Here is a 288,358-nt window from a genome sequence, read left to right as displayed (position 1 = left end):
TATGCTTGCTGCATTGGCAGGTGGATTCTTTACCGCTAGCGCCACCTGGGAAACCTGGCCTCCTCCTTGGGCTTGATTACTACAAGCCTGAGTTTTGCTACAGCAACTCACAGAACTCAGAAAACCCTTTGACTCTTGAGCTCACTGGTTTATTATGAAAGAGCATCACTCAGGAACAGCCAGATTGAAGAGATGCCCAGGGCGAGGTATGCGGGAAGGGATGTGAACTTCCATGCTCTCTCTGAGGCCATTCTTCCCACACTGCCAGATGTTCACCAGCCTGGTTGCTGTCTGAACCCTGTTCTTTTGGGTTTTTTGTTTTGGAGGATTCATTATATAGACATGATTGATTAAATCAGTGGTCATTGTAATTGACTCAACCTCCAGTCCCTCCTTCCTCCTTGAAAATCAGAGGGTGGGACCAAAAATTCCAACCCTCTAATCCTCTAATCGTGTGGCTGGCTCCCCTGTCACCAGTCCCCACCCTTAGGTTAGGTTATGCATACATGCTCTGTCACTTCAGTAGGAAGCCAAGGCTCTCTCAAAGCCACCTCATTAACATAACGAAAGAGACATTTAGGGCTTGCATTACTAGGAGCTCGGTGCTAGGAATAGGTCAAAGGTCAAATATATATATTGCTTGTTATAACCACGATATCACTGACTTGTGGATAATGATGGTCCTCTCTGCTGCTGCCTCAGGAAACAGGGAACATCACATCCACTCTGTGAGTCTTAGGGAAATTCCAGAACCTCCAACAGGTTCATGGCTGTGAAGTTAGTTAAACAGTTTGAAAGAAAGAATAAGTCCTGCTACTTTATGAAGGAACTGCTGAAAAAACTTTGGACACTGTGCTCTCAAGCAGAATGACTTCTCCAGAGACTCACTGAGAGGACCTGCCAGCGGGTGCATGAACCCTTGTTGAGGGCACTGGCTTTACCATGAGAGGACTTGATTCAAGACCAGTTCTGCCACATTCCAGGCGGGTGACTTGGGCCTCACATTTCCTCATCTGTAGAATGGGAATAACAATAACACCTCCTAAAAAGGTTTGTTGTGAGGATCAAATCAGGTGTGTGAAAATGTTAAAAAAAAAAAAAAGAAAGAAAAAAGCGATGGTTGCCCGAATTATTAGTGCTGTGTACCTAATGATTTTATGAATTACAATGGAGCATGGGTTAGGGTTAAAAGAACACAGAAGGCCTTCCCTGGTGGCTCAGTGGTAAAGAATCTGTCTGCCAATGCAGGCGACACGGATTCCATCCCTGACCTGGGAAGATCCCACATGCCTGGGGGTGACTTAAACCCCTGCACCACCACTATTGAGCCTGTGCTTTAGAGCTCAGGAGATGCAACTACTGAGCCCATATGTCTTAGAGCCCCCTGCTCTGCAACAAGAGAAGCCACTGAAATGAGAAGCCCTGTGCACCGCAACTAGAGAAAAGCCCTCGCAGGAATAAAGACTCAGCACAACAAAAAATAAATAAATAAACAGATAAATTAAAAAAAAAAAAAAACTGTCTTAAAGAACAAAACAAAACATGGAAGACTGGCCCTACTGGACAGGCCAGTCCCATTTGCTAAGCGTTGGGGTCGGCGGAGACGGCAGAGAGAGGGCTGAAGTTAAGGGTTCACATCAAAGGATCCTCTGTGGATGAGCAACTGACATTAGAGGGCTCTTCTGGCTCCCTGTAGAGGGGCGGCAGTAGGGGTAACAATAGAGACATTCAGTCCTTCGTCTGTGTCCTAGATCCCAAACTGGACCGTGGGGAGGAGCCTTTGCTGGCAAACAGGCTGGCATCGAGTCTGGGAAAGAAGCTGGCTCCATACGCAGCTGTCCATCAACCACAATCTTTTCGGCACTAGGATCTCCGTGCGTCTTGGGAGAAGGCACTGCTTCCTAGGTCTTTACACCCTGGAGATGGCATCACGCGTGGCGGCAGGTGGGCTAAGCGCCCCTCCGTCACTCAGATCACCTGCTGAGAGAAATCGGGGAGAAGAGGGCACTGTGGTCCTCTGCCCGCTGGGAACAAGTCCCAGCCAGGCGCGGGGAGGGGAGATGGAGTTTGGCAGCAGCCCGGCTTGGAGGTCTGCCTGGGAGACTCGGAACAAGCAGGTTTGGGTCTGCCGGGTAGTAATCTCCGCGACAGTGTCTCTGCCCCGTTTCAACAACTCTCGACTTCCTGAGCTCCTTGCGGCTGTGGGAGCTTGTTTTCTCGCCTCAACAAAGAGGTTGTTACAGTCACTTGAAAAGTATAGTCACGAACTTGCTAACTATTCAATAAATAGTGGCTGTCACCGCCGCGTTCGCAGTCAGCAGCTCTGCGCATCATCCGAGGATGGCTGATTCAGCCCCGCGCGACCCCGCGCCCACCTTGACGCCGGACCTCGACGCTCCGGGATCTTTCTCTCCCTGGTCTGGGAGAGAACTGCAATCTTTCTGCTGCCGCAGCAACTGAGAGCCCGTGTCAGAACCCTGAGCTCCCGGTGGTCCAGGCTGGTCCACCAAACAACTGGATTTCTGTTGGCTTCTAGTGCCCATGAGGACTGCAGTTGCCAGCTGAGCCCCAACCCAGACCTTCACTGCCCGAATCTCAGTGGTTCTCATGAGGGGCTATTGCAACGTGGTGGGAGCATTTAGGGGAGCCCTGCTGGCATTTAGTGGTTTGCCAGTGATATCAGATGGCCCTCAAAGTGTGGAACAGTCCTGCACAACAAAGAACTGTGTGGCATGACTTTCAGATGTCCCACGGGACATCCATTCTTAATTAGCTGAACCAGCATCTAGCCCAGTTTGTGTATAAACAAAATGCTCTTGTTTGTAAAACCGAAAAAAAAAAAATTACTGTGGTAAGATAGACACAACATAAAATTTACCATCTTAACCATTTTTAAGGGACACAATTCTAGTACATTTGCAATGTCGTGCAAGGTCACTGCAGTATCATTCCAAACCTTTTTCAAAACCCCAAATAGAAGCTCTCTTACCATTAACCAACTGTTCCCTCTTTTCCCTGCCCCCAGCCTTTTTTGTTGTTGTTTAGTCGCTAAATTGTGTCCAACTCTTTGTGACCCCATGGACTATAGCCCACCAGGCTTCTCTGTCCATGGGATTTCCCAGACAAGGACACTGGAGTGACTTGCCATTTCCTTCTCCAGGGGATCTTCCTGACCCATGGATTGAACCCACGTCTCCTGCATTTGCAGGTGGATTCTTTACCGAGCCACCTGGGAAGCCCATGCACCAGCCCTTAATAACCTCTAATCTACTATCTGTCTCAGTGTATTCACCTATTCTAGGTACCTCATATAAGCAGAATCACACAATACCTGTTCTTTCTTTCATCAAAAACTTTACCAAGGGTTTTTCATCATATGGGAAAATTACCATCATCAGAGATGAGGCCATGCATGGTATCTGAATTGTAAATAAAATTTATATGCATCAGTCTGCATTTGTAACATTGAACATGGCTGCAAGCATTTGACACCTTAATATGCTTTCTAATGTAATTATGTGCAAACATTCACATGTTGAAATACATTTTATTTTATTGTTTTACATTTCTTTTTATTCCCAAGTTAAAGCATTATGATTGTAGGGCAACTACTGAGACTAGGCACCACAACTAGAGAGTCCCCACACCACAACGAAAAGATCCCAAGCGCTGCAACTAAGGCCTGACACAGCTAAATAAATAAATAATAAAGATGTCAGAAAAGTAAAAAGCTCAATATCAGGAGCCCGTATATCTGAAGGTTTTGCCAAGCTCCAAGGAGTCATCATTTATACATGATGTGAAGCAGCCTTGGAGATGTCTGCTGTTGCACTCTGAATGAGAAGGATATAACGTGACCCACGGACAATGCAATCCTTGCATATCCTCCCCATGCCAGTATTCCATCCCTCAGCTGCTTTGTAGCTCTGTGCCTGGAACCAACGCCAACAAAGATGACTAAGATCTCTGGCCAGGAGTCTGCAGTCTCACATGAGAGATGGACCAGCAAACAAAAGATGGCCATGTAGGCTGCTGCTGCGGCTGCTGCTAAGTCGCTTCAGTCATGTCTGACTCTGTGTGACCCCAGAGACGGCAGCCCACCAGGCTCCCCCGTCCCTGGGATTCTCCAGGCAAGAACACTGGAGTGGGGTGCCATTGCCTGCAGGCTGGTGGATGTTTTCTCAGAAGAACTATGGACTGTGGATTGGTCACAGGGACTCAGAAAAGGAGGTCTGGAAACTTCCTGGCCAGTCCAATGGTTAGGACTCTGTGCTTTCACAGCTAAGGGCCTGGGTTCAATTCCTGGTCAGGGGTATAAGATCTCCACAGCAAAAGAAAAAAAGAAAAGAAGGCCTGGGAAGACTATGGTGAGTAGAGATACTGGCTTTGACAATTGTTATGGATGGAATTGCCCCTGTACCCCGCCGCCCCAGTCCTAACCCTAACCCCGGTGTCCATTCATATGTTGAAGCCCTGACCCCCAGTGTGACTGTGTTTAGAGATGAGGCCTTTAAAGATGAAAATTAAATTAAAACAAAGTCACTAGGGCGGGCCCTAAATCCACTGTGACCAGCTACTTTATAAGAGGAGATTGAGACACAGATATAGGCGCACACAGAAGGAAGGCCATGTGAGGACACAGGGTGGCCTTTTGCAAGAACTTCTCCGAGACGTTGGCCACATCCCAGAATATCTCCGTCAGAGAGGCCTCAGGAGAAGCCAACCCCGCCCACATCTTTTGATGTGGGGAGGTTTGACTTCCAACCTCCAGGGTTGTTAGGAAATAAATGTGTGTTCTTCAAGCCACCCAGACTAGGGTATTTTATTATGGTAGCCTGACCAAACTAATGTAACAGCTGAGTTCAAAGCATTCTACTGAGGTGTAGTATGATTTCTTTAATTTTTTTTTTTGGCTGTGCTGTGTGACATGTGGGTTCTTAGTTCCCCGACCTGGAATCAAACCCGTGTCCCCTGCATTGGGAGCACGGATTTCTAACCCCTGGACCTCCAAGGAAGTCCCTTTAATTGTTTTTAAAAGAATAAAACTATTTATCAAGGATTTTCACTTAGCAAAGATAACAGCAATACTATGTTGAAATATCAAGCTGATATGATTTTCATACCCCTGTCAATCATGTCCCCTCTCCCAGTCTTGAACTATGAATGCTAAGCTGTAAACTCCAGGACAGGTGAGGGTAGGAAGTGTCTGGAGTAAAAAGGGTCATTGATGGACTTTGATTTTCGAAAGCTGACTTTGTTGATTCTATATTGAAATTACAGTTTTCAAAACCAGGCTTTATGGAGAGAGAGAAAATATTTATTTTCTGAATTTTAAAAGCTCCCTTTGTGTCTGGGGAGTTGGGCTGGCATTTTGACACATAAACCCAAGGTAGAGAGAACTCAGGTTATTTCAAAAGAGAAATAACCCCCCAACCCACCCCTCTAAGTCATCACAGAGCACCAAACTGAGCTCCCTGTGCTATCCAGCAGCTTCCCACTAGCTGTCTATTTCACACATGGTAGTGTATATATATGTCAGTGCTAATCTCCCAATTTGCCCTACTCTCTCCTTCCCCCACCATGTCCACACATCCATTTGCTACGTCTGCATCCCATTCCTGCCCTGCAAATGGGTTCATCAGTACCATTTTTCTAGATTCCATATGTGTGCATTAATGTATGATACTAATGGACTTACTTCACTCAGTGTGGCAGACGCTGGGTTCATCCACATCATTGAAACAGACTCAATTTCATTCCTTTTTATGGCTAAGTTCCCTGGATTCTTGATTTAAGATTGTTTATGTTCTGCAGTAAGCAGTTATTGTCCTCACTTATAATGTCATATATCCTACATGCAAACAATACTTTTTTTTTTTTGGTTTGTTTGTTTTAATGGGATAACATAGGAGATAGAAGAGTTTTTCTAAGGACCAGACTGTAAATATTTTAGGCTTTACAGGCTGCTCAATTTCAGTCAACTATTCAATTTTGCTCTTGTAGTGCAGAAACAGCCATAAACAATATGTCATGAGCATGGCTGTTTGTATGAAATGTTACTTATAGACAACAAAATCTGAATTTTTTTTTCAAAATTGGAATTTTACATAATTTGCACGTCACAAGACATTAAAAAAATTTTTTTCCCCCAGAATCTTTCTTTTTCCTTATTTTTTGCTGTGCCACTAGGCATGTAGGATCTTAGTTCCCAGACCAGGGATTGAACCCTCATCCCCTGCAGTGGCCTTGTGGAGTCTTAACCCCAAAGGCAATCCCCCCAAAATATTTTTAAAATGAAAAACTATTTTTAGCTTATAGGTTGTACAAAATCAGTCAGTGGACTGAATTTGGCCTGTGTTTGCCAATCCCTGGGTTAACAAGTAACTACAAATATTCTATATAGAAACAAGTGCAGTTTACTACCTCCCTAATTTATCAAAAGAAGATGGCAGGATTTGTGGGTGGAGGAGAAAGGGGATGCAAAAAGCTGTTATCACTTTTGGCCTAAGCCAGGCTATTTGATTAAAAGAAATAAATCAGATATTGTTGGATTTGTGCAATCCCCCCCTTTTTTAAAAAAAGCCTGTTTCTGCCAATAGTGATGTTAGAAAATGCTATTTTGATGAGGAAATAATGAGATCATTTGAGTTATCACTGACACATGATGCCTGTGAGAGCAATCTTTACCAGCTGCCAGGTCTTGAGGATGTGCAAAGGCGGAAACGGATTGGTTTCTTTGATGTTATTTAACTCCTTATGCTGCAGTTTGTAGCATGAAAGGCACGTGTGTCTGTGTGTGTGTGTGTGTGTGTGTGTGTGTGTGTGATAGAGAGGTGGAGGAGGGAGTGAGGGAGGGAAGAAGAGGTGGGGCAAGTGCAGGGGCGTCTTGCCCTTTCCTACAAGCACTGACCCAATCTTTGCTTTGCATCAATTCTTCACTGTGCAGTCTGCTGGCCGCCATTATTATTATTCATACTTGGCCTTCAGATGCCTCCCCTAGAAGTAACATTAGCCACTGAAGTCAGTCATTAGAGACAAGGTTGACAGTAACATTGCCCCAGAGTTCCAAGGTATTACAGAGATAACAACAGGGGCCTATCTACCTGCAATGGCCAGAAAGGGAGAGGAGAGCAGAGCAGATCCAGAAGGGATGGGAACAGAAGAAATATCATATGACATCCCTTATACAGGGAATCTGAAAAAAAATGATACAAATGAACTTATTTACAAAACAGAAGCAAACTCACAGACTTAGAGAACGAACTCATGGGGAAAGTTGTGGGGAAGGGATAGTTAGGGAGTTTGGGATGGACGTGTACACACTGCTGTATTTAAAATGGATAACCAACAAGGACCTACTGTGTAGCTCAGGAACTCTGCTCAATGTTGTGTGGCAGCCTGGATGGGAGGAGGGTTTGGGGGAGAATGGATACATGTATACATATGGTTGAGTCCCTTTGCTGTCCACCGGAAACTATCATATCACAACATTGTTTATTGGCTATCAGTTCAGTTCAGTTCAGTCGCTCAGTCGTGTCAGACTCTTCATGACCCCATGAATCGCAGCACGCCAGGCCTCCCTGTCCATCACCAACTCAACGTCCATCAAGTCAGTGATGCCATCCAGCCATCTTATCCTCTCTCGTCCCCTTCTCCTCCTGCCCCCAATCCCTCCCAGCATCACAGTCTTTTCCAATGAGTCAACTCTTCACATGAGGTGGCCAAAGTACTGGAGTTCCAGCTTTAGTATCATTCCTTCCAAAGAAATCCCAGGGTTGATCCCCTTCAAGATGGACTGGTTGGATCTCCTTGCAGTCCAAGGGACTCTCAAGAGTCTTCTCCAACACCACAGTTCAAACGCATCAATTCTGGGGTGCTCAGCCTTCTTCACAGTCCAGTTCTCACATCCATACATGACTACTGGAAAAACCATAGCCTTGACTAGATGGACCTTTGTTGGCAAAGTGATGTCTCTGCTTTTGAATATGCTATCTAGGTTGGTCATAACTTTTTTTCCAAGGAGTTAGCGTCTTTTAATTTCATGGCTGCAGTCACCATCTGCAGTGATTTTGGAGACCCCTCCCAAAATAAAGTCTGACACTGTGTCCACTGTTTTGGCTATACTCTGATATAAAACAAGAATTTTTTTTTTTTTTTAAGCAGGGACAGGAAAATGCCATTGGCTAGGAATGCTGACCTAGTTCTAACTTCCCGTTGAAATAGTCATCCCTTGATGATATCTAAAACTCATTCTGAAATGTGTGCTAAATGACATTTTTTTTGGTGAGTGGGAAACATTTTTTTTTAAGTGGAAAAAATAATAATGCTTCACCTAAAACTATCTCCTCCCCCCCGGAATTAAAAAGAAAACACTGTAATTCTCTTAGCATAAAAACCCAAGAATTTTTGAAAAAAATAAAGCATTCTGAAGCCTCAATTACATAACAATGAATTCATCAGTGAGTTTTTTTGTGCAACATATACAGTATCTCCCAGTCATATCAGTTACAATTATGTTTTCCATTGACACCATGCAATGGACATGTCCAGCAATGTGAGTTAATAATGAAATAATAAGTCAAGGCATTAAATGCTTCCCAGGTGGTGCTAGTGGTAAAGAATCCGCCTGTCAATGCAGGAGACTTGGGTTTGATCACTGGTCGGGAAGATTCACTAGAGCAGGAAATGGCAACTCACTCCAGTATTCTTACCTGGAGAATCCCATAGACAGAGTAGTCTTGCTGGCTACAGTCCATGGGGTCACAAAGAGTCGGACATGACTGAAACAACTTAGTGCATTGGACCCAGGTTGTTAGTGCCCCCAGGTACCCTGGAGACCCTAACATGGAAATCATGAAGGGCTTCATCCCTAGGACAGGGTGGGGAAGATAGCCCTCTATATCTCCTAACCTGGTTAAGGGTACTTAGTGTGCTTGTTTTAGGCATACAAATTTCTTGCAGTAGACTTCAGATTTTTTTTTAATTTATTTTTTTATTGAAGGATAATTGCTTTATAGAAATTTGTTGTTTTCTGTCAAACCTCGACATGAATCAGCCATAGGTATAAATATATGCCCTCTGTTTTGAACCTCCCTCCCATCTCCCACCCCATCCCACCCCTCTAGATTGATACAGATCCCCTGTTTGAGTTTCCTGAGCCATACAGCAAATTCCCATTGGCTAACTATTTTACATATGGTAATGTAAGTTTCCATGTTACTCTTTCCCTACATCTCACCCTCTCCTCCCCTTTCCCGATGTCCATACGTCTATTCTCTATGTCTGTTTCTCCATTACTCTCCTATAAATAAATTCTTCAGTACCACTTTTCTAGATTTGGTATATATGCATTAGAATCCAGTATTTATCTTTCTCATTCTGACTCATTTCACTCTGTATAATAGGTTCTAGGTTCATCCGCCTTATCAGAACTGACTCAAATGCATTCCTTATTATGGCTGAGTAATATTCCATTGTGTATATGTACCACAACTTCTTTATCCATTCATCTGTCCTTGGAGATCTAGGTGGCTTCCATATTTTAGCTATTGTAAACAGTGTTGCAATGAACAGTGGGATACATGGGTCTTTTTTAATATTGGTTTCCTCAGGGTATATGCCTAGGAGTGGGATTGCGGGGTCATATGGTGTTTTTATTCTGAGTTTTTAAAGTAATCTCCATACCATTTTCCATAGTGGCTGTATCAATTTACATTCCCACCAACAGTGCAAGAGAGTTCCCTTTTCTCCACACCCTCTCCAGCATTTATTGTTTGTAGACTTTTTGATGATGGCCATTCTGACTGGTGTGAAGTGATATCTCATTGTAGTTTTGATTTGCATTTCTCTAATAATGAGCAATGTTGAGCATCTTTTCATGTGTTTGTTAGCCATCTCTTTTGTCTTCTTTGGAGAAATATCTGTTTAGGTCTTTTTCCTACTTTTTGATTGGGTTGTTTGTTTTTCTGGCATTGAGTTGTATGAGCTGCTTGTATGTTTTAGAAATTAATCCTTTGTCAGTTGCTTCATTTGCTATTAGTTTTTCCCATTCTAAGGGTTATCTTTTCACCTTGCTTATAGTTTCCTTTTCTGTGCAAAAACGTTTAAGTTTAATCAGATCCCACTTGTTTACTTTTGTTTTTTCTTTCCATTACACTAGGAGGTTGGTCAGAGAGCATCTTGCTTTGATTTATGTCATCGAGTGTTCTGCCTATGTTTTCCTTTAAGAGTTATAGTTTCTGGTCTTATGCTTAGGTCTTTAATCCATTTTGAGTTAATCTTTGTGTATGGTGTTAGGAAGTGTTCTAATTTCATTCTTTTCCATGTAGCTGTCCACTTTTCCCAGCACCATTTATTGAAGAGGCTATCTTTGCCCCATTGTATATTCTTGCCTCCTTTGTCAAAAACAAGGGCTTTCTAGCTAGTTCAATTGGCCTGTATTTCTGTTTTTGTGCCAGTACCATACTGTCTTGATGACTGTAGCTTTGTAGTATAATCTGAAGTCAGGAAGGTTGATTCCTCCAGCTCCATTCTTCTTTCTCAAGACTCCTTTGGCTATTTGGGGTCTTTTGTGTTTCCATATGACTTGTGAAAGTTTTTGTTCTAGTTCTGTGAAAAATGCCATTGGTAATTTGATAGGGATTGCATTGAATCTGTAGATTGCATTTGGTAGTATAGTCATTTTCACAATATTGATTCTTCCTACCCGAGAGCATGGAATATCTCTCCATCTGTCTGTGTCATCTTTGATTTCTTTCATTAGTGTCTTATAATTTTCTGTGTATAGTTCTTTTGTCACCTTAGGTAAGTTTATTCCTAGATATTTGTTTTTGTTGCAATGGTGAGTGGGATTGATTCCTTAATTTCTCTTTCTGATTTTTCACTGTTAGTATACAGAAATGCAAGTGATTTCTATGTATAGATTCTGTATCCTGCAACTCTGCTAAATTCACTGATTGGCTCTAGTAATTTCCTGATACTATGTTTAGGATTTTCTGTATACAGTATTATGTCATCTGCAAACAGTGAGAGCTTTACTTCTTCTTTTCCAATCTGGATTCCTTTTATTTTTGTTTTCTTCTCTGATTGCTGTAGTTAGGACTTCCAGAACTATGTTGAATAGTAGTGGTGAAAGTGGATACCCTTGTCTTGTTCCAGATCTTAAGGGGAATGCTTTCAGTTTTTCACCATTGAGAATAATGTTTGGTGTAGGCTTATCATATATGACCTTTACTATGTTGAGGTAGGTTCCTTCTATGCCCATTTTTTTTTTTTGAAGAGTTTTAATCATAAATGGGTGCTGAATTTTGTCAAAGGCTTTTTCTGCATCTATTGAGATTATCATATGGTTTTTATCTTTCAATTTGTTAACATGGTATATCACATCGATTGATTTGTGAGTATTGAAGAATCCTTGCATTCTTGGAATAAACCCAACTTGATTATGGTATATGAGCTTTTTGATGTGTTGCTGAATTCTGTTTGCTAAAATTTTGTTCAGGACTTTTGCATCTATGTTCATCAGTGATATTGGTCTGTAGTTTTCTTTTTTTGTGTTGTCTTTGTCTGGTTTTGGTATCAGGGTGATGGTAGAATGAATTTGGAAGTGTTCCTTCCTCTGCAATATTTTGAGAGAGTTTTAGAAGGATTGGCATTAGCTCTTTACTAAATGTTTGATAGAATTCCCCTGTGAAGTCATCTGGTCCTGGGCTTTTGTTTTTTGGGATATTTTTGATCACAGCTTCAATTTCAGTGCTTATGATTGGGTTGTTCATAATTTCTAATTTTTCCTGGTTCAGTCTTGGAAGATTGAACTTTTCTAAGAATCTGTCCATTTCTCCCAGGTTATCCATTTTATTGCCATGTATTGCCAGTTGTTCATAAGAATCTCTTATAATCCTTTGTATTTCTGCATTGCCTGTTGTAACCTCTCCTTTTTCATTTCTAATTTTGTTGATTTGATTATTCTCTTTTTTTCTTGATGAGTCTGGCTAAAGGCTTGTCAATTTTGTTTATCTTCTCAAAGAACCAGCTTTTAGTTTTATTAATCTTTACTATTGTTTTTTTCATTTCTTTTTCATTTCTTTCTTTTTGGATCTTTATGATTTCTTTCCTTCTACCAATTGTGGGTTTTTTTGTTCTTCTTTTTCCAGTTGTTTTAGGTGTAGAGCTAGATTGTCTATTTGATGTTTTTCTTGTTCCTTGAGGTAGGATTGTATTGCTATAAACTTCCCCCTTAGAACAACTTTTGCTGCATCCCATAGGTTTTGAGTTGTTGTGTTTTCATTGTCATTTATTTCTAGAAATGTTTTTATTTCTATTTTGATTTCTTCAGTAACCTGTTGGTTATTTAGAAACGTGTTGTTCAATCTCCATGTGTTTGTGTTTCAAATAGCATTTTTCTTGTGATTGATATCTAGTCTCATAGATTTGTGGTTGGAGAAGATGCTTGATACAATTTCAATTTTCTTAAATTTACTGAGATTTGATTTGTGACCCAATATGTGGTCTATCCTAGAGAATGTTCCATGTGCACTTGAGAAGAAGGTGTGTTCTTCTCCATTTGGATGGAATGTCCTGAAGATATCAGTGAGATCCATCTCATCTAATGTATCATTTAAGACTTGTGTTTCCTTATTGGTTTTCTGTTTTGATGATCTGTCCATTGGTGTGAGTGGGTATTAAAGTCTCCTACTATCATTGTGTCACTGTCAATTTCTCCTTTTATGTCTGTTAGTGTTTGTCTTATGTATTGAGGTGCTCCTATGTTGGGTGCAGAGATATTTACAATTGTTATGTCTTCCTCTTAGACTGACCCCTTGCTCATTATGTAGCATCCTTCCTTATCTCTTGTAATCTTTTTTAAGGTCTATTTTGTCTGACATGAGGATTGCTACTCCAGCTTTATTTTGCTTCCCATTTGCAAGGAATATATTTGGGTTTCTTGTAGACAGCATATGTATGGGTCTTGTTTTTGTATCCATTCAGCCAGTCTGTGTCTTTTGGTTGAAGCATTTAATCCATTTACATTTAAAGTAATTATTGATATATATGTTCCTATTGCCATTTTTGTAATTGTTTGGGGTTGACTTTATAAATCTTTCGTCTTCTTTTGTATTTCTTGACTATATTAGTTCCTTTAACATTTATTGTAAAGCTGGTTTGGTGGTACTGAATTCTCCTAAGTTTTGCTTGTTTGAAAAGCTTATTTCTCCATCAATTTTGAATGAGCTCCTTGCTGGGTACAGTAATCTTGGTTGTAGATTTTTCCTTTTAGGAGCTTTAAATATATCTTGCCATTTCCTTCTGGTCCGCAGAGTTTCTGCTGAAAGATCAGCTGTTAAGCATATGGGGTTTCCCTTGTATGTCACTTGTTGCTTCTCCCTTGCTGCTTTTAATATTCTTTTTTTTGTGTTTAGTATTTGTTAGTTTGACCAGTATGCGTCTTGGTGTGTTTCTCCTCGGGTTTATCCTCTATGGGACTGTTTGTGCCTCCTTTTCCATGTTGGGGAAATTGTCAGCTATAATCTCTTCAAAAAATTTCTCATACCATTTCTTTTTCTTCTTCTTCTGGGACTCCTATAATTTGAATGTTGGTGCATTTGCTATTGTTCCAGAGGTCTCTGAAACTATCCCCAGTTCTTTTCATTCTTTTTACTTTATTCTGCTCTTCAGAAGTTATTTCCACCATTTTATCCTCCAGCTCACTGAGTTGTTCTTCTGCTTCAGATATTCTGCTACTGATTCCTTCTAGGGTATTTTTAATTTCAGTAATTGTGTTGTTTGTCTCTGTATGTTTATTCTTTAATTCTTCTAGGTCTTTGTTAATTGATTCTTGCGTTTTTTCCATGTTGTTTTCAAGGTTTTTGATCATCTTTACTATCATTATTCTGAATTCTTTTTCAGGTAGTTTGCCTATTTCCTCTTCATTTATTTGGACTTCTGGGTCCCTAGCTTGTTCCTTCATTTGTGTAGTATTTCTCTGCCTTTGCATCATTATTACTTTTTAATTTGTTGCATCTGAGGTCTCCTCTTCCCAGGCTTCAAGGCTGAACTCTTTCTTTCTTTTGGTTTCTGCCCTACTAAGTTTGGTCCAGTGGTTTGTGTAAGCTTCATATAGTGTGAGATTTGTGCTCATTTTTGTTTGTTTGTTTGTTTGTTTTTCCTTTGTTGAGCAAGGCTGAGTAAGGTGGTAATGCTGTCTGCTGAAGATTGGGTTTATGTTTTTTGTTTTGTTTGTTGTTTAGATGAGGCGTCTTGCACAGGGTGCTACTGGTAGTTGGGTGATGCTCAGTCTTCTATTCAAGTGCTTTCCTTTGTGTAAGTTCTCACTATTTGATACTCCCTAGGGTTAGTTCTCTGATAGTCTAGAGTCTTGGAGTCAGTTCTCCCACTCCAAAGGCTCAGGGCTTGATCTCTGGGCAGGAACGAAGATTCCACAAGTGGTTTGTTATGGTATTAAGTGAGATTAAAACAAATATCCAAAAACAAGAAACCATAGATGAATCCCAGACAAATGGCAGTTACAAAATCAGACAAATAATAATTAAAATAATATAATATACACATATACATATACACCCATGAGCAAAGTCAAAACAGTCCAACAAAAATAAAATGCAGTAGATTGACCCAGTGAACAAAGGAAATCAAAAATTATACTTACCAGTTAAGAACAAAACTAACTAAAGCACAAACTGGAAAACAAAACTAAAGCAAGGTGCCAAGTTGGGAATAGAGCAATGAAAATAAAACTAACAAAATGTTGAGAGGAAAGGAAAGAAAGAATAGATATGCAAAGTTAAATAGAAGTAGATAAAGAATATTTATATACATTAAAGATTAACTGCAAAAGAACAGTAGGAAAAGTAAACAAAGGAATACATGTAAAAAATAATAATAGGTTTAAAAAATTAAAAAATGAAATTAAAAAAAGAGAGAGAGAAAAAAAGGAAAACTCCAGAGAACTGCAAAAGCCCAACATAGAGGCAGAGATTTATAACAATAATTAAAAATGTGACTGAGAAAAAGAAAGAAAAAAAAGCTCAAAAGCTTAATTAGATTTCATACTGACAATAAAATTGACAACTACAGCAGAGGGGGAAAAAAGAAAAAAATCCAAAAAAATCTACAGAACAAGTCAAAACATAAGAATAATAAATATTTTTCTTCAGTCACTGCTGTCAGAGTCCTTTCCCTTGCTGGGAGTCACAGTCCACCTCACCTCCCTTGGATGCCTTCCAACAGTGTGCTGATCTCTGGATCTGCTCTGCGGGCAGCTCAGATTCTAATCTAGTCCTACTGCTATGTATTCTTGCCTCCAATGTCCACAGCTATCAAAACTAGTGTGTTTTCCTTTGTGGGAGCTCTCAATGACCTTTTATATATTCCATAGACACAGAATCTGCCTAGTTGATTGTGTGGATTTAATCTGCAACTTGTACAGCTGACGAGAAGGTCTTGGGTCTTCCTTAGCCACATCGCCCCTGGGTTTCAATTGTAGTTTTATTTCCACCTCTGCCTGTGGGTCATCTACTGGGGTTTGCTCCCGAGGCTGCCGTGGAGGACTCGGGTTTGCCCCTGTGAGGGCCAGGTTTGGAGGTGGTGCAGCTGCTGGGTCGCAGGGGTTCTGGCACCAGGTACGCACAGGAGTTGGTGGCTAGGGCAGCAGAAAAGTGCTCTAGAAGGGTATGGCAACCAATATGGGCCAATACACTCCAGTATTGTTGCCTGGAGAACCCCCCTCCCTAACAGAGAAGCCTGGCAGGCCACAGTCTACAGGGCTGCAAAGAGTCAGACCTTACTAAAGCGATCCTGCACACACAGATGCAAGACGTTTTTTGCCTGTGGCCGCTCTGCCCCAGTGAGAACTGAGCATGAAGGTGGCGCAGCTGCTTGGCTTGCAGGGGCCCTGGCAGTGCCAAGTGTGCAGGGACACAGACTGCCTCCACCACGGGAGTCATGACCCTTCAGTTCAGTTCCGTTCAGTTCAGTCGCTCAGTCGTGTCCGACTCTTTGCGACCCCATGAACCGCAGCACGCCAGGCCTCCCTGTCCATCACCAACTCCCGGAGTCGACCCAAACTCATGTCCATGAGTCGGGGATGCCATCCAACCGTCTCATCCTCTGTCATCCCCTTCTCCTCCTGCCCTCAATCTTTCCCAGCATCAGGGTCTTTTCAAATGGGTCAGCTCTTCGCATCAGGTGGCCAAAGTATTGGAGTTTCAGCTTCAACATCAGTCCTTCCAAGGAACACCCAGGACTGATCTCCTTTAGGATGGACTGGTTGGATCTCCTTGCAGTGCAAGGGACTCTCAAAAGTCTTCTCCAACACCACAGTTCAAGAGCATCAATTCTTTGGTGCTCAGCTTTCTTTATAGTCAACTCTCACATCCATACATGACTACTGGAAAAACCATAGCCTTAACTAGATTGACCTTTGTTGGCAAAGTAATGTCTCTGCTTCTTAATATGCTGTGTAGGTGTTATGGCCCTATCAGAGTCTTTTTTGAGCCTCTTGTTGCTGGTGATCAGAAGGCCTCTTTGGCCAGTCTTTTTCTGTACCTCCACCTGTTCAGGCACTTAAAGGGCTCCCTTGCCTGGGGTCCTTCTCTGTTGTTTGGCAAGTCAGGCATATAGAGGGCCCCCCCCCCCCGGCTGGAGTCTTATTCTGTAGATCAGCGCATCAGGCACTTACAGGAGCACCGTGCCTGGGGTCTTGCTTTGTAGTTCAGTATGTCAGGCGTTTGATGGGCCAGCGTCTTTATTGTTCAGCTACCCGATGCTGGCCTGTGGGGACAGAGAGAGGCTATGATGATGGGTCCACCCCCTCCATGTGACTCAGCAATATTGCCTTGCTTCCATGGCTGCCTGGCTTTCCCCCACAGGCATCTCCCACCATGATTTCAGATTTTGGATAGTGGATTTTGGGTGACAATTTTTTGAAAAAGTAGCCTTATTTTCTGATTAGTGCAAGTTCAGAGAAAGATATCTTGGGACTTCCCCGGTAATCCAGTGGTTCAGATTTCACTTTACAATGAAGGGGGTTTGGGTTCCGTCCCTGGTTTGGGGAGCTAAGCTCTCTCTTCTGGGCCAAAACACCAAAACATTGAACAGAAGCAATATTGTAACAAATTCAATAAAGACTTGAAAAATGGTCCACATCAAAAAATATTAAAAAAAAAACCACCAAAACCTGTATCTATGGAGACACAGAAAAAAATCAACACTTGCTAATCACCATAAACCAGTACAATCAACCCAATGTCTGAATTTGGAAGAAGCATCTAATAAGATCAGGGGCAAGGGAATCAGGTTGAAAGTAAATGCATGAGCAGGCTGCTCTGCCTACTGCCAGCTTCAGTGAAATTAGGGCATGTGCCTCTTTATTCCTCAACCTGGATCAGAAACTCAAGACTTAACCCAACCAGTGAAAGATGAAGTCATTTGTGTAAGGCTGATTTTGGAGGCAGCTACAGCTGCCTTTTGGAGGACTATTCCACTCTCTCAGTCCTTGCTGGGTATCACTCTAGTTCAGACCACGTCCATACTGTGCCTGCAGCTACCAGAGATGAACAGGAAGAGAGAGAGAGGGACAGAGAGATAGAGAGAAGATGCTGAGAAGAACCTGCCTTGCATTCTGATGCATCATGAAAAGAACAATCGATCACTTCCTTCAAGGAAATACCATCAGCAAAGTCAGAGACAGGAAGTCCTGAAGGCAGGTCTCCATGATTACATCTTTTCATGAATTTCAATGGGTAATTAAATCAAAGAAATAGGCAGTGGAGGTGGGAGAGGCTTCGAGTTAAGTCCAACAGAGACAGAGCAGATGATGAGTTCTAAGATGAGGAAGGTAATCGAAGCAACATTGAAACCTTCATCTGAAGCTGCAAATAGAGCTGATGTAGTGAATAAGCTAAATCAATAACATGAGAAACAAACCTGAAAACATCTAGGGAAACAGAAAAAAAATACAGGTACGAGGGATTATTAAAATAATAGATACGGATGAGAGAGTTTGATACAGCTCAAGGTTGACGAGGGCTCTTTAAGAAACAGAACCAAAGATCAAGGATGACACTGAGAAAATCTTTCTGAAAAAAAAGCACTGATTGTAAATAGAAAAGAATCACCGTGTTTCAAACTGAGGCTCTGAAAACAGCATCTCACTTCCTGGAAAATTGAACGAGAAGGGTAAAAGGGTAACGAAAAATATATTCTATAATAATTTGGGCTTAAAAATTGGTGTCCTCATGTACACCTATGGCTGATTCATGTGAATGTATGGCAAAAACCACTACAATAGTGTAAAGTAATTAGCCTCCAATTCAAATAATTTATTTTAAAAATAAAAAAATTAAACTGGTGTTCTGAAAGAGAACAAAACCAGACTTTTCTTTTGCAAAACTGTCAGAAAAATACAGTGTCAGCAATTACATTAATAGTATTCTTCTGAGAATTTTTAATGTAGTAAAGTTCATTTCAAATGAGAAAGTCACAGTAGATATTCTCTGCTATGCAGAGCTCATACAATATATCTGTGCATTCTCCTTGAGAAAAATCGCTTCATATTGTCAATTTAAAGGTAAATCAAAATTAAAAATTCAAGCGCAGGTGAATCATCCTAAAAAAAACTCCAGGTGAAGAAACTTCTTGGTTCGGGCTCAAACTCAGAAATCCTTAGGGACTGCAAGCTTTCAGGGCGATGTGCAGCCTGAGCATAAAACTCAACATGCCAGGTCTTCACTCAGCTACTCTTCCTTTGCTTCAAAAATTCCTTCCCAGACCCAGGAAATGGGGTTGTTGCTTCCTCTTCTCCTACCCATGGTTAATCTGTTTTATTTTGTTATTGCTGGTATGGAGATAAAACCAGTCAATCCTGAAGGAAATCAACCTGGAATATTCATTGGAAGGTCTGATGCTGAAGCTGAAGCTCCAATACTTTGGCCACCTGATGCGAAGAGCCAACACATTGGAAAAGACCGTGATGGTGGGAAAGATTGAGAGCTGGAGGAGAAGGGGATCATAGAGGATGAGATGGTTAGATAGCATCACTGACTCAATGGACATGAATGTGAGCAAACTCCGGGAGATAGTGAAGTGTGTTGTAGTCCATGGGGTTGCAACTTAGCAACTGAATAACAACAATTGTTATGATTACTTAATAACCAATACTGATACATTGTAGCTAAAATAGGCTTTATTTTACATGTTTGGAACTCTGAGCTAAGGTAATTAGGGAAAAAGAGCATTTTTTCTATGTCCTCTAGGGCATGCATGCATGCTAAGTTGCTTCAGTCATGTCCAACTCTTTGCTGCCCAATGGGCTATATGCCTCCAGGCTCCTTTGTCCATGGGATTCTCTGGGCAAGAATACTGGAGTGGGTTGCCATGCCCTCCTCCAAGGGATCTTCTGGACCTAGGGATCGAACCCATGTCTCTTTCATTAGCAGGTGGGTTCTTTACCACTAGGGCCACCTGAGAAGCCCATCCTCTAGGGCAGCCGTCCCCAGCCTTTTGGGCCTGGAGGAACGGTTTCATGCAAGACAGTTTTTCCACTAATCAGGAGGGAGATGGTTTCGGGATGATTCAAGTACATTACACTCATTATGCACTTTATTTCTATTATTATTTCATCAGTTCCACTTCAGATCATCAGGCATTAGATCCTAGAAGGTGGGGACCCCTGCTCTAGGGAGAGGAGCATAGTACAAGAAAATAGACATTTTCATAGTTTTGGAACACAAGTCATGATTTTCTGCATCTAAAAGGTTTGTATTACAGGAGTTATTCATCTTTATTTTAATTAATTTATTATGTTTAAAGGCTTGATTTTTTATTTTTTAAAATTTTATCTTGTTGAAGTGTAGTTGATTTATACTACTGTGCTGATCTCTGCTGTACAACAAAGTGACTCAGTTATACACATGTATACATTCTTTTTTTATATTCTTTTAAAGAATCTGCCTGCAATGTAGGAGACCTTGGTTCAATCCCTGGTCAGGAAGATCCCCTTTAGAAGGGAATGGCTACCCACTCCAGTATTCTTGCCTGGAACCAGTCAATCCTTAAGGAAACCAATCCTGAGTATTCATTGGAAGGACTGATACTGAAGCTGAAGCTCCATTCCTGTGGCCACCTGGTGTGAAGAGCCGACTCGCTGATAAAGACCCTGATGCTGGGAAAGATTATTGGTAAAATGAGAAGAGGGTGACAGAGGATGAGATGCTTGGATGGCATCACCAGCTCAAAGGACATGAGTTTGAGCAAACTCTGGAAGCTAGTGAAGGACAGGAAAGGCTGGCGTGCTGTAGCCCATGGGACCACATGGGACATAACTCAGTGACTGAACAACAATAAGACAGCAGGCGAGCAGCAAGTCTTCCTATGTCTCTGTTTCCCAGTGGGGTATTGAATCTAGAACCTTATTTCTGACACTCAGGGTGAGTTACCTGCCTCCCAGCGGGCTCAGGCATTGAATTGTTTGTATCACCAGGTATGATGATTGCCGAGAGCTATTACATGTGACTCATCTGAGGTCACTAGCTTTTGAAGCATTAAGATAACATTTGAATATACATAATTTCATTATTCGTTAATGATTCAGAAGGGAGGGTGGCATCTTACAGTGTCATAAATTATGTCTCCAGGCCTGTTAAGACACCATGTGGATTAGGATCACTTAGTTAAAAATGCAGATTTAGGTGCCCCAATCCAGACCAGTGAATCAGTCACTGGCATTTACAAACCAGAAGTTTAGACTTTTTGTCCACACTGTGCAGCCTGTGGGATCTTAGTTCCCCGACCAGGGATTTAATCTGTGTCCTCTGCATTGGAAGTGTGGAATCTTAACTGCTGGATCACCAGACATTTGGATTTTAAAACACACTCCTATAAGAAATAAAAACTTAAAGTGGTCCATTTTCAAGGACAACTAGCCTAGAGTCTGCTGGTGTAATAGCTGTTAGGATACTTGCAAGGGAAAGGGAGAGAAATCCAGGTGACTTTTTGGGGAGATTGTTAACCCCATAGTACTTAGCCAATGGGGAAATGGGGTAAAAACCCCATTGTAATGACTCTGGGTGTGTCTGCCCACCAGACACCCATTCTTGCAAGACTGTCATTACAGCCTGGCTTCTAGCTGCACTTTGTGTCTCCAAGTCCATTCCTTGGGTTTCGGCCGGTGGGCTTTATTTCCCACAACCCCATGCTAAAAAGTGTGGCTTTCATGTATGCTTCTTGAGAACTGCTGCTTTAGTGTCATCAATATGAGCATTAACACTTACCGTTCAGAAGCTATAGAAAGTAGGAGGTTGAGTGTAAATTGTTCTGATTCCCTGATATATTGGACATAACTTCTTTCAGTAAAAAGCTATTATAAAGTTTAACTTGTTTGCATATCTGCCTAAAAATAGAAAAATATAAAGTTCAATTATATAATATCCTAAAAAAGTATACAGTTTTCCACCTGAAAATATATTCATATATTCATTCTGAAAAGGTACCAAAATAGCTTTATTGGAATGAGTTTGTCTCTTTAAGAGATTTTCCTTCTTTCCTGTTTTTAATTGAGTGATTTGTCCTTATGGGGTTCCATACGTCTCTAATGTCAATCATTTGCTGTTGTTCAGTTGCTAAGTTATGGCCCACTCTTTGTGACCCCATGTATTAACCCCTCAGGCTCCTCTGTCCATGGGATCTTCTAGGCAAGAATACTGGAGTGGGTTACATTTCCCTCTCCAGGGGATCTTCCTGACCCGAGGATCAAACTCGAGTCTCCTACGTTGTTGGCAGGCGAATTCTTTACCGCTGAGCCACCTGGGAAGCCCAGTGTCAATCATAGGTTATCATTTTATTTTAGCTCCATTTTTCGGCACCTTCATGAGAGGCAGCTCATTTCCCCACTAGGTGGCGCTCTCTAGCTAATGCACTAGGCTTAGCTGCCTTTAAGAGTGCATCCATCTAAAAAAAACAACTCACAGCTCTATCAATTGCATTTATTACTCTAAGGGTAATTTTTATCCTCAGAAATGACTACAAAATTGGAAATAATATACATTTTTTGTTTGTTTTAGGGAAAACCATTTATCTGAGCGTAATCTGTGTACTATCATAAGTTGAACGAGGTCCAGAACAAAGGTACTAGAACGTGGAGGCCAGAGAGCAGAGGTGGAGGTGAGCTTGTCCTGACGATGCTCCATTTCCTCAGGTATAGGTTATCATTCGGGTAGGAGCACCAGCCCAACTCTAGAGGTCATTGCATCAAGCACAGACACACGGTATAAGGTAGAATGTCCCAGATGCACGGGTAGCTCAGGCTTGATTCTGCTAAGAATCAAAGCTTGGATGTCCAGTTTGGTGAGTGTTGTATGACAGCTAGAGATTCTAGATGTCACGCAACCATGTAGCTTCAGCCAGAGAAATACCTGTGCGTTTATGACAATACTCCTCCCTCCACCCCTCCCCCAAGCCCTGAAAGGGCTGGGGAAGGAAAGAAATAGGCAGTGAACTTTGGCACCAGGGGAATTCGTGAGAGCTGGCAGAAGCAATGGGAATACAGCCGTGCAGGCTAGGTTCAGCGCAGGACATGGGCCCTGGGAGCAAACGAGTTACAAGGCACGGGAACTAAGAATGGAGGCAGAAACCCAAGCAAATGGGCCTGTTGCAGGACCGCTGTGGGTCAGAGCACCTACTATCATACTTAAAAGAAAAATCGCAATGGCTTCTCTTCTTGTGGAGCATGGGCTCTAGGCTCACAGGCTTCAGGAGCTGCTGCGCAGAGGCGTCATTGTTCTGTGGCATGGGCGGTCTTTGCGAATCAGGGATTGAACCCGCGTCCCCCTGCATTGGCAGACGGATTCTTAATCCCTGGACCACAGGGAAGTCCCTATCACACTTTTCTTGACCAGACCTCCTAGCCAGAAACCTGGGAACACATTGCACTCAGTACCTGGGTACACCCCTTGCAAGTAGTAGTGCTAGGTGCTTAGGAAGGAATTATTTTGAAAGAGAAGAACATCAACAAATCAAGGCTTCATAATATTATGAAATGCCATGTTGAATTGTGCCCAAACCAATATGGCCCTAGGAAAGAGAGATGTTTAGAGTCTAAGAGAGCTCCTTAGCGTCGCTCAGTGTATACACACACACACACACGTGTGTGTGTATGTATATATATATATATATATATATATATATATATATATATATGCCCACTCATTGGAAAAGACCCTAATGCTGGGAAAGACTGAAGTCAGGAGAAGGGGATGACAAAGGATGAAATGGTTGGATGGCATCATTGACTCAATGGACACGAGTTTGAGCAAACTCTAGGAGATAGTGAAGTTCAGGGAAGCCTGGCATGCTGCACTTCATGCAGTCGCAAAGAGTTGGACACAACTTAGAGACTGAACAACGACAATATGTCTGAAACAAACACCCTCAGGCAAGGGAGTCAGAGAGATGTAGCTTTCACCCTTCTGGTCTCTGTAATGCAGGAGGACACAGAGGAGGTGGTGTTCATGCTGGGTGAGTGAAGATTCCATGTCTGCTTCACATGGACATCTTTGCTTGATTGTCTATTCTACATATACATGCTTTGATATATTATTTGATATAATATGCTTTTATATAAAAACAAGAATTTTTTCCTTATTTTTATGTATCCACTCAAAAATCAGGGATACAGACAGATCCTGACTTGTGATGGTTCTACGTAAGATTTTTCAGCTTTATGACGGTGCAAAAGTGATATACCCTTGGTAGAAGCTGCACTTCAGATTTTTAATTTTGATCTTTTTTTTCAGGCTAGTTTTATATGGCACAATCCTCTCTTCTGGTGTGGGGCAGCAGCAGTGGGCTAGGGCTCCCAGTCAGCCACGTGATCAGAAAGGTAGACAGCTGATTCACTTACTAAATTCTGCACCCAGACAACCCAGGAAAACTCTGTTTTTCACTTTCAGTGTAATATTCAATCTATTACATGAGGTTTTCAGCACATTATTATAAAATAGGCTTTGTGTAATGTCATTTTGCCCAACTGTAGGCTCATGTAAATGTTCTAAGTGTGTTTGAGGGAGCCTGGGCTAAGCTAGGATGTTTGATGCATGCACGTGCTTAAGTCGCTTCAGTTGCTTCTTTTTGACCCCATGGACTGCAGCCCACCAGCTCCTCTGTCCATGGAATTCTCCAGGCAAGAATACTGGAGCGGGTTTTCATTCTCTCCTCCAGGGGTTCTTCCTGACCCTGGGATTGAACCTGCATCTCTTGGGTCTCCTGCATTGGTAAGCAGTTTCTTTATCACTAGCACCGCCTGGGAAGCCCAGGGTGTTTGGTAGGTTAGGTGTATTAAATATATTTCTTAAATTGAAGTATAGTTGATTTACAATGTGCCAATCATGACTGTACAGAAAAGTGACTCAGTTATACACATATATATATTCTTTTAAATATTCTTTTCCATTATGTCTTATCACAGGATATTAAATATAGTTGCCTGTTCTGTACATTAGGACCTTGTGGTTTATCCATCCTAAACGTAACAATTTTTTTGAAAAATTTGTTTTATAAATGTGATAGCTTGCATCTACCAACCCCAAACTCTGTCTAATCCTCTTCCCAGCCCCGACCAGTGGCTCAGCTGGTAAAGAATCTGCCTGCAATGTAGGAGACCTGGATTTGATCCCTGGGTTGGGAAGATCCCCTGGAGAAGGGAACGGCTACCCACTCCAGTATTCTACCTGGAGAATTCCTTGGACGGTCCATGGGGTAGCAAAGACTTGGACATGACTGAGTGACTTCACTTTCACTTTTTCTCTGGATATATGCCCAGGAGTAGGATTTCAGGATCATATGGTAGCTTTCTTTTTAGTGTTTTTAAGGATCCTCCATACTCTTCTCCATAGTGACTGGACGAATTTATTAATACATTCCCATAAACAATATAGGAGGGCTGCTGAGCATCCTTTAATATGTGTACTGGCCATCTGTATGTTTTCTTTGGAGAAACTGTCTATTAAGGTCTTCTGCCCATCTTTCAATTGGGTTGTTTGCTTTTTTGTTGTTGATAAATGCATTTTTGCCTTATGACATTTTTAGTTGACAAAGGATTTATCAGGACACAACCCCATTGTAAGCTGAGGAGGATCTGTATTCATTTCTATCTTCTTTTTTTACTCCTTCCCTTCCTTCCATCTTCCCACCTTTTTTTAAAACATTTAACTCTTGAATTCTTCTAGAATTGGTTTTGACTCATGATATGAAAAAAGAATTGATGTTTACATTCCTTTTGTTAACCAAACATCTCTGTGACTTCTATTGAACAACTGAAATTCTTAAAACAGGAAGAGTTTTTTCAAAGACAGCAGATTCTGAGTTTTTAGCCTGTGGCTCTTGGCAATTGATGTCCTCAGATTAAACAGAGAGTTCAGAGATTAGTTTTAGTATTTCAAAAGGCCTATCAGAAATCAGTTTATCATTTAGAAAAAAAGTTTATCCTTGATAAAACTCTAACCATGTTTATACTTTTTTTCTGGCCTTGCTGAGTAACTTGTGGGATCTCAGTTCCCCAATCAGGGATTGAACTCAGGCCATGACAGTGAGGAAATGTTATATTTCTTAAAAAGTCCTGGCTTGTGTGTATTTTCAGAATACTCAGTACCCAGACCCAGTGTCTGGCAACCTGGCAAGCCTTCTAGTGACTGACTGAATTAAGTTGAATCCAAAAGATACTCTGGATGCTGAAAAGGCCATGAATCGCTGCATTATATAGCCCCTTTCTCTAATGATGGAATTGTTTTTGTTTTGTTTTAGCAGTGAAGCAGCATGTGAGATCTTAGTTCCCAACCAGGGATCAAACCTGTGCTGGTTGCATTGGAAGGGCAGAGTCTTAACCACTGGACTGCCAGGGAAGTCCCTCTATGGATGAAGTTTTAAGGCCTTTTTGGAGGCAGTGAATCACAATGTTGTATATGGGAGTATATTTTTCTAGAGAAGATTCATATTTTTTTATCAGAAAATAAAAGGAAGATTCTGAGACTATACTATAACTGCCTCACCTCTGCAATTAAGAAACTTCGTCTTTACCAAGATATACTCCTGTGAATAGGATTTTGGAGAAAAAAAATCCTTATTTTATTTATGCAATCACTCCTTAAGATCTAGATTTCAGGAAGGTGGTGGGTATATTTTTTAAAGAGGGAAATAAACGATCACTCAGTTCCTTGAGGACCTTAAAAAAGTGCTTCTCCCTTCCCAAGGTTATAGGTACAAAAAGAAGTCCAGATGGAAGATAAGAGCTAATAAAATTCGCCAAAGTGATGGACCAGCTGGAAGCATCACCTACCCTCCCTGACCCTAGTGACTGGAAAGTAGGTCATATTAAGCAGCCCCCGTAGGCTGGAGGTGTCCAGGTAACCTCCCTTCCAGGTCACACACCTCTGGGGTAACAGTCCCGGAAGAGATCCAGGTGCCGCAGGGGATGCTGAACCTCTGGAAAAGATCAAGCTGGGTAAGTATGCACTGGGCTTGGCTTGAAAAGTCTTCATCACAGCATCACAGCATCACAGCATCACAGGCCACATGCTCCGTGTGCTCATCCGCCTCCTGGGGGGCCGTCTCGGGGTGGTCCCCTTTGCACTAGCAGCCCTGGGTGTGTAAACTCCCCATCACACTGCATCACTAATCTGTGTGTGTGCACGCGCGGACACACACACACACACACACACACACACACACACAAACAGAGGCTTGCCTGGCGACTGTTGTACCAGGGATTTTGTATGAAAAAACAGAAAACGCAAGAGTCAGAACTTACAATCGAAATTTTGAGAAAAGGCAAGCCAAATAGTCTATGATATGCAGATGCATCTTCGAAATAGAGAAAAGAAATACTGGAATAGGTTTTTCCTTTTAAAATCAATTTTTCACCCCAAAGGCCCTGCGCAGGGAAACTTGGAGAGAACGAGCAGGCCATCTTGCGTTCAGTGTGGGACTGGACTCAGTACCAAGGCGGATGTGCAAAAGTCCACTAGATGGCGCCCCAGTCCTGGTAAATGATCCCCAGATTTTTGGAAAGGAGGCAGATTCTGGTGTTAATGATGATATCCTGGAGACAAAATAACACAATGCCTATTGATTCTTCACCTAGATAATTCCATCTCCACTCGAATAATTCCCTTCTGTCTGCCACTCCATACTCAGCCTTTTTTTTTTAACAGGAAGCAAAAAAGAAATACTGATGTTCCCTCATTTGTTTAACTGTGTTCCTGAAAAGATGTGTATAAACTCATTAATTGCATTACACACTTAAGGAAATGATTCTTAAATTATTGGCAGTGATTCCCACTATTGGCAGTACATTAGCTGTGTGCTAGAAAAGCCTGAATGGGGAGTTGGAAGAGGCAGTTTGGCGACCTGGTTCGTTCAGAGATGTGACATTTGCCAGGGCTTGAGATCTTAGTGTCTTCACTGAGGATAACAATACTTACTTTACTGGTTATTTAAAAGACAAAAACAAGAGTGACAACCAAGAACTTCTTTATTCGCTGGTGATACAGGTGAATATTTGCTGGTGAAGTCAGATGTGGAATTCATTTTCAATTATTCCAATGGAGGGACTTTCCTGGTGGTCCAGTGGTTAAGACTTGGAGCTCCATTCAATGCAGGAGCCCAGGTTTGATCCCTTGTTGGGGAACTACATGCCACATGCTGCAAACTAAGGCCTGGTGCAGCTAAATGAATAAATAAATAATTAAAATATTTAAAAAATACATTCCAGGTGAAATGGGGGGGGGATGGATGAAAGATGACCTACACAAAAGTTTTGAAGAAGAGTGAGTGTTCATTATGCTATTGTGCCTACTTTTGTGTATGTTGCAACTGTTTTGTAATACATGATTGGAGCTAAGTCTTCTAGTATAAGGCCGGCATAAGGATAGTGTGAGAGGCTGTAAGTGCTAAACACTGATGTTTATCTTTTCTAGACTTCAATTGTGTATAAAATGAGGGGTTTGCAGCAGCTGAACCTTAAGATCCTGTCACCATCCATTCACTGCCTTCCTTCATCACCCCATCTAAACCCCAGCCCCATAACTGCACTCTCATTCTTTTTATTTTAGTTTTTGGCTGTGCCACATGGCATGCAGGATCTTAGTTCCCTGACCAGGGATCAAACCCATGTCCCTTGCAGTAGAAGTGGGGCATCCTAACCACTGGACTGCTAGGGAATCCCCACTCTCGTTCTCACATTTATTTTTCTCATAGCATTTATCACCACTAGTGTTTAGGACTGACTTCACCCCCACCCCACACATACAGATGGGGAGGGGAGAGGGGGCAGGTCTGTGTTGGACCACTTGCAACACGAGGATCTGGATGGCGTTCTCCTTCGCAGGCTCTGACATGGTGACGGGATGCAAAACGCCAGCACGCGCGACCCTCAGACCTTGGCCATGGCAGCAGTGTGGTCATGGGGGTGAAGTTGTATGTGCTAGTCACTCAATCGTGTCTGACTCTGTGGCCCCATGGACTATAGCCCACCAGGCTCCTCTGTCTATGGAATTCTTCGGGCAAGAATACCAGAGTGGGTTGCCATGCCCTTCTCCAGGGTATCTTCCCAACCCAGGGACTGAACCTGGGTCTCCAGCACTGTGGGCAGAATCTTTACCATTTGAGCCACCTGGGAAGCCCGGAAATTCGGGGAAGGCTGAAAGGTGGAAGACGGCAGATGGAGGGGTGAGCCAAAAGGATGGTCTATAGAGTACAGGTGAGCCACACTTTTAGGGAAATATCAGAATAATTTGACTCTCAAATAGTCTAGAATTCCCAGTAAGGTTGAATCCAGAGAAAATGGTCTTTAAAGATTCCATTTGCAGCTATTTTTCACTCTATGCTTGTGGGCCTGAGAAATACAGTTGTAACTACCTAGTAGGACTGTTATGGTAGTCCACTGGTTAAGTATCTGCCCTGCAATGCAGGGGACTTCGGTTCAATCCTTAATCAGGGAACTAAGATCCCACATGCTGCAGAGCAACGAAGCCTGCTCATCACAACTACTGAAGCCTGCAAGCTCTGGACATGTCTATTGTCATTATCATTTGTATTATCATCACTCTGATTATTAAATATTAACACACTCCAGATACACTGAAATCAATTCTATCTTGACCCATTCTATTAATATTTTTCTAGCGGTGTACACACACCATCACGTGCTTTAGAGCCCCCCCTGAGTCCACACGCCGCAAAGACTGAGCCCACTTGCATCATAACAAAAGATCCCGTAGGCTGCAACTAAGACCCAATGCAACCAAATAAATAAATAAATAGTTTTTCTTTTTTTTTTAAGTTTAATGCAGTAATACAGGTAAAGCATTCTCATGGTATCTGGTGGAGTCTCTGATGAATATCAGCTCTCCTCACTGAAGCACTAGGCATCATGCAAGCTCTTGTAGAGAAACGAAACACCTGGGCTGTACTTGCAGGAAACTTACATTCTAGTTGGGAAGAGAAAGCAAAGCTTTGATATGCAGGCCTGCCCTCCGTAGTGGGGAAGACTGTGTTGTATCCAACTGTCCAACTGTATAAACAGCCCCTGTTGACACAATTACATCACAGTTATACATGACGCTGAGCTTCCCGGGTGGCACAGTGGTAAAGAATTGACCTGCCAATGCAGGAGACACAGGAGAAATGAGTTTGATCCTTGGGTCAGGAAGATCCCCTGGAGGAGGGCATGGCAACCCACTCCAGTATTCTTGCCTGGAGAATCCCATGGACACAGGAGCCTGGCGGGCTGTAGTTCATGGGGTCACAAAGAGTCAGACATGACTGAGCCACTGAGTACTGGACAGTAAGCACATATACCAAACCGGGAAAGATGAAGGCATGGAAATATAGATGATGGGAATTCAGTGAAGAGGCTGGGAAACACTCTAATTAAGGGCTTCAGAAGAGATTCCATTTGAGATGAACCTTGAAATAGGAAGGTGGAGAGAAAAAAAAAGAAATGGGAAGGTGGGATTTAGAAAACTAAAGCACACAATAGTGTGTGTTCACGGCTGGAAAAATAGAATGGGTCAAGATAGAATTGGTTTGAGTGCATCTGGAATGTATTTAATAATCAGAGTGATAAGAATATGAATGATAATGATGATAGACATATCCTGAGTGCTTCCAGGGTATCAGACAGTGTGTGTAATCTCACCTCATAGCAATCCTAGGAGGTAAATTATCAGGATTCTTTTGGCTGCAGGTCACAGAAAACTTACTCAAATCAGCTGTAAAATAAGGCATTTTCTTGGCTCATGGAACTGGATATTTGGAAGTAGGGTGGGTTGTGGGTAGAGTTTCGTCATTGGCTCCACTTTTCATCTCTCAGTGCACCCCCCAGGACTGCCCTAGCCATGAATCAGCTTCAGCCTCCCTCCTGACTTCATCTTATTCCTCTACAGTCCTGGGGAAGAGGAAAGAAGGGGATTCTGGTTTTCTCCTAAGACTCAAGAAGCTTGTTTTCCAGTAGCTGCAGCAACTATTACCAGTCTTGTTGGCATTAGTCTTGGCTCTCTCTTTTTTAAAAAAATTGATTCTATATTTGGCTGTGCTGGGTCTTCATTGCTGCACACAGGCTTTCTCTAGATATGGTGGCAAGCAGGGGCTACTCTCTAGTTGTGGAGAATGGGCTTCTCATTGCAGTGGAGAATGGGCTACTCTCTAATTATGGAGAATGGGCTTCTCATTGCAGTGGCTTCTCTCGTTTCAGAGCGAGCACAGGATCAGTAGTTGTGGTGCATGGGCTTAGTTGCCCTGTAACATCTGGGATCTTCCTGGACCAGGGATCAAACCCGCATCCCCTGCACTGGCAGGTAGATTTTTAATCACTGAACCACCAGGGAAGTCCAGTATTGGCCCTTCTTAAAGAATTGATGGCACTGAGGCTGGAACCAGTGGTAGCTGAGAGCAGTGTTGCTTACACAAGCTACATCAGAACCCTCAGGATGGCTTGTTAAGACAGAATACTGGGCTCTGCCCCCAGAGCATCTGATGCTGCAGGTCTGGGAAGGCATTTCTGTTATATCAAAGTCCCAGGTGACACTGTTGCTGCTGGTCCTTGAGCCTTGCTTAAGTCAGAGTCATCTCCTGGGATAGACTTGTAAGAGGCCAGTCAAAATGCCTTCCATGGACCATCACCATCTCTGATGTACACGCAACGAAACAGAGCCTAGGAGATTTCAAATATCTATGTTCACATTTCCAGAAGGCAGCCCCGGGGTGGATTCAAACTCAAGCAGTCTGATGAGAAAACCTGTGTCCTTCCCCACTAAGCAGGAGGCTGTTCTGACTGCAGAAGACCTCAGCAGTAGGGCATAGGAGCAGCCAGACAGGCTGTAACTATGTTATGGGGTTTCTTAAAAGCCAGACAAAGGAGCTCAACTTGAAACTGTTGACACTAGGGAGCCATCATCAGTTCTTGAGGGAGAGTGTTTTATGGGATTGGTCTGGAGGTAAAACTTCTATTGTTTTATGCAATTCAACGAATAGTTATGTCGAAATTCTTTTTTCTTTTCTTATTATTCCTGAATTGCATGAAAGTTGATTCTCTTCTTTATTTGAAGTCAGATGGAGATCTGACTCAAAAGTGAAAAGTTTTTCCTCTGTAGGAGTTGCTAAGTCGCTTCAGTTGTGTCCTACTCTGTGCGACGCTATGGACTGCAGCCCTCCAGGCCCCACTATCCGTGGGATTCTCTAGGCAAGAACACTGGAGTGGGTTGCCATTTCCTTCTCCAGGGGATCTTCCAGACCCAGGGATCAAACCTGGGTCTCTTAACGTCTACCTGCATTGACAGGCGGGTTCTTTACCACTAGCGCCACCTGGGAAGGCTCTATAGGAGTTAGGATTCTACATCACAAGCAACAGAATCCGGTTTCTATTTGCTTTAAGCAGAAAGGAAACTTACTAGAAAGCATATCAGGCAGCTCACAGAATCACAGAGAAACCTGGAGGACCAGAGTTTGAAGCTAAGCAGTCAGGAACCATGCCCTAAACAATTCTGCGGAAACTGGAAACGCGTTGCTGAGTCGAGCTCCGGGTACCGCTGTGCGCTCCAGGGCTGTGTTCTGGGCCAGAAGCACAGACTGTTCTTCGACGCCAGGAAAACGGTCTGGCTGCTCCGGCGCCAAAGGGAGACAGCGCCCCCTGTGTTCCTGCGCCTGCCTCACCTTCTCCAGATCCAGTGCCCGGGGTCTGGACATCCTTCCGCTGAATCTCACTCTTGGCCCAACAGCAGTGAGGGTGGCGAATCCGGCGAGGGGGACCTCTGCGGCTTCCACTGGGGAAATCAGACTGTGTCCCATTCAGGCTCCTAGGAGGTTGCTGTGGACTGAGTTGTGCCCCCCCTTTCAATTCTTGGGGCTTCCCTGGTGGCTCAGTGGTAAAGAATCTACCTGCCAATGTAGGAGATGTGGGTTTGATCCCTGGGTCGGGAAGATGCCCTGGAGGAGGGCATGGCGACCCTCTCCAGTATTCTTGCCTGGAGAATTCCATGGACAGAGGAGCCTGGCGGGCTACAGTCCATGGGGTTGCAAAGAGTCGGACAAGAGGATGCAACACAAGGGAAAAGAATCTGAAAAAGAATATATATATATATATATATATGCGACTGAATCACTTTGTTGCACACCTGAAACTAACACAACGTTGTAAATCAACTGTACCTCAATTTAAAAAAGAGTGGGTGAAGATTTGCTGATGCGGGATCTTCAGAAAGAAAGCCTGGGAGGATGAGGAAGAACAGCCTTGCACGTGGTGGGATACTGAGGGCTCCCTGCGGAGGGTCTCTCTATCCACAACGAAAAGACAGGGTGTGCAGGGTCTGAATAGTCTCAGGAACCTCCAATCCCGACTGGCAGGACCAAGTTGGATCTAGCAAAAGTGTGGGCTTCTGGCAGCCAGAATTCACAAGCTCAGCAGCGTACTCTGAAGGTCTGGGCTCTGTCCCAGGACTCACCCGCTACCAGCAGGTTGGCTGCCTTGCCAGTAGGAAAGCTCCCAGGGTGAGCCAGGCATAAACAAAGGCTTTGGCTGAGGGCATCTACTTTCTGTGCTGAGGTCTGTAGGGTTAGGGTGAGGGTTAGGGTTAGGGTTTTCATGTTTTCCCAGTGTGCACCTCTGTCATTCTCCATCTTGCCTTCTTCATTTCCTTTTCACAAGTAGGTACCCAGCTCTTGTTTATGTCCAGCCATGTGCTAAGTGCTGGGGGATTAGAAGAGAGGCAGAGGACGGGCAAAGCTACCCCCAAACCCCTTGCTGTAAGGACCAGGGATGCGGCTGGCGGGAGTGAGCATTTCCGCATCAGTGAGAAGATCCAACCAGTCCATCCTAAAGGAAATCAGTCCTGAATATTCATTGGAAGGACTGACGCTGAAGCTGAAACTCCAATACTTTGGCCACCTGATGCGAAGAACTGACTCATTTGAAAAGACCCTGATGCTGGAAAAGATTGAAGGCGGGAGGAGAAGGGGACAACAGAGGATGAGATGGTTGGATGGCATCACTGACTCAATGGACATGAGGTTGAGTAAACTCCGGGAGTTGATGATGGACAGGGAGGCCTGGCGTCCTGCAGTCCATGTGGTAACAAAGAGTTAAACATGATTGAGCGACTGAATTGAACTGAACTGAACTGAGAAGAGAAATCAAGGCAGTCTATCACCCAGTTTCTTTCTGTTCTCCCTTGGGATCTAGCTGATGTTGCCACAAGGTCCTGTAGCTTTTGAAGTTCTTTAAAAGCCATTACCTAGCTATGTTTGGGCAACTGGAATATTTTATCCAGCTAGAGAAACAAAAGGAAGGTGGGAGTTGGTGGTGGGAGGTGGGGCAGATGGGGAGTGGGGGTGGGGCAGCGTTACCCAGAAGTGAAGATTTTGGAGGTTGTCCCTGTGTCCATCTCTCGCCTCCTGAGGTCTGAGTTCTGGGATCTTCAGTGTGAAGTCCCTAGAACCCTGCGTCATGAATCCTTGTGTCTTGGCCCAATAGACAGTCTGCAGCTAATTGTCCCACTGCTGCCCCACACATGCTGTGTGACCTTGAGTGAAGCATTTGCCCTCTCTGGATCTGTTTCCCCTCCCTATAAAATGGGGTTAATAGCACTGACTTATCCCAGAGGGTGTGCACAGGAGGTATCATTAATAAAACTTGTCATAAAAGTCTTTGCTTCCTCAAGGTTTAGGGGTTCAGGAAAGAGACGGTTTGGGGGTTGTGGATGGAGCCTGGGGAAGGAGGGGGCTGCTTACAGAGTGGAGGCAGGCTGTAGGGGCAGGGTAGCAGAGAACAGAGTCCTCGGCACGGGCTCTGGCCTCTGAGGTCTGGCCCTTTCTGTTGACCTGCTCAGGCCATCTGCAGCAACTCATAGAAGTGACATCAGCTTCTTCCACTTTGCCTGTCAAATTCAAGAGTCTTTCCAACAGTGCTCAGATGGAAGTTGCATGCAAGTCACAAAAGAAAGTCAAACTTGGCTGGGAGTTTGTTTTTGTACAGAGAACAACGGTCAATGAAAGAGTGTGATGTTCTGCTTGAGTCAGGCTGAGCGGCTGCAGGAAAGACTTCCTGTCCCACATCTGTGTGAGCATGTGTGTATACAAGGGCATAGGTGTACTATGTACATGTGTCTCTGTGTACAGGTGTGTGAATGGAAACATCCACGTGAGGATTGTATACATGTGCACGTGTGTCTCTGTGTACATACATGTGTATGTGTGGATGCATGTGCGTGTATTCATTGTATTGCACGTGCATGTACATGAATGTGGACATGCATGTATGCACAGCTTACAGTACATGTGTACACATATGCGAACTCACATGCACATATAGGGATATATAACGTGTACTCATGTATATGTGTACACGCCTGTGTATACATGGATAAGTGTGTGTATACAAGTGTATATATACATGGACACACAGGCATAAAGGTGTGTTAGTCACTCATTCATGCTCTATTCTTTGTGATCCCATGGACTGTGGCCTGCCAGGTTCCTCTGTCCGTGGGATTCTCCAGGCAAGAATACTAGAGCCAGTTGCCATCCCTTCTCCAGGGGATCTTCCTGACCTAGAAATCAAACCTGGGTCTCCTGCATTGCAGGCAGTTTCTTTGCCGTCTGAGCCCCCAGGGAAGCCTGTACACACAGGCATGTGTGCGCACGTTCACCCAGTCATGGCGGGAGAGCAGGTTCATGTCCACATGCCTTGTGCCTTCAAAGGGTTTTGGCCAAGTCAATCAAGCAACCAAGCTTGTGTCTGGCAGACATGCACCAGTGCTGAGGGCTAGCAGTGGGTGACAGCGTGTGTGCCCTGGGTTAGATGTGAAGTGGGGTTGCCCTTTGTGGATCAGAGACCTGTGGTCACTTCCTTGGAAGGTTACCGAGCCAGCATCCATGCTCATAAACCTAAAATTGTCCAAGTTACTCATTATTTTTATGGTTGAAAATCTCAGAGATACCTTGAATGTGTCAGACCCAATCCTAGTTTTGTATTTTATATTTGTGACAATTGGTAAAGTCTTTTTGAGTTTCATCTTATCAAGGTGGCTTTTAAAAATATATTTGTCAGAGCAGCCCCCTGACTCTTTTCTTCTACTGTTCTCTTTGCTGCTTTTTTTGACTATTAATAGTTGGATTCAATAGATGAAGCCCAGGACTAAAAGTTGGCAGGCTCAGAAATCCAGTCTCTGAGCCAGATGGTCATATGTAGATAGAGCTGTTCCCTGGAGCTGCCTGGCCTTTGAGCCGTTACTTAGCCATCTTAAATCTTAATTTTCTCATCTCCAAAATGGGGATGCTAGGCAGTTAGGTTAGGACTCGGAACTTTCACTGCCATGGGACTGGGTTCAATCCCTGGTCAGGGAACAAATATCCCTCAAGCCGTGTGGCTCAGCCATAAAAATAAAGTGGGGATGCTAATAGTAATGGCCTTATTATTGTTGTTCTGTTGCTAAGTTATGCCCGACTCCTTGTGACCCCATGGACTGCAGCACATCTGCTTGCCTGTCCTTCACTATCTCCCAGAGTTTGCTCAGACTCATGTTCATTGAGCCAGTGATGCCATCCAACCATCTCATCCTCTGTCATCCCTTTCTCCTCTTGCCCTCAACCCTTCCCAGCGTCAGGGTCTTTTCCAATGAGTTGGCTCTTCGCATCAGGTGGCCAAAGTAGGATTGCTGTAAAAATTAAATTAGATATTGCCAGACTTTCCAATTGTGCCTGTGTACACGTTCCTGTGAGATTCTGAAGTCCTCCAAGGAGCAGGGGGTCTCCTGCTGGTCATGAGCAGTGCCAGAGCTCTGGCAGTATGATGATGGGTTCCAGCGTGAAAAGAAAATGCAGGATCTCCTGTTAAAAAATTATTAGGTCCCCGGCATCTCCACCAAAAAAAGATTCGTAAGAATTTCAAAGCGGTGACAGCAGAGCATTAAACCGAGTGTGAAGTCCTTCAAGCAAGTGGTCCTGAGTGCCGGCATGCACTACATGGACTTGGAGCTGGTCCTCCCTGTAGGTATTGAGCACAATGAGTGACATTGAGTTTAAGTGACATCGGCCCCTGTTCCATTGCAAGGTACTGAAGATGGTGTTTTGCAGAAAGTTTTCACTTTTGTCTCAGGTTCAAAGGATTTGTTAACAAAACAAGCCACTCATTCTATACAAATAAATAATACCCATATTTATTAGGAAATTATCTAGCTTACTTCTAATATACTAACATTAAAAGAAAAGAGAAATAGGAAAAAACAGAGGCTACATCACCAAATTGGGTTTTGACCAACAACCAGACTCAAACAGCGCTGGGAAGTTCCATGTCGCAGCACATCTGGTGTCCCAGTTGGGAAAAGGTATCAGGCAGCACATTCACTCCGTGGATGAGACTTCAGAGATTGCAGTTCGGTTCCATTTACAATCCCGGGACACAAACGGATAGCATCATCAATCTGTGAGCAAATAGTAGCTCTGGTTTCATGTTGATGCTGTTTGTTTTGTTGTGCAAAACTTGGAACGTTGTTAAGCCTGGGGCTTAGTTGGCCAGGGCCCCTCCAGGGGCTCAACAATTTCAAGATTCATCCCCCATCTACCTATGGTGCCATGAGGCTGCACTCACAGCAGGCGGTCAGGGCATTCACAGGACAGGGCAGTGTCCAGGCAAGTTAGAAGCAAGGTCAGAGGCCTGCTCTGCTTTGTCTCTGAAGCCTAAGCAAGACAATGTACTGAATTTTCCTAACAGATGGTCACGTGCTCAGAACCCCTGAGATCCAAATACATGGTAGCAGCTGGTCACCAAATTTTCCTCTGGCAAGGGGCCCCCAGGGCCATGGTGGTGTCCAATGTGCTGGTGGGGAAGTGTCTTGGGAGGGGACATAGGTGCTCTCGGTGTGCCCAGCTTCAGGTGAGGATCAAAATTTCATCTTTATCAAAGTGAGATGCTTCTATCTCTCTGTAGCTGACGTGTCTGTCCCTCCCTATTCAGAACCATCTAAGCAGAGCAATTGCTCTTAAATAGCACATACTTCCTACACATTGAAATTTTATCATGATTTTGAAATATTTGCTATTGAAAAAGTTTGACTGGATTCAAAGTACTGACATTATTATAATCAATGTCAATGTTACATTTGTCATGGAAAGAAACTACAGATTCTTTAAACATGACTTTAACTGTTGTACATTTTCTAATGATCATTAAAAAAGATTGATTGCATTTTTTTTTTTCAGGACCTGACAGCATGTGGTATTGGAGAAAACTCTTGAGAGTCCTTTGAACTGCAAGGAGGTCAAAGCAGTCAATCCTAAGGGAAATCAGTCCTGAATATTCGTTAGAAGGACTGATGCTAAAGCTGAATCTCCTATACTTTGGCCACCTGATGCAAAGAACTGACTCACTGGAAAAGACCCTGATGCTGGGAAGGACTGAAGGAAAGACTGCATGACTGAACTGAACTGAGCTGCCAGCATGTGGGATCTTAGATACCCCACCAGGGACTGAACCTGTGCTCCCTGCATTGAGAGTGAAGAGTCACAACCACTGGATCGCCAGGGAACTTTAAATATTGAATGTTTTCATGACGTACTTGTGTGAACAAAATTTCTCTTCAATGGTGAACATCAAGAATTCAAGAAATCACCTTTAAAAAGTTTGGAAGCATAGCCAGTTCAGTTCGGTTCACTTGCTCAGTTGTGTCCGACTTTTTGCAACCCCATGGACTGCAGCACGCTAGGCTTCTCTGTCCATCACCAATTTCTGAAGCTTACTCAAACTCATGTCCATCGAGTTGGTGATGCCATCCAACCATCTCATCCTCTGTTGTCCCCTTCTCCTCCTGCCTTCAGTCTTTCCCAGCATCAAGGTCTTTTCCAGTGAGTCAGTTCTTCACATCAAGTGGCCAAAGTATTGGAGTTTCAGCTTCAACATCAGTCCATCCAATGAATATTCAGGACTGATTTCCTTTAGGATGGACTGGTTGATCTCCTTGCAGTCCAAGGGACTGCCACATTGGACTGCGCAGTTTAACTCTCCTCCAACACCACAGTTCAAAAGCACCAATTCTTCAGTGCTCAGCTGTCTTTACAGCCCAACTCTCATATCCGTACATGACTATTGGAAAAACCATAGCTTTGACTAGATGGACCTTTGTCAACAAAGTAAGGTCTCTGCTTGTTAATATGCTGTCTAGGTTGGTCATACCTTTTCTTCCAAGGAGCAAGCATCTTTTAATTTCATGGCTGCAGTCACCATCTGCAGTGATTTTGGAGCCCCCCCCAAAATAAAATCTTTCACTGTTTCCCCATCTATTTGCCATGAAGTGATGGAACCAGATGCCATGATCTTGGTTTTATGAATGTTGAGTTTCAAGCCAACTTTTTCACTCTCCTCTTTCACTTTCATCAAGAGGCTTTTTAGCTCCTCTTCACTTTCTGCCATAAGGGTGGTGTCATCCGCATATCTGAGGTTATTGATATTTTTCCCGGCAATCTTGATTCCAGCTTATGCTTCATCTAGCCCAGCATTTCTCATGATGTACTCTGCATAGAAGTTAAATAAGCAGGTTGACAATATACAGCCTTGACATACTCCTTTCCTGATTTTGAACCAGTCTGTTGTTTCATGTCCAGTTCTAACTGTTGTTTCTTGACCTGCATACAGATTTCTCAGGAGGCAGATCAGGTGCTCTGGTATTCCCATCTCTTTCAGAGTTTTCCACGGTTTGTTGTGATCCACATAATCAATGGCTTTGGCATAGCTGATAAAACAGAAGTAGATGTTTTTCTGGAACTCTCTTGCTTTTTCCATGATCCAACGGATGTTAGCAATTTGATCTCTGGTTCCTCCGCCTTTTCTAAAGCCAGCTTGAACATCTGGAAGTTTTCGGTTCACGTACTGTTGAAGCCTGACTTGGAGAATTTTGAGCATTACTTTGCTAGTGTGTGAGATGAGTACAATTGTGTGGTAGTTTGAGCATTCTTTGGCATTGCCTTTCTTTGGGATTAGAATGAAAACTGACCTTTTCCAATCCTGTGGCCAATGCTGAGTTTTCCAAATTTGCTGGCGTATTGAGTGCAGCACTTTCACAGCATCATCTTTTAGGATTTGAAATAGCTCAACTGGAATTCCATCACCTCCACTAACTTTGTTCACAGTGATGTTTCCTAAGGCACACTTGACTTCGCATTCCAGGATGTCTGGCTCTAGGTGAGTGCTCACACCATCATGGTTATCTGGGCTATGAAGATCTTTTTTGTATAGTTCTTCTGTGTATTCTTGCCACCTCTTCTTAATATCGTCTGCTTCTGTTAGGCCCATAGCATTTCTGTCCTTTATTGAGCCCATCTTTGCATGAAATGTTCTCTTGGTATTCTAATTTTCTTGAAGAGATCTCTAGTCTTTCCCATTCTATTGTTTTCCTCTATTTCTTTGCATTAATCACTGAGGAACACTTTCTTATTTCTCCCTGCTATTCTTTGGAATTCTGCATTCAAATGGGTATAGCTTTCCTTTTCTCCTTTGCCTTTAGCTTCTCTTCTTTTCTCAGCAATTTGAAATGAGCATAGCCATTTCAAGCCTGAATATTAAAAAGAAACAATCAAGGAGATAGGGGCTCAAGTTTTCTCATGACATATTGGCAAGTTGGATACAAAATCAACATTTCATGTCTAGCCTTTTACTTTGCATTTTACTTTTAATCTTAATTATAAAATGGAAATTGAGTGTAATGGATTGTTTCAGATAGCACGCTGGAGGGGTATAGTTTATCCTGGTGTACCCCCCCCCCCCAAGAGTGCTATATCTGCAGGATCATTTTCTTCAAGTGCTACATTGTTTAACTGTTGGGAAGCACATGTTAAGAGCTTCCTCGCACACAGTGAGCCGTCCATAATATTAGTTATGCTGTTAATGTATTATTGTCATCATTCTATGGATACCAAGGATAAAGCTCTGGGCTAGTCGTTAGAAACTGTAAGAGGCATGCTTCTATTATAAACTACCTGATGACTCTAAATGAGTCCGTTTATCTTTTTTATGGCTGCTTAAAATGCAGATAATATTACCTGCACATCCTGCCCAATGGGCAATGTTATGGGACTCAAATGAGAAACTCAACATCCAAGATTGCTGAGAAATAGGAATTATTTTGCTGGTTCTGTTATTTTTCTTCCTCTAACTCTGTGCTCTTCCCCACATGTGGCTATTTAAATGTAAATTAATGAAAATGAAATATCATCGAAGATCCAGTTTCTCAGCCATGCTAGCAGCTGATGACTGCCACATTGGACTGCGCAGCTTAACTACGCTTTACTCCTTAATACACATATTTGCCCTCTTGGTTCTGCTTCTAGTTCCCCTTGTGGATTAGGTAGGGAAGACTTAAGTTTGTAAAACAGAGTCTTTATCCATAATAGCTATAAAATATTAAAAACTCTGAGCTCTGCTCTCTTTGGTATGGGATGGTACCATTTCCAATGGGAAATGGACCCTGATGGTTTGTCTTGACCTCTCTGCAGCCTCTTGCCCAGACCCTTGGGCATTTTCAGACAACTGGAAGGGCTGGGGTGTTGTAAGAAATAATGAAAGGAAAGAAATCTAACAGGGGTAACAAGGGTTAAATCTACAAGTCTTCATGAGTGTGATATTCTTATCATCCTGTCATTGTCATATTTATTATCAAATGTAATCACCCAACTTTCAATTAATTAATTTTTAATGATTATTTTTTGTACTAATTTTTTCTCCCAGTTTTGAGATATAATTGACATACAGCCCTGAATAAGTTTAAGGTATAAAGATTTGATTTAAATATTTTGTGAAGTGATTATTGCAATAAATTTAGTGAACAACATCCATCATCTCATATAAGTACCAATTTTCTTTAATTTTTAACAGATAAATATTTTTTTCCCTTGTGATGAAAACTCTTAGGACTCACTCTCTTAACTTTCATGTATAACATACAATAATGTTAGTTATATTTATCATCCTGCTCATTATGCCCCTAGTATTTATATTTTTTTTTTCTTTTTTAAAAATTTTACTTTATTTTACTTTACAATATTGGATTGGTTTTGCCATACATCAACATGAATCTGCCACGGGTGTACATGTGTTCCCAATCGTGAACCCCCCTCCCACCTCCCTCCCCATACCATCTCTCTGGGTCATCCCAGTGCACCTCCCCAAGCATCCCGTATCCTGCATCGAACCTAGACTGGCGATTCGTTTTGTAACTGGAAGTTTGTACCTTTTGACCATGTTCATCTAATCCCGCTCCCCTGACTCTCTTGAGCTTTTAATTTATATTACTCCCAAAGACCTTCAGATTCTTTCATACTTGTTAAATAAATTTCGAGTGGCAGCAGCCTGAAACTATTACCACAGTCACCCCCTTATCCACACCAATAATTGGGCATCTGTTACCCTAACCACAGTGAGAAAGGGTTTGCTGAAGGTTCTGAATATAGTGTCCCTGACTGGTGAATATCAGTAGTCTGCTGGAGTCATTACTATAGCTACCAGGACACTTTGGTGAAAAAATACACGACTAGTACTGTGTAGTGGAGAAGGCGATGGCACCCCACTTCAGTACTCTTGCCTGGAAACTCCCATGGGTGGAGGAGCCTGGTAGGCTGCAGTCCATGGGGTCGCTGAGGGTCGGACACGACTGAGCGACTTCACTTTCACTTTTCACTTTCATGCTTTGGAGAAGGAAATGGCAGCCCACTCCAGTGTTCTTGCCTGGAGAATCCCAGGGACGGTGGAGCCTGGTGGGCTGCCGTCTATGGGGTTGCACAGAGTTGGAAACGACTAAAGCAACTTAGCAGCAGCAGCAGCAGCAGGCAGCTCTGTGTAGTGTTTCAACTGAGGTTAAACTGCATCCATGCCACTTCTTGATTTCATCCAGCACATAAAATTGTGTGCTAGGGTTTATTTGTGTGATTTCCATGAGGGGAATCATCTCTGTGATTCCTTCTGGATCAAAGGAGTATTTCTCTTGTTGTTGTTCAGTCTCTCAGTCACATCCGACTCTTTGTGACCCCATGGACTGCAGCATGCCAGGCTTCCCTGTCCTTCGTCAACTCCCAGAGCTTGCTTAAATTCATGTCCATCGAGTCAGTGATGCCATCTAACCATCTCATCCTCTGTCATCCCCTTCTCCTCCTGCCTTCAATCTTTCCCAGCATCAGGGTCTTTTCCAATGAGTCAGCTCTTTGCATCAGGTAGGCAAAGTATTGGAGCTTCAGCTTCAACATCAGTCCGTATTTCTCTTGGCTATTGGTTATTATTCAGTCAGGTCAGCTGGGGAAGTTTGAGGAAACGCTGGCTTTCTTCATTACCTTTGGAAAACGTTCAAAATAGATTTGTATACTCTTTGAGGTCCCAGTGACCACATTTTTCTTTTATTTATAGGAAGGAGTTGCAAGGACAAAGCTAACACAGTGCAGTTAACCACACGACGAACATCATGGTGTGAGCAAAATTTGTTATAGACAGAAATCTTATGCGTAAGGCTATTAAAGGCTTATAAATGTTTAGGAATAAAAAACTGACTTGGGTATACCTTTTCCTTTCCATTAATGGTTTTGCCAAGATATTGAGTATGGTTCCCTATGCTAGACAGTAGGACCTTTTGGTTTATTCATTCTGTACTCAACAGTCTGCGTCTGCTATTTCCAAACTCCCAATCCCAAGTACTTGGGATGTATCTTTGCCAATATATATAGCCAATACTTGGCTACATCTTTTATTTTTTAAATTTATTTATTTTTGGCTGCACTGGGTCTTTGTTGCTACGCACAGGCTTTCTCTAGTTGCAGCAGCGGGGGCTACTCTTTGTTGTGGGCTTCTCAATGTGGTGGCTTTTCTTGTTGCAGCACAAAGCCTCAGTAGTTGTGGGGCACAGGCTTAGTTGCTCCACGGCATGTGGTATCTTCCTGGACCAGGGATCGAACCTGTGTCCTCTGCATTTTCAGATAGATTCTTATCCACTGGACCAGCAGAGAAGTCCCAAGTATGTCTTTTAGACAGCAAATACACTTTTGGTGAATAACTGATTCGGAAAAACTACCGGTGGTCCTCTTACTTTCCTATCTGACATTTAGGAATAGACAGACATTTTAGCATAATTCCCGGCAGCCTCTGCTTCCTAAAACATTTCTGACCCACTGTTGGTCTATAGTATCCTTGATCTTAAAAAAGTCCAACTTTTTAAGCCTTGTTTCTGCTAGTTATATGGTTTTAACATACCCATACTCATTATAACCCAGTTTTTCATTTGCTAGAAGGGAATAATCCTTCTTCCTGTTCTTACACATGGTTGTTGTAAGGTCAAATATGGGATAATATTGGGTTGGTCAAAAAATTAATTTGGGGTTTTGGTAACATCTGACAGAAAAGCCTGAACAAACTTTTGGGCCAACCCTATAGATGAGAAAACACTTTGAAAACATTAAAAGATGCAACACAAATATAAATACAACATGAGAGAACTTCCCTGGTGGTCCAATGGCCAAGCCTCCAAGCTCCCAATGCCCTAGGCCTGGGTTTGATCCTTGGTTGGGGAACTATATTCTACATGCCACAACAAAAAGATCCTGCATGCCGCAACTAAGACCCGCTGCAGCCAAATAAATAAGTAAACACATTAAAAAAGAAGAAGAAGAAGAAAAGACCTCCATAGCTCCCAGAAGTCAAGGGTTTTTTTCAGGGAGAATAGCACTCTGACAGGTTGGATGGTGCCATCTACACTTGACCATCTTGAATTCCCAGAGGCCCTTGAACATCCTGAGCCAATAGAAGTGGCCACTCCTCCTTGTTAAGGGCTGTTACTTTCCATTTGCTTAAGACAATGCACAGGTCTCAGCCCTTTGAGGCAGCACACACACCCCTCTCAGGACTGAGCCCCACCTCCAGTCCTGGCCAGCAGGCAAATAAGTAAGGTCAGGTCCCAGCAGAATTTGGTCAGGGAAGAGCTGGGTCTGCTAAGAGAGGAAAAGGACTGTGCCTGGAAGAGCGGCAGGACCCAGGTACCATGTTCTAGGAAGAGCCCGACAGTTTATATGAGGATGGAGTCTGAGGACACTGGATCACGGTGGGGAGAACGTGAAGTAGGGTAAAGGAGAGCGTGTGAATTGGGAGGCACACTGCAGTATTAATACCTTGGCAAAGACCCAGGAATCCTGGGACTTGGGGATCATGAGAGATACCGCTAACACACTTAGGATGGTTTTGGGGAAGTTTGAGTAAGACAGTGGAAGACAGAATCAAAAGCTTCAGTGAAGGCCTTCGCTGGTAATCCAGTGGTTGAGAATCTGCCTGCCAATGTAGGGGCACAGATTTGATCCCTGGTGCAGGAAGATCTCACACACCTCTGCACCGTGGAACCTGTGTTCTGTGACAAGAGAAGCTACCACAATGAGAAGCCCATGCGCTCAACTAGAGAGTAGTCCCCACTCATGGCAACTCGAGAAAGCCTGCGTGCAGCAATGAAGACCCAGTGCAGCCAAAAGTTAATATATAAATAAATAAATTTAATAAATGTTTATAAAAAGCTTCAGTGAAGAGGGCATGCTACATAAGACTGGAAGACTCCCCAACCCATCATGTGCCCTGGGAGGACCTGGAAGGCATGCTGTTCACCAAGGCAATGAGAAACGAGCTGGCTGAGTTGGTGCGAGGGCTGCCAACATCACTGAGACATTCAGGAGGGCTTTTGTCTATTGGTCAGGGCAAATGGCAGGAGATGCTGTTAGGTGACTGGGCTTCCATAGCAACCGGGATGCAAATATCCTTCAAGGGTAGGGGCCAAATGGAGGTAGGTAGCCATCGGAGGCATCATCGGTGATGCTGGAGGTGACATCATCCAGGGGGCCGGACCCAGGGGAGCAACAGAGATAATGAAGAGAGCATGGAATTATGTGAGCGAGCCAGAGGGCCCCCGCATACTGTTAGGAAGTTGTTCATGTCTTCATAACATGCTGAGACCATTAGCTCCAAAGCCCATCAAACTCAAAATTCTAAATTGAAAGCATCCAATTGCTTTCAGTAGAACCCCAGTAGATTTTTAGCGCCATAGAGCCTGCTCACTTGGCATACCCTGCAAAATATCCCAAGTCCACGTCTGCCAGCCACAGACAAGACGAATCCTGGAACTGTAACACTCCAGCACAGTTGCCCTTTGGAGCTCTGCTGACCCAGAGACCCCCTGCCGTACTGCCGAGTGACGTCTCCCACACACCTAAGCCCCCTCTGGGTCCCCCCTCCCCTGCGAGTTCTCTTGTCTTTCTCCCCTCTTCCTGGCTCTGGGAGGTCTGCTCGAGGCACCCCCCCCAACTCCCAGCCCATCAAAGCACTGCCCAAAGCAAGCGCGTTGTGTGCTACTGCCCCCTGGTGGTCACATATTTTCCTGTGTTAGTCGCTTCAGTCCTGTTTACTCTTTGCGATCCTAAGGACTGTAGCCCACAAGGCTCCTCTGTCCATGGGGTTTTCCATCTGAAGTGGGTTGCCATGCCCTCCTTCAAGGGATCTTCCTGACCCGGGGATCGAACCTGGTGTCCTGTACTGCAGGCAGATTCTTTACTGTCTGAGCCATTATGGAAGCCCTTTTTCTTGCTCAGCCCCCACATCCTTCAACTGGGTACAGGCATCCAGAGGGACAAGACAGACGAGCAGCCAGCAGGGGTATCACTCAGTCTGTGGAATAACTAGGAAGCAAGGAGAGGTGGTCAGGAGGCTGAGGGCAGCCACTTGGATAAAGGTCATGATCCTGTGCCCTTCCAGACCTGAGCAGCTTTCAGACCTGGAACCCTCTGAATAAAGTAGAGGAAGAGTCCTCAGAAGAATGGGCCCTACGACACTGCGGTAAGTCTGTAATCATTGCCAGTGTCCTTCTCAAAAGAGATCTCAGTTCAGTTCAGTTCCGTTCAGTCGCTCAGTCGTGTCCGACTCTTTGCGACCCAATGAATCGCAGCATGCCAGGCCTCCCTGTCCATCACCAACTCCTGGAGTTCACTCAGACTCACGTCCATCAAATCAGTGACGCCATCCAGCCATCTCATCCTCTGTCGTCCCCTTCTCCTCCTGCCCCCAATCCCTCCCAGCATCACAGTCTTTTCCAATGAGTCAACTGTTCGCATGAGGTGGCCAAAGTACTGGAGCTTCAGCTTTAGCATCATTCCTTCCAAAGAAATCCCAGGGCTGATCTCCTTTAGAATGGACTGGTTGGATCTTCTTGCAGTCCAAAGGACTCTCAGGAGTCTTCTCCAACACCACAGTTCAAAAGCATCAATTCTTTGGTGCTCAGCCTTCTTCACAGTCCAACTCTCACATCCATACATGACCACTGGAAAAACCATAGCCTTGACTAGATGGAACTTTGTTGGCAAAGTAATGTCTCTGCTTTTGAATATGCTCTCTAGGTTGGTCATAACTTTCCTTCCAAGGAGTAAGAGTCTTTTAATTTCATGGCTGCAATCACCATCTGCAGTGATTTTGGAGTGCAAAAAAAATAAAGTCTAACACTGTTCCCTCATCTATTTCCCATGAAGTGATGGGACCGGATGCCATGATCTTCGTTTTCTGAATGTTGAGCTTTAAGCCAACTTTTTCACTCTCCTCTTTCACTTTCATCAAGAGGCTTTTTAGTTCCTCTTCACTTTCTGCCATAAGGGTGGTGTCATCTGCATATCTGAGGTTATTGATATTTCTCCCAGCAATGTTGATTCCAGCTTGTGCTTCTTCCGGTCCATCATTTCTCATGATGTACTCTGCATAGAAGTTAAATAAGCAGGGTGACAATATACAGCCTTGACATACTCCTTTTCCTATTTGGAACCAGTCTGTTGTTCCATGTCCAGTTCTAACTGTTGCTTCCTGACCTGCATATAGGTTTCTCAAGAGGCAGGTCAGGTGGTCTGGTATTCCCATCTCTTTCAGAATTTTCCACAGTTTATTGTGATCCACACAGTCAAAGGCTTTGGCATAGTCAATAAAGCAGAAATAGATGTTTTTCTGGAACTCTCTTGCTTTTTCCATGATCCAGCAGATGTTGGCAATTTGATCTCTGGTTCCTCTGCCTTTTCTAAAACCAGCTTGAACATCTGGAAGTCCACGGTTCACGTATTGCTGAAGCCTGGCTTAGAGAATTTTGAGCATTACTTTACTAACCTGTGAGATGAGTGCAATTGTGCAGTAGTTTGAGCATTCTTTGGCATTGCCTTTCTTTAGGATTGGAATGAAAACTGACCTTTTCCAGTCCTGCGGCCACTGCTGAGTTTTCCAAATTTGCTGGCATATTGAGTGCAGCACTTTCACAGCATCATCTTTCAGGATTTGAAATAGCTCAACTGGAATTTCATCACCTCCACTAACTTTGTTCATAGTGATGTTTCCTAAGGCCCACTTGACTTCACATTCCAAGATGTCAGGCTCTAGGTGAGTGATCACACCATCATGATTATCTTGGTCATGAAGAGATCTAGGGCCATTTATTTCAGTAGTTATTCCCAGGGGAATGGTAACAATTCAGACATTTGAAGGACTATTGGATACACATTCCAAGTTGATACCTGGGAACCCAAAGAGTCATCATGCCCCTACCCTGATAGAGGGGGGCATAGGGGAGCCTGGTAATGTGTGGAGTTCTGTCTTGGGTCACCCATTGGAATGGGTCTGAAGAGTGAAGATCTCTGTTACATGTTAACACACACCAGAGAGCATCTACCAGGGAAGAGGTGTTTAATAACCAAGCGAACACAATGACTCAGCCAGTTGTCATCAGCCAACTTCTGACACTAGAGTGCTGACACAAGGCGCACACCCGGAGCATAGCCACGGTGGCAGAGGTGCAGGCGCGCAAAGCATGAGAGTCTGTTCACAAAGACTGACCACTGCCATGGCCCAGAGTCCAGCCTGCCAGCCACAGAGCAACACACTGAAAGTAGAGCAACCTACCCCTTGGTGTAAAGTGGCCAGTGATCCATCCTGACTAGGATGGACTCATCACTGGGATGTAGCTTTGCCTTTCCTGTTTGGAATACTGCAGCCAACACCACTCTGTTTACACAGTATTACCCCGGCAATGTGGGCTCCTGCAAAACATCATATCAGACCATGGGACTGAGCAGGGCACCCGGGTACATGAGCAGGGCACCCATTGGCCCAATCATATATTCCACCACCCACAAACTGCTGCCCTGCAAGAATGATTGAGATGCCGGCTCCCAGATGATCTCGTATGAGGCTGGGGTACCGTCTCCAGGATCCAGCATGAGGCTGCCTTCAGCAATGCTATTCTGAGGCGCGGTGGTCCCAATGGACAGAACACAGAAGGCTGCGAAGCACGGAATGGAAGTTGAAGTGGCTCCGTGTGTGTTTTCTTATTACCAGCGACCCACTAAGTGCCTAGAGGTCCTTGTTTCCAGAAAGGGAATGCTTTCACAACAGAACTCTATTTTAAATTAATTTATTTTTGGCTGCACCGAGTCTTCATTGCTGCCCACGGGCTTTCTCTAGTTGTGGCGAGCAGGGGCTACTCTCTCCAGTTGCAGTGCATGGTTTCTCATTGCGGTGGCTTCTCTTGTTGCAGAGGGCAGGCTCTAGAGCTTGAGCTCAGAAGTTGTGGTGCCCCAGGCCAGTGGCTTCACAGCATGTGGGATCTTCTCAGACCAGGGCTGTAACCTGTGTCCCCTGCATTGGCAGGCAGATTCATAACCAGCGGACCACCAAGGAAGTCCTCACTATGGAACTTTAAACTTTAAGTTGTAGCTATTGCTTGGCCATCTGGGGTTCCTTGTGCTAAGAGACCAGCCGCCAAAGAAAGGGGCACCATCCTGCCTGCTGGGTAATTGACCCTGATCACTGGGAGAAGGGAGGTTGCTGTTACTTAAGGGGAACAGAGGGGAATGGATCTTTCTCACAAGTGATCCAGTAGGGGAATCTCTTGGTACCCTAACCCTAACCCTAATTCTGATGGCAAATGGAAACATCCAACAGCCATAGCCTGAGAGAGGTATGGTCCCCAGAGACTCGAAGTTCTCCTGGATGAGGTTCACACTGACCAGTGGAAGTGCTACTTGAGGGTGAGGGGAATCTTGAATGGGTAGTAGAGGAAGATGATAAGTATCAGCTATGGCCTTGAGTCCAGCTGCAGTCTGTCCCAATGAGTCCCCTCGGAACTTTCCAGATGGGATTGAACTTACTCTATGAAGGAGGGGATGGAGCAGCACCATGGGTAGACAGCAGCAGCCACTGTGGCAAGCCACCCGGACCCCACCCTAGGCACACTCTAACTACTGGCCTTGCTGGCTGGTGAAGATCCACAGCAGCATCTCTGGGAGGGAACTGACCTTTATGGAAGGAAGCCACCTCATCCAAGGTCATACTATCTTCCCATGGCCAGCATACACTCTGTGAGCAGAGTATGCTGCAGTGAAAAGGCACAAGCTCCTTGCTTTGTTCTGGGACATCTCTGCAGGGCCATCCCAGCTTCAAAGTTCCCTGTGGCCCATCAACTTTTCCTTCTGCCCAATCTTCTCCCACTCAACCCCATCTACTATTTTAAAAAATATATATTTATTCATTTATTTGGCTGCTTCAGGCCTCAGTTGCATCATGTGGGATCTTTTGTTGCAGTGTGCAGGCTCAGCAGTGGTGGCATGAGGGCTTAGTTGCTCCAAGGCATGTGGGATCTTAGTTCCCAGATCAAGGATCAAACCCATGTCCCCTGCGTTGCAAGGGAGACTCTTAACCACTGGACCAACTCATTTGAAGTCCCGCTCATTTACTGTTGACAAGATTCTTAAATCAGTCTCCTGCATCCCACTCTGCATCTCAGAATTGGCTTCTGCGGGAATCCAAGCACATTATTTTTTCTCTCATTCTTTCATCTGACTCTTTTCCCCTCTTTCTCCTCTTTCTTCCTCACTTCCCTTATGCATAGAGTGACCATATCTCCTTGTTTGCTGGGAAGAGTCCCATTTCACTCCTGCTGATCTGGTGTCTCACCTGGTCAGTGTCTCCTTTAATTCTCAAAATGGTCTTGATTTAGACTCTACATGATGTGATCAGAATTCACTGAATTCATCTCTTATTCATCACACACACATTCTTTACACTTATTATATTTTACTAGGTGCTGGGAATACAGACCTGAGTAAGAGATTCCAGTCGTCTGAGCACCAGACTCCAAATTCCTATTGAAATTGCCAAAAGAATATTATAATAAAAAGACACATTATAGCTGGAAACCAGAAAAAGGTGCCATTCTCATACAATAAACTTCAAGGAATTTCTCCAAGATACATTACAGGTGAGACTGGATTGAGGGGAGGGTCTGCCTAGACAGGTGTTTCCTCTGCATTCGTTTCACACATTTTCTTCAGATGAAAAACTACCCAGGGACCAGTGGAAGTCACCCCACTGGTGTGTCCTAATTCAGAGCAGTGGGAGACTGGAGATGATGTGGGGGAACTCCCAGTTCTACCTGCGTTCCAGCACCATGCACTGGGCATGGCAAGATTTTCAGGGGCACCACTCTAGCACTCATCGGTTTGGGGTTGTATCCTAAACATGGTGTGGGCATCTGAGAATGGCAGAGGAGACCCTATATTAAAGGTCGCTGCCCCAGTTAACATGAACTGTCAAAAGAAACATGAAAAAACTCTCAGACGTAAGATGAAGCTCTTTAGTATAGCAGCCTCTAGCTGCAGCTGCCTGCCTATTCTCCATAGACCCCTGGAGCTTAAATCTAGAAAAGTTAAATGTACAATCGTTCTAAGTGTTTCACTTCTTCCATCACTGAGTCCTGGAGGAGCTGAAGTCCACACAAGACTCCACCTTGGACTTCCTTAGTGGTACAGTGGATAAGAATCCATCTGCCAGTGCAAAGGACACGGGTTCAATCCCTGGTCCAGAAAGATCCGACATGCCATGGATCAACTAAGCCCCTGAGCAACAACTACTGAGCCCAGGTGCCGCAACTACTGAGCCCGTGCGCCTTGAGCCTGTGCTCCCCAGAAAGAGAAGCCATTGCAATGAGAAATCCCTGCACCACAATGAAGAGTAGCTGCTGCTGCTAAGTCACTTCCGTCATGTCCGACTCTGTGTGACCCCATAGACGGCAGCCCACCAGGCTTCCCCGTCCCTGGGATTCTCCAGGCAAGAACACTGGAGTGGGTTGCCATTTCCTTCTCCAGTGCAAGAAAGTGAAAAGTGAAAGTGAAGTCGCTCAGTCGTGTCCGACCCTCAGCGACCCCATGGACTGCAGCCTTCCAGGCTCCTCCGTCCATGGGATTTTCCAGGCAAGAGTACTGGAGTGGGGTGCCACTGCCTTCTCCGACAATGAAGAGTAGCTCACCACAATTAGGGAAAAACCAGCACAGCAATGAAGACCCAGTGCAACCAAAGTAATAATAATAACAAATAAATTATAAACTCCTATTACCTGAACACATAACAAAAATGGCTGAAATGCATCACTATCACATCTAAAAGATGGAGAAACTAAAGCACAGAAACGTGAAAAGGCTTGTCCAGGATCCTTGAATCTACTTCCCTTTGTCAGAAGAGTGATTACTGGCTATGCAACGTCTTCAGACATTTAAAGAAAACTTGTAGTTAAAGAGAAAGAGAGAAATTTGATGAACCAGTGTAAAGACACTAGGAAAATGACACTCTTAAACAACTGTCATCACAATGAGAGTAGAGAATGTACTGGAAGTCAGCACTTAATATCAACATTGTGTGAAAGGATTCTAAACAACACTTGGGGATTATTATCAAACTAAAATGTAATGGTGCCAGTGATATCACTACAAAAATTATAAAATCCACATATCATTTCCCCCCCAAAAAATTACTCTGAGAAATATATTGGTCAACTGAGAAATGTATCTAAATGAAGATCTGAAGATGGTATCAACTGTTTTCCTTGACCGGGACCATATAAATTTTCTCTGTATCATTCCAATTTTAGTGCCTGTGCTATTGAAATGAGTAATGTATCAACTATTGTCCAAGAAACTTTACTGGTAAAAAATTATTACCAGCCCATGTCAAAGGTGTATTTCAAATTTGCCTCGAGGGAATAGTGTCCTGAGCCAGTCACTTCAAAAGCTTGTTTCTTGGCAGAGAAATGGATAGAAAATGGTAGGTGCTGTGATAAAGGGGTGCCAGTTAATATCACCAGATTCCTCTCAAGGTCCACAACTTAGAAGGTGCTCGTGACCTCAGTGAAAGTTCTCCAAAAATTGCTCAAGAATGCTAATTATTTCCGGGAAGGAGTTGTAAATTACATCACATACAAAAAGGAAGTTCTGTCCCAAATAATTTGGGACACTTTTCTTTCTTACCATGTTACAATGTAACCATCACATTTTCATGGCTCACTTTAACAGAGAAAACAAAATCTAGACTGTGTTCAGCTCAGCTCAGTTCAGTCGCTCAGTGGTGTCCGGCTCTTTGCACGCCATGGACTGCAGCATGCCAGGCTTCCCTGTCCATCACCAACTCCCGGAGCTTACTCAAACTCATGTCCATTGAGTTGGTGATGCCACCCAACAATCTCATCCTCATCATCCCCTTCTCCTCCAGCCTTCAATCTTTTCCAGTGAGTCAGTTCTTCACATCAGATGGCCAAAGTGTTGGAACTTCAGCTTCAGCAACAGTCCTTCCAATGAATATTCAGTGACCCCACAAAAGACTCAGCCAGGCTTGCCTGTGAGTGTCCAGGAGTCTCTGGCGGAGGCGTGGATAGACAGTGGCCTGCTGCAGAGTCAGGGGCACTGACTACAACAGTTCTGGGAGCCGTGGTGTGCTGGCATAAGTCCTTTTGAAGAAGGTCGCCATTACCACCATTACCCCTACCATATTCTCTGGTGGCTCAGACAGTAAAGCGTCTGCCCACAATGCGGGAGACCCAGGTTCGATCCCTGGGTTGGGAAGATTCCCTGGAGAAGGAAATGGCAACCCACTCCAGTATTCTTGCCTAGAAAACCCCACGGATGGAGGAGCCTGGTGGGCTACAGTCCATGGGGTCACAAAGAGTCAGACACGACTGAGCAACTTCATGGAGTTTGGCTCAGGGAGGGGACACAGCCCCACCCATCAACAGAAAATTGGATTAAAGGTTTGCTGAGCATGGCTCCACCCATCAAAGCAAGACCCAGATTCCACCATGGCTAATGCTAGTCCCTCCCATCAGGAAGCTTCCACAAGCCACTTATCCTTACCCATCAGAGGGCAGACAGAATGAAAACCACAGTCACAGAAAACGAACCAAACTGATCACATGGACCACTACCTTACATAACTCAGTGAAACTATAAGCCGTGCTGTGTAGGCATGAGGGACCCACCCAAGATGGACGGGTCATGGTGGAGAGTTCCGACAAAACATGGTCCACTGGAGAATGGAATGGCAAATCACTTCATCATTCTTGCCTTGAGAACCCCATGAACAGTATGAAAAGGCAAAAAGACCTTGTTAAAGCATGTAAATAGGAAAGCAAAAGGTCTAATCAAAATGTAGGAGTATTTCTTTGTGAACTTAAGGGCCAGAAAGAGCTCTTGAATAAGACCCTAAAGCACAGAATGGATGCATTCCTATTTAAAACAGGACAACAGTGGCAATAGCGACCAATGACAGATTCAGAGTTAATATTTGCTGACACCTAAAATTGACGATGGATTAACATCTCGGCAGACAAGGTACTCCTGCAAATCATCCACATCAACAATAGCAGCAGCAAGAAGTATTAGCAACAACAATCACCAAGGCTGAGGACCCAGTGGGAAAATGAGCCACTGGAGCAGACCCAGATGGTTAAAAAGTATCTGAAAAGATGTTCGCCAGCAGGAGCAATCAGAGAAATGCATATTACAACAACAGTGAGATGTAACTTCACAGCCAACATTAGAAAATCAGATAATACCAAGTTTTTGGTGCACTGCTGATGTAAGCCGAAATAGTCGTGAGGAATAAAAAGAAACCAGAACACAAAATTCAACTATGCAAATGGAACTGAGAAAGTAAAATATGCATTCCTAGTTTCTAGATATATCCATCTAAATTTCCATTCCAATTTAAAAGTCTCAATATTTATTTAAAAATATAGTGACATTTCACATTTTTGGGAAAATACAGATTATGTAATAAATGCTATTGGTACACTTAACCAGCTGGTTACAGAAGTTTAACTTCCTCCTCATAATGTAAACCAAAATAAACTCCAGATGGCATATAGTTGATATATAAATAGCAAATATGTTTTGAATAAAATGAGTGAATTAAATATTTAAATATATCTACAACTAAACTTATATTCAAATTCATCTTCTAAGATTTTGGTCCTTATTGTTGAAAGTGGAACCAAGACCACAACAAACACATCTACTTATTTAGGGAAATTTTTAATGGGAAAAGAAATTATAAAAAAAATAGGTCAATATTTAAATTATTTTAGAATGGGGAAGGATTACCTGGCAATGACAAAAGGAGGATATTATAATGGATAAAAAGGATGGATGCAACTACATACAATTTATTCACTTAGGCCATGCCCTGGGGTAGGCAGAGCAGGGATGGAACCTGTGCCCCTGGCAGAGGAAGCTCAGAGCCTTAACCACTGGGCCACCACTTAAGTCCCAAACTACATATAATCTACAGACACCTTTATTTGTAGTGGGCTCAATCCCAGGGATGGTGGAGCCTGATGGCTGCCATCTATGGGGTCGCACAGAGTCGGACACGACTGAAGCGACCTAGCAGTAGCAGCAGCAGCAACTGATTGCCTAATCCGACTGCCATTTTCAACCCCGATCTCTGAGGCCTGTCACATAGAGGATGGAAAAGTGGGTACTTGCTTTCTCAGCTACCTATCTGACCATGGATACCATTTAACTTAATTCTAACAGAGGAGACATACAGGATGTTTCTGGAAAAGCTTTTAAGGGGACAGAAACTTGTGGTACCTCTGTTCCTCTTGCTTCCTGCCTTGAATTTTTGCTATAAGAGTCTGCTACTGTATGAACCATCTCATTACCAAAAAGCAATAAACATGAGACTGAAAACTCAACATGCAAAGACAGCGAGATAAGCAGCAAAAATATCAGGTAGTTAATGGCATTAGTGAGTGGTATCCCAGGTGGCTCAGTGGTAAAGAATCCACTTGCTATGCAGGGGACATGGGTTTCATCCCTGGGTCAGAAAGAGTCTCTGGAGAAGGAAATGGCAACCCACTCCAGTATTCTTGCCTGGGAAATTCCATGGACAGAGGAGCCTGGTGGGCTACAGTCCACGGAGTCGCAGAGGGTCGGACACGACTTAGGGACTAAGCAACACTACCGCCTAACATGGGGCCATCTACCTTCAGATTTCTTGTTATGTCAGATATTTAAGTGTCTTTATCATTTAGGTTACTGCTGTTTTATTACTTGCACATTAAAAAATTTTAACTACATCTGTATCTGCCACCAAAAAATTACCAGAAACACGATGAAGGGCAAACAAAGATTGGGGGAAATATTTGCAACATACATGATGAATTAGAATGCAACATCCTCATAAAATAGGAAATTGCAACACCCTCAAAATGCAGTGGCCAAAAAATGAATGAAATATAATTTCTCCTTATTGGAAATTCATGAAATATAAATAAGTCTCAAATAAAAGAACCAAAAGACATTTGCAACCTATCAAATTAACAAATTTTTAAAACAAGAAAATAACTTCCAGGATTGAGCAAGACTGAGTGTAGGGGCAGGGAGAGAGTAAATATTCTTTCAAGAAGACAATTTATCACTCTGTATTAAGGTTTAAGAAAAATGGATAACCCTTGATCTTGTGATTTTACTTCTAAGACTTTATCTCACATAGTATGTGAAAAGCAAAATCTACAAAGATGTTCATCACAGTGTTATTTATAATGGTGAAAAATCAGAAATAACTTAAATGTTCAGCAATAGCAATTGGTTAAACAATAGTGTAACTTTTCTGGAAAATGAAATAGTATGCCAATATTAAACGTTACTGTAGGAAAATATTTAGTTGTATGGAAAATACACTGTGTTAAGTGAGCTGAAAACTTACAAATCAGTATATAGAAATCAGAAAGAAAGGTGAGAGAAAACCCACTCAAATATGAACAACCAGTCTGTGTTAGTTTGAGTAGGCGTGATTATGAATTTCTTTTGTTGTTTTTGTTTCTATGCCTATTTTTTCTGTATTAAACATGCATTGCTTTTGCATAGAAGGCGCAGTTAATAAGGAGCTTCTAGGAGGCTTAAGTACTATGGGACATAAAATTTCCGGAACCTCTTTCTTCCCCCGGACCCCCTCCTTTTCTGCTCTCTGCGTCTGGTTTCTTTCGCCTCTTGTCTTCCCTGGTCAGCTTCGCTGAACGCGCATTATAGGAAGCGCTATTCGGGAGTTCAGCTCCACGGAGACCGAGACCAGCACGCAGCGTTTGGAGAGCCGCGTCCCCTGCGGAGCTCGCAGAGCGCGGAGGGGCTCCCGGCTCCCCATCAATCAGCTGGTGATGGCCACCCCGACGGAAGGACTTTTCCAGAACTCCTTGCATTTTCCTTCAATTCTCTGGAGGTTTTCGCGATTCCAGCACGCCTGCCCGCCGGCAATGGCCCCATAGCCAACCGCACTCGCGTTCGGGGTGCGACCTGCCCACTGCTGCGGAAATGGCAGCGCTGGGTCCCCATCGCAGACTCCTAGGAAGTCCCAGCCCCTCCCCGGGAAAAGGCCCCATCGAGTGCCTTCCAGGCCCTCTGACACCCGGAGGCACCAGATAGGTTCCAAAGCACTTTGCTAGAGGTAATTCCATGTTAAACAAACAGCAACAAAAATAGCGCCCACTGCAGGGAACAGCCGGTGCGGGGCAAGGAACTGAGAAAAGCCAAGTCCGAAATCCTGCTCAAGGAGCTCACAGGAAGGGTGGGGTCAGGAGGGGTGGTGGGTGAAAACCACCCTCACAGGAGACTCAGGCCCTCGTGACGTACAATGAGCCAATATCCTGCGCATTTTACCGAAGAAGTTGGCGAAGGGAAACAGGCATTTATTGAACGCCTACTATGGGCCAGCTACTTTCACCTAAGCTACCTTTTAGTCCATAAAGCAAGTGAAGCCCTGGGGAAAGAAATAGGTCCATTTTACCAATAAAGAAACCGAGGTTCAAAGGAATAACACTCCCATTTTACAGATTAGGAAACTGAGGCCCCTAGGAGGAGGATCAAATGCCCAAGACCTCACCAGCAAATGCGTGGCTCTAATCTGGGTCTGAGGACACCAAAGCCGGAAGGGTTTCTCCTTTTTCGCCCTGCTTCCCCCATAGGGACCACTTTGCGACCCCATAGACTGTAGCGCCAGCCAGGCTCCTCTGTCCATGGAATTCTCCAGTCCGGAATACTGGAGTGGGTAGCCGTTCCCTTCTCCAGGGGATCTTCCCAAGCCAGGGGTCGAACCCAGGTCTCCCGCACTGCTGGCAAGTTCTTTACCAGCTGAGCCACCAGGGAAGCCTTAGAAACCACTAGAGCGCCCCAACTTGTCCCGCGTCAGAGCTGCAGAGAGTGCGGCACTCGAGAGGATTTTGCTGCCTTTACTCCAGCGCCCCCTATCGGGCTCAGCTGCCATTGCTCATAATACTGTTCAGGCGCTTCCCGGCCCTCGAGACAGTCCCCGCTGCTGACCCTCCAAGCAACTTGACCCCTGCTCGATTTCCTCCGTGAAACCAGAGTAAGTGGAAGTTCTGTCGCCCCTTCGAGGGTGGGACGGAGCTGCCCAGCCCGGTCTGCTCGCTGTTTTCCCAGCCTGTTCTGAGGTTTCCTAACCCTGAACCCCGCGCTCTGAAATGCGTGTCCACCTCCAGGGAGATGTGGAGGGGTTCACATCAGCTGGAAATGGAATTTCTAGCCATCGGGCAGCATTTGAGGAGATCCTAGACCTAGAAGTCCTATTTACACCGTTAAAGACAACGTGAAAGCATGCCTTGTACCCAGCTGCCTTTTCCCGATTTTGTCTCTTGCCACGGAGGTGTGTGGTGTGGGTGGAGGTGACGCTGAGGTGTGTGTGTGAGAGGAGATCGCCTGGTGCCAACTGGAATGATATTCTGACTGGTGACATGCTTGTAGCTGTACCCACTACCCCTCTCCGCACACGCAATCCGAGCGGGGGTAGAGATGGGCAGTTGGGAAGACAAGTGTATTATGGGGAAGAAAGTTGGATCTGGAAGCCAAGTGTGCGTTTCGGAGGTTGAAGGAAGAGGTGACTTGTGCAGAGAGGGGAATGGGAGCCTTTTGCTCACCCCTCCCCTTCCCAGGTGGCTCAGACAGTAAAGAATCTGCCCCCAGTGCGGGAGACTCCGGTTCGATCCCTAGGTCGGGAAGGTGCCCTGGAGAAGAAAATGGTTACCCATTCCAGTACTCTTGCCTGGAGAATCCCATGGACAGAGGAGCCTGGTGGGTTACTGTCCATGGGATCTCAGAGTAGGACACGACGGAGCGGCTAACACACACACACACACACACACACACACACACACACACACACACACACACACCAGATCGAGGAAAGGGTCCCTGGGGTGGGGGTCGCGATGCCCGCAGGCGCAGAGAGCAGGGCGAGCTCAGGGCCGCGGAGCGCGCGTGTACAAGTGTGTACGTGTGTGTACGTGTGAAATGCGGCCCGGCGGCCACGGTGGAGGCTAAGCTCGGCAAAAATATGAATAATCAACACATCGCTCACACCTCCGCGGCGAGCGGGGAGGGAGCTGGCGGGTCTCGAGGGCTTTACCCTGCCGGCTGGCAGAGAGGGGGCGGTGCTGGTACCATTAGGAAAAGACGCGCGGGAGGGGGGCGGGGGTCGCTTCGGAGGAGCACATGTTGTCTTCTCCCTCAACTAAACCGAGAAGCCGAAAAAAAAGGGCCAGAAAGAGTCCCACTGAACTTTTTCTGTGTTAAGGCCTTAAGTTGCTCACCATTGTGTTGCCTTAGAAGTGGGACATCAGTAGGGGTCTTTGTTCCCTACTTATCAGCTGAGATGTCACTTGTCACCTCCCATTCTCATTTCATTCAACTGTAAAGTGGAGGCAAATAGGTCCGTCTTAAAGTGTGGCTGTCAAGTTTAAAGGTGAGAAAGTGCCCGACAGTGCCTGGCTCCGCAGAAGTGCTGGGTAAACGTCCCGCCTGCGTTCGTTTGTATCTTCCTTTCAGCCCTGTTCTGCGGGAGACTTGCTCGATTGGATCTCTTAATGCGGGTCAATTCGCCTTAATTCCGCGGTGACGGAGACGCCATCGCCTTGGTGCGCAGCTTCCTCCTAAAGGGGTTGCAAACGGCGGGCTTACCCCAACACAGCCTCAAACCCGGGCTTGACGCGAACGCCACCCTATCCACCCAGGAAATCGGGTCCCCAGGTGCGCGTGGAGGCCGCAACAGGCACTTCTTTCTCTGTGGATCACCTGTTCCTCAACACACACACACGCACCGTGGACCCTGCTCCGACGTCTGCGCTCCAAACGTCCAAACGCGGCTGCTGCTTCGAAAATTTGTTCAGCTGACCTTTCCGCGTCTCTGACTCGGCTCCATCGCTCACTCGGTATGCCCGGAACAAGAGAATGAGAGGGAAGGGTATTTCTGAGAGGGTGAAAGAGCAGGAGAGAAAAGAAGAGGAAGAAAAAGAGGAGAGAAAGAGGAAGTGACTTTTTGGAGTTGTCGAATGTTAGGATAAAGCCCTCTGACTCCTTCAGTCCGTTTTCATTGGCCTGGGTGTCACATCGTGTGTCTGAAAAGTGTTTTTCGTCGCCTCAGTATTTCTGCAGCTGTTCCCGCTGGAATCCCTTTCACTCTGAAAAAATAAATCAAGAAGAGAATCTAAATTTTTACCAAATTGTCTTTAAAGGGCTCTGTTTGGTATGATGATAGAGTCCTGAAATATTTGTAGCACATTTGTGAATACAGTAGTTCCTGCCCCTCCCCCACCTCGGGGAATTCTTTTATGAAGCGTTCAAGTCCAATTTCAATAAGAAATTTGGAGTGGAGTTGGTGGATTTGGATATTTAACTGATGCAGAGTTGAAATCTGAACTGGGAAGGAGTGGAGTTGGGTATTTTAAAAAATTATTTTACGAAGCATTGTGAGCTAAATATTGTCAAGGTTCAAAGATAGTGAGCCTACCTATTTCTACTCAGACAAATAAAAATCAAAAGTGTCAACTAAAGCAAACAAATTGGAAGATTCACTTCCGAAGAGAGATTTTCGGAGAGTACTGCTTTTTTACATTTATAAAACCCAGACTGTCCCTGCGGATCGAATTCCCTGCGAACCAGTCAGGCTCAGTTTGTCCGGTTGCTAGACCTAAGCGCCCCGTGTGTGTCTGGGGGTGGGGGTGAAGATCGGGCTCTGTGTGGGGGTGGGGGTGGGGGTGGATGGGGGTGTTCTCACACCTTCAGTTTCATCTCTGGGCCATGCTGGACGAGAACTAGGCCCAGAGAGCAATTTTCTAAGAAAAATCTCGGAACCTCTGACCCGGAGGAGAGACGCGGCGCCCAGGAGACTGGACCGAGAAACTGGGGAAACCGGCCTTAAAACCAATCGGGAGGAAATTGAACGTATCGCACCAAGATGCAGATGTGAAATTTGAACGCGGGGGAGGGAAACACCCGGGGGTTTCTTGGGAAGAGTAAACAAAGGAGGGGACAAGGGGAAAGACGGAATACCACGACCCCGACCTTGGTTTTGTGTAACTAGATGGTCAGGAAGAATTTTAATAATGTTCATCTCGGATTTTTCTCGACCCCGGCAAGGGGCGGAACGAAGCTGGCTGGCCCAAGTCCCGGAGGCGCGCGCGGGCTCCGCACCCCCGCCGGGCAGGGCTTCCCCGGGCCGCAGCTGCGCCTGCAGGGCCTCCGCGCGGCTCAGGGCGGATTTTTTGTGGCGTGTTCGAAAAGGTGGTTTGTTCGGGGGTAGCCGGAGGCCATCGAGATGCTAGAGACCCTCCGGGCGCAGCCACCGCGCCGCTCACTCCATCGTTAACCAGCGCTCCTCCTCGGCGCGGGTTGCCGACTGCGCCAACCCCCTCCCCAAACCCACACAGACCTAATTAAACCCAACTCGGGTGGCAGAAACGCTCTTTGCTCCCCGAAGGCTGAAGCGCCGCCTTTCTGGGCCCAAGGCTGCTCCTCCCCGTTCCGTGCCCCCTCCACCACCCTCCTTGCGCTAGCCACGGAACTCAGTCCCAGCCTAGAGGGAACTTGGTTGTCCGTGGCTTGAAGCCCACAGGGCCCGCAGCATCGTGGCTACCGTTCGCCCCAAAAGCCCTGCGCCGCGGTGACAGGGAGGGCACCTCTAGCGCAGCCGGAGGGGAGCGGAGCGGCTCTCCGCTACACCCAGGTCAGGGTTCCGGGGCCCCGATTTTTTAAAACTGCCTCCTGGCTGGGCACTGAGGCCCCTGAACTTGTCTCTGGGAGGTGAGGTGGGGGCGCCCGCCGTGCGGGGTCGTCTGGTTTGGGGCGGGCAGCAGGGAGCTGGGAAAATGAACCAATTCATTCGCTTCCTGAGGGGCATAATTTGGGTAGCAGCTGGTGCGGGAGAGAAGAGCCAGTGTCCTCGACCCTGGGTCTGCCCTTTAACCTCAGCCAACACAGGCCTCAGGGGCAGACGGTCCGGGCCCTCTGCTGCCTCGGGGTCCCTAGAGGCTGCGCTCCGTACCTTTTCTGGTACGCTGCAGGTCAGAGACCCCCTAAGGGTAAAAAAAAAAAAAAATCGCCGGCCTCCTCCAAAAGTCTTGAGGGCCTCACGGACTGTTCAACACTCTCCGCCAAGGAGCTCGTTGGCTCCGCTGGGCACGAACTGAGGATGAAGATGGGGAGTGGGTGGTTACTTGAGGTTCTGAGAAATTTACAAACAGAGTAGGGCCGGAGTAGAAGATTCCAGGTGTCTAGTTTTTGCAGGGATGAAATCACCCATAAAAATCTGCATAAAATACCTGAAACAAGAAGTAAGTTTCATCCTACAAATTTTTCCGCCCACCCTCCTTTCTTCTTTGGACATCTATCTTACTTGGCTTTTACAACAGTCCTGTTCCATAGTTCCATATTTTTATGCTCAATCGCCTTTCACCCCTGCCCTTCTCGTCCAACGACACCAATCCAGAGCCCGGGGATGGAGGTGCCACAGTCGACACAAACCAGAGGTGGAGATTTCACAACCTTTATGGTCTCCCTACCCACACCATCAACCACCCCAATCCCGGGATCCGGGTTTGTGTAATGAGGTTCCGCGCACCCTCTCCGTCTCCCGGTCGGTTTTCAAGCGAATCTTCGCAGTAGAGCCCCTTGCGCTTCCCGAGTGCGTTCGGTCCACGCAGTCAGGTCGTGGTTTGCCCTGGGCGTAGCGTGGAGGCGCAGATCCATAGCTTTCTCAGGAGAGCGGCATTGCTGAAAAGTGCGTGCTTCCTGTCCTCCCAGGCAAACGAGTTGCAAAGGCGCTGTGTCCTCTAGCGGCAAACTCTCGCAGTTCAATTGTGAGCGATCAGCTACACACTAAGGGATCTCGTCGGGAGTCAAGGCGCACTCAGATTTGCGTCCTAAGTGTGTGTTGGTGGGGTGGGGTGGGGAAGTCTCCAGAATGAAACCCAGGCTTTAGCCCGGGCCCTCTCGGTAATGAGGCTGGGAGGCCTGGGCACAGCCGCTCGAACTGTGCGGAACAGCTGATTTGTCTCCTCCACGGCAGATGGTCTTTGAGCACAGATTTGCATTCATTGTCTTCAAATCTGTTTTCGCGCTGGTGTTCTAGATTTCAGCAGCAGATCTATGCACAGATCAGAATACAAAAGGAGAAGCCAGAAAATAACACCCAGCCAGGAGGATTTTTTTTTTTTTTTAATAGGCACCGCGAGCTGCCCGGCGTAGTTTAAAAGCCTTCTAGGGTTTCAGCTGTTTGGCGGAGCTTGCCGCCGCCTCCCGGCCCTCAGCCCGCGCGGCCAGCACCGTGGCGACCGCGAGCTTTGGGCAAAGTTTCCGCAACTGCCCCGCTGCCTCCCCGCAGCTCCTCTGCTGGGCCCCGGGGGCTTCGGGAACTGGCGGGGCGGGGGGTGGCGGTGGGAGGGAATGGGGACAGGAGGGAGCTCCCGGGACAAACGCCGGGCAGCTCTCGCACTCAGCCTGCCACGATCTGTCAGCAATCTCTCATCTGCACCGGGTGCAACTCAGGCTCGCGTCCGCCGGGGGGTATTTTCCTTAGCGCTCAGACCATTTCCCCCGACATCCTATTTATTTGAATAGCACTTGAGCCTTGTTCGTCCCCCTCCCGCCACCGCCCACCCCGCTCCGCTTTCATTCATATATCCTTGTCTTTTAACCTGTAAACGGCTCACAGTCACCAAGTAATTCCAGGAGACTCGAAAGAGCCCGTCCGGGGAACTGGGTTGCTCTCGGGAACGTTTGCACAAAACATTAAGTACATGTGGTCACACTCCGCTTCTTCATAGACCTGCACATAGAACCCAAGCAGCCCTGGGAATGAATATGCCTCCCGCAGGCTACGAAAGTCCGCATTTAGAGGCAGGCTCGCTGAAGCTTCCAGCGGCCGTGACCAGACTTAGCCGGCGCGCACCAGCCGGCAGGGCCAGGCTACCCGACTTCAGGGCAAGATTTGCGGGCCCCCATCTAACGCGCGCGCGCGCGTACACACACACACACACACACAGACACACACACACATGAGGTTCACACACACACACACACACGAGGTTCGGGCTAGGACTCAGCGCCCGCAGCTTTCTGTCCCCTTTCACCTCCCGGACTACAGGCAACGCCGAGCGTGGCGCGCGCCGCCTAAAGACGTCGACCAGGCCTGCCCAGCGCCGGCCAATCCCGAGCGTTCATGCAAATGAGGCTCCTAATCGGGCCTCGGCTCCGCCTCCCGCGGCCTGGGGCAGTAGTAACCCATTCATGGGGCCGGCGCGCGGTTGTAACCCGGCTCCGCAGTGTTCGCAGCCACCGCCTCCTCTCGACTCCGGGTCTTCCCCTTCCTTATACTACCGATCCTGTTGGGGATTTTTTTTAAAATTTTTTTTAAATTGGAGCGGTGGGGAGGAGCAGGGAGGGGGGGTGGGGGACCAGGAGGAAGGGGAGAGATTAGGCAGCCATCAATCTCCTCCTGTTTCTCCCAGAACAGGTGATGCTTCAAAATTGTGATCACTTTCTGGAGGCAGCGCTGCCACTGGAAGGATGCGAGCGACCTAAGGCGGAGGGCCTGAGGCGGCAGATCTGAACTTGCGAAGGATATAACCCAAACTTTAGCTACATCAGCCCGCACCTCACGCGTGGAAGCAAAGGACAGGTTATCTTTTATTATTTTCCCCCACGAGAGACTCAAACGAGCACTTGATCCCGTTTCTTGGATTGCTTCTGGAGGACACGGCTTGGTAGCAACGTTGGGAAAAGCGAGGACAGGGTTGTAACTCATTTTTTTAAAGCGACAGTAGATAAGACTTTTTAAATGTTTGGGATCCAAGATACTTTAGGAAGAGGACCAGCTCTAAAAGAGAAATCGCTGGGCGCCGAGATGGATTCGGTCAGGTCCTGGGTCCGAAACGTCGGCGTGGTGGACGCCAATGTCGCGGCGCAGAGGTAACGGGACGGCCGCAGAGTGATTCTGCTCGCGATCTCTCGCCTGTTCCCTCTCGCTCTCACTGTCTGTCTCCGTGTGTCATCCCCCTCGCTGGTCTCTCTCTTGCTCGTTCTCTCTCCTCCGCATCTGTCGCCCTGGCCCCGCGCGCTAGGGCTCACCCTCCGGCCGGCAGGTCGCTGCTGTTAGAATACTTACCCCTCCGCCAACACTCGGGTTTCTGAAATGCCTGGGTTCCCCACTCCTTCTCCGCAGACTACTCTTTGGGAGGAAAAATAACAAAGTAGTATCTGATGCTTCTCAGCTTGGTCCCCAGTCCTGGCAGGCGGGCCGGGCCAGGAAAGGAGAGTGAGGACCCAGACCGGCGGCCGCCGGAGGAGAGCCGGCTTCCCGGCTATTCTCGGGTTTCGTCTCGCTCCTTGAGAGCGCCTCTCCTCCCGCATCTTGTTGGGCGATTCCTGGAGGCCCGGAGCCCATGGCCAGATGGCGGCGGCGGCGGCTGGAGGAGCCGGAGAAGCCGGAGCGCGCCTGCCAGGGAAGCAGATCCGCCGGGCGCCCAGGGAGGGGGCAGGCTGGAGGGTCCGGGCGCAGAGATAAAACAGTGGACCAGACGCACAGAGGCGGGGGTGAGGAGGAGAGAAGAGACTAAGCAGAAAAGACGGGGAGTAACAGTAGAAGGAACCACAGAGGGAATGAAAGGAGGAAAGGAGACGTGAGGCAAGCGCAGGGGTGACCAAGCCTCTAGTTATACGGGTCCCTGAAGTTGACTTTGTTTTGAGCATCCTTGTGCTGGGGGTAGTAAACGCCTTGTCTAGGCTGCCACCCCGTGAAGACATTCTGGTTCCCCTCCCGCATCACCACTGTGGAGCTGAGATGTGTGTTCTCCACGACCTTGTCTGCGGGAAACAGCTCCTTAACGCCCAAGAGTCCACGAACTTCTTCCCATGACTGCAGCCTCTCTATCGGCTCTCCTGGCCACCCCCCTCTAAGTCCCGACACCGCGCGGAGAAATGACTCCAGTCCGGGCCAGGACTCCAGGTGTCCCGGTTAGAGCGAAGCGGGCCGCCACCCTTGGAGGAGAGGAAGCCAGAGTCGCTTCGCTCGGGAGACCCGGACAGGCGGCAGCTCCCTCCCTCTGCCTCAGCCCGGGGGCGCCAGTGTCCTGGAGCAGATGGCTCGCCGCGGCGGCGGCGGCTTTCCTGGCCGTCTGGGGGACTCGCTGGGCTGCGGGCCGAGGGAAAACAGGCGGGACCGCAGAGCGGGTGCCTCGGCGCAGTCCCTTAGCCGACCTCTCGAAAGACACCTCCTCTGCTTTCCTCCTTTCCCCGATCCAGTAATTGTTAAAGTTGAAGCAGGCAGTCCGATGGGAGATTCTAGTCAAAATCTTACACTCTTCAAAAGAGTGAAAGTACTCGCGCGCCCCGGGGAAAGACGCCCGGCGACCCCAGCGCCCCGAGCAGCTACGTCCATCTGCTTGCTGTCCTGGGCGCCGGGTCTCCTGTTAAATGTGATCTGGCGGCCAGTGTGTCTCCGGCCGCGACAGGTCAGCGGGGAGATGTGTGCACAGACTCAGTAGGCTCCAGGGCATCTCCCGGTTCCGCCAACGCGGCTTTCGCGGTCAGCGGGTTTGGCCGGCGACGCCCAGAGATGCGGCTTGAGCCGGGAGACTGTCGGCTCCAGGCGAGGACGCGCTCTCACTCTTAATAACATTTCGGCTTGTCCCAAGTTCAGCAGTTCCAGGGGCGAGGTCCTCAGGATCACGTCGTCCGTGGTGAGCCCCGATCTCTAGTACTGGTCAAGGGGGCTTGCGCCCTGCCCCTAGCCCGCGCGCAACTTTTCGGAAGAGCGAGGGAAGCAGGAGGTGAGGCCTCCCCGCAAGACTTGGACTTAGCCTCTAGGCTTCCCGTCCGGCCCCCTCAGGGTTCTCGCCCACCGCCTTTCTGAGTAGTTTGGGAGGCGTTGTGGGCAATAGTGCCAGGACGGGTAACTCCAATGAAGATGAAGGAAAAGGGTCACTTCTTTCAAAGTGATGAGGCGCTTAGCCCCTATGCTCCGGGCCCAGCTCCGAATCGAATCCTGACCCAGTCGGGGGAACCACTTGAGGAACAAGATGGGGGCGGCCCGAGGGGACAAGAATTGGGCCGCTGGGGGTGGGGAGGACCCTCCGGGCTTTGGTCTGCAATCGGGGTTCCTTGGTCTCTACTAAAGGCTGGAGATTGAGCTCCCGGGAGTGGGATGCCCGCAGGCTGGAACAGCTGTGACTCCTTTAAGAAGTCCCTACTTCTTAATCGTAATAGAAGAAAAGGACCCTTAACACACTGCTATGTTGCCTGGGCCCGTTTGGTAACTTCGTGTCTTTCTCTCTTTCCTCGTGTCCTGTGTCCCCACCGTGCCTCTTCATGCGCAGCGGCGTAGCCCTGTCCCGGGCCCACTTTGAGAAACAGCCTCCCTCCAACTTGAGGAAATCCAACTTCTTTCACTTCGTCCTGGCGCTCTACGACAGGCAGGGGCAGCCGGTGGAGATCGAGCGCACCGCCTTCGTAGACTTTGTGGAGAACGACAAAGTAAGCGCAGGTCCCCTCCTCCCCTCGCGGGTCTCATAACTACCTACTTGCAAAGCACTAAAGATCCCATCTGTCACTCCGGAGACTTTTCCGCTCCCATTAGGAGGCATGATAAATCGAGGCTTCTCACCCCCAGCCTCCTAAATCAGTCGGATTTCCCCGCACCTTCTCCCGCCTGCACCTCCCGCAGGGGCGCTGGTGGCTTCTCACCCGACTCCTGGATCGTTAGCAGAGCGTGGTCACGGATTGACCGCGGAGCAGATATCCTTCCGACAAGAGCATACATAATTTAAGCATATAGTCAAGGCTGCCGCTGCCCTTCTCCGGGTTATTTATTATTATTATTTTGCACCTGCGATCGCCTCAGGGTGGGTAAGATAGGTAACAAGGTGGAAACTCACAAAAACCAGTCTTGGCTTGCCGGACTACCTGCCCCAACCCCAGCCTTCTCTTCCACACTGGTTCCCACAGCAGTGCCAGTCCCCAACCCAGGCCTGGGTGTGGGCGCTGAATTCGAGCTCAGATGAATAGGATGTGGGAAGAAGGGAACATCTCTTGCCTTCTCTGGGCCTCAGTCCTCAGCTTCCTCAGCTGTACAACTCAAGTTTGGGAGCAGGTTCCTCCTAGGGTTCTTCTTGAACTTGGGCTTGGGTCCCTGAGTTCATTGTCCCAAGCCTCCAGTCCTGGTGGGACATGGCCAAATGCTGCTCTCCCAAGTGACAGGTCGCTTCCTTTCTGCAGCATCGGATGGGTTGGGTGGGGTCTGTTTAAACGCAGCATGGACATGGTGTCTGGTGGTCCCCAGTCTGGGAGTCACCTTTGTGAGGACATTTTTAAGAGGAAGGGACAGACTGTTGGAGAGGGTCAAATGCCTGGGAGCCTTGGAAAGTTTTGGAGCGTGGGCAGCATCCAGTGTTGCTGCCCTGGGCCTGGGCAGGGGTCTGTTCAAAGCTGCTGAGTGACCAAGAGAAAGGCTGTGGGCTTTGGGCTAGGGAAGTCTCTTTGCTCTTTTTTATCATTTTGAGGGGATGGAAAGCAAGGGTCTCTGTCTTTTCAGGAACAAGGCAACGAGAAGACCAACAACGGCACCCACTACAAGTTACAGCTGCTCTACAGCAACGGTGAGCGCCTTGCGCCCCGAGGCGCCCGTGCTGGCCTCTTCTAAGGAAGGCAGTTGACCTTGTCCTGGTCTTTGGCAGGCATCGTCCAGGCCCGGGGAGAGCAGGGCTGCGGGAAGCTGTCTCCGAGCTAGGGGCAAGGGCGGGTGGTCTCTGACCCCAGGACGGCTCAGCTTGCACTCCGCCCTGGTCCCCCGGCGTTGGGACAGGTTTGGGGTGCCCGGGAGGGGCTCCCCAGCACTCACCTCATGCCCGCCCCATCTCCCCGGCAGGTGTCCGCACCGAGCAGGACCTGTACGTCAGGCTCATCGACTCAGTCACCAAGCAGGTGAGCCTGGCAGTTCACTCCCCTCCTCCCCCCTCCTCGGCTTGAGGGCCCTCCATTCTCCTCCCTCCCCACCCTCCTTGTCTGTCTTTGAGATTTCCTGGGTCACTCTTCACAGCCCCTCCACATCAACTGACACTTTGTTTTCTCTGGAAAAAGATTTTTTTCCCCTCTCTCTCCCTAATTGTCCAGTTTCTTTCTGGTTGGGGAGGCTCTGGGGATGGGAGTAGGCAAACAGAGGGATGAAGAGGGGAAGGACTTATTGGGAGATTCAGCACCCCCTCACCCCCACCACACACAAACATTCCCTTTTGCAACAATTATGTCCTCACTAGGGCAAACTTTTGTCTTGGTATTTTGTTGGAGTTAACCAGGCACAACTCAGGTTCAGTGCGACCAGCGGGGACTCCTGAGGAAGTTGTGGTTAGAGAGAAGAAACCCGATTCTGTTCTCGATCTAACTTCCCCTTTTCTTTGTCCTTCCTTGGGCTTCCCTGGCGCCTCCTTCTCAGCCCATAGCTTACGAGGGACAAAATAAGAATCCGGAAATGTGCCGAGTTCTCCTGACACACGAAGTGATGTGCAGGTAAGAGCCGTGTTTTCCCACGGGCTTGGCTGGAACGCGGGGCAGGTGAGCAGCTCGGGGCGCGCTGACGTGCCTGCGTCCCCGGCGATGACCTTGGGGACTGGTGGCGCGCTTGGGCGGGCGGCCTCGCCGGGACTTGCTCGTAGGGCCGGTTGGCTGGATTTCCTCCTTAAAACTCAGATTCTAAGAACAAATTGATCAGGACTCGAAAAGGCAGCCCAGAACCACTCAGGATTCCACCCCATGAGTGGCACGAGTTTGCTCCGTGGAAGACCTGCCGTCCAGCGGTCCGCAGAACGCGGGGAGGGGCTGGGTAGGCGCGGGTCGAGTTTGGGATGGGGACTTTCCCCGAGCCGGTCCGCACGGCTCGGTTCCCGCCGGTCCCGCGCATTCTAGGGATAGATGTCCAGGAGGGGCCACTTGTAGAGTTACTGAGTTAAGGTTTTGGAACGACTCAGTCTGGACAGGCCAGAGGATCGAGTGGTCCATTTGGGGGGTGCTACCCCCTTGTCCCCCAGATGAGGCACCTGCCTGTGATGCACGAGCGTTTTCTTCTTGCGGGGACGTTTCTTTTCCTAGATTTCCTGAGCCAGGGGAGTTTCTTAGGTCAGGATGAACTACCGGGCAATGGATGGGAGGAACTGGGAGAGAACCTCACCGGGTAGATCCGGGGTCTGGAGCAACAGCTGGATTTTGACGGCCGAGTTGTAAAAGGTGCAATTTACCCGGATTCCTACACCATTTCCCATTTTCTTTTCTGAGATCAATTCATTCCATTTGGGGTCCTTTCTTCTCCTGGACCAGAAGAAAAAAAATTTTTTTTAATAGAAGAAATTCATCTGTACATTTATTCATTCTTTCAACAAATGTATATTGAGTGTCTAATATGTGCTAGTTATGGAGGATCCCACAGCAAAGGAGAAAGGATATAGAAAGGAAACTCTGGGAAGAAGTGATTATTTTACTATAAAAATTTCAGTGTTTATATCCATACATGATTTTCTTCCTCCAAAATCTGATTGGAGAGAAAGCCTCAATTCTTTCATACTCTGCTACTGCTTCAGTGAATGTCTTCCAACATCAGCCTTGCTAGCTTTGGGTAATTGCAAGCCATCTGATTTAGTTTGAATTGTTTTATGGGCAGCTCCTGGCAGCCCCGTCTCCCTTCTCACCCAGTCAGGAAGAAACCATTACAATCAGACGTGTTTGTTTTGGTTTTGACCAAGTATTAGAAAAACAGACTTTGCCAACTGCAGAGTTCAGCTCTGTCAGTGGCCTCAGCTGAGGGGATTGAGGGTTCCCTGCCTGAGAAGCTGAGTGAGGTGTGGGTAAGCAGATTGGTACTCCGTTATCCCAGGGTTCCTTGATAGGTACATTCAGAAAGAAAATACAGTTCCAAGGTGAACTTGCATGTGATACCTAGGTTAAATAGTCAGAACATTTTGATTTGGTTGGCTAATTGAAGGGTGGGCTTTTCTCTGTTAAATTCTTTTTTCTACTTTCAAACATCTTTGTGGGGAGAGATTATCTTCTTACAAAAAAAAAGAAAACAAAACCCAAGTCTGGCCCATTGTCTGATGAATTATACCTATTACTTTAAATAATACTTGCATACCCCATCCAGCTGTAGTTCAGACTGACATTTTTATTTTTAAGCCCAATCAAATCCACCTCATTTTATGCTGTTTAAGCCGCAGCATCAATTTTTAAAGTCTCTAGTTTAGTCTGCATTAGTAACACAATATAAAAATTTAATGTACTGTAACTTCTCTTCATTTGAGACCTGGGAAGATGCTCTGCTATTTTCTTCCCAAACTAGAATTTAAAACAAATATTAATTATGGGTAAATAAATGATCCATGGAATGGGTATTGTGTCTGTATTTGTGTGTGTGTGTGTGTATGTTCGAGTGCTCGGAGATTAGCTGGAGTGATAGATTTGGATCTATCTGAAAGGGGGGATCCCATTCAATCTGTCAGTCAGAGCTGGTTGACTCTGCAATCAGGAAAAAAAGTTCCCTCTCCCACGTTTTGAGTCAGTTATCAGAGTCAGTGATTAAGGAGTGAGTCAGATGAGCCCCATTTCTCAATGGGCACTGCACACACAGAGTTTCATTTGCATGGTATTTGTGGCATACCTGCAAATTTTCCTGAATGCTTTTGTTCTGTCACCTTTGGTTAACAACAAAAACAAACAAAACAAAAACAAAAATTCATAAACTGATGTTTTTCTTTTGGGGGGGGGCAACAAAATAAATCTCTTTTAGGTATAACTTTTCTCTCCCTTCCCCAGTTGTCTCTACTCCTCTCTTCCCTGCTTCAGTTCATTTTGCCAATTATTAGCAAGGAGAAATCTAGTTGTTATGTCGCTGCCAGCCACCCCTGTGCCCTCAATGCTCAGAGGGTTAAAAGATATTATAATTTGAACAGAAGTCGTCTCAAGGCCTACAGCTGGCTAATAACAGAGTTGTATTGAGCCGGAGCAAACCCCACAGCTGTGACTTTTCGCCACAAGGCGCAGGCTAGACGGGGCCCTAATCAGATGGGCCAGCCGGGCAGTGGGGCCAGTGTCTTTATCGGCCAGATGGTGTGAATTTAGACACTTTTGTTATGCAATCGCAGGGAGGAGTTGGGGAGAAGAAAACAAAACAAAAGCTACCATGCTGTGCACTTATTTGAGTTTGAAATTAGAGACAGATTTTTGAAAGTTGAGGGTTGAATTTTAAAAACGATTTTGGAGGGGAAAGGGCACACTGGCTAGGAGTTTGGCTGACTGGACACTCTGTGCCCGAGACTGGCGCTTTTTTCCCTTTGCTTGTCCCCCATCTTGATCCCTTTCTGAAAAATGCAGGTAAGATTCAGCCTTGGGATAAAATTTTTCCTATTCCCCACCTCTCATCCCCAACTGGTTTGATTTTTTTTTTTTTTTCTATTTCCCTCTCCAAAGATCCCACAAGGAGATAGGGAAGGTAGACGAGGCCTGTGAGCAAGCTGAGAGTATTTCAGGTAAAAGGTTCTCCAAATAAGGACTAGAATAAAATAAGCCAAACCATGCCGAGTGAGGAGCAGAGGAAGAGCTTTCATTTTCATTCGTTAGGGGGAAAAAAGTGCTTTAGAGCTTCCCCGTGGAATTTAGAGACACAGCCTTAACCTAGCGCAAGTTCAGTTTCCTCTTTGTTTCCCATCTTTTCTTATTTTTCAGTCTTGTTCAGTTTTTAAAAAATACTTTTGGACTGGCTTGTTAGAAAATATCCCTAAGAAATCTTTTAATGACAGTAACTGAACCTGAATTGGTCACACAGGCTTTGTGTCTACACTGAAAAGAAGGGAGATTTGAGCTGGTTATCTGAGTAATTTAGGGACCTGGTCCTTCATCTCAACGCCCCATGTCCCTGATCTCAGAGTGATTGTTTGGGGAATGTGAGTTCATGGAAGTCTTATATTCTCTACTTCCCTTTGCTTATGTTACTGTTGCTGGTTTGAGGACTGAATGTCATTTAAGAAACCAAACAAAGAATAACCAGGACATCTTGATGAGCCCTTTTCTTAAAAAAAAGAATTAGCTTTGGCTAACCAGAGAAATTTGATGAAGGTCTCAGATGGGGTGAATACAGTCCACTCCTATAATTTTTTTTACCTTCATTATTATAGTCCAACAGCTGAGTGCTTGTTGCATCTTTTCTGAGTGTTAACATTAGAGATTATACTTAAATATGTTACTGCTGGAAAATGGAAGATTGAACCCTAAAGTTTCTCTGCATTTTTCTTGGAATATCATTTCCTTCCCTGAGTGGATTCCCTACATTGTATTTCGCTGGCACCAGGCTTACATTTTTATCTATTTTTCTTTTCCTCCAGAGAAAGTCCCCACGGAGAGCAGCTGAATTCAGCTGAGCAATTTTGCAAACTTATTTGGCTTCCTCAGAATCACTCCTTCTCAAACTAAAATAGATTGGCACATTCTGAATGTGTTCTCTTGTAATTAGATTGTATTTAGACTCACACACAGATTCAGGTTGGGTTGACCTGCTGGTGATGTCATAGAGGAGTCTTGTTAGAAGGTTTTCAGATACCTAGCATGGATAGGATTTTTGAAATTGTCTTGCTAAGAAAAAAAGATTTGTATGGGCTGCAAAGGTATTATTCTGATGATGTAAGCAATAGAAATAATAGAGGTGGGAGACAGGAATCAGGAGGGAGGTGGGGAACAATGATGGGATGGGTAAGGAGTTGGGAAAAGAGACAAGGGTTTTGGGAGGTGGGAGAGCAGCTGGCCAGCATTTTTATTGGTGTTAATCTTGGGATGGGCTTCCCTTGTGGCTCAGCTAGTAAAGAATCCTCCTGTAATGCAGGAGACCTGGGTTTGATCTCTGGGTTGGAGAAGGGAAAGGCTACTGGGTTGGAATTTTCAAAGTTAATACTTAATATAATTTCAAAGGCAAAGTATTTCAGAAAGTTTCAGCGGCAAACGCTAGCATCTAAGAAAGTTGAAACAAGCTTTCTTTTACTTCCTACTAATTTGATTAAATTTCTCCAAGCCTTTTCATGCCCATTGGGTGAAACTCTTTTTAAGCATATCTCACGTATTTTTAACTTTTGGAGAATGGTAGAATTGTTCACTGAAGAATCCACACATCCCTACATATGACATATGAACTTGAAATTTCTTTTTAAAAATATCTGTTTGTTTATTGATAGTTCTGTAGAGGATCAGAGAGTGCACTGTGGAGAACCAGAAAGCAAATCTTAAGACTGGGCTGGTGTTGGGGCTTTGGGTCTTTGCAACCACATGGCTTCATCCTTTTCCTTAATCTGTCGTCACTTTTGAATTGAAGGAATTTCATAGCCTCGTGGACTTCTTAAACCTAGAAGGGACTCTAGATAATCTAGTCCAACACTTTAATTTCATGTATCAGGAAGGCCAAGCCCAGAAGGGTTAAAGAGATTTGACTACATTCATGCAGCTGACTAATGACAAAGTTGGGTCAGATGTCAGAGCTCCAGTTGCCACTTAACCAATCCTTCTATTGTGCTACATCATCTTAAACCATAGAGAGGTTATTACAAGAAGGGCAACACTTACACAAATTTGGTTATTGCTGGTGTTTATGAGATGTATTCTCCAAGTGGTATGGATGATAGTGCTGCTTTTATAAGCCATGTCAAGACTATGTCCTTTACCACTACTGTGATGGTGGACCATGTGCTTGGATGAGCTGAGAGAGGTATTTAGAAGTCTGTGGTCCTCTAGAGTCTGTCATACAGAGTGAAGTCAGAAAGAGAAAAACAAATATCGTAGATTAATGGATATGTGGAATCCAGGAAAATGGTTCCGATGAGCCTATTTCTAAGGCACGAATAGAGACACAGACGTAGAGAATGGGCATGTGGATGCGGGGGGGGAAGGGGAGGATTGGATGGACTCAGAAAGTAGCATTGACATATACACACTCCACGCGCAAAATTGATAGCTGGTGGGAAGCTGCCGTGCAGCGCAGGGAGCTCAGCTAGGCACTTTGTGAAGACCTAGAGGGGTGCGATGGGGAAGTGGGGTGGCAGGGAGGGCCAAGAGGGAGGGGATATATGTATACCTATGACTGATTCACGTTGTTGTACAGCAGAAACTAGCACAATATTATAAAGTTACTATATTCCAATACAAATGATTTAAGAAAAGATTTAAAAAATGGAAGTCTGTGGTCCTGACAAGGAGCAGACAGGCAGTATGGGGTTGTGATTTTCCTGTGCTTCTGGGCACCCAGCCTCCCTTGCTCTTTTCATATTTGTTTAGGTCTTCCATGCCTTTTGGAGGGGAGTGTTTTGTTCTCTTTAGGTCCTACTGAGTCCTTCCCATCTCCATCTGCTGTATTTGCTTAGGGCCCCTTCTTTTTCTCTTCATCTCAGATGATCCCACAAGCATTTCTCCAGTGGTACCTAGTACTTTGCCAGATGGTAGCAAGGAAGTCTCGGGAGGCAGAATTTTCAGGATGGGACCTACCACATGCTAAGTTCCATTTCTGTTCCAGACCTGGTGAAAATGATTAGAGATATCTTTTTACGGTTCCCTGCTTAATTTTTTTCCCCATTTGACAATGCACACCATAGTTCTGGTAATCTTCCTTCACCTTTAGAAAATGATGGAAATGAATGAAAAAATGGATGAATGAATGATTATAAAGTACAGCGAGTTCTGTGAAGAAAGTTGTTATGTAACTAAGGTTTAGAATAATTCAGGCAGCTACTTGGGGTCTTTTTTTTAAAATACCTCTTCCTTTCCCTTATTCCTTCAAGTATTTATTAAGACACAAAGATCTAAAAATGTATATATGATAATAAAATCATTCAACATGGAGCTGGAGGTGACCTTCTAGATCTTAAAGTCCAGGTATCCATCATTCAGGTTACAAATAAAGCTCTGGGGAAAGTTGTAATTTGCTGAGAATTACCAGTTTATAAGTCATAGATGGAGAATTTGGATGAACAGTCTTGGGCTTCATGTTTAGTGTTTCTGAACATAGCCATACATTCATGCTCAAGCAGCTGATAGTTAAGCAGCTACCAAGAATGTACTCATTTTTGTGAATGTTCTTAACATTGTATGCTCACTGTATTTTCTGGATTTTAACATGTTTCATTTACTCTTTTCATTCCTTCCCAACCTACAGTCGGTGTTGCGAAAAGAAAAGTTGTGGCAACCGAAATGAGACTCCTTCAGACCCTGTCATCATCGACAGGTAGGGGGAAAAAGTGATTTTTTTTTTTTAAAGCATTTCTGGTTTTTCTCTTTTAGAATCTCAGCTCTAAGTACCGATCACTGGGCTTTGCCATAAGATTGGTTACATGTTACCTTCAAGGCATGGAACTGGTCTGACACGTGTTTTCTTGTTTTGGTTGGCGTTTCTTGGAAGAAGCCAGAACCTTCCTTTTTGAACAGATGTCTCTATCTTTTCCAGGTGCTCTGACTTCAGCCTAATGGGAAAGGATGGTGAAGAATGCCATCTCTCCCACCTGGCAGAAATAGGGTCTCATTTAGTTTTCTAGAAGAAGCAGTGCAGTTTCCTGGAAGAGGCAGTGCACCCGAAGTTACTCGGTCACTTCCTCATCACTCTCTGTGATTGCTGTTGGGCTTGAAGACTGTCAAATTAGATTATGGTTTGGGGATGATGACAAGCTTTCCATTGCACAGGGGGAGGTTCCTTTCTACCACAGAGGGTTGCATTCCAGGTCCTATGTTATGTTCAGAGTGGAAAAGATTCTTTGGGACAAGATGCTAATTCATTGAAATGTGATTTCAGCCTCCTCGGCTGTATGTTTTTGTGATTGGAACCAGAACTTACAAACCAGTGAAGAAATACCAAATTAACTTCCAGCAATCATGTAATTTTTAAGAAATCCCATATTCCCACCCCTAATTTTTTCTCTTTCGTTAAAAAACGGAGGAATTCCCTCTTGCTTCTTTCTTTGGGTTTTTGTGTTTCTAGACAGGTCCTGAAATGGATTGGAGCGGCCGCAGTCTCTAAAGTTGTTATTCCAATATTCCAACAAATTCTCAGTTGGGAGAATGAAACCTCTGGCATTCTTCCCAGAAAGCCAGCTTGCTTTCTTTGTGGAAAGTATAGCATAGCCCTAGGAATGAGGAGGCTGGAATTCTGATCCTATCCTAGCTTCTGACCTTGGACACAGCACTCAACATCTCTGCTCAGTGGTGTCACAGAGGGTATAGAGTTGGAGGGTATGGCTTTCTGTTGGACGTTGCAAAAGGTTGCTAAAATATACATGGCAGTTTTGCAATATTCCCTGAGATGCTTGGAGGAAGATGACAGTCAAGTAGGAAATGTTTGCTGGATGTATAGAGCGCCTTCACCATCTTAGGAGGCTTAAGTGAGACCCATTTGAGGGAGTTCTTTGGAATTCCTTTAGTTTTTCTGAAAGCAAATAGCTTAAAATTAATGAGTTGTAGGAACTCTGTGGGACCAGCTGTCTTCCTCGTTTGATCGGTGAAAAGGCTGAACTCAGGAATGGTGATGTGACTTGCCCACAGTTACACATCTGGTTGGAGTGAAGCTGGTGCTGGGACACAACTGTCCTCACTTCTGGCCTGTGATGCTCTTATTGCCACAACCCTTTCCTCCCAGCACTCTCTGTCCCAGTTTATACGATCACACGTAATATAATTTCCCAGGCTTCCCTCGTGGCTCAGTGGTAAAGAACCCACCTGCTAATGCAGAAGGCGCAGGTTTGATCCCTGGGTCGGGAAGATTCTCTGGAGAAGGAAATGGAAACCTATGCAACCTGCTTCAGTATTCTTGGAATCTTCATTAGAATCTTGTCTAATTGCTCTTGACTGTCTTCTGGGCTTCCCTTTGCCTTCTTCCCTTCATTTGTAGAAGGGAGAAGGTATGAAGGCAGAAATCCTATGGAGAGAGGAGCCTGGGGGGCTACAGTCCATAGAGTTGAATAAGAGTCAGATACGACTTAGTGACGAAATAACAACACAACATTTCCCAGCTTCCTAGTATACCCTAGGGTGCTCTGGAGGATATGAAGCCTATGAGAGCGGTGTAGACACGGATCCAGTCCTTTCCAGCATGTCCACTGAGTTCACTTATCTTTGTCTAGTCCTTTTTTTAAAACTAACTTTAGCTCCTCTTTCAGGAGGTATTCTAACCTCATGGTTGTGATACTTTTCTTGTAATAAACACCCCATAAACCAGCTTTAGAAATGTTTGCAAACCCACAAATGCCTGCCTGCACCTTACATCTCATAAGCACACATTCTAAAGACTCTGCATTTAGTAGCAGTCCTTTCTCTAAGAAACTATGTGTAGCCCGAATGCAGGGAGAAAGAAATACGCTATGTTTTCTTCCCATGTAATACACGTGTTAATGTACGTAGGTTTTTGACATCTATGGAGAGAAAAAATTTTCAGGTTATGTGCCTTCATTGTTTGGGCTAGAATGCTTTAAATTCTTCTGAGAAGGTGGAAACTGTATTTTAGCTGTGTCTCAAGGAGCTTTATGTGATGGTGGCATTTATTTTTATTAGCTGGTGCACAATTAAACAGCCTGATGATGCCTCTGCGTCGCTTGTCATATGTGTTACTTCTGAAATGTTGTGCCTCTGCGTGTGGAAACATACACACCAAAGGGTGCTATCAATTGGCCAGGGATCAGGATTTTTTTTAAAGAACTCATCTTGTTATAAACAGATGCATTTGTTTGGCTTCCTCATCAGAGGGCTTTTGTTTGAAGATACTGCTTGTTCCTCTATCGGAATCTTGTCTTTTTGTTCCTGGCTGTCTTTGGGGCTTCCCTCTGCCTCTTTCCTTTCATTTGTGGAAGGGGAAGAGGATTGAAGGCAGGCTTCCCTTTGCCGGAGGTGGGATGGGTGGCTTGTGTTATTAAGCAGTACCTCTGGTCCCTGGGTTCAGCACCTGCCACCTTAGAGATGTTTAGATAACCCAGGAACTAAGGAGTTGAGATAACCCAACAGGTGCTAAGTAGTCTATTTTGGATTTCCTCTGAGTAAATATAGAACTCTCTTCTTTGCCCTTGTTCCTATACACCGACTAATTATCTCCTCCTCCTTCTCACTCCATCTAACCAGATGCAGTTAATTTACACTATCTTTGAATTTCTCACGCAACAGCCATGTTCCACTCTGACTCCAGGGAAGCCGGTTTATTCCCTTGAAATTGTGCAAGTTGGTGGGGGGGAGGGGACCCTTCAAGACTGGTTCCCAAACTTTTCACCGCCAGGGACCTCTTTTATTTTTTCCTTTGCAGAACCAGGTTCTGCAAGATTTTGCCTGTCAAGCTGCAATGAACAAGTCATAATCCAGCTGTAATTTTTATTACTTGAAGATGTACAACAGAATGGGAAGGAAAAATCTCATCCCAGAAATGCCCTTGATCTCGGGACTTTCCTGGCAGTTCAGTGGTTAAGACTCCGTGCTTCCATTGCAGAGGTTAGGGGTTTGATCCATGGCCAGAGACTAAAATCCTGCAAACCTAGTGATACAGCCAAAAATAAAGAAATAATCTTTTTAAATGCCTTAATCTCATCAATGGAGAAGGCGATGGCACCCGACTCCAGTACTCTTGCCTGGAAAATCCCATGGACAGAGGAGCCTGGTAGGCGGCAGTCCATGGGATTGAGAAGAGTTGGACAGGACTGAGCGACTTCACTTTCACTTTTCACTTTCATACATTGGAGAAGGAAATGGCAACCCACTCCAGTGTGCTTGCCTGGAGAATCCCAGGGACGGGGGAGCCTGGTGGGCTGCCGTCTATGGGGTCACACAGAGTCGGACACGACTGAAGCGACTTAGCAGCCGCAGCAGCAATCTCATCAATAGCCGATCAGAGTTTCTGATTGGGACGAGAACTGCTAGTATTACCATGCTAACCTGATAGACTGCCAGCTCCAACATGAAACAACCTGACTTTTCACTTAGCCCCACATGACCACGTCCTGGGCAGACACTCCATTTCTAATAGGCTGTTTGAAATATGACAGATAGCTTCCTCAACCTCATGGCCCCTTAACTGAAAATCGTTGGATTTTTACATTGGGGCATCCCCATCAGAGACTGTGCTCTCCATTTCCTAAGACCTAACCCCATACTGGGAATTTTTTTTCCCTGCCTATGTGACTGCCATCCTTTATCTCTCGAGAAACATAAATTTAATTCTTATTTTCAGTTGCCTTTGAAGCATGCTTTTTTGAATTCTTGGGCAGCCACACCCCTTTTCAAAAAGCCAGGCCAACACACAGCCCAGTAGGACTTGCTGCTAAATCACAGATCCCCAGCAGAGCCTTCCTTCTGTGTAGAAACACGTGCACAGCGTGGCAGTAGTGTTTATTCATTTTGCATATAAAAATCTAAAGTTCCTATTGGAAAAAAAAAAATCCTCAACAGAACAAAACAAAACAAAGTCAACAAGGAAAACATATTCCCTACTGAGGTCTTCAGGGTACACCTTGTCCATAAAGATCTCTGTGTGGTAAATAAAAATAAAAAGACTCAAATTGATTTACATTTTGGGGTTTCAGATGGTGGAGGTAGTATAGTTGCTAAGTCACGTTTGACTCTTGTGACCCCGTGGACTGTAGCCCACCAAGCTCCTCTGTCCATGGGATTCTCCAGGCAAGAATACTGGAGTGGGTAGCCATTCCCTTCTCCAGGGGACCTTCCCGACCCATGGATCACACCCTGATCTCCTGTGTTGTAGGCGGATTCTTTACTGTCTGAGCCATGGGGAAGCCCTTGGTGGTCCATGGAAAGAGGATTTTAGGGACATTCTCACTGACTTGGGAGAAGGATAAAGAGTGTTTATTGTTCTTGTTGTTGTAGCCTCATAAAAAGTCAGATGAGAGGAGAGGACAAGGGTTCTTTTTGGATATTTGTAGGCTGCCTCTGCCCATGATAGTTTCTGTTAAAAGGGCAGCTCCAACCTATTTCTCGCATGATAAATACCGCAATGTTTTGTCTTTGGATCTTGGTCTTCTATATTTATGAACTCTGCTTCTGCTTCCAGAAGGACCATTGTAAATTTTGATGGTTTTTGTTTATTTTATTTTTCAAGAAGCCAAGCAAACATCAGAATAACCTTCATTCAAAAGGTTTATGCAAAAGGATCTGGTATTTATTTGCTCACGAGCAGTTTTTCTAATATTATCTTCCTTTAAAATTTTTTAAAAAATTATGGTAAAATATATATAACATAAAATTGACTATCTTAACCATTTAAAAATGTATAGATTAGAGGTATTAACTGCATTCACCTTGCTGTGTAATCATCACCCCCATACATTTACAGAATTCTTGTCGTCTTCCCAGATGGAAACTCTGTACTGATTAAATCCTGATTCTGCCTCTCCCCTCTCCCAGTTGCTGGCAACTGCCATGCTGCTTTCTACCTCTATGAATTTGACTCCCATAGGTACTTCATATAATATTTTATTTATCCTTTTCTGACTGGCTTTTTTCACAGAATCATATGCTTAGGCTTCCTTCATCTTGTGACTTACGTCAAAATTTCTTTCTTTTTAAAGACTGAGTAATATTCCATTGTATGGTGATACTACATTTTATTTATCTGTCAGTGGACACATGGCTTGCTTCAACCTTTTGGCTCTTGTGAATAATATTGCCATGAACATGGTTGTACAAATATCTCTGTGAGTCTCTGTTTTTAATTCTTTTGGAAACATATCCCAAAGTTCAACTGGTACATCATGTGGTAGTTTAAACAACTGTCATGCCGTGTCCATCGTGGTTACACCATTTTACATTCCCAGACACAATGCACAGAGGTTTCCATTTCTGCCACATTCCCACATCACTTGTTATTTGCTTGTTTAGTTTTGTTTTGTGTTTTGATAGTTGCCATCCTAATGGCTATGAATTTTTTTTCTTTTTTCTTTCTAAGTGATCCTTTCTCCTGCCGCCATCTTGGTAGGCATCTTCATCTGCGACTCTCCCTATGGTCCAGGCTTCTCGTTTGCCTTTTCCCTGCCAACTGGCACATGCTCTTCCTGCTTCTCTATGCCTCACCGACTACCTCATTCACTGGAGAAGTGTCTGGATCCTCTTTCCTCTGTGCTGTATTTGTTATTCCTCTATCCATGTATCACTGAACTCTGCAAAGTGTTGTTGGTGGAAAGGGAGCTCTCAGAGAATACCTTTTGGAAGTAAAGCCCTTATTGATCCTCCATGCATGCTAGAGGGTGTTGCCTTAATTCTGAACACTGGAGTTTTTCTTTCAGTTAATTTATCAAATGAAACTCCATACTCATCTATTCTTGATTTGTGATGTAGATTCTACTTTTAACCTCACTGTCCCTTTCAGCATAGAAACAGTACTTTTAAAAAAATTATTAAAAAATTAATAGTTGCTTTACAATGTTGTGTTAGTTTCTATTGTTAGTTTTTACTTCCTGACAGGATCCTCTGTCCATGGAATTCTCCAGGCAAGAATACTGGAGTGGGTAGCCATTCCCTTCTCCAGGGGATCTTCCTGACCCACGGATAAAACCCAGGTCTCCTGCATTGCAGGTGAATTCTTTATCATGTGAGCCATCAGCAGAGCCCAATGAATACTTACAATGTTGTGTTTCTACTGTACAGCAAAATGAATCAGTTATATGTAGACATGTATCCCCTTTTTTATAGATTTCCTTCCCATTTTAGGTCATAGAGCATTGAATAGAGTTCCTTGTGCTGTACAGTAGTCTCTCATTAATTATCTACTTCATCCATAGTATCAATAGGGTATGAAAGTGAAAGTGAAAGTGAAGTCGCTCAGTCACGTCCAACTCTTTGCAACCCTATGGACTGTAGCCTACTAGGCTTCTCTGTCCATGGGATTTTCCAGGCAAGAGTACTGGAGTGGGGTGCCATGTCTTTCTCCAGGGGATCTTCCCAACCCAGGGATCAAACCTGGGTCTCCTGCATTGGACGCAGGTGCTTTGCCATCTGAGCCACAAGGGAAGTCCCATGAATAGGGTATAGTGAAGTGAAGGTGAAGGCGCTCAGTCGTGTCCGACTCTTTGCGACCCTGTGGACTGTAGCCCACCAAGCTCCTCCGTCCATGGGATTCTCCAGGCAAGAATACTGGAGTGGGTTGCCATTTCCTTCTCCAGGGGATGTTCCCGACCCAGGGATTGAACCCAGGTCTCCCTCATTGCAGGCAGACGCTTTAACCTCTGAGCCACAAGGAAAGTCCCATTAATAGGGTATATATCAATCCAAATCTCTCAATTCCTCCCACTTCCCTTTTCCCCACTTCATATCCATAAGTTTGTTCTCTGCAACTGTGTCTCTATTTTTGAGAAGCAGTTTTTTGATAGCAGTTGGAATTGAACTATAGGTGAGATTTATGCCCACAAAGCCTAGTGGATTCTTGCCATCGCAGGCCACTGAGGCTGGTTTTCAGCCTGTGACCATTCCCTCCCTCTCCCTGGAAGAGGACTAGCCAGGTATATCAGTAGTAACTCCCCCTGAATGAAGGACTCTGTCTCTGAGGAGGAAGGGTAAGGATGCTACTGCTGCTAACTTGCTTCAGTTGTGTCCGACTCTGTGCGACCCCATAGAGGGCAGTTCACCAGGCTCCTCTGTCCATGGGATTTGCCAGGCAAGAGTACTGGAGTGAGTTGCCATTGGCTTCTCCGAGGGTAAGGATAGTACTCAACATTTATCTGACACTTAATGGGCACTTATTTTGTGTTGGACATCATGCTAAGCAATTTGTGTTCACCTAATAATCTTAATTGATCTTCAATAATTGAGAAAGGTCTTTAATTTTACAGAGGAAGAAATGAGTCTGAAGGAGGTAGGTAAGTTGGCCAAGGTCACAAAGGTGGTTTCCATGGTGAAATTGGAGTGTCGTCAATGGGTGGAAGTTATGATGAAAAAGAGTTTGGCATAACAGAAGGAAAAGCTTTCCAGAATTTAGAGCTGTTGAAGGACAGAAAAGCCTTGTGAGCATGGTCTTAAGAACTCCTGATAGGAGGTCTAGAGAAGGGAACCGTTCTCTGGGAAGTTGTGGGCATCACTGGCCTGTGATGCTAGTGGTTTAGTCACTAAGTTGTCTCTGACTCTTGCGACCCCATAGACTGTAGCCCGCCAGGCTCCTCTGTCCTTGGCATTTCCCAGACATGAATACTGAAGTAGGTTGCCATTTCCTTCTCCAGGGGATCTTCCTGACCCAGGGATCGAACCCACGTCTCATGCATTAGCAGGCAGATTATTTACTGCTGAGCCACCAGAGAAGCCCAGATCACTGGCCTCTGAAGTATCATTTAACTTTGAGACTGTACAAGTTGCATTCAATGGTGTGACAGGTTTGATGGAATATCGGTCCTCGGAGAGACAGCGTGGTTTAGCAGGAATGGTCTAGGACCAGGATCAGAACACCTGCTCTGACCCCAGATCATTTAGTAACTTAGCTGTCTAATGTCACAGAGGTCATGAGCTGCCTCCCTAAGCCTCAGTTTCCCTATCTATAAAATGAAGTGCTGTGGATTAATGGATGACTTTTACATTACCTTCCAGCTCTAAACTCTCTGCTTCTAGCCAAGGCCCAGATTTGGGTGTCAGACATGCTAATTCATCCTCCTCGCTCATCAGTAATTTACAGGAGCTCTTCACATGTGCCATCTCTGCACAGACTCCTCATCGCCAGGGTAGCAGAGCCCAGTGCTGTGAAAAGTCTACAAAATTGTGGCCCTCAGCTCTTCTTTTTAACAGTGAAAATTCCATTCCCTCCGAGAGGTTTAAATTTTCTCACTAAAAAACACAGATTATTTAACCAAAGTGAAACATCATTCTTTTATATTCTTCTTCCATTGTTTTCTAGTAAAACCTTTGCTTGTTTCTTGGCCGTTTTGGGGAAATGCAGGTAGGAGAAGGACTCCTTTACTTTCCGGTGTAGAAAATGTCCCTTTGGGTTGAAACACTTCACTAGATGACAACCTGAGCCAAGTGGTAAACAAGAAACAGAGTTTCCTTTGAGAAAGTCATTCTCCTCCTCCTGATTAAAGAGCTTTAAAGTTATGATATTCATTTCTGTAGTTGGGTTAGTGTTTTTTTTAATTAAAAAATTTATTTTAAATTTACCTCCCCAAACTCTCCTCTCATCAAGGCTGCCACATAACACTAAGCAGAGTTCCCTGTGCTGTACAATAGGACCAGGTTGGTCATCCACTTTAAATATAGCAGTGTGTATATGTCCATCCCAAACTCCCTATCCCTTCCCCCATCCTTCCCCGCTAATAACCATGAGCTCATTCTTGAAGTCCATGAGTCTGTTTCTGCTTTGTAAGTAAATTCATTTGCATAATTTCCTTTTATATTCCACATATAAAGAGTGTCCTACAGTGTTTCTCTTTCTCTGTCTGACTTACTTCACTCAGTATGACAGTCTCCAAGTTCATCCATGTTGCTGCAAATGGCATTAGTTCATTCTTTTTAGTGGCTGAGTGCTGTTCCACTGTTTATCTGTACCACATCCTTTTTTATTCATTCCTCTGGGTTTTTAAGAATTATACTAACTCCACCTGACTGACCAGTCTTCCTAGACTTTAGCATTTGACACAAACTAGGCTAGGCGTCTATACACGGATTCACTCTCTTGTTCATTCATTTACTGATTTTTTCCCTGTAGTTCAGTTATTAAGCAAATATTTGTGAATCCCTGGCTCTAAGACACCATCAGGGAATACGACAGGCATGATTCTACTCTCATGGAGCTGACAGTTTAAATAATCATGCAGAGAGAAATATATTTACGAACTGTAAAACTGCTCTGAACACTAGGTGAGTGGGTGCAAGAGAGGTTTCAGTTTTCCAGTCCCATCATTTATTTCTCCAAAAATCAACATGGAATCAAGACATCTGTTCCATCACACAGGCTTGAATATGCCCCACCGTCTCCCTTTGTACACATCTGTCCTGCCTGGAACCCCCACCCCCAACTTTCTGCCAATATAAATCTGATCCCCTTTTTAAGACCTTGTTCAAATTCTACATTTCCAAAGATATCAATTCTTGTAGTCAAAGTCTTTTCCCTTGATACGTGTCACATAACCTTGCTCTTGTTAGGATGTATGATATTGTTCTCTCTTTCCCGGTGTGGGCTTGCCTTACATTTCCAACTATATTGTAATTCTTGGATGTCAGACACCATATGTCTCTTAAGCCTTGACTCTCATATCATTAGCTCTGTGATAGTGTTAATAGTATTACCTCTCCCGTTGAGTTGTTTGTTGTGTTAAATCATGAATGTGTGTATGGTGTCCATATAGTGCATGATGGAAGAGAATCTTTAAAAAAAGTCAAAACAATTATTAGCCTTGGTCTTCCAGTGTCTAACCAGTGGTTCGGATACTACAGACATTCAGTAAATATTCGTTGGCAGATTAATCTCTGAATGCCGGACATCAGAGAGTTGAATGACTGAGTCTTTTGCCAGTTTCTGTAGGGCCTTTCTTGTAAGCACTTGTATTTGACAATCACTTAGCAATTTCCCCCTTCAATGACCGAGTGGTACAAAACAATGCCAAGAACAGATCACTCAGGTTGTAAGGCAGAATGAATCATTCAGTAAATATTTATCGAGGGCCTGTCATGCCATGGACTTTGCAGGGTGCTCTTAGGGAATACTAAGATTGAATAGACACACAGCTTTACTGTCAGGAGCTCACAGTTCAGAATGAAAAATAAAAGATGTGCAGAAATAACCATGATGCGATGTGAGATGTGAAAAGTGCCACGGAAGAGGGAGAGATAAAACTCTAGAAGATCCGAAGTGGGGAAATGCATTTCACCTAGGCAGTGGTAGAGGGGTTGAGAGCTGTAACTTGGCCATATGCAGTTGAGGTCAAAAGGCATTCCAGGAGAAGGAAAATACGTAGGAAAATGCATGTGGAAAGGAAAGAATTTCTTCAATCTGCTTATAGTTTTAGAGGTGCATAGATATGAGTGGAAGGGGATAGGAGGGGCAGTTGGAAAGATTATTTGGGTCTAGATCGCCGAAGACCTTTCATGCCTTTACACAAGGACTTTGACATTGTTGTGTTGGCAGTGGGAGGATAGCAGAGGATTCTGACTGGGGCAGCGTCATGGTCAGGTGGGCATTTTGGAGAACTTAGAGGATTCATTGAGAGTGCAAGGAGAATGAATGTAGAAGAAACCGTGAGAAAGATGCTAACAGTAGTTCACAAATGTGTTTCTTCTTGTGGCTCTTTGGGAATTTATATGTTTACCTACCAACGCCTGGGCATTATTTCCATCACCCTAACTCAGGGATGGAGGTCCTGGGACTCCAAGTTCAATGCTCTAGGCCTGGCATGAGGAACTAGCCAAGTTGGAAGAGCATGGATGTTTTTAGTCCCAGGAATAAAGATGTGTTTGTCTTTCTGCTCCCCAAAAGATTTCCATCAGGAATTGGGAAGATGGGCACAAGCTTCAAATTTTGTGAAATAAAACATCCCAGTTTCTGCTTTGTTTCTTTCAACTTCTTCTGGGCATGTATTCCTTCTTCCACCTGCAGCAGCCATTGGGAGTCAGTTTTTCCCTACCAGCTACCAGGCACGGAGGCAAAAGGCCCATTTTTCTCACCTCTCTACAACCTGCTTCCCCTCCCCCAGTACACCCACCACTGCAAAGCTTTTGCTGATGTTGCCACTTGTCCCCATGAGTACGCGTCCTTTGTTCACTGGGAAGCTCAGATCCTTTGCAAAGAACTGCTGTTGTACCATCTGGCAATCTGTGAATTTTTTAGTAGTCTGGATGCTTGTAAGAAAACAGAATTTCGGAAGGCCAGACTTGAACCATTTATAAGTAACGCAGAGGCCCAGCTGGGTGTATGGGGTTATTCAGAACAGATAGTGGTATATTTCAGCTTCCAGCTTCTTCTTCAGAAAATCATGTGATGTGATTAAATAGCAGATTTGGCAGGGAGGAGGTGAGTCCAGGGATGGAAAAATAGTACTCTGAAATTGTGCTATGTTGGAAATAAGAAATAGACGTTTGTTTGTAAAAAAGGTATCTTTTCCCAAAGTTGTCTGGCTGGCTTTGAGGAGAACAAAGGACCCGGAACTTAGGAAAGATGGAGAGGACTACACGTTCACTCAGGGAGAACTTTCTAGAACTTCTAGTTATTTGCTTTCTCTTTGAGCAAACAGGTCTGGGTAAGTTTTTCTGGGTCTCTTTTTTGACCCAGCCAAGGGGTTACCAGACCCAGTGTCTGGAAAATAGGACACATATCCCAAGGAGATGAAAAGGTTATTGTCCACAGATGATTTTAAGATTTAAATCTTGTATGTGCATGCTAGTCTGACCGTTTGCAACCCCATGGACCTGCCAGACTTCTCTGTCTGTGGGATTTCCCAGGTAAGAATATTGGAGTGGGTTGCCATTTCCTTCTCCAGGGATCTTCCTGACCCAGGGTCAAACCCAAGTCTCCGGCATTGCAGGAGGTTGTTTACCGTGTAAGCCACCAGGGAAGCCCTTTCAGATTTAGGGTTCTGTTTACTAGCGCTTGACTAGATTCTTTGTTGATTTAAATCTTGTAAGACTTTTTCTTTGTGGCTCTGTTCTGTGCAGTAACCTAGAGTTGCTCTGGAGGAGCCATTTGATCTAAAAGGAAAGTGGTTGAGTGACAAGATGCCCAAAACACATTAGGCAACCTAGACTTAAGTCCATAGGGAGTCAGCCTCTTATCAGTCTGGACCAGGTAAAGGAGTGATTGTTCTCCAGAAAGTTTCTCCTGTAAATTTAACTTGTCCTAGCCCCTCAAGACCACCAAGGAACCAGAGCTAGTAAGAAACATGGCAGCTGCTTCCATCCAAGAGGAGCTTTCGAGAAGGAAGTAAGGGAGAAATTCCTTCTCTCACTGAAATCATGGCAGGAATGGAAGAATTTGGAGGTATGGAACCATTGGATTCAGGCCAGGACTGTGGGGTTAACACCTCCTTTTTTTTCTCCCATGCTGTACAGCATGTGAGCAGCTTCCCTGGTGGCTTAGATTTTAAAGAATCTGCCTGCGATGTGGGAGACTCAGATTCGATCCCTGGGTTGGGAAGATCCCCTGGAGAAGGGCATGGCTACCCACTCCAGTATTCTTGCCTGGAGAATCCCGTGGACAGAAGAGCCTGGCAGGCTACAGTCCATGGGGTGGCAAAGGGTCAGACAGGACTGAGCGACTCTCACTGTTACTGTCACTGTTCACTACATGGGATCTTAGTTCCCTGACCAGGGATCGAAACTTCTCCCCCTGCCATAGAAAGCACAGAATCTTAACCACTGGACCACCAGGGAAGCCCCAACACCTCCATTTTTTAAGGCCCATAAGATGCTGGGACATTTTAAAAAGAGAACTCGCAAAATGACAGGACGCTTAGGATCACTGTTCCACTGAATGCTGTTATGCACACATAACCTGCAATAAAGCCCTTGAGATGGGTCTCTATGGAGACCAAGGATGAGCCTTTTTCTTTTTTTTTTGGCTTTGGATCCAATTTGTACAGGTTATTTTCATGATTGATTTAAAGGTACGCACATGACTCATTATAGCTACATTAGGAAGATCTCCTGGAGAAGGGAATGGCTACCCACTCCAGTATTCTTGCCTGGAGAATCCCATGAACAGAGGAGCCTGGTGGGCTATAGTCTGTGGGGTCACAAAGAGTCAGACAGAACTGAGCAACTAACACTTTCACTGGCTATCATCCCACGTTTTGGATGAGAAAACCCAATTGAAGAGCAACTGTTCCAGGGGCCGTGTAACAAGCAGGTCAGAGACTCAGCTGGGTTAGAGACAAGATCTCTAGCTCCCAAGACAAAGCAGGGATGGTCTGTGAACGCTGAGGGAGGGAAAAGAAGAAACTGTGGTGTTCAGGTTGATAAATTTCTGCTGTATTGCAAAGCTTCTCACCTGCCCGAGCTTTGAAGGACTTATCACTTTCTAAACCAGGGGCCAGATTGATGGCATTAAAAAGAAAACAAAACATAAACTGCACAAAACATATATTTTTTTAACTTTCATTCTTGTTTATTAAAAAAATATTTTTGGGGGCCCATGCTGAGAGACACATGGGAATCTTAGTTCCCTGACCAGGGATCGAACTCAAGCTCCCTGCATTGGAAGTACAGAGTCTCAACCGCTGGGACCACCAGGGAAGCCCAGACTGCTGGCATTTTACTTGACTATAGTTAGTTTGTCTGTAGCCAGTTTCTTCTGTGCAAAAAGGCTTTTTCTTATTGCAGAAGAGGTAAGGTTGTATGTAGGACGTAGATTTATGACCTGTGGATGGAGTGCTTGAAGTGACTTGTTCCTGCCATATGACGACTGTGCTATAATCTCAGATTTGCATTTTCTACTCCTCTGCCATTCAGGCATTCACCCATTCACTCATTTCTCCCTCTTATTGTAGCTGGAGTTGCCAGATTTAGCACATAAAACTGAAAGATGCCCAGTTAAATTTAAATATCAGATAAACACGAATGATTTTTTTTTTAGTATAAATGTGTGTGTTAGTTCCTCAGTTGTGTCCAACTCTTTGCAACTCCATGGACTGTAGCACACCAGGCTCCTCTGTCCATCAAATTCTCCAGGCAAGAATACTGGAGTGGGTTGCCATCTCCTTCTCCAGGGGATCTTCCCTACCCCCCAGGGATCAAACCCGGGTCACCTGCATTGCAGGCAGATTCTTTACTGTCTGAGCCACCAGGGAAGGAAGCCCTTTGTATAAATACGCCCCAGTTAAATTTGAATATCAGATAAACAACAAATACATTTGTAGTAGGAGTCTTTCCCATGCAGTATACTTTATGAAGTGAAGTGGAAGTGTTAGTCACTCAGTTGTATCACACTCTTTGCGACCCTATGGTCTATAGCCTGCCAGGCTTCTCAGTCCATGGGATTTTCCAGGCAGAATACTGGAGTGGGTTGCCATGCCCTTCTCTAGGGAATTAAACCTGGGTCTCCTGCATTACGGGCAGATTCTTTACTGTTTGAGCCACCAGGGAAGCCTGAAAAAGTATTCATTGTTTGGCTGAAATTCAGAATCAACTGGCATCCTGTATTTTATCTGGCAACCCTACCTGAATCCCAGTTTCTTTCTTTTTTTTTTTAACTTTTAAAAATTGCAGTATAATCGCTTTATAATGTTGTGTTAGTTTCTTCATTGTAGTGAAGTGAAATCATATATATATATATACACACATGAATATCCCAGGTGGCACAGCAGTAAAGAATTCGCTGGCCAATGCAGGAGATGCGGGAAGACATGGGTTTGATCCCTGGGTAGGGAAGATCCTCTGTAGTAGGAAACGACAACCCACTCCAGTATTCTTGCCTGGAAAATTGCATGGGCAGAGTAGCCTGGCAGGCTACAGTACATGGGGTCACAAAGAGTCAGACAACACTGAGCACACCCCCCACCCCATCCTCTCTGTCTTGGACCTTCCTCCCACCGCCACCCCAATCCCACCCCTCCAGGTCACCACAGAGCACTGAGCTGAGATCCCTGTGCTTTACAGCAGCTTCCCACTAGCTATCTATTTTACACAGGGTAGTGTCTATATGTCAGTGCTACTGTCTCAGTTCATCCCCTGCTCCTTCTCCGCCGTGTGCGCAAGTCCATTCTCTATGTCTGCATCTCGATTCCTGTCCTGCAAATAGTTTCATCTGTACCATTTTTCTAGACTCCACGTATATGCATTAATCTACGATATTTGTTTTTCTCTTTCTGACTCACTTCACTCTATCTGAATCCCAGTTTGTCATCTGACAAAGAGGGAAGTCAGGGCTGCCTTACATCCTGGGGTAAAGGGGGAGAGATGCCTGAAGGAGCTCTGAGCACTGACTGGTCCCAGAGCCCATCAGCACATGTGCAGTCCTTCCTTGTCGTGCTTTTTCTGTCTTCTTGTGGGGTTCATCGTCTTTCTCTTCATGTCCATGTGGAAGTTGATTCACACTTACGCTGAAAGGCGAGCAGGAAACTTTGGTGGCATTACCAAGTCAATGGACAAGAGTTTGAGCAAACTCGAGCAGATAGTGAAGGACAGGGAAGCCTGGTGTGCTGCAGTCCATGGGGTCACAGAGTTGGACACCACCGAGAGACTGAACAACAATCGGCATTTGGGGGGCTCATCTTTACCAGTTTCTACACCCATTGTGCATCCCTCCCCCTCGCCATCCTGTCTCTTCTTTCTCTTTTGTCACCTCTCGGGGCCTTGGGCTCCTGCTCTGTCTAGACCCTGTTTTATGGACTTGTCGCCTCCTAGGCATTGCTTTTACTCTGAGTCCACTGTCCGTCTCTTGTTCACTCTCCGCCTTTCCTGAAAGTCTTTGTTTGGGCTTCCCCGAGTCTCTGACTCCAGTGCTTCACACATGTGGGATTATTTAGGCTCAAGTGATAAATTGCATGAAGTTAAAGGTAAAGGGGAAGCTCCTTTCTCCCCACTTGGTCTTGGCTGACGTTTGAACAAGAGCCAGACTTTCCTTCGAGTGAGCGTGAGCAGTCCACTTGGTGCTTGCTCAAGTCAGTTGAGAGTGGCGTATGAATTTTATCATCCAGATGTTGAATCACAAGATGAAGAAAAACAGCACGTAGACATCTATCTGAGTAATTTAGTGAACTTCAGAAAAAAAAAAAAGAACAAACTACACTTCGTTGTTCAGTAGAAGCTAATACAACATTGTAAAGCAATTACATTCCAAAAAAAAAAAAAAAATCTAGCTTCAGAAATTTGATGTCATGTCGAGTCAGCCTGTGTGAAAAAGGGGGCAGCAGATTTAAAAATCCCCCTTCTGCTTCTCTCATGCCCCATCGTTGTCCCCATCATTTTCCTTCCTGCCTTCCCCTTTAGGGTCTCCCTACTTTCCTTCCCACTGCCTTGCACCTTTTTTTTTGCTGAGCTTTGAAGCTTGTAGGATCTTAGTTCCCCAATCAAGGATTGAACCCAAGCCCTCAGCAGTGAAAGCTCAGAGTCCTAATCTCCAGACCACCAGGAAAGTCCCTGCCTTGTGCTTCTAGTGATGAATCTGACCTTGAACAATGCAGGTGGTCAGAGCCATTGCCATGACTCGCTTGCCCCTGAAGCCTTACCCCCCAGTCCTTCCTTTCACCTTTTCCCTCCCTGATGAGGAGTGAGATGCTGGTTTCACCGTAGGTGTTCCGTTTACAACTGCAGCTTGGCGGTTTTCACTTCAAGTGGAGTCCATTGAGCTTGTAAATTGTATTGGATCAGTGAGCCTGTAATGAGACCTCCAAACCCAAACATTGCAAGTCTGCTGGGATTTTATTGTTCATAAAGTTCCTCCCCTGGGGAGGCATAGAGTCATTAGGTGTGCACTGTGTTTAATATTTGGTCATGAAAGGAAGCAATAATTTTCTATTTTTACGGTGGCTTCTGAGTTTTTAAAGCAATTGTCTAATTCCTGTCACCAAGACTGGAAGCAAATGAAGCAGGCATTAACGTGAGCCTCTCCTGTGTATGGTTTGGGTTGGGACATCTTGTTTAGCATCTTCCTCCTCCCTGTGCCTGACCTTGCCTCCCTTTGATGGCGGGGACCTGCCTGCACATGAGTGTGCTTTACGTGGAGGTCCCTGAACTCTTCTTTGTCAGGTAGAAACAGTCCTTAGCTAAAGGTGACAAGGAGCTGTGCGTTCCTCTTTGAGAAGCCCTCTCACTGTCCTTTAAAACACTCCCCTCTGTAGATGAGAAAAGTGCTTGACGTTTTTCAAAATTGACTTGTCCCTGAAAACTTTTGCCTCCTTTTTTTTTTTTTTTGCTTTCTAAAACTTTGTTTCAATGTAACTATGCTTACAGAAATACACTCATATAGAATTAATAGGGTTAATAGAATGCAGTTTAATTTATCCTACACAATTGGGACCAAAACCCTGGTACATGGTTTGCTTCAAAAAAGAAAAAAAAGGATTTGCAATCTGGTTTCTCATCTATCTCCTCCTTTCTTAACCCCTGATTGGGTAGATGGTTTTGAGTGTCACACCTCTTCTGAGAATTTCCAACCTAATCCAGCACCAATGAAACCCCAAGTTGAGGTGTAAGATCTCTTTGCTTCGTGAGGAGGGAGATGGTGTAGCTTAGAAACTTCTGGAACAGACCTCAGGCTTTGCAGTAAACCTAAGTACTGGCAGATTAGAGCTAATAGAGTGATTTGCTAAGTTTGCACAGGTTTTTTTTTTTTTTTCTCTTTTTTTAATTATGAAAGTATGATAGCACATTTATAGGAGACTTGGAAAATATAGAACAAAGTTACATATAGTTCCACTATATATTACAGTTATATTTTTAAGTAGATTAAGAATTTGTAGTTGGAGCTTCAATATCAAACTCTCAAAAATTAATAGAATGAATAGACAGGAAAGCAGAAGGATAGAGCAGATCTGAAAAGCACCGTGAACCAATTCAACATAATTAAGATTTATACAATTCTCACACAGCGGTGGGATACAAATTCTATTCAAGTTCCCGTAGACTAGAAACTGGGAGACACTGGAACATACCCAGGGACATAAGACAAGTGAGTTTGCACGAGTTTTATCAGTTGGGGCAGGCCAACATGTAACGCTGGAATACTCGGTGGGAATTTCCAAGTGCATATGCTCAGCTGCTCCCTACCCACATCTACGGGGGCCATCACTCGTCAATTACCCTGGAGGTCATGGGGCCAATGGTCCACTGACTTCCGGATGCTAACCTTTCTGATAGCAGGATTTATGGGTCCATGGAACTGGGTTTCTGTGATGTCATTCTGAGGATAAGGAAGAAGGAGCAGAAGGCAAGTGGTTTTTGAGACCCATTCCATTTGTAGAATCTCTTTAGCAGTTTTTTTCTCTAGTAGGAAACTAAAAATGAGGCGTCAGTGACATACTTCTTTGGGATGTCACAGCCTAGCATTTTTTTCAAGTTTTACAGAGCTTAGTGGGGACCAGCTGGGCAAGATTGTGTCAGGAAAAAAAATTGTCATGTTGGACCCGACCTGCAAAAGCTATGGAACTCACTCACAGCTGTTACTCAGATGGGGTGACTTTGAGAAGAACTTCCTGAAAGCTCCCTGGCATCTGAAACCTAAACTTGTTGCACATTAGAGGTTAGCAAACCTTGGCCTAAAGGCAGGTTAGCAAACCTTGGCCTAAAGGCAGAAAAAGCCAGACCCAGGGTGGTAAATGAAACAATTTCCTTTCCAAACTGAAAATTACATGTCCTTCTCTGAAATATGTCTGCAAATGGGGAATATGCCTTATACCTGCCTAGGATTTTGGGGTTCTGTAATCCCCACATTTTTTTTTTTACCATGGGCCCCACTGATAATCCAGGAATCCTGTGAATCTGTAATACTACTGGGGCTTATTGTCTACATTTTAAATGGGAGGAAATGCTAAATTGAGGTTGAGGGCAGCGAAAATGAAGATCTAATGTTTATTACCCCAAATTCATGCATCTTTTTCATCTCCAAACACATGGGAAGTGCCGCCCATGGCATAGTCTGTCCTTTTTTAATTTTAATTTTTAATTAATTATTAAAAAATTTTTTTTTGCATACTGCACAGATTTCGAGATCTTAATTCCCTGACCAAGGATCAAACCCATGCCCTCTGCAGTGGAAGCTCAGAGCCTTAATCACTGGACCGCTGGGGAAGTCCCAATTTGTCTTTTCTTTCATCTCATCACCACCCTCTCTGTTCTCTTTCTTGCCTCTTCACTTTCACCTTGCTCTTATTCTTTTCTCCTTTCCTCCTTTTCCTTTCCTCTCATTTTGTGTCTTTTTTCCATCCCTTCTTCCTTTCACCGTCTCCCTCCCTGAGTTACTGAGGACTTTCTTGGGTGCCAGCTGCCAGTGTGTTTGTTAGTAACTTCGTCTTAGCAGGTCTGTTGCTCCCAGTGGCCATTTGTTTGCTCCCACGAAGGAAAAAAAAAAAACAAAACTTTTCCAACCTACGAGTTCCATTGTCTCCCTAGGGATCCTTGTTTGAATCTTTGCTGTAAGATTTTTTTTTCCCCCTATGAAGTACCAAAGAAATAATTGCCTTATCGTTAACAAACAGAACCTGGCTCTTATCACCCCATACCCCAGAGCCTTTGGTGCAAAAGTTGGGCCGTGCCAAGAGCATGCATTAACCTGATACGCAAAACCCCTTTTCAAAGCTGGTCCTTGGAGGATGCTCATTGAGGGCGTTTTTGTCGGGAGGTGGCACAGTGAAGCACTTCTTACAGTATTGGGTGCCAAAAGAGATTGGCTGGCGTTTACACCCCTGTTACAACAAAAAAGAGTGTATTTTTCTGGGAGGAACATTTTCAGATTGTTCTAATTGTCACTGGCAACGAGCAAACCCTTGGAACTTACATCTCGTGGGGGGCCTCACTGGAGTTTTAAAGCATCCCTTGGCACAGAGATGTTTTGGTTCCAACAGTGAGCCTGTAGTCTGTAAAAAGCAAATGGATCATAAAAAGCCTGGTTGCCTGGTTCGCCCAGTGAGAGGACGTGACATAGCCGGGAACCTCGGCTGCACTAGCGGTGTGGATTCCGAGTTTGTTTTCGGAGCCATGGAGGTCTCCCATGAGAGCTCGTCTGCATCTCCTAACAGTCTCTTAGCTTCGACCTGCTCCTGCTCTGCCTTATAAAGAGCAGAGATCTTCCTTTGGAACCTGGATAAATGTGGTATCTTCTCCTCACTTCAATCGATGGTATCATTTTCAAGAAAAGCTGAGTGTGTAGCTGGCCTCTTTCTGTTCCAATCCAGTATCGGAGTAATATAACTTCCAGTGTCTTTCGGATCTTTAGACTAGGAGGATACGCAAGGGACCTCGGGAGATGCTTGCTTTGGGGTCAACTTGAATTGCCATCCTTTAAAAAAAAAGCTTTCCCTATTGTGTCTTCTCTGTTCGAATAAAATAAATAAATAAGAAAAACCCACAGCAAAATACCAAAAAGATATACGATGTTGCACCGACATCAGATACTGACAGCAAGTCTCCAAAGATCCTTAGGGAAGCTTTTGTTTGGGGTGGGAGAAATCTTTCTCTTAAGCGTTTCCCAGCATTCTTTCAGGACATCTGGTTCTCTCATTTTCTCGGCCTTCTGTGCTTTTTTTTTTTTTTTTTAAGATAACTCCACTACTGTCATTATTTTTATTATTTTTAACCATTTAACTAAATGTGCTGAATGGTGATCACACATGACATCTTGTCTTAAACTCGTTTGACCTGTAGAAGTGATGACCTTAACCAATTTTTACTGGCAAGTGTCTTGACTTTATTACTCAGGAGACAGTTTATTTTTGTTCCTTAAAGAGAGAGTGAACAAGAGAGAGTGAGCTTTTCTTTATATCAAAGACAAGGAGCGAGTAAGGAGGCTATACCCACCCATCTCTATGCTGGAGCAAAATTTTTTTCTTTCCCATCCTGTTTTATTATTATTCTCAGTGTTCTTATAAAAGCATAAATAAACAAGGTAAAATCTCACTCATGCCTTCCGTAGCCACATTTCCTTCTTAAAGCATTTGGGAATATCCTCTGCATTGGAAATTGGGTTGCTGAAGTTGAAGCATTGTCTGATGTAACCGCCATATTATTTTCTTTTGCCCAATATAAGTAGAGGTCAAATCAGTTAAACACACACACACAGGAAACAAAATGGGTTAACTGGCTCTGTGTCCTACCTTTAGTAGCCATGGGTCTTACTTAAAAGAACTAACTTTGCCGCCATCTGTCCCCAGCTATTCTTAGCCTTGAAGGCTGCCCAGGTGGCTCAGTGGTAAAGAACCCACTTGCCAATGCAGGAGATGAAGGTTTGGTCCCTGGGTCAGGAAGATCCCCTGGAGAAAGAAACAGGTAACCCACTCAGTATTCTTGCCTAGAAAATTCCATGGACAGAGATGCCTAGAGGGCTTTAGTCCATGCGGTCACAAAGAGTCTGACATGTTTGAACGCACACACAGTCACCTTTAACTTGTATCATCAAAACCAAATTTATGGAGGCAGAATGGTAAAAGGGCCCCTAAGTGGAAGGGGCACAGTAAATGAATTGCTCTTCTCCTGGGGACAGGGTGGAGTGAGAAATATCAGGCTAGAGTGAGACCAGCTGCTTCACCTGCCCAGCACCAAAGAGCCCATGTAGGTTTCAGGCATCATACATCTCAAAGCCCAACAAAGTATTGGGAGAAAGGAACATTTAAGCTGTGGCATGCTACCTGGAAATGGAACAATTCCCTTCTAGATTATTTATGACAGTCAATTGGGAAAAAATATTAGGTCCTTGAAGTAGAGCATTCCTTTGGTGGGAAGAAAAGGGCTTCTTTGAGGTGGTGGGGCCGTGGAGACCATGATAGTTTGGGAAAGGGGTCTTATCAAGTTGGAGCTTAGGGGCTGCTATCTGCTGTCACCAGCACCTACCTATAGTCACTGCCTCAAGGGTCTCTTCTCTCTCGAAGGACTCAGCATCAGGTGCCCTTGGTCCAAGCTTTACCACATATCAGAAAATTTCACAACAGTTGTCCAAGAGCTTTGACTGAGGCACTGGGAGTTTGTGCAGAAAACATCTTCACTGATACACTGGGCTAGGGAAGAAATCGACTTTACAGATGTAGTTTGAAAACTAGGATTTCTAAAGCATCGTAAATACCAGTGGCAATAAGAATGAATGGTTTCGGGCATTCTCCGGCTGTCTATTGGTTATTACTCTGCTTTCATATGTTGCATCCCTGGTTAGGAAACTAAGGTCTCACAAGCTATGCAGTATCCCCTACTTTTTGGGAGAGGTAGATCTCATGTTAAGTGTTCTTACCATAATAAAAAAAATTTTTTTAAAAGAATGAGTGACTTCTAGCAATTGGAACCTCTGATGTGTTATCCACATCAAGTCACCCCACCCCAAAGCCATGGCTCTCAAACTCAACATATGGAAGGCAAGCAGTGCTATTGATTTAGCCAAATTAATCAAGCACTTGGTCAACCTACAAATGTGTAGTGAGTCCCTCATAACACTCACCACTGTGGTTGTGCTGTCGGGGAGTAAGGGGATTTCTGGTTCAAGGGAGAAGGGCATGGGCCTGTAGCTGGGGAAAGGTAAGTATTTATAGATTCCTGATTCTCTCAGCTTTTGCTTGTAGCTAAGAACTTCTGAAATACACTGTGTCTCCAGGGCTCAAACTTAAGCAGTGGATTCTAGAAATTATGTTGAAATTGTTGCTATATATATATTTTTTTCTTTTCTTTTCCTTCTGTGGTTGCTCTTATTTTCTTGGTCCACCCATCACAGAATAGAGGTCACCACATCGTGACCTTTTCCTGGTGGAATGGATCGCTGGAAAAGTCACATGGCCAAGTTTGTATCGGGGGTCCACATTTGCTTCCTCTACTCTTTTAATCAGAATGCTCATTTAATTCTATTCCAGCACCTGTTCAGCAATTAACACCCTACGATTTGCATCTTACCCTGACATTTGCTATCTTTCCAATTAGTTTTTATATCAGTATAATTAGGTAGGGTTATTACAGTGCATCAAGCAGGGTCATGGTTATTCCCAAGCCTCTAAGCGCTTTCCCAGATTTGTTTAGGGAAGCCACTAAGGGCAAATGGTTGATTAGGATCACTGTTTTTCTTCTTCATTCAGATCAGGAGAAAACTGTTTCCCCATGTGGCTCATGAAAGATCAGTGAAATATGTCAACCTATAAGAATTAGTATTATGTAGTTCATGACTTTTGGGTGAATTTACAGAGGATTATAAATAAGATCCATAAGGTGGATGTATTGTGGGCATTTTCTGTGTAGGGGCTGAGGGGAGATACTCACTTTACATGCTTGGGTTATCAGTTGCAGGGACAAAGGGAAGCCGTTAAGGGAAACCCAAACCCCTTCAAAGTCAACTTTTTAGTGGTTTGGAGAGACGGGAGGGGGGCGTATAAAGAATAGGCAGTTTTAAAGTTTCGCCAGTTTCTATACTAAAGCTTAAGCTTGGTGTTGTAATTTTTACCCCTGTTGAGAGTTATCCAATGAACCAAAACTCCAAAATCTCTACTGAAAAAAATAGTCCATTTAGAAGGCAAGGCTTTGTTGGCTCCATTAGTATATCTATCTATTATATCCTTGACACTTGGAACGTTGCCCAGATACTAGCTATAGGTGATCCATAATAAGGGCTGGAGGGGATTATTGCCTGTAGTTAAATGGGATGTCCAGAATAGGACATCTCATTTAATTTAATTTAACTAATCTTTGATAAGGCATGCACGCATGCTCAGTCAATTCAGTCGTGTCCAACTGTTTGCGACCCCATGTATTGTAGCCCCCATGATGAGATTCTCCAGGCAAGAATACTGGAGTGGGTTGCCATACCCTCTTCCAGGGGATCTTCCGACCTGGGGACTGAACCCCAGTCTCCTGGTTCTCCTGCATTGCAGGCGAATTCTTTATCCACTGAGCCAATCTTTAATAAGTTAAGATTTAAAGTATACGTCATCTAATAATAGGTTACCATATTATAATATAACGTGTAAATAGCATTTATTCATACATGCCTAGGTCAGATTCATAGTTTTTCATAAATGTAGATGTATAGATCATACATTAATGTTTAGGTCAAATTCCATTACACCCAGTGCTAAAGTCCTAGAATTTGGAGAGTTGATCAAGGTTGAAAACCAATGAGGACTTTGAAATCTCCTGCAAGTGTTTCGATTTTGGTGGGCCTAGAATTGTTTGTAATGGTATTTGACTTCCAGGCTGAATTGGTCGGATGACATAGCAATATCCGGATGCCGAGTCTGATACAGTTGTTGGAGAAACAATACCATGATTGATGGGGGATGTAATAATGCCAGGTTCCTCTGGGAGAGAATTTTACACTGTCTGATTTCATATCGACAAGGCTTTCTTTTACCTGTGATACAAAATTGCATGGAGTCATCTTGTTGTAGCTTCCCTTTTTTAATAGTGAGTAGAAATGCGATTTAAGGGAGTATGTATCAGGAAACCAGGGAATCTGAATTGTTATCACCAGAGCTCATCTATTTCTAGAGTTAATTTAATTCTATGTTTAGAATTAAAAATCCCAAGTACTGATACTGCTATATTTAAAATAGATAACCAACAAGGACCTACTGTACAGCGCAAGGATCTCTGCTCAATGTTATGTGACAGGCTGGATGGGAAGGGAGTTTGGGGGAGAATGGATACATATATATGGATGGCTGAGTCCTTTCACTGTTCACCTGAAACTATCACAACATTGTTAATTGGCTAAACTCCAAGAAAAAAGAAAAAGTTAAAAAATTATATTAAAAAATCCCAAGTACTGAATTGGGATCCCTGAATTTTTCTTTCGTAAGGAGGAAAAGAGTCAGTAGCATGGGTGGGAGCTGGTGGGGAGAGAGAGGATTAAAGGATTAGAGTCGAGGAGGGAGTTGTGGGTGATGTCATAGACACTACCTCTCACCATCTTGATATTGCTTCCTCAAAACGTTGACATAGAGTAGATACTCAGCAAATATTACTTAAAGGAATGAGGGAACCTACTGTTAAAACAGCAGGAACTAAATGGTACAAGTTTAGTGGGGAAAAGCAGCAGAAAAGAGTGTGGGAAATCATAGTCTGGTCGTTGGAAGGAAAGTGGGGAGGAATACAGCTGTTTACCATTGACTGTGATTGGAATGATAAAAACGTATGGTGAAATCACTGTCATCAGATAATTCATGTCAACTTTTTAACTGGGACTCTAGGTTTCAGCGTGAAGTTTTTGCTCAGGTGTCCTTTGGGTCTTTGTTTAAATGTCATCTCACTGGACACCTCCTTTTCAATCCCACAGTTCCAAACCCTCTTCCTGTTTGATTTTTCTCGCTGCCCTGTTTATCAGTTAACATACTGTGTATGTTGCTCATTTATTTGTCAATTGTCCATATTGCCCTGTTTGACTTCCACAGCTAAGCTATAGAAAGGCAGAGATTTTTGTTTTTCTGTTTAGTGGGTTTTCCCTAACATCTAGAATAATGCCTAACACATAGTTGGTATCCTGAATATTTGTTTAAGGAGTAAATAACAGAAGACTGCCTCTTAGAAGACTTTGTTTAATCTTTCAGAGAAAATCAGAGGTATTGGGATTGCTTTGAGTATACATACCACATACTAAGCAAGAGACAGGGCCATGTCCTTTTACTTAGGTGGCTCACTAATAATACCTATTTGAAATTTGCAAATACCACAAACAGGAATAATGTCTCAAAGGCAGAATATATGCATCCAAGTCCAGAAGAAAGCATATCACTGTGTCCATAGGAAGGAACTATTCAGAACCTTATCTGCCCGTCCTGGCTCACACTTCATCTTTGTCCTAATAGATTTCATCTCTGAAGACAAGCACAGAAATGAAAGGGCCTGTTTAACATACTAGATATATACTTCCCACTCTCAGAAGAGAACAAGAGAGAGAATGAGAGAGAGGGAACAGGCTTGGTACAGAGAGGGAACAAGCTTAGTACATATCAGGCATCACTTAGGTGATTCTCAGTTTGAGGTTAAGGCACATTTCTCTATGTAAAGTCATTGCATTTTTCTTTGTGTGGTCTTCCCATTAAGCATTCAGTTCAGTTCAGTTCAGTCACTCAGTTGTGTCCGACTTTTTGAGACCCCATGAACTGCAGCACACCAGGCCTCCCTGTCCATCACCAACTCCCAGAGTCTACCCAAACCCACATCCATCGAGTTGGTGACACCATCCAACCATCTCATCCTCTGTCGTCCCCTTCTCCTCCTGCCCTCAATCTTTCCCAGCATCAGGGTCTTTTCAAATGAGTCAGCTTTTCTCATCAGGTGGCCAGAGTATTGGAGTTTCAGCTTCAACATCAGTCCTTCCAATGAACACCCAGGACTGATCTCCTTTAGCATGGACTGGTTGGATCTCCTTGCAGTCCAAGGGACTCTCAAGAGTCTTCTCCAACACCACAGTTCAAAAGCATCAATTCTTCGGCACTCAGCTTTCTTCACAGTCCAACTCTCACATCCATACATGACCACTGGAAAAACCATAGCCTTGACTAGATGGACCTTTGTTGGCAAAGTAATGTCTCCACTTTTGAATATGCTATCTAGGTTGGTCATAACTTTCCTTCCAAGGAGTAGTCTTTTAATTTCATGGCCGCAATCACCATCTACAGTGATTTTGGAGCCCAGAAAAATAAAGTCAGCCACTGTTTCCACTGTTTCCCCATCTCTTTGCCATGAAGTTATGGGACCAGATGCCATGATCTTAGTTTTCTGAATGTTGAGCTTTAAGCAACTTTTTCACTCTCCTCTTTCACTTTCATCAAGAGGCTCTTTAGTTCTTCTTCACTTTCTGCAATAAGGGTGGTGTCATCTGCATATCTGAGGTTATTGATATTTCTCCCAGCAATCTTGATTCCAGCTTGTGCTTCCTCCAGCCCGGCGTTTCTCATGATGTACTCTGCATAGAAGTTAAATAAGCAGGGTGACAATATACAGCCTTGACATACTCCTTTTCCTATTTGGAACCAGTCTGTTGTTCCATGTCCAGTTCTAACTGTTGCTTCCTGACCTGCATATAGGTTTCTCAAGAGGCAAGTCAGGTGGTCTGGTATTCCCATCTCTTTCAGAATTTTCCACAGTTTATTGTGATCCACACAGTCAAAGGCTTTGGCATAGTCAATAAAGCAGAAATAGATGTTTTTCTGGAACTCTTGCTTTTTCCATGATCCAGTGGATGTTGGCAATTTGATCTCTGGTTCCTTTGCCTTTTCTAAAACCAGCTTGAACATCTGGAAGTTCACAGTTCATGTATTGCTGAAGCCTGGCTTGGAGAATTTTGAGCATTACTAGCATGTGAGATGAGTGCAATTGTGCGGTAGTTTGAGCATTCTTTGGCATTGCCTTTCTTTGAGATTGGAATGAAAACTGACCTTTTCCAGTCCTGTGGTCACTGCTGAATTTTCCAAATTTGCTGACACATTGAGTGTAGCACTTTCACAGCATCATCCTTTAGGATTTGAAATAGCTCAACTGGTATTCCATCACCTCCACTAGCTTTGTTTGTAGTGATACTTCCTAAGGCCCATTAGACTTCACATTCCAGGATGTCTGGCTCTAGGTGAGTGATCACATCAGCATGGTTATCTGGGTCATGAAGATCGTTTTTGTATAGTTCTTCTGTATATTCTTGCCACCTCTTCTTATTTTCATATAAATGAAAATCTACTCATCTTAATGTGTCCTATGTAAGTATGGTATGAAATTTACACACATGCTGTTACATCTCCTGGCAGAGGCCACCTTCCCTAGGGAGTCCATTCAACACATCTTCCCTAATCCCTGTGACTTCCTTGCCTCCTTCCACACACCCCCTTTGACTATAAAAACACAAATAAAAATCTTGTTCCTCTAACCAAAACCTATGATACAAGATCTCTAGGAAAACAATATGCCTGCAAAGAAATGGGAGAAGTAGAAAAATAAATTTTTTCTTCCCTGTCTTGGGATGGGAGTCAATGGATCTGGCTCCCCAAGGTGATGAGGTTTCTTTCCTCAGTTCAGTTTTCTGAGCCTCGGCTTCTTTCAAGGCTCCATTTGTAAGTTACCACAGTGAGGTGGAAAAAGATTACCTACTCCAGAGAAGGAGTTCCAAGAAGGGGCATTTGCCTAGGGATCAGTTGTTTTTTGTGTTTTAATTAAGATTACGTGCCCTTTGACTATGCAAGTTCCCAGAAATTTGATAATATGTTGGTTTAAAAACAAAGTCCAAATAATTCTGCTCTAAGAATGCTGCTTGCTTGCTAAGTTGCTTCAGTCATGTCTGACTCTTTGTGACCCTATGGACCATAGCCTGCCAGGCTCCTCTATCCATGGGATTCTCTAGGCAAGACTACTGGAGTGTGTTGCCATACAGGATGGTAAAACACACCTGGGAGGTTGCCACAGAGTAGTAGCTGTGATACAGACATGGACTTGATTCTGCAAAAATGCAGTGAAGGTTCTTGGGCAGCAGAGCCCTTTCAGTTGATGGTGCCATTGTATGGCTAAACTTCAGCATCGATTGAAGATCTTCTGGCTTGTGGACTGCTGTTTGAACTGATGTGTGTCTGCCTTTGGCATTGTGCGTGTGCTGTGCTCAGTTGAGTCTGACTCTTTGCAACCCCAAATGGACTGTAGCCCACCAGGCTCCCCTGTCCATGGAATTCTCCAGGCAAGAATACTAGAATGAGTTGCCATTTCCTCCTCCAGGGGTTCTTTCCAACTCAGGGGTCATGCATGGGAACAAAATCAGACTGAGGGGATATCTGGTTATTATTTATCCATTGTCCAGTGTATATATCCAACTTTAGGTGGGAAGAGAGAGAAGTGAAGACCTGAAGAGACCTGAAGACGGAGGTTTATTGGGAATATAATGGTGGGGGACAGCATTTAAAGCCACTGAAAATGGAATTTAAAATACAAGAACTAGGAACTTGTTTGCAGTACACAAAATAAGCCAGGAAAATGATTCTCTTCCTATTCCTCCTTCTTCTTCTCTCTCCTCCTTTTACCAGAACAAGTGGGTTGTTTCAGAAACACAACCTAAAAAGAAGAAACCAGAGTGTGTGTGAGCGAGAGTGAGATTAGCGAAATAATATAAACAATATCACCAATGGTATGCAATTTCCTTAGGAACAACCCATGGTTACCAGGGTGCAATTTCAGTTGCTTTAATAAATGTAGTTTGCCTTCATCCCTAAATAGCTCAGCTGATCAACTGCTGAGTACTTGTTTAGTGTGGGCAGTGATGGGGAGAGAGTTGGTAACTTTTGTTACAAATTTGAAGGTGACAGTGACCTTGGAGACATATATGCATGTGCATATATATATCTCTTCAGTTCAGTTTAGTTCAATTCTGTCGCGTCCAACTCTTTGCAACCCCATGAATCGCAGCACGCCAGGCCTCCATCACAAATTCCCGGAGTTCCCTCAGACTCACGTCCATCGAGTCAGTGATGCCATCCAGCCATCTCATCCTCTGTCGTCCCCTTCTCCTCCTGCCCCCAATCCCTCCCAGCATCACAGTCTTTTCCAATGAGTCAACTCTTTGCATGAGGTGGCCAAAGTACTGGAGTTTCAGCTTTAGCATATATCTCTTAGAGTGTATATATTCATACATGCACATATATGTGTATGCATGTGTGTGTATACATATGTATGTATGTACATACATATATATAGTTGTTTAGTTGCTATGTTGTGTCTGACTCTTTTGCAACCCCATGGACTGTAGCCCACCAGGCTCCTCTGTCCATGGGATTTCCCAGGCAAGAATACTGGAGTGGGTTGCCATTTCCTTCTCTAGGGGATCTTCCTGACTCAAGGATTAAACCTGTGTCTTCTGCATTGGCGGGCAGATTCTTTACCACTGAGCCACCTGGGGAGCCCTATATATATATATTTTATTTTTTTTCACACACACACAAATACATATATATGCACACACATAGATGCATAAAACAAAGTCAGTGTGTTTATTTTATGCAGGCAGCACTATGTTATGGACTTGCTGAGTGCAGGGAGGTAAACGTCTATGTTTGAATGCCTCTGAGCCCTGTATCCCTGGAAAGTGTGTTAAAGAGGGCTGGTGAGAGCCAGCACCCTCGGGGTCTGATGCCTCGGCAAGCCTCAGGGAGTCGAGCAGGCATTCTGAGATGTCATAAATAAATAAATAACATTTGCCGTTGTTTAGAAATCAATTAATTTGTAAGTTGAAAGGTCAGGAAAAATATTTCGCGATTTCTGAGGCAGCGCTCAAGCTGTGGCGGGCGCTGGAGCAGCAGCTGTCAAGATGGGGCGCCCAGCTCGGTGCTCAGCTGCTCCGCGCCCAGAATTTTCTGCTGGGGAGACGGGTGACCGCTTGATTAGTCGCTACTGGGTTTTGTTCAAGGGAGAGCTCTGCATGGTTGCATTTTAACACCTTCTCCACGAAGCAGGAGGCCAGCACAGGGTGCTAAATTCCTGTCTGTGGCTGTCTGTGAAATAAATCTGTGTGTTGTGCCGTTCCAAGCTGTCAGCAGTGGTTCACCCTGATGGGCCTCTGAAAGGAGTTTCCTTTCTGTCTGTGGAACAGTGAGCAGCCACTAGGGAGCTGTCTTTAGCTCAGATTTCAGAGTTAGCTCATTAGACCAATAACAGCAGACACTCTCTTCAACATATTCACCAAGTTATATTATGAGAAGGGGGAAAAATAGCCTGGGCCAGACAATGCTAAGATTCGGTTTCCCCTGCCTCCTGGACCAGCTGAGATGGGCGACGAGAAGGCTCCACCACCTCGTGCCCCTCCTCCACCCCCGCTGTCCAGGTTTCCACTCCCCACCCCCATCATCTTTTCTCTCTAATGTGTGGCCTATCTCCATGAGAAGTTTATTTATCAAAGTTTCTTCCCTTTCTGGCTCTGCAGCATCTCTCATCCATTTTCTTGCTCCTTCTTACCAGGAGTCTCAGGCAGTAGTATCTGAAGTGGAGGGCGGCCAGTGAAATGATTATTCCATGTTCTGGCTCCGCTGGCTCCTCTGGCTCGTTCCCTCAATGCATGTTTTTCTTCTTGGCTCTGGGATGTCGGCAATCTCCTCAGATATTTATGTGAGATTCATGACATGAAGCCAGAAACGACATTTCTGAGTGGGGTGTTTCCCTGCAGAATGGTTTGGCCCTGGTCCTCCCCTGAGCTGTTCATCTCTTCTCCAAGAAACATCACAGGATGGCTGTACCCCTCTGGCGCACGATTGCTAGGCTCCACGAGATACCACAACGGAGGCCGTTTGCAGAGATTCTCGGAAGCTTTCAATTTGGGGGCAGTATTTCTTAGAGTCACTGCTAGAAGACGAAAAACCCCATCAATATCCAGCTGCCAGAGGCTTTTGACCGTGTTTGCCTTTCAGTCAGTGGTTGCCTCCTTGTCGGTGATGATTTCTGTGTTAGGCGCTTTAAAATAATTTTAAAAGTCGAATGCATTTGGGCATGATGGATCCCAAGTCCATGCTGGCTTTACTATTCCTGCAGTTATTTATCATTATGATGTGTGATCTGATTTGTGTCTGGTAATGCTCGTTTTACGGTTACATGTAGATCTGCCTTGAGAATTCCCTGGTGCGCGCTGGTGGAGAATGCGCAGAATATGTTCATACTTGGCTTCGACACAAAGGCGATTTTCTTCTTTCTGAAAAACAAAAAAAGCTCGGGCAAAGTATTGTCAGGGAACTCAAAGGAAGGGAAAGAAAGAACAAAATAACTTTTTTCTTCCTTTAGGACAAATTCAAATTCCCACTCCATGTACTGTTTTTTTTTTTCCCCCTTTTCACTCATGGATAACTTAAAAATGGCTCAACTTGAAATTTTCCATGTGTCCAGAAAATCTCATGGGATTTCTGAGGATATGTAGGCAGGAAACACTTCGGAGTATATAAGCAATCAAAATTTTGTTTTTAGTTTGAGCGTGCTGAATAAAATGTCACAAACTCTCTGGTTTAACTACATTTGCTGCAGTTTTACACACACGGAGTGTGTTGTTTTTATTTTTGTTTTAGTTTAGGTTTTTTTTTTTTAATGAGAGATTGATAAATAGAGTTGAAAGTAGTTTGTTAATTCTGAGATCGACAGTTCACTATGTATTTCTATATAGAGTAGCTTCCCTGCTCCCCTGTTTAGTTTCTAAGGGAATAAATTACTTGCATATGAAAAGCAAAAGTGATAAAATGCTGCTAATTTAATATGAATATTAGAATTTCAGGCAAAAGAACAAAGTAAAACATAAAGTGGTAATTTTTATGCTAATTGCAGTCCCCTCCCCACTTTTTTCTTTTTTGGCTGTGGCATGTGGCTTGTGGGATCTCAGTTCCCCAAACAGGTCAAACCCGGACCCTCAGCAGTGAAATCTCAGAGTCCTAATCAATGGACCGCCAGGGAATTCCCCTCACTGCAGTGTTTAATAGAGGATTCCCCTCCCCCTAAACTCCCCATTAATTACAGTTATCTCAGTGAGTATTTTAGGAAAGCCCAGGTGGCTCAGTGGTAAAGAATCTGCCTGCCAATGCAGGAGACTTGGGTTCCATCTCTGGGTCGAGAAGATCCTCTGGAGAAGGAAATGGCAATCCACTCCAGTATTCTTGCCTGTGAAATCCCATAGACAGAGAAGCCTGGCGGGCTATAGTCCTTGGGGTCCCAAAGAGTCGGACACGACTGAGCAACTAAAATAGTAACAATAGTGAGTATTTGGGTGGTTAACTGAGGAGGGTGAGCACTGAATATCTTGTCTGCCACAGTCTGTCTCTCTGTGGCACCAGAAGGCTGCCTCTTGAACAGTGGCTTAGACATCAATTTAACGGGCCTAGAACATGACCTCACTGGGTCCTTCTCAACTGAGGCTTCTCAGGGTAATAAAGGCAGACTGTGTTTTGTGGTATTATTGATCAGGTGCCAAATAGGAAGAGTGTGGAGAGAAGCGTAAGAAACGAAGGAGAAAATGTGTGAATGCAGCCGTCATGCATATTGTTTTCCGTATTCTTCCTGAGGACGGGGCATTGGAAAAACGTTCCTGCCTCTCACCACATGTTGTAAATACCACTTCATATAAAGAGACCCTGGGCTTCCCAAGTGGCTCAGTGGTAAAGAATCTGCCTGCCAATGCAGGAGACTCCAGTTTGATCCCTGGGTGGGGAAGATCCCTTCGAGTAGGAAATGGTATCCCATTCCAGTATTCTTGCCTGCAAAATCCCATGGACAGAGGAGCCTAGTGGGCTATAGTCCACAAAGAGTTGAACATAACTGAGAGACTGAGTACACACACACACACACACACACACACACACACAGACACACAGACCCACATCCGTGTTTCACTCAAGTTTGTCTTGTACACAATTTGTGAAAACGAAATATTGACCTCGAAGATGTCCCAGGCCCTGCTGGTCATGATGATTGCATTGGAATTGGGGACACAGTCTCCCAAGTGAATTCAAATATTAGCCTCTGCGAATAGCCCAAATGTAGGACATTTAAAGCTATTTCACTTGGAAACTATGCAGTGATATCTTCTTTTTTTCAGGGAAAAATGCTGAGATATCTAGTAAAATTATTTTTAAGGGAAACCTGTGTGCAATATTTTTAAGTTATGATAGGCTAGGCTGAGGTGTAGAATTGGGAGCTGCTTTCTCTGTGGTGTATGTGTGCGTGTGCAAAAAGTTGTAAGCATATGGGAAAGTGATGGTTCTTTCTAAAATTATTTTAAAAATTATATTATTGAAATGTAGTTACTGTACAACATTGTATTAGTTTCTGCTGTACAACAGTGTGAATCAGCTATATGTATACATATATCCCCTCTCTCTTGAGCCTCCCTCCCACCTACCCCATCCACGCATCCCACCATCCCACCCCTTTAGGTCAACACAGAGGACCAAGCTGAACTCCCTGTGCTATATAGCACCTTTCCATTAGCTATCTGTTTTACACATGGCAGTGTATATGTATCAATGTTACTGCCCCAATTTGTCCCATCCTCTCCTTCCCCCCACCCCACCCTGTGTCCACATGTCTGTCTCTATGTCTGCAACTCTATTCCTGTCCTGAAAATCAGTACCGTTTTTCTAGATTCCACATATATGCATTAACACATGATATTGTTTTTCTTTACTGACTAATTTCACTTTCTACAACAGACTATAAGTCCATCCACATCAAAGTGACAGTTCTTCAGGGGGTCAAGATCTGAGTCTGACCCAGGAATCCAAGGCCATCCCAATCTTGCAGCTCAGCCTCTGTTGTACAGTTTGGAAGCCCAGGGCGAGCCTGGGCCCTCCATGTGGGATTTAAAAGTCTCAGTGCTTCTTAGACTTCTCCATATTCTGAGCATGACCCATCCCAGCAAGCCTCCATTTGTACTCTTGTTTTATAAAAGGAACTAATTTGGTATTTATTTCTCTGCATATCTGTTTTGGTATCTGTGTTTACAAATTGACCCCAGATTAAATAATCTTTGGAAACAGGACTCAAGTGAAGTACAGGAGAACAAATAGTAAATGACAATATTGGCAGGAAAACACCATGAGGCAAACTGCATCTCTACTTTCCCAAAGGAAACTGATACCCAAAAGGAATCACCAGAGTGATTCACATTTTGTGAATGGAGAATGTCAGAGGCCACAGGGACTGCTCAGGGACTCATGCAAGGTCATGGAGTGAATCAGTGAGGAAGGCATGTCTCAAAGCTTGGCATCCTGACAGCTCACCCAAAGGCCACCGTCTCTCCCTGTTGACCCAGCCATTAAAAACATGGTAATGTGAAATGATCAGATCAGTGAAATGATCACATCACAGAAGCCATCTCTGCAGAGAGCAAGGATAAACCACTGTTTTTTTTTTTTTTTTAGATTATGCTTCGTGTCATTGAGAATATTTCTTAAGGCTTCTGTATATTAACTTGATGAATTTCTTTGCTTCTACTATGGCTTTCTTGAAAGGCCTGCTCCTTCAGTAACAGAAAAAAAATTATTTAGCTTTCTGGTGAGAAAGACCTCTCATCTTGAGCCACAAGAAGGTGACAATGTGAAGATGGCCAAAGGAGAACTTTCTGATGGTAATTACATTGGATTGTGGGCTGCAAAGTGTGTGCTGATGAGTGGGTATTGCTGTGTTCATATCACCAATTCCCATGACCTCTAAACGGAAAAAGGAATTACTCTGGTTCTAAAGAGACACAATTCAGAAGTTAACAAACTATTTCCAGTCTCTTAGGATTAGAGGGATGAGGCCTTGGTGGGATATCATGTCACACTAAAGCCAACTTCAGCCTTGCTAGGGGGCTTCTGAGTTTTGTTTCGAGACTATCCCTCCTAGGTACTGGCAAAGAGATGGTGTCAAGAGAATGTAATAACTGGACAATGTAGTTTTATCACCAGGAAGTATATTTGAGATTGTTTATTTAAAAATAGACTCACTGAGGGACTTCCCTGGAGGTCCAGAGGTTAGGTCTTTACCTATTACTGCAGGCAGTGCAGTTCGATCCCTGGTCAGAGAGCTAAAATCCTGCATGCCTCGGGGCCAAAAAACCAAAACATAAGACAGGAATGATATTGTAACAAATTCAATAAAGACTTTAAAAGTGATCTATGTCAAAAATTAAAAAAAAAAAGACTCATTGGGGATCATGTAACAGGACAGTTCAGTTCAGTTCAGTCGCTCAGCTGTGTCCGACTCTTTGCGACCCCATGAACCACAGCACGCCAGGCCTCCCTGTCCATCACCGACTCCTGGAGTCCACCCAAACCCATGTCCATTGAGTCGGTGATGCTATCCAACCATCTCATCCTCTGTCGTCCCCTTCTCCTCCTGCCCTCAATCTTCCCCAGCATCAGTAACAGGACAAGAACCCCTCTATCCATGAAGATGTTCATTACATCTTTTGTTATCTACAATCACAAAGACCTGGGAAACCTGAACTATTTCACAAAAGAGGAGAATGACTAGGCAGAGGATGACACAGCAGTTTGATGCACTAGCCATTGCCCAGAATTATCTGTCTAGCAGTGTGGGAAAATGTGTAGTAAAAATATAGAATATGTATTGTAGGTGCACTGACTCTCTGTAAAATGTGCCTATAGAAAGCAGAGACAGTGGTTAGAGCAGTATAATGATGACTCTGGATCTAGTTTTTTTTTCTCCTTCAATTCTCCTTCCTAATATAATGTCAATGTTCCTAAGGATTGCCTGGACCAGCCCTTTGATGATTTGACTCAGAGTACGTTTTAACTTTTTGTTTCCACTTGGGATTCATTTAGGTTTAATGATGCTTATTCATTTGTAGAAATGAGTCTTTATCCTGCAGGAAGGACTTTTTGTGCTGAAGAGGAAGCAGGGTGCACTCCGACCATTTTAAAGTGGCAAATTAAGTTGTAGGTACTTAGAGGAAGACTCGTGCTTTGATGTCACTGTTTATCAGATGGTTTTGTTCTTAGTAACTTATAAACTCTTCATATTAAAAACACACACAGGATGCTCTGTCTTATAATAGACTTGTTGCTGTGGACATCAATATAGAAAATGCCTCTTAGAAAAAAATAGCCCAGCTGTTTTCTAAGTAACTTCTTAGCAACAGTCTGTAGGCTTTTTATGACCAGGTAGAAAGCATAATGGGCTTCCCTGATGGCTCAGTGATAAAGAATCTGCCTGCAATGGAGGAGTCCTGGGTTCATTCCCTGAGTGGGGAAGATCCTCTGGAGAAGGAAATGGCAACCCATTCCAGTATTCTAGGCTGGGAAATCTATGGACAGAGGAGCCTGGTGGACTACAGTTCTTGGGGTCACAAGAGTTGGATACAACCTAGCAACTAAACAACAACAACAGAAAGCATGATAGATAAGGAAACCCTGTACTTTAATTTGATTTTTGCCATTAAAGTTGTGTTTCTGGGCAGATGGTTCTTCTTCTCTGTGCCTAAATTATCTTTCTTGTGTCTCCTGTCTGCCTCAAAGGAATACCAGTGGCCCTATGGGATGGTTGGGTATGATCTTGTTGTTCGAGGTAAATGAGGAAATTAAAGACAATTCCATTTTCCTCTTTATAACCAGGTTCTAGTTTACAGGGTGTGGTGGGCTCAGTTTGAGTTATGACAGTCATCTCTCAGCCTTGGTTATAAAGATCCTATTTGGAAAGTTGAGAGGCTCAGATGCCTTTTAGGGGATGGCTATGCTTAAAAAAAGGATGATTTTTATTTTGGTGAAATCATTTTTATGGGTAGCATTATACAAGGGATCACTTTGATTTTAGCTTTATATTGAGAGTTGAAGTGATTTGCACTTGAAGTACAATTTGGAAGTTAGATATCAAAACAAATCATGAAAAAATTCTACCTCATTCATTTTTCCTGCAAGTGTTGTAAGTGAAAATGGTAGTCACTCAGCTGTGTCTGACTCTTTGCAACGCCATGGACTGTAGCCTACCAGGCTCCTCTGTCCTTGGGATTCTCCAGGCAAGAATACTGGAGTGGGTTGCCATGCCTCCTCCAGGGGATCTTCCCCACCCAGGGATCGAACCTGAATCTCCTGCATTGCAGGTGTTGTCTTTACTGTCTGAGCCACCAGGGAAGCCCTTTTCTTGCAATAATTTTTATCAAATATACACCAGTTTACAGATACTGGGTTTTTTTTTTAAGCCAATGTGTAAAGGATTTATAAATATCAAAACCAACAGTAACAATAAACTCCACATGTTGATTTTATCTTGAGTAGCTAATCCCCCTCCTCTCACTATTGTCCTAATGCCTTTGGACAGGGCGAAAACACTCATTCAGCAATTAAATGCCACCTAGAAGCAAAAGTCTTGTAGGGGAAGGAAAATGCCTCTCTAATGAGATGGAAAACAAAGAGGAGGGAGTTGCAGAGACAAAGAGCTTCAGAATGAACTGCCCCTGGTCCCTGGAGAGGCCAAACTCTTGCTGGCAAGAGAGAACACTTTGGTTAATCCCTAATTGTTCTCTTGGTGTTTTGCCAGGGAGATGATTTTTTTTTTTTTTTTTCAGGAGAAGATGTAAAGGTTCAGTTCAGAGGTTGTAAGAATTCGGTGGTGGGGAGGGTCAGTGTTAGCCTTCTCAGGACAGGGTTGGAAGCAAGCCATCTATCACCTTTTCCTGGGGGTCATGTCCACGATAGAGGCTGGAATATCACTTACCAACCTATACTAATGGCCCAGGATCCTAAGACCTGCTCGTTCTCCACCTGTAGGCTCCTTGCAGGAAGAGTTGAGTGTCTAAACACCTCCTATTATTGTTTCTAAGAATGCTTCAGATTTCAGCCTGAGCTTTCCCAGGGCCAGGAAGGGATCCCCACCTTGATCTCTTTGGCCAACAGGCTCAGTGCCTAAGGATAAGCTTCCCTACTTAAGGATCCATCGCTTAGCACTCCAACCCTCCCAGCCCCATTTTTATTCAAAGTTCTGAGACACTCCCAGAGTGGGCATAAAAAGCAGCAACCCAGTAGAGTCTTCTGAGTACAGGTGAGGACCAGATTCCTTCCCTCCGAACATTCAGGGGCTTCCTTTATACCTCTGGGCAAAATGAGGCCGGAACCAGGGAAGGTTCTCCCCAGATGAAAGCTGCCCAGGGGCTGTCCCGGGCATGGCTTCTACTAGCCACTCTTTCTCTGGACCAAGGGTGGCCGTCCCTTCTGGCATCAAGATGGAATCCGCCAGAGTCACCAGCAGCCACACCCGAACTTTAGAAGACGCTCCGCACCCAGGGGGAGAGGCGCAGCCGGGAAGAATTGGGCCCATTATTACCCTCATTATTTATTTCTCACCCAGCACTCCACAGTCTGCGAGGGGAAGAAGGATAATTCCCTGCGCATTTCAATCCTGCAATATTTACTTCGAGCTGGAGCCTCGGCCTGTTAATGTTTTCTCTGAGGAGCTCCGTTGGCTTTGAGGCAAGAGCCGTGGGTACAGAGAACGCAGGAGGGAGACGGAGGCAGAGGCATCCTCAGTCCTGGGCCTTCACCCGAGAACTTGGGCTGTCATAATTTACACACCTCGCCTAATGCTCTGCACGTGTCTCGGCTACAAAAGGCATTGGGTAGATGGGCACTGTCTGCCTTGCAGTGGGCCTGCTGGGAGTGTCAGTGATATTCTTAACGATGACAAAGTAGTTCATCAATATTTTTCTCCCTAACACCCTTCTCCAAGAACCAAATGACAAAATAAAATGCATCTCACCTGAAGCCCACTGTTGTGCACTATCTTAACCATCCCTGTCCCCAGCAGACTTCTCCATGTGGTCTCAGGTCAGAAGGTCCCAGGCTCAGAAGTGGGCTCCCAGAGTTGGCTGGACCCTGTTGGTTGCTCAGTCCTGTCCAACTCTTTGTGACCCCATGGACTGTATCCCACCAATCTCCTCTGTCCATGGAATTCTCCAGGCAAGAATACTGGAGTTGGTTGCCATTCTTTTCTCCAAGGGATCTTCCTGACCCAGGGATCGAACCCTAGTCTCTTGCACCTCCTGCATTGGCAGATGGAATCTTTACCACTGAGCCACCTGGGAAGCCTAACCCCAATAACGTTGGGTGAATACCCTTCTGGGCTTCCCTGGTGGCTCAGTGGTGAAGAATCCTGCCCTTGCAGCAGACATGGGGTTTGATCTCTGGGTCAGGAAGATTCTCTGGAGGAGGGTGTGGCAACCCACTCCAGTATTCTTGCCTGGAGAATCCCATGAACAGGGGAGTCCTGCAGGAGACAGTCCATGGGGTTGCAAAAGAGTTGGACACGACTGAATGACTGAACAACAATAACAGATATGCTTCCAGATATCTGTTATGTAATAACTGAACAACATTTTTTGATCTCCCTATTTTCCTTCTCCCTCATATTCCTTCCTCCCTCTTTTCTTCTCAATACATGTATATTAAAAAAAATTAAAATACTTATTTATATTTATTTGACTATTTCAAGTCTTAGTGGTGGCACATGGGATCTTTATTTGTGGCAGGAGGGATCCAGCTCCCTGTTCAGGAATTGAAACTGGGCCCCCTGCATTGAGAGTGTGGAGTGTGAGCCACTGGACCACAGGGAAGTCCCAATATATGTACATTTAAAAAATTGTTTATAATTGGAGGACAATTGCTTTACAATGCATGTACATTTTTTTTTAAGGATGTATGTGTTAATCACTCAGTTGTATCTGACTCTTTGTGACTCCATGGACTGTAGCCCACCAGGCTTCTCTATCCATGGAATTCTCCAGGCAAGAATACTGGAGCGCAGTGCTATAGGATCCAATATTAGAAGACCTCAACCTATGTCTCCCTTTGCTTCCGGTTTTGGGTGAACAGCTTGGCGGGATCTGACCCTCTGAGGAACCAGCAAGGCTTTGTCAGGCACAGTGCCTTGACACTTTGTATGCACTTAGTGCCCACTGAGTTGTGCTTTATTACAATTTGTTAGGGACCCAAGTTGCCATATGGTTGTTTTGCATGCCAGAAATCTGTGCTTAATAAAAGCATTAAATCTGAACTTTATGTGTGCGGTCAGGGCCCCTCCCTGAGGTGGGTCTCACCTTGCCTCCCACTCTTATTCGAATTCACTGCTCACTTTTCATGCACTGCGTGACCATTGGCCGCCTCGCCAGAATACAAGGATTTTTCTTTATTTATTGGATTAGCTCCTCCGCTGGCATTTTTATGGTTATGTTGCGCCTGTTGATTGTTGTTGGCTAAAGAACAAACGCCTGGCTAATGTCCACTGGGATGAACAATTTGCACATTTATTTTATCCTTTTGTTGATATTTCAGTTCCAAAAGCTCAAGGTTAGTTTGCTTAACTAATGCGTTATCCCTTGATCCCAGGTGCTTCCACATGACCGTGTTGTCTGGGCTTGACTCCCTGGTGTGACATTCAAGACTGCTAGAATGTACACATCCTGATGAAATACTAACAATTCCACTTATTAAGGGTTACAGAACCAAGGTACAACCAGTTGATTAAAGGAGCAAATGAATAGTGCATTTATTTATGTGTCAACAGGGGCTAGCTATTGAATTTGACTCTCTGATTTTTCTCATGCAATATGGCCTCAGCACTAGTGAGCATTGCTGGTAGTATTGGTTTCCAGGCTGGAACTACTGACACAATGTGTACCACATCTTTCCATCTTTCCCAGGGCTTGGCACGCAATGCAAAATATATTTTTGCTTCATAAATGCAACTTGATGTTGAAGAAGGTGGCGTGGGTAGCATGTGTGTTGCTTTGTCAGCTGGGCAAGCCAAAACGGTGGTTGTTGTTGTGTAGTTGTTCAGTCGTGTCTGACTCTTTGGGACCCCATGGAATGTAGCCTGGCAGGCTCCTCTGTCCATGGGATTTCCCAAGCAAGAGTACTGGAGTGGGTTGCCATTTCCTTCTCCAGGGGATCTTTCCAACCAGGGATCAAACCCACGTTTCTTACATTGACAAGCAGATTCTTTACCATTGAGCCACGTGGGAAGCCCAAAGTTGGGGTGCCTGATGGCAAACTATACATATCACCCCTTGTTTCTTTCCCTTGATGATGTAAAGCCAAACAGAAAAAGGACTCATCTTCATGCCCTAGTGGTAGCATGATTTGGGAATAAGGAATTAAAAAAAAAACACACAAAAAAAACCAGGCTCTCATTTGACTATAATTTAGGAGGTTCCAGGACTATAAAAATATGCCAGGACAATGACATCGTGATTTCTGCAGTTTTCTTGGTCCAGCTATGAGTTTCCAGCTACTCAGGAGCTTTTGGTCATGGTGAACAGACCCGTTGTTTTTGGGTTGCTGCTGCTGTTAGTTCTGAGGTCAAGAGGGCGGGGGAATGTCTACTTTGAAGACTTTGTGTAGATATCTTGGTCCAAATGGGAAGGGTTCGAGCCATGTAGCTGGGGATAGAGAAATTTGGTGGGAGGTGGGAAGTGATGAAAAAGGTGAGGAAATTGAGAACTGCTGAAGAATGAGGTGGTAGAGAAAATAGAGAACTTGGTGAAAAGACTGAACTTGACAGGTAGGAGGAGGGGACAGACAGCAGGAACCCTCACCAAAGAGAAAATCCAATCTCATGGGAGAAGGTTTGAGAAATGAGAGGCAAAGAACCAAAAAGGAAAGATGAGGTCCAGAATGAGAATACGAGAGAAAGCCGAAGATGTGGAGAGACATGAAAGAGGAAATTAAAAACCCACATGGGGAGAAATCAAGACTGCAGAGGAAAGAGAAAGCAAAGGATGGAAAATGAATCTAGGAAAAAAAAAATGGATGTCCTCTCTGAGGGATATAAATAGGGCATTAGGCAGATGAGGCGTGCTACATTTGTTAGCTGACTCCAGAAGGATAGGACTGAGAAACACAAATACATCTCTATCTGATGAGTTTTTAAATCTATTATTTCATTATATTTTTATTGGCACCCGAACCTGGGGACTGGAGACCAAGTCAACATGGAAAGGTGTTTTGGGGAGAAGGAGAGAGACAAAAATGCTTGTTGGAATAGATTGTTTTTCATTTTCCATTTCAGAGACAATATAATAACGATTTGGCTTTGACATTTTATTTATTTTGCTTCCTCTTCTTAAGGGCCTATTGGATGCCTGTCTATTTTGCTTGCTCGTTAGCATCATTTGTTTACAACTCAGAGGGAACCTAATCTTTTGCTTGAGTAACATCAACCTCATTTTCTCCAGGAGACCGAGTTTCTTTCTTTCTCCTCCAGCTCTTCTACAAGAAATTGGCTGCAGAAATTGGCTGCAATTTCTTCTACAAGAAATTGACATCTTCCCTTTTCTTGAAAAGTGTTTTCTTCCCCTCCTGGTTACTCAGTGGTGCTGAGCAGGACGCGCTATTTGTTTATGCAAAGAGAGCTGGCAGTGAGGAGTGTAATTCCCGTATTGTGAAATCGGAACTCATCTGTACTCTTGTAACGAGATATCAATCTTTTGTGTAATGCCAGGTACTGTGTTTAATTGCCCCCTTGTAATGCCTGATCCCTGAGATGATCATTTGAGTTATTTCTTTGTTAACCTTTACACAGCCAATAACAAATTAAACATCACTATCTGAGTTTAAAATAGGCTGTAAATCTCGAAGCCCTGGTAATACGCAGACACTTACAACCGGGGAGTCATAAAATGACATTAAATGACACTTGGAAACACAACCCAGAAAGTACTATGAATGAATGGGAAGGAAGGAGAACGTCACTGAAAGGAGTGTAGGTGGGATCATCCCTCTGTGTGTGATGCAAGGATTCTTCAAGTCACAGCAATTTTGCTCTAACATGAGCACTTAAAATGCACTTTCTTCATCTTTCTTCACGTTGCCTGTGTCTCCTTCAAGACTAGACAATTCCTTCTTTGAGTATTGCTTGAAATACTGGAAGGAAGCTCGAGTTCTGTCTCTGCTGTGGACTCAGCTTCACTCACTTCCCTGAACCTCCCGTTTGATCACCTAGTTCTCTCTCTCTCTTTTTTCTGCTCCTGTTTGACATTGGCAGTCATCTCTCCCTCCTGACATTGTGAACCTCTGGGGAAGCAGAGTTAGATCTTGCCTTATTTTGCATGGAAAGTGTCCCATGATTTTCCACATGGAAGTTTCTAGGTTTTGCCCAGTATTTCTGGTGATGGTAATGGAGGATGAGGAGCGTGAGGAGGGGTTGGGGAGGAAGGTATAAATCTGTGTACTTCCATCCTTAGGCTTCTTGCTTCCTGTTTGAATGCTCTTTCTACTATACTCTAGGTCCCATGGAGATGGAAATGGTTGGCCTGATAAATTAAAATAATTAAAAATGTTTTTATTGAAGTATAGTTGATTGACAATGTTATGTTAATTCCTACTGTACAGCAAAGTGACTCAGTTATATATATGTGTGTGTGTGTGTATACATATTCTTTCCCATTATGGTTTTTCAGAGAATATTGAATATACTTCCCTGTGCTATAGAGTAGGACCTTGTTGTTTACCCAACTATATATACTGGTTTGCATCGCTAATCCCAAACTCCCATCCTTCCCTCCTGTATCCTGCTCCCCCTTGGCAGTCACAAGTCTGCTCTCTATGACTATGAATATGTTTCTGTTTCATAAGCTTCATTTGTGTCATATTTTAGATTCCACATATAATGGATAGCATATGGTATTTGTCTTTCTCTTTCTGACTTACTTCACTTAGTGTGATAATTTTTAGATCCACCCACGGTTGCTGTAAATGGCATTATTTCATCCTATTTTATGGCTGAATAATATTCCATTGTATATATGTACCACCTCTTCTTTATCCATTCAGGTGAATGGTCAATGAATATCTAGGTGTTTCCATATCCTGGCTATTATAAATAGTGCTTTTATGAACACTGGGGTACATGTATCTTTTTGAATTGGAGTGTTGTCTGGATATATGCCCAGGAGTGGGATTGTTGGATCCTATGGCAACTCTATTTTTAGTTTTTTTGGAGGAAACTCCATACTGTTTATCATAATGGCTGCACCAGTTTACATTCCCACCATCAGTATGAGAGGGTTCTCTTTTCTCCACACCCTCTCCATCATTTGCCGTTTGTAGACTTTTTAATCGTGGCCATTTTGACTGGTATGAGGTGGTACCTCATGGTAGTTTTGATTTGCATTTCTCTAATAATTAGCAATGATGAACATCTTGTCATGTGCCTATTGGCCATCTGTATGTCTTCTTTGGATAAATGTCTGTTTAGGTCTTCTGCACATTTTCTGACTGGGTTGTTTTTTGTTATTGAGTTGTATGAACTGTTTTACATTTTGGAAATGAAGCCAAGTAGTTCTCATAGTGTTCTACAGTCTTAAAAATCTTCACGTTATCTGTGTTTAAATCTCCAACATCCTATTTCTGATGAAGTGGGTGCATTTGTGTCTTTTTCTGTCTCACTCCTTCACCCTTTCTTTTTCTTAGTCTCCTTGGCAGAAGTTTTTCTAAATTATGCTGAAATTATTTATTTAAATTTGTCTGTTCCACTTTATGGAGTCTACTTTCTTCTCTGTTAAGTCCATCTTTAGTCTTTATGGGGTTATTTCACTTTCAAGTTTCCTTAACTGAATTTTTAGCTTATTTATTTTTTAGTGTTTCTTTTCTATTTCACCAAAAGAAAGTGTATGGGGCCATGTATTTTTCTGTGTACAGTTTGAACATGAGGTTACATAATTTTTTCAGTCATTTATTTCTAAGTACTCAAACTGCAATTTTGATTTCTAAGTAAATTATTTTTGCTAACATTAAAGAGATTACCTTGAATTACTATATTTTGATTAGACAATGTGTTTGGACTGTCTCTATTTTTTGAAATGTTATTCATGTCTTCTCCAACCTTGTTTATTTTTTTAGTCTGTTTTATATGCCAGACAAGAGAGTTATTTTAGAACCTTTACTATAGTGATATTTCTGCAAAGTTATCCTTGGAATTCTAATATTTAAAGATTTATATATTTTTGGTATAGTGTATTTATTGTTTTATTATTTGTTGTTGTTGCTTCCCAGATGGTTCAGTGGTAAAGAATCCACCTGCTAGTACGGGAGACTTGCGTTCAGTCCCTGAGTTGGGAAGATCCCCTGGAGAAGGGGATGGCTACCCACTCCAGTATTCTTGCCTGCAGAATTCCATGGACAGAGGAGCCAGGCAAGCTACAGTCCATGAGGTTGCAAAGAGTCAGACATGACTGGTTGACTAATACTTTCATTTTTAGTCTCTATGTTGTACAAATGTCCTTGTAGCTTATTTTATACAGAATAGTTTGTACCTCCTAATCCCCTACCCCTATATTGCCTATTCCCTGCCCATGCCAATGATAACCACTAGTTTGTTCTCTGCATCTGTGTTTGTTTCTTTTTTGTTATATTCATTAGCTTATTGTATTTTTTTAGTTGCCACATATAAGTGATATTATACAGTATTTATCTTTGTCTGGCTTATTTCACATAGCATAATATCCTCCAAGTCCATCTGTGTTGTGAAAAATGGTAAAATTTCACGTTTTTTTAATGGCTGAGTAGTATATTGTATACATACCATGTCTTCTTTATCCATTCATCTGCAGATGGACCCTTAGGTTACTTCTATGCTTTGACAATTGTAAATAGTGCTGCTATGGACATAGGGGTGCATGTATCTTTTCATCATTCAAACCCACTTTAATAAGAAATTTTAAATTATTTACATTTATTATTATAGCTGATAATTTTGGCCGTAATCAGTCATCTTGTTCCTTTTTAAATTTCCTTACTCTTTCCAATGTCTATCTCTTTTTGTGCACAGAACTTGTCCTCTTTGTTTTTAATCTTGACTATTTTTGAATAAGCATATCTTTTAAAATTTTACTATTGGTTAAATTCTTTTCAAAAGCTTTCTTAGTTTATATTTTTCCTACTGTCATCCATGAGTAAAACGCGTCTTTCTATTTAATACAAGTAATTTAGCACAATTTTTTCTTTACATTATCCCTTTAATCCTTTTCATGCTATTTCTTAGCCTTTTAAAATAATAAATTTGACCTTTATAACCAGATTAGTGTGAATTATTTCAAAATTTTAAATTTTCCTTTGAATAACTATTTTAGGCACCTGTATTTAAGTTTTGTAGCAATATTGGTTATCAGGCTCACCTCTGTTTTAATTGGTCCCAGTATTTCCACCAATTCCTTCATATTATAATATCTACACTTTTGAACTTTTTATTTTGATTTGATTTTCAGAAGCTGGATTGTATCTTCAATAATCTTCTTAGAAAGGGTGCATAGGTACTTTATTTCTTTTAAACTTTGCACTTCTAAGAGTCTTTTTCTGAGGATTTCACTCTTAAAATATTGGCTGTAAAACTCTTAGGTCATACCCGTTTCCACTTAGAACTACTTAGACTTTGCCTAGTGTATTCTAGCATTTAATGTTGAAATGGGGAAGTCTCGTAATGCCTTGATTTTCATTGATTATTCCTGGAATATAATGCGCTTTAAAAATCTACATACGTTTCTTCAACTTAGAAAAACATTCTTCTATTGTGTTTTTTATGTGTCTTCCATTGCATTTATTTGTTCTTTCCGCTGTTTTTGGAGAGAGGGTCTTGTGGGTCTCAGACTTGGGCTCCACATAGTCATTTCCATTTTCTCTTTGGCTGCATTCTCCATGAAGAATGGATTGGAAGGTAGTTGGAAAAGGAAGAAGCTGGGAGAGCAGTTCAGGTGACTCTTTAGACTCAGACCAAGATGGTGGCAGTAGATTTAGAAAGAAGCAACTGAATTTGAGATACATTTTAGAAGAAACTTTCCATGTTCTGTGTACTTTCTTCTGCTGTGTCGTCTCTCTGGATCTTACAGTAAGAAGATAGAGATGACACAGGGACCCTTAGCTGGAGGACATTTAGAACCAGAGGTTGGCTCACAGACTCTTGATGTGTGTATGCAGCAAATTTATAGGGAAGAGGAGTTCTAATTGTTGAGCATCCATGAGAGGCTTTAAAATTTATATAGTAGTGTCTTAATTGAGCCTCTTGCCCTGGAGTAGTTGGCCGTGCAGATGGAGACAATAAAACTAAGATGCTGGGTCATTCAATGACTTGCTTGAAGTCACCACTTGTGACAGAATCATGACATCTTCTGTTTTTTAATGCCATGGGCTTTCTTCTTAGCTAGTATATTCAGGGCCGTGGGGATCTGAAGAGACTCTGGGGTTGTCACTGGGGTGGGATGAGGGGCAGTGGAGATGGTGTGTCAACTCAGCACACAGGGTTTAGCCCCCATGCCTCCATGCTGACCAGAGCATTGCCCCTTTTGCCTATCATATTCCTATAATTTATAAACATGAAATTTTTATCTAAAGGCTTTCTTGAGTGGGCTTCTCATTGCACTGGCTTCCCTTGTTGCAGAGCATGGGCTCTAGAGTGTGGGCTCAGTAGTTGTGACGCTCGGGCTTAGCCACTCAGGCATGTGGAATCTCCCTGGAGAAGGGATCAAAATGATGTCCCTTTCTTTGGCAGGCAAATTCTTAACCACTGGACCACAAGGGTAGCCTTTTTTTAAAATTTTACTGGTTTATAATTGATTTCCAGTGTTGTGTTAGTTTCACGTGTATAGCAAAGTGAATCTATTATGTCTTTCTCTGTTCTTGCCTGGTTCTTTCACCTTGTTTGCCCTTCGTTTCTTATTATTGATACATACATGGTCCCCTTTCTTCTTATTTATTTTTCCCTTTCTTGTATATTTTCCTTACATGATTTCTGTTGGTATTTTCTGGTGTCTTTCAAGTTGACTTCCTTCCACTTTTCCTTTCCCATCCTTCTCTTTTCTAATCCTTTCCTTCATTTTCCTTCCTAGTCTTTTATCTCTATCCTCATGCTGTTTTCCATTTTATTGTGAAAATATTAAAATACACAGTATTGAAAGAATTTCACATCCAGAGTTCATTATTAAACATTTTATGAAGTTTGCCTTATCACATATCAATTTGTCTCTCTACCCAACCAGCAATCTCTATATTTTTTGGATGATCTCAAAGTAAATTTGAGTTGTCAGTCAACAGTAGATTCTCCCTAAGTACTTTAGTTGGCATATCATTAACTGGAATTCAGTATTTGTTTACTGTTCCTGTTTTTCTCTGATGGGGAAAATGTGCACACAATAAGCAGCACAAATCCTAAGTGTACCATTGGATAAGTTTTGACAGATGAATACACTTGAGTAACCCAAAGCCCTGTCAAGACAGGGAAATTTCCAATCACCTAGGACAGTTGCTGTTTTTTTTTTTTTTTAATTTTTTTATTTGACTGTATGAGGTCTTAATTGCAGTATTTGGGATCTTTAGTTGTGGCATGTGGGATCTAGTTCCTCAGCAAGAGGTCACACCTGGGCCCCCTACATTGAGAGTTTGAGTCTTAGTTACTGGACCCAGGTATGTCCCTGAGACAGTTGCTTGATGTCTCTTCTCAGTCAATTCCTGTCCCTACTCATCCTTTGAGAGACAACTACTGTTGTGAGAATTTTACCACTATGGATCAGCCTGTTCTAGAACTTCCTAAAAAAAAAAAATGGAACTCAAGAGTGTGTACTATTTTCTGGAAGGCAGGGGCAGCAAAATATTTCTAAGATTTGTCCAGCTGTCAATAGTTGTTCCTTCTTTATTGCCAAGTAGTACTCTGTTGTAGGAAGAATCAGCTCTTCTCTTGCTTGCCATCATGAATGAAGTTGTTATGAATTCTCCCTTTTGTTTTTGCTACCCTTCCATTTTCTGGCCTGTTACTCCTGCCTTCTTTTTGGGTTTCAGAGTTCAATGAGGATGCATAAGCAAAATGAAGAAAATAATTCCTGTCTCTTAGGTCTACCCCAGGCACACAGTAGGCACTCACTAATTGCTTTCTTCTTTCAATGCAGGGAGTGTGGGTTCAATCCCTGGTCAGGAAGCTGAGATCCCACATGCCTTGTGGCCAAAAACACCAAAACATAAACAATCTTGTAACAAATACAGTAAAGACTTTAAAAATGGTCCACATTAAAAAAAAATCTTTTTAAAAGAAGTGCTAGTTATGATTAAACAAGGTAGCAACACAGGCTTCTCTTTGGAAGACTTTTTATTATCAGATTTCTGCCTCATCTTCTAGCTCTCCAATTTTGCCAGCTTATATATATCACCTTGATCTGCTTTCATTTATTTCTCTAACATCTTTTCCTTTCCCCATGAGTTACATAATGATAAAAATATAAACCTTCCCAGTATTATAGAAAGGGGATGATGAAGAAAAATGATGGCAAAGGAGTTTGCAAGAGAAATCGTGTCTACTTTTTTTTTTTTTTCACACTACACAAGTTTTGCAAGAAATTGCCTCGAGATCCTTGGATGAGAAAACCTAATTCAAAAGCCAAGAGCTACAGTTTGAGGGCTCTCTTTTTCCCAGACCCATTAGCTGCCATTCAGTTAGGACTTAGCAGTTTCCACTGGAGCATAAAGAAGTTTATTTTACCGTTTTAATTTGGTGCTGCTTTATTTACCCTGTTTGTGCTAACCCAAATTTGGCACCCACTCTGTACTCCAAGTGCTAATTTAAGTGACATATTTCCGTTCTGCCTGGGAAGAATACACAGAAGAGCTGAAAGACGTGTGTTTATAATTATAAGGTACCCAGTTGGCTCAAACAACCTCTCATAGCATATGGGAACTATGTGGGCTAGTTAGCAAAAGTTTATGCTGAAGCCTGATGCTGTTTGGCTGAGTTTTGTAAACTCAGAGTTGTTAAGCTGTGTCTAATAAAACATGGGTTGAGTCAATTTAATATTTCCAGGCTAGTGTGTTGTTGTGGTGACAGCCCTTTCCCTTTTCTTGGCCTGAAATTTAGAAGATTTGAATTCAGTTCTGGGGATGGCAGATTTTGTTACAACAAGAAGGACAGGCTATTTTTTTCCCAACACTGTCTGCAAGAACCTGAGCAGGAGGGCTTGTCCCCAAGCTGATTGAATCAATCTTTTTCTTTTTCATTACAGGTTGACATGGAGAAGGTTCTTAGATTATTCTCAGCATTGTGTATCTTAAGCTTTCTGTTTAATACAGTATGCTATTGGATGTCCCTGGTGGTCCAGTGGTTAAGACTCCATTCTTCCACTGCTGGGGGCACAGGTTTGATTGCCAGGCACAGCCAAAAAGCCAAAATGAAAGCAAAAAAGAAACCCTGTACTAAAGACAGTTTGCTCTCTGATCTTGTGAAGTTTCTATTTGTAGACATTTTTATTATTAATATCATAATGCATATTTATTTTATTTTCTCTTGATTTTGTTAATTTATTTTTCTTTATTTTTGCAGTACAGTTGATTTACAATGTGGTGTTAGTTTTTGGTGTGCAGCAAAGTGATTCAATGTATATTTAAATAGGGTCTTTTAAACTCAGCAGAAAGATGTGCCATTGTGGGAATGGATCTAATGAGTAGGTGGGTGTGGACATCCAGAGTACTGTGTTATATGCACGTTCGTGTATCTTGTTTGCTGTTTAGTAGCTAAGTCTGACTCTTTTGCAACCCCATGGACTGTAGCCTTCGAGGCTCCTTTGTCCATGGGATTTTCTAGGCAAGAATACTGGAGTGGGTTGCCATTCCCATCTCCTGAGGATCTTCCTGATTCAGGGATCAAACTCGTGTCTCCTGCATTGCAGGAGGATTCTTTACTACCAAGCCACCAGGGAAGCCCAAACAAAGATTGTGTGTGTGTGTGTGTGTGTGTGTAGGAATGAATGGATAACATGGTTTTCATTTATTTATTTCTTTGGCTGCATCAGTTCTTAACTGTGGGACATGGGATCTTCATTGCGGAGCATGGGCTTAGTTGTTCTGTGGCATGTGGGATCCTCGTTCCCCAACCAAGGATCAAACACCATCCCCTGTAATGCAAGGTGGATTCTTACCCACTGGACCACCAGGGAAGTCCCTGGATAACATGTTAATGGCAGAATCTAGGTGATGAGTGTTTGGACACTGACTTTTAAATTCTTGGAACTGTGTTATGTCTTAAATAAATTTCCAAAATGAAATATTAGGAAAGATGTAAATGGATAAGCATCGTGAGAAGACACAGCTGAGGGCATCAGATGCCATGGGTCTTCAAACATAGGAATCTCTCAGAAGGACAGACTCACACGTGTGTATAGAGGTGCTTATTTCCATAATAGGACTGATTATGTAAAGCCGTGGTTTGGATGAGATATGACTGTGCACTTACTGCGTACAAATGTAGACCTTCCTTCTTGACCTGGGGCTTCCTTTTCTATCTGCAACTGGGGCTGGGAAGAGGAGGTGACAGGACAGAGGCCCTTGCGGCTGAATTCCCTAAGAGTAATATAGCTCAAGGCTGAAACAGTTGACCCGGAGGCCAAGGGCACTGGCTGAGAGGGAAACCATTAACCCTCAGTGGAAGGCTTCCTGGCAAGTGCGTGCCTGCGGGTCACCTGGACTTACTGGTAAGCGAAGGAATACGGCAGCCCACCAGCCCTTTAATCCAGAAACCAAGTCAACCGGACAGGTGAAAGAAGCCCCTCTGGCCCTTCTCATTATTCATAAGGACACGTAGGTTCTTTCTATTGCAGGAGTGCTGGAAAGAGACTGACTCAGACATATAGGGAGAGTTCTCTGCAAAAATCTGCATTGTCGTATGTCAGAATCATTTTTACTCCCAAGTGCTTCTGACATACGAGGCTGAGTGGTACAATGCCTGTGCTCTCTGAAGCCCCTGGTTAGATGGTTATTTCTTTAAAGAATCTTAGTTTCCTATGCCAAATAATGTGCTTTGCAAATCATGTTATATTTTCATCTTCCAGAGTGATTCAGAAGAGGTCTTGCTCTTCCACAAGTTTGCTACACTGTAGATCTTTAGAACCCATATTTGAATGCATTGGGAGCCAGGCACCTGACCCGGGGATGTGAACTGGGAGAGACCTGCTTGAAGGTGGCCCAGGCGTTGTTTGATCTGCCAGCCTCCCCAGCTGAGGGGACCCCCTTCCTGCTGCACCATCACCCATACCTAACAAGTTATACTCCTTTGGTCCTCTTCTGTCTGTAGAGCATTTTCACACATTATTTCTCTTATTCCTGACAACAGCCCTCTGGAATGGCTGCTGTTATCACCATTCTAGAGAAAACTGGGACTCAGATTGGCTAAAGAGTTTGCATGATGTCATCATATTGGGTTGGCCGAAAAGTTTGCTCGTGTTTTTCCATATGATGTTAGATGTGTTAGGATTCACCAGCAAGTGACGGAGGCTCAGTTTTCTGCCTCTAAGTCCAGTGTTGCTTCCTGTTTATCAGCCCCTGTCTCTCATAGTCGGATCTCAGTCATTAATATAATTGGATCATACGATGCTGCTATTTCAGTTTTTGTGGATTGGTCTTACTTTGCAAAGCCAGCATGTTTCTTTGGAAGGAGATATGGATTTGGAGTTTGAAGAACTGAGTCAAAGCTCTTGCTCTTTCATACTTCAGTTACGCGATTTGGGGCAAATGAGTTTTGAGCCTGTTTTCTCATCGACAAAATGGGGCTGGGAGTAGATGTGAAGCATGGGGGACAGTGTTTGAAAAAGCATTTTGTAAAACAGAAATGACTGTGCAAAAGACAAAGGTTATTATTACAGTTCTTTCTCCAACTAAATCATACATTCCTTGCTGGACTACATCACATTGCTTTTCTATTTCTAGAATGTAGCATAGTGACAGCTACATAGAAGTTACTCAATAGATATAAACTGATTGATTTGTTGATTGATTGAAGCTGAGATCATGCCTTCCTGTTCTTTTCTTTTCTCCAGTGCATCATATGTCTCCATTCAAATAGTGACACTCAAAAGATAATTTTTGGCAGATTGAAAAATGATCCCAGATACATATATATATATATATATATATGTCAACATTCCTATGCGTGTACAGGCACTTATAAAATTCATTTAAATGTGTGCATGTATGATCATGTAGACTTCCCTGGTGGCTCAGATAGTAAAGAATCTGCCTGCAATGTGGGAGACCTGAGTTTAATCCCTGGGTCAGGAAGATCCTCTGGAGAAGGGAATGGCAACTCACTCTAGTGTTCTTGCCCGGAGAATTCCATGGACAGAGGAGCCTGGTGGGCTATAGTCCATGGGGTTGAAAAGAGTCATACATGACTGAGTGACTAACAAGCAAACAAAATACGCAATGATCAAGTAGAACATTTCTGCGTGTGTGGGGAGTTCACCATTAGCAGAGGGTCACTAACAGCTGATGCACAGGGGCTAATGGAGCCTTTGGTGGATCAAGCTTGTCTGATGGTCTTTGCTTATTGCAGCTCCGTGTGTGCCTCTTTGATATGTTCAGGGCCCCCAGAGCATGTCATGGGACCCCAGGGTGGGAGTATATGCTCCAGCCTTCTATTTTCCCACCTACCTGCACTCCCAGCCTTCCATCCAATGGCTGGCCAGATGGATCTACAGACAAGAAATCCCAGGCTGGGAGGGGCAGGCAGTGCTGGGTTAGGAGCAATTACGTACCCTAATTTGGCTGTTCATGGGATGTACCTGTGAAAGAAGCCAGTGAATTGTATGATTCTCTGGAAAAGAAAGCCCTGGCAAGTTAGTAAATGTCCTCAGGAAATTTTTCAATTATTTTTTTTTTGTGTGTATTACTATAACAAATACTTGAGAGGTTGGTGATATGTGAGTAGACACCTGGCTACTACCCAGAGCCCAGCTTAGTAGGTGGAACCCTTTGGGAAGAGGGGCTTCTGGGGAATGTTTTAGAGGCTTTCTGGAGGGGCATTGGGCTTCCCAGGTGGTGCTAGTGGTAAAGGATTCACCTGTGAATGCAGGAAACGTGAGTTCGATCCCTGGATTGAGAAGATCCTCTGGAGCAGGAAATGGCACCCCACTCCAGTGTCCTGGCCTGCGAAATTCCACACACAGGGGAGCTGCGGAACATGGGGTCGAAAAGAGCCGGACACTGAGTGACTGAGCATGAATGGAGGGGCGTTAACTGGGTGTGGGATCCTGGTGAAGTTTAATTTAGGGAAGAGTCATCTGATGTAGAAGCACTGAACTTAGGGGTCAGGAGACCTGGGCTTTGGTTTGGCTATGTTATCTGGATCAAATTGAACCTTTGTGAGCCTCAGTGCACCCAGCTAAAGAATTGAAGAGATGATCCTCCTAAATAACAGTTGAATGGCTCAGACTGGACACCATGCCTAGAAGTTCTTAGAAAACTCTAACGTGTAGAGCAAATAAAAGGTGGTTTGATGGTTGGTTTTTGAAGAATTGAATGACCTGTGGAGACAACTGTGGTGGCGTGATTAAGAGGACTCTTGGGACTATGTGGGATCAACTCCCAGCTTTACTGACTGCCAATTGTATGACCTCGGGCGAGTTACTGAACCCCTCTGTGCCTCAGTTTCCTCATCTGTAAAGTGGGGGCAAATGATACACACAGTTGAAGACACAATTAAGGTCTCAGTCTATGTTTTATTTAATATGAAACACACACATGATGTACTTATACATATCATATTATGATATATATCATTTAGATTGTTACCAATGAATACGAACTTTTAGTAAATCAGATGCTCACATAATTTCTATATCTTTGCCCCCTCACACCACTTTCACTTTCTTCTTCTCTTCTACTTTAATGAGAAAGATGAAAATTATTATGGATTTTTAAAAATTGGGGGTAAAGTCTAGAGTTGGGGTTTTGGGGTCCCACTTAGTAGAACATCAGGAGTCCAAGAGAAGTGCCACAGAGCTGATGGCGATGAGCGCAGGCTGGCCAGGCAAGGACCTGGGCTTCCCATTTTGGCTTCGGCAGAGCCGTAAATATGTATACACATATATACTATATCTTCTTTAACCATTCCTCTGCTGATGGACATTTAAGTGGCTTGCATGTCCTGGCTACTGTAAATAGTGCTGTGGTGAACATTTGGGGGCATGAGTCTTTTTGAATTATGGTTTTCTCTGAGCCACACTTTGTTTTTTGATAGCAAGATTCCCATGACTTCCTGCCGTCCTTAAGTGCTCTCCTTCTGGACCTTTCCCTGAACATCAGGGACTTGAAAATGACCTTTAGCGTGTACCTTTACAGAGGAGGAAACCAAAGCCCAGAGCAGTTATGTGACTTACCCAGGGTCACACAGCCAGTTAGTGGTAGCACTAGAGCGTTGTTTTCTGTTCAGAAATCTGGCATCTCCAGTGAGTGCCTGGCTTTCTCATTAGGGCCATGTTGACTCAGGAAACTTCTCCAGTCCCCTGGACCCTGTATCCTGCCTTGCTCTCCAGAGGCCTACCACCTGGGTTTACTGATGGAGTAGGCTGAAATTTTATGTGTATGTCAAGTGTGAAGAAACCTGCTGGGGCACCATGTATTTTATATACAGCCACTGGGTATTTCAGAGAAGACAGCAACTAAATTCCCAGCCAATTTAAAGAGTATGTCTTTTTACGGTGTTGGCAGAAAAGAGGGGGCCTGCTGTACAGAGCCCCAGAGAACTCACTGGTGGCTTGAATGGTACTGGTGAAGTCCCATCTTGGTAATTTTCCTCCCAATGGCAGCCCATGCTTTGCTTAGTTCTGTTTCATTGCTTTTCAAATATTAAACATTTCTCTCCCTTAAGAGGAGAATTGACTGTTCCTGAGATCTGGAGGCAGAAGAAAGATACCTTTTCCTTTGCCTTTTGTTGAGGCGTGGGCTTTTTTGGCAGAAGTCTCATTTCTTGAGACGTTTCTCAGTTTTAGGGAGTGGGCGGATAATCTTTGAGAACACCCAGGATGGATAGCTCCAGATCTGAGCTTTGCACACCTCATTCTATAAAAATCTAACAGCCTCTACCCGAAGAGAGAACCCTGGGCTGCTCCCAAAAATCTAGGCATCAAGGAACATTGGGCGGATGTCATCGCCTGGAAGCTGGGGATGTTCTGAGGTGCGAGCAGTCTTGGTGGAGCCCACTGAGTTTTCCCAGGCTCTGTGCCTTGGTTGCTTGTAAATGTCGGCAAACCTGGATTTTAGAGTCTATTTACATACGCTTTTAATTATATGGTTAATGCAACTGTGTGTGAATCTGACACTCAAATTTAGTCAGCCAAGATTGTTCCATCAAAACAGACTTAAAAAAAAAAAAACAGACTTTTTTTTTGTACTGTTCTGTGAAATGCTCAACCTCTTATAGTCTTCAAAAATTTGAAGACCTAGCTCCTCGGTTTCACATTTCAGAAACAGATCTTTTTGGGGGGGATTCCAGTTTGCATCCAAGTACTTAAATAATCCCACAAAGTAACCCCACACGTCTCCTTGACCTTGGTACCCATCACCATGTGCTATCGGAGGAGAGAGCCCAGCATATGGCAGTGTGGCAAGGTGGAGGTAAAAAAAGAATTTACATTGAAAAATTGCATGGATTTTATTCTATATTTTTAAAGCGATCATTGGACAGTTATCCTTAGGTGTCTTTTAAACAACACTTCACCAACGGGGGAAGGATAAAGTTCACAAAGCCAAGTTTTTGGTTTTTAAATTGACATCGATACCAAGCGGGGGAGAATCCTTTGTTATGTCTCCAGCCCTGGGGTCTCAGCTGATCCATATGCACCAGTGGGCACACCCAGAGAGCTTTCATAATTCATAAGCCCAGAGGCCCCTGATGAACAGCTTATACACAGCCAGAGCTGAGGACAGGACTGGGGAAGCAGGGGCAGAGGGGGTGACCCTGGAAACTAGAACTTCAGAGTCCTGGCTGTTCCTTGCTTTCAGCTTCTCGGATAGGTTCGGAGCCCAAAGCCCAGTTCCCAAATGGGGTGCTTCTGGGCAGCTAGGGGAGAAGATAGAGGAGTGAAAGACATCTTTCCATTGGAGGCAGCACCAAGCTTGGATCAGTCTTCTTTTCAATTAGAAAATGGAATAGCAAATCAAAATAGAAGTCTGGAAAATGAAAAGAAAGTCACTAACTCTCTTACTTGAGCATAATGATTTTTACTTTTGTGTATTCTCGTCAGTCTTTTTTTAGGGGTGTATTGGACTTCCCTGGGGGCTCAGATGGTAAAGAATCTGCCGGCAGTACAGGAGACCTGGGTCAACTCTTGGGTTGGAAAGATTTCCTGAAAAAGGGAGTGGCTTTCCACTCCAGTATTCTTGCCTGGAGAGAATTCCATGAACAGAAGAGCCTGCCAGGTTACAGTCCATGGGGTTGCAAAGAGTCTGACACGACTGAACAACTAACACTTTTCTGATGCCTGCTAGAATGCATATAATTTTGTATTCTGTTGTTGCAACTTTCACATTAAGTGAACTGTTTTCCAGGCTTGGACATAGTCTCTGTGCTTTTCTAGTGAGTACATATTCTTCCATTGAACGGATGAATATGACATGACCTACTTAACCCTTTCAGTGTTATTTTTGAGATCTAGAAGTTCTGAATTTTTTACTTCTAAAAATTCTGGAATGAATATATTCATGCATATCAAGGAGATGAGGGCATGAATCCTTGTTCTGCTACGTATTAGCTGGGTGATTTATAAGGAGCCATTGGACTACTTGAGTCTCAATTTTTTTTTTTTTGCCATAGCATCAAGATTATTAGATCTATCTTATAGAAATGTAGAAATATAACATTTGGATAGCATCACCGACTAAACGGACATGAGTTGGAGCAAACTCCAAGGAGATAGTAAAGGACAGGGAAGGCTGGTGTGCTGCAGTCCATTGGTGCAAAGAGCTGGACACAACTTAGTGACCGAACAACAACAAATATAACATTAATATTATATAAATGCAATGTATGGATATATAATGATACATTCATATACAGTGTTTTACATATTTAATAACATGATATACAGTAACAAAAATTTTGGTGTGTATGTCACTCTTGTATGATTCTGTTCAATTTAATGACTGGTTCCATATTCTGAAAACCAAAATAATTTAAACCAACGTTAACTTAAAAATTTCTGTAAGAACAGAACACTGTTTCCCTCCATAGAAGGGGAGGTAAAGTAATTAACCTCCAATTAAAATAAATAAATTTATATTAAAAAAAGAAGTGGAGGTGAAAGGAGAGTGGCTGGTAAAATCTGACAGTGCTAGGGGGTTACCATTCTCAAGAGATTAGGAGCCACCAAGCGGACTCAGTGGTCTTTGAGGGCAGTGTGAACAGAGATCACTGAAATCCACACACACTTCTCCAGCCTCCTTTTAGATGCTGGTCTCAGGCTCCTCCCCCATGGTTGTTGTTCAGTCCGTCGTGTCCAACTCTTTGTGACCCCATGAACTGCAGCCTGCCAGGCTTCCCTGTCCTTCACTATCTCCTGGAGTTTGCTCAAACTCAAGTCCATTGAGTCGATGATGCCATCCAACCATCTCATCCTCTGTCGCTCCTTCTTCTCCTGCCCTCAATCTTTCCCAGAATCAGTCTTTTCCACTGAGTTGGCTCTTTGTATCAGGTGGCCAAATTATTGGCACTTCAGCATCAATCCTTCCAATGAATATTCAGGGTTGATTTCCTTTAGGATTGACTGGTTTGATCTCCTTGTAGTCCAAGGGACTCTTAAGAGTCTTCTCCAGGACCACAGTTCAGAAACATCAATTCTTTAGTGCTCAGCCCTCTTTATGGAGCCTGGCACTAAAACCCTTCCCCAGGTACTGATCTGAGTTTCACCTTGTACTTCTCATATCCACTTTTTGTGGAGCATTAGATGCACGGAGGGCTTCCTGGATGGTTCCGTGAATTAAGACTCTTCCTGCAATGCAGGAGACTTAGGTTTGATCTCTGGGTTGGGAAGATCTCCTGGAGGAGGAAATGGCAACCCACTTATTTTCTTGCCTGGAGAATCCATGGACAGAGGAGCCTGGTGGGCTACAGTCCAAAGGGTTGCAAAGAGTTGGATACAACTGACTAAGCACACCCAGGTGCACTGGGGAAGGGGCCAGGAATGAGGATGAGGATAAAGATGGGGACTCACCAGCTAACTGGGTGGGGACTTTTGCTATGGAGTCCAGCTGAAGATGGCTTAGGCTCTGTGCCACCCAGCCTGTGTTCTGGGAACAGGGAGAAAGAACAGTTGTGTGTGGGTGTTCTGTGCAGTTTTCTCACCACTGACCATTTAGCAGATGTCTGCAGCACTAGCTCACGGAACTGGCTGTTGAGTTCAGAAAGCATAGAATTTGAAGAAGAGCTTTAACTGTTTTTGAAGCGTAAATGGGAACTTCAGCTCAGGTCTCTGAGAGCAGGAGCTAAAATTGCCCATCCGAATCCCAGCTCTAATTGGGTCAGCTTGATATATTAATATGAGGGGTTGGAGCTGCTGAGAACGCCCTCTGGGACCAGTGCAGCCAAGTGCTTTTTATTTATTTAGTTTTCAAGCGGAGTTTGTGAGCTTGAGTCAAGTGTTAGACTACTTGAAAGTGTGCTGGTCCATAGAAACTTGTATTAACAGTCTTGAGACTCCTAGCTTGTATTTAGTTGTGAGATTATCTTGAAAATCTAGATCCTTTAATTTAAGACGGGGAGGACTGGTTACCTGTTCTGAATGTGTGCACGCATGTGTGTGTGCTCAGCCACGTCTGGCTCTTTGCTACCCCATGGACTGTAGCCCACCAGGCGCCTCTGTCCATGGGATTTTCCAGGCAAGAGTACTGGAGTGGGTTGCCATTTCCTACTTGAGGAGATCTTCCTGACCCAGGGATTGAGTCTCTTGTATCTCCTGCATTGGCAGATGGGGTGTCTACCAGCTGATCCACTGGGGAAGCCCCCCAGCCCGTTCCATGTATGGGTATCTATTCTATATACTGTTTATTGAATGGATAACTACTCACATTTTTAAACTGGGATACGGAAAGGTACTCTCTGCACGCTCTTGTTTATGCTTCTCCTCCAACCCCAATTTTGTTGCCTGTACATTTCATTGTGGAACCTAGACTCTTGCTTTTGCCTTGCAGCAATCGACATGAGTGACAGGGCATCAGCTGGGCGTCCATGACGGTGTGAAGTGGAGGGGTTGGGGTGGGTGGTTGGTGGCCTGGGGGCTGGGAGCTCCTGCTGGTTGGGGGACAGAAGTGGGGAGATGATGCACAGGCAGAGGGACCTGGGCTGGACCCCTGGGCACTGAGGCCATGTGTGCGCCGGCACACAGGACGGTGGCAGCTGGAAGCCAGGGTCAACAGGACGGGGTGAGAAAACAAGCTCTGAGAGCATCCTAAGCAGAAGGAAGGGCTCTGCTGCGGGTAAGGCTTGGAGGTGGAACCAACGAGGAATGTTTTTGAAGTTTCAGGCAGAAGACGAGCCATTCCTGGCTCTGGGAACCCCAAGTAGTTGGGACCTAAATGAAATTCTCCACTCTGGACATGCTACCACTCAGCTAGACGAATCCTCCCAAAGACAAATCATAGTTAACAAGGGGGTCCGGGGATCACACCCTCCAATGCAATGCTGTTGTTGCAGTGTTCTTATGGCCCCCAATGCACCCCTCCCCCCACATCTTTCCTCCGAGGCATTTGCCATCTTTTTCGTCTTTATTTTTTAGTAGTGGCCTCCCAGTGTCATTAAGCAGGTCAGAGGTCACTGGTCTAGAAATTGACACACTTGACCCATTTCCTTTCTGCCCTGGACCTTGAGTCTGGACCCTGCTCCCTCAGGGACCATGTGGAGGGCTTGAAGCCGAGTCTTCAGTCCTTTCTTCCCATGAGGTATATAATTCGATATTTATTGCCTCTCTCCCCAACAAGGTCTATGGTGCCACTGGGATCCATTCGGTAAAGAATGCTGATCCCCTTTATGAATTTTTGATGGTGGAGGAGGAGCGTTTGAGGCCACTGGGGGACCTTGTGAAATGGAAATGTTTTTTCTTTTTGATCTCTCTCTCCCTCACTCACTCTCTTTCTTTTCTTAATTTAAAGACACACATACCATGGTGGCAGGGCCTGAACTTCCCTGAATGTAATAAGTGTGTAGGATCTTTGTAAGAAAGCAGAATCACAGCGCTTTAAAGCCACAGCTCCAGACACCCCCTCTTCTATATCTATATCTAACTCTGTTTATGAGAACCATGGAAACTTGATTCAAGAAAAGTGCAAGCCAAAAACACAAAAAATTAAAAATAAAACAAAGCAACAAACAAGAGTCACTCTGGAGTGGGAGAGGATAAATGATGCCCCCCAAGTACACCCCCACGCCCAGTTGTTCCTTTTTTGGTGGTCTGAGGGGGTAGGACTCCGGGGACAGGGAGAGTCAGGGTCTGTATTTCATTGCTGAGAATTTGACAGCTACAGTGCAAAGCGATACAGTCCTGCTTTTTATTAGCCTGTGTGAGTCCAACACAGAACGAAGTTTTTTTTTTTTTCCTTTTTCATTTTTTTAGAGGTAGAAGTTTTTGCCAAACTATGAGATGATTTAACCACAATTTCCTTCCTGAATTTTTTTTTTTCCAGAGGGGGAGGGAATGCTTGGGTGGGTGTTATTGTTTAATAAGATTTACACAGGGTCTCTGTTTTGTGGCCGGAACAGCCTTTCATGCCCTTTATCTGTACTGGGATTTCAGCTGGGTTTTTATTTTGGTGGCATATGGCCCATCGTATCATAAAAAGAGACGAACCATTCAGATTTAATTTAAGCGGCTAAGGACGTCAGAAGGGCTTCGAGGGGAGCCTGTACCTGAGCTTTCATTTATTTAAAAAAAAAAATTTGTGCAGAGAAGTTGAGAAGGTGACTTTTGGAATTAGTTTGGTTTGGAGGCATTAAGTCCCAGATCAAGGGAGAAGGTCAATTTGAAAGTTTGGGATATATGCCAGCTTTGCTCGTTCTTTTATTGGAGAATTGCCTGTGGGGCCTTTCAAAGTATCTGCCCTTCAGGGGTTCTGCTTTCCACCTGCTTCCCCCTTGAACAGGGAAACGGGGCTTTTAGAAATATGACGCAGCACGCCATGGCTGTCTCCTGATCCAAACACCACGTGGCAGGACACAATGTGACTCGGGGGCTAGGGGAGAGCCTGGGGTCTGCAGCTGGCACCCGGAGCCTGTCCGGCCCGGGGACTGCTCCTTAGTCTAGCACGCCTTTCCCTTCTAGGACATGGCCCACCTGGCCTCCAATCCCCCCTACCGGCAGCTTTCTTAAATCATTTACTCTCGTTTTACCCTGAATCGCTGTCATAGAGAAGATGACTTGTGCCTCTGAGGGACAGAGGCAGACAGTGGCTGGTCACGGTTTTGTGGGATGTGGGTGTGAAACTCATAGGACAAGTGGAGAGATTTGTACCACGACCCAGGGAATTCACCATCACTCTCTCGGTGGATCTTTGGTGGTGGCATGTATGCATCCACACGAAGACAGGTTCAGAACAGATACTCCAAGAATCGTCCACGGCACAAGATCAAAGGTGCCGCAAGGTTTGAGCAGCCTGTTTTCTAGCCAGAAGCTACCGCAAGTGTCAGAGTGAAATCTGCCTCCTGGCCTCAGACCTGGTATCTACCTTCAGTGTCTAAGAAGCATCCCCAGCATTGTCTTCTAAAAGCTTTCGTTACTACGTCAATTGTGTCCACTGTGCACTGGATCGCCCCCTTGGTGTTGCTGCCAATTAACTGTAATGACACCATTCGCTGCTATACCATGTGCAGAAGGGAGGTGCCCTGGCTCTGTGTCCTTGGGCAAAGCCTTGCCATGGGAAGGGGAGGAGAGTTCAAGTTCATAGGTGCCCACTGGTTCTGAACTTCCAGTGTACGTTTCTCTTTGACCCACTTGGGCCTCAGGAGGCTGCTGCCCTCTTTTCTTTAGCTACAAGATACGGCTCAGCTCCTACCATGGCTGTGTTGCCCCTCACCTCCATCATGGAGTGACCAGGAGGATCCCGACCACTCTCGGTGACAGCTGCCAATAGCGTTCTTGATTTATTTGGAGCAACTTAAGATCCGCTTGCTGCTAACAGCCATCTTGATGGGAAACAGCGCTGTAATTGCTTGGGGAGAAAGGCAGGCGTTTAGCAGTCATAAAAGAAAAGCTGCCTTTCACAAAGACCAAATGCCGCCGCTTGCCTTCCATGTGGCCGTCTCATTTTCCTCTTGCGAGGTCTCTCCCACAACCACCAAGGTGGGTTGGGGGGTGCCCCCCCAACTTTTTAATCCTCTCCATGCTTAACCTGGGGGTTTGAGTGCTTTTCTTTCCCTCCTCTTGAGGGAGGCTGAGCACGTGGGCTGGGGGCTGCAGCATTCAGTGTGTGTTTTCTGGGGCTTCCAATGTGACGAGAGTCCGGTGACAGGAGCTCCTGATGGGCTCAGGGGCTGCCCAGTGGCCTGTAACTACAGTTGATCAGCTGGGGGCTCCCGGTACTCTCTCTCTACCTCTTCAAAGTGACAAAACAACACAAGACAGGAAAGGCCAAACCAAACCAAAGACCTAGCTGGAGGGGAAAATTTTTAAAAAATTATCCTTAATTTCATTCCCTCCTGTGAGCATCACAGAGGTAGCATCCTCCCCACATGGTCTCCATTATCTTCCATCTCTGTCCACCATCCCCATCTCACCTTATACTTCTAGAGCCCCGAAAAATGTGTCTTTGACATGTGTCATGAAGGAAGCTGTCGGCCAATAGCGTTTGTACTTCTGCACTTTGGGTAAAGAAGTGAAAAATGGACTCAAATCGAAGGACCCCGTCTGTGCCAGAGGTGGGGAAGGACTGTGCCTCCCTTGTGCTGGAACAAAGGCATAGCCAGCTAGGGGGAGTTAGGCGCTTTCTCCAGCCCCTGACCTCCTTTCTGTTTCCTTCTTTTCCCTTTTCTGTTGTGGTCCAAACATAGCTGGTGGCCAGAGAGAGAACCAAAGGCTTGGGAACCTGGCAAATCCATCATCACTCATTCTGCATTGACTGAGTGCCCTTCTGCATGTGGGTGCTACCCCAGACAATGTACAGAATCACACGCCCTGCCCTTGTATTGGGGGGAGGAAGCTCGTGTTGGAGTTAAATTAGCCAGGCTGAGATGTCAGTGCTCCGTCCAGGATTAAATAAGATAGCCTCGTGGAAGGCCTTAGCACGGGCCATGTGTCTAAGAATGCTAGACCTGAGTGTGCGCCCTCTCCCGAGCCATCACCTCGGGTGCTTTCTCCCTTGTGCAGAGGGGCCTGATGGTCAGAGATTCATGCCAGCGAGCCAGGGCAGGCTCTGGGTTTGGAAATGCCTCTTTGCTGTATTCCCTAATCAGATCTCAGTCAGATAACAGCTCAGACCTGGGAACATGAGATTTTAATGTGAAATGAATAAGTACCCTGAGACTGAAGCTTGTCACTGCGGCGCATCTGGAATCACTTACCGCTGGGTAAATTCACTGGGAGCTGCAACTCAAGTGAACATGGGGTTTAAAAGGAGGCACACAGCGCGTTCCTTTTAATGCCTAAACAATCTGATGTTGACAAGCCTTTCACATTAACCCCAAAGTGGCAAAGTTTAAACCCTTTATTATCCGATTCGGTCTGGCAAATCATTTAGAGGCTTAAGAGTCCATATTTACAGGGAAAAGGCCAATCTTCTTCTTTTTTTTTTTTTGTCTTTTTTCTCTCTTTTTTTTTCAAGCAAGCACCACTAATATATGCATACTTATGTTTACTTGGAAGGTTTAAAAGACCTTCAGCACAAAGTGAGACTCAGGCTAAAAGTTGACTTTTTTTTTTTTTTTTTTTGGTCCAGGAAGCCCCTAATCTCTTTTTAGCACACAAAAGGCATGAACATTCCAAACCCTGGAAAGTGTATCAGATTAACAAATAAGTAGAGAAGAAATACAGGAAATCGTTTCCAAATATTATTAGTCTTCAGTAGAAATATATTGTATCTTGGCAGCTAACTCTAACTCTGTGTCATTTTCCTAAGGTTTTGCCCAGAACATTACAAATTATTCTAAAGATGGTGAATGGTAGTTTGCGTTCTGTAGGGGACTCACAAAATATTATGAAAGTTAGAAAGCTTAACAGTTGAGCACTGCTTAATAACCATCTATGGGACCTGGTGCCAAATTGGCAAAATTGCAGGAATCTCCATTATAACGTGAAAAATAACATGGGAAAAAAGTTGCAAGTGGTTTTTGAGAACTAGATTTAATAATAATTTAATAATTTTAACCACATCCTTTAAAGCACTGAAGACATTTTAATTCATTTTCATAAAAATCATGATGCAACAGGGTTGCAGTTTTAATTTTCATCTGAGGAGAGTTTTCATGTAATTGAATTTACTATTGTTTTATTTGCAAGAAGACCCAAACCTAAGAACATGGTAACTCTGACTCATTCTGTGGAAGGAATTCTCTGGATAATTTTGGCATTGGTTTCAATCCTATCGAAGGAGCTCATAAAGATTAACACTGCAGCATAATTTTGACCACAGCTGTTCATCCTTTAGATGTAATTTTTAACTTTTCTTTGGCAGCTGTGCAAATTCAGGACTGAAATCACCAGTCACCAGCTCCGCTCAAACAGAATTTTCAGATTCTGTGATGACTTTCTGCCTATTAACCCCCTTCGGTCATTGTGTATACAATGACAGTTTTCACGAATCAAGATAAGTCTGAATTACTGTGGAAATGAAAAGAAAGCTTTTTTTTTTTCTTTAAATGATGCTTGGAAATGTAAACGCTCTATTCGTTTAACCTAATCCTGCAATTTTGGCTTAGGTAAGAAAAAATGAAGGCATCTTAGAATCTTGCTGATATATATAAAAATATATATATATATATAACACATACAAAATATATGTCTTGTTTACATAAAAATATAGAGCACAATTTAAAAAAATGAAATAGAAACCAGACTGTGTATTTCAAATATTTAATAAAGCCAGTGTGTATGATTGCCTATTAATACTCTGTAGAGCATATTACTTAACTTATGAATGCTTGGGTGTCTATTATAACCCTGTCATATTACTGAACTAGTAAAATATTTGCATCTGAATTTTATCATAAAGAAGCAGTGGGAAAGCTATCTGATAATGCTTCCATGTTTGCCTACATAACCTTATACGCCCGTGGAGTGTTTTCTGGGACCTGACTGAGTCTGTACCAACTCTACTTCAGTGAGAAGGAAACCTCTAAGGCCCTTTCAGTTTTGCATGATGTAAACTGCTGTAAAATTTGAAACATGTATCGTTTCTTTCATTTTCCCCTGTAGTCCCTGCTTGCGGAGTTGAGCAGAAGATGTGAATTTCAGTTCAGCCCAGTAGTTCCTGTGTTAACAGAAGCTTCCGAGACCATGATGTAAAGTTTCATTTTTATGTTTTCTAACCTGGGCACATGGTGTTTAAGGCAGAGGGTACTTAGATCCGAGTTTAGGACTGCTGTCACTTGGTCGTGTCTCTGATTAATCTTCGGGCTTTGTGCATCTGATAGAAAACAACAACAGAAAGGTATCGCTTCCTTGAGAAATGGATGTCGGCTAGTAACGAGCGGGGCAGAGCGCCCGGTAGCATGATTGCTCAGGGATCTTTGGGGAATACTGGTGCCGTGACCCTGCTGGCCCTCAAAGTGCTGAGTATGGAAAATGGGAAGTCTCCCTGGACCTCAGAATGCACAAGATGTCAGAAAAATGTAGCTCTTGGAAAACTGTAGTTTTTGGCTGGGGTGGGAGCGGAGAGTGGAGGGGCAGAGAGAGAGACACAGGGGCTTATAATATTTTACAGCTCAGGTCCTGCTTACTTTATTGTTCAGACACATGTGTGTTGTTAGATACATATTTCTAAAAGATTAATTAAAATGCATATTTAAAGGGGTTCCATTGAATAGCAGATTTCTAAGCCAGTTGTTTGTTTAGTTCATAAAACCTTCAGAGGTCAAACTAAGATCTCACTCTGGTTTTTGCTCTAGCCGATAGCTATTCTCCAAATCAGAGATCTTCCCAAACAGGGATACGGGTGGAGGTGTTCACTTTGATAACTAAGGTATTTCTCCTAGTTATCTCAGCTTGAAGCAAGTACAAGGGGATGCACCGGGCTTTGATCACATTTCTTATGTACTCTTGTTTTCTGGTGATGGTCAGGCCTGCAAAATGAAGTCTCTGGTTGCTCAAACCACAAGTAGGGTGATAGACAATCAGTGGGAGGTGCTGGCAAGAGCACTCGATGAGGAATTCAGGTAACAGGTCTTGCCCATTCCATCTGGGGCCTATGCCAGTTTAACCTGGGCATTCAGTGAGCTTATCCGCAAAATCAGAGTTGAACAACATGATCTCACCTGCCTTTTCCTTCTCTGAAGTTCTCATCTCTAGCAAGAATTTAGAATCTCTCAAATACTTTCTCTTTGGAACTCTCATAAAGAGACAGAGATAAGGTACTCAGACCTTACCTTCCTGGGAAAGGAAAAGAGCTCTGTCCATCTCCTAATGCAAGTGAGAAACTTTTGTGAGCTTCTAGGAGGTAAAACGATCTAACCACACAGACAGATATGAGGATGGAAATGGAGAGATTTGAGAGTATATATATGTTTTAATCTGCTTGAATGGAAATAGAGCTCCCACTTTTTTTTAAAGTTAAACTTGTTTCCTCAGTGATTTTACATGCTGTTGGAAATATCACCTTCTCCTAAGTAAATTTTCAAAGGGAAGTCAAAACACTGCTTAACAGAAACAGGGTCTGCTATGCAGTCAAGCCCGTCGAATGTGGTAGGAAACAAGATTCAGCCGGTAAATATGGTCTAAATTAGAACACCGTCAAAAAGCACTGAAATGGCATAAATAATATTCTGTTTGGAGGACCAAAGTGGGGCAGGGGAGAGAAAAGTACTTAACCAAAAAGAATGGAATCAGCATTTAAAACTCCTTAAATACCTATTTAGTGTTTACTTTTTTTTTTTTCTTTTAAAGTCTTCCCAGGTTCATATTTACCTGAGAGACCAATTGGCACCAAAGCATGGCCTCAGTCTCCCAGGTAAATAACAAACACTCTGCAGATCGCCCGCCTAATTGTGTTCCATATTCTGGAAACGGCAGGCCTCTGGGTAAATGGTGTGCTTTAGAAGCTCACAGAAGAAAGGAGCATGAAGACGTGCCTCCAAGTTAGAGTGCAGGGTGGAGCCTGCAGAAGAGAGGGGACCAGAAATCCCCACTCTTGGAGCTGCAGGCACAGGGGGCAGATTTTGAAGTGTAAGGCAAGCTCAGACATTATTTATGAAAAAGGTGGTGTGAAAAACAAGACTCAAACTGCATTCTATTACATAGTGTATATGTTTATTTTTTATAAGACTGTGTGTGTGTGCTCAGTCATGTTGGACTCTTTGCAACTCCATGGACTGTAGCCCACCAGGCTCCTCTGTCCATGGGATTTTCCAGGCAAGAATATTGGACTGGGTTGCCATTTCCTTCTCCAGGGGATCTTCTGGACCCAGGGATTCAACCTATGTCTCCTGCATTGACAGGCAGATTCTTTACCTCTGAGTCACCTGGGAATAGCCTCTCCTAATCATTGTTTAAAACTCAAACACCTTTTGGATTCTGTGATTTTGCACATCCCTTGCACACTTGGCCCCTCCCCTGCCACATATCCCTGACCACCATCAGGGATGGTGGAGACCAAGGGGTGCCAAAGAAGGCTGGCCCTTGGTGCTGGATCCACCCCCTCCCTTGTGTGACCTTGGGCCTTGAGTGCATCACTTTCCCTCTCTGGCCTTTCTTTTGTCCATATGTAAAGTGAAAGGTGGGTTGTGTGGAGGAAGTTTCCATAGTTTCTTAAATCTTTTCTAGCTCTGACATCCTATGAAGTAATCCATGAACTCTGTGTCCAGGTTGAAAATCTTATGCACCCATCAGCTGCTCGCCTGGATTCCAAAGTTTTATTCCACTCATGACAGACGTGGGTATCTGACCCTCCCAGACTGTGCTCCCCCTACTCCACAGATACCACCCCATCACTTCACAAAGGAATGCACTGCTTGTTGGGGAAAGTCAAGTTGGAGTGGGACGTTGGGGGAGCTCTTTTGACCTCAGACTGATGGAGAGCGATTGCCCCTCCCTCCGACCCTGGTTGTGGGTGGATCAAGTTTGTATTTTTCAGCTCATCCTCAGGCCCCAAGAAAGAAGGGACTCGAGACCCATGACTCTCCCCTCTTTAATCTGCAGCCAGAATTTTCCCTTTGCATCCCCTTTCGAGGGAACAACCTCTACCTCCTCACTACTCAGCATCCTTGGCCCTTGTCAGCGGCAGCCAGCTCGGCCACTCTCTTGCAGAGCGCTAACCTTTTGATTTAACTTTATTTGCCACAGCAGGACTATCACCAAAAAGAGAACAATACGCACTCGCCATCTGGCCCGGCCGCCCCAGGCGCCCCAAATAGCCAAGGGTCCTCTGAGGGGCTGCTGTGAGCGGCGACTGCCTTCCCACCAGCCTTGCTAGATGGGTGCCCTGTTTTTGTTTTTTCACAAATCAACCTTTTAAAATCCAGATACAGGCTACAGTCAGTGACTCAGAAAACCATAAATAATACAGCAGGCTTTGCTTAAGAAAAAAACAAACAAACCGCAAAACCAGAAAAAGGTGTATCTACGTTATACTTAGCCAGTAACAAGTCGAAGATACGTTTTGTTTTTTTTTTTTTCCTTTTTTTCTGGTGACCCTTAAGCAAGTGTGACAGGCATTAACCTATCAATATTAGTGAGTGATTTAAAATACCAACCAACATTTGCCTGCAATAATTTCTGTTGTAAACGACTCCTTCTGGGCCCTCCTACCAATAATTCAGTGCTCATAAATCAGGACCCAGAGTGCGTTGCTTCTCTCTCTCTTGCCCTGGGCAATTCTTGACGTCTTTTTTTCTAGGGGGGAATCTGGAATCCATTCACATCGCATTTCCCTCCTTCTCTGCGGCCGTCTTCGTATGGGGCATTAAGAGGGAGCTCACGTCTGCAAAATGAGACAGAACCCCACGCCCCACACTGCCTTGTTCTGGTGACAGGAGGCTCCGGCTTTCTTTTTCATTGCTCTTTCTGGACTCATGATCCAGGAGTCAGATTGGCTTCTAGTGGAAAGGATTCTTTCCAGATCCTTCCACATTAGATGGCAGCATGGAAGGTCCACACCAAGATGGAGATTTTACTTATGTTGAGGACAATGGAAGGTAAAGGTTTTTAATTTTAGGATAGGTGTGAGGTGGGAGGACCCCTGATGGTGGTCAGGAAACACAGGGAAGTGATCAGTAATAGAAAGTTCTGGATGAGAATACCAACCCAAGTACCAACCCAGCCTGAACCCCCAGGCTTCAGTTTTGCAGTTTGCGTGGGTAACTCCTGACCCACATTTCGGCCCACAGAGGCAGCTCGGGTCCACACAGGCAACCAAATAAAATACCCGCTTCCAGCAAGGTAATTTCTTCAGTTAAAAGATTTATTAGGGGAGCCTGAAGAGTGGGGAGGGGGGTGTTGGGGAGGGACCAAGACCCATCTGGTTTGTTGTGGGTCTTTTTTTATTAGAAGGGAGGAAAAAAAAAAACCCTGCTCTGTGGGTTCATATGTCTAAGGAGAGCTCAATTAAAGTTATTTGCTGGAGCTTAAAATATGCCCGCACCTGCTTCAGCGCCAGGCTGGGAGAGCCACACTCACTCCCAGAGGCGGAGCAGATGAAGGCTCCTGTGTTGGGTGGGGGGAGGATGGAAGAGCCAGGCACTGCGTTTCACTTACGTGTTGGCTCCAGTTCAGGATGGGAGAGTCAGAGACCAACCCGGAGGCAGCTTCCTGCTTTACCTGGAAACCTGGGCCTCTGGCCTGGCCTGACCAGGGATCCAAAGGGATCTTCTCTTTGGAAAGCTGGCCAGAAAGGATGGAACCAGAAGAGAGAGTGATCTGGAAGGAATGTCTTACCCATGTCACTTGCCTCTGTGTGGCCACTTCCTTCTTGATAATGGGAACAGAATAAAATCTGTTTCAAAGGCTTGTTGTGAGGATAATAAATAATAACAGCCCACATTCACTGAGCATTTGCTACATATTAGGCACCAGACTAAGCCTGTTTTACACATCACCCTGTTGGATTTTTACCGCAACCCTAAGTAAGAGGTAATATCGTCATGCACGTTTTATAGATGAGCGAAGTGGTGCCAGGAGAGATGAAATTCCTTGCCCATGGTTACTCAGCAACCCAGATTTGTCTGAGTCTGAAGCTTGAGCTTTTAAGTGTGTGCTGTGCTCAGTCGTGTCCGACTCTTTGCGACCCTATCGACTGTAGCTCTTCAGGCTTTCCTGTCCATGGGATTTTTCAGGCAAGAACACTGGAGTGGATTGCCATGCCCTCCTCCAAAATATTTTCCCAGGGATTGAACCTACGTCTCTTGCATCTCCTGCATTGGCAGGCGGGTTTTTTTTACAACTAGCGCCACCTGGGAAGCCCCCATACTACACTTGATCTTAGCCAAAAGGCCAAGAAGCGATGAGATTCGAGGATAAAAAAGATCTTCCAAATGACACGGCAGTGTCGCACATTTGCTGTGTCCTGAGACATTCTCTGGTTCTCATTTAAGATGTCCTTTGCTCCTGACAGTCTCTGTTTGGAAACTGTCTTCCCAGAATGGGGGCCCCACACAATTGATATCATATTTCCTGCCAGTCATAAATGAGCTCCAGGCCTGGTGGGATTGAGAGGGATCCATAGGCCCCTCACCTGCCTTCAGAAGCACAGGTGATTGGTTTCAGAGTCTCCTTCCTAGCTCACACGGTTGATGTTTTCTGTTTTCTGGTTTTTTTTTTAATCATTTCTGATTCCTAGGATGCCCAGCAGAAACAGAGCTACTTTTAGATGCCAGGGAAGCCATTCACATATGGGACAGAGAAGAATTTGTTAACTTTCAGTGACAGATTTTATTGTTAATCAGACTTGAACCTACATCTTTTTAGATAATCCTTTATTCTTGAAGGTTTGATTTTGGGATATCTTCAGGGAGAATCCAGGGGCCAGTGACTATAATCTCTATTGATAGGGGACATTTGGGATCATGTGACTTATTGAGATTCATAAGTAGCTCTCAGGCACCCTTTCACTAAATAGCCCACCAGTGTCCAGAAGAATTACCATCTGCAGCCTACATATTGTGTTGGCCAAAAAATTCATTTGAGTTTTTCCTCTAAGGGTGGTACACGAAAACTTGAATTAACTTTTTGGCCAAACCATATATATATTTATCACAGATGATGCTAGTGGTAGAGAACCCACCTGCCAATGCTGGTAGATGTGAGACTGGAGTTCGAGTCCTGGGTCGAGAAGGTCCCATGGAGGAGGGCGTGGCAACCCACCAGTATTCTTGTCTGGAGAATCCCCATGCAGTCCATAGGGTTACACAGAGTCTGACACAACTGAGCGACTAAGCACGCACCCATCTATGTAGCTATCCATTGCAGCTTGTCCATGATCACTTCTCCCATCTGCTGTTGATATTGACTTAAGAAACTGTCTATATGCAGGGGCGGTGTTTGGGAAGGTTATCTACTGACAGATCACAGGAAAACATCTCTGGCCAGCCACGTGCCAGAAATGGCCCCAGGCTCCTGGTAGCTTCACTGTCTTCTCCTGGAAAACTCCTCTTTGTCTTCCTGTGCACTGCAGCGTGCTGACTGTCTGGGTTGGCCTTGCTTTATCAACTTTCTCATGATGCAGGAGTCAAGAAGGGTGAAGCCACAGGAAGGAGAGGAATAGGATAGGTCTTTTCTCATGCACAGAGGGAGGAGATGAGCCAAGGCAATTTCTCATCAAGATGTGGAGAAAGGGGACTTCCTTGGTGGTTCAGTGGTTAAGAATCTGCCTTTCAATGCAGGGGACACAAGTTTGATCCTTGGTCAGGAAAGTAAATCCCGCATGCCGCGGGCAACGAAGCCCACACAGTGCAACTAAAGAAAGCCTGAATGCTGCAACAAAGACCCAGCTCTGCCTAAAAAAAAAAAAAAAAAAAAAAACAAAGATGATGAGAAAGAATTCTGTTTGTTCACAAGGACAGCTCAGAACTCTCCACGTCACAGTTTACATAACGGAATATATCCCTCTTGTAGATTGCAGCAAAACTCTCAGATTGCAGTTACCCTCTTGAAGTTCCTATTCTCTTTCTTTTTCCCTAGATTGAGGTTTTCTTGTTTGGTAAATGGGTGGGTGGGGACAAAGTCCAGGAAGTGCTTCCCTCAGGGTCCCAGGGTCTCCAGGAAACAGGCTTGGGCTGGGAAGAGAGTGGAGGGAAAACAGTGCCTACACCACAGTGCTACACTTGGCTTTCTCCATTTGTTTTCAGTTTGCTTGAATGGCAAAAAAATGGCAGTTTTCAGTCCCTTATGTCAGATATGCCAGTTCTCATCTTGCCAGGCTACACATAAAACCCTCCAGAATCCTCATTGCAAAGATGTTGCTGCCCCTCAGGCCTCAGTCTTTGAGCAAAAGCCCTCTTTTCCCTTTGAGAAGGAGCCAGCCCAACTTGGAGTGGGTAGAATGGGTACTCATGTCTGGGTTGTAGGAGTTCCCCACCCTTATTTCCCTTTGGCTTCTTTCGCCTTGCACTGTTTCAACCTCCTCCCCAAATGATCAGTTAGGGAGGTGGCAGGGCTCCTCCACAATTAGTCATTCATTTCTTTGGCCACACCTCGTGGCATGTGGGATCTTAGTTCCTTGACCAGAGATCAAACCCGAGTCCCCTGTATTGGAAGATCCGAGTTTTTTTTTTTTTTTTTTTTTGAGTTTTGTTTGTCCTGGGTCTTAGTCTCTGCGTGAGCTTTTCTCTAGTTGTGGTGAGCAGGGGCTACTCTCTAGCTGTGGTGCGCAGGCTTCTCATTACAGTGGTTTCCCTTGTTGCGGAGCGTGGGCTCTAGAGCTTGGGCTTAACAGTTGTGGCTCCCAGGCTTAGTTGCTCTGCGGCATGTCGGATCTTCCCGGACCAGGGATCACACCCGTGTCTCCTGCATTGGCAGGCGGATTCTTCTCCAGTGAGCCACCAGGGAAGTCCCTGGGAAGCTCAGAGTCTTAACCACTGGACCGCCAGGGAAGTCCCCGCAATTAGTCACTTTTGAATGAGTCTCGCTGTGTCAGTTGAAGTCAGTGTAGCTAAGGACAGGAAACACTTCGCTAAAGCCTGTCAGAGGGCATCACAGCCATGCCACTCTCGGTCTGGGATAGACCTCTGGGGTTCCCTCTGCTTTGTCTGATCTGATTTGTCTGTTTGTCATTCAAGTAAATTTCAAGTAAATGCCCTCCCATCCCCACCTGCTGAGGTGGGACGGTGGACAGAAGAAGTGACTTTTAGGCCCGATAGTGAGTTTATGGATGGGATGGGGAGGGAAGTGGATCCCTTTCAGCAGAGGACTCTAATGTCCTCTGGTGGCCTTAATAGCAGTCCTCTGTCCTGTGTTTTTAGTTAGAATGGTAAGAATCAAACTACCAACACTTTTTGAGTTGGTACCCTCGCTGATGTCTGTCATCTCATGACAAATAGGATTTCTCCCCCAGTGCAGGCTCAGCTTTGAGGCATTCCCTTTTCACTCCATATATTACTTTTGGCAACTGAGGAAAATAAATAGAACTCTCAGTCTCCAAAGACATATGCCTTTCCACATACCCTGGAGCTGTTCTCAGTGTTGTCCTTGCTGGGTGGGGAGGGGGGCAAGATGAGATGGAAACCATGCAGAATCTTCATCAACACAAAGCCATTGAAGATGGGGTCTATCAGTGCGTGGTTTTAATGTTGCTGAACCAAATATGTTACACTGGGTCTTTATAGACTGAGTAAGTACTCCGAGTTCCAACAAAGTAAACCAAAGTAAACATTGCTCTTATGGGAAATAAAATTCCATGTGGTTAGGGGCAGGGCTGTGATTAATTCGGTGGCAATGAAAAGACCATGGAAATAGAGTAAGGTTTTTGACTCTGTCTGCAAAACAATGTGATATCTGCCATAGATACACACATGTATATAATGTGTGTGTGTGTGTGTGTGTGTATAGATTTATATATAGTGAAAGTGAAAGCGTTAGTCATTCAGTCGTGTCCAACTCTTTGCAACCCCATGGACTGTAGCCCGCCAGGCTCCTCTTTCCTTAAGTTTTCCCAGGCAACAATACTAGAATGGTTGCCATTTCCTCCTCCAGGGGATCTTTCCTACCCAGGAATCAAATGCAGGCCTCCTGCATTGCAGGAGGATTCTTTACCTTCTGAGCTACCAGGGAAGCCCATATAATTTAATTCCAAATGATGGGTGGTGGGGAAGGAATTAGTGCTTCTCATATTTAATTATAAATTAATGTACTGATGCTCTAGGTATCATTTCTCCATCAATTATTAATACTGACCTCACTACAGAAATCAGTAAGGAAAAGAGAGTGAGAAAAATCAGCATTGCAGAGCTGAGGACCAAGTTTCTGTGTGTGTGTGTGTGTGTACAACTCAGTTTACCTTTACAACCATTATCTACTGAACTGGAGATTTCTCAGTGCTCTCTTGGACTGCAGCCTTGCCCAGAGTGCATGCTTTCCTAATGTGCATTTTAACGTTAAATGATTTTTAATATTCTACATATGGTTTCATGGTTTCCAGTCTCTTCTCTGGGAATGAACAGGGCTGTGGTATTATGATGAATAGTGGACTGTGTCCAGGACACCCACTTACTTCCCTGCATATCAAACATGTGCTGCTCCCATTAAACACGGGGCTGTCTCTTGAGATTACAGTTGTCCTATCTAATCCAGTCCTGTTTTGTTCCCTCGACCCGATTGAGAAGGATACATTGTTCTCATACATTCTCCCTTTAATTAAATGCAGTAGATATGTCACGTCTATGAAATAATCCAGGTCTGTTTTCACATCTGCGGACATTTTCTCCTCCTCTCCTTCCATTTGGCTTCTTGGAAAGAAAACCAAATTTAAATGTATACTTGGATTAATTGATGGGTGCTATGCAATTTTCCAGGACAGTTTAGATAGGATCTTAATTTTTTTTTTGGTTTCTAATTGCAACAGAATGTTCTCTGTCACTGCTCTTTGCAGACACTCACCAAAGCCTTCATCATCCATGTCCAGCAATTGGTTTGAACACAGCAATATTCTCATTCAGATTGGTTCATCCAAGTTCACTTCTACCTCCACGGGTGCTGGGGTTTACAAGAGAACTTTTGAGTGTGGAGGTCTGCTGGTCTGTGCTCTAAGTTTTAATTGCTGGGCAAGTGATTTGTTAATTGATCCTCTTGATATAAAGTACTGGCAGGACTTTTCTAGGTATATAGCACTTGCTTTCTTCATCATCAGCAAGGAAACCTGATATCTCGGAAAATTCTCCATTCAATTATAATTTTAAAATACTGGAGTAAACTCCTAGCAATTCACAAGAGGCTGAACTAGAGCCCCATTAGAAGGGTACTACAAGTAAACATTATTAATTATAAAAAATTGCCTAAATTAGATTTTTTTCACACCTGCTTCTTGCTTAATTAGCTAGCAATCCACATATTCCATTCAGTTGAACTCTTACTATTTATTCAAGCATACTTGACATTAACATACTGTTTGATGTTTGATATACTCAGTTTTAATTTAACCACATGACAACAAATGGTGTTTATGAAACACCAGTGAGCTGGAAAAATACCCTGTATTGGAGATGCACATGGGACTGAATAGAGGATTTTTCTCTAGGAAGATCTGGAAGGCAGTAAGAAAATGACAGTCTCATTTAAAAAAATTTTCCTTTTTTCGTTCCTATTTTCTATCATATCCCTCAGTGGAGCTTTGGAAGAACCTAAAAGACACTTCCAGGCTGTGTATGATGCAAGATATCCTTGATAACGTTGATGATAGAGGAAGTATTGTCCACATATTAGTACTTGGGGATGATCTTACAGATCTGCTTTCATATTAAATGGCCACACCCTGGCCATTCTTTAGGGATTTAGGAGGACAGCAGGAACGTGAAGATCTTACAGGTAAATGGGGCTATCTAGTGTCAAGGTCGGAGAAGGCAATGGTACCCCACTCCAGTACTCTTGCCTGGAAAATCCCATGGACGGAGGAGCCTGGAAGGCTGCAGTCCATGGAGTCACTAAGAGTTGGACACGACTGAGCGACTTCACTTTCACTTTTCACTTTCATGCATTGGAGAAGGAAATGGCAACCCACTCCAGTGTTCTTGCCTGGAGAATCCCAGGGACGGGGGAGCCTGGTGGGCTGCCGTCTGTGGGGTTGCACAGAGTCAGACACAACTGAAGTGACTTAGCAGTGTCAAGGAGAAGAAAGTCTTGACCTTCAGTAGCGAGTCATTTCCCTAGGTCTTGGTTAAGCTGAGGTGACCATATGATTTCTCCCAGGGGGACCTGGAACTAAGCATCTTCCCCCATACTGATCTTACACTTGAGAGTCCAAAGTCATGCACTTTAAAGTTGTATAAACAATAGGAATGGGTTAGACAAGTTTAACATCGACCTGCCAGCAGAGACCTTGAATTAGTCTGTTTCCCACGTGTAATTGGGTTTAATCCTTCAACTTCCCCCCTGCTCCTCCCATAGTGACGGAGTCCTGGTTGTGATTCCTATCAGCCACTTTGTAACAGGAGTGCCTTGCAATCTAGTGATGAAATGCAACTCAGAAAACCCCTGGGGGCTGAGAGACAAAAGAGAAAATCGTCTCCATAATGTATCGATTCTGACTAATGACATCACTTGTTGTAGGGGATTCAGATTGATAGCCCCTGGCCTGTCTCCAATGAGACACCATTTTACATCTGACTCTGATCAAACCGTCTGTAAATCATTTTGAACTTGGGTTCTGTAGATTTTGTGTTCACACCATGGAACGAGGGCTTGGGTTTGACATCATTATTCTTCATGGGGCTGTCTTTGTTTAAGAGTCACTTAAAGTTTTTGGCTCCTGGAGAATAGAGAAGCTTGTTAGCTGAGGAAAACATGTTGATGTCACAGACTTGCAGATGTTTCTTTTTTTTTTTTTGTCAGGCTGTGTGGATCCAGGAAAGTGCATGGCGTTCCCTGTGATAGATGGATGGCTTTGGGTTCAGAGGCCAGCTTCAAATATGTCAGGAGAATAGAAGCGGTCCAAAGGGGTTGCCATCTCTTGGGACTTGGCATATTTACATGGGGGTCAATGCTTCTTGCTTCTGAAGGGGCCTGTTATCTTGAGACTGACTTGTTATCTGAGGCAACCGGGTACCTGGATACTGGGAGCATAGAGGCCACCACCCCCAGCACCCTGTATTCATATTGTTCCTGACCGTCAAGAGAGTGGATCTTGGGTAGGATTTGGAATCAAAAATTTACCCTCCCTCTCATTTTTCTGTTTTACCGTCATGTGTGGGGATACACTCACTCACAATATGGTTTGAATGGAGCAAGAAACAAATAGGATTTGTATTTGGCATTCAAAAATGTACATCTTTTCCCACCTTTGTTAATTATTTGTGTTTCAATGTTGACTATTCCTTATGTCCAAACCAATTAGGCAGTGGGTGGAAGGACTTTTTGTGTGTGGGGGAGGGGGCAGCATAGCCTGAGAGTTCTTAGTTCCCTGACCAGGAATCGAACTTGCGCCCCCTGCAGTTTACGTGCAGAGTCTTAACCACTGGACCACCAGGGCAGTCCCTGGAAGGACATTTTAGAATTACACAAAACATGGTTGGCTTATACATTTTCTAAAGACAGTTTGGATAGATTGTAATCTATAGAAAGTTAACAAAATGGGACCTTTCCACTCGATAGGGGTAATGGTGAGTGTGTTATCCATCTCAGGGAGCACATACACTACCATTTGGTTTACCTTCAACCCATTCTCAACTGTGGGCTCCTCTGGTGCCTGGCGCCCTTCTGAAAGGACTCATTATTCTTTTCTGTTCAGAGTTTAGAGCAATTTAGGAAAGCCAGCGAAAGGAGAGAGTGTCCATGTTGTTGACTCAAAATGTCTGATAAATAACAAATTATAAAATTCATTTAAATTGCTGCAGGAAAGTTGAATTCCTAACTTTTGATAACTTTGCATTGTAAACTTTCTCTTTTAGAAAACTTCAAATACACCTAAAAGTGGGGAGAATAATATAATGAATTTCATATATCCTATCACCCAAGCTTGTTTCATATATAGTCTAATGTTCCTTTTGAATTTTAGTTGTAACTTTCTGCTGTTTCTGTTTTTTCATCTGTACAACACAACACAGGATACATCTTTTGCCTCTTTTCCCACCATGTGCCACGCGTATAATGAAATAAGACTTTAGGTTGAGTGTTTATGTTGATTGATATAGGTATTTATGAATACACATTTAACATTTAAAGAACATATGTGTGTATACTTATATTCCAATGACGTTATTCTCATTCATAGTTTTCAGAGTCTAAAATTGAGAAATTGAGAGACGTAGTGAAAGATACCTTTTTGTTTTTGTTGTTTAGTTGCTAAGTTGTGTCCCACTCTCTGTGACCCCATGAACTGTTGCCTGCAGGCTCCTCTGTCCATAGGATTTCCCAGGCAACAATAGTGGAGTGGGTTGCCATTTCCTTCTCCAGGGGATCTTCCTGATCCAGGGATCGAACCCACATCCCCTGCTGGGCAGGTGGATTCTTACCACTGAGCTACCTGAGAAGCCAAAGATATCTTTAAGTGGATTTAATTAATTGTATATTATATTCTGGCCTTCTAAAGAGTCTATCAGGGATTCTTTACTGGTATAAAGAATCCTGACCAACCCAACAACACCAGCTCTCAGGAGATCTTTAAATGATGCTTTAGAGAATGAACAATGTCAAAGAGCAAAGGCTCTTGACTATGTAGAGTATTTTCAGAGGACCATCTCTTCTTTTATGGAGTCATCTCATGTGAGAAAGATCTATAGATATCCCTAACAAAGTAGAAAATTTGAAGTAAATTGAACCTTTCCAGTGGGGTTCATCCTGACTGTTGATAACCACATAATTTTAACCCCTCATTCATTGATGACTCTGGTGAGATCTGATGACTGTTTATTCTGACCATCAGTTTGTATATTTGTATGTGAGGTTAGTTTTCAGAGGCAGTGGTTTTGCTCTGTCTTTCATTGTTGGAACAACTGGCATCACTGCCTATTGTACAAGCTGGCTTTAGGGACCCTCTGCCAAGCTGTGTGCAGAGAGCCCTAGCTGGCTGTGCAGTATGGAACTCCTCCTTTCAACTGGACTCCTACTTCTTTATTTATGTTTGGCTGCACTGAGTCTTCATTGCTATGCATGGGTTTTCTCTAGTTGTGGCAAGCAGGAGCTACTTTCTAGTTGTGGTGCACTGGCTTAGCCGCCCCATGGCATGTGGCATCTTCCCAGACCAGGGATTGAACTGGTGTCCCCTGCATAGCAAGGCAGATTCTTAACTACTGAACGGTCAGTGAAGCACTCCCACTTCTTTTACTTATTTTTTTGTTTGTTTCAAATAATTTTTAATATAAATTTATTTATTTTAATTGGAGGCTAATTACTTTACAATATTGTATTGGTTTTGCCATACATTGACATGAATCTGCCATGGGTGTACATGTGTTCCCCGTCCTGAACCTCCCTCCCACCTCCCTCCCCATACCATCCCTCTGGGTCATCCTGGTGCACCAGCCCTGAGCATCCTGTATCATGCATCGAACCTGGACTGGTGATTCGTTTCACATATGATAATATACATGTTTCAATGCCATTCTCCCAAATCATCCTACCCTCGCCCTCTCCCACAGAGTCCAAAAGACTGTTCTATACATCTGTGTCTCTTTTGCTGTCTCGCATACAGGGTTATTGTTACCATCTTTCTAAATTCCATATATATGTGTTAGTGTACTGTATTGGTGTTTTTCTTTCTGGCTTACTTCACTCTGTATAATAGGCTCCAGTTTCATCCACCTCATTAGAACTGATTCAAATGTATTCTTTTTAATGGCCGAGTAATACTCCATTGTGTATATGTACCACAGCTTTCTTATCCATTCATCTGCTGACAGACATCTAGGTTGCTTCCATGTCATGGCTATTGTAAACAGTGCTGCGATGAACATTGGGGTACACAAGTCTCTTTCAATTCTGGTTTCCTCAGTGTGTATGCCCAGAAGTCCCACTTCTATTAGATAGGCTATCTAGGGGCTTCTCTGGCGGTCCAGTGGTCAAGACTCCATGCTTCTGCAGGGGGCTCAGGTTCAACCCCTGCTTGGGGAACTAGCATCCCATGTGGCACAGCCAAAAACACAGTGATAAAGTAAAATCATTAAAAATAATAGGCTGTCCATCTGAGACTTTCCTTCACTCAGAAACTCAAATGAGGTCATGATACTGAGTATTCCTACATCACTGAGCAAGGGGCTGAATCTGCCCTCATGGTACTGAGACCTCCGGGGTGGAGGAACAAAGTAAGGGTGGGGTGTTCATACTCTTGAGTTGGCAGCGAAGTTCTCCTTGGTCCTCCCACCCTAAATGCTTGAAGATCATTACTTCAAGGTAACAGATGAGTTGTGTATGGTCAATCACTTCAGTCATGTCCAACTCTTTGTGACCCCATGGACTGTAGCACACCAGTGTCCTCTGTCCATCGATTTTTCCAGGCAAGAATGCTGGAGTGGGTTTCCATTTCCATCTCCAGGGGATCTTCCTGAACCCAGGGGAACTTCCTGGGTTTCTTGTGTCTTCTCTATTGGCAGGCAGATTCTTTACCACTAGTGCCACCTGGGAAGCCCTTTTGGAGACACATTTGCATCATAAAACCATGCAAGAAGGTGCTTTCCCTTTGCTCTCCTGAGAAGGGATATTATTGCTATGCAAGCGGGAGAAAGCAAGTGTCCGAGAACATTTCAGACTTTGTCAGATGAAAGTTTCCTCTTGGACACAACATGTTTTAAGTACAGCTTCAGAGAAGGAACACAGCAGAGGAGAATCTGATATCAGGAGACCAGAGACCAGATGGATAAAGAAACCTGGATGCAACAAGATTTTAGGAGGAGCTGCTCTGTAGTTTAAGGCTGCCTCTGGAATGGATGGGAGAAGAGATGACCAAGAACGTTTGTGATGATGCATGGTCTTCTTTCCTCACTCCCTGATGACATTTGCTTCTGAGGCATCCCCATTCCTGACTTTCAACCCTTCTATTTTGGATACCATGTTTTAGATGGGACTGCAGAGAGGGACTGCAGAGGATGAGTTGGTTGGATGGCATCACCGACTCAATGAACATGAGTTTGAGCAAACTCTGGGAGATAGGGAGGGACAGGGAGGCCTGGTGCTACAGTCCATGGGGTCGCAAAGAGTCGGACATGACTGACTGACTGACAATGACAAGCAGAGATGGAATTCTTGGTGATGAAAGCCAGAGGGAGAGGAAGGGGGGCAGAACTTGGAGGTAGAAGTATTTGGAGGAATGGCGAATGGCTGTGGTGAGAAGGACCAAGATGGCAGCAAGCTGTGGCTTTTTAGGAAGAACAAAATAAAAAACAAAACAAACTTCCCCAAACAACAGACTAGAATCAGTCCTACTGTGGGAAGAAAAATCTTGGTTAACTTTTCATACCACAACTCATTTGCTTGTAAAAACATATTTAAAATATGAGTGGTTCTCCTCCCCACCACCCTCCACCCTGCCCTGGAAGCCAAAAAACCAACCCTATGTTGCTCCAATCTTTGCAGGACATTCTTACCAAATCTAAGACATCTTTTAACTTTTTATTTTGCACTGGGGTATAGGCAGTTAACAAATAATGTTGTGATAGTTTCAGGTGAACAGTGAAGGGACTCGGCCATACATATATATGTATCCATTCTCCCACAAACTCCCCTCCCATCCAGGCTGCCACATAACACAGAGCAGAGTTCCCTGTGCTAGACAGCAGGTCCTTGTTGGTTATCCATTTTAAACAGAGTAGTGTATATATGTCCACCCCAAATTCCCTAACTATCCCTTCCCTCCATCCTTTCTCCCCTGGCAAAGTTTGTTCTCTATGTCTGTGAGTTTGTTTCTGTTTTAAAAATGAGTTCAACCCATCTAAGACATCCTTGAGCCCAAGAAGTCCAGAGTGGTCGTTTCCCTACCTCTCTATAAAGCTTGGCCTCAATTTATCCTCCCCCAGTGCCTTTCTCCTTGTCCTTTCACTGTGCTAACTTGATGAAGTGCCCAGTCCTTGGAGCAGTTGAGCAAGGGCTGAGGCTGACTGCAGGCTTCGGAGGTGGCTCCATGGTAAAGAACCCACCTGTCAATGCAGGAGACATGGGTCTGATCCCTGAGTCAGGAAGATGCCCTGGAGAAGGAAATGGCAACCCACTCCAGCATTCTTGCCTGGGAAATCCCATGGACAGAGGTGCCTGGTGGGTTATGGTCCATGGGATTGCAAAGAGTTGGACACGACTGAGCACATATGTGACTCAGGATGCATGTATACATGAGGCTGATCTTGCCACTAAGAGCAAGGTTAGGATAAACAAAGCATCCAGTCTCAATTTTCTTTTCTTTTTTCTCTGGAAAGAGATGGAAAGAGGCTACTTCAGATTCTACTGAAGTCATAATAAAACCAAGCCCAGTGGGTCACAATATGCTGGAGGGGGGAGTTAGTTCTCTGGAGCCTTAGTGTACACACTCAGGGAGAGAAACAAAGAGAAGGAAAGGAGCAGTCCTATTGGCAACTGTTGTTAGGTAGTATAAACAATGGCCAGTCACTGGCATGGAGCGAAGGCTCAGATTCCAATAGCACTCGATGGGGAGCCTTCCTTAAAAAATTAGAAGAAGCTGGGTTGGAGCTGGTCCATGCTGGGAATGGCAGAAGAAGCAAAAACAAGAGTAAATGAATGGAAATTAAGCAGCAGGAAATGGGGATTTGGCACAAAGTTGGAATTTGAAACTGCAGAGAGGTGTCAGTGATAAGGTTGTATAGAGTTTCTGGCCAAAAAAAAAAAAAGGAGAGAGAGAGAGAGAAGGAATGCAGATGTGTTCATTGAATAAAGTGCAGATGGGGAAGGGGGTAGGAAGGGGAAAAAAAAAATGCCCGGGAAATCGTAATGAGTGGAAGTGCATTTCTGTTTTGCAAAGCTCTAAAAATTATTCTCCCCGTGTGTCTGGATGAAATTACAGGTTGGTTCAGATTGTTCCAATCTATGAGAGAGATTAAGGCTGCGTTTATTTACTTTTACCTTTTCCTGCTCTGGGCTGACTGGGCTGTTTCTGTCGGGAGGCTCCCAGCGGGGCTGGGCAGGCTGGATCCAGGTGTGAGTGGCTGTTTGGGGTCGGCTCAGAAACTCCATCCATCAGCATCTTTTTAGTTAGAAATGGGAGGGACATCTTCGCAGAGCTTGCATCATTGTGCAGGTTCCTTGTCTGTGTAGGGGAGCTCACAATGGTCTGACCTTCTCTAAGCAGGCACCTTCTCGGTTGGTTGTGGAGGGGAGCACGATCATTTTGGTTCTGCCCCTCCCCACTCATCCGTCTCACCCCCATCTGGAGGTGCCAGGTTGCACTCTCTGGCAGAATTACAGGACAGTCCTTGAGTTTAAACATTGTCTTATTTGGCTTAACAAACAGGAGGACTGATGTTGGCCTCTGTATTGTACTCTGGTCCTTTCTCTTTCTTGACTGTTCCTGGGCAGAATTAAATAATGTAAAGCGAACTGAAAATCGCTCAGTCGTGTCTGACTCTGTGACCCCATGACCTGTCCATGGATTTCTCTAGACAGGAATACTGGAGTGGGTAGCCATTCCCTTCTCCTGGGGACCAGGAGATATTCCCAATCCAGGGATCGAACCAGGATCTCCTGCATTGCAGGCAGATTCTTTTACTGTCTGAGCTACCAGGGAAGCCCAGATATTCCTGCCAAATGCTAGTGCTGCACAGGCAGGGGCTGGGAGGCAATGCGTGTGGTGGAGGCAGCCCATGGAGTGGGGGTGGGCAGGTGGGAACGTCTCAGATTCTGAACTAGGAGGGTGATACGGGATGAAGTCATTTTGCCATCCTTTTTTTTTTTATTTACTAATTTTTAGTTGAAGGATGATTATTGTACAATATTGAGTTGATTTCTGCCATACATCAACATAAATCAGCCATAGGTATACCTATGTTCCTCCCTCTTGAACCTTCCTCTCACCTCCCACTCCACTTTGCCATCCTTAAGTATCCATTTCTTATTTTCCCAACAGGACTAACTGTAACTACCCAATGTATTTTAGAACATTTGTTTGTTCAGTGAGATGCTTGTAAGCATGTCTATATGAAAGAGTCCTAAAGAATATCCTATATTTTCTTATGCAAGGTGCTATCATCTTCATCATCTGTGGGTGGAATGGTCTGATGACAGTTTTAGCCAAGAGGTGAGGTGTCGTGAGGCAGAGGTCAGTCTGGACACATGAATCCCACAGCCATCTTTCTTCCAAAGAGTGGAAACGAGTGCTTTGGGGAATGCCCAGTGGCCGCTCTGGCTCATGTTTTTAAGAGCAGTGGAAGATGTAGCAATGAATGTGGTCCTGGCCAAGATTTCCAGTCTATCAATATGGATACTGGCAAAGACACAGCGGTGGGTAATATATCAATCTGGACTTCCTGCTTTCCTCCACTTGAGCCGTGTTTCCTTGGGGATAAGCACAAATGTCATGTGTTCTATATCAATCCTGCTGACATAATCGTCTGGATCACATTCAATTCTGATTGTGTGTCAAGTCAGGAAAGCATACTGTTTAAATGTTAGCATTTAAAAGTGAAAATTGGACAAACATTGAAGGGTGGGTGACCATGAAGACTTTGCTGTCTCAGCAGTGCCACCTGCCCCCTCGAGGGCTCCATCCTTGACTTTTCACTTTCTCTGATGTTCTGGGAGCAGAAGTCACGGTCTCCCTTCCCCACTCATCTGCAGACCTACCTGTATATCCTACCATGCTTTTTTGAAGGATTAGAAAATGTATATTAAAACTTTGATTTCTTATCTACTCTCACTTATCTGTTCAGAAGGTACCACATAGCCAAAATGAGAGCCTTCAGAGGGTTGCAGCCTGGATGGGAGTGGTTGGTGAAAGTGCCCTTAAAGGTGGTGTGTGAATGCAAGTTACAAGAGTATAAACAGTAGACTCTCTAAAAGCACTCTCCTTTCTTCCTTCCTTCATGCCCTTTATTTCTTCTCCTTTTAAAAACATCTATAGCCTACCTAAAAATAATAGAAAAGTTGTCAAAAACCAATATTTAAAATATACCTCTAAAAGTCTTGTTTTTGTTTTTATATATGTTCCTAAACATAGGAGTGTATATATTGTACAGGTTGGCAAGTATTTATTAAATCTCTATTATGCCTTTAACTTTTTAAGCCCTCCAAATGTGTAAAAGTCTCATAATATAAATAATAATCCTACCCATAAAATATCTCTGGAGCTCTTCCTTCCTCTCTGTTCCCATGGCCCCCACCTTAATTTAGCCCCTTATCTTTCACCATGGCAAATATAATGGCCTTACAGCTGATTTCTGCCTCCAGGCACTTCTTCTAGCCCAGAATGAACTTCCTAGAGCACAAACTTGAGAGCATTTGCACCTCTGCGTGAGGACCCGGTGGCATTCTAGTGCCTGCAAGAGAAGCCCAGACACCAGTCCTTGGTGTCCGGCTCAGCCAGGCTAGGACCGAGCCGAGGCTCTCTGATCACAGTGATGTACGTGGTTGCTGGACTCTGCTGCCTCCCCAAGCTGTTTTCAGGGATATGCACTAGATACTCTTCTCTGATCCTCCCAGTGTAGGGCAGTTCTTGGGGCACCTTGTTTACAGCTGTGTCCCAAGCCGGCACGCAGCATCTACATCCTCAGAGTGAAGACCCCAGACCCCAGAGCCTGCACAGAAATCACCATGGTGTGCAAATTAGGCACAGCTTCCACTTTTGCAGGGGCAGCCAATCCATATGGGGAAGACAGACACGGCATAATTAAAAGTGCAATGAATATAAGTATCATCCAGAATTGCAGGGACTACAGCAGCAAATAACCAGGGGACCCAAACTGTAGGGAGCGGGAAAGGCTTTCTGTGGGGAGGGACATGGGGACAGGAGGCCCGAAGAAGCGTGGGAGTTCCCCAGGGGGAGGGGTGGGTGAAGCTGGCAGTGGGTGGGGGCGAGAAGGGAGATCTGAGTAGGGCCTTGAACGGTGTGGGTAACATTTAAATGAGCAGAGACAAAGGGACAGCTGAAACTATGTATATAAACTATATATATATATATATATATTTGTTGTTGTTTAGTCACTAGGTCATATCTGATTCATTTGTGACCTTGTGTACTTGGGCTTCCCAGCTGGCACAGTGGTAAAGAATCTGCCTGCCAACTCAGGAGACATATGAGGGGCGCCAGGTTTGATCACTGGATCTGGAAGATCCCCTGGAGGAGGGCATGGCAACCCACTCCAGTATTCTTGCTTGGAGAATCCCATGGACAGATGAGCCTGGTGGGCTGGTGTCAATGGGATTGCAAAGAGCTGGACGTGACTGAAGCGATTTAGCATGCACACAGGGACTGTAGCATACCAGGCTCCTCTCTCCATGGGATTTCCCAGGCAAGACTACTGGAGTGGGTTGCCATTTCCTTCTCTATGGGATCTTCCTAACCTGAGGATCTAACCTACGTCCCCTGCATTAGCAGGCAGACGCTTTACCACTGAGCCACCAGGGAAGCCTATATGTATATACACACACACACATATATATATACACCACACACATATAAACACACACACATATACACACATAAACACATATAAGTACAACACATACACATATACACATGCACACACACACACACACACATATATATATATATATACACACACACATACAAATAGACCCAATTGACTGCCTTGATGAAGGCTGTTCAAATATGTGGATATTTCTTCTTTAGTGTCTGGTAGCATACAGCATGTGGGAGAACCAAGGCCCGTTTTTGCCCTTGTCTCTTGGAACTCGGTCTCCCTGAACTTGTGATGTCTCTACACCTGGCAGAGAGTGACTGGGTAAAACAGAATACTGCCTTCTTAGCCAGTGCACTCAAGTGGGGTCATGGAGCAGCAAGATACCAGCTGGAGTTCCAGACCCGGGTGACTGCCTTTCACAGCTGGCAGCCACCGAGGGCTGTCCTTTGGGACCCTGGGGATGCTGGCGTGGAGGCTCCGGGAGAGTGGTTTGGACTCCCATGTAGCCCAGTGTCACTCTTCCTCTGCCTGAACTATTTTGAGACTCTCCTGCCATCCTTCTCTCTCCCCCACACACCCTTAATATGACTAGAATATAGCTGGTTCGAGCTAACATATGTTCTTATAATTATGTTGCTAGCATGATAGATTATTTATTCCACTAATTTTTTTTTTTTTAGTCCCAGCTCTGTGTACCAAGACTAAGGAAGCTGTTTAAATAAAGAGATATGAATACACCTTGACAGCAGCTTATGGAAAAAGAAAAAAAAAGGAAAAACCCCAACCTTTAAGAGATCTGAAATCTGTGTCCCATCTGTTTAATATGTAACCTAATGTGCTACCGTGAAGCTCACTTTCCCACCGGGAAGCAGCTGAAGGGAGAATCAGAGCCTCTGTCTGTTAAACTGTCAGCCCCTGACTGCCAAGACCAGGAGCCCTGGGACATCCAGCCCCACGGGGGGGTGTCGCCTGGACCAGGGACCCTCATTCACCTGCAGGAGTGTTCTGTGTGTGAGCTGAGGTTTGGTGCAGTAAGCACTGGCATTGAAAGGGCCTCTCCAGTCCTTGGCGCCAGGGTTCCTCTATTTCTGATGGAAAATCTGAAGCCCAAAGCAGCGTCTGTGCTTCCTTGGTGGCTCAGTCGGTAAAGAATCTGCCTGCAATGCAGGAGACGGCCTGCAATGCAGGTGATCCAGTTTCGATCCCTGGGTCAGGAAGAGCCCTGGGAGAAGGAAATGGAAAGCCACTCCAGTGTTCTTGCCTGGAGAATCCCATGGACAGAGGAGCCTGGCAGGCTACGGTGCGTGGGGTCACCAGAGTTGGACACGTCTGAGCGAGGAAACCATCAAAGCAGTATCTTGCTGGTGGTTGTATAGACCCAGTGGCGGGCAAGCCCTAGGGCACTTGCTCTGACTTTGAGACTTTGAATTCAGTGTGTTTTCTGCTACATGGCAGGGAGCTGGAAGTCAGTGCCAATGGGAAGAAGTCAGTGCCAGCCGGTCTAGAAAGCAAGCAGAAGCCTGAAATCAGCTTCCCCGGGCTGCTTTCTGTGACTTGTCTAGGGAAGAGAAGATTCCTTCTTACCTCTCCTGCCTAAATTTTAGTAGTTGGATTAAGTCCAGTTAGTGCCTGTATTATTGTGCTAAGTTGCTCAGTTGTGTCCTACTCTTTGCCACTCCATAGACTGCAGCCTGCCAGGATCCAGAGGAGGCAAGACTTTCCAGGCAAGACTATTGGAGTGGGTTGCCATTTCTTTCTCCAGGGGATCTTCCCAACGCAGGGATTAAACCAACATTTCCTGAATGTCCTGCTTTGTAGGCAGATTCTTTACCACTGAGCCATCAGGGAAGCCGGTGCCTGTATTATTACCTTAAGGAAAACTAAGTGTTCATTCATTCCTTCAGTCATTCAATCAGTCATTCAACCAAATTTACCAAAGGTCTATTATGTATATGTATTTTGAGGATGTAATAACCAATCCAATCGAATTCCTGCCCTCCAGAGCTTTCCAATATGGTATATGGATAGCCAAGTAAAAAGTGGTGGTGGTGGTTTAGTTGCTAAGTCATGTCCAACTCTTGTAACCCCATGGACTATATAGCCCGCCAGGCTCCACTGTCCATACAATTGTTCAGGCAAGAATACAGGAGTGGGTTGCCATTTCTTCTCCAGGGGATCTTCCCAACCCAGGGATCAAACCCAGGTCTCCTGCATTGCACATAGATTCTATACCATCTGAGCCATCAGGGAAGCCAAACAAGTCGTTATGGTTCACTTATTATGGTACTGCAGTGGTCTGTGCTATTCAGTGAAGTACACAAGGCCCCCTGGAGGCATGGAGCAAGGAACCCAGGCTGTTTTAGAGCTGGGGGGTCCTGGGGAAGGCTGCTTTTCTCTGGGCCTCAGGTTCTTGATCTGCAGCTCGACTAGGTGGTCTCTGTGAGGTTGGTGTGCTTGTTTGTTTTCCTGTCTGAACATCTTGAATAAGGTGTGAGGCTGTCCTGTGAAGGATGCAAGAGAAGCATAAGACAGATTCCAGGCCTCCAGGGGCTTACAACCTAATTGGGAAAAGAACTTCATACTCACACAACAAATAGGAAAAATTCCAAAGCATTCTGTAGGTCAGGGCTGTGCTATATACACATAATAAATACTAAGAGAAAAAAATCAGAAAGGGGAAAGAATAGAATGAGTTGGAGGAGGCAAAAAGACCGGCGGGGGATGAGATGGACATTCATTTGGGTTTTAGCTAAACTGTAGGATTTGCCTAGATGAAGGGCAAGGTTTAGGAAGGGTGCTTTGGTGTGAGGATTGTGAGAAATTAACAAAGTCTTCAAGGAGTGAACATGACATGTTGGGGACAAGCCAGAAGGCTGAAATGATTTGTAATAGGGCTTCACCTAACAATTGCCCAGGTGGTTTGTAAATTCTAACATGCGCAGGGTGAGCATATGCCCCAGGTAGCCCCAGACGGTCCTGGTTTACATGCCTGTTTTCCTGGTATAATTATTAACAGAGCCTCCTTTGATCACTCCTCGAAGTGTTCGTATTAAAAATGATTAGACAAAGTATCATTGTTAACAAAGCCTGAATGTTCATCTTGACCTTGCCTTTTTGTCTTAGGATGCATGCTTGAAGCCGTTGCTCCTTCTTTCCGCGCCTTTGTTCATGCAGGAAACACTTGGTACTTTCATTTCTTCCTAGGAACCTATGGAGGCCAGAGAAATCTCCAACCTCATTCTCCCCATAGTAGAACATAGCAGTATATCCTTAGAAGCCGCAGAGAGGCAAAAACTCCGTAATCTCTACTCCAGCAAAGTGTGTGTGTGTCCTCTCTTCTCCCAAGTGAATTTGCAGGCTTTCAAAGATCCGTCTTTGTCTAAAAGGTTTGGAGAACTGAGTTGGATGACTTGGAAAGTGTTTAAAAAATTCTTTGGACAGAGGCATCATAGAAATACCAGGTGGCCATTGAGAAGTGAGGGGGTGGACTCCATCCAGTGGTGGCGCCATTTATCATGTTCAATTGGATGGATTCTGGAGCAGAGAATAAAGAGCTGTACGATGTGGGATTTGATCTTGTTCTCACAGCTGGTAAACCCAGCCTGCATGGGCCTGGGCTCCAGTTATTGTAACTGCAGCTCAGGCTCGCTCCCAGCCAGCACGGAAGAGTCTAGCTGCTGGCACTGTCAATCCAACACCTTTTTATGAGTACTAAATTTGTAAAAATAATAAATGAAAATGAGGTTGTGTGCCATTTCAGCATGTGTTCTATATAATGAAATAAGATGGTGATATCAAATTACTGGCTAATTTAATTGACTGGAAAAATCAATTTCTAAAAATGCCAAATAATTTCCAAATCAGATAGATTAGAGAAGCTGCATCTATTTTCGGTTTTCATTTGGGGAGAGAGACATACAGCATCTTTTTCCTTTGAAAATCTATGAAAACTACTTTGTCCCAGGCTGGTATATCAGTTCAGGGAAAGGATGGTGGCAGAAAAGGAAAAACAAAACAAAACCATTTTACTTTCATTTCTAAGTTACAGTTATTTTTAGTCTGGATTCTTTATATCTATTCATGTTAAAATTGTGGAGGATTAGCCACAATTTCTTAACTGGCCTGTGATTTATGCATTTCTGCTATAATTTGGAGCACTGAGGCATGAAAAAAATTTGCTCCAAAGTGGCCTAGATCTGAAGACTGTGGTTCTATGCCTGAGGCAGATGATGAACAATTCTGGTGACACCTTTGACCCTGGGTTAATGGTTTAAGAGACTTTAATGCATTCCTCCCCAAAGAAGGCCCAATCTTTTTGTTCTTCATTGAGCTGTAATAAGTCTAACTCTTGAGCATCAATACTCAAATGCAGCAATGGATAAGGTGAGGGTTTTTTTTCCCCCTTTTTGGCTGCATCCTGTGGCATGCACAACTTTCCCAAACAGGAATCGAACCCCTGCCCTCTACAGTGGAAGTGTGGAGTTTTAACAATTGGACCCCCAGGGAAATCCAATATCATGTTTTTTTTTTTTTAATTTATTTTTTATTGGAATATAATTGCTTTACAGTCTTGTGTTAGTTTCTGCCATAGAACAATGTGAATCAGCCATAAGTATACATATATCTCTTCCCTCTTGAGCCTCCCTCACCCCCCATGCCATCCTTCTAGGGCATCACAGAGCACCGAGCTGAGCTCCCTGTGCTGTACAGCAGCTTCCCACTAGTGATCTATTTGACACACAGGAGTGTATATGTGTCCGTGCTACTCTCTCAGTTCATCTCTCCCTCCCCTATTGTCCCTCTTTGACCAAATGGAATGAGATATTCAGAAGAGTGGCCAAAGGTGGTTTGACTACCTGCCTCAGCCCTCAGGAGCCTTCTGGAACACAGGAGCATGTAGATTCTGAGGACCTGTGTGTTGCAAATACATCTTTATGCAGAGACTCTGCCTGAGTTTTCCAGCCTATTATAGTAATTGAAAAACGAGACCAAGTTTATTGTTGTTGTTTTTCAGCCCCCAAGTCTTGTCTGATGCTTTGCAACCCCATGGACTGCAGCATACCAGGCCTCTCTGTTCCTCGCCATCTCCCGGAGTTTGCCCAAGTTCATATGCATTGAATCATTTCTACTATTTTCTTTATTATAAGTGTGCAAATCTGTTATGGGGTGGGCATTGATGGTGGCAGCCATCTTGTTTTAGCAAGCTATGGAATTTGAGAGGCCATTGTCTGAGCTTAATGGAAAAGGGGTCTTTGCAAAAGTAAAGGAACCTGACTTTCCATGATTCATCGGTGATAAAAGGGGAAAACAGCCAGCTGAGTGGGCCAGTATGTTTCAGCTGCTCTGATTAAGGAGGCTGTCCTTTATCAAAATTGTTCATCAGACAATGTACATTAATCCATTTCTAGACTGAGAAGTTAGGCCCTGTTGTCTTCCTCAAGTAACAGCTCAGATCTGTTTTACCTTCTGCTTATTGCTTCACTTTTTATTTCAGAAGGTGATGAGGTTAATAGTTCTAGAAATAATGATTTTAGCCCTTCACTGATTTTAAAACATGTCACCAAAAATGTCATCCTGTGTGGTACTGATGAATACCCCGAGGCCATCTCTAGGCAAAACTGTGAAGTAGGCCAAGTTTATTCTAGACTTTCCTGGCTGCTTCTGCTTTCAGGATCATTTCCCTTTTTTTCTTTTCCCCTACTCCCAAGCTCCCCTTCCTCAACTTCCCATAATAACCTTCCAATGTCCTGGATTTTTTTTTTCCTTCCTGCTAATGAAGAAATGATCCAGAAACCTCACTCATGCTAAGGCACTAGTGACTTCTCTTATCACTCTTGTTAAGGTGCTTGCGTCTTGTAAGGACATGAAGAGGGTCACCTTTAAACCCCAAGGAAGGGATCTCTGATGGTCAGTTTCAGGTGTTAGGAGGTATATTTTATCAGGGAGTAACTCTTGCAGTGGGCTTCCTTGGTAGCTCAGTGGTAAAGAATCTGCCTGCAAATGCAGGAGACTCGGGTTCAATCCCGGGTTCAGGAAGATCCCCTGGAGAAGGAAACGGCAACCCACTCCAGTATTCTTGCCTAGGAACTCCCACAGAAAAGAGAAGCCTGGCGGGCTACAGTCCATGGGGTTGCAGAGTTGGACACAACTTAGCGACTGAACAGCAGCAACAACAAAGCTTTTACAATATTTTTATGTAGCCCACTCAGTGGTTCCAAATTCTGTGAGGACCCTTGTTAAACAGAAAAAATGTAAATGCATCATCAGATTCCCAACATGTTTATAAGCATAGTTTTAATAACCATTAGCTGAGAAATAGAGGAGGCAGCGTAGTATAGTAATTATAAGGCATGTTGGAACCAGCTTATCTGGCTTGAATTGCAACTCCACTTTTTAGCTCTGTGACCATGGGAAAGTTACTTGACCTCTCTGTAATTCCATTCTGTCATCTGTGAAAGAGGGACAATAATGCTAATGAATCTCACTGAGTGGTTGTATCCCTTGGAGTAGGAAATGGCAACTCACTCCAGAATTCCTGCCTGGAAAATTCCATGCACAGAGGAGCCTGGCAGGCTACAGTCCAGGGAGTTGCAAAGTCGGATGCAACTGTGCAACTGAGCACGCATGAGGATTCAGTTAATGTTCAGAGAGTATTGGAAGGTACTGGGCATGTTGTAAGCCCTCAATAAATGGTAACAATGATGACGATAATGAGGATGACTGAACACACTTGAAAATAGAAACATATATCTGTGCAAGACCTATTTTTTATTTAGTTGTGATGTCTGACGCCTGTTTGGATTCCGAGATCACTTGCAGTAACCCCCAGATGCCCAGAAGTTTGTAGCCGTAGTCGGAGTCTGTATTAAAGGCACACCCTGGCTGGCCTCCTCTGCAGAGATAAGAAAAGGCTGAGGCAGTGAATATGGATGCAAGTTTAGACTTTGAAACTCCCCTAGTTCCCAGACTCAGAAGTTCAATGAGATGCGCTCATCTTTCACTTAAGGCTCTCTTTATTTCCCTTGTGTTCAGGGCTCCAGGTAGGAACTACCATTTCCTCTGCTTTATGAGTCATGGTTCTGTTCTGTGATTTTGGGAAGGTCCTCCGGCCCCTATTGAGGGTTACCTTGGTACAATTATCTCGAATGAAGGCACACGGCATAGAGCATTTCCTTTTTAATGTAGTTACAAATGTCGTGTCAGTCTGAGATTTAGAAGTGTGATCAGGAGCTTCGTCTCCTAGTCAAACAGGGTATAATTAGAGTGGGACTCTGGGCCCATCCCTCACAAGACATTGCAGCTGGGGAAGGGAAAGCAGTGAGCTGGTTTGCTTCCTCTGGAAGAAAGCAGATGGGTATCTGGAATAGGAGTGACTTTCATCCATCTTCTTCTAGGCTGATCATGGAGATATCTACATGATTGCTTGCTCACAGTCTTAGAATTGGTTTCTTTCCCCAGAGTATCATGCCTGCTCTCTAGAGAAATGACATGTTGTGAGTTTTCTTTCGTCCACAGAACCCCTGAGCTGGGGCAAACGTGTATAGCAGGGGAGACGCTGCACATTGTCGTTTTAGTCTTTTCAAGACAGGGGCAGGGAGAAGTCAAATCTCTGAGAAAACCAGTTCCCTTAGGATTAACCTCCAATCAGATTCTACCTCCAAAGTAGAGGAGGCTTGAGGAATGACTCTATGAAAGAAAGAAATAAGGAAAGGAAGGAAGGAAAGAAAGAAGCAAGCAAGAAAGAAAGAGGGAGGGAGGAAGGATGGAAGAAAAAAAGAATGCTTGACCAACTAAGCTTTTTGGAAGAACTTTCTGGCATGATTCATGCCCTTAAGAAACATTTATTACACATCTTTCATGAAACAGACTTTCTGCTCTGTGGGTTGAGTTGAGTGTCATAGTTCCTGTTCTCCAGAGGGACTCAGTGCAGCTAGGGAAACAGATGAGGAAGCCAAGAATGACAGAAGAGCATGGAAGGGTTTGGGTCTGTGCCAAATTGATAGGAAGTGTACCTACTACCTCTGCCTTGGAAAAGAGTAGAATCATGGATAATTTCCCAAGTGGGTGGGTGATGCTCAGATTGAGTGAGGAAAGATGAAGGGTTACTAGGGCAGGGAAGGAGGGAAGAGCATCCAGGGAGAAGGGACAGCTGCATGTGTAGAACAGACTGGGGGGTGTGCACACCACAGAACTTCCAGTAGGGCTCGTGGTAAAGCTGGGGAGGGAGGGAAGGGTCAGTCATCAAGGGCCTCTTAGGCCGAGGGTGGACTCTGATCTAAATGGAGGGGACAGGGGTGTGGGGCACAGCTGGACAAGAATTAAAAAATTTTGAAGGGGGGAGGTGGGAGGTATGACCTGACTGAATTTGCATTTGACTGGAGGTGAAGTGTGGAGCCAGGATTGTGTATGGGCGGAGAGAGTCCTGGAAACAGGACAACCAACTAGGGGACTACTGGCTAATTCAGTCAGGAAGTGATAGAGGCTTGAATGAAGGCATAGTCCTGGGTACGGAGAGTGGGGGACATGCTTGAAAGCTGTTGCTGGAAGCAGAAGCAGCAGGATTTGATGAGATGTGAAAGTGAGTCATACGGGAAGTCTGGGCTGCTTTGGGTTTCTCCCTTTTGTTGACAGGCTGGGCAAAGAGGAAACTGTCATCCTGAAGATTGTCTGGGAGTAGGTGCTGGTTTAGGTGATGGAGATGGAGTGGGTGGAGGGCACAGGAGGGTGAAAATGATGCTAAGTCTGTAGAATCCAGAAGAAGAAATCTTTCCCATTAGTGGCAGTGGCCCCTCACCACTAGCCCAGATGACTGGAGAACTGGGAGGTCTTTCGTACTTTTCCTTTTTCTTTTCACTCACTTCTCTTTCAGCAGGCGTATTTATATATGTCATAAGATACTGTGTTAGGTCTTGGAGATACAGTCGTGAATAAGGCACCAGTCCTTTTCCCAAGGTGTTTACACACTGGTCTCTTTTGTATCCATTCTCTTTGGCCTGCCCTCCAGTTGGTGCTCGAATTCACTGTGTCCCACTCCCAGTGGGAATTTGTTCCCAGTTAGCTATTGTGCACGCGTGTTAAGTCACTTCGGTTGTGTCTGACTCTTCTGCCACCCTATGGACTGCAGCCCACCAGGCTCTTCTGTCCATGGGATTCTCCAGGCAAGAATACTGAAGTGGCTTGCCATGCCCTCCTCCAGAGGATCTTCCTGACCCAGGGATAGAACTAATGTCTCTTATATCTCCTGCGTTGGCAGGCAAGTTCTTTACCACTATCACAACCTTTCCAAATATCCTGCTGATAAAGGCTTAGGAGGAGATTCGGCTGTTCTAAAGGGTGCGCTTTGATAAGAGATTCTGGAAATGGAAGAACTCCTTATCAGAAATGGTTTACTCTCTTGGTAGCATTTTCCCATCATGCTAGACAGTGGGAGAGATGCTTTTGGTCTGGGAGGACTTCCTGGTGCTTTGGCAGACAAACCACAAAGATGGTGGCTTCTGTGCTGTCACCTTGGACCGACCTTCCAGTTCTATCCCCTTGCTCATTCTGAGACCATACAACAATATTCTTTACCAATAGTAAAAAGCTCTCCTGCCTTTGGTATAAAAGAAAGACCATTTTAGGAGGTTTAGGAGTCCTGAATTCTTACATAACACTAGGATTATAAATTCCCTTTCCCCCAATCAATTTAGTTACCCTCCAGCAGCATTAAAAATTTAACAGAGCTGGAATCAGAACCACCTTCCTTCCAACTCTCTGTATTTTCCCCCCATAATCTGAGTTATAGACCCATTATTCAGAGGCTCTCAAAGGATTGCATTATTAGAAACAAACTCCACAAGCTTTCACTATACCCCAGGAGCCAAACATAGCTTAACTTGAAAAAGACATAACGCAGGAGAAGAAAAAAATTGTTGATTCTCTGTAAATGATACCACTCTCCCTATATCTTGATTTTTGGGACAACAGACCCTGAGTTGTGTGAACCTGGGCAGATTCTTTCTGCTCCTCTAACCAAGGGATGCAAGAAGATTCATTCTGAGCAGAAGCTTGAATAAAATGAGAATAAAATGCAGGAAAGTCACCTTTGCCAGGGTTCACTTGGCATACCTGCCCCTGAAGTTAGCAACACACAGGATTATAGAGGGAAGTCTCTGTCCTTGTGTGTGTGCTCATTCGTGTCTGACTCTTTGTGACCCCATGGACTGTAGCCCACCAGGCTCCTCTGTCCATGAGATTTCCCAGCCAAGACAAGAGGTCTAAAGAGAAATGGGGTTGTAAGTGTTCTTAGGAGTTTAGAGATGAGAAAGATGACTTCATCCAGGTTACAGAGTTATCTGTAAATGCTAAATTGTAAGCTTCTTGCTAGATCTTTCAATCTGCGTCTTCTTCACATTAGCTTGTAGCTGCTTGAAGAGCTGGAACCCTGCTTATATTTTTCTCTTATCCCCATAGGGCATTTGATATGAGCCGAGCAAATAAAAAGTGGAATTTTAAGGTGATGAAATTTTTATGCAGAGGTCTTCTCCTTTTTTGAAGCCCTGTGTGCATCTTCTTTTGAAAAAGTTAATTTATTTTTAATTAGAGGATAATTATTTTACAATATTGTGTTGGTTTCTTCCATATATCAGCATGAATCAGCCATAAGTATACATATGTCCCCACCCTCTAGAACCTCTCTCCCACCTCTCTCCCCATCCCACCCCTCTAGGTTGTCACAGAGCACCCGGCTTGAGCTCACTGCATCATACAGCAAATTCCCACTGGCTATCTATTTTGCACATGGTGATGTATATGTTTCAGTGCTACTCTCTCAATTCATCCCATCCTCTCCTTCCCCACTACGTCCATAAGTCTGTTCTTTATGTCTGTATTTCCGTTGCTGCCCTAATAATAGGTTCATCAGTACCATCTTTCTAGATTCCATATATGTGCCTTGCTGCTGCTAAGTCACTTCAGTCATGTCCGACTCTGTGCGACCCCATAGACGGCAGCCTACCAGGCTCCCCCGTCCCTGGGATTCTCCAGGCAAGAACACTGGAGTGGGTTGCCATTGCCTTCTCCAATGCATGAAAGTGAAAAGTGAAAGTGGAGTCGCTCAGTCGTGTCCGACTCTTCACAACCCCATGGACTGTAGCCCACCAGGCTCCTCTGCCCATGGGATTTTCCAGGCAAGAGTACTGGAGTGGGGTGCCATTGCTTAATATATGATATTTGCTTTTCTCTTTCTGATTTCACTCTGTATAATAGGCTCTAGGTTCATCCACTTCATTAAAATTGACTCAAATGCATTCCTTTTTGTGGCTGAGTAGTATTCCATTGTGTCTATGTACCAAAACTTCCTTATCCATTCATCTGATGATGATGAGATGTCCTCTTTTTTAAGCTCATGTGTTCAGGCAGGCACTTTCCAAGGGCAAACATGAGTGTGTTTGGGATATGGCTGGGAGGTCATGAGTCTGGACCACATCGGGGTCCCATTCTCCTCTAGGGTGTCTTCCTCTGGCTGAAAGCTGAGAAGCACATCGGTGATCCTTCAGGATATCAAGACAGTTGGGGTAATTCTCTGACCTCTTACTCTACTCTAGGAATGGGAGAGGAGGAGAAGAATGTTCCAGATCAAAAGAGGCCTCTTTCACAGTGTTTGGTATTTTGGTTGGGAATTATACTGGGAAGACTGGGAATTATACTGGGAAGAATTTTTCATGGGGTCGCAAACAGTCGAACACAATTGAGCAACTTTCACTTTCCACCAGGTGGCTTCTGGACTCTAGTTTAACAATTTTATTCCGTGGAAGAAACAAATACTTGCTTATTAGTCCAGTTCAGCCCCTATATAGTGGAGACTGGGAGATCAGGCTTGAAGAGTAAAGAGCCCTATTGAGTTCCTCATGAAGGTCAACTCCAGGACTTCCCTGGTGGCCCAGTGGTGAAGACTGCACTTTCACTGCAGGAGTGCAGGTTTGATCCTTGCTTGGGGAAGCTCCACATGCCATCTGGGGTGGCCAAAAAAGAAAGATCAGCTCTAGCTTTCAGACAAGTTTCATGGAGAAAAATCCTGTGCTCAAGGACCTTACCCCTTCACTGATGTCAAATGTGTACAAATACCACATACACATTTACAAAATCTCCTCTAACCCATTTATGCCAAGTCCACAAAGCAACCTTGACCAGTAGAAGAGCATATCCAGTAGTCATTGGGCTTCCCTGGTGGCTCAGACAGTAAAGAAACTGCCTGCAATGCAGGAGACCCATGTTTGATCCCTAGGTTGGGAAGATCCCCTGGAGAAGGGAATGGCTACCTACTCTAGGATTCTTGCCTGGAGAGTTCCATGAACAGAGGAGCCTGGTAGGCTATAGTCCATGGGGTCACAAAGAGTCAGACTTGACTGAGCGACTAACACATACACACACACATCCAGTAGTTTATTAAATTCTGTGGTTCCAAGGGGAGCAGGCCCTAGGCTGGTTGGGGGGCAGGGACAGGGGGCTGATTCAGCTTTCACAGTTGCTCTGGGCCTCTAAGCCCCAAGCTCCTCACTTAATTAGCAAGGAAAGGAGATATGTGTAGAATCTCCAATTTAGGCTTAGGTCAAGTTAGAAAAGGCTTTTGGTTTCTAGCTCCAGAGCGATTTTACCATATATGTATGTCTGCAGGCGCCTGGGGAGGGGGCTCGGGCTTCCAATCTGCTCTGGGTGACCCTAGACAGCTCTTAATCTCTGTGGAGTCTCTCTAAAAGGGGGCTAAGCCCCACAGGGATGCTGTGTCAGTTTCCTAATGACTGTAAAAGGCTTCAGAAACCCCCAAGAACCAGAGGAATGCTGCTCCCAGCAAAGCAAAACAGTGTATTTCCAGGACACTGCAGCCTAAAAGATTTTCTCTTTGCCGGGTGGAGGAACTTGCAGTTTTTCACACTCCTGGACCAGACTTAGGTACACCAGTTTTCAGACCATTTAAGGATCCAGGAACTTCTGGTTGACAGAGTGCTCAGCTCCGGAAGGAGGAGAAGAATTTAGAACAGGGTTTTGGGGAGCATTGAGAATACAAGAAAGAAAGCAAAGTGGGGGGTGGGAGTGGGGTGGGGTATATTTTAAATCCGCCTACCAATGGGAAGGAAATCTAAAAAAGAGGGGATACATGTATATGCATAGCTGATTCACTTTGCTGTATGGCAGAAAGCAACATGACATTGTAAATCAGCTATTACTCCAGTGAAAATTAATTTAAAAAATAACCCTACCATGTCAGAGCTGCTGCCCAAATCCAAAGACTGCTGTAATTAATGAACATATTGGTAAATGTATTAATCCAACAGACATTTATGGAGTTTAATATACTATACATCTTACATATTATTCATTACATGTGACATATGTCATATATAATGTATATTTATATAGATAATATATCTACATTTTTTTCTCACATCAAGTACCAGGACATGGTAAATCCCTCAGACGAATCCTTCAACATTTCCCATGATTGAAGTGAGTGCACACCGACAGACCCACACGTAGTGTCAGATTGCATCATGTACATACACCTGAGTGATGGCCCAGAGTGACTGCAAAGCAGTGAATCCACAAACACACACTCTGCCAGGACCTAGTGGTCAGCCCCCAGGCCCATGCAGAAGGCTTTTTAGTTATCTGTTTTCCAAAATGATTTTTTTTTTACCAGTTTTCAAAATTGCCAGTTATGAACCTCTCCAAAAGAATACCCTATAAATAAACCAAACATAAATTACACATCTTAAAAAGAGTAAAGAAATCAAATGCTTGACAACATAGTAGGATTTATGTCCAATCAGTGTATTTCCAGTTGAGCTGGAAATACCCCCTTTGCTTGGGGGCCTCATTTATTTCACAGATTGAGGACTGACATGGACCAATATCATACCAAGGGCAACTGAATTGTATATTCTTCAAAAAAAAAAAAAGTTGCCTGATTTTAGCTTATGATCTAACCATACTCCCATCCTCTAAAACACACACCAACATCAACTGGGGAAAAGTTATATTAGAACACAGGTGGCTGAAGGTGGACTTTACATATTTTCAAACTGGCAGCTATGCTTGAGACTCATTCTGTGTCCCCTGATGGGGTTCATTGTTCTTCCTGAGTTTCCATCCTGGGCTCACCTCTGTCCTGGGTCTCATCACTACATCTCACAATTTTCTCTCTAGCATCCATCTCCTGTACCACATCACGAGTTCCCTGAGGGCAGGAACATGCTTTTCTCTTTCCAGCCTCTAGCATAGTGGTTAGCAAGTAATCAACACTTGATAAATATTTGTTGAATGAACTTGTGATCCATGATTTAGCCATATGTGTGTGTTCAGTTGCTCAGTTGTGCCCGACTCTTTGTGGTCCCATGGACCGTACCCCACTAGGCTTCTCTGTCCATGAGATTTCCCAGGCAAGAATACTGGAGTGGGTTGCTATTCCCTTCTCCAGGGGATCTTCCCAACCCAGAGATTAAACCTATGTCTCTTGCATCTCTGGTATTGACAGGCAGGTTCTTTACCACTAGCATTACCTGGGAAGTCATAATTTAGCCATGATGTGGCCTAAAATGGACTAAAACCCCAGACCAGCTTGTGAATGGACATGGTTTGCTTTGAAGACCTCTATGACATTTTATTTATTTTTGAGTTTTTAAAAATACAAATTTTAATTAATTAATTTTTTTGGGGGGGCCCATACTACTTGGCACTCAGGATCTTAGTTCCCTGACCAGGGATTGAACCCATGCCCCCTGTAGTGGAAGCATAGTGTCTTAACCACTGGACCTCCAGGGAAGTCCCCTAGTGAGATTTTAGCATGTTTATTGCAGTGTTGCAAAAATTAGTTTGGTGACAGTGGGAATTTCTGTAAAGAAGGAAAGGAAGAGGTCAGGGTCAGTGGGTGATGTGGACATGAATCTGGCCTTCTGATAGCAGCTCAAAGTCTAGGGCTGTAATTGCATCCCTCTGGTCAACTTGGGTGTCTTTAAGGTTTCTCTGTGGCATGGCACACGGACTAGGGCATTAGATGGTGGAGAAGTCATAGCTTTATTTTGCCCCTTCCTTTCCCAGGATCCTTTGTTTCTTCTGTAGTGCTGTTGTGCCATGCCCCCTCCCAAAAATGTCAGATGGGAAAGGTGAACGTAAAGGATAGGGAGCAACAATGACCTGAGAGACACCTGTTGTTGTCCAGCTCAATAGCAGTGGAAGCATGGGGGTGGGGAGGCCCAGGGACCAGAGACGAGTGGCCTCTACCCCTCCCACTCCTCTGCCCCACTCTTCACACCCTTGAGGTTTGATGTCTCACTGTATCAACTAACCAATGAAATAATGCTTGGAAAGAATATTTTCGAACTAGAGTGCTGTATAAGGTATCATTATAATTGTTATTAAATCTTTCCAGAGTAAAATATTTCCTTTAGGATGAAGTTGTTTGGCACATGGGAAAAATAATCCCCACTGTCAGCCTTAAAATAGCTGGCAAACAGTTACCAGTCCACCACGTGCGGGAGAAAGGGGAGGCGAGGGTGACTGGGGGTCTCTCTCTACATGTCCATGTTCCACATGCCTTCCCTCAAGAGGCACATGGAAAATGCAGTGAATGAAGTCATTCTTGTGCTCACCTGGTTTAAATCATCACTTGCGTGGTCGAGGGGGTAGGTGCCTGTTTTAAGGTCTTAGAGGAACCCAGCAGAAATCTAGGTTTTCATTTCAGAGGGCTCACTATAACGATGACTTCTGCAAGCCTCAGTTTCCTTTTTCTGGAAAATGAAAGAATGGAGGGGAATGATCTTAGAGGTTCATCCCCATCTCTGGTAATTGATGAGTGTCTGCAACTGGTAATACTCACTCATATCTCTGGGATGATGCAGGAATAAGCAGACTCAGAGAGAAGTGCTTGGAGATCTTGGAAAGAAAAGTGCCCAGGAGACAAGGGAGCAGCTTAGGGATAGTCCCTGTCTGGAGTCCCAGCCCTGACTCTCCCACTCACTAACTGCCCAGACTTAGGCAAGAACCTAAGAACCTCCCTGGCCTTGGCTGCTATGTCAGTGAGATGTATGGCTGGTAGATCCCACCTCAGAAGGCTGCTATGAGACTCAATTTGTTGTTGTTGTTGTTGTTTAGTCACTAAGTCGTGTCCAACTCTTTTGTGATCCCCTGGACTGTAGCCATCCAGGATCTTCTGTCCATGGGATTTCCCAGGCAGAATACTGGAGTGGGTTGCCAGTTTCTTCTCTAGGGGATCTTCCCAACCCAGGGATCGAACTCATGTCTCCTGCATTGCAGGCAGATTCTTTAGCACTGAAATGAGGCACAGTAGAGGTATATAGAAAACTATTTCATAAAATACTGTTTAGATATAAGTCATTGCTAACCATGGCTCTGCCACCAGTTTCAGAGGAATGTAGGGGCTGCTTAGAGCCTTTTCCTTCCAAAGTTTTCCCCAGTTCTAATATTCTATCTTCTGTGATGATATTTCCAACTATTTTGTAAATACCCTCTTGACTCACGTTGTATCTTAGAATCATCAAATATGCATATATTTTGAATTTAAAGGGGCTTAGATGTCATCTAGTCCAACCAGATAGGTCACACAACAATTCTTGTTATAGCATCCTTGGACAATAGATTAGTTATCATGATGGGGAAATTTTGCCCAATTAGGGAGCTAATTTTGATTCTGAGCAATGTTATATTTTAGCAGGGTTTCCCCAGTGGCTCAGCGGTAAAGAATCCACCTGCAATGCAAAAGACACAGGAGGCCCGACTTTGATCCCTGGGTTGGGAGGATCCCCTGGAGGAGGAAATGGCAAGTCACTCCACTATTCTTGCCTGGAGAATCCATGGACAGGGGAGCCTGGCATGCTGTGGTTCATGGGGTCATAAAGAGTCGGACATGACCGTAGCTACTTAGCACTCATGCAGCACCTACATAAATTGTAAAAGGTTTTTCTGATTGACTAAGACAAACTCACTAACACACAGGCATGCACACACACACATGTACAGGGAACCAACCTATAACCAAAGTGGTGCATCAGGAAACTGGGGAGCGCTGTCTTCTATTAATATTTTTATATTAAACTTGAAAGAAATTAGGGAAATAGATAATATACAGACACAGAAGAAAGATCTCTGAATTTTAAAGTACCACTCTCAATTGAGTGGATCCAGTGATATAAAATAAAGGGACTTGGGAAGATATTTGTCTTATGAGTGAGGTCACCACAAAAGAACGCGCAGTAGTTATGTTTTCTGTGGAACAGTAGGAAGAAGACTGAGAATAAAGGTGGGTTCCATTCCGTTACCTAAACTGCTGTGGAGGGGTTACCTAGGTCTCTGAGGAGCTCAGTGGTGAGATGAAGGGAGCAGTTGTGACTTTTTTTGTTAGATTTTTTTTTTTTTTGATACAGACCATCTTTAAAGTCTTTATTGAATATGTTGCAATATTGTTTCTGTTTTATGTTTTCCTATTTTGGCCATGAGGCAAGTGGGATCTTAGCTCCCTGACCCGAGCTTGAACTCACACCCCCTGCATTGGAAGGCGAACTCTTAACCACTGGGCCACCAGGGAAGTCCCACAGTTGCGACTTCTTGATAGGAACAGTCAGCTTTTCTTTTAGTTTCATGGTACCCTGAAGGGAGCCATGAAGATCTCTGGCGACTCATTGCCTCCTTGTGATACCAACCATAATTTATAAATAAAGAAACTGAGGCCAGGCAATGGTAGGGACTTGTGTAACAGCACGCAGAAAACTAGGCGGAGCCAACACCAGAGGTCTGGCCCTGAGTCTGAGCCCACTGTTTTCCCCAGTGCATCACTGAGCAGAGTACATGACTTAATTCTCACTGTCCAGAAGATGGACACCCTGAGAACAATCACCCCTCCATCCTCCGGAAAGCATGAAGTGTTATGCCTTTCATTCAGTCACAAAGACAATCTTATTGTTAGTACCCTTCCCATAGCTCTAAGTCACAACTGCTTTAGATGAATTTCTCAAATTTAGTTAGTATCTTACAAGCATACTATATTTATCTTTCTGTGTTAGGGAAATGAAGGGAAAATGTTAATAGCTGTACAACTGGAAGAGAAAAGGAAAGAAAGCAAGCAAGAAAGAAACAGAAAGAGAAAGAAAAAAGGAAGGAAAGGAGAGAGAGAAAGAAAGAGAAGGGAAGGAAGAAATAAAAGGGAGGAAGGAAGGAAAAAAGAAAGAAAGGAAGAAAGAAGGAAAAGAGGGAAGAAAAGGAAGGAAGGGAAAGAACAAACTAACCTTTTTTTTTTTTCCCCCAAAGTAAGGGAGGAAACATAACATTAACACAAAGGAACACTCTTACTAAGAGTAGGTGGAGAAAGGCATCTGAAAAATAATACCTCAAGATGCATTGAAACATTTTAGGGAATTAGGGAATTCTGATCTCCTGAAAAAAAAAGAAAATTAATATTAAAGACAAGCTGTGAGTTTCCATCTGGCCTTGCCGCTTTCGACTAACGCTTCCATGACGGAATTCATCTGTCCATCAACTGTCAAAAATTCTCCTGTCAGTAAATCCCACGATACCACAGCAAGCCCACCCCACTCAAAATATTCCATGCCACAAACTATTCCGAATTCTGAATTCTTTTTTTCAGATCTCTGTTCTATAAGACATAAAAGTTGTTGCTTCCTGGCTGCCCTCTTTTTTTCTCTGCTTTTCCCCCAAATCTCTCTCACCCTCAACCTCTAGCATGGAGGGGGGTGGTTGGAGAATGAAGGAACTTGTGTGGAAAATTTGGGGAGCCCTCCATCATTTGCAGAGTCTGTTCCCACCCAGATCCTTCTGAGCTTTTGCACTAGAGTCTGACAACAGACAGCCCACATCTGTTTTAAAACACTGAGTGGTTGTGAAGTGTGAACTCCCCACTGTTTAATGTAACTACATGACTATTTAATGTACACTGTGGTAGAGCCGCTCAGAATGCCAAACTGTTGTGACATGCCTGAAGGACATATATAAACACAATATACTGCGGGTTATTGTGACAAAGAACATCTATGCCACAAACAGGAGGATCTGTTTGCTCACCAGGCCCATCGGCATGAGAAAGGAAAAACATCCCCCAGACCCTTGCCTCCCGCTCCTCCACAGCAACAGTGAAATTGATACAGGCCTAGTGAATTGATAAATTCAATGGGCATAATTTTCCCCACTTTTAATAATTTCAAAATCGCAAAACCGCTTATCTTTTAAATGAATCTGAATCTCTAATACAGAAGGAATGGAGAGAGAGGACCGAAAGGCTGAAGATTTTGGCCTCTTCCTAGAGACTTTGTGAACTTTTATGGGTGTTTGGGGACATTGTGTAACATTTTTGTGTTACTTTTGGTGGATTTGGGGGCTGTCGTTTTCTGCAGATTGTCATAGATGGAAAAACCATCTACAGCTGCTGCTAGCGTTAATGAACTAAATAAGAGGGAAGACATGATGGCTTTGCAAATATATTTCATTTTTAATATGTTTCCCTCAAAGGTGAATTCTTGTACCTTCTGACATCTCATTAATCAATTGATCAGAATCAGTTATTTTACATCGCATTGCTACAATTTTAATTAACCTTTGCTAGTTAAATACTTGCCAAAAATCAACTCCAATTGTAACCTCCTTTCCTTTAATCTGCGCATTTCAATAAAAGCTTTTCTTCTTTTCTCAGTCTTTAATTAGGAATTAAGTGGAAAAGAGTTAGACTGTGTGGTATCTACTGCTCTTTAGGGGATTTTTAAAAACCTAGAATAAAATCTTTAGGTATGAAAAACATGAAGGTTCTGCTGTGAGCAGGCTTACAGAGTGTGGACTCGGCTATTCTTGGGTATCCTTTTAGGAAGGTATTATTCTCTTTTTAATTCAAAGTTGCTGTTTCTCAGAAAATATTTCCATGGAAAACAAAACAAACCATCCTGAAACAACCACCAAAAAATAAATAAATAAATAAAAATCCCTTTGTAAATGATATCAAGAAAGAGAAAGGGAGATTTGTTTTGAAAATAAATTTCAAACTGCTATGATTGTTGGTATTTAAGTTATGCTATTTTAATACAGACCCAGATTCGGCTTCATCTATTATTTCTAGATTGAAAACATGGAGGCCAAGGTCCCAGAATTAGGAAAACTTACTCCAGCCTCTGACTGGTCATTTTGGGGGTTCCCATGATTTGTATATTATTGCACCCCCTGGTTCACATTATTTTTTCCTGATAACTTAGCAGTCATCCAGGGAATAAATCTGAGAAGGCCTTTAAAACAAAATTGTGAACATTTTCCTGTTTGCTTTAGTACAGGCTGCACATGGACCATCCCAGGCACGAGGACTTTTCTTATAATGAGGATTTTAAAGGGACGGTGTAGGGAAGGGGCCGAGGACGGAGAAATTCAGCAACACGGCAGGAACAACCACTTCTGCAGAGCCCGCAAATGGGGAGTTTGGGCATAAGGTCTTCTGAAGCCAATCGCCCCTTAGAAATACGGTGAATTAGTTGTTTTTTGCTTCGACACGCTCCTCTCTCGTATTCTCCCCCACTCATCTGCCGCCTTTCATCACTGTGAACATCCCCATTACCGAGTAACACCTCACATTAGCTCTTAATGCGCATAAGTTTCTGGTTACACGGCTGCAGATGCCGTGTCACGTTACCACCCTTCCACCGCCGGCGGACTCTAACGGGCTTTTATTTTAATTTCCTTTCTCCCGCTGCTTGCAACTTGGGAGACTCACACCACTCTCGCCCCGCAAACGGGGTTAGTGCCTCTTTAAGGAATATTTCCATCGCATTTCCTACTGTCAGTTAAGTCTCATCAATCATGTTTTTAATTAAAAAGAAGGACATCTCCATCCCACTTTCGACTCAAAAGTGCATAATGAAATCCTAGATTGGGGTAGCATTGGAGAGTTTTCTGCGCATCAACGCTCAGTGCTTTCGGTTGGGAGATGCGGGCTGAGGAGGTCAGGAACACCGGTGCATATGCAAGTGGCAAGCAAATAACACTTCTGATAGGGTCGGGTGACATGTGTCAACCCTTGTCATCGAGAAACAAGAAAGGCAATGTGCCCGGACAAAGGGTAGGGTGGAATCTCTACACACTGGCAGAACCTGACCCACGCGTGAGGCTTTGTGTACCAGCTGTCTCTCTCATTGTTCTGTGCCTTCCTCCCCAGTACCCCTGACAACAGCCACTGCCGCTGGCATTCCACCCTGACATCTGTTCAGCTTTATTGATGCGGCCCTGGAGGAATTCCCAGTGTAAACAGGGAATTCTCTAAGGGAACCCCATGTTGTAAAGGGATGAGCTGCATAATGCAAAGATTTAACCACTATTTAAAGGTGTGACACTTGATTGAAAGTGACTTGATTTTTACCCCCTTTCCAATCCTACCTCCCTCTCTACCCTTAACAGTATTTGGCACATGCTGGCTGCAGCAGGCCCCCCACTCCACACCTCTCCCTCCCCATTGCTTTGTTTTCCTGATGTAGAACTGTTAGAAAGGATGAACGATGGGGGCCTGGGTACCATCGTCCAAAAATGCCACTTAAAAAAATTCTGGGTTACAGTCAATTGAGCCTAGTCGTCGCGTTGGGAGCCTGCCTGCTGCCCACCCACACTCCTGGCGAGAAGCAGCTTGAGAGTCACTTGGTCCTGTGACTGAAACTAACGGGGTGGGCTTTGTGCTCCTTGCTAGAAGCAACTGTGGCCATTTACGGTCCCCTGGCGGGGCCTCGTCAGCCCAGTCCTGGCAGGGCTGGAACTGAGGGGATTTGCCTTTGGAATTTTATGTTTTTGGCAATGGTGCCGTAGGATGTTAATACACAGTTTTTTAAAAGCAGACCTGTGAAGAAACGCCATGCATCCATCTTCGCCCTAGTGAACGTACACGTGATCTAAGGCCAGCTCTGCAATGCTGCAGCCTGGCTCAACTTCCTGGCTGATGTTCAACTACAGGGGGTGGCTTGAGAGCTCAAGGACTAACATTTTGAGGCTGAGGTTAAATATGCAGAGATATGTCAGTTGGGCCCAGGCACATGACTGCATCTCGTTAGGAGTGAACTTTACTCATGAAAATATACGGACGGGGTATATTCTGTGAGGTTGTGGGTTGAATCTACATTTGTCTGGGTGCAACCCTCACCCACACCCTTTCAGTCGACAAACTCTGAAAATGGCAATGACCCCCTCTTGCACAGATTCAGAATCAACGAGGGTCTGTGTTATCATAATAAGGTCAAAAGAAAATGACAAAATTACCAGAGTATATGAGGTCCAAAGTTAGAAAAGGAAATCCTTTTCTATAAGAGCCTAAAGTGTTTGGTGACCTGTATTTTCAGAGAACAGATGTCAAAAGGAGGGTTCATGTGTGTGTGTGTGTGTTTGTATTTCTGCGCGCGTGTGTGTGTGTGTGTGTGTGTTAACCATAATCCATGGGCTGGTTCTTTACCCAGAGTTTTGGGATTTGCTTTAAGCTGATTCTTTTCCTTCCCCGAACAGAAAGTGGACTTTAAGTCAAGGAACCAACGTGCTTTTGGAGAAGTGGTTGTGCCCACTGCTACAGACTGAATTTTCATTTGCAACAACAATAGGAACCCTCTAGAGACTTTTTAATTCTAAAAATAATTTGTGTCTTCTCTTCTGACTGAAACAGTACAGGCTCACTTGAGAAAATTTAGAAAATGTGGACCAGCAAAAGAAAATAAAAAGAAAAGACCCATTTATTAGACCACCACTCAGGAAGAACCATTAATCTCCTTGGTTACCCTTCTTCCAGTCTTGTCTCTGTCAGTATATTTAAAAAGAGTGAATATCCTTTGTTTATTCTTTGGTAGTCTGTTTTTTCCATTTACTAGACTATCTTCCTATATCATTTAAATATTCTACAGTAAATTTTACATAATTATGTAGTATTCTTTTGTCTAGCACAGTCAGTTATTCATTTCAGGACAAATGTGGTTTCTGCTCTTATATTTATTATAAACAGTGCTGCAAGGAATACTTTTGTAGGTAAAGCTAGGTACCTTTTAGGCATTTTCATGACTTTCTTTTGGCCAAACCCTTAAAATAGAATTGCTGGGTCAAAGGCTATATGTGTTAAAAAAAATTTTTTTTGATCCATTTTACTCTACAGCTAGAAAGATTGGATTAACTTACACTCCCACCAGTAGTGAATCAGGTGAGATTCACTCCCAAATGCAAGTCTCCTGGGCATGTGTGTGTGTGTGTGGATAATGTAAAACTATGGGTGGCCAAGTGACAGTCCCTTTTCCATAGATTCATGGCAGTATTTCTAATTAATATGTCCATTCCCAAATCTCTTCCCATCTGGCTGAAAAATAATAAGTACAAACAGCTAAGTGTTGATAGAAACCTCAGAATCTGGCAAGGGCCAACTTTCCTTCCTGTCCACTTTAAAGTGAAGAATAAGTTAACATTGACATTTTTACCAGTGACAGATTTAAAGTGAACTGGAAATAGAATTCAGGCCCTGTTCCGAAAAGGAGCCCTTAACACCCAGCAGCTCCACCCAGGCCTGTTGGAAGGTGGCCGGTGAGAACAAGACAACTCAAAGCTTTGCGGTGACCATACTTTCGTTAGAACGTGACTATTGATGGCCTGCCCCTTTAAGCACCGTTTTCCTTCACTGACTCTGAATATACCTTTTGGGATTCAAAATAATTTTGCAACAGTGGATACAGACCTTCTTTATGTGTTATTGGTCTGGGAACAGCAACAGATTAAAAAAAATATTACCAGGTCAAATAACAGCTGTTATTATTAAGTTCAGCTTTTATTATCAATTTGCCAGCAGAATCCGGCAGTAAAAAAAAAAAAAAGTCTGCATCTGAGCTTTTTACTAATCAGTACTCTCATTTTGTTAATATTCTAACGACTGTCAATTTACTTCAGTGCTGCCATTTGCAGAATTTTCCAATTAGCAGCAAACCTGTTCCACCTTCTCCTGTAATTATGGGGGACTCAGTTCAGATCAGCTGTGGCCAGACAGCATATGATGTAGTTGCCAAAATCTGTGCAATGTTGTTTTTAACCTTTGCATGTGCTGGCACAGTTTTAACATCTCTGTTTGTAGGCAGGAGGCTCCCACAGTAGTGGCATGTGTCAAAATATCAAAATTATTTTTAATAAACACACAACGAGGATGAAAACACAAATATGGGCATATTTGGTTTTTGGATCAATTGAACGTCTGCTTCAGATTTGGTAGCATTTCCCCTGCTCTACTCACTTTTTCTTTCTTTTTTTTTTTTAAATCAGGAGTCTTTTGTAAAGAACAATTGAGGGTTGCTGAACTGAACTGATTTCTCCCTGTTTCTGTGGCTAGTAAAACAACAGTGATTAGAAAAATCGCACATTTCAGAAGGGAGGGAACCCCCAAATCCTGTGGGGCTAACCCTCTCAGTTTTAGAAATGAGGCTCAGAATGGAGAAGGGACTTACCCAAGGTCACACAGCTAGTTAAGTGCAGAGCTGGGTCTTCTGCCTCCAGTCCAAGGATCCTTTCTCTACAGCCTTCATTTCCCCCCTTCTCTTGATGGCTTCTAGATGTGGCAGGAGACAGAGAGGAAAGTCTCACCGGGATGCCTCGTTTCATAGACTGCCTTGCTAGCAACATCAAAACCTATCAAACTCTCTGAAAAGCTGCCTAAACAGCTGACAGTGCAGTAATAACAATAGTACGGCAATAACTATTATTGCTACATGAAAAAAATATATTTAATAATAAGCTCATTGATTTTTAACAACATCTCTGTGTTGCCTAATTGATGGGAAGTTGTATGTTTGTGTAGCCGATGGGGGTTATGAATTAAATATGGCCGTCTTTCCTTGAGGGATGCTTGTCAATGCAAGAAAGACGGAAGATCTACATTTCCCCCAAGCAAAATAGTGCCCTTGTAACAGAAGCAGGAAAGACTGAAATGCGAACAAAAATAAAAACCATCCATCACTGTTTATTAAGTGCTGCTACTTGAAGGTAAAAAGGATATTGAACTGTTTTTAAATTGGAAGGAATGTAGCTGGACAAAATATTGATGGTAATATTAGCTGGGTGACAAATTTTATTCTTTTGTCCACATTCATCAAAGGAGCAATTTGGAGTGAGTTATTCTCTCTATGCCCACAAACCGATTTTTCTTCCCTTTTTATTTCTTAAGCACACATGTTTATTAAGGAACATGGTGTAGGAGGGATGATACCTTCTCGTTCCAGTCGTTCAAACCTTGTGTGTGAGTCAAAGGTTCCACAATTGCTTTCGACCAGGCCATGCATGGATCTCCAAGGTGCTTATATAAAATTTAATATGGGCTTAAAAATTGAGGCAGACTGAGTCTGTTCCCACAATTTAAAAGAAAAGGGGTGGGTCAGATTTGATTTCATTTTTAGCTGTGGTTTTCAAGTGGAAGTTCTGAAGCATTTATTTATTTTTCCAAATTTATAGTGTGCCCCTTCAGTCCAGTGTTCACTGGCTGCTGTTCAATGAAAACATCCAAGTTTCTATGGCGAAATGGGCTGAGGCAGGGAAATGAAAATTGAAAATGTCGGCTGACAATGGGGAGAATTTCAATAAAAATTTAGTTTGAAGTTTCCTTTGCTTAAACTCTATTCAGCTTCACGTCGTTTTTATTTGCATGAGGTCACAGAAGTGCTGAGATGTTTCACAAAAAACCTTACCAGGTAGGCTAGCATACTCAGATATGGATGGATCCAGTCCAACCCCCATGGACAGAGAAGCCTGTTCGGCTACAGTCCATAGGGTCACAAAGGGTCAGATGTGACTGAAGCGACTTAGCATAGTCCAACCCCCCAGTGTTTTCAGAATGGCCTACTATGTGTCCAGAGCTGGTCCCAGGGGTTGGAGGTCTCCATGTTTTCCACTTCGATTTTGGAAATCCGGGTCCTTTCAACTTCAACTGTGCATTTAGCCAAAATGATATTCTTGTTTCTTTTGACAAATCTCATTATCCCAACCAAAGTGAAATTTGTTGAACAATAGAAAGTGGTTTGTTTGCAAGTAAATTCATAAACTTCAAAATCCATTGGATTAGGCCACTCTAAAGCCAAATGGATTTTCCTGGATGTTGCTTGTCTTCCTGAACTGTCTCACTTCTCAGTTAAATGAGGAAAGTTTTAAGGAGGCTGGCCAGAGTTGATCAATTACTCAATCAGTCAACAAGAATTTAATGAGTCCCTGCTAGGCACTGAGCCGTGGTAATATTTATGTAGCATTTTGTGGTTCCCAGCACTCTTTTGCATAGGTTGTCTTACTTGCTTTTTAGAGGCAGATACTAGTGAGGCTCAGAGTGGTTCAGTGACTTCCTTGAAGTCACACAGGTCATGGCCTCTAAACTAGCTCTCCCAGAACTTGTCTTCTATACCGCTTGGACTAAGGACCAAGTCAGTAGTACATCAAGAAGTATACACGATCTTGGATGAGCCTTGGGGATGTGAGCTGAATAAAACCTAAACACTGTGTGTGCTCATCTCAGTATCACATCCAAGCCTTTTAGAAGGAATTGAAAGTAATTCTGATTTTTTTCTTAGACATCTTTCAAGAAGTAACGTAAGTGATGGGAATGCAGTTTGTTAAGATTTTTGCGCCATGATTTTGTTCTCCATTCTTCTCCCATCCTCAGCTGCCGTGAAGGCTGTATCCCCATTCCTCATTCTCCATCTTTAAGTTCTCACCCTTTCACTCTTTCTCCTTCTCTCTCCCTGTCTCTCTCCTGTAAACCTTCAGCTCAGTTCAGTTCAGTTCATTTCAGTCGCTCAGTCATGTCCGACTCTTTGCGACCCCATGAATCGCAGCACGCCAGGCCTCACTGTCCATCACCAACTCCTGGAGTTCACTCAGACTCACATCCATTGAGTCCGTGATGCCATCCAGCCATCTCATTCTCTGTCATCCCCTTCTCCTCCTGCCCCTAATCCCTCCCAGCATCAGGGTCTTTTCAAATGAGTCAACTCTTTGCATGAGGTGGCCAAAGTATTGGAGTTTCAGCTTCAGCATCAGTCCTTCCAATGAACACCTAGGATCGATCTCTTTTAGGATGGACTGGTTGGATCTCCTTGCAGTCCAAGGGACTCTCAAGAGTCTTCTCCAACACCACAGTTCAAAAGCATCAATTCTTCAGTGCTCAGCTTTCTTCACAGTCCAACTCTCACATCCATACATGACCACTGGAAAGACCATAGCCTTGACTAGATAGACCTTTGTTGGCAAAGTAATGTCTCTGCTTTTGAATATGCTCTCTAGGTTGGTCATAACTTTTCTTCCAAGGAGTAAGCGTCTTTTAATTTCATGGCTGCAATCACCATCTGCAGTGATTTTGGAGCCCCCCAAAATAAAGTCTGACGCTGTTTCCACTGTTTCCCCATCTATTTCCCATGAAGTGATAGGACCAGATGCCATGATCTTCGTTTTCTGAATGTTGAGCTTTAAGCCAACTTTTTCACTCTCCTCTTTCACCTTCATCAAGAAGCTCTTTAGTTCCTCTTCACTTTCTGCCATAAGGGTGGTGTCATCTGCATATCTGAGGTTATTGATATTTCTCCCTGCAATCTTGATTCCAGCTTGTGTTTCTTCCAGCCCAGTATTTCTCATGATGTACTCTGCATAGAAGTTAAATAAGCAGGGGGACAATATACAGCCTTGACGTACTCCTTTTCCTATTTGGAGCCAGTCTGTTGTTCCATGTGCAGTTCTAACTGTTGCTTCCTGACCTGCATACAGGTTTCTCAAGAGGCAGATCAGGTGGTCTGGTATTCCCATCTCTTTCAGAATTTTCCACAGTTTATTGTGATCCACAGAGTCAAAGTCTTTGGCATAGTCAATAAAGCAGAAATAGATGTTTTTCTGGAACTCTTGCTTTTTCCATGATCCAGCAGATGTTGGCAATTTGATCTCTGGTTCCTCTGCCTTTTCTAAAACCAGCTTAAACATCTGGAAGTTCACGGTTCATGTATTGCTGAACCCTGGCTTAGAGAATTTTGAGCATTACTTTACTAGTGTGTGAGATGAGTGCAATTGTGCAGTAATCTGAGCATTCTTTGGCATTGCCTTTCTTTGGGATTGGAATGGAAACTGACCTTTTCCAGTCCTGTGGCCACAGCTGAGTTTTCCAAATTTGCTGGCATATTGAGTGCAGCACTTTCACAGCATCATCTTTCTAATACAATTCCTTACCACTAGTTATCTGCATCTGGGTAGATATGTTGCACTAAGTTGCAGGCCTTAGTGCAACAGTGATGGGGTGAGAAGTGGAAGTGGAGAAAGGAGTCATAAAGGCTCCCCCAGGACCAGTACATCCTTCCTTACACATGTGTGCAGATATGCCAAAGAGGGAGCAACCCCACGGACCGAAGGATCAAGATTTACAAAGAAGATAACTTTTGCATGTGTCCTGAAAGATGGGTAGAACTTAGGTTTCCAAAGCAGAAAAGGAAAAAGTACCCAACAGAAGGGGGCTTCCCTGGTGGCTCAGTGGTAAAGAATCTGCCTCTAATGCAGGAGACGCAGGTTCAATCCCTGCCTAGGGAAGATCCCCTGGAGAAGGAAATGGCAACCCAGTCTAGTATTCTTGGCTGGAGAATCCTATGGACAGAGGAACATGGTGGGCATGGTCCATGCAGTCATACGCCTCTCTCTGCACAGTTCTTTTTGAACTCATAATAGTAATGTCAACAACCACCATATATGGAGTGTTGACATGGAGACATCTCACTAAGTGTCTCTGTAGGGTAGGGACCTCCCACGTAGAAAGTTCTTCTTGAAAAATAGGGAATATTTCCTGGTCAGTTTGTAGCTTCACCAAGTCTGACCCAGTTCCCGGTGGAAAAGGGTGGGGAGGTCCTCTGGTTCATATCCACCCTCTGTCGCTATGGTGGAATGGGTCAACTCTCTGCAGATAAGAACAAATGAAAGGTCTGTGGGCTTCTTAGTCTTTTGCAATCAACACAGGTAAGACTCAAGCTCGTAAACACCAGGTTTCTAAGAGATTCTTCTCTTCAGGAAGCATGTGGAAGTTCAGCATGTTCCTTGTAGATTCCAAACAGCCCCAAGAAAGCAGAGTAAATGTTTCAGGAATCCATGCTAATTGTACCTTTCCCCCCTGAATGAATTTATCCTAAAGGAAAACATTAACTTTACCAAATTTTCAACCATTTCTTTCCCTACTCATTAGGAAACCCATTTCTGACTGTTTCTGAAAGCTTGCCCACAGTTGTGTGAAGGAAAGGGGACAAGCCTTGTATCTTTAGACTATGGGCCTGCTTCCTTGTATGTCTGTTTTCACTGAATGGAGTAAATACATTCTGGGCTTTTCCTCAGGCCATGCAGGCCAGGTTTTATTTCTGACAAGATTTTCTTATTAGTTATGTAACCCTTCTGGAGAAGGAGAGTATTTCTCAGAGAAGAAAAAAAAAAAAAAAAAACCGCACAATACTTGACACAATTTAGTTATAGGCTGGACCACAATAATAACAAGATCATGTAAACTCTGTTTCAGAGTGAAGTTCCAACTGAGTACTTTTCAGTCTGGTATGTAGAAATACAGTGTTGTAAAGCAGCACAAATCACAGGGATGGTCCCTCTTCCCCTCCCACACCCCATCCTCTAGACTCAGAAGGCAGGTTTCATGTACACCAAGAACTGGACAGCTCACCCAGGAGTTATCCACCCAGGTGAAAAAGTGCCCACTATTTGGTACTGTCAGGGTTTGTTTTTTTTTTTTTTTTAAGTTTCTATTAATATGATGCAAGTTCTCTCTGGAGAGGAACCAGTAGGAGATAACATGGATAGATAGATATGGCTTTCTAGGTGGCACCGGTGGTAAAGAACCAACTGCCAATGCAGGAGATTTAAGAGATTCAGGTTCCATCTCTGGTCAGAAGATCCCCTGGAGGAGGGCATGGCAACCCACTCCAGTGTTTTTGTCTGGAGAATCCCTTGGTCAGAGGAGCCTGGCCGGCTACAGCCCATGGGGTTGCAAAGAGTCAGATACAACTGAATCAACTGAGCATAACATATAAATATACATAATATAAACATATATAAATAGATATTGTATGAAATATATGTATTTCTAAATAAATGTGTATTACAATGTATATATAACATATGTAATTAAATTATATATGTAATGCCTTAAAATAAATAAATTTAAATATACATCTTTGTATTAATTTATTTTAAGGGATTGGTTTATGCAGTTGCATTGGCAAGTCCAAAATCCATAGTGCAGTCTGGCAGCCCAGAAACTTAAGCTAGAGTTGCTGCTGTAATCTTGAGGCAGGATTTCTGGGAAATGTCAGTTTTTGCTCTCTAGATGCCTTCAACCAATTGGTTGAAGCTCACCCAGATTATGAGGATCATCTCCTTTACTGAAAGTCCACTGATGATAGATATGAACTGCATTCACAAAATGCCCTCCTCATAATACCTAGATCTGTGTTTAATTGAATAACTGGGTCCTCTAGCCGAGTCAAGTTGGATTTCAAAACTGACCATCCCAGGGACTTCCCTGACAGTCCAGTTGCTAAGATTTCTTGCTCCCAGTGCAGCAGGTCCAGGTTTGATACCTTGTCAGGGAACTAGATCCTACACGACGCAACTAAGACCCAGTGTAGCCAAATAAGTAAATATTATAAAACAAAAATCTAACCATCACAGTCCCGAAACTATCTTCTGTTTCCTGAATCTTGGGACTTCTTAATCCTCTTACTGGCCCCCAGAGAAGAGAGGGACTTCTTTCTTGAGCCCAAGAGATTATCTCACCTGTTGGAGATCTTCTTCTCATAACTTACACATAGTTTAGTGAATTTCGATTGCTTCAAAGGTGATTCATAGAACTTTTTAGTGGATGTCTCAAGTCTTGCTCTGAAATAATAAACTGTTGTCTGGTTTTAATGGTGATGAAATCTTGTAGGAAATAGCTTGGAAATGTGGAAAGGACTTGGGCCTCTGGGAACTGGCCTTCACTCCTTTACAAAGTAAAACATGTGGGAGGGATCCATGATCCTCATGGAAACTGGGACCCATGCAGATTCTCTGACAAGATGAAAACCCTCAGTACGGTGCACTCTGAATCAGAGGGGGTGATGCCTGGAGAAAAAGATGGGTCCACTGTGTCCAAGTGGAGGAATAAAGACTGAGGCTCATCTCATAGAGGAGTCCCCTCCAGCCTGTTTCCTAAGGGACTTGATCACCATACAATCCAAGCAGTTGTGTATTATTTCTGAGCAAGATTTGGGAAAAGCATTAGAAAGACAGGAAAGCTGTGGATGGGAGGGAAGAATCATGGGCCAGACATGATGTTTCCTAAGCACCTTCCTTCATCCAGTGGTGAGCCTTTGATTCAGTCCCAGAGAATTCACAGAAACCCTTCATTTCTCAACCAGGCCCCCATAGGGAGGGGACCAAGAGGTCTTCCTCTCACATCCTGGTGTGGCCTCTTAGTACCTGGGGATGGGGAACCCTTACCTAGTGGTCCTGCCTCACAGCAGAGGGACTGATACCTCTTGATTCCTCTGAGCTGACTCCACATCTGAGTCCTTAGGATACCTGCTGGGTTAGGGAGGGCTGAGGAACAGTTTGCAGGCATGTAAATAGGGAAAGTGTGGGGACCATTATGATCAATAACACACTCACACACACACACACTCAACAGAAGAGAGTAGAGCCTGCAAGAAACTGACTGATCCTTGCAGAAATCAGTTATACTTCAGAAATGTTTTCAATCAGTGTCTGTAAACTACAATCCAAAATATAGAGATAATCATGCTTGACTTTAAAATGCATTCCCTGGACTTTCTGGTGGTCCAGTGGTTAAGAATCTGCCTGCCAATGCAGGGGACGTGGGTTCCATCCCTGGTCTGGGACGATTCCACATGCCACAGGGCAGCTAAGCCAGTGAACTGCAACTACTGATCCCATACTCTAGAGCCTGAGAGCTGCAACTACTGAGCCCACATGCCCTAGAGCCAGTATTCCACAACAAGAGAAGCTACTGCTGTGAGAAGCCTGCGCACCGCAGTAGAGAGTAGCCCCCTTCCTCACTGCAACTAGAGAAAGCCCGAGTACAGCAACGAAGACCCAGCACAGCCAAAAAACAAAACAACAAAACACAAAAAATAAAAATTGCACATCTTTTTTAAAAATTAAAAAAAAAAATAAAATGCATTCCTTGCATCCGTTATAAGAGTTTTGAAAAAAAAAAAAAACAAAACTTTCCTATGATGGAAATGAAAAGTTGAGTACTCTCTGCCTTTCCCCAGATGGCCAAGAAGGAGTTCGGGGCCCCAAAGCCCACTGTGACTCAGAGGCAGCTGCTCTGACCCAAGGCTCCCACAGACCTCTGAAGGAGACTGTCCAGAGGTTTGGCTGCCCTGTGATTAGGCCCTGAAGAGCTATTCTGTGTTTTTGGCAGTTCACACACACACACACCCCAAAAGGCAACTGATGAAGTGTAGTCACAAGGACTCGCCAGAGTGATGTCATGGCGGTCAGGGGTGGGGGTGGATTTGGGGATGAGAGACAAATGACAACATGCAGAGGGCCCTTCTGCAAGGTCCCCCCACGCTCGACCAACACTACATGTACGCAGGACACCCTGTACCAGGGCCCTCAGTCCGAGATGGGGCCCAGGGCCTGACCATTGCCCTGTTTCCATCATCACTAATCGCAGTACTCACCTTCCCTGGGTTCTTTTTGTCTGCTTTCCTGCAAAGTCTATTCTTTTTCAGTTAAAAAAGCCTGGGAGGGATTCTGAAATTCACAAGGTGGTTTAGGGATAAGATTTATCATAACTTTTCAAAATCGAGAGCATTATCAGGAAAAGAGATGTATCAGAATTAAAAAAAAAAAAAAAGGAAATATTCTCAGAGCTTGAGGTGAAAATACTAGCAACTCTCCACGTGGTAGGGCCCCGTTTGGTCCAGTAATCACAACAGGAAGATGCCTGGCATTACGAGGCTGCTGGAGGGTTATGAAAAAAGAGGCCTGGTTTTTGAAACCGCTGTTGAGATTGTCCCCCAAAGGCCAAAGCAGGTGTTTTCAAAGCACCCCAGAAACAGGTCTGGGGAAAGCCTCAGTCCCCCATTGAAGGGCAAGTCCCTTATTTTCCATGCATCTGGTGTTTTTCTGAGCTCCAGTGGGCACCGAGGTAGCTGATACGGGTGCTTCAAATGTCACCTTGATTATCTGATCTCCTGCAGGTATGTTGAACATGTGGGATTGCTGCATTTAGAATATCTCTTGCCAAACTCTGTCTTGCAAGAGTCAGAATTCAGGCTCAGACGTCTGATGATCGAACCACACAACTTCGGAATTAGTCATGCTAATGAAAGCCATTTGGCCCTGTTTTCTCTGTGAACAAAGCTGTCTGCGTTGGTTCATTTAATCGAGCATCTATCTGGCAATTATTGATATTAAATTGATTTAGTGTTTCGAAAGATGTTTCAGACACCAGACACGGAACTCCCAGTTTATTTTACAGCTCAGTACAGAACATGAATTCCTTCCCAGAGTCATTGGCTCTGGGTTTAACCCCTAAAGTGTAAGCAGTGATCCCTTCTTTACCTGGTGACTTACTTACCAGCCGTTGTGCTCTTCCTTCCATGTAATTTATTTTTGGGAAATAAATGGGACCCTTTGAGGGGAGGGTCACCTGCCTGAGACTGCTTTTCCTGAGTAGAAGGATGGTTTGCTCAGTGTGTCATGGTTCTTCACCAGAAGGCTGATGCTATGGTAGAGACGGGAAAGATATGTTACTACACAGGAAAGTTTCAAGTTGTTTCCCAAAACATCTAACTAATTCTCCAGCAGCTCTCAGACGTATTGCCCAATTTTACAGAAAAGCTATATGCTGCTGCTGCTGCTGCTGCTAAGTCGCTTCAGTCGTGTCTGACTCTGTGCGACCCCATAGACGGCAGCCCACCAGGCTCCCCCGTCCCTGGGATTCTCCAGGCAAGAACACTGGAGTGGGTTGCCGTTTCCTTCTCCAATGCATGAAAGTGAAAAGTGAAAGTGAAGTCGCTCAGTCGTGTCCGACTCTTAGCAACCCCATGGGCTGCCGCCCACCAGGCTCCTGGGTCCATGGGATTTTCCAGGCAAGAGTACTGGAGTGGGGTACCATTGCCTTCTCCAGAAAAGCTATATGAGGGAATACCTATGAGAGGTGAAAATATTGTCGACGACACAGACAGTAATTGAACATGATCTCCTCCCACTTACGTTTTATCCTGTAGGTCACACTGCCTCCTATATTACCTGATTGGCATTAACATAAGCATGGGAGATTAATTTTATAGATCACAGGGAACGGAGATGACATTTATCTTCACTTTTCAGTGAATCATCTCACTGGGGAAGGGTGAACATTCAACCCAGGTTAAAAGAGTTAAGAACAAAGTTAGTCCATGAACAATGTTATCTCTTTTGTTGTTGTTGTTATTGTTTTTCTAAATTATGATATGAAAGTCTATCTGCCCAATTTTGTTTGCCAAAAAAAGGCAGTATTATAATCTTGGCCAGCCCAGAGATAGAATATATTACTAACAAATAATAAAGATTAGGAGAATGTATTATTAACAACATAATAAAGATTAGGACAAACTGTGAAAGACTGTAAGTTAGACTGCACTGAGCTTTTCCTTCTGAATTATATCACACTTGAATTAAAAATGCCCCCCTCACCTCCAACTCAAGACCTTGGATAATGAAGTAGAGAGTCAGGAATACATTTTGATCAGCTTAGAACCTGTATTGTTTTTTTTTTTTTTTTTTTTAATGGCAGGCATGTTACCAGGAATGGTGAAATCTCTCTTTTCTTTTTTCTTAAAAAATAAATAAATTTAGGTGCAGACTAGATGCCTAGCCCTTTGCTCAGTGTGGTTTTTTTGTAATCACCTTGGCAAGCTGAGGGCTGGTGAAAGAAATGGGCCTGCTTTTTGGGGCTCTGCTGTATTTCAAGGCATGGTTCTTTCAGGAGGAATAGAAGAATTTTGTAGCTTCAGTTCAGGTCAGATGAACAGCCAATACCTTCTGACTCACGCATGAGACAAGATGACTTCCCTGGGATGGTGTTGGGCCAGAGGCTTGTCTGGGCCATTTCTAGGGGTAGCTATCCTGCCCATGGGTTTGTGAGGGAGAAGCTGGCATCGGATCACTGATGTCCAAGTCAGCACAGAACCCTAGGCTGAGAGAGTCGCCTTTCTTCCAGCCCGGCCGCACGACCTTCTGTGCGTCTTCCCCAGGGAGCTTTGACCATCGTTTTCCCATGCTCCTAGACCCAGTCCTGCTTCTCGCTGAGAATGCTGAACAGGCTTTGTGGCCTGAGTGAAGGGCTGAGATGTTTTACTTCCAGGTCAGCTGTTTGTCTCCCCAGGGAAAGTCATTTTTTTGTTGTTGTTATTGTTAATGGCTGTATTCAGTTATCCATTGGGTGAGGAGAGACTGTGAACCCAAATCCAAACTCCAGGGCAGGGGAAGCCTCCTTTGGGTAAAACCCAGTCTCAGGCTTTTGCAAATTATTTGATATTGAGCATGTAGGTTATCCCAGCGCGAGTGGTAAAGAACCCATTTGCCAACGTGGGAGACAAAAGAGGCATGGGTTCAATTCCTGGGTTGGGAAGATACCCAGGAGGAGGACACAGCAACCCACTCCGGTATTCTTGCCTGGAGAATCCCATGGACAGAGGTGCCTGGTGGGCTACAGTCCATGAGGTTGTAAAGAGTTGAACGTGACGGAAGTAACTTAGCACGCATGCATGCATGTAGGTTATCCGGGACTTCCTTTCTTCTTCACAATGTTAAAATTGTAGTAGTTTAATTCTCTGCCACATCCTAAAAAGAGCTTGCATTGGTTCTTTTGACTTATCAGGACTCTTTCAAAGGCATTTTGGAGGGTAAGGAAGCTAGTGGCACTGAGAGTCACACTGAGTGAGGCCTTGAGGTTTGGGGACTAGATGAAACAAATATTTTTCTACCCTGTCTTGTGTGTGTGTGTGATGATGCAATGATGCTATCTGTTCTGGCAGGGGAAGTGAGTAGTTGAAACCATTTGAAAGAGTAAGATCTTTGTAGATATCAAATACCCCCACCATCGGTTTCTCCAGAACAGTTATTTATTTGAGTCACCCTGATTATATGGTCTCAAGTGAATACGCTATGTACTGCAGCAGGCTTTGACAATAGATCTCATTTAATGAAGGGTAGAAATAAGCAATGAAAATCAGCTTCAATCTTTAGAAAAGGTCTGGATTTGTACAACATGGTGTAACATAAAACTAGGTTAGAAAAAGATAAAATCTCATCAGTTGGGATGTTATTTGGAAAGCTCGAGTTTGGTGAGACTCAGTCAAGGACTTTTGAACCCTGAAAATGAACTCAGGGTCTTATTTTAAGCGAACTGGGGCTGACTGATGGGCAACATGTGAATCTGCCCACTTCGCTTCTAACCTCCCTGTGAACCTGGAGTGAGAAATCCCAGTAGGTCAACTGGAGTGAAGGGCTTTATGCTTAGCCCCCATTTTTGAAATAAGGTGGCTTAGTTTTGGTAAGCCAGTGTATTGATCCCATGGTATAGGAGAGAAAGTTTGGAAACGTGGGATGATCCAGGAAAAGTATCCAGGGACTACTTCTGTGTCCTGTGGAGAGGTTGGGGTCTAGATGGGTTCTGGTTTCATCATTAGACTTTTCACCAGAGCCTTAGTTTTTTAAAATTACTTTTTATTAGAGTACAGTTGCCTTACAGTGTTGTGTTAGTCTCTACTATACAGCAAAATGGATTAGCCATGCGAATACACATATCTCCTCCCTTCTGGATTTCCTTCCCATTGGGTCATTTGCAGATGGGCCTAGAGATAGTCATACAAAGTAAAGTAAGAGAGAAACAAATATCGTGTATTAATGTATGTATGTGCCATCTAGAAAAATGGTATAGATGATCTTATTTGCAAAGCAGAAATAGAGACACAGAACAAATGTATGGATACCAAGGAGGGTAGAGAGGGTAGGAGGTATTGGGAGATTAGGACTGACATATATACGCTTTGGATACTGTGTATAAAATAGATAATTAATGAGGACATACGGGCTTCCATGGTGGCTCAGTGGTAAAGAATTCACCTCTAATGCAGGAGACATGGTTCGATCCCTGGGTCAGGAAGATTCCCTGGAGAGGGAAATGGCAACCCACTCTGGTATTTTTGCCCGGGGAATTCTATGGACAGGAGAGTCTGGGGGGCTATAGTCCATGGGGTCTCAAAAGAGTTGGACACAACTTAGTGACTAAACAACAACAATGAGGACACGCTGTATAGCAGAAAGCTTTAGTTTTGTTTTTTTTTTTTAAAGAGGAAGTGAAAGAAGAGATTCTTGTCCTCTACTCACAGGCAACATGAAAACTGACTAGTGAAGAACCACTCACTGACTAGTGACTGGTCTTTCTGAGATGATCAGAGTTAATAGAAAATGCGATGGTATTCCAAACAATGAAGGCAAAGGGAATGCATAGAACTCTCCAGTAACATTTAAAAGCAAGGTTACATTTTTGGTGCTAAGATTTGGAAATCTCCAAAAAGTTAGTGATATCCCACAAAGTGCACAGAGCACTTAGAATCAATAAAGCTTCAATGAAAAAAAAAATGAAAATAATATCTGATACCTGGAACCTCGTGTAGATTACATAGGGGTCGGGTTGAGATTAGACTAATATAATCATAGTCTGCTTAACTGAAAACACTCTGGAATATTATTAGCTTTATCTGAATGCCTTTTGTATCAAGTTCTTGACCTGATTTTTGTCCCAGTTTCTCTTTTCTATCAACTAGGTTTAGTTCTTTCTTTAAGAAAAAGAAAAGTTTAAAAAGATTCTAATGAAAGCCGGCTGACTCCACTATGAGTAATATAAGAAAATCTGTTTTGCTAAGAGAGTGACGGAATATTGAAATACCTGGTTTTATATTTTTATGTGGGTTTGGCAAATGCAGCCTGAAAGTGGCTAATATGATACCCGACCTGGTGTTAATAGCCAATGATAATTCCATATGTACCACCTGCTACCTGTCAGGTTACACATTCTTTCTTTTTCCCTCTTTTGGCATGAAGGTTACATTAACTGTGAATATGGGTCTTCAAGGCTGGAGTGGAGGCAAGCCATCATACCTTTCAGATGAAATCGAGCTTTGATATAATTATCATCTTGGTTTCTTTTCTGAGTCACCCCTTCTTCCCAACTCAACACCCCCACCCACTATTGACTTCAATAATGCACTTAAAAGCTACAACCCACCATCTCAAATTTGGAAATCATTAAGAGCGAGATGAGAAAGGGAAGAAGAGAGAATGAATCACAGGCATAAACTAGAATGATGTTCGTGGAGGAAAATCCTCCTGCCAAAAAGTAAAATTAGAGAAATTTCCTGGAATGTATCTATGAGGGGAAAAGTCATCCACCAGAGATGTGGATTTGTTCACTAATTGCTTTACACCTTTGTGTTTAAATGCCCCTAAGTCATTTCTCTTTTCTCCCATGGAAGAGTTTCAGAAAAGCTAACTCTACATGGATCAAAATTGCTTCTCTTTTGCTCTCTCCCACTGATACCTATTTAGAAATGGGCTGGGCAAAGCTGAAGAAAATATCCTCCAAACAGCAAAGTCAAACTACTTGCCTGTCCATGCAGGGGTCTGGTCTGGGCAACCTGTCTGACTCTTTCCATCTCTAAGATCTGCCGCCAGAAATTGGTACAATATTTGGTCCAACATGTTACGGAAGGAAGTAGGGAGACCCTCCCCCCTTTTACCCTGAGTTTAACCATTAAACACTTTTTTGCTTTAGAAAAATAGAACCACACATGTTCCTGACTACTGAGCAACCAGATTTCCTCTTATAACCACTCAAAATGGTGTATAGGGAGTCTGAAAGACAAGCACAAGACATTAAAAATGATTTTTCTTGAAAGGTGAAGACATTATTAAAGATTTCCACTACCATGCCTTTATTTTTTTGAAAGGAAATAATTTTAGCCTCTTATTAATATTATTATTCCAGCTGTTGTTATGTTCCTTCTGAGTAACTCAGAAAAAACACAGAAAGCTCCCTTTCTTTTGGGCTTTTAAATATCTTCCCAAACCATTTAATCTCTTCAGATGGGAACCAACAGCAAAGGCTATGGTTTGGCTCAGAAAAACTGTCCAAATGTCTTATGTGTCCTCATGATTCAAGCAATAATGTTGCTTTGCTCAGAAAAATTGCAGCAGCTTTTTCCAGGTGCTTTCAAAATATTTTTCTCACTTTGGTTAGCCATTGCACTAACCCCTGAAGGTAGCTGTTCTGGGTTCCACTTCCAGATGAGGGGATATGAACTTAATTGTCTAATAAATGCCTCTTAGGACAGAAGCAGAAACCTCTCAATTCTGACACCTGGTATCTGCTCCTGGCTGTGGCCACAGGCTGCTGAGAGATTAGTGCACTGTTTGACTCTCTTCTCAAAGTCCCAAGCTAGCTTATGTCTTTGTTGTTGTTTAGTTGCTCAGTTGTGTCTGAATCTTTTGCAAGCCCATGGACTGTAGCCCTCCGGGCTCCTCTGTCCATGGTATTTCCCAGGCAAGAATACTGGAATTGGTTGCCATTTCCTATGCCAGGGGAACTTCCTGACCCAGGGATTGAACTGGCATGTCCTAGATTGGCAGGCAGATGCTTTACCACTGAGCCACAAGGGAAGCTTTGTAAAAAAAAAAAAAAAAGTGTTGGCTGGCTAGTAAGGGAGAAGATATATTTGGTTTGGTAATAAACCTGGGAAAACTGTTTCCCACTTCTCAGAAGTTTGTATTGTGTATGCTGCTGCTGCTGCTGCTGCGTCACTTAAGTTGTGTCTGACTCTGTGCGACCCCATAGATGGCAGCCCACCAGGCTCGCTTGTTCCTGGGATTCTCCAGGCAAGAACACTGGAGTGGGTTGCCATTTCCTTCTCCAATGCATGAAAGTGAAAAGTGAAAGTGAAGTCGCTCAGTCATGTCCAACTCTTAGTGACCCCATGGACTGCAGCCTACCAGGCTCCTCTGCCCATGGGATTTTCCAGGCAAGAGTACTGGAGTGGGTTGCCATTGCCTTCTCCAGTATTGTGTATAGAGTCACTATAAAAAATGAAATTGCAATGATAGAAAGCCAAGCTCATTTCATTCCATCCTTTTGGCCTAACAATCTTTTGCTTTCTTTTTTTTTTCTTTGATGTGGACCATTTTAAAGTCTTTATTGAATATTTTTTACAATAGTGTTCCTGTGTTATGTTTTGATTTTTGGACCACGAGGCACGTGGGGTCTTAGCTTCCCAATCAGGATCAAACTAGCACTTCCTGCATTGGAAAGTGAGGTCTTAACCACTGGGCCACAGGGGAGTCCCTGGCTTAAAAACCTTTTGGCTGGTTGATATTAGTGATTTCACTGAGTGGAGGAACCAAGGAGCTCTCTATTTTTTCTGAAATTACATTTCCTCCCTCTTTGAAGGTTTAATATATTCCCTGCCAGAAAACATGTTTCCTACTTTGTCTTTTTAGAATCTCAAATTGCATGGCTATTGGTAAAGAATCTGCCTGGCAACACAGGAGATGCAAGAGACTCAAGTTCAATCCCTGGGTCAGGAAGATCTCTTAGAGGAGGAAATGGTAACCCACTCCAGTATCTTGCCTGGAGAATCCCATGGGCAGAGGAGCCTGGAGGGCTCCAGTCCATGGGGTCCCAAAGAGTTGGAGATGACTGAGCACACACACACACATCTATTAAGCTTACCTTGACTTTCTAGATTCCAATCTCGCTTCAAATTTTCTACCCCGGTCATTGATCCATACCTTGCGCTCTCCGGATCCTGGTTTATCTGGGGAGAATTAAACTTCATGGTTGGTTATAATACTGTCTAGTTTCACATTGTCAAGCACACAGATGCATACGTTTCTTTGAGACTCTACTCTTCAGCATGAAAGAGGGACCCTTCATTGTAATCATTACCAAATGGATACAGTACTAATGGAACTTAATTGTTTCTACTAGATGGATCTCGGGTGTTTTTGGCAGCCAAAATGAAAATGACTCCAAATACCATCAAAGGGGCTTATAAGCACCCAGCATGCACAGAGTGTTTTGATATACAGTGGAGTGTTAATATCATTATCTCTTCTAATACAACATACGGTTACTTTAATCCTCTCCCGCCTCTGTGATCTTGGAAGATCCTACGGAGAGAAGGCAAAGAATAAAACACTATATACAAGGAGACAAAGGGAGAATTAGTCCCCATCCTCTGAATGTGACTTTTTTTGATTGTTTGAATGTTGGCTTCAAATATGTACCTTTATCAATACTGACTTCTGTATCCTCCACGCTAGTTTGAGTTTGTATGCGACATCAAACATACCTTTTCGCACATGTTCTTTCCAGATTTTTTTTAACACTTACTTAGCAGTTTATAGAAGGAAGTGAATGATCTCCTCAAGCTGCTTACAAATTAAAAAAAAATCTGTGCTTATTAATTATGCAGGATTAGTCTAATTATAATTCAGCAAATTAATTAGCGACAGAAGGTGTTCTGAAACATTGGAGTACATTTGCATGTTAAATGGAGAGGCTAGTCTGTAATATATGTAAATTTATGCATGGCTTCATAGTTTAATTTAAAAATTTGCAGCTGCATATGGTATGGGAGCAGGTGAAAAGTCAGTTTTAGTTTAATGATGCTAACAAACATTGGATGGTGTCCTGTCTTAGCAAGAGAATGCATTCATATCTGCTAATCTACAATTCTGTCATCAGAATATAACATTACATAGATGCTCAAACTCAAGGTCATTAGCGAATGGACCCATAGGTGTGATAGGTAGCAAGCTGAAAACTGCAGAGAGAAGCAGTGATCAGAGGGACGCAAACTCTGAGCTTTTTGCTGCATAATCAAACATTGTGTATGGAGTCAGTCGGCCTTCTTTTCGGGAAAGTTAACACTCCATCCTGTGTAAAAAGGGGCATCTTTTTGGTATCTCTTCTGTCAGGTGTCAATAGTGGTCCAACCTTGATTCCCTTTCCAAATATTCACATTTGCACTTCGTTTCAATTTCCTGGAGCCGTGGGAAAGTTATTACCGAGTTATGAATTAATGGTATGGTAGAGAGTTTTACACATTGGCCTCAACCATCTGGCAAAACAGTAAAACCAGCGGACCAGGCAGCAGCAAAGGGCTCTTGGTGTAATTGGTGTTCACTGCTCAGCCTAGCATAGATGAGCTTCATGGGGAGGGCAGAAAGGTGGGAGGGGGAGGGAAAGGCTGCAGAGAGGGAGAATGCGCTGCTCAGGAAATAGGATGGTAAAGACCCACTAAGCTGATGGCTGGCTAATAACTTCATTTCTTTCACCCAAGTCGTCCTGGCATTGGAATGGGAAATAGATTTGTATTCTAGTTCTGAAGTCTCACTGAAAGGTGTTTTCTGAAGTCAGTCCGTAGCATGTACAGAGTTGCTCAGATTTCTTCTTTCTTGATGAGAAAAGAGAGGAAGGGACAGGGTGAAGAAGAGGGTACAGGTTAAAAACAACAACAAAAAAGGAAAAGATGGAACCGTGAGTGTTTCAAAGAGCCCTCCAAAGACAGTTTATGAGAACAATTGGAATTACAAACATGCTCTTAGTGTTGTGTTTCATTCCAATTCAAGCCCAGAGAGTTCAATTATTATTTTCATTAATGGTGTCAGATTTTCATCCGAGTGCAAAAACAAGCTCTTCTCCTTGGAGATTTTTCTCCCTACAAGCCTCCTGGTGCCAAGTAATGGAATTCAGGAGAGTGAAGACATGTCTGAATATAGAAGGAAAAAAAAATCCCTACATGTAACCTCAGGTCCTCAAGACACTATAGCATGTCGCTGGTCAGAAATAAGTGGCGAATCAAAGAAACCCCTGTTTTTTGCACCTTGGCAGCTGTTTACAGTCGATTGCTTGCCACTTGAGCTATGGGAGAAATTCACTTCCAGAGAAATCATGAGATGGCTTTGAAATGAAGCCTGTAGATATGGTGTCCGAATCACATAAGCGGGGGAATTGCTCCCTTCTGGTGCCTAAGTGAACACAGCGGACTCCGCTCAGGAGGCAGTGTGTTTGGTAACGAAGGGTCCATTTCCAAACCAAAATGCCACTTCCAGGAGCTTATAATTGGGAGTGAATGCCGAATAGAAAATGATTTGACGGGGTGCGCTGCCAGTCAGCAGGTGTAGGCAGCTCTGAATTCTTTTGCCTGACCATGGGTTATTGGAAACCGCCATGAGAATTTTGACCTACCATCTTTTTCGTTGTTGTTGTGCTTTTCCTGAAATCTGTTGTCATGGATTAATTACATGTTCTTCTTCTTTTTTTTTTCTTTTTAAAGTACCCCTCCCTAAAGATTAAAGGAAGTTCTTCAAGCAGAGTATATACCAATATTGAGAGAGAAACAGTACAGAGAGAAGCAGGTTTGAATTTGTGGCAACTCCCCTCTGGTATAGGTTTGTTTGGAAAATGGGCCATTTTCAAGTGTGGCTGGTGAGAAGGGGTAATTCAGAGGAGGGGGGTATATCAAATGGTAAAGGTACCAGTTGACTTCTGGCTTCTCTGTCCATGGGATTTCCCAGCAAGAATACTGGAGTGGATTGCCATTTCCTCCTCCAGGACTATCCCTGACCCAGGGATTGAACTTGAGTCTCCTGCACTGGCAGGCAGATTCTTTATCACCAAGTCACCAGATACCAAGCATTTACCTAAACACTTTGTATGGATAACTAATCCTCACTACTGGCCTGGGAGGTCATATTACAGAGGATGAAACTAAAGGTCCCTACTTTTTTTTTTCCTTTCTACAATAAATATTAAGCAAGCAAGCAACAACAACAGCAACAATAATAATAACTGCAAAAGCCTTGACATCATCTGGAAATGGCTTCATAGGGATACCCAGTGAGCTGCCACATATAGGACTGAAACTATCTGTCATCAAAGGAGTTTGCTTGCTGGTCTATTTAAAAATCTTCACTGTAGAGGACTCTCCTCTGTCCCCTGGGTAATGATTTTCAAAATTTAGCTTTGGTGACTTATTCACAAAAAATTTTTCCAAGATTTATTTCAACTTCTTACGTTACATGTTTGACTTCCGGCTTTTTTCTCCCTCCATAGTCTTGATGGACGAATGACTTTGTATTTTCCTCATCCACTTGAGCAACATTTCACATTCTTTTTGCAGGTGCTACAGCTATTTGGGCCATGCCTTCTTTGGACCATGTGGGTTCTTGAGATGTCTTGTTTCCAAATATCTGATAGACTTGCTTATCTTCCTCTGCAGCTTCTAGTACTGCCACAGAATTTCTAGAGAACACAGTCCCTGATAAGAATGATAGACATTGTAGTTGGTTTTCTTGTCTTGTTTTATAACATGTAGAGTGACTCCGTTCTTATTTACAAAGATGAAGAAAGTGATGTGGTCTCCTGTGTAGATCAATGAGCTACTGATCCCCTAAAAAAAAGAACTGCTTGGCTATGTGTTCCATCTTTTCCTTCCAAAGAAACTTGGCCAAGCTTCCTCCTTAACAAAGTTTTTCTGAGTCAGACAAACCTGCGGTCCACTCCTGGCTCTTCCACTCACTAGCTGCTTGCCTTTGGGCAAATAATCTAACCTGAGTCTTGATTATCTCCTCTGTAAAATGGGGATGTTAATTCTCCTCCTCTCAGAGTTGAGGGGATTAAAGGAAATCATACATTGTGAATAGTATGAAGTCAATGATTAGGGGCTATTTATTTATTATTATTAATATAATTATTAGAAAAATTAGACTTTTAGCCAAGGGAAGTTAGAGTAAATGTAAACAGAAGTAGGGACTTCCCTGGCAGTCCAGTGGTTAAGACTCTGTGCTTCCACTGCAGGGACACAGGTTCAATCGCTGGTCAGGGAACTAAGATCCCACATGCCACATGGTGTGGCCAAGAAATAAAAAGAAAAAATGTAATCAGATGTAAAAAATATATATTCCTGAAAATATTTCTTTAAACTTAAATCTTTCAGATCTGAATTGGTTCTGTTTCATTGAAATCATGCAGGTGATTAAGCTTTAATGGTAATACAAGCCCTTAATGGTAATACAAAGCCCTTAATGGTAATACAGCCCTTTAGGAATGTCTATGGAGATTAAAGATTCTGTACCTACTCTGTTTGTGTATTTATACTTTCATTTTTAAGGAGCCATTTAAATAAACAGATTGCATAGAAAATCAGCTTATAAAACGGAGTATTTGAACTTAAATAAGCCAGTCAAAAATTTTAAATTGTCTTCTCTTGCCATGGATCTTCTTGGGTCTTTGTACCAGCCACCATCCTACCAAGCAGGTCTCAAGCACCAACCAACCGACCTCAGATGTCCCATTGCCACTTTTGTTAGGGTATAGCCAGAGTCAACTGGAAGTTTGACTTCCCAGTGCTTAGTGCTTAGTTGTTCAGTCGTGTCTGACTCTTTGTGACTTTTTGGTCTGTAGCCCACCAGACTCCTCTGTCCATGGAGTTTTTCAGGCAAGAATACTGGAGTGGGTTGCCATTTCCTTCTCCAGGGGATGTTCCCACCTAGGGATGGAACCCCTGTCTCCTGCATTGGCAGGTGGATTCTTTACCACTGAGCCATCGGAGATTTCCCAAAGTCTCCTCACTTTTATAGACTTGTGTGAGAGTCTTCACAAGGCCTTTAGAGCTCCAGGTCCCTTTCTCTTCTTGGGCTGACACCTCAGCTATCAATAGGTTGATGAAGGTCACATCATTGTCAGGCCAAGGAAGGGGTCCACTGCTATCCTTCTCCTTGTCTTTGTACCTTGGGCTGCCTGAGTTTGTATTCTGTTGGAGGCTTTCAAGGGAGGAAATTGTGTTTTCTCTATTGTCAGAAGGTTCAAAGAGGATATTACAGTTAAGACCTAAATTAAAGCTAGAACATTATCACTGTGTTTTACACTGGTCTTAAGCGAAAACCAATCACTTAGGGATTTTCCTACCAGATAAAGCAGAGTGAGCTGCCAAATGGGCAGTTCTTAGAGTAAGAAAATAGCCCCATGGATACGTCCACCCATCATGGCTTCTCCCTCTGCCTGGTCCTGTAAAGAATGTAAGCTTGAAAGAATCCTGGCAGAAGAAAGGCGACTGCCCATTTCTTTCAAATATGCTTCTGTGATTCAGTGCATCCCAACATAGTTCTCAAAAGTGATATAAAGGTATTCTAAGATCAGAATTATTTTCAGAAGTATGTGCAAACAGAGGAGGCCAATTATATTTTAACTTATTGGACCCGGGAAAACAAAGTTCAGCAGTTAATCCAGATGAAATGTGTCTTCCTCAAAAATCAATAGACATAGACCTTTAAGCACCTATATAGTTTATCAACCTTATATGTGGCTCAGACTTTAGTGATCCAACCTGCATATGTGGCCACTGTGGCTGAGACAGAACCAGATACAGCATCCCAGCTCTTGAACTTTGGAGAGGGTAGGAGTTCCCTATCTTCACAGCATGTAAGATGTGGCCATGTCATCACAGACGCTGTTTCCAGAGTAGATGGAATTAGAATTTTTTAAGGGAATAAGGAATGAAATTTCAAAGTGAAAGGCATTTTACATGTTATTTTGCATAGACAAAGGCTCTGCATAATGGTAGCTATTACTAGTGCCAAATTCACTTTATTTGGCTATATACTGCTGTCTAATCTTTTTCTTGGGGGCTTCCCCAGTGGCTCAGTGGTAAAGAATCTACTTGCAGTACAGGAGACGCAGGAGACTTTGGTTCGATCCCTGGGACAGGAAGATCCCCTGGAGGCAGGAATGACAACCCACTCCAGTATTCTTGGCTGGAGAATCCCATGGACAGGGGAGCCTGGAGGGCTACAGTCCATTCAGTCGCAAAGAGTCAGAAGCGACTGAGCACACAGTCAATCTTTTTCTTGAACGAAGCCTCTGTGCCTTCCTCAGTGCTTTCTGAAAGGTGTTTTTTTTTTTTTTTTTTTAATTGGAGGTAAATTGAATGGCCTCTTCCACAAATCTGGGGAAACAGTATGCTGGATTTTGCACTGTTGTTTAGTTGCTCAGTCATGTCCAGCTCTTTGCAACCCCATGGACTGTATCCAACCCCATGCAACCTGCCAGGCTCCTCTGTCCATAGGATTTTTCAGCAAGAATACAGGAGTGGGTTACCATTTCCTTCTCCAGGGGATCTTCCAGACCCAGGGATCAGACCCAGATCTCTTGCATTGGCAGGCAGACTCTTTACCACTGAACCACCAGGGAAGCCCTGGGTTTTGCATCAGTCAGATCATTGGCTATAGTCTCAGGTCGGGCATGAATATTAAGTAGTTACTCTTCCGGTAATTTAGAGATTTCCCACTGCCCGCACCACCATACCTGAACTTTCTACCTTATTTGTACATCTAGTTTGAATCTCAGTTTTTACTTGGGATGGGTTCAGGACATGTCTAGAGACACCTAGGAGATTTTATTATGTTCTTGAATAGTGCTTTGTGCTTTAATATTCCAGAGATTGGGAGAAGAGATTTCTTGGGTACTAGGTAATCTTAGGATTTTGCGTGTGTGTTAAGTCACTTTAGTCATGTCCAACTCTTTGCAACACTATGGACTGTAGCCCACCAGACTCCTCTGTCCATGCCGTTTCTCCAGGCAAGAATACTGGAGTGGGTTGCCATGCCCTCCTCCAGAAGATCTTCCCGACCCAGGGATTGAACCCGTGTCTTCTGTGGCTCTTGCATTCAGGAAGATCCTTTACCACTGAACCACTGGGGAAGCTTCTTAGGATCTATTTCAGACCCATATTCAGAGGTCTCCAGGCTCATCTCAGAGACCGAAGAAGCACATTTTGCATAGTTTGGTTGTGTGCACCGTGGAGGCAAGGATTTTGTCTGTCTTGTTCGGCACTCTGCTGAACCTTCATGGCACACACTCCACAGTTAATAATTGGCCAGACGAGTAAAGGAATGAATTCAGCAGGGCTTTTAGTCATAGCATTTACTTCTGTGCAACTATCATTGACCTAATATTTCCTTTTGGAGTGCTATAATCTCTCTCTCACGCTCCAAGAAACCAGAATCCTTCACAATTTTGTTGTTGTTGTTTAAAATTTTTTTCAGACTATGTTTTCTGAAATTTCTCTTTAATCAATTATATATACACATATATTTGGGCTTCTCAGGTGGCTCAAGTGGTAAAGAATCCGCCTGCCACTGCAAGAGACACAGGTTTGATCCCTGCCTTGGAAAGATCCCCTGGAGTAGGAAATGGCAACCCACTCCAGTATTCTTGCCTGGAGAATCCCATGGACAGAGGAGTCATGTGGGCTGCAGTCCATGGAGTTGCAAAGAGTTAGAGATGAATGAGCACACACATGTATACTCATACATATTTTAACTTTTAAAAAACTCTTTATAGTTTGCTTTTGGAGGATACTAGAGAACAAATTCATTATTATAGAAACCAGTAACTAAGGAGGAATTATCTAGCATTTCTCTTGAGTTACCTATACAAAGTTAAGCAATGATATTGAGATGTAGTTTACATGCTATAAAGTTCACCCAGCCAAAGTGTACAATTCAATGGTTTTTTGTATATTGACCAAGTTGTGTAACCATCACCATGATCTAATTGGTGCAGGAAGCATAGAACTCCAGATGGGGCTTGTAGCCAGAAAGATCCACCAGTTCAAATCCTTGCTTCTGTTGCTGACAAGCAGTGTGATCTTGGGGCAAATTTCATAAATTCTTGGCACCTTTGTTTTTCCTAGCTGTGAGATGATTCGTCACTCAAATAGTTGTTGTGGGAAATAAATGAGGCAATGGATGTCAAGCACATAGCTTGGAGTATGGCGCAGAGCTGACATCTGGCAAACTTTCCTCCCCCCTCCCTGTGAACCTGTACCCTTAAGCTACTGGGCCACACAAGATGGTAGGCAGGGGTAGAGATGGCTGTTATCTGTGATATTCCTCGCTACTTTCTCCTGCTGCCAAAGCACAGAGAAAGGATCCTAAGAGAATAGCCTCTTACTCAATAACCAGCCCATCAACATCTGGCCAAGGTATCAACCAAGATGCCTCACTTTCTACCCATCAGCTTATCTTGGCGATTCTTCTTTCATAGTCTCTGTTCAGGAGGGTTGTCCTCTCTCAGAAAACCCCATGCACACACCCCCTCTTGGACTTCAATAAGTCATAGACTCTGTCTTCAGAAGTTTCTTCTCCTAATGTTTCCATTTCTGGAGGGTTGTCAACTTTACACATTTTTCTTTGCAATCACAGAATATTAAGGTTGGAAGAAACACTGGAGATAATCCAGTTAAACCCTCCTAACAGTCATAGAAACTGAGACCCAGAGGAGTGAAGTGACCGGCTTACATAATTGATAGGAACTCGAAACTCGTACACTGTCAGCATTTAATAGATCTCAGTGTAGTGAAGGAAGGAAGCCTTGGAGTCTGTTCTCATGCCTCACTGGACCCAGGAATCAGATTGAAAGCTGAGGGCTTGAGTTCAGGTTTGGATCCCACTCTCTCTTCCCCTTTCTTCAATAAAACAAGGATAAACCTATTGCATTAGCCTGCACTCATAAGTAATGAGATCAGAAGCCTAGCCGGAAGTACTGCGATAAGTGGTTAGAATATTTCTGAAGTCAACATTGTTTGGAGAAAGTGAAAATTACAACTTCCAGCCTGATGAGTCTCTGTGTGTTTGGTCTGAATCCTGTGGTTCACTTTGGCTTCCCATTTCTGAGTGGAGAGAGCTGACGTTTTCCAGGCTTCACAGGGATCTAGAGGCACGGGATTTGTTCTCTGCAAGTTACCCTATGGTTAGTGGGTGAGATGGTGAATAGGGGGTTCTGTACCAAGCCCCCTGAGCATGGCGGGTGCAGGGGGTGGAGGGGAGGAAGTGGGAGACATCAGTAAAAGGAAGAGAAGAAAACTAGAGCGGTCAGTAAGCTCCATGTGTATGTGCACTGAACACTCAGTCGTGTCTGACATTTTGTGATCCCCTGGACTCTCTGTCCATGCCAGGCTCTCTGTCCATGGGATTCTTCAGGCAAGAAGACTGAAGCGGGTTGCCATGCCCTCCTCTAGGGGATCTTCCCAACCCAGGGATTTAACCTGTGTCTTCTACATTGGCAGGCAGATTCTTTACTGCTGAGCCACCTGGGAAGTCCCAGAACTCATTTAAATTGATTTCTAGGTCCACATCTGAAATTCACAGGCCATAATTTCTGGTGCTAGCCATTTAGAAGTAGTTATACTTTCTTTTAGTATAGGGTTTCCCTGGTGGCTCAGATGGTAAAGCATCTGCCTACAATGCGGGAGACCCAGGTTTGATCCCTGGGTCGGGAAGATCCCCTGGAGAAGGAAATGGCAACCCACTCCAGTACTCTTGCCTGGAGAATCCCATGGATGGAGGAGCCAGGCAGGCTACAGTCCATGGGGTTGCAAAAAGTCGGACACAACTGAGCGACTTCACTTTCACTTTCTATACTTTCTTTTAGAAAGTCCTACACAATGTAAGAGATTTTTTTTTTTCCTCTCTCTCTCACCTCCTCCCTTCCTCCTCTGCCCTTCACTTCCCTTTTGTGAACAGGATGTTATATCCTTAGTGTGCTGGGTGCTGGGTAGGTTACAAACTCAGACCCTAGGTAGGCAAAAGAGTCAAAATGGGGAGGGGTTTTCTAACCAAAGAACTGTTAAGGGTCCTAATTTAAAATGAATAAAGTCTTTCAGCATGCCCCCTCTTTCCCTAAATCAATTTGATTTTATGTAAACATTTATCTCCTTTGCACTTCCAAAGCATGCATCTAATAATGCCTTGGTGAACATTAATGTTTTCAGCAGGTACATTTTGGAGAAAGAGGGGATTGGGTAGATGAGGGGAAGTATAATAAAGAGAAGGCGTTATAAGGAGCCCAGTGGTGGTGAAATTTTCCCAAAACCAAGGAATTTGTGAGAAAGAGAAATTTTGGTTTTAGTAGGGGAAAGATGTAAATTACTGATCAGCTGAGGGCGGGTGTGAGTGACAGTGCTCAGTTGCTAAGTCGTGTCCAACTCTTTTCAACCCTATGGACTGTTGCTTGCAAGGTTCCTCTCTCCATGAGATGGTCCAAGGAAGAATACTGGAGTGGGTTGTCATTTCCTTCTCCAGGGGATCTTCCTGACCCAGGGATCGAACTTGTGTCTTCTGCATTGTCAGGAGAATTATTTACCACTGAGCCACTTGGGAGTGAGTGGGTGTTGGAGAGCAAATTCCATGTGAGGTCAGGGGTTGTTGGTTGGAAAAAGACTCAAGTGAGAAAATGGCTGGTTTTAAGTCTTTTGTGACAGCATTTCCAGGCATTTTAAGTGGCTGTTGGTGACCCTTCTAGAAAGGCACAAGTGAAAATATACCCCCCCTTAAAAAAGAAAATGTTTGAATTCTGATTAACCTGTTATTAAATACAAGGCCGCTTTTTCTAACATGCTCCAGCTGCTCTAGACTAACACTCCATTGTACTTTTGAAAGCAGAGGCAGGTTGAGAGCTTGAATACTACAGAAAGCATCAAGGGGCATCTCTTCTGCCTTGTCATTCTCTGGCTGGTACCTCAGATAACAGCCCTGGACACCTCCATGGCGCAGGAAGTAATGCCTAAACTCCCACCCCAGAAAAGATTCAAAAAGAGAAACAAAAAGCAGATGCTATAAAATTTGAAAATAATATTTAGCTATTCTTTCCAAATTCACACCCAACCTTATTTACACATAGGGGTCAGGAGCACTTGGTCAAATATTTTTAGTAAATCTAGGGAAAATGCTCTAAAGAGTGCAATTCCTCTTCTCTCCTCTTTCATCATTTACTGTTTATCCTCCCATCAGTGTTTTCTTTTCTTTTCAAGTGCTAAATACAATTAATTGGAGCACTCTCTAATTCTTTTGTGTGATCGTGAAAAAAATAAAAATAAACAGAAGGGCACCATGGGAGCATCTCACCAACCATTGCTTTAAAAAACAGAATTTTTGGAATCATTGTTGATTTCTACTTATTTTTGTTGGTAAATCCTGGGGAAATGTATATCTTTTCCTTTAAAGTTCTAATTCAAGGCATGGATGTGAGAGTTCTGAAGGGACTTTGGGACTGCGGTAAAATTTCGTTGTCATAGTAACAGAAAGGGAAATAGGCCTTGCTCACCTGGGACTTTAACACTGCAAAAGCGGAATTTTTTTTTTTTTTTTTTAAGGAAAAGGACTCTGCAAGTGAAATAAATGAAAAACTTATTGTATTTCAAAACAAAATTCCAAACATTAAACAGGTAAATGGCTGAAAAGACCAACTTCTGCCATTTTTCTTGGTTTCTGTCCTCATCTGATCAAAGAAGGCCAATTCTAAAAGTGCACAGAAGGGTTATCTAGAATAATACTGGCTTAAAAATATGTCTTACGAATGGTAACCTCAGACTGGTATTCTGTACCTTTGTATTTTTTCTGGATAATCTATTGAAGGTCTGAAAGGACATTCACACTTGTTAATAGTCATAAAAACCCCAGCATATACCTGCACAGACTGACTGTCTTAGGAGAGTAACATTGTTTTCTGATTTCATATCTATCGGTTGAAAATATCAGACCCCCTTTGTGCGCTAGGGTTTACATGTGAGGTGTATGCATGTGCAAATGTGTGTGGCCAGCAGAAAGCAACATATTTGAGGAACCCTGGGAATCTGAGCTAAGTCATGTCATTTTTAACCCTCTAGAGAGAGATATTTTTGTACAGCAGGAGTTACTCCTGTTTGTGAAGCCTTTCTTCTTCTCTTCCTCTCTCTCTCTTTTTTTTATTTGCGAGAGAGCACACCCTAGCCACTCGGGGCCAGTGTACAAACCAGAACCCAGCTTATGAACCATTCCACAACCCTCAACAGTGACGGAGCCGACTTGGGACCCAAAACATCCAAATTTGCAAACTGCAGACATTCAGCTAGCATTCCTTCCCAGGCAGGGCTGGCTGAAATTCCCCAGACCTGAAATCCAATCACTTTCCAATCAAATCTAATATAATGCAGATATAGTCTCTCTTAAAAAATGTTTACTTAAAAAGGTAACACGTTGCTTTCTCTTCACAGATTCTTTTTAAAATTTTTCCTCAAGTGCAATCAGAATTGTTTGAAAACAGCAGGAAACCCAAGGGACATGAGAAGGTTTCAGGTAAGGGACCTGCAGTTCTTGCCTGCTAAATAAGTCATCCTATTTCTTCTCTCCTTAGCACTCTCTTTTTTCCTTTTCCTTTTTTTTTATTCCCCCTTAGAAAATATTATTCACGGATGCTGCTAACAATAAAAAAGATTACTCTAAGTGATCACCCTCTTCAGCTAGTACTGAAGGATTTTTCATTTTGTAATGTTTAGGACTTCCGTGTCCACTGCCAGAGCCCTAGGGGAAGGGCACCAACCCAGGCTGGAGATTTGATTTTAAGCCCTCAGGCTGCCCTGTGCACACACAGCTGCCCACAGCAGGAACCATGATCTTGATATTCAGCCACCTTGGGATTTTTCAAAGCAGCTTCTCTGTGCTTTCTGCAAGCAACAGCCTCTTCCTTTCCTTTGCCACCGATTAACTATTCAGTGGTCTCTCTCGGAGTGTCTGGGAGAGCAGCCGCCTAAGCAACCGTGGTCACTTTAAGATCTCAGCATGACAACAAGACCCACGGGACAGTAACCCAGCTGCCTGGCAGTTAAATCTGCCACCAGTTTCATCACCCCTGCCACTGATGTACCGGGGATACAAGCTAATAAAAACACAGAGCGAGGCAAAGTGTGTCAGGTTGGAGATGTGAGGCAGGGCAGCCCGCTTGGCCCCTTTCCTTCATCTTTGATGGACCCACATTTCATCCACCAAATGGCTTTCCTGCCGTTCGTGCCCAGTCGAAATACCTCCCACTCCTTTCCCATAGAAAAATGGGAAACATGTTAAACAATAGTATTCTAGCTTGAGACTTTAAAATCCTGGCAGCAACATGGGAGAAGGGGACACTTAGCCTCACGTTTCAGGTGGAGAAAGCAAGATTCTGGGAGTTTAAATAACTCAACTGTCACCCCAGGAAGGAGATGGTGAAGCCGGGAGCCAGTGTCTGATCAAACTCCTTGCCCTGGACCCTGAGTTCACAGCATGTGCATCTGTTAGGCTTATGCTTGCTATTGCCTTTGTGGAGAGTCTTAATAATTTCTGAACAAGGGGCCTATATTCTTGTTACACTGGACCCTCCAAAGGGTGTGGCTGCTCCTGTCTGGCACTCGGAGAGCTTCTGTGGTTTAGCTGTGGCTTTATTAAAGAGTTAACAGGGGAGATGGATACAGGCAAGGCCAGTGAGCACAACCTTGAAAACCAAAAGTTCCTCTATTTTTTTTTTTCACTGAATTGTGAGTATCGAACAAGCTTCTGGTGACCAGGATGTTTTCTGATTCCTTGTTTAACACTAATACCAGCCTCTCCTAAAAAGTTAAACCTCGCTTCTTCATCCTATAGACTCTTTTCCTTGCTGTATGATATGAAGACAAATAGAAACAAGAGGATTTTCTTGGGGGTCAAGTAGGAACATTGTGCATAGTAGAAGCTTATGGCACTCAGTTTCCGAACGGAAACGTAAATAATTTCTGTCCAAAAAAAGAGTGGAATTCCAAAGTGCCCAGATGATCTAAGCTTAGCTTTCATGTCCAGAAGAAGGAGACGCAGGGAAGGAAGCTGACAGCTTAGATTTGTATCCACCCTTATTCTCTATCATCCCTTCCAAAGAGCTTTAAATTTGAGAAGACTCTTCTAAGAGGCTGTTAATAGAATGCATTGTCATTTTATTATTTTACCTTTATTTATCCCTGATTTTAGAAATGTACTCACTAAAGAAATGCACCTAATATTTCCTTTACTTCTCTAAAACTTCTCTAAATGAAGTTTTTAATGAGCCTGAATTAAAAAAAATTTTTTTAAGTGGATTTTATGAGTCATTATTTGGGCACAAAAACTTTCTTGGTAATTTAGGTACAAATACAGTCACTGAGCCTGAATTTTTAACAGGGTTAGAATAGATATTGTTCATCTCAAAATATGAGAAATTCTTATCCTATGAGAATGTACTTGACTTTTGCAAAGACAATGAAAAAGTTTTTTATAAGCTTGTGGATTCTATGATTGTCTCATTTCCAGGGTTCAGGTAAAGTCAACAGGAAAAAAGTCTTTTGCATTTTTTTAGTGAGATATAATTCATATAACATATTCACAATGTGCAATACAGTAGGTTTTGGTATATTCACAATGTTGTGTAAGCATCACCACCATATCATTCCTGAACATTGCTGTCATCACAGAAGGAAACCCCATACTTCTCAATTCCTTTTTCTCTCCACCCACTGACAACCACACATCTGCTTTCTGTCTCTACAGATTTGTCTGTTCTGGACATTTCCTATAAATGGAAGCATACAATATGTGGCCTTTAGTCTCTGGTTTCTTTCACTTAGCATAATGCTTTCAAGGTCCATCCATGTTGCAGCATGTATATTTCATTCCTTTTTTATGGCTGAATAATAGTCTATTGTAAAATATACCACATTTAAAAAATCTGTACATCAGTTGATGGACACTTGGGTTGTTTCTGTTTTTTAGCTTTTATAAATAATGCTGTTGTGAACATTCATGTATAAGTGTTTTGGTTTTTTTGTGTGGACATGGTTTTGATATCTTGAGTATATACCTAAGAGTAGAATTTCTGGGTCATATGATAACTTCAGCTTTAAGTTTTTGAGGAACTGACCAGCTGTCTTCCACAGTGGCTGCACCATTTTACATTCCCTTCAGTAATATATAAAGGTCTCAATTTCTTGATATAGTTGCCACTACTTGTTTTCTGTTTAAAAAGAAAAAATCCTAACCATCCTATAAGTGTGAAGTGATATGGTTTTGATTTGTCTTTTCCTAATGACTAATGCGGAAAAGGCAATGGCACCCCACTCCAGTACTCTTGCCTGGAAAATGCCATGGATGGAGGAGCCTGGTGGGCTACAGTCCATGGGGTCGCTAAGAGGTGGACACAATTGAGTGACTTCACTTTCACTTTTCACTTTCATGCATCCGAAATGGAAATGGCAACCCACTCCAGTGTTCTTGCCTTGAGAATCCTAGGGATGGGGGAGCCTGGTGGGCTGCCGTCTATGGGGTCGCACAGAGTTGGACATGACTGAAGCGACTTAGCAGCAGCAACAGCAATGACTAATGATTTGAGCATCTTTTCATGTACTTTTTGGCCATTTGCATATCTTCTTTAATGAAAAGTCTAAAACTGAGCTATTTCACTTTCTTTCTAAATGTGTTAGTCGTTCAGTTGTGGCTGACTCTTTGCGACCCCATGGACTGTAGCCTGCCAGACTCCTCTGTCCGTGGAATTCTCCAGGCAAGAATACTGGGATAGGTTGCCATTCCTTTCTCTAGGAGATTTCCCAACCCAGGGATTGAACCTAGGTCTCCTGCATTGCAGGCAGATTCTTTACCATCTGAGCCACCAGGGAAGCCCAAATGTCTAATTCAAATCCTTTAAGTGAAGTGAAGTGAAAGTCACTCAGTCGTGTCTGACTCTTTGTGACCCCATGAACTATACAGTCCATGGAATTCTCCAGGCCAGAATACTGGAGTGGGTAGCCTTTCCCTTCTCCAGGGGATCTTCCCAACCCAGGGATCGAACCAGTGTCTTCTGCATTGCAGGCAGATTCTTTACCAACTGAGCTATTGCCCATTTTCAAATTAGGTTACCTATTTATTGTTGAGTTTTAGGAGTTCTTAATGGGCTTCCAAGGTGGTGCTACTGGTAAAGAATCCATCTGCCAGTACAGGAGATGTAAGAAACACACGTTCAATCCCTGGGTGGGGAAGATCCTCTGAGGAGGGCATGGCAACCCACTCCTGTGTTCTTGCCTGGAGAATCTCGTGGACCGGGAGCTTGGCAGGCTGCAGTCCTTAGGGTCAAATAGAGTCAGACATGACTGAGGCAACTTAGCAACTGTTCTTTATATATTCAGAATACTAGGCCCTCAGATAAATGATTTGCAAATATTTTTCTCATTTTATCACTGGCTTTTCACATTCTTGACAGTATCCTTTGATTCACCAAAGAATTGGAAATTTCTCAGATTCTCTTATGAGTATAGCCTTCTATGAAAGATCTTTAAAGTGGAGAAAGGCTTGCTTATGTGCTCTGAAGGTCAAGTAAGAAACTTGGATCAAGTTCAGCATATGAAACAAAACCAGAGATAGTAGATAATTATGAGAATGAGCTGAAGGAATGGTAGCTTAGGAATTCCTAGAATATATATATATAGTCTGAATTTTATAAATATATATAAATATAATCTATATATTATAAACTTATGCTGCTGCTGCTGCTAAGTCACTTCAGTCGTGTCCAACTCTGTGTGACCCCATAGACGGCAGCCCACCAGGCTCCTCCGTCCCTGGGATTCTCCAGGCAAGAACACTGGAGTGGGTTGCCATTTCCTTCTCCAATGCATGAAAGTGAAAAGTAAAAATGAAGTCGCTCAGTCATGTCTGACTCTTTGTGACCCCATGGACTGCAGCCTACCAGGCTCCTCCATCCAAGGGATTTTCTAGGCAAGAGTACTGGAGTGGGTTGCCATTGCCTTCTCCAAATTCAGAATGACAAATATAATAATTTTAAAAAACATATGGACAAATAACTTCAATTCTTTACCTCTGGTATATGATCAAACAGATTTAATCGGAGGAAGTATTTTTTTTTTTTTTGGTGGAGATTTTGATCTGAGCAGAATAAAAATACAAAATATTTCTAACCAAATCCTGGATCCAACCAAACTCTCTCTCCTCTCTCATCTTTCCTCTTCCCACTCTCCTCCAAACACTGGTGGAACCTAGGTTCCTTTTCCCAAAACAATCAAATAACAAAATCATTATATCACACATTTTCCAACCTGAACCAAACCTCTCTTTCATTCAAGTCCTAACTATTGTGGGTATATAAAATATTTATTGAAACATAAGAGTTTTAATTCTTTTTTGGGCTCAGACCCCTTTGAGAATTTCATATAAGCTATAGTTTTGTCCCAATAAAAAGCTATGTTTCAAGAAAGTTATATTTAAAATTTCAAGTGTTCCCAAACCTCTTAAAACATCTGTGAGAAGTACATGGGCCCTTGATCTAAGTAAATGAAATTTATCTAATACCCAGTGGACATCCTCCATGTAATTTAACCCTTACGATAGGGACCTGTCCATTCTTGGCTTTAAGACCACCTGTTCCCAGATGCCTCCTGTATCCATATCATCAGACTTTTCTCCCTTCTCTGGAGCTGCAGAAATCCAGCTTTACCTCCCTCCTGGGCATCTTCTCTTGGATGACTAATGAGCTCATGTTCAAGGCAGAACTCAGTCCTACCTCCCTGATCCATGCCTTCTTCAATTATTATTAAAGCGTCACTCCCTCCCGCTAAGTATCTATAAAATCCATCTCCCTCTCCTGAAAAACTGCCACAGACCCTTGTCTCTCCTCCTTTGTCTAATCTATCCTCAACACGGCTGCCAAAGTGATCTTTTAAAACATGTCTGCTGCTGCTGCTAAGTCACTTCAGTGTGTCCAACTCTGTGCAACCCCATAGATGGCAGCCTACCAGGCTCCCCCACCCCTGGGATTCTCCAGGAAAGAACACTGGAGTGGGGTTAAAACATGTCACTCCTCTGCTTAAGTATGTTATAAATATCTCCTGTCTGTGGACAAAAGCTTGGATATAAAAGGGCATGGCTGATAAATAGCTTCATACCAGGCAGGCTTCTGCCATGCACCCCACCTAATGCTTCCATATGCCCCCACCCATCAGGCACACCTCACTGATTTCTGTTCCATGTGGAACAGACTGCTTGGAGACTTCCCATGTGTTCACCCCTCTGCCTGGGAAGCCTTAACTCCTCTCCAATCTTTGACTTCTGCTTACTTTTCAAAATATACCTGTCACCTCTTCATTGAGGCACTTTTAAAAATAAATTTATTTTATTGAAATACAGTTGATTATAATGTTGTTAGTTTTTGCTATACAGCAAAGTATTTCAGATGTGTTTGTGTGTGTGTGTGTGTGTGTGTGTGTGTTAGTTGTTCAGTTGTGTTTGACTCTTCGAAACCCCAGGGACTGTAGCCACTAGGTTCCTCTGTCCATGGAATTCACCAGGCAAGATACTGGAGTGAAGAACAACAACAAAAAGAATACTGCAGTGGGTAGCCATTCCCTTCTCCAGGGAATTTTCCCAACCCCAGAACTGCAGGAGGATTCTTTACCATTGAGCCACCAGGGAGCTCCCTGCTCTCTCTCTCTCTCTCTCTATATATATATATACATATGTATGCTTTATGCTTACATATGCATACATACATACATATGCATACATATGTATGCTTTACCTCAATACATATATATGTATATACTTTTCATATTCTTTTCCATTGCAGTTTTTTTTTTTTTGGTTGCACTGGGTTTTTGTTGTGGCTAGCACTCGGGCTTAGTTGCTCTGAGGCACGTGGGATTGTAGTTCCCTGACCAGGGCTCCAACCTGAGGCCTCTGCATTGGAAGGTGAATTCTTAATCACTGGACCACCGGGGAAGTCCCTCCATTACAATTTATCACAGGATATTGAATATAGTTCCCTGTACTATACAGTTGGATCTTGTTTTTGATCCATCCTATTTGTAATAGTTTGCATCTGCTAAGCCCAAACTCCCAATTCATCCACCTCCCCCACAGTGAAGCACTTTTGGACTTTTCCTGGCAGACCTATTGGTTCTTGCTTCTGTGCCAACATACTTCTCTACAAGCTTCTACTAATGCCATTGATCACATTGCCTTGCAATTATTATTTGTCTAAGAGGCTATGTGCTGCTTGAGGGTAATTGGCATGTTTTATTAATTTTTTTATTTCTCTCCAATGCCAGTCATTCTTTGGAGCTCCAAAAATGGTCATTAAATGAATTTTAAGAGAAAGAAAGAAAGAAAAGGAAGGAAGGAACAGAGGAAGGAAAAAAAGAGAAAAGGGCCTCCAAAGTATATCTAAATCCATGGACCATGAAGGCAGAAAATCACTTCCGCCCTCCTTGAAATGGAACAATTAGGTGAAACACACAGATTAACAACTTGGTGAAGGAAAGGTAAAGAAATTTATGTCTACTTTAAGCTGACAGGCCTGTTAAGACATAATGAACCCCATTCTTTATTTCACCGAATGGTGGGTGGAGAGCGGGCAGCTGGAAAACCCAGAAGAAAAATCAAGCCATTTTCTTGGAAGACTCAGGCATGTTGTCATTTCCCACATTCAAGTCCTAAAGCATAGTAGAAGTTGACAACAATCAGGGCTTTTGTTGTCAATTCACTCTCATAGACAGGCTGCCTGGTTCTGCTCCAAGTCATAGTGAAAACACAGATGCCCTCTTTCATTGATTCATTCACCCAACCAATGTTGAAGAAATCCTATGTGCCTGGCACTATCCTAGGTGCTGGAAGGATGTGTGTGTGTGTTTGGCCGATAAGTCACGTCTGTTTCTTTTGCAAGCCCATGGACTGTAGCTCTCCAGGCTCTTCTGTCCTTGGGATTTCCCAGGCAAGAATACTGGAGTGGGTTGCCATTTCCTTCTCCAGGGGATGTTCCCAACCCAGAGATCAAACTCGCATCTCTTACATCTCCTGCATTGGCAAGTGGGTTCTTTACCACTAGTGCCACTTGGGAAGCCCTTCCCATCATATGGGCAGCACCAATGGGTACATTACTCATTCTGGAGTTGTTGCAGGTTCCTTGGATCTCCAACTCCAGAATCATTTAAAATGAATCCCTTTCTTCACACTGGTAGCTTTATTACTGGGATAAAGATTCTCACTGTCATTTGCTGAATTTTTCTGGATGACTCTCAGATGTCTCAAGTTCACCGCTACATTGTGCTTAGCTGCTCAGTCGTGTCCTACTCTTTGAGACCCCGTGGACTGTAGCCCGCCAGGCTCCTCTGTCCATGGGATTCTCCAGGCAAGAATACTGGAGTGGGTTGCCATTTTCTTCTCCAGGGGATCTTCCCAACCCAGGGATCAAACCCAGGTCTCCCACACTACAGGTGGATTTTTTACCATCTGAGCCACCAGGGAAGCCCCTATCCCTACATTATTCCCTTTTTAATAAAACAAGAGGCCCACCAAAGTAATCATCTTCTTATATAGCTATACGAGGGAGAGAATAGAGATACATATACAGGTCTTGCCATCCCTTGCTTCAAGAGATAAGAGGTCAAAAGTTGTGGGTGGGGGCATACATTTCAGGCGAAAGAAAAGTCATGGGCTTCCCTGATGGCTCAGTGGTAAAGAATCTGCCTGCCAACTCAGGAGATGTGGGTTTGATCCCTCAGCCAGAAAGATCCCACAAGCTGCGGAGCAACCAAGCCTGTGCACCACATCTGCTGAGCCTGTGCTCTAGATCTTGGGAAACACAACGACTGAAGTCCACTTGCCCCAGAGCCCATACTCCACAACAAGAGAAGCCACGGCAGTGAGAAGTCCGAATACCAAAACCCCACTCACCACAGCAGAGAAAAGCCTGCATAGCAACAAAGACCCAGCGAAGTAAAAAATAAATAAAATTATTAAAAAAAAAAAAGCAAGAAGTCATGTCCGGACCCAAATTGGGAAAGATATCAGGGCTAAATTGATGCCTGTCTGGTTATGGGAATCTGTACACAGCCCCGGGCCTGTTGGAAGGACCCTCATTGGGGAGTTCCTGGAGGAGCTGGGGAAGGGTTGGTGCTTTGTCAGGACATGCTGAGCAGGTCTGGTAGACCTCTGAGAAAGAGAGCAGGAATGCATGGTGGTCAGAAGTCACTACAGTCTTCTCCATCAGCAGGGAGAATGGAAGTGAGGCATGTGAGGGCGGACTGACCTCACTGGAATAGCTGGATGATCTGGGAAGCCTAGAGCCTATGACTGCAATGTGCTGGATGCGCCCACCACATAGGAACAATGGGGATGTTCGCATGGATAGATGGCAGAGACCCTTAGTCCGCACAGCTGGGCAGCGGCCATTCGTCTATTTGACTGATTGACATGAGAGCAAAGGGCAGGGCTGCTCATGTCTTGGAACAGGGCCAGGCTCCATCCAACAAACCCGTATGATTTCCTAAACCCCAGTTCTTATATAAAACCTTTTCATGGCACCACCATCTATTTTCCTTAAGTAAAAAAATGGTGAATGTTTCTCTCACACCGTGGAAGAGGGAAACGAGAGTTTAAATGAACTCCAAATGGTAAAAATTTAATACAGCGCCAGCTGCCTGCAGGTTTCTTCAGTTCAAAATCTCTGAGAGCAGGAGCCACCCCAGCTGCTCTGTGATCTCACCCACCATGGGAAGGCTGCGGGGCTACTGAGCCACACTTTTCAAGCACGTAATGAAAACCACTTGACTTACAGCCTCTCTGATCAACAGGTGAGTCCATTATCTGGTGGGAGAACAAACCAGAGAGTCCAAGTTAAGAAAGAATAATTATCTATTTGGAGTCAGGGAAAAAAAAAAAAACCCACCACCTCTGAGGGTTCAGGGATCTTTTGCTCAGCCTAATGCTCTAAGCTTAGGGAAAGCTTGCTATGGGTTACTTCAAGCTTTTGTCTGTGGGACAAATCTGTCCACCCCTCATCCCTTGCTTTTGATATCTCAAATGGGGACAGAAATTAGGGTTTAAGAATTTTGACCAGTTCACATAAGAAATGGGTTTTGAATTATTTGTGGGAGAAAATGGAGAGAAACAAAAGCAGGTTGTTGCCTCTATAACTCTTGGGAAATTCCATGTCAGACTTGAGCTGTGCTGTGCTTAGTTGCTCTGACGTGTCTGACTCTACGACCCCATGGGCTGTAGCCTGCCAGGCTCCTCTGTCCATGAGATTTCCCAGGCAAGAGTACTGGAGTGGGTTGCCATTTCCTTCTCCAGGGGATCTTCCCAACATTTTAAGAGACTTAAATTTGGGCACTAAAACCAACCCTTGAACATATTCTAAGACCATCAGATACAGAACTTCCTGGAAAGGAAAGTTTTTTAGTTTTGCAGTAAGAGTGTATAGATTTTTAAGCTGCTCATGGAGCCTACATGTTCCTGGATTTTGATGGATACCAGGTGATTCACAAGGTCCCTGAGGACAGCATTTGGGGAAAAAGACTGGCCCAGCCAAATCAAGAACTGCATCGAATGTGTTAAGTCTCCTCTGTGGTCCTCGAAATGTTTGTCAGTAAAACACTGCCCTTGACCATAACCATCCCACTTGGTGTACCTTTCAGATGGGAAAAGCACTGACCTCAATGGAATACAATGAGGTGAGGTGGATGTTACAAGTATCAATAACTCTGGCCTTTGGGATGAAGGGAAATTTGGTTGTAAAGCAGGTTAACAACCTTTAGGCTTCCTGATGACCTAAAAGGCAGGTTGAGGACTTCCTTGGTGGTGTAGTGGATAAGAATCTACTGCCAAAGCAGGGACACAGGTTTGATCCCTGGTCTGGAAAGATCCTACATGCTGCAGAGCAACTAAGCCTGTGCATCACAACTACTGAGTCTGCACACCCTAGAGCCCACGAGCCACAACTACTGAGCCTTCATGCTGCAACTACTGAAGCCCACCTGCCAAGATCCTGTGCTTCACGAAGAGAAGCCCAAGCACCACAACTAGAAAGTAGCTCCTGCTTTCCACAGCTAGAGAAAGCCCGAGTGCAGCAATGAAGACTCAGCTCAGCCTAAAGTAAATAAGTAAATAAAGCAGTGTGTAGATGTAAAAAAAAAAAAAAAAAGAAATAAAAAAATGTTTTAAAAGCTGCCACTTGATTTCTGTACATATTCAACTTTTTTTTTTTTTACAAGCAAGATCTAAAAGGTGTCCATCCTAAGCCAAATTTGCCAATATATGCCAGCAGAAACGTTCTTTGGCATATTGCCCCACTTAATGCCAATTAGAATTTTTTTGCCAGAATAGTCTTTTCAACAACCTTGAATTGCATAACAAGTTTTTCAACTCTTCAAGGCCTATCTCAGCTCTCATTTCCTTGATGAAAATGTTGGTTACTGCCCTCAGTGCAGGTTAGTTTTCTTACCTTTGGACTCCTAGAGGATACAGTAGGCACATAATTTAGTCCTCAATTATGTATTACCATATAGTAATACCTCCTGATTATGTGTAGTGTTTGTTCTTTTTTTATTTAAATATTTATATATTTTAAAATAAATATTAAAAAAATATTTATTTAATTGGCTAGGCTGAGTCTTAAGTGCAGCCTGTGGGATCTTTGTTTCCCAACCAGGGATCAAACCCAGGCCCCTTGCTTTGGGAACTTGGAGTCTCAGCCACTGGATCACGGGGAAGTCCCAGTGTGGCATCTGTTCTGCTTTATTGATTGCATGCTTCCCTGGTGGCTGAGATGGTAAAGAATCCGCCTGTAATGCAGGAAACCTGGGTTCAACCCCTGGGTCGGGAAGATCTCTTGGGGAAGGGAATGGCTACCCACTCCAGTATTCTTGCCTGGAGAATTCCATGGACAGTGGAGCCTGGCAGGCTTCATGGGGTCACAAAGAGGTGGACATGACTGAGCGACTGGCACACATGGATCAGTTGCATAGTAAGCACTGGGAGGCAGTGACAGTGTTTTCTGCAGGCCTGGATTGCATGTGGCACAATGCCTGGAAGGTCACAAAATGCCTCTGACTCACTGAAATACAGAGCTGTCTGGTGACTTCAGAATGTATCTTCTCAGCACTTAGGTCATGAATGCCATGGCCCCCCTCCCTGGCTGTGAGCAACTCCAGAACGCCCCACATCTGTCTCAACAGCAATCAACTTGGCGTTCTCTCGATTGCTACTTGATACTCAACTGAACAGAAAATGTAGCCTCGGGGAATATGAAACAACAGCAATTGCTAAGAATTCTGGGAATTCCTTTAAAAAAAAAGATGACAGAATCCATACTTACGGGGTATGTAGGTGTTTAAAGGTAATTTTGGAGACTCTGGAGTCTAGTAACAAAGAAGAATCCGGACTTTAAATCTGGCTTGAAAATATGATGTGTTCCAAGAATAAAAGGTAGAGGGAAACAACGTGCAGTAGCCAATTTGTTTGTTCTTTGCCTGGGTTGAATTATGGAGGCTTAGACAAAATTGTTTCATCAGATTCCCCTGGTTGAATGTGAGAATTCGCCAGGGTATAAAAACATCAATGGAGTATTTCTTCTCACAGTGTGGACTCCCAAATCTGATCGCCCACCACAACCAGAAGCCTGTCTTGATTTTCTCTGTCCCTTTAATGGTCTCTGTGTCTCTTTCCTCCTTCCACAGGTGGAAAATAAAATCCCACATAATAGTTATGCTTTGGGAAAGCTGAAATAACATATAGAGCAACTGAACAGTTATAAGGGAAAAGCACATCATGAATTTAATTCCATTTCCAGATGTAAAATGTCATAAAGAATTTTTTTCCATACTTGGCAAAATAACAGGAATTTTTGAGGCCATTTTATTTAGCTTGGTGGGTGCGTGTTTATAAGTAGGTATCAGAGCCTTCCACTTCGAGTGGGCTATCAATGCTACATATTGTAACTTTACACAGATTAAACTACCACCTTCAGCTAGAAGGTACATGTTGTTGTTATTATTGTTCAGTTGCTAAGTCATGTTTGACTCTTTGTGACCCCATGAGCTGTAGCCTACCAGGCTCCTCTGTCCATGCCCTTGTTGAAATGGAGGGGAAATGTGTCTGACTAATGGTAGAATTGGGTGTATTTTCAAAGCCAGAGCTCTGATCCATTCAGGGAGGTTTCCAGCCAACGTGATGATTCTCCAGTGACTTACAGAGATAGACACTGGGTTTCTCGTCTGTTTCAAAGAGCAGACCAGTTAATCATTCCACACATTTTTCATTTTGACTTCTCTTTTTCTTTTACCCTCTTGTGTGAGACTTAGGGTCTTTGTAGGAACACCTGGGTATGAGCTGAGAAAGCTTGGCTGGGAATAGGATTCAAGCTGATCTCGGACTCAACTCAATCATACAGTTACAGAGTTTTGAGAAGCATGGTTTTTTTTTTTTTTTTAAGTGTGATGTTCCAAAAATCCATAGACATTTCAGGGTGAGGTGTAAAAATAACTCTCTTTGTGACCCCATGGACTGCAGCCCTCCAGGCTCCTCTGTCCATGGGATTTTTTTTCAGGCAGGAATGTTGGAATGGGTTGCCATTTCCTCCTCCAGGGGATCTTCCTCACCCAGGGATCATACTGAGTCTTTTGAGTCTCCTGCATTGCCAGGCAGGTTCTGCAACAGCTGGGAGTCCCCAGAATAACCCAAGGGTGGGAGTAAATCAGGGTGGTAAAAATCCTCCTGTCACATGGTATCATTTCTGATACCAAAGGAACAGCTCCTCTATTGGAAAACTGGTTGTACAGGCAGATTAACAGTTGTGTCCACCAAAAGGGTAACTCCCACCATGGCCTTTTATAGGCAGGAAGGAGCTCTTTACAACTCAGCTCCTGCTTTGCATAAATTATTAGAGTGGGGGTCACAAGATTGCTCTTGGGTGATGAGAAGAAAAATATAATGTGAGAAAGCCATCCATTTTCTTGAGGACTTTGAGTGGACTGCTAACACAGTTATAGCTTTTGTTCTTACATAACTTTTTTTTTTTTTAAGGGGAGACACAAATGTTTTACTGATGTTTCCATTTCTGTATATTCAGCTAAAACTCTCATTTAATTGGATGATTCAAAATGGAATCTGTACTGTCACTGAGCCAACTGCTCCAGTTGGTTCCTATTTATTGATCTGGTCTCACTAAAAATGAGAGATGGCGCTAAGCAAAAATGAGGAATCACAAAATATGGAAAGTTACTCTCGCTTGAAAAAAATGAAAGTAATTTCTGTTGGTCCCTATTTCTCTTTCTCGGCACCTTGACTGAAAGCAACCGAGTCATAAATGATATTTATGTGAATGTTGCTGTTTAGTCGCTAAGTCGTGTCCAACACTTTTGCAACCTCATGGACCGCAGGCTGCCTAGCCCCTCTGTCCATGGGATTTCCCAGGCAAGAATACTGGAGTGAGTTGCTGTTTCCTTCTCCAGGGGATCTTCCTGACCTAGGGATCGAATCCGAGTCTCCTGCATTGGCAGGCAGGTTCTTTACCACTGAGCCACCTGGGAAACCCGTTTGCATGAACATCATTAGTTACTGTTTATGTGTTGAGCTGAAGCATGCCAGTGGAGGACAGCCATCACCTACAATGCTTAGTTTTCAGATCTGCAGGCCTTCCTACTGGAGCTTTGAGTTGAAATACAGATACACTGACTCTGAGAAACAAATGAAAGCTGTCATCAGTGTCAACAGCAAAAGCCGGAGGTCCATCCCATACAAATTATGGACATCTGTATTCCTAATTGTCATCCTTTTGGACCATGCCAGCGAAACAGCAATGCCAAGAGAGTCTGAGGGCTTTAGAAAAACCAGGTATCAGGTTTAGGTGATAGGAGACATTGATGAGACCAAGAAGTCCTTTTGGAAGGAATACTCTCCATATGTTTGTTAAAATACTCGAGATTTTCTAGTTTCAGGTACCTCCTAATGGCATGCTTTGTCAGTATTCCACTTGCTACTTCTAAGACAGATCAGTTTATCAGTTTAGAAGAACAAGTGGTATGGATGATTCAAGGATCAGAAGATTGTTGGCAAAGATGCCTACAAATAGTTAACAAGGTAATGGTAAGAAATGTTGACCTTGATTTGTTTGGCTAAGATGTAAAGATTTTTGAAGGTCAAAGGTGTCCTTGTGTAGTGTTTTGGAGTCTAACTGTGTCTGACCCTCTAACATTAAGCTGCTGTGGCCTGCAGTTTTGAAGAGTGAAGCAAACCAGGGGGAAAGGGAGAAGGGGGAGAGAACAGGAAATGGAGTGAGGTGTTTCAGGAAGTTGTCAGGGGTTGACTGATTGATTCCAGATGGGAAAGGTCAGCCTTCGTGACCCAGGAAATACTCACTGGGGGAAAGAAGTTGGCTTGTGGAAGGGGAAGGTCTGGGAGGGAGACGATGCTGGAATGCACAGTCCACTTCCTTCAGTCTTCAAACATTCAGAAACTTTAACTTCTCTGAATAGAATAATATCAATGTTGTCATCGTTCATCAGAAAACAGTGAAAGAAGTTAAATTGGAAGCTTTGAGTGTACCAAATGTATCTTCGCCTCCCTCATGTATTTTGTTCTTTCAGAAGTAGAAGGAATGCACGGAAAAGTCAGTATTTGTGTGTGTCTCCACGTACAAGAACAACAACCATTCCTTAAAAGAAAAAAAAAGACCAACAACTAAATATGTCTGGTTTCACATGATGGCGTTTGTGTATCAAATCCTTTACATTTTGCAAATTCAGTTAAATTGGCAGCCCTTCCTAGATACCTCACTGTCTTAAGACATTTAGAATATTAAAAACGGGGACTTGCCTCGTATCGATATATACACAGCCACACGCACATACATTTGGACATAATTTAAAATCTCGTAATAAATTTTGCAGACACTGAAATAATTCAGGTTAATTCCCTTGCTGTCAGGAGAGGCCAGCGCTAGCCAGCAAGAGATTAAAATTTATTTCCATTGTTAATAGAAAATAATGAAGTGCATCTGAACCATCAGGGTATGTCATTCGGGAAATGTTCTCTTTGGAACTGAGTCTCACTCCACCCAAATGGACAATGATGAAATCAGCTGGCTCAAGAAAGCCCCATATTTTGTGGCAGGAATGCACAAGGCGCATGAACGTACAGTATAACAAGGAGCCTGTGGAATGAATTAAAGCGGTCTTGGGGAGAACTCTCTTCATGTCCACATAATCCTCACCTGGGCGGGGGTTCCCCTCCTTGTGCCCAGCACAGCTCGTTAGCAGTGAAAGCCTGAAGCACCCTCTGGTTTCTTTCTTTTTTTTTTTTTTTTCCCACGGATGAAAGCAATGTCCATTCACACACACAATTTATAGAATTGATCCAATTCCTCATTTTTTCCCTCCACCTTCTCCTATTATTTTCAGAGGGTAAACAGAGACAGAGGTGGTTGCTTTCAGCCTTCGTGCTCATCCTAACTCTGGGAACCAGGAGACCCTCGACTCCTCCCTTCCTTTGACTGCGATGCCACCCTCTGCTCTGCTGAGAGGCCCTGTAAGAGTATGTGCCTTATGTCCTGGCAGAAAGTGATGCAGGTCTCTGCCTTATGGTGGCCACTGCATGATAGGAACTTTCTGGAAGGCCTTTCCCCAGACTCTTAATATGTTAACAAGGATGCAATTGAAAACAGACTTGGAGCTAGACGGCTGCAGCCCTGAACTGTGAGCAATTACACTGATAGTAATTTTCTGAATGACTGTGGAGGCTCCTTTAAGTTCATTCTGATTTCACAATAAGCAGGGACACGAAACAGGTAGTGAATTCACTAGTGGAGGAGCTAAGTGTGGGAGACACACTTGTCGACCAGGAACACATCGTTCTGTGGTCTTAGAGTCTCTGAGGCCTGATGTAATAATACCCGATACATAGAAGACACTCAGTGACTGCATCTGAGTTAATAAATGCAGCCCACTGTGTCCATGTAAAAACTCCCGAATCCCACTGTCATGCTCATGGCACCAGGCTAGGTGACATACTTTGTGGGCTCATAGTTTTAAGGGTTCTTCCAAATCCTTATTATATTACAATATATATAAAATTTTTTTACTTCATTTTACATCATAAACTAACACAATATTGTAAACAACTATACCTCAATTGGAAAAAAAAAAAGATGCCATCTGAAATCTTATTTGAGGTTAAAAAAAAATCAGGAGAGTATTGCTTTGGAAAAGTGTATTGGGTAGGATGGACTGAAGTTCAGTTCAGTTCAGTTGCTCAGTTGTGTCTGACTCTTTGCGACCCCATGAATTGCAGCATGCCAGGCCTCCCTGTCCATCACCAACTCCCAGAGTTCACCCAAACTCATGTCCATTGAATCAGTGATGCCATCCAGCCATCTCATCCTCTGTTGTCCCCTTCTCCTCCTGCCCCCAATCCCTCCCAGCATCAGAGTCTTTTCCAGTGAGTCAACTCTTTGCATGAGGTGGCCAAAGTATTGGAGTTTCAGCTTCAGCATCAGTCCTTCCAAAGAACACCCAGGACTGATCTCCTTTAGGATGGACTGGTTGGATCTCCTTGCAGTCCAAGGGACTCTCAAGAGTCTTCTCCAACACCACAGTTCAAAAGCATCAATTCTTCGGCGCTCAGCTTTCTTCAGAGTCCAACTCTCACATCCATACATGACCACTGGAAAAACCACAGCCTTGACTAGATGGACCTTTGTTGGCAAAGGAGACCCAAATAACTTTCTGGGGAGACAGAAATGTTTTATATTGTGATAGGGTGTAGATTACCTGGGTATATCCATTTATCAAAACTGTACAGTAATTGCATGTAAATTTCACTTTTAAAAAAGGAGATTCATTATGTTTATTTTGTTCATTTGAAATAATTCATGGTAAAAAGATGTGACATGCCATTGAGTGAATCTTGTTTTATAGTAATATAAAATATTACCTCTTAAGAGGTAAGGCAAGGCCCAAGTTTGTCCCCTCTTTATTTAATAAGTAAGGAAGTGTGTGCTAAGTTGCTTCAGTCGTGTCCAACTCTTTGTGACCCTGTGAACTGTAGCCTGCTAGGCTCTTCTGTCCATGGGATTCTCCAGGCAAGAATATTGGAGTGGGTTGCCATGCCCTTCTCCGGGGGATCTTCCTGACCCAGGGATTGAACCTGGGTCTCCTGTGTCTCCTGCATTGCAGGCAAACTCTTCAAGGGTGGCCAAAAATTCCAAGTAGAGTATCAGTGAGTTTAATTTGGGAGTGAACATATCTATTCAATGTCTTTCCTCAGGTCTATATATATACTTGAGTATATATATAAGAAACTCCTTTCTCAAACACAAAATATTGCCACATGTAGCTAACAAGTGACTCACCTTCCTGGGTCAGTAAGTAGGTGGTGGATATGCCCAAGTCCATGCATTTCTGCTGTGTTTTCCCACTGCTCCAGCCCTGACTGATCACCACTTCTTTGAATTTCCCTTGCACCCTCATCTGCAGCACACACATAGAACTCAGTCCAACCTCGTTCTATGTGCTGCTTGTTTTACTTGTTTGCCATGCTCCTCCAGCGTGAAAGTAAGCTCTTTGAGGGTAGGGACCATGCCTTGTAATATGTGGGGGTTAATTCCCCTACTGGAGCCTTCTCTTGACCCAGAGCTTAGACTATTGGAGGGGCTCCATGAGTAAAGTCCTCTGTCCTGTTGACTGGTCAAACAAGGTGAAAGTGAGGCTACAAGGATGAGTACTCATCCATGAATGTTTTACATGTATTTTTCTCATTTTATTCTTCTTTTATCTCATTCAGCTCTCAAGATAGGCAATGTTGTGTATGTTTTACAGACTAGGGAAGTGGAGATCCAAAAAGGTTAAATAATCCATCTGTACAGTCCATGGAATTCTCCAGGCCAGGATACTAGAGTGGGTTGCCATGCCCTCCTCCAGGGGATCTTCTCAACCTAGGGATTGAACCCAGGTCTCCCAAATTGCAGACGGATTCTTTACTCTCTGAGCCACCAGGGAAGCCCAAGTAATCCATCAGAGGTTCTCAGTTAAGAAGGAGCAGGCATAGGATTTAGGTTCAGTTCTTTCTGACTGCAAATCCACACCCTTCCACTATGCACCCTTCTCTTTCCTATCATCTGGTTAGATACTAAATGTCCTACATTTTCAGTGCTGAATTCTGCAACTTTACTTTTCACCCAAAGTCTAAGCATCTTAGTTGCTGCTCTCTGGTGTGGGAGAAACCAGGTATAACTCATCAGGCAGTACATGCATGCCCAGCACTACTTTAGCATATGTTAGATGTTCAAGAACCCACTCCTGAGAAATGACCTCCCAGCTGGTGTTTCCATCTTAGCTTCCCAATCAGACACAATCAGCTCCTTTTTGTGACTCCAGCCCAAGGGTCACCTGGGAATGATGGTCCAAGTACTTTGATCGAGATGAAGTTTCTAGAACCCATGGGCAGATTGCCAACTTCCCCACTTCCTCACCTGGGCATAGTTTGAGCACAAATAGGTGACAACACATGGGTGAAGGGTGGCCTCTTTTTCCATAATGCTCTGCCATTGTTACAGGAAGAGGAGAACCCATTCAGATGCCAAGAGCATGACTTGCCCCTAAATTCTGGTCCATCTCTCGTTAGCCACACGGAAGTCTGACAAAACAGTTTTGTGACTTTTATGACTTACTAAGAAATAACTCAACCCCCTCCCCCCTATCCTTTTTCCTTGAAATCTGCAGGTCGTATTGTCAACAACAGTGAATGTGGATGGACATGTGCTGGCTGTTTCTGACAACATGTTTGTTCACAACAACTCGAAGCATGGACGGAGAGCCAGAAGGCTGGACCCGTCGGAAGGTAGGGCTGTGCTTTCCGGAGGGACTGAGCCTGGCAGACAAATGACGCTCTTCACAAATTTTTCCTGGTTTGAATTTGAAATGAATGTCTCTGAGGAGGAGTGGAGAATGTCCGCAAGACTGTGTGGATTTTAAAATGAAGCTGTAGACACTGACTTCTGCCTGCTCTGCTATGATCCCCACACATCTCCCAGCCAATGTTCAGACCCTTGCCACTCTCTGGCTCTTTCATTCAGTTCTGTCAGTTTTTCTTTCTCTCTCTCTCTTTATTTTTTTGCTAGATGGGCATTTCAGGCAAATGTAGTGCTATGACATCTTAGTTAAACAGGAACATTACCATGCCAGACATGTATGAATAAGTGTCAGATGTGCGCTTAAACAGATTGTGGGCAAAACAAAACAATGTGCAGAATGAAACTGACACTAATTGATTTTTGTTTGCTTGGACAAGAAAAAATCATGGTCTGCTCTGGGTAATTTTTCCAAGTGCATTAAAGTAATTAGGAATACCGGTAACAGTCAAACTTCAAGTTGTCCAAAAAATTAAAGTATATCAAGGAAGATAACTGACAAACCTAAGCAAATCCCATCCAAGTTCTTTTTTGCGCATGCTCCCCAACTCATTGGTCTAAGAAGCTCTTGTAATACAGAATGGATGGCTAAGTGAGGCTCCTATTTTTGTGTATTGTCTTGCTGTATACTGCCCACCAGCCCCTACCTCAACTCAGCCCTTAAAATGTGTCTTGTATCATTTCAAATAGGAATTAATGAACTGAAAGAAAATGATTGAATCAGTAAAGAATTTGGAGTGGTGTTAATTCTCCCGCAGCGGGCATTGAAAGGGGAGAAGAAAATCCCAGGGTTCAGAACTAGGAACCCATCCAGTTTCTTTTGACTGATTGGATGTGATTGACTGGCTGTTCAAAGGGGGCTCATGTTTTTGGAGTCCTGCCAAAGTTCTCCTCCACCTCTGACCCTGTCAGCTCTGGAAATGGAGTGATGGATTGACTTTAGTTATGGCCTGAAAACCATATTGGGTTCCTGTTGGGATGTAAAGTCCAGAGGCCTCGAACATATGGAAGAAGGGAGGGAAAATCTTTCCTACAAAGTTAGGAAAGTGATTAGAAATTGTCTCTTGATACAGCCAGAAAAAAAAAGTCTTCAACTATGGTAGATTTTACTTTCGCCTTCTTTCTCTAGCACATTAACAGACCTTGTAAATCTTAACATCTTGGGGCAGAGGAGGTGGGGAGAGAAAAGGGATTTACACATTTCCAGTGTGATCAACTTATAAAATATGGGGAAAAACAACAGAGTTTTAAAAACACCCTTTGCACAATTAGCTAAGTGTTTTCATATATAGTGGTCAACTCATTAGGCTTTAATGACCTGGTGAAAACCAACAACCAATTAGGGAATGATGGCAAGTCAGCAAAGCTCAACTTAAACTTCTTAGATAACCAAGAGCTTTCAAGAGCAGTCAGTCCCCGAACTCCAAACTTCAACCACCAAAAGACCGACTTGACTTTTTCTTTCCTGTCTTTTTAGCAACTCCATGCATCAAAGCCATTAGCCCAAGTGAAGGCTGGACCACTGGAGGAGCCATGGTCATCATTATTGGGGACAACTTCTTTGATGGGCTCCAAGTGGTGTTTGGGACCATGCTTGTATGGAGTGAGGTAGGCAAAGACAACTCACTTCCCTGATTTCCTTTGTTTTGATCTGGGGAAACTAGTAATTCTGCAATGTCAGCAACATGAACACACACACACACACACACACACACACACACACACACACACTGTTGAGTACCTATTATAAGTGGGGTACCAGGATTAAAAGACATGTAAGCCACAATTTCCTGCAGGCATGGATCCCTTAAAAAGAAATATTCACTGTAATAAGTATTGTTTATAATTGTGAAAAATTAGAAATCGTGGTTAAATAAATGAAGTATCATCATTTACTTAAAAATTATATTGGAAAGATTTCTAATGACACAGGAAAAGGGAACATGCTTACAATATAATGCTAAATTAAAAAAAATCAGGACAACAGTATCTATGGATGTAAAATGTAATTATATAACACATCCTTAGAAAAGTACTGGAAATGTGCCAAAGATGAATAATGGCTGTCTCTGGGTTATGCAATGGTAACATTTTTTCTTTTTCTCTAGTTTCCAATTTTTCTACTGTGATGAGAAAAAAATAAGACAAGTTACAAAAAGATATATAACAGTGCTAAGTTGGATATGGAAATTGCCAAATCAATCTGTGAGGTCATGGCAGTGTAGGAATTGGGGGAGGGAATGACTACAGGGATGGGGTTTAGGTGAGCACAGGAGGTGGGGGGCGGTGCTTGAGCTGGGCTAATAGGAAAGGAAGGATAGACAGGTTGGGTTGAAAGGTAATTCCAGGGTGGTAGACAGAAACACTTGAGACATAGGACAGGGCGTTCATGGCACAAGGGGTGCCACGAGTGCAGCAGTTTGCCCTGGGAGATAGCAGTGGACGATGCTTCTGTGTTTAGTATATCCGTGATAATGTATAATAAAGACTTTATTTCCCTGCCTATTCATTCCTCAGCTAATAACTCCTCATGCTATCAGAGTGCAGACTCCTCCTCGGCACATCCCTGGGGTCGTAGAAGTGACATTGTCTTATAAATCCAAACAGTTCTGCAAAGGAGCTCCAGGGAGGTTCATTTACACAGGTGGGTAAGAAAATTATTCCAAGGGAGACTGGTTCCTGGTTCACTTTTGCTCTGGTTCCTAGTCTATCCACTTTATAATCATTCTAACTTTTATAGGTCTTTCTACTGGTGTGGCAAGAGTGGACTGGGTCATAGGCATTGAAAGGAGATGTGTTGATCTAATGTTGTGTTTTATGTAAGCAATTTCTGCACAGTCTGGGAAACGGTCATGGCAGCTCATTTCAGGATTCCATCCTTATGAATTTAACTCAGCTGGAACCATGCTAGAAAAGACTTTTATCCAAACAAATCAGATAAAATATTTGACAGAGTTGCTGGCTATAACGAAATTTTCTTGAAAAGGATTCAGGAAAGTTGCCTAATGATGCTGCAGAGGGATTCAAATTATATTAAAACTTTATGAAAGTAGAAATGATCTAATTGGTTCAATATTTATTGAACGCCTACATTGTATCTACTACTTTTTTCCAGGTGGAAGGTACAATAACATAGAAGATATGGTCCCTATTTGGAAATTTAGAAACTATTGGAGAAGGCAACAGAGCAGCCGGCAAATTAAGAGTGTTCAAATTGTTTAATATTTCCAAAGAATCTAATATGAATTTCATAAAAAGGGAGTTGACTATGAACTAGAGTAGAGGGATGGGGTTCAAGGAGGAGATGATACTGAAGACCGCTTTTAAGGATGGGAGGATGTGGATAGGCAAAGAGAAAAAGGAAGCATGTTCCTCCTATGGGAGTCTTAAGTGCAAAGACACAGAGGATGAGGTGAGTTGATGTCTGGAGGAAAGAAACAGCTGTGGGGAACCATGAGATGGAACTTAGACTAGAACTTAGCTAGGCATAGCAAGAAAGGAAACCTGAGTTAGTTGGGGAACAGCTGAAGGCACAGAGACCCACTAGAATATTGTTGTTTGGTCCCTAAGTCGTGTCTGTCTCTTTTGTGACCCCGTTGACTGTAGCCCATCAGGCTCCTCTGTCTATGGGATTCTCCAGGCAAAGAATACTGGAGTGAGTTGCCATTTCCTCCTCCAGGGCATCTTCCTGACCTTGGGATTGAACCTGCCTTTTGTGCATTGGCAGACAGATCCTTTACCACTGAGCCGCTAGGGAAGTCAGAATACTGTTACTCTGAACAAAAAAAATAAGAGGTATAGGGAAAGAAGTATAGAAATCATCAAGAAAATATACCAGACCTCTTATAAATTTCTAATAATATTATTTTATAGTGTTTTCTTCCTCATTTGGACTTAGCCTCCTATTATTATTTAAGCATAAATTGTCTGATTAGCAATCAATTAGGAATAGAAGGAACAGGATGATTTAGGTATATATTTAACATTTTGTCATTGAGTTTTCTCTCTTGAGATAGGCATGTCTTGGTTGGGTTACTTGCAATAAAATATTTACTATTCCAGCTCCCAAAGGGATACAGCTTTTTCAGTCATTCAAATGAGCATTTATTACATGCCTACCATGGGCTAGCACAGCTCTAGGCTCTGGGATATAAAAGTGGGCAAGATAAAGCCCTCCATCTTAATAAACCTTGCATACTATAGGCGGAGACAGTCAACATAGAACATACATGATATAATTTCAGACAGTGATAAGGAAGGGATAGAGAATGAGGGAGGGTCTCTTTGAGAAAGGAACATTGAGCAGAGATGTGTATTGAAGTGAAGTCTCTCAGTCGTTCTAACTCTTTGCAGCCCCATGGACTGTAGCCTGCCAGGCTCCTCCGCCCATGGGATTTTTCAGGCAAGAATACTGGAGTGGGTTGCCATTTCCTTCTCCAGGGCATCTTCCAGACCCAGGGGTCGAATCCAGGTCTCCTACATTGCAGGCAGACTCTTTTACCATTTGAGCCATCAGGGAATCCCAAGATATGCATCGCAGGTGTGGAAATCTGTCCCCACACCCCTTATCTCTTTGACCTCCTCTCCTGTCCGTTCACATTTCCTCTGTCCCTAGGCCTCCTCAGGGCTGTGTTTTCTGTGTGGTTCACCATTGTTAGCTAGAATAGCACTTGGCAGTCAATTGGTTGGGGGCAAATGTCCCAGACAGAGAAAAGATGACAGTCTGAGAGGCAGGGATAAGCCTGGCATCACTGGGGAAGAGCAAGAATGCCAGTGTGGCCGGAGTGGAGTCAATGGGAGATGAGATGGGAAAGGCAGGTAGGACAAGGGGTTTGCACAGGAAAACTTTGAGGATGCCAAACAAGGGAGTAGTCAGCATCCAGATGGGATTTAAAGCCACTGAGATGGATGAGAGGCCATGGAAGGGAGTATAGCTACAACATGGAAGAGGTCTGAAAGATGGCAGGTGCATCAGAAGCGCTAAGTATAGGGCTCAGGAAAACAAGGAGGAGCCTGTGAAGGACACAGAAATGGAGTGGTCGGTGGGTAGGAGGAAACAGGAGCTTGGACTGTCCCTGGAGTCAGGTGAGGAATGGGTTTCACTTCACACATAGAGTTTTGCTTTCTCAAATGCACCCACTGTAACATGGATGACAGGTCTGCCCGGTAAGGTGATAGGTAGGATGAATAAAAACTGCATTGCAATTAATCTTCAATTCTCTTGCGGAGTAACAAGCAGTACTCAGTGGGGCTATAGATGTTTGGAGCCAGGTGTTGTGTGCATATACGTTTATGTGTGCATACGTGTGTGTCTGTGTAAATGTATAAAGTTCCTTCAAAAGCAGAGGTTGTCATCCTTGGTCGCACTTTAATGCATCAATGCTCAGGCTGGATCCCAGACTAATTAAATCTGAAGTTCTGAAGATAGGACCCAGGTAACCATGTAATCTATATATTCAATAAACAAACATCAGCTCTAAATTATTGCTCAAGGCACAAAGTCAGTAATATCAGTATTCCTCTAGCAGCTTACAGTTCTAGATAGAGAGAGAGACACCTGTAGATTATAATAATCATGCTGAGTCCTAAAAGAGATATAAATGCAAAAGGGCCTATAGGAGCACTGAGCAGGGCTGGCTCACTTTGGGAAACCAAGGAAGGCTTCCTGAAGGAGCTGACCGTAGAGTGACATTTCAAAAGTAAAGAAGGAACTTGCCAGACAGAATAGAGGAGCCTAAATGATTCACAGAAAACACAGTGCTTGGTTTAAAAAAAATAAAAGGAGCCCACACAGTAGTAAAGATAATAGATTTTATATTACCTGTAAATCTAAGAATTTTTAAAGATAATAAGACATCAAAGAACATTGGATCAAACTCCATCTGTTGCAGATGAGAAAGCTAAGACCCAGGGAGAAACGACTTGCCTGTCCAATTCAAGGTGGAGTCAGAACAAGGACTCAGGTCTCTGGCTATCCTGCCTGCTGACCTATGTTTAGCAATGCAGTGTGGCGCATCATAGGATAGCAGGGAGTAGGACATGACTGAAGTCACGTCACATGCACGCGCATCAGCAAAGAGTTCTGTTTTCCTTACGTGCTGAGACAGGCTGACTTATTCCTAAAGCAAGCATCAGTTGAACATGCCCCACGTTGGTTTGTTGTATTTGCTGATTTCCATGGTGCAGATACTGTCACCAGGGCTGATTTCAAAGTACCAATATGACATCAGTTGGCTCACAGCATTCCTGAAAATTCAACAACCTGCTCTCATAAAATGGTACAAGCCAGGTGTAGAACACCTGTGCATGGAAAGCGTTTGAAGTAGAGAGCAGCTATAGCTTATTACTGAAAAGGTGTATATTATTAGTATTATTAGTGCTATTAGTTTTATCATCATGGAGGCTGACTTGAACAAGGAATTACAAATGTGATGAGTGATAGAGGATGCTGGGGATATATATATCAGAGGAATCTTAAGCCAATGGAGAAGGTTAAGGACAGTTCAAACACAGGAAACAGTATGTGCAAAGGCCCTGGGATAGGAAAGAGTGTGGGATGTATTTGACGGTAACTAGAAACAGGGAAGAAAGAATGTGAAAGAGAGGTTGGGTTCAAACTGGAAGAGAGATTGAACCTGCTTCTTTGGTTGCATCCCAAGTGCCATGGGGAGCTATTGGAATAGTTTAAAGCTGGGAGTGCCATGGTCCGATTTGCCTTTTCAAAGAGCCTTTTAGCTGCAGCAGAGAGAATGGTTTGGAACCTAGGATGGATTCAGGGAGGTCAGTTTGAGGCCAGTGTGGTGGCCCCAGCCAGAAATGATGGCAGCTTGGACTGGAGTGCCGGTGGTGGGGACAGGCAGAAGTGGATGAAATTTAGGAGGTAGCACTGACGGGACTTGATGATTGATTGGATGGGGTGAAGGTTGGGGAAGGAAAGGGAGGGAGTGACTCAAGTTTCAGGTTTGAAAAATTGGGTGGGTATAGCTTAGAAAGTGATTTTTTAAAAAGGTATAAAGTGCTGAGGGAGTTCAGAGGAAGGACAAAATACTTCCAGCTGGTGGAGAGGTGGGAAGATTTAATATTGTAAAGATGTCGATTAATGAATAAATTTAACACAATGCCAATCAAAGGACCAACAAAATGTTTGGGGAAAACTTTACAAAAGTTCACCTGCAAAAATAAAGGTGCTAAAATAGGACCCCTCATTTTGAAAAATGAGAGGGCTTTGCCCTACCAGACTTTAAAACCTATGTTAAGTTTCAGTAATTAGAAGAATATGGGGTTTTGCAGGAACACATAGAAATGTCATGCAACAGAAGAAAACACTTAAAAATAAACAGTTTTTATGCACACAACTAGTACAAATACAGAAGTATGGGTGAGGAGACATCTCAAGCCAGCATGGAAAATATGGAATTTTTAACAAATGGTGTGAGGCCAACTAATTAAGCATTTTAAAAAGTTATATATCTAATTTCATATCACAAAATGAAGCATAATTGAATTAAATATTTTAATTAAATGTAGGCATTAATTAACTAATTTTTTAAAATGTAGGCATTTAAAAAGATTATTATACTTGAGCCTTACTAAAAGCTTGATCCCAAAGACAAAAACCACTGAGCATAAATATGTGATTACATGAAAAGAAAATGTTTGCATGTCTAAGTTTCAGTTATTAAATCAAAAGGATAAGGACAAACTGAAACCATATTTGTTATATATGATATAATATCCTACACATAAAAATATTCATTTACTTGTTGAGCAAAGTTCATTTTATGCCTACTGTTTGTCAGCCACTATGTTATACATTATGGATAAACAAGTGAATGTTAGAGGTTTTATAAATTAAGGGGGAAAAACTCTCTAAAAGCTAGCAAGGAACATCAGGAGTTAATTCAGGAAGGAATATAATCAAGCAATAAACATGTTTGTAAAAGTCCCAACCACATTAATAATCAAATAAAAGCAAATTAAGGCAACTACAGGATAACATTTTTTTTTTCCTATCAAGGTGGCAAAGATTTTTTTTAAACAAATGAAGATACCTACGTTGACAAAATTAGAAGAAAGTGGGGGTTTTCTAACACACAGTTCTCCACTCTCAGGAGAGTACCCTGATGGTACTAGGTTTTTTAAAAAAAATGTATATACCCTTTAACCCAATAATTCTACTTTTAGGAATATATACTTGGGAAATAATTGAGTTTGCCTGAAGGTTGTTTATTCTGAAGCACTGTTAATAAGCACTGTTGAAGGCCTGTTAATAGGAATGAAAAATTGTAAACAATCATAAATAACAAAACATCCTTATACTGAGAAACATCTTAGATATTAAAGAAATGCTGTGGGTGCACAGTCGCTCACTCATGTCCAATTCTTTGCACCCCCATGGACTGTAGCCCACCAGTATCTTCTGTCCATGGGGTTTCCCAGGCAAGAATAGTGGAGTGGGTTGCCATTTCCTTCTCCAAAAGCAGTGCTGTGGATGGATATTTAATTACATGAAAGACATTAGTGATATATTAAAAAAAAAAAAAGCTTAAAAACTGTATGTACAATATGGTCTCTGGAGATGCAAGAGAGTCGAATTTGATTGCTCGGTAGGGAAGATTCCCTGGAGAAGGAAGTGGCAACCCACTCCAGTATTCTTGCCTGGAGAACCCCAGGGACAAAGGAGCCTAGTGAGCTACAGTCCATGGGGTCACAATGAGTCAGACACAACTGAGCACGTGTGCGCATGCATGCACACACACACCAATCATGCTGGACCCTGTTCCAGGCATATTGCACTCTAATCTTTCGGGAGGGTCTGAGAATCTGTATTTTAAACAAAGAAATGAGTTTGGGAATGCTGAGTCCTGCTCATCAGGCTGCTGCAGTGACTTCCTGGCTTGTAAAGTATTTGACAACATGGGGCAGTTCTTTTCAGACCAAGTCATTACCCCACAAACACAATAGTATTTACTCGTATGTGGAACTTTCTAGAAAGAGACTCCAAAAGCAGGAGGTGGGAAGGAAATTTCCAGCAAACCTCCCCTCTCTCAGCCCTCACCCCACCACTCACATCTTATGGATCATGGTCCAACTGTTGATGGTTTCCGTATCCAAGGACACACCACACACAATAAACCCAAGCCTATTAGATGGGACTTATCTGGTATAATTAGGCAAAATGCAGTAATCACCTCCCCATGGTTGTTGCTGCCAAGTACCGCATAAACATCAGGGCTCTGAAAAACAACACGTTTTCTTCGCACGTGTAGGAAGGCCTATTTTCCTCCAACCACCACGATTTATTGAAGTGCAGCTTGCTGCTTCAGAGTCAAGAGCTCCACACGAGCGTCCAGCTCATCAGGAAACATCCCACTGCCTCTGTCTGCTTTGAGACCTAGAGGTGGTACCAGCCAAGGCTTGTGAGCGGGGAGAGGTCCCCTACTCCACTGGCCAACTTTGCTGCAGAAAACTAGCAGTGGAGAAAAATAATCCTGGTAGGGGGTACCCAGGGAGACCACGGTTACTTGTTTTTTCAGGTAACCATGTTTACTGCATCTTAAGGATGCAGGGAGAGGAGGTCTGTAGCAAGGCATTTGAGAATGGAACTCCACTTTGTCATTAAACTTGAGAGAACTTAGCACTGGAGTGGAAGACCGTCAGTGAGAGTTTAGAGGTCTGGATTTGAGTCCAAATTTTATGACAAATCCCCTAACCATTCTTTGCCTTCATTTTCTTTTTAAAAATTATTTATTTGTTTATTTTTGGTTGCACTGGGTCTTTGCTATCTGTGGTGTGCAGGCTTCTTGTGGAACATGGACTCCAGCAGCACAGGCTCAGTAGTTGTGGCGCATGGGCTTTAGTTTCCTGTAGCATGTGGAATCTTCCTGGACCAGGGATCAAACCCGTGTCCCCTGCATTGACAGGTGGATTCTTATCCACTGAACTACAGGGAAGTCCCTTACCTTGGTTTTCTAACCTAAAACTTGGAAGATATTTATCTCACTGGGAATATGAAATGTAGATATGCAAGTATATTTTGTATAGAAATACACAGATATGAACAAAATTTACTATTGTAAGTGTTTGGCTGTGGGATACATAATTTCTATGATGAGTTCTCTTTGGCTTCCTTCCTCACTGCTGTTTGATCCAGGGTGGACTTTTTTGGTGGCTTCGCAGGTGGCTCAGTGGTAAAGAATCTGTCTGTCAACGCAGGAGACACAGGTTTGATCCCTGGGTTGGGAAGATCCCCTGGAGAAGGAAATGGTAACCCACTCCAGTATTCTTGCCTGGAGAATCCCATGGACAGAAGAGCCTGGTGGGCTCCAGTCCATGGGGTCGCAAAGAGTCGGACACGACTTAGCAACTAACCAACAGCAGACTTTTTTGCATGTGTTCTCTACTATAGAAGGTGAATCCTTGAAAGACCCACCATATCATGCCTTTAGTATCTGGGTCTGGATTAGAAATCAGGGTTTTTAGGTGACAGAGAAGGCCAGGGCAGCCAGAGAGAATGTGTACTCTCTGCAAGTGGTTTGAAGGGAAATGAGTTTTCAAAGGAAGAGTCGATTGGGCCCAGTTGGCTCATGTGCCAGCCAAAGAACTGCTTCCCAAGGTGTGTGGTTGAATATGGAAGCTGTCAAAACACCTGGCTATGGAGACACCTATAGAAACCAAACAATTCACATCAACTCACCTCCTCCCCAAAACAATCCTTATCTTTTATTGGTTTGCCAAAAAGTTCTTCTGGGTTTTTCCATAAGATATCATGGAAAAATAGCTTATGGAAAAACCTGAATGGACTTTTTGGCCAACCCAATACTTTAGCACAAACAAAGGTATTTGATTACTCTGTTTATTATTTGGGAGCAGGTGTTAATCAACAAGAAAGTAGACAAGATCAGGAAGCAGTTAGGTGGAGAAACAAAAAGCCTAGGTTATTCCACGGCCCCCAAATCATACCCTACACAGTCCCCTCCCTGGGGCTGGGCATGGGGTTCCACTGAGACACACTGCACAGATGTGCATACCGGATTCAGATGTTAATAGCCCACCCACATCACATTTCTTCTTCTTTTTTTCCTATAGCATTATCCTGAAAAAAAAAAAATCTCATTTAAGAAATGAATCTGATTTTTAGTTAAAAATACCCAATTCAGATATCAAAAACTGGCCTGAGTACAATTGTTCCCTGTTTGCACTAGAAACAGGTTGGATGAATAGCTCTCCTGGTAGCCTGCAGTTTTACTGAAGTTGCCTCCACCCCCATCGCCTATAAAATTTGGATCCCTCATTTGGCTGAGCCTGAGGAATGATGTCTCCGTTGGAAGCCCCAGAATAGGGGGCCGTTGTTTTGCTAGAGACGTCCCAGCCTCTTAATGGCCTGGTGCTCTCAGCTATAATATTCTAAATACATATTACAGAGAGCAGAGCATATTCATAACTGCTCCGTGGTGGCATTTAGATTTACCCTTGAAATTTATCTTTAATTTTTACAGTTGTCTCCTTAACCATGTATATTACTCCCTTCTTCAAACAATCTGTCTTGCTGCTGCAGTTTTTCTTGAAACCAAAGCGTAATTAAATATTAAATTAATATTTCATTTAAAATTAAATATCAGAGGCTTCCATCTAATCTTTCACTTGTGCACTGCTGGTTCTCACTTCGTGTTCTTGTTCCTATATCCACAAAGTCAGGTACTGCTTCTTAATAATGTGTTCCTATATTATCTTTGTTCTTTTTTTTAAAAATTGGTGACACTGAATCTTTGCTACATTGAAACAGATGGATATAGGGAGAGGTTTCAGTGTAGCAAAAGTTAAAGACAATTCAACAGCCCATGGCTTCAACTCCACCCATCTCCATTTCTCGAAAAATTTCACTTTCACCAAATAAATAAATAATGGGCTTCCCAGGTGGCTCAGTGGTAAAGAATCTGCCTGCCAGTGCAGGAGATGTAAGAGACTCGGGTTTGATCCCTGGGTCAGGAAGATCCCCTGGAGAAGCAAATGGCAACCGACTCAGGTATTCTTACCTGGGAAATCCCAAGGACAGAGGAGCCTGGTGGGCTACCGGCTATGGGGTCGCAAAGAGTCAGACATGACTTAATGACTGAAGAACAGCAACAAATAAGTAATAGTCTTAGAATCATAATACAAGAACTTACAGGGGGTCTGAGAAAACATTTAATCCAACTTTTTGTTTTTGCAGAGAGATAAACCAAAGTCCACCTGCCTTTGAAGGTGGTAGAGTTGGTCAAGGTTAGGAATTAAGGCAGATCCCAGACAAGGGACAGTTTTATTTCTATCACACCATCAAATGCTATGAAAAAATTGACCTTGGGAGCAGATAGCCTTGAATGTTGGACACCTGAGGAGTAAGGTAGATGATAGATGAATGGACAAGAGAATTGGGAGGATTGGGAGCAAGAGAGAGAAACCAAAATCATAGCACAAACAAGTCAGACCTCACAGAAATAAATACACATGTGTGCATGTGTGGGTAATCGCTTCAGCTGTGTCCAACTCTTTTTGACCCCATGGCCTGTAGCCCACCTGGCTCCTCTGTCCATGGGATTCTCCAGGCAAGAGTACTGGAGTATTGCCATGCCCTCCTCCAGAGGATCTTCCTGACCCAGGGATTGAACCTGATTCTCTTACGTCTCCTGCACTGGCAGGCAGGTTCTTTACCACTAGCGCCACTTGGGAAGCCTCACAGGAATTAATACATAAGATCAAAGTACTTTGAAGACATATTCACTGAGGGAAGACCAGAAAAGACTTCCTAAAGGGGGCTGGAAGGCAGGGGCTAGTTTGCAGGCCTGTAAATTCCTCCCCAAGCAAGGGTTTTATGCCTTCCTGTCCTGTCAATGGAGAGTAACTGTCTTAGATCAGCACCATATGGAGAGATATTCTTTTAATTTTTTTTTTAACTTTTAATTTTGTATGGGAGTATAGCTGATTCACAGTGTTGTAACAGTTTCAGGTGAACAGTAAAGGGACATAGTGATACATAATCATGAATCCATTCTCTCCCAAACCCCCCTCCCATCCAGGCTGCCACGTAACAGTGAACAGAGTTCCATGTGGTATCCAGTAGGTCCTTGTTGGTTATCCATGGAGAGATGTTCCTCAAGCAGGTTTTCTCTTGTGCCTGCATCTCAAAGTCCATTTTCTGATCTGGTACTTGCCTGGCAGCCACATTACATAGATTTGAGGTTTCCTGAGCAGGATTCTTTTTCCATTGCTTTCTTTAATTCTTGGAGAAGGTTGAGATTTAGAGTCAAGGCTGGAAGGATCCTTTAATTCTATGGCCTGGACCCCTCAGGGGCCTGTGGGCTCTGTGATGAAAGTGAAGACCCTCTGCTGCAGATGGATACACACAGATGCAGACAGACAACTAGGCTCAGACTTTTTAGACTTTTGTCGGCCTGTTATTGGCCATCTGTAGGCTCCATGATGATCCTAGGTACCAACTAAAGACTTATTAATGAAGAAAGCTGCAACCGAGATCAACATCCCAGAGTCGCAGCCTGACAGAGTACTCAGATCTCCTTGCCCCCTCATTTTACTTGTCTCCTCTCAAATTTCTGCAAAGGAACTTGATCAGCCCTTGCCATTGCCATCTTGGTGGTCAGTACTTTTGTTGGTCAAAGGCAGAAATGACCACCTGCCTGCAAAGTCAATGCTGTCTTTGTTGCGGGTAGACCAGAATTCTAACCAGGAGTCCCCTTTCCATGTTGGCCATGGAAAGAACCTCTATTTCTGGGAAACTTAAGTAGAGGCAAAAACTGGGGTAAGCATTATCTTCTCTCCATGCCTCCTCTTAAGGAAAAAAACCAATCATATAGAATTTATCCGTCTCACTAACCCTTTGGGAAAATTAATATTGAGCAACAGCCAGTTTTTTTTTTTTAAATGAGTGGTTCCCAGTAGATATTTTTAGTTAAATACTATTTACTTTAAAAAAGAAACCCTTCACACATTGCTTATGGTTTATATCTAGTCATTGGGTCAAAGATATGTAAGCAACCTCATATATTATACCCGCAATCAAAATGAGAAATGACACATAAGATCCAGGCTCTCAGGAGAAATATTATGAAATCTCAAGGTATTGATGAAAGTTTTTCCAAGGCTGATCCAAATGGGATTTAGATTCTGTGGCAGTTGAAATGTGTATTATTAAACTCCTTAAGCAAACCCGGATGACTCCCAGTGGAGGATTAAGACATTCTATGTATAGCAAAGACGAAATTCTCATGTCTGAGTTTTCTCTATTGAATTCCCCCTTGATTAGCTTCTGTAATATTTAACTTCATGCCATGCCATAATTATTTAATAAAAGGTAAATATAAATTATATTTCAGTGGGGATTTGACCTTTTACCTTAATGTTAATGTTACCAAAGAAAGACATAGATAAATAGAGCCTATAGATCGAAGCCTATTTTTAATTTACTCTGTTTTTGCCTTGCCAGCTTTTCTGTATGTCCCTCTCAGCCAAGAGGTTGGCAGGACTTCACACCACCCCCGCACTCCATGTGGTAGCAGAGGCTGTAAATTCACACTGATGATGGCGGTTAATGATCTGTTGTCCCTTAGAGACAGTCTTGGGGCTGGTCTTGGGCACCTCATTAGCTAATTGAGGTTTACTTGGCTCGCATCAGGACTGAAAAGTCAGAGAACACCCAGGGAGGTGGGGAGTGGGGAAAGCTGGGACTCAAGGTGAGGCTGAAGTGATAGGATGCAAAACAGCTTGTCCAATGGGAAGTGATTTTGGACCCAGAATAAAAACTTCAATGCAACCCTGATTTTTTTTTTAAGATGTGGACCATTTTTAAAGTCTTTATCGAATTTGTTACAATATTGTTTCTGTCTTATATTTTGGATTTTGGGCCCAGAGGCATGTGGGATCTTAGTTCCCTGATCAGGGATCGAACCTACACACCCTGCATTGGAAGGAATGGTCTTAACCACTGGACCACCAGGGAGGTTCCCAACCCTGAGGTTTTGGAGGCTGAACTCTTGAGGGATTGACTGATTTTTCTTCTTACACTTTGGTGTTGACTAAACAGTTTGGGCTTCATGATTTTTACTTCAAAATTTCACTAAAGTGGCATGCTGTGTGTGTGCTCACGCACACATCTGTGTGATTATTCCTTGTCCATATAGATTTACACGACAGTGTATTTCACCATCTTTCTCATCTTGGATACACACAGAACCCATCCACAGCATATGCCTAGGAAGGCTGGCAGGGCCCTCCAGAAAACACTCAACATGAGAAAGAGATGAGTATGTCTATTTTGCTTCATCAGCTTAAAATGTGAATTGCTAATTCCATGTGGTCAGGAGCACCTGCTGTTTCTGATGGAGATGAGGAGTCTGGACGAGCAGGCAGATGAGATAAACCAGACATTACCCCGGTGTCCTGGTGGTTTTCATCTAACAGGGACAACAGTGGGTACAACTGTGTGACAAAGTTTACCAAAGAGAGGGCTTCCCTGGTGGCTCAGTGGTAAAGAACTTGCCTGCCAGTGCAGGGGATGCAGGTTCAATTCCTGGTCCAGGAGGATCCCACACACCCCGGGGCAACTAAGCCTGTGTGCAACAGCTACTGAGCCTGTGCTCTAGAGCCCGGGAGCCGCGACTGAAGCCCTCGTGCCCACCAGCCTGTGGTCTGAAACAAGAGAAGTCACCACAGTGAGAAGCCTGAGTACCACAGCTGGAGAGCGGCCCCTGCTCGCCACAGCTAGACAAAAGCCCATGCAGCAACGGAGACCCAACACAGCCAAAAACAGATAAAGTTATATAAAAATAGAGTCTATGAAAGGGAAAGCATTCTGTGTGCTAATTAGAGCCCAGCTTGAGCAGATTACCCTGTGAGCAGCAGGAAGGACCTAGGAATAAGGATATTAGTGGCAGGCTGAGGATAGACCCTAGGGCTTCACTGAGAGGGGGTGAGAATTTGGTAACAATGAAGATGGGAGGGAAGGGTCAAGGGCAGTCATGGAGACAGTGGGGACCTTGGTTGGGGGTGGCTAGATTCTCTATCTTATGGGTTATTCCCTTACTTTATGGTCAACGAGATGTAAGCATGCAGTTGTTGTTAGCTGCTCAGTCATGTCTGACTCTTTGCGACCCCATGGACTGTAGCTCACCAGGTTACTCTGTTCATGGAATTCTCCAGGCAAGAACACTGGAGAGGGTTGCCATTCCCTTCTCTAGGGGCTCTTCCCAACCCAGGGATCAAACTCGTGTCTCCTGTATTGGCAGGTGGATTCTTTACCACTAGCACCACCTTGGAGCTGCATTTAAAATAGGGATAAAATGCATGTTATAGGGTTGTAATGAGGATTAAATGAGCGAATATATGTAAAAGGTATTAGCATAATGCCTGTAACATAGTAAGCCTTCAGTACATTCTAACAGCTATCATAACAATTTTCATTGTTGAATATTATAGCCACTAAAAGTCCTATTATTAAAGAAAAAGTCTTCAGAAATTGCTGACATTATAGTGTTAAGCAGGGAAAAAACAGTTTACGGAATGATTCAATTACACCCACAGCTATTCTTACATGTGTTTCTGGGTGAGATGGTAATATGAGTGCGTATGTCTGTGCTCAGTTGCTTCGGTCGTGTCTGACTCTTTTGCAACTCTATGGGCTGTAGCCCGCCAGGCTCCTCTGTTCATGGGATTCTCCAGGTAAAAAAATGGGAGTGGGTTGCCATGCGCTCCTCCAGGGGATCTTCTGGACCCAGGGATCAACCCGTGTCTCTCCTGTCTCCTGCTTTAGCAGGCAGGTTCTTTACCACTAGCACCACCTGGGAAGCCCCGGTAACATGAGTACAAGTGTTTAATTGGCCCCCACCCACAATTTATTGAAGGATATTTTCAAGAAAGCATTAAAATAAGGGAGACCTGGTATTCATGTGTGAAGCTAAACTGGTCTCATCATAATGCCAGAGATTCTGTGTCCTTGTGCTTGCTGGCAGGGTTCCCATGACATTCTGCTCATGGGAACAGATGAGGCAAGCCAAGAAATCAGGGAGAACCCTGACAAAACCTCCCAGGTGCCCCCCTCAGAGTGAGGACAAGTGACACAGCAAAAACTTGATCTAGAATGCAAAGAGAATACTCAACAATTCTGTGTCCAGAGAAGGTGTCACTAATGTGTGAGGAAGACAGAAAGATATTCTCTTATTTCAAGGGCCCCGACAGAATTCGATTCTTATTCCTACTAAAATAACCTGACTGCTGGAGAACTGGATCAGTCAAGAATGGAAATGTTATGGTCCCACAGGACCACTGGTTAGCATAAAAAGTGGTTAAACATACAGCATCTGAATTATTGTTAATATGAGGACATGGTTTAATGGAAATATGGAAAGTAATGTCTAAAAGAGACAGATCATAGAAAATCTAGTAATAGGAAGATTAGCTGAGGAGGATAAACCATCAACAAAAATATAAAGGTAGACAGAATGAGGTGGAGGAATTAAAGGTAAGCAACATTTTGTATATGTGGAGGGACTCCATAGACTCAAGCAATTAGGAAAAGCAAAATATTTTCAGAGAAAGTCAGAGGTACTATTCTAAATTAAAATAGAGTGTTCATCTTCCTAGTCACTAGAGAAAATATATATACATTAAAAACCTATTAGACATACAAGGAGCATGTGGAAGGGTAAATTTATAGCAGCAATTATGTAGAAAAGATGTTAAATAATATGATCAAAAAGATATATTAAATAATACATTTAAAGCATTTCCCATGGAACACAGACAAGGCTAATATGAATTCACAAAAAAACTTAATAAATTCCAAAAGGCAGATATTCTGTACACCACCTTTTTGAATCCAGTGCAATTAATTAGAATAAATAATTAACAATTTAATACTCAATCACCTAGAAATTTTAGGATATTCTCTTTGGAACTAAAGGAAGACAAAATTAGAAATAGGACTGTTCAGAAAGTGTAACAAAGTTGGTTACTGTGGGGAGAGTCATAAATAGGAGATTAGAAATTTCAAGCAAATACTATAATAAAATATATGCTAAAACATTTAAAACCTTAATGAAATGCATGATTTCTTTTTAAAAAATAATTTTATTTATTATATTTAGTTTTGGCCGTGCTGGGTCTTCATTGCACGGCCTTTCTCTAGTTGCGGTGAGTGGGGGCTACTCTCTAGTTGTAGTGTGTGAACTTCTCATTGCAGTGGCTTCTCCTGTTGCAGAGGACGGGCTCTAGGGCATACAGGCTTCAGTAACTGTGGCACAGGGGCTCAGTAGTTGCAGCTCCCAGGCTCCAGAGCACGGGCTCAGTAGTTGTGGTACACAGGCTTAGTAGTTCTGCATCATGTGGGGTCTTCCCAGATGAGGGATTGAACCTGTGTCTCTTGCACTGGCAGGTGGATTCTTTACCACTGAGCCACCAGGGAAGCCTGACATGCATGACTTTTTGATGGCTGATGGCTATGTGGTGTCAGTAGCATGAAACTGCCGTATCTTGAATGGGAGGAGTCTATGGGCCATTCATGTGGACATTTCCAGCCAATACTTGGAAAAATAAGGCTGAGTCTTGGGCAAGTTACCTGAACTGCAGATAAAGATTTGTGACAGGATGTAGCTTGACATGGGAATCAGGTGAGCACTCATGAGGTTGCTGAGGAAGAAGGTATAGGCAAGCAGAAGACTGCCTTGGCCACAAGAAACATCAGCATTTTTTGTTGCCTTGGCCACAAGAAGCATCAGACGGACAGAGGAAGAGCAGTCCTCAAGGTAGGCTGAGATGGCATGACTAGAGTGGTAGGGGTGAAACAGGGTAGTGTGCATTCAGGAAAGTCAGTGAGTAGACACATTGCCAGCAGGAGAGTGGTGTCAAATGCTAACTTGAGTTTAAGGTAAGAATGGTGTTATTGGTGATTGTGAAAAGAACAATTTCACTGGGGTTCTTTCTAACTTGTAGTCAAGAGATACTACCCACGCTATACAAATGTTATAGTACATAGGATAAAATACAGAAAGCTTCTCAGTTTATTTTTCAGAGTGGGTATAAAGTAAAAATCAATCAGAAGCCAAGAACACCATGCACAGTATCCCAGTTATTAATATGGGCACACAAATCCCAGCAATAATGACAGTAACAGATGCTTGTTGAGGGCTCAGAATGTACCAGGTGCCAGTCTCAGTGATGTCATTGATTTCATCCCCACACCAGCAATCGCAGGAAAATATTAATGAATTGCCTTCAGAAATATACTAAGCAATTTATATACTGCATCCATGAGTTGCCATTTAATTGTGAAATAATGAGACATATATTCTAAGGGGGCTTCCCTGGTGGCTCAGAGGTTAAAGTGTCTGCCTGCAAGGCGGGAGACCCGGCTTCGATCCCTGGGTCAGGAAGATCCCTTGGAGAAGGAAATGGCAACCCACTCCAGTATTCTTGCCTGGAGAATCCCATGGACGGAGGAGCCTGGAGAAGATTTCGTATGATTGTAATTTTCTAAAATTCTAAGAATTTCTGATAAAAGCCCTTATCAAAGCATGATAACTAAAGTGAAAATGTTAGTCACTTGGTCATGTCCAACTCTTTGCAACTTCATGGACTATATAGCTTGTCAGGCTCCTCTTGTCCATGGAATTCTCTAGGCAAGAATACTGGAGTGGGTAGCCATTCCCTTCTCCAGGAGATCTTCCTGACTCAGGGACTGAACCCAGTTCTCCTGCATTGTAGGCAGATTCTTTACCATCTGAGCCACCAGGGAAGCCCATGATATATAATATTTATAAATAAATTTTAAAAATGATAACTAATATTTATCTCAAATAGCCAATATCACATTTGGTATGGAAGTGTGTCATTCCCATTTAAAGGGGGGCAAAAAGCAAGAATATCTACTATCATCCTTTTTTCAGATACTTTTTGGGAAGTTTCAGCCAATACAAGGATGAGATTAAGAGAACGAAATGGAATTAATATACTTATCAAAAGAAAACAAGCTGATCATGAAGTGTAGATGCTCTGAGTGTTCAAGCCTAATAATAAACAGGAAAAAAATACATCTGTCAGGGGTTACTGTTGGTTAAGTTCTTTTATTGCAAAGAACTGTACTGGGAACATGATATACACTGTTTCATTTAATTTTGACAGCAAACCCATGAGCTAGATTTTAAACAGAAGCTCACAGAAATTAATGGTAGAGCTGGATTCAAACCCAAGATCCACTTGACTCTAAAGCTGATTCTCTTAATGACTATACCGTATACTGCCACACACTACCCATAACACACTGCCTGTGCAGACACATAAAAACCAAAGTTTTTCTAGGTGCTAGCAAAACTCATAGAAAATGTGATGAGGGAGTAATCATATTCACAATAAAATCGACAGACGATGAAATACATAGCAAAAAAAACTTACTACCTAAATAGTGAGCAGTACACATTTTACTGGTAGACCTAAAGATTTCATATAGTTATGTATATGCAAACACCCCCTGACCCATGTGTGTGTGTATTTGCCAGATCTTGGAGCTGGGATGGTCTTTCTACCTATAATACCTAAGAACAAATTTGGATATGTTATTGTAACATGGTGATAGAATGTTAAAAATATTAATATGTAAAGTGTTTTTACAAGTTAAAAAAGGCCTATTTCTCAAAAGAGTGCAGAAAGTATTAATAAGCAGCTCATAAAAGAAGAAATCAAAATGTTCAGCAAGTATAAGAAAAAACTCTTCAACCTCACTGATGAATAAAGAAATAAGTTTAAATGACCACATGCCCTGCTGGAGGGAGTATAAATTTATATATTCTTCTAAGGAGTGATTTGACAGTATGTGTAAAAGGCTTTAAATATGAATCATAATTTTTGGTCTAGTAATTCTAGTTCTTGGAATTTTCCAATTGAAATAATCTAAGTTATGCACAAAGGATAATTATTGCTCTGATTTTTATAATAGTGAGAAATTAGGACCCTGTTAAATACCAAACATTAGGAAGCCATTTAAATAAATTACAGACCATGTCATGGAAAAAATATGCAGGAATTTTAAATAATGTTATAAAAGAATATTTATTAACCTGGGGAAAAGTTTGATATATTGTTAAATGAATAAAAAGTAGGTTATGTAACAGTGTGAATAGTATGTCTCTGAATAATTTTTAGTATGTGTGTGTTTAAATCATGGAGGATATATACAAAAATGTTAACCCAGATCATCTCTAAAATGAGATTATGGATGATTTTATTTTTCCTTCTATATTTAAAATTTTTAATAATTTCTTTAAATAAAAGGTATTGCTTTGAGAATTCAAGTGATAGCAACAAATATTCATAAAACATATATGCAAAAAGGAAGATTAAAAAGAAAATACACCCTCCTGTGTTTACTGCTGCCTAATGGGAGTGCAGGTGATTATTATTTTATCCTTTGTATCTTTTTCCTTTACTTTGATCATGTATTAATTTTAAAACCATAAAATTTAAGCAACCAAACTTTTAAAAAGTGAAGAAAGAGAGGAAGAAAGACAAAGGATAAAGGAATCAGTCCCCTAAAACTCTTCAGCATAGTAGAAGTGCTGAGATAAGTCCTTCCTTCAGTCATTCACTCTCTCACTCATTTCACAGTTGCTGACAGTAAGTGCCAACTATGTGCCAGGCACTGTCTCTAACAATGAGAACACAGGAGCAAAGTAAGTGTGAGTTCTGCTCTTATGGAACTTGCAGTATCTCATGGACCCTGACATGAAGTGAATGTACGTGTAACAAAATATAATTGAAAATTCTGGAATCATATTATGCATAAGAACAGAGTTTTGTAAACTCACAGAAGATTTATATGTGTATAAATATAAATATTCAAGAGCATAATTAAGAAAAAGTGATATTTAGGAGAAGAATTGCTAGATGATAAGGACATTGGGGAAAAGGCAAGGAGGGAAGAAAGGAAAGTCATGGAAAGGTATTAACACTTTATTGTCTTCATAAGAAACTGGGATGGGATATGATTGATTGTGTAACGTTTCTGAGTAGTTGAGAGTGAGCAAAGGATGATAAGTGTGTGCACTGAAGGCAGAAATGATAAAGTAATTATAATAATCTTGACATTTGGAGACATCATTCTAATGACTAAATTACTATTAATTCTAAACTTATAAATGTGAATTAACCAGTGTCAATAGCAAAAATCCTTAACTGATTGAAATCACTATGTCAATTCTTAGAAAGATGATATCAGAACCTTTGTATCATCCATAGCAGACTTAACCAGATACCTTGCTCTATAGCCCGTTTACATGCTCAAGAAGAGGACTTTTGTTTTTCAGCATTAAATGAACCCACCATAGACTATGGCTTTCAGAGACTGCAGAAGGTCATCCCAAGACATCCTGGAGATCCTGAGAGATTAGCTAAGGTAATACACTTTGGAAAATGACATGGAAAAGCCTTCTTGTAAAATTTCAGTAAACTTAGATAAACCTAGAGACTTAGGTCTCTTTAAAATTAAATTAGGCATCCCTTGTCCGACATACAAACTTCCAATTCTAAATGAGTGATTTCTGGGGATCTAATGTACAGCATGGTAACTATAGTTAATAGTCCTATATTGTATACTTGAATAGGTCTTAACAATTATCACCACAAAATGAAAACAAAAAAGGTAATTACTGTGAAGGGGATGGAGGTGGTAACTAACATTATTGTAGTGATCATTTCACAATATACATGTGGCTCAAATCATCATGCTTTATAGCATCAACTAACACATGTTGTAGGTCAATAATATCTCAAAAAAAGCTGGGGGGAATCAGTAAATAAAGGAATATGTAATTTCTGGATGTGTATAGCTCTATAAATATTATAGGATTACTATATACTGTTTTTCACAAGAGAAACTACACGTTCAACATCCAATACAGTAACTCCCAGCTTGCTGGGCTGTTGAGCCTGTAAGATGAGGCTAGTCCAAACTGAGATGTCCTATAAAACACACACCAGATTGAAAAGACTTAGTATGAAAAAAAAAGAATACAATCTGTCTCATTAATTACATGTTGAAATGATAATATTTTGCATGTACTGGGTTAAATAAAATATAATAAAAATTAAATTAGGCCTTGAAATTGGGCTGAGCTTGAGGTACAAGATGCTCATAAAATATCTACTAACTATGAAATATGATGAATCTCTGAGCAAATACAAAATCTGAAAATCTGGACCTGTGAGTATTCAACTTATAAAACACTGCCAACTTCATGAAAAATAAATAATTGAATAATTGTCTGAAAGTATAAGTTCCCATTCATTTTTATTTAAATCTAATTTTATTAACCCATAATTACAGGGACATATTGACCCACAATCAAGTATTCACTGAGGGCCGAGTACATACACAGATATTCATGGAAGTGAAAAACACCCATATATTAATAAACATCTATGAAATGTATCCCTTTTAAATGAACTTGCTCACAAAAATTCTATTGTAAATCTGGCCCATTATTTTCACTTTTTTTATTTAAAATCAATCAGTTTATTAGGTATTGATTAATGAGAAATTATGAAGTTTCAGCATTTACATTTGCCCTTGAAGCACAAACATTACAAAATTCCATCTTCTCTTTTCTGTAGTGAGTGAAATTCAAGTACTGCAATTGCTGCTCCATTGCACCTTTATTTTCCTCTCAGAAAAATCCCCAGCCCCTCCATTAAATTAGATGATATCTGGAAAGTAGGTTAATAGCAATTTAAAAGGCTGTTAAAAACAGGAGGTAGAAAAGACACAATGAGAGGAAAGGGATTACTGATTACTAATTCTCTCTGGTTAAAGTGAACAGGGGGGAATATTATTGAAAGAATTCATCTTTATTAGAGTAAAATTTTGCAGAAGGCATTGCCAAGATCATTTCAGGACTCTGGACAACTCCTTGGCAAGCGGTTCAACTCAGGCCAATCAATCAATTTGAGAATATTTGGTTAATTAGAGTACCAGATTTTTTTTTAATGGAATAGTCTGAAAGTAGTTTTTAATGGAACTCCCATGACATTACTAATGTTAACCAACTCCATCCTTAATCTGGTTGCTTTTTGTCTTGGTAGCCCAGCTCTTTATGGAGCCTTTTCAGTGAGATGAATTTCATGCAGATACATGTATATATAGAGGAGTTTATATGTGTAATTATTTATTTTCTACCTGTCAAAGCGAATAGAAGGCATCATGGCTAGTTACTTACTTTTTAGGGGGATGCCTGGACTTTTGATTTTTATAGGTAATTTTCCTTTGTGTCGGCCAGTTGAGGTTTTACCTTTGCTGATACCCAGCTTTCTTCTCTTTTTCCAGGAAATGCTATTGAAAAGAGCTGCAGATCTGGTGGAGGCGCTCTATGGAACACCACACAATAACCAGGTTAGAAGTTCACATCCTACACTCTCTTGAGATTGATTCTTTTCTTTTTTTTTTTTTTTTTTTAATTGAAGTATACTGATCCCTGGGCTGGGAAGATCCCCTGGAAAAGGGAAGGGCTACCCACTTCAGTATTCTTGCCTAGAGAATTCCATAGACAGAAGAGCCTGGCAGGTTACAAAGAGTTGTAAACAGTCAGACCCAACTGAGTAACTCACTTTTTTCACACAGTTTATATAGTTGATTGAGCCCAATTCTTCACTTGATAGCCCAAATGGTAAAGAATCCACCTGCCAGTGCAGGAGCCATAGGAAACATGGGTTCGATCCCTGGGTGGGGAAGATCCCCTGGAGGAGAGTATGGCAACCCATTCCAGTATTCTTGCCTGGGAAATCCCTTGACAGAGGAGCCTGCTGGGCTACAGTCCATGGGGTCAGAAAGAGCTGGACACAACTGAACACACACCTGCCAGCAGTTGATTTACAACGTTGTGTTAGTTTTAGGTGTACAGACAAGTGATTCAGTTATACACACACATATATATCTTTTTTCCGATTATTTTTCCTTCCAGGTTATTGCAAAATATTGAGTATAGTTTAACTCCTACTGCTCAATACAAACACTCACCTCTGCTTGCCATTTTGTAGGACATCATTCTGAAGCGAGCCGCGGACATCGCTGAAGCCCTCTACAGTGTCCCCAGGAATCCCAGCCAGATCCCAGCTCTCTCCAGCTCCCCAGCTCACAGTGGCATGATGGGCATCAATTCATATGGCAGCCAGCTCGGGGTCAGCATCTCAGAGTCAACACAGGGAAACAATCAAGGTACTGCCTTTCTCAGACTCAAAATACAAACATCTTATGCATTTAAAAGATTGGCTCTGCTGGAACTGAAAGAAGTGAACGTTTGATTCTTATGTCATGAAAAGAGTGTGTCCTACTCACAACCAGGCAAATCAAAATGATTGCCTGAAGGAAACCCAGGAAAAATGCTCCATCAAAGTGTTTCAAAGTACCAGAGAGGGTACAACTCTCTCTCTGAGCCTGCCTGTGTGTCTATCCATACTTGTTTTCCTCCTAATAAACACTTTACTTGTCTCATGACTCAAAAAAAAAAAAAAATGTGTCCCAGATAAGCAATACAGTCATTGGATTATTTCAACATTAGATGTATTGTTAGATTTTCAGCTTTATAAGTACCAGGAAATTTCAATGGAAATATTTAAGGACATGATGAAGTAGTATGAATTTAGAAGAGTTTAGGCTTACTGCAGCCAGATGTACAGGTATTATTTGAATAAAATGTACACTTCTGCTATTGTAATCATCAAAGTGAATAACAAATATATGCAAATATATGGGAAACTCAGGTGGCTCAGTGGTAAAGAATCCTCCTGCCGATGTAGGAGATATAGGAGATGCAGGTTCGACCCCTGTGTTGGGAAAGATCTCCTGGAGGAGGAAATAGCAACCCACTCCAGTATTTTTGCCTGGGAAATTCCATGGACAAAAGAGCCTGGAAGCTTCAGTCCACGGGGTCGCAAAGAGTCGGACACAACTTAGTGGCTGAAACGCACACACACATACATACAAATATGTATAGACAGCAACACAGCTAACTATGCTTTCATATGTAAAACATATTGTGTAAAGATTTTTGTCACTGAGACTGATTTTTTTTTATTTTTTATTTTTACTTTATTTCACTTTACAATACTGTATTGGTTTTGCCATACATTGACATGAATCCACCACGGGTGTATACAAGCTCCCAATCCTGAATCCCCCTCCCACCTCCCACCCCATATCATCTCTCTGGATCTAATTTTATTCATCCATTACAAGGGAATTCCTCACTCTCATGCCTAGGGCAAGTTCTTCTTACAGAAATGTGGGTGGGACATTATTACCTTTTGTCCCCCCAAGTTTGTGTTCATTTCTTTAGTACCCTAGAGACAGTTATCCAACGTAAGTTAGTTCAGACTAGATTAGGTGATGTCTCTGCTAGGGTTTCAGAAATATGGGAAGAAGCAATTCCACTTATGGACTGGCTCTCCCTTGCATTCCATTGCTGATGCTTCCAAGTCTTTGGTCAAAGGACAGACCATTTAGATGAATTTGTCAATGCATTTTGAAAACACTGCCCACCTCACCCAACAGGGCATAGTAACAACTTCAAACTTCTATAGCTGTGACCAGTAGAATGCTAGTGGCCCTTGCGATGTTACTAGAATGCCTTTTCCTTACCACACCCAGAAAAGATGCTCTGGTCTGTGAAATTTGGGAAACACTAGGTTAGCAAAGTTAAACCAGTTTATTTATTCTCTGTTGTTGCTCAGTTGCTAAGTCATAGCCAACTCTTTTTAACCCCATGGACTGCAGCACAACAGGCTCCTCTATTCTTCACTGTCTCCTGGAGTTTGCTCAAATTCACGTCCATTGAGTCGGTGATACTATCTAAACCATCTCATCTCTCCCGCCCCTATCTCATTTTGCCTTCAATCTTTTCCAGTGAGTCAGCTCTTCGCATCAGGTGGCCAAATTATTGGAGCTTCAGCATCATGTATGAATCTTCAATGAACGGCCACAGTATGCACCATCTTCCAAGCGTCACTTGACCAGAGAATGCTTTTCTCAGTGACACCCATCAGTATCTCAGAGGGCTTTAGTGTTACATGAGATATGATCTGGGAGATGTCACTGCACACTACCCCTTAGTCAGCCACTCCTTAGTGTGAGTTGGAGATGTTGACTGCAAATGGAAAAGAGGAGGAAGGTTTTGTGCAGAATGGGGAAGAGATAGGAAGGTATGAAAAGTCTGAAGACAAACTGCAGACTTCCCCCTACAGCCCACAGTCAGCCTGGTGGAATTCCATAGACTGGGAGCTTTGTGCACCTACGCCGCCATATTTGGTCTCTGCTGTGTGTGTGAGTGCACCTGCGCATACAGGCTCATTTATCTGGGCTTCTCTTTGCTGTCCAGGATACATCCGCAACACGAGCAGCATCTCTCCACGGGGCTATTCTTCCAGCTCCACCCCCCAGCAGTCTAACTACAGCACCTCCAGTAACAGCATGAATGGCTACAGCAACGTTCCTATGGCCAACCTGGGTGTTCCAGGGTCACCGGGATTTCTCAACGGCTCCCCCACCGGCTCCCCTTATGGAAGTAAGTGCCTTTTCCTCAGGCCAGCTCTCCCTGCCTCTCTGTCCCTGGGTTTTACTGTCTAGCCTTTTGAGAGAGAGTAGCATATCTGCATTTTAGACTCACGGAGGTGTGGTCCCATTTCCTGATGAAACATCCTTCCTACCATTTGTACCTCTCCTTTAGTGGACTTGGGCTTATTGGTTTGTGCTGTGCTATGTCGCTAAGTCACTTCAGTCATATCTGAGTCTTTGTGATCCCATGGACTGTAGCCAGCCAGGCTCCTCTGTCCATGGGATTCTCTAGGCAAGAATACTAGAGTGGGTTGCCATGCTCTCTTCCAGAGGAGCTTCCCAACCCAAGGATCGAACCTGGGTCTCCTGCATTGGCAGAGGGTTCTTTACCACTAGCACCACTTACTCAAAGCCTTTCAAGAGAAAGAAAAGGAGTGGAACTATTTATTCCCTTTTTACAGAGCAGCAGTAGATGTGATTTGTGTGGATGGGAATGAGGAATTAAGACTCCATTTCAGTTAACATGCCATATACTTTTAAAAAATTTATTTGGCTGTGCCAGGTCTTAGTTGTGGCACACAAGATCTTCAGTTCCCTGACCAGGGCTCATTGAACCTGGGCCCCCTCCACACTGGACCACCAGGGAAGTCCTTCTGTATACTCTTCATTAGGTACTTTCAGATTTAGTGTTTTATTTAATCTTCACAAGAACTCTCTGAGGTCAGTATTACCTTCTTGTCATCAGCAAGGAAGTTTAGGTACCCAGCAGTTAACTGACTTACCCAAGATCACACAGCTAGGATACAGCAGGGCAAGAATCTGGACAGAGCAGATAGCTTCAGTTTTTCTGTGTAACACATCATCTCCCTTCTCACTTTGCTACATGGCTCTTACCTCCCTTATGTACCTCCAGAGAGATGGAACTTGACTGCTGGTGACTGTGTAGTATATGGAGGCAGAAGCTCTTAATCCTAATCTGTGGGTTAACTGCAAGCTGGATGTTCCGTGTGCGTGCCAAGTTGCTTCAGTCGTGTGCAACTCTTGGTGACCCCGTGGACTGGAGCCCACCGGGCTTCTCTGTCTGTGGGATTCTCCAGGCAAGAGTACTGGAGTAGGGTGCCGTACTCTCCCTCTAGGGGATCTTCCTGACCCAGGGATTGAACTTGTGGTTTTTACATCTCCTGCACTGGCAGACAGGTTCTTCACCACTAGTGCCACCTGGGAAGCCTAAGATGTTCTAGAAAGTTATGAAAACTCATTTGCATGGCACTGGGGGCCAAGCTGGGACCTTGTAGAATGGTCCCAGGAGGCTGAGAGAAGATGCTTTTCATACCCCAGATAGGGACCACTTCAGGGCAAAGTATAAGCCATCATGTAGAGTCTGAAGATTGAGTGACGTGTCCGTAAAATGCCACACCTGATTGCAAGGCTCTTCTGAGAGCCCTCTGTGCAGCTCTCTCTGCTGAGAGTTCTAGTGCAGCTCGGGACATAACGTGCTCAGGTCTGGAGGCCGCCGCTCTCAGGTTTTGGGCCTCTGGTTCCCTGGGGACACTCGCCCAGGAGGTATTTCTGGATTATCTGTTTGATTCATTACACTCAGCACTCTGCTCTGTGTGGTGAAGATACAGTAACAAGTCGCAGAGGTAGCAGAGGCTGGTTCTTCCAGGACAATGAAACTCTTGTTATTGCAGATGTTACTGAAAGACTGTGTTGGGGGCGGGGGTCTGGCTACTCACTGCTCAGAAGCCCATAGGCAGGCCAGGTTGGTGGAAAGGAAAATTTGCTTTATTTCAGATGCCGGCAACCGGGTGGGGTTGGGGGAGGGTGGCACACGTCTGTCCAAAGGCTGACTCCACTACCCCTCCTCCCACTGACAAGCACTGGGTCAAGAGCTTTTATAGACAGAAGGTGGGCAGGGTGGGGGACAGAACTAAACCCTAGAAACAGTAGTCAGCTCTGACAAGTCAGCTTCAGATTGGTCATTGGTAGTCTGACCAGCATCATCTTGTTTCAGGTACAGTTAATCTTTAGTTCTGGGGTCCATTTGTTCCCATTTCTCTGTGGCCAGTTCTCAGAACTGTAGCAGCTCATGTCTGGGTACAGTCTGATCATCATGTAGTAACTTCTCAACCTGGTGTTTCAGTATCTATAAGACAGCTCACAGGATAAGACTCAGAATATTATCTATGGCCCTTGAGAAAGAACTGAAAGTCCTTGACTCTGCTCAGTGACTACATTATTATTATTTAGTGTCCTCTATTTCCTTTGTTTCCACATTTCTCTGATTAAACTTATTCTTTGACTAAAGTTTTCCACAGACAAAAAGGCAGGCAGAGGACATGGAGTGGAAAGGGCTGTTTCACAAAGACATGCATTCTGCGTTGTGACCTGTCAGATGGTCCAGGTCAATTAGATCAGAGGGACTGAAGAAAACAAATGGTTGTTTGCTTCATTTATTTCCTTACTTGTTTTTACCTTCTCTTGTTCCAAAAATGTATGGGGGGAATATTAATAGTCATAAGAGCAGTATTAAAGTATAAAATGGAAACTATAAGAAACAGATAAAAGAAAAAAAACATGGATAGGAAAATTAAATGAATCCAAGTGTTAGTGTGGATGCCTTTGGGTCTGTTCAAGGGAGTCATTAACTTGGTTCACAGGCTTACAATAGCGGTCCCCACCCTTTTTGGCACGAGGGACCAGTTTCGTGGAAGACAATTTTTCCATGGACTAGGGGGCAGGGAATGGTTTTGGGATGATACAAGCACATTATACTTATTTTGCACTTTATTTCTATCTTGCAGCAATCTCAGGATATTCCACTTTGATTTTGGGGTTAGGGTTCACACTCCTATGAGAGTCTAATGCTGCCACTGATCTGACAGGAGGCAGAGCTCAGGCGGTAAGGCAAGCGATGGGGAGCGGTTGTAAATACAGAGAAGCTTTGCTCCCTTGAGTTGCTCATCTCCTGCTGTGCAGCCCAGTTCCTAACAGGCCATAGACTAGTACTGGTCCTGGGGATTAGGGACCCCTGGCTTACAAGATAGTAAGGCAAAGAGAGAAACACCGTTTGTTATAAAATTCTACATCCACACATTAGTAGTAATAGTAGTAGTCAAAGCTCATGAGAAACTTGATTTTTCAGTGGCTGAGACCTTGGAGAGATTCTCCCATGCATCCATGTGGAGAGCGGACCCCATGTGCAGAAGGGACCACATCTTAATAGACCCTACAAGGGATGCAAGGGCAGAAGAACCACTGTGTAAATAACGTGCCACGATAACGGTCACAACAGTACAAGTAATTTACAATTACATTCAACCTTACAGTCCAACAAGCATGCTCACACACGAGTCCAGTCAGATCTTCACAAGAACCTTATGAAAGGGGCTTCCCAAGTGGTGCTAGTGGTAAAGAATCCACCTGCAATGCAGGAGATCCAAGAGACATGGGTTTGATCCCTGGGTTGGGAAGATCCCCTGGCAGAGGACATGGCAACCCACTCAAGTACTCTTACCTGGAGAATCCCATGGACAGTGGAGCCTAGTGGGCTACAGTCCATAGGGTTGTAAAGAGTCAGACACAACGGCAGTGGCTGAGGATGCACACATGGATATAATAATTTATTATGTGTATATAATTAACATAGTTATATAATTATATTCATTAACATCATTTATTTTACTAGTATCATCATCATTTTCCCTTCTAAGATATGAAGGGTTATTAACTGACTTACTCAAGGGCTCATGGCCAATAAACAGTAAAAAATGGGGCTAGAACATGTGTCCTCAGATCCAGGATATCATGTTTTTAAATTATTCAATCATATTAAAGATATTTCAGGTATTTATAGCATACTATTGGGCTGAGCCATAGGAAACTATCTCTTTTTGATGTCCCAAAATGTGCAATCTCATTATGGTTATACATTTATGAATAAAATGTGTATGTTAGGTTGAACTATGTGAAACTGTCATTTTTATAGATCAAAAATAATTAATATAGGGACTTTCCTGGTGGTCCAGTGGTTAAGACTGTGTGCTCCCAATGCAGGGATCATGGGTTCAATCCCTGGTCAGGGAACTAAGATCCCACATGCGCATGGCATGGCCAAAAAAAAAAAAAAAAACAGGTTAATATTAACAATGTAGGGTTAAGTGTGGTGATGAGGGAGGGAGAAAGAGGAAAGTAAGACAGGAAGGGGTGGGTGGGGTGTGGATGGACAGAAAGAGAGAGAGTGAATGGATGAATAAAATTGCCCACCAGATGTTGATGGTATGATGTTTCTTACTAGATAATTCATTCAATAGGAAGGGACCCTTCCCATCCCAGCCAGTGACAACTTTGTCCACTGTCCTTTCTTGATCACTCAATCCTACTGCTACAAGAAAATAGTTAACACCCCAAGTCTTCAAATCACCCATTAAAACAAGAAAGCATCCACGAATAGAAAGAGGAAGGCTCCCTGCCCAGAGGGAGGGAAACACATTAGATAAGGTCCTCTTTTATTTCTTACTGGGTCTGTGAGACCCCTTTCACCTTCCTTTTTTGAGGGAAGGTCTGAAGGAATTGCAGACTTGGAATGGGATTCCAAACAATGCATTCTATTACAATAAAATTCTATTCTGTGAAAAAACCGAATACCCCATGGATTCCATTACAATAGATCATGACCTGTATTTCTACCCACCTAAGTCTCAAATTCTCTGGGAAATACAAAAAAGAAAATAAAAGGCTCAAGAGATACCATTTCATCAGTTCAGTTCCTTGTGTCTGAAAACACCCTTCCCTGATTTTTCCTTTTATTTTTTAAACTAGTCTGATGTGGCCAGGGCATGCCATGGAGCAATCACTTGCCAGAGACGTTAAGAAAGAAAGAAAGTCAAGCCTCTTGGTCAAGTTGACTTGCTTTTGTGGCCAATGCAGCGTATCAAAACCCTGCATCTTCACTGCTTTTGCTCTCACACCACTTCAAAAATGGCCAAACAGATGTTTTTTCAATTTCACATACGAACTTCACTTCCTGGCGGTAGTGGTGTGTGCCAAGTTCCAGCTCAGTGCAAGTTTTTATGGCTGAATTCTAAACCCCTGACAATAGGGGGTTATAATGAAATGCTGACAGACCCCTTCACGCCAACAAATGCAATGGCTCGATGCAAAGAAGGATGTGTGCCCAGTGAGTTCCAGCTGGAACCGTGTGAGCCAATCAATCCTAAGAAGCAGAAAAGTGGTTTTTCCTGAACTCCCCATGTTCACAAGAGATTTCTGGGCCAGAAGCACTGGCCTTTCCTTTGGTCTCTATCCGCAGAGCGAGGGGTCCAGAGAAATTTTCAAGTATGCGTGATCAACTTTCCTAAAACGGTACATACTGGTGTCTCCAAAGATGTTCTACTCAGCAAGCTTGTAACTCCCAAGGGAACCACTTCTTCCAAAGTTAAATAGTTACCAAGCAGTGCCAAGTTTGAAACAGGATCCATACAGACAGAATCCAACCTGTCCGCAGGGATTCTTTTTTTAAAAATTTATTTATTTTTAATTGGAGGATAATTGCTTTACAATATTGTGTTGGTTTCTGCCATACATCAGTATGAATCGGCCATCAGTATATACATGTCCCCTCCCTCCTGAACCTCCTTCCGAAGTCTCACCCCATCCCACCCCTCTAGGTCATCACAGAGCACCCAGTTTGAGCTCCGCAGGGACTGTTGCTTCACTTACATACATAGTCTTGGACTATGCCCCCGGCCTCAGGGTTTTCATATTTTCAAAAGTAAATATCAAGACATTTTTTTCTATTGTAGAGTATTAAATGATTATGTAGAACATTTAGAACACAGATGATGATAGCTTTTATTATATTATTATTTAAAAACACTTATTCATTTATTTTGCTGCATTGGGTCTGTCTGGGCTTTCTCTAGTTGTGATGAGCAGGGGCTACTCTCTAGCTGTGGTGCACAGGCTTCTCATTGCAGTGACTTCTCTTGCTGTGGACCACGGGCTCTAGAGTGCAGGCTTTAATAACGGTGGCTCACGGGGCTTAGCTGCTCCAAGGCATGTGGGATCATAGCTCCTGGATCAGGGATCCAACCTGTGTCCCAAGCATTGGCTAGTGCATTCTTAACCACTTGACCACCAGGGAAGTCCTGACAATAGCTTTTAAAAGAAAGCATTACTCCTACCATTAAAACAAAACAAACAACAGAAACACCGTGTTAAGACTTTGGTGTGTTTCTATTGTCTTTTTCTTCAGAAAGGGGGGAAAAATCATATGACAAGAAGTTGAACATGACTTGGCAACTGAACAAAATGACAATTGTAACCTCATTATAGATGCTTTGAAAAGCATTTCTAGATAAAAAAGAAAACAAAATGACACACTTTATTTCTTTGCAGAGGTAACCAGTGGTAACTTTCAAAGTAAGCCTTGCAGTCATGGATAGATATATTCTGAAAATTGCAGCATCTGCTCTGATGCACAGCTAATGGGCTTCTGCCATAAGATCAATGAAAAAGAGAGTAGAAGAAAAATGACAAAATTCTCAAAGTCACAGATATGAAGCTAGGCTCCATAAAATTTATCAGTGATATAGACCTGTGTTCTAAGAATGGAAAACAGATATTAGGAGTGATGTTTATATTGCAAAGTTAACTACAATCAGTGAGGTTTTCCCAGGAATTTGTAAATTTATTGGTGCTTTGCTTTTTTTGTAGCAGAAAGATTAACAGTTAACCTTGTTTACAGGCAGTTAAGCCTTAGATTGAAGAGAAATGTTAATGTCAGGAAAGCTATTTTGTCTATTGCTAAGGATTGTATTATTTTTTCCCAAAGAAGTAAGAGATTTTCCCATTTGTTTCTTTTAACAGCTTTTATTGTTTTCTGCTACATTAAAAGTAATACACATTCATTATAGAAAAATTTGAAAATATGGATGAGTAAAAGGAAGAAATTCAAGAATTTTCACAATCCTGTCCGCTAGATAATGTCATTAAAAATTTGGATGTGGGAATTCCCTGGCAGTCCAGTGGTTATGACTCCGATCGCTCACTGAGGAGGGCCCAGGTTCAGTCCCTGATCATGGAACTAAGATGCAACAAGCCACGTGGTGCAGCCAAAAAAAAAAAAGGATGCCTATCACATCCTATTACACTTTTGCTTTGTATGTTTTTTTAAAAAGTAAAAGTGGGTCTATATTATTATGTATTCTGCTTTACTCATCTGAGGATGCATATCTTTCCATGCCATTAAATATTCTTCTCTAATCTTAGTTTTAACATTTGCATAGTGTTCCATTTGATGGATTTAATATAGTTTATCCTATTGCTAGATATTTCACTTATTTCCCAGTTTTTCATGATTATAAAAATGTCCTTGGATTTTTTTTTTTTTTGCACATTTATGATTACCTCCTTGGAATTAATTTCTGGAAATTAAATTACTGGGTTAAAAGACATGGAGGTTTTCAAACACTTTGATACATATTACCAAAGTTCCTCCAGAGAGGTTAGCACTCCCCTTAGAAAAGGACGGTATCTGTTTCCCTGCCCTCTTAATTTTTTCTTAATCTTTATCAATTTGGCAAGTGGAAAATAACATCTCATTACTGTTTTAATTTGCATCTGATTACTAATTGGTCTGACCATTTATAGGTCTATAAAGACCTTTTGGTTATTTTCATTTTTCCTTCTGTGACATTTCTTTTCATGTCCTTTGCCTATTTTTCTATTGGGATGTTTTCTGATTAGTTTATAAAAACCTATTAGCTACTGAGGATCTGAATATATCTAAATAAATTATGAAAAATATTTTTCCTAATTTGTCATTTGCCTTTTCTGTATGTGTTATAGAAATTTTTTGTTACATGAAAAATCTATCTTATGATGTTCTGTTTAGGCTTTGGGGTGGAAAAGATGAGTTAAATTATATAACTTCCTCATTTTTCTACTAGCTCCTATATAATTTTGTTTTTAAAAATAACCCTTTAATCTATTTAGATTTATTTTTGTGTTTAATATGAGGAAGCACTCTAAATTTTGTCTCCAAATGGCTAGTGTATTGTTCCTATATGTTTATTTCCCCACTAATTTGAAATGTCACCTTTATTAAGTTTTAATTCTCCTGTATATCCAGGTCTATTTCTGGACTCTATTTTCTCCAAGGATTTGTCTGCCTATTTCTATGCTGGTATAACACTGATTTCATTAGTGTAGATCTATAATAAGTTTTAATGTCTGTTAAGATATTAAGACTTCTTTAAAAAAATTTTAATGAAACTTCTGGCTCTTATAGCATTTTTTAAAATAAACATAGAAATTATGTTTGCTAACATATGCATATTAAAATTCCTTTTAGGATTTTTATTATAAAAGTATTAAATTTGTATATAATCTGACATTTTGCAAAAATTTTGTTTAAAATATTTTAAATGGGCACTTTGCAGCTCTGTGTTTATTCAGCTCTGCAGCAGTTTTATGTCACTTGGTAAACATAAAGTCTATCTGAGATGACTCCTTTCCCACTGAGAGGTGGCCATGCTAATAAGCATGCTTTAGGATCTGTTACTAGAAATGACTCATATGCTGAATATAAGGGGAATTAAGTATATGTATGCATGTGTGTATGTGTGCCTAATTCACATTACAAAAACCCTCCTCGCTCATGCGGTATGAGGGGAGATTCTGCTATTGCAGACCCAGAAACCAAGGCGCCATTTTGGTACCCACATGGATCACATGGTATGGCAGAGACTGGATGGTGGTCAGAATCAGGGGTTTCCACGGATGAGCTTTCCTTTGGCCTCTAATTCTGTGCCTTACAGAAAGAGGAGAGGTCCCAGCCACTCAGCCTGTGCTCACACACACATTTCACTGATGCTAAAGCCAAGGCTAGAGAGGAGGCTGACTTGGACCCGTGAATAAAATCCATTCTCCAGGCTTAACCCTGTACCCTCTCCCATGTGCATGCGTGCTAAGGTGCTTCAGTCGCATCTGACTCTTTGCCATCCTGTGGACTGCGACCCCACTAGGCTCCTCTGTCCATGGGATTCTCTAGCCAAGAATACTGGAGTGAGTTACCATGCCCTCCTCCAGGGCATCTTCCTGACCCAGGGATCGAACCCCTGTCTCTTATGTCTTGTGCATTGGCAGGCGGGTTCTTTACCACTAGCGCTACAAATACCACCAACTTTTTTCTTTTGAAGACTGGGATGTATTCCAGTGCTTCCTTTTGCATTGCCCTTTAAATCAGGACCACTTCAGGATGAGCAGTTTTTAGATAAAGCTTTTTTTTTTTTTTAAAGCTTTTTGGTTTGTAGATCGGCTGTAAAAGACATTGCATGGGAGGCATGCCGTATTATTGCTTTGCATATGCAATTGTGTGAACACAGCCAAATGTCTATGTTTATAGGGAGAGGGGAAAAATGAGGATGGAGTCTTGCAAAGGCCATCAGAACACTGGACCTCCAAAATTCACCTTATACTTGAAACATTATCTCACGTTCATGTCCTCAGTTTCAGATTTACTTGTGGACTATCTGGACTACTGATGATATGAAGTAGAAGTCAGCACTCTTAGCCTTTATTATGGCCTTTGCCATTATGTTCCAGTAATTCTAAGTCATATGACTTGGGACAGTTCAGAATTCTGGACACTATGCTAGAATGAGTCCCTGAAACTTGACTATATACTATAAAATGCTATCTCTAACAATTTTACGTGTGTGAACTCAAGTTTACCTCTTTTTCAAGCAAACTGAACCTGGAAGAAAATAATCTTCTTGTATGATGTAAGTTGGTGGAGTATCTGACATTAAGAGGTGGGGCACTTTGTTGTGTAAGTTGCCTTTATTTTTCTTGGAAATCACAACAGTTAGCTTTTGGCTTCCTTGAAGTCATTTTAATGTTAATACTGCTGTGTTTTTTTCCTACACATTACATCAGAGGAGGCTGACTTGCAGCTTTATTTCCCAGGAGCTCTGAAAGTAGAGGGAGATGGGAGGTAATTTCTTCAATGTTAATAAACTTTTACATTTAATGAGGAAGTGGCCCATAGAGATGGCATGCTCCGAGAAGATGCCTACCCTACAGAGCAAATCTCTGGCGCCCTGAGAACTGCCAGGGAGGCAGATGGCTCCCAGACAGGATTACATTTTAGGATTAAAAAAAAAAAAAGAGGTTTCTGGTTTTTAGTAGACTTGATCATTTTTCAGAGGTTGGTCTTAATCTTCTTGTGTTGAGCTTCTATTAGGTTGGCCAAAAAGTTTGTTTGGGTTTTTCTACAATACCTTTCAGAGAAATCCGAACAAACGTTTTGGCCAACCCAGTACTTGTGGATTAAGACCTATCAAATATGACCTCCTGCTGATGCCTTCCTGACTCTTCCAGGCAGAAAAGCACCCGGCCCGGATGTATCTCCTTAGCATCATGTTTGCTCCTCCAATAGGATGATGACCCTACTCATTGTTTCATTTGTCTATTCCTTCCAAGGGACAGGGCAGGGTCATTGTCACATTCAACTTCTTCTCAAATCCCTGGAATCTGGAACAATGCCTGGAAAGTGTAATTTTGCAATCAGTATGTACTGGTTGTATGTACTGAAGAAAGAACGAGACTCCTAGATCTTTCTCTTTCTAAAGAAGGACTGTCCTTTGCTTTCCAGTCATGTCATCAAGTCCCACTGTTGGATCTTCCAGCACATCCTCCATCCTCCCGTTTTCCTCTTCAGTTTTTCCTGCTGTCAAACAGAAGAGTGCCTTTGCCCCTGTCATCAGGCCCCAAGGCTCCCCTTCGCCTGCCTGCTCCAGTGGCAACGGAAACGGATTCAGAGGTAAGCATGCTGTAGCGCCTTGGGAGTCAGCATGGTCCATGTGCCACAGAGTCCACAAAGTGAGAGCAAACAGCCCTGCATCCTTCTGTGTCTCTAGCCATTTCCCTACAAGGAGATGCTTTGGTGTTTTCATCGTGGGACCAGCATGGCTTGTAGAACTGGGCTAGTTCTCTATCCTAGGGCAAGATGGGGGAATAATAGAGGACTCAGACGACTCTGCAAGGACACAGAATTAACTATGGTAGGGTGGTAGCTTAGATGGTAAAGAATCCACCTGCAGTGTGGGAGACCAGGGTTCAATCCCTGGGTTGGGAAGATCCCCTGGAGGGGAGGGCATGGCAACCCACTCCAGTATTCTTGCCTGGAAAATCCCCAGGGACAGAGAAGCTTAGTGGGCTACAGTCCACAGGGTTGCAAAAAGTCAGACATGACTGAGCAACTAAGAACAGAGCCATGTGGACCCTCCAGGAGTGTCTGGACTCTCCAGATGTTGCTTTTTTTTTTTTTTTTTAAAGCTCTACTAGGTCGTCATTGCTGTGCAAACTTTTCTCTAGTTGCAGCAGGTGAGGGCTGCTCTCTAGCTGTGGTACGAGGGCTTATCTTGTTGCTGAGCACAAGCTCGAGAGCGCCGGGCTTCAGTAGTTGCAGCTCCCAGTTTCTGGAGCACAGGCTCAGTAGTTTTGGTGCATGGGCTTAGTTCCACCACAGTACATGGGTTCTTCCCGGATCAGGGATCAAACCTGCGTCTGCTGCATTGGCAGGCGCATTCTTCACTGATGAGCTGCCAGGGAAGCCCTCCAGACCTCGCTTTTCACGAGACCATGTCACTATTTCCCTTAAGGTACCTGACCACCACAGCAGGTGCCACATGAACCGGCTTGCCACCCACACTGCATTCCCAGTGCCATGGCACCAATGGACAAGACCTATCAGAAGCAACCAGCGAGTTCTGAGAATTCTGGTTTTCATGCTGGTGAAACTGATAGCAGGTGCCCGATCGGGGTGGGGTAGAGAAGAAAGGAAGAAAGATATACTGTGTCTAAGAATAAGCATTAATATCATCCATCAGACCTGTTCTGCAGTGATGTCCTAAAATATAATATGACATGATGTAGCACGCATATGATGAGCACATGAGAATCTAATTGTGAATGGGAGCAGCTGATGGCTTGAGAGAAAATTGGAAACTGCTGAGCGCTGGGGGAGCCTGACGCCCCACATTATTTTTAGGCTGCTCCTTGCGTCTTGACATGCAAACATTCACGACAGGCGGTGTTGGATAAAACTAAAGAGGGCAGAAGTTTTGGGTAACCCCTCGTGGATCAAAGCCTCTGAGGTCAGCACAGCCTCGATGGACTGTGTTGACCTTGGAACTGCTTCTGCCTGGTGGCTTTATGATTGCACGGGGAATCCTGAGCCTTGTGTGTTGGGGGGGATACTTGTGAGGGTGTCTTCGTTAGCTGGGGCTGAGCACGGCTCTGCGAGGTATGGCATGTTCCTGCCACATTTCTACCATTAGAGAGTGTGATGGTGCCTCCTCGAAGTCAAGTGACTTGAGAGACGAACTGTGAAATAAGATTTGAAAACCCAGCCCTCAGAAGAGCCCCTGAAAATTCTTTTGCTTCTGAGACAAAGCAGCTGGGTCTACATGCCACCCAGCATGGGAATAGTTGGAAACATCTGTATATTTGAAGGGGAAAAATACATGTATATATTTTGCTTTACATCCAGATGTCAGATTCAGTGAGAAGCAGGCTGAGCCTGTAGCTAAACATCTCCACTTCCCTGTCTCTCATCAAGGGCCAGTGGCTTCTAGCCTAGCATGATGGGACATGCCCAGAACTTTCCCCATGATGGCCTTACCTCCAGACTGGAATAGGAGAACAGTTGCTGAGTTTTAAAAAATTTATTTATTTTTAATTGAAGGATAATTGCTTTACAATATTATGTTGGTTTCTGCCATACATGAACATGAATCAGCCATAGCTACACATATGTCTCTTCCCACCCACCCCTCTAAGTTGTCACAGAGCTCTGGTTTGAGTTCCCTGAGTCATACAGCAAATTCCCACTGGCTATCTATCTTATATATAGTAGTATATAAGTATATATTTTGTATTGGAGTATAGGGGATGACTCAGTGGTAAAGAATCTGCCTGCCAATGCAAGAGATGTAGGTTCAATCCTTGGGTCGGGAAGATCCCCTGAAGTGGGGCATAGCACCCCATTCCAGTATTCTTGCCTGGGAAATCACATGGACAGAGAAGCCTGGTGGACTACAGCCCACGGGGTCGCAAAGAGTCAGATGGGACTTAGCAACTAAACAACAACATAGCTGATTAACAGTTAGTTTTAGGTGAACAGAGAAGGAACTCAGCCATACATACACATATATTCATTCTCCCCCCAAACTCCGCTCCCAACCAGGCTGCCACATAACATTGAACAGAGTTCCCTGTGCTGTACAATAGGTCCCTGCTGGTTATCCATTTTAAGTATAACAATTGCTGAATTTTTGCCACATCTTCCCCTTCCCCACCACCTCTTCAGCAGTGATGTCTCCCCTTTCCAAGTCTTATGGTTTTAGTCATGTCCCTTAAATCTGGCGGGGGCCACACAGGGCTCATCAGGGAAATGCGGAGTGAGAGGCCCAAGAAGGGCTAAGGGTGAGTGCAAGTGTCAGAGGAGGAAAGGGAAGGTATGGCTTTTTTTCTCCCTCCAGGCAACTCTTGCCAATATTTTCAGCTTCACTTGGAGGAAGAAAAGTATAACTTGACTGCCACCTGCCACCCCTCTCTCACTCAGGGACTGAGTTGGGGACCAGAGCTAGTTGACTCAGATTTTTTGGGTCTTTGGTATCCAGGGTGGCCCACCTAGGAGTCCTACCTGGCTCTTGGCCCTCAGAGAGGCCAGGACAAATTTTTCACTGGCTGCCATGGCCTGGAATCCCCACTGTGCTGGTGGCTGCATGCCCAAGGCCCTCTGTGGTCCTCTGATCAGAATGGAGTTGTGTGACCCTATGGACTGTAGCCCACCAGGCTTCTCTATCCATGGGGTTCTCCAGGCAAGAAAACTGGAGTGGGTTGCCCTTCCCTCCTCCAGGTTGGAGTCTTAAAACTCCCTCCAAATTCCCTTGGTAGTTTGAACCTTAAGACAGAGGAGGAGGATGGGGAGGGGCTGGAGAAGGAAAAGGTGGAAGAGAAGGAGAAAAGAATAAAAAGGACACTTAAATTAGGAATTGGAGACTAAAAAACTTAGAAAGAACTATGAAAATATAAAGTTGTGTATGTAGGAATAAGAGAGAATTCTTCGGAGAACCTCAAAGACTACCCACGGTGGGAAGAACGCTGGAACAATGGAACATGACATTAATCAGAGTTCCCTGTTCTACACTGTATGTCCTTGTATATGAACTTGACTTCATCAGATATTGCTGGAATTGGAGCTCAGCCTCCCACATGCTGGGGCATCCATACTAGTCACTGTCATCCAAGAACCTGGGGTTCCTAGACTGTTAAACAGGAGAACTGATTGCTCTCTCTCAAGGTTGTTGAGAAGTTACATGTGTGAAGAAATAGGAAAAGCGAAGGACGTGCCCAGCAGAGAGAGGCTGGGGCTGACAAAGGATGCCTTCCAGAAGGCTTCACTCCAGTTTTTCCTCATTTGGACCAGGTGACCAGCAGTTCAAGGTCCAGCAACACCAGGTGTCCCGTTGGTGCAGAGACAGAGAGAGCCGAGCTGACCTTGAATGTGCTGCCCACAGCCACTGAATGAAGGGATCCTGGGGTGGCAGTGGCTGAATGGCAGGATACTCCATCTCTTTAGGGACAGACAGTGGGAGAGTGAAAAGGTGGTCCTAGGTGGAGCCTGAAAATCACAGGCTGAGAGGGAGGTTCTTCTATGCTCCTGCTGTAAGGTGAGGTGGTTTCTGTTGCCCGCAGGAAGATTGCACAGCCAACACTCTCCAAGACTCGTGGACCATGCCTGGACCCCACATGTAAGATGCTGGACCGAGCACTTTACACGAATTATCTTGTTCCAGCATCCTTTGAGCCAAAGGCAAAGGTCATACAGTTATCACCATGTCTAGTTAAGGAGCTCACCCAGGACCACAGAGCCAGTGACTGAAGAACTTGAACTCAGACATTTTGACCCCAGAGCCTGAGTTCTGGCAGCCCTTAGTCTCTCTGGGGACAGAAATATTATAGTAGTTCCTCTCTTCAGCATTCATCCGTACCTACTTTCTGCCTGAACCAAAGAGTAACTGTTACAATTCCCATAAAATGTCAAAGGTAAAAAGAAATTGGACAACGTGCAGTTACGCATTCTCCCAATTAACTTTTGCTTTCTGTCTGTTGGTGACAGTTTCTTTTTTAAAAAAACTTTTTATTTTGCATTGGGGTGTAGCCGATTAACAATGTTGTAATATTTGCAGGCGAACATCAAAGGGCCTCGGCCATACATATACAGGTATCCGTTTCCCCGCAAACTCCCCTCCCATCCAGGCTGCCACATGACATTGAGCAGAGTTCTCTGTGCTACACAGTAGGCCCTTATTGGTTATCCATTTTAAATATAGCAGTGTGATGGGCATGTCCACACTGGCAAGAAGTCAGGGTCACCACGAGTCAGAGTCAGAGTCTCACCCACCCAAGTGCCCAACATGACACCAGGAAGAAGCAAAATCCATGAAATATGTTTTTCTCCAGACATGCAGTGGATCTTGTTCTCGGAGAGGCTCTGCCCTTTTAATAAGCCCTTTAGATAACTCTCTCGAGGATGCAGGAAAAGGAAGGGGCTGATGAGGCTGAAGTGTAATAGACAAGTTAAAGTTGAAAACGTGAGCCCCAGACCTACTGCCAGGGAGCTCAATGTGCCCTATTCACTTCCCCCACCTTCCACCTCATTTATCAGGCATTCACAGTTGATGAGTATAGATTGTCAAGATAATATTATGCACTATGTGCCAGATTTTCCAGCTCCCTCCAGGAGAAAAAAAAAATAGAATAAAAAAAAAAAAAAACCCTCCTACACTCTGGGATAATTACCAGAGTTCCTATATCTCCAAATCATCGGGGAGTGTCCAGAATTGAACTGCCTTTATTGAAAAGTTACATCGATTCAATATATAGTAATACAGGCAAAAATAATTAAGGCTTTGCTAGCTGTGTAAGACCTTAATCCGGATCTCACAAACATTCAATAAAGGCTATATGGGCAGGGAAATAGGCGGCTGACAATCTTGCCTGAGAAGACAAGCTGGCATAGAGAGAAGGGGTAGAGTGAGAGGGAGGAGGAGTGAGGAGGGGAGGGGTAGGAGTCAAGGAGGAAGGAAGGAAGTGGGTGGAGAGAGATGTTAGAAGAAGCAGGAAGAATTTTGGCCATTTGCTTATAAGCCTAGTGAACACCATCCAGCCAAACGCTTCTGTGATGTTTGATAAGCCCTGTAGATGAGGCTTTGACAATAAAACTCAAAGGATCAAGTTCTAGACACAGTGTGACATTTGGACACAAGGAAACTACTCTGCCAGGTTCCAAGAATGTGCAAGTTCGGTGGGTTCACCCCCTGAAAGCCAAGGCCAGAGGGATGCATTTTGGTGTGCGATTTATCTACATTGTGCTGACGCTGCTTTATTTCTCACATCAGAGCGATACTTTGAACCTGATACCGTCCAGACAGGCATTTTCCACTTGACCAGCTGGATACTGAACTAGGGGCTAGGAGGGCTGGATGGACTAGGGCACTGGACATTGCACTGGGATTGGGGGTGAAGAGTAGAGATTGAGGTGACTCTTAAATTAGGGCTAAATTGAGTTAGCCCTTCTGTTCCAGTGAATCAGCATCCCTTAGTGAATGGGCATCACAGATAGTGAAAGTGAACGTCGCTCAGTCGTGTCCAACTCTTTGCGACTCCATGGACTGTAGTCCATGGAATTCTCCAGGCCAGAATACTGGAGTGGGTAGCCTTTCCCTTCTCCAGAAGATCTTCCCAACCCAGGAATAGAACCAGGGTCTCCTGCATTGCAGGCAGATTCTTTACCAACTGAGCTATGAGGGAAGCCCAGATAGTGGTGCACCCCAAAGGAAGATGAACCAGTTAGAAAACTCATCAAATTTCAGCTAGAATGAATAGAAACCCAGGATGGGTAGAAAGTCTGATTTGTTATAAATCATGCCTTGTAAGTAACTCAATAGGCTTGGCACCTGGAATTTATTTTCCTCTTCCAGCTAAGTGATTTGAAACTGTATAATCTAGAAATTATTTTAGTCTAATAATGAAAACTATCTTACACATATATCCATATTACAATTTAGTACATGTTTATATGTCAATTATACAACTCATTAATATAAAATACAACATGATTCTTGGCCTTTGAAGCAAAATTTCAGCAAGCTTTGTGTTATGGTCAGTGATTCAGTAAGGCAGGAAGCTTTGTGTAACGTCCAGTGATTAAGGCTTCAGTGCCTCTCACGGGTTGTCTGCGAGACCAGTGCGGTGTTCAGGCACTTCCGTTGTGTCCCTGACTCTGTGACCTCTTGGACCACAGCCCACCAGGCAAGAATACTGGAGTGGGTTGCCATTTACTTCTGCGGGGGCTCTTCTTGACCCAGGGATCGAGCTGAGCCTCTTGTATCTCCTGCGTTGGCAGGCAGGTTCTTTACCACTGCACCTCCTGGGACCCGAGGGCAGTGGGTTCCCATATCAGCTGAAGGTACCATCACCCTGGATTGTTCCAGACTGTCCATCCCATCCCTTACCCCTCTCTCTGGGTTCTAGACTTTAATGGAAAGAGTCTCTAAGCCTCATGCTTGTGTCCACTCTTTCTTTGCAGCCATGACTGGACTTGTCGTGCCCCCAATGTAAAGAAGAGGAAGAACAGCTTTCTTATAGCACAAAACTATTTACTCTGATGGACTGATAACAAAGAAAGTGCTAGGAGCTCTCTGGGGAGAGTTGCGCCCCCAGGTGAACATGATGGACTGATCTGGCTTTGCCAGGAGCCACCTCTTAACCTGGTCTCCTGTTTGTCATGTAGCTCTGATGGTAGCTACACAAACTGACCCTCTTGGGAACAAGGAGAAAAGATGTCATTGACATAGTCAGTGCTAAGAGCAGAAATGCAATTCTTTGTTACGAACATTATGAGAACCACCTTCCTATGTTTGTAAAATATTTAAGAAAAAAAATTGGCAAACGATTCATGCTTAATATTTTGGATACTATTTGTTTTTCTTTGTAGGAAAAAAAAAGTTGAAAGTTTCTATTTTCTATGAAGCCTTTCAGATACCAATTTAGTTTATGCAGAAAAAAAAAATTGAACAAAACAGGGTACCAGCATGAAAGACTTTGTTAAAACAAAACCTGAATCGAATGATGAAATGTGCTTGTATGTGTGTTTGCTTATAGTTTAATCTCCTTAAATAACAAACAAACAAAAAAAAAACAAAAAAATGGAAAAATTTTAAATGTTTTACAATTATTTAAATAAATAAATGTGTAACTTATTGTAAGTAGAGGTAGAAATTCAGACCTTTTTGGAAGAGAGAGGAATTTCTCTTCCTGATGTAAAATGGAAGTGATGCAAACAGGTAGTAACAAGTTTAAAAGGTGTGTGATTATTACTGCAGTTACGTACTAGACTCTTATCCCCTGTCCCGCATCCCCCTCTTTTTCCATCATTTTATTGACCCACACAGGCAAGAATATGTTCCTTATGTAGAACAACCAGGTACAGAGACAAAGATGCAAGTCCTTGCACGTACACAAATACTCAAACCCATCCATCCATTCCCAGCTCCGTCCGCTTTCTAATAGCCTACATGTCCCTTTTGGTATTCACTCTTTGTGAATATATAATTTTTAAGAATTCACATTAGCTCCCAACATTCTCCCCTGAGAAGTGCAGAGAATTCCCGTCTCAGTGCACCCCTGGCTTTGCAATCCCCAGGAAAAGGCAGGGCTCACCTTAAAGACAGCCAATTTCACGTGACTTCTCCAACCAACTGGCCCCTGCGGAATCTTCCTGTTCAGAGCCCCACATTCCCTCCTCTTTGGTGACCTGCTTCAGCATAGAGATGTAAGCCCCATAGACCTTCAGAAGCAGGTTTGAAGAAGTTGACTGTGTCTCTCAGACTCCTTCTTATCAATATTAGGATGTCCACATCTTTCCTTATCTCTGCAGATTTCCGCTTTCATGGCATTAAACTCACCTAGGAAAAAACTATGTATCCTGCTTGACACAGTTTCCAGGCAAGAATGTGATAGGATGAGGAAGAGGCAGGTTATAAGCCCTAACTCTCTCCTCTGATATTTGAAGAAATGGAAACCTAGACTCTTAGCAGAGTCAGAGGGTAGGGGCACCCGTGTTCCAAATAGCATATTTCCCTAGGCCTGTGACAGGCTCTCATAAGTTCTGGGACTAGCTCTTAGCAGGAGAAATCTTGAAGGAGCTGCTTACATGGGGCTAAGTCTTGAAAGTCTGTGTGGTCTTGGAGATATATCCAGACTTATCTCAATGGCCAATAAGGATGTCATTTTTTTCCAGGCCAGGGTTCTCCTTGTTGACTGACACCACAGTACAGGCTATACACAGACTTAAGTTTGGGGTATCAGGTTAGGATTCCAATTAGAAATTAATGCAGCTCTCCTGAAAAAAACATCTTCAGTACATCTGAGCCAAGTTTAGGTGATGTCATAAATTCTCCCTTCCATTTGCCCACTTCTATTTAACCCTCAATGGTCTTATCTGCCTTTATTCCAGAACTACCCAATATGACCCAAATATTATTTCTACGCACATGATACTCCAAGTTTGGAAACCTGGCATACTTGTAATCATGCTGACTGTCCCTCACAGTCAGGGCCTAAAGCACCAAAAAAACAAAAAAACAAAACAGGGAAACACACAAGGGAACGTTCCCCAGTGAAAAATCTGATGGAAGAGGAAGAGTGTGGATGACACACACCACCATCCAAAAGTGAAGGCAGAATGAAATTAAGCATGTTTAGACCTGGATTCCAGCCAATCCAACATAAGGAAATTTTTTTTAAGTAGCATTGCTTTTAGAATCTGTGAATTTTGCTCTTGCATGAAGATGAGTGCAGTACTGTCTTCAAAATGATTGTAGAATTTCTCGGTAGCTTTACACCGAAAAATGTGTGTAACTAAATACCAGACATCTTTGACCATTCAGCTAGAACTGCAGCAGCGACAGATCTATTTAAGTGTACAAATGTGTGTAAGGATGATGTTTAGTGTACTAATAAATTAAAAACAAAGCTACTCTGTTCTCTTTAGTCGTTGCTGTTAAATCATTCTGGTTCCAGGTTATTTTTGTGCCACTTGAAATAAGTATTTCTATAGGTAACTACAAATTCTATCCTATCTTTGTAAAAGGAGCTGTGTTAAGATTTTTCATTTAAAGGGACACTTTACTGCATTATTTATCTCTCTCTCTCTTTTTTTTGTTACAGTATCATATTCTCCCCCAGTTTTTCTTTGCACATTCCAATATGCATGGTTTAAAAACCATCCCCTTCTCTAACTTTTGTACAGTAAGGTCTCATTTTCAAACTGTATAGTTTCATTTTATCATTTCTGCTTTGTCAGTTATATACAGTATAAAGTTGCTATGCACAGAGCTTTTTGTAAAGACAGCTTTTTTGTTTACTGTTTTTAATGGTCTTACTTATGAAAGAATATCTTGTTTGTAAAATGAATATGTCTACTTCAGTTTTAAACTTTAAATTATCCTAACAAAAAATAAAATTTTTGTACTGTAAAAATAATTTGGAACTTGTCTCTCTCTTTTCTTCAAGTGGGAAAAAAATCAAGTTTTGGATTTATTCTTTCTTTGGTGGGGGCCAGAATTTATACTTAAGTTTGGGGATTTTCGCATGGCTGCTAGTTCCTGAACTCTTGTTGGGAAATTTCACTACAGCTTTTGCTTACTTGGTAAGTGTTCTGCGGTGCTGACTTGGAGGTGAGAATACATATGACTCAAGTATTTTTCTGTATATATTTATGTATCCATGTAGTCAAATCCCTTCATAAAAACCCAAATGATCCTACTTCCAATGCTGGACTTTGGTTATACAGAATTCTTAGGGTAGGCGAGTAGTCTATTTAGATTTGAAACTGCAAAACTGAACAAGTGTTATAACTGATCCATCAGGTACAGGGTGAAGAACTGGAGGCTGGACAGAGATGTGATGTTTAGTTTTAGATCATAGGAAGAGAGAAAGTCTCTAGTGCTTAGAAACTGCTATTCAAAGAAAGCTATTGTGGTTTTGCTTTTCTCCTCGAAGACTAGCTCTCTGCCTAGACTGTGCTTGTGTGTGTGTGTGTGCTCAGTTGCTCAATTGTGTCCAACCCTTTGCGATCTCATGGACTGCAGCCCACCAGGCTCCTTTGTCCATATAATTTCCCATGCAAGAATACTAAAGCAGGTTGCCATTTCCTTCTCCACGGGGTCTTCCCTACCCAGGGATCAAACCTGCATCTCTTATGTCTCCTGCAGTGGCAGGCAGATTCTTCACCACTGTGCCTCTTTGCCAGGTGCCTGCTCAGCCCTTAGGTCATAGTTTAAATAGCATCTCCTCAGGGAGGACTTTGCTAATCTCTGACCATGGATATTTCCTACCTAGTCCCTTTAGCTGGACTCTGTGTCCTTGTTGTAATTTGTGGTCGTTTGTGGGCCACTTTAAACTGGAGGTTCATAATAGAGCCCATATCTGTCTCAATCCTAGATGTGGAACATTCAACTGTGTCTGAGATGCCCAACAAATACCCAGCACTCGAGATGCCCAATGAATACTTGTTAAATCAGCAAATGAGAGACAGAGTTCTGATCCCTAGAGGTAGCCTTGCTTTGGTGTGTGGGACAGGTAGCTGATGTGCCACAAATGATAGGAAACAGCATCGCTTTGAGAATTCACTCCGTAGGGACTGTCAGTCAACTAATCCAAAAAAGTGATGAAGTGTGTCTATAATATAAAGTGACTGGCTGTTTAATAAACATAAGAAACTCAAAATGAGAGGGAAGTGAGGAATAAGAGATCCCTTGCTTGTGTCTGTTGAGTAAGTCACTTTGCCCCTTGGCCCTGGAACACTGTAGATTCTGTTGATGCTCAGATATCATTCCAGAACTAGAATCAGGGCCTTTTAGAAGAACGTACAGCCCATTCCTATTCCAGATAGTCCACTTGACTTGCTGACTGCACACATGAATCTCAAAGAGCTTATAGGTTCAGCATGGCTGAGGACACTGAATGTGAGACGGGGATAAGATTTGAAACTTAAAGAACCAGGTGGGGATCAGATTCTAAAAGAACTTCATCATATCAGAGAGTTTGTCTTCATCCATAGGACTACAAGGTATGTAATGGAGAACTATTAAAAGAACTTGAGTCGAGGAGTTGACAAGATCCACTTGATGCTGTAAAAAATCATCATAACTGCAGTGCAGATGTTGGATTGGAGCACGTGGATGGTTGGAGGCAAGGAGACCAATTAGGCAAGGGATAAAAGACAGCTGACAAGGACCAGTGTGCGGGACCATCACTGTGACTGGCATCCTTTTGGTTGGTCAGTGTCTGTGCCATGAGTGAGTGAGTGAAAATTATTCAGTTGTGTTGACTCTTTACGACCCCAAGGACTATACAGTCCATGGAGTACTCCAGGCCAGAATACTAGAGTGGGTAGCCATTCTCTTCTCCAGAGGATCTTCCAAACCCAGGGATCGAACACAGGTCTCCCACATTGCAGGCAGGTTCTTTACCAGCTAAGCCACCAGGGAAGCCCCTGTAGCTTCTGTCTGTGCCATGCCAATTAATAAATGTTTTAAAATTACTCCTGCAACCTAGGAGAATACGGCAGTAATCCAGATGAGAGTGAGTCATACTTGAACTAACGCTTGGCATTAGAGATGGAAAGTAGCAGAAAGATTTGAAAGAAAGCTTTGCAGTTTGATATGACTTAATGATTGATTAGATGCTAGAAAGAGGGGACTAGGGTGACTAGGATAACTTCAAATTTGCTAGTTAGACTACTGAATTTTGTGATAACATTAGCTGAAGTAGGGAAAAAGAAACATTTCACAGAATGGAAACATATGATGATTTTAAGTTTGGGCACATCTGTTACAGTTTCACCTTTGCTTTCTTGGTTACCTGAAGATTGCTTTCTACAGTTTATTCAGGAAGGACTTGAAAGAATTATACTAACTGGTTTATGCATATCCAAAAAAGAAATGGTTGCTCTGCTTTTATTTGACTGGGTGTTTGTGCTCAGTTGCTCAGTCGTGTCTGACTCTTTGTGACCCCATGGACTGCAGAACACCAGGCTTCCCTGT

The 288,358-nt window shown here is 43.4% G+C and overlaps 1 protein-coding gene across 2 annotated transcripts; it reads left to right on the top strand.

The window, feature by feature from the left end:
• Positions 1 to 64,648: 64,648 nt before the first annotated feature.
• EBF2 (EBF transcription factor 2) lies at positions 64,649 to 285,794 on the top strand. 2 transcript variants are annotated; one of them, XM_040243332.1, is made up of 17 exons: positions 64,649 to 64,873; positions 65,049 to 65,163; positions 67,569 to 67,725; positions 68,783 to 68,846; positions 69,116 to 69,171; positions 69,680 to 69,753; positions 76,418 to 76,486; positions 218,088 to 218,169; positions 237,405 to 237,522; positions 239,070 to 239,200; positions 240,110 to 240,236; positions 259,936 to 260,024; positions 261,951 to 262,016; positions 262,661 to 262,838; positions 264,997 to 265,182; positions 275,833 to 276,000; positions 282,838 to 285,794. In XM_040243332.1, exons 2-17 carry the CDS (start codon positions 65,099 to 65,101, stop codon positions 282,867 to 282,869), a joined length of 1,662 nt encoding a protein of 553 aa, XP_040099266.1. In that variant the 5' UTR covers positions 64,649 to 64,873; positions 65,049 to 65,098; the 3' UTR covers positions 282,870 to 285,794. The 2 variants fall into 2 exon arrangements, with proteins under 2 accessions (XP_040099266.1, XP_040099259.1); XM_040243325.1 differs by having other exon boundaries at positions 64,649 to 65,163.
• The last annotated feature ends 2,564 nt before the right edge of the window (positions 285,795 to 288,358 follow it).

Source organism: Oryx dammah, unplaced genomic scaffold (assembly GCF_014754425.2).
Source record: "Oryx dammah isolate SB20612 unplaced genomic scaffold, SCBI_Odam_1.1 HiC_scaffold_1, whole genome shotgun sequence".
Classification (NCBI taxonomy): Eukaryota; Metazoa; Chordata; class Mammalia; order Artiodactyla; family Bovidae; genus Oryx; species Oryx dammah.
Note: the sequence above shows the minus strand (reverse complement) of the source record. Positions and strands in the feature narration are given on the sequence as shown.

Coding starts and splice junctions, on each gene's coding strand:
- EBF2 (XM_040243325.1), top strand. CDS start 65,033: ATGTTTGGGATCCAAGATACTTTAGGAAGAGGACCAGCTCTAAAAGAG. Junction 69,172..69,679: donor TCGACTCAGTCACCAAGCAG/GTGAGCCTGGCA, acceptor CCTCCTTCTCAG/CCCATAGCTTACGAGGGACA. Junction 239,201..240,109: donor CCATGCTTGTATGGAGTGAG/GTAGGCAAAGAC, acceptor TTCATTCCTCAG/CTAATAACTCCTCATGCTAT.